The sequence below is a fragment of the Carettochelys insculpta genome, chromosome 1 (genome assembly GCF_033958435.1).
Source record: "Carettochelys insculpta isolate YL-2023 chromosome 1, ASM3395843v1, whole genome shotgun sequence".
NCBI classification, from domain to species: Eukaryota; Metazoa; Chordata; order Testudines; family Carettochelyidae; genus Carettochelys; species Carettochelys insculpta.
Window position 1 is genome coordinate 58753673 of NC_134137.1, and position 288358 is coordinate 59042030.

A 288358-nucleotide genomic window follows, 5' to 3' on the forward strand; every position below is an offset into this window, starting at 1 on the left:
TATGTGTCACGGCACATTATCTCAGAATGTCTTACTTTCTTATTTTACCATGTAATTATAAAATATGTCAATTAGAATATAGTTGATAAACCCATCTGGAAGATATGATTTACCTAAAACCACTGGCTAAAAACCACTGCCTTAACGATATGTCTGTTAATCTCACTGACAGTGACTCTCCTTTCAAGAAAATTGAACTGAGTCCTGCTAAGAACTAACCAGAGTTTTTCGGGGGAAAAAAGGACTAAAACAACTTGAGAGAAAAAAGGAGGTGGGCCTCCAGCGCATCTATGAAGTGTGATGAAATTAAACAGAAAAGATGTCTTTAATTTGTGCCCGCAGTAAACATTTGTCCACCACAAACCCAGTACATAATCTGGTATGGTTCAATGCAGCCCTCAGGCTTTGCTCGGGAAAAGATCAGTGTGCGATAGTTTGAGCACTGTGGGCCTAGGCAGAGTTGTATTGGAGGAGTTCCACTGTGAAATTTGCTGAATGTGTGCCCATGCTATGACTGGCTGTAGTCAGTATTTTCTATGTGTTTGTAACCAGTGGATTCAATCAGTGTTTAAATGCAGTGGAAAGACACTTTCTTACTGAAACACAGTTACACTCGGATGGACGAAAAGCATTAATCTGCCCTGTTTTGTTTTTCATTCAAAGTGAAGAATTCTCTTATTGCAGTTGTTTTCTTCATGTCATTTTTTTCATGAAACTGTTCTTAGGGCTGCATTTTCAGAACGTAAACTATTAAAGTAGGTATATTGTGATAACGTCTCTCCACATGCTTTTAAACATTTGAAAATATAGCTGTGGAAATATCTGGGCAACAGAAGCTAAATAGCATCATGCAAAGTCTTGATTAGCTCTATAATGCACATCTCTGGCCTACATTTTACATCTCTGGAATCTTATGTCACTGATTGCATAATACTGAGGGTTATTAATGAGTAACCCAGGACAGAGGCTGATACCTGATGTAGCCTGTGGTAAGCCCCATTCTAACCACCAGCATCTCAAAGGTTGTTAACATTCTTCTGATAGATCTTGTCTTGCAGCAAGTAAACTTATATTGCAGAGGTTTTCGATGGAAAGGCTGGTATTTGTGCTAGGCATTTGTTCATTCTTGTGTAATGCAGAACAAGCGCCTTCGTAAGTATATTGCTTATTAATTTCTACTTAATGACAAATGCCATGGGACAGAAAGCATAACAGGATGACACTCAACTCCCTGTCTCCTTCTCATGAAATCCAGATGTTATAGTCTTGTATTACTAGCATTTTAGGGAGACGGGCTTCTGGATGAAGATGACATATCTATAACTCAACATACATAAGATGGAAGTGTTACCTGTTGACATATGGAAACAATTGGATGAATGGATAGTGTAGGACAGTAACTGATGTATTGATACCATCAGTTAAAGATACATGTTTTCAAGTGTAAATACTCATATTTATATAGTGTTATTAATGCACTGCCTGGTATTACCTCCTGGTATTACTTCCTGATATGCAGGCGCAAGCCCTTCTTGTCTTGCTGTCTATGAAATCGGTCATTGCGAGTCATGATTAGCCCCCAAGGTCTGCCCTTTCCTTATTTGCATGTGAGATGAGTTGTAATAGAGCTGACTATGATGATTCAGGGTGAATGAGAATGAAGTGGGAAAGGCTGATTGATTTCTGGTGTATTAATGCTATTTCTGGCTTGGTTTGCTCTGGGAGAATTGACAAGTCTGTTTTTTGTGGGGTTTTTTTAAAGTTTGCATTGGGTGGGTGCTTTTTATTGTCTGTTTAAAACAATCCACATATGTCGGTAAGTAGTTTATTCTATATGCTTTTAGATTTCTTATTACTGCACCGAATGTGGTGCATGTGGGAGAATATGAGACTATAACCGTTCAAGTATATGGAGCACAGAGCTCTGTCCAAGTTACAGCATACTTCAAGGATGAGATAAACAGCAAGCCACTATCAGACATGGTTGTCTTTACCCTAAACCAAGAGAACGACTATCAGGAAATGAAAAAAGTTATGGTGAGTCAACAATCGTGAGAATAATCAAAGGCTGTCGTATAAGAATCTACCAGCAGCCATAACATCACGTTCTGAAATCACTGACTAGATGAAGTCAGAGCTTGGATAGGAATGCTTGAGCTCTGTTGGGAGTGGTATTGCTGGGACAGATGGGGGCAGTCTGGTTTTCTGAGCTGAAGCAGTGTCCCAGGACTCACAGTGTGATAGGCACCTTCAAAACACAAAAGAAAAAAGCGGTTAGCTGCTATGGAGCTGCTCCGTTGCATTCCAAAGCCGGCTTATTATTAGAGGATTTTTAAAGGAGTCCTTAAAGTTCAGGACAGTTAAGATCTGGGGTAGTGTTATGGCTCCTCGTAGAGGTAGGGACATTTTGCAAAATTCAGACTTGATCTGAATGTGTCTAAAGTTCAAATACGGAGCTTTGGTTCCAAATCCTTTCTGTAATCACTCAGAAATCTGCACCAGAAAAGGCTCTAATCACAGGCCAAAACTTCTGAATAAATTAGGGAATATGGGGTGATATCGCAGCTGCCAAATGGCACAGTAACAAGAATCTAATATGTTTAGGATATCAAGTAATTAGGTTTGAATTCTTTTTAATTTGATAGCAAGTTGTTTAACAGTTCCTTAGGTGCCTGGCAGAATATTAGAGCATGAACTGCATTTCTAATGCCAAAGAAATATTAGTCCCAAAACAGAAATAAAAGTGTGTATCATCTCTGTAAAAATGGTTTGATAAACCATAAAAATGAGATAAACTCTTCAGCTATTTGACAGGTACTTTGATCCTATAACCTTCTTGGGCCAGATTCTCAGCTGCTGTAAGTTGACATAGCTCCTTCCACTTCAGCAGAGCTACATTGAATTACACCAGGTGAGGTTCCAACACTGTTCTTTCATTATATGCAGGTCAAGCCTGATCTGATGCCTGAAGATTTGTTCAAGAAGAAACGAAAACTGTATATTCTGCTAGTCGCTGAAAGCAAGGCGCTTTTCAAGGAACAGGCGCAGAACACTCGCATCCTTCTGTCCTCCAAGAAAGGCTACATTTTTATTCAGACAGATAAACCTATATACACCCCACAAACAAAAGGTTAAAAAAGTACCATTTTTCAGAGGCTGAGAATGCTGTACATCGTGTGGTTGATCTTAGAAGAAAAATTAATGGGCAAATTCTTCCCTTTATGGCAAAAGCTTCACTACTTCTCCCACCCATTGAAGCAGCCAGCAGCTGTGAGTGGTACAAAAGGGCAAAGACTTTTTTTTGCTCTGTTAGCCTTTAGAGAACTACTCACGGCCAAAGCAAAGTCTGGACTTCCTCATCCAGCACACACAATAACTCTTCTTAGGGGGAAAAAAAATTAGAAGTGTATGTGTTGGGGGAAGGGAAAGAGTGGGGACGGGGAGAACTTGCTCACAGAGCTTTCTGAAAGGCAATAGGTCCCCTTCTAGTGATTGTAAGGCGACAATATATGAGACTGGATTAAGTGTTAACACAGAGAGCTCAACATTGTAGTCAAAATGGTTAAGTGCCTGTAACAATACTGTAGTGCAGCAGATGTCAAACTTGGGGTTGGGACCCCAAAGTGGGTTTGACCCTAGGGTGACAAGGCCTGGCTTAGACTTGCTGGGGTTAAATTCACACTCTGAGCTCCACTGCCCTAGGCCAAAGCCCAAGACCCACCACCGCTGGTGAGAGTGCTCAAGTTATATAGGTGCTCTGCCGAGAGCTGAAGGCCTTGGATCCTCTCTCCCTAACCAGAGCAGTGGGGCTCAAACTTTGATTTTTGGCTCCACCATCCATGGCAATGGAGCTTTGGCAAGCTCAAGCTTCCATCCCACTCTCCTGGAGCTATGTAGTAATTTTTGTTGTCAGAAGGGAGTCACAATGCAATGAAGTTTGAGAACCCCTACTCTAGTGGGACTAAGCTTATTCTATCTTTGCAAGGAATATACTTAAAGCAGCAAACACATTTGATGATATTTAAATGGTTTCATATGATATAACCTGAAAAGACAATGGCAGTTTTGATTATTTTCTGATTATTTGATTTCCTGAATTAATTGATTCAGTTAACATGAAAGTAGAACTAAAGTATGTATTCTAGAAAGGTAACATAAAACACTTAGCTTTACTGTTTTTGTCAACTAGTCAAGTACAGGATCTTCACCTTGGACAATGCAATGAAACCTGCAAATGAGAGGATTCAAGTCAACATAGTAGTGAGTATTTAAACTGTGGTAGTTGGTTTTCCTGGAAGTTCAAGAAAAGCTGGTTCCAGTGATGGCTTTTGATGATACAGATGGACTTTTGTTCACAGTTGTGAGAATCTGGTTTTAAAAAACATTCTAGTATAGTGGTGGCTTCTGAAACCACCTTGAAGCTGATGAATTTCTGTGGTATGGGTATTTGTCCCCTTACAAACAGAGATAATCAATTTGTTTCATATGGTCTTTGGATAGTAATAATACAGTGACAACTTTCAGTCATGATCAGTCCAGCTCTTATTTGAACCATTTAAGTGGATGAGAAAGACTCTTAGTTTCCCATCTAGGTCTCATGAGCAGGACTTTGTAGGCCTGATGGCAGAGAGAACGGTCAGGGCAATTTAATGTGTCACTTAGAGTTAATTCTTCTATCCAGGTGAGGGGTGGTGAACACTGCCTGTGAAGAGAATCTGAGATAGTCTTTCTTGGTCTAAAGTGGAGTATAGAGGTGGAACAGGAAAGTGGAATCATAAGGAAAAGGAAACTTAGAGCAGTCTTGCCCTTTCCCCTCCCCACTCTCTAGAGGCAAACTTCAGTTTGTGATGCAAGTGTTTCGTTCTGAGGTCTGAGCTGTAGTTTTGGTTTTTCCTCCATAGAATTCCAAAGGAATGGTGGTTAAGAAGTCAGTGTTGCAGACAAAGCCAATGACCAGTGGAGATTTTATGATACCTGACATTGCAGAGTAAGTAACTGTGACGCAAGCTTTGATGGATCGTATTACTTTTATTATCTGGAAGCACCAAACTTTTCTTCAGGCAAAAAGTTGTTACAGAGATACATTGTCTCAATATGGAAACAATTTTCCCTCTATCACCAAGGCTTTGTCTACCCCAGCTCCCTATTTCGAAGGGAGCATGGTAAGTAAGATGTCGGGAAATTATTAATGAAATGCTGCACTGCATATGCAGCACTTCATGAAGTTAATTCTGCCCTGAGGCAACTTCAAAGTGTTAAACTTTGACGTGACGGCTCGCGTCTAGCTGCAGCTCACCCGCCTGTACTTCAAAGTGCCGGGGCAACTTCGAAGTCCCTTTACTCCTCAAAATTTTGAGGAGTAAAAGGACTTCGAAGTACCCTGGGCACTTCGAAGTACCGGCGGGTGAGCTGTGGCTAGATGCGAGCTGGTGCTTTGAAGTTGCTGCTCGGGAAAATTTGCTTAATGAAGTGCTGCATATGCAGCACAGCACTTCATTAATAATCTCCCGACACCCTACTTACCATCCTCCCTTTGAAGTAGGGAGCTAGTGTAGACAAGACCAGTGTGTTACAAACTGCCCTCCCTTCAGTTCATTTAAGTTAAGTTTGAGAGAGACCAGGTGGATTTTAACCATCTATTGAAAACTGCAATAGGATGTAAACATATGGTCATAAGTGACATCTACAGCAAGTGAGTAAAATCTCACTCCCTTCTGGGTAGTGTGGTGAGGTGTTCTGGCTCTGGGCAGAGGAACCTGTTTCTCTGGTTCGTGTCTGTCACTCCTTCATCAGTCACCACACAAAGAAGCTCTTAACACATTCACTTGCATCCTAGAGTACTCATGCACCCTATGACATGCATGTAGGTAGCATGTCTATATGTATGCAACCTAGGCTCCTCCCGTCATGGGCAAAAACAGAGTAAAAAGATAAACATTAAAAACTAGTAGGGTAAAGGTGCTTCACCCTGGAGACACAGTACCTAAGAGTGTGGACAATATGGAAGCTCTCCAGTCTCTGAACTGGGGAAGATGTTTCTGCTTTGATAAGAGTCAATGATATTTGGCAGGAAATGTTGGCCCAGTCATGTGTTGCCTTGAGATCCCTGTGGAAGATGCCTTGATCCTTACAAGATTGAGATCAACTGCTTAATGGTTATAGGTGCTGCTATACTTATTCCAAATTAGTAAGGCCTCAATTCAGCAAACTGTTTAATTGTAATCACATGCTTAAATCCATTCCTACTCAGTATAGCATTGATGTCTGAGCATTTGTTTAGTACATGATGGAATCTCATTGACTTCAATAAGACTTAAGCATGTGCTGAAAATTAAATGTGCTTAAAAGCTATGCTGAATTAGAGATTATAGCATGAAAATTGGCTCGAGTATATATGGGTACTGTCTTCATATACTTTGTTAGGGGGTAATCTGTGTTCTATGTAGTTTGCAACAAGGTCATTTATTGGTTTGTTCCTCATGTTCTTCAAAGTGCGTTTCAATCCATTCTGCAGTGCTTTGAAAGAGACATTATGGAATCTCTATTGGCAAAGGGAAAGTAGAATGAAGGAGATACGCTGTGAGGGGGTGAGGACAAAGGAGGGAAGCAGAGACTGGCCTTTGGTTTCAAATGTTAGTTTTCCCCCCCTCACTCTATTTAGGACTACATTAAATATGTTTAAATTACCTTGAAAATCTATTCAGTAATAGAAACTTATCTCTGTTTAATCTGAACACTAGGCCGGGCAACTGGAGAATCCAGGCTTGGTTTGACGGGTATGAGATGTCCAATAGTTCAGCTGGATTTGAAGTTAAAAGCTACGGTAAGTGAACGTTAAATCAGGAGTACGAGTACGTAAAGTTCTGACTATATCTCAGTGAAGTATCTGGTTGTGTTAGGTATTAGAACTTTTAGATAGCTGAGGGCCATATGGGTTTGATAGGCAGAGAACCAAGTAGGGTGGATGGTGTTAACCATCCTTCGAGCAGCACTTTGTGGCATTATACTGCAAGGAGATGTAATCCTTTTCTGTGTTTCCAGGTGCATATTTTAGTGCGCAGTCTCCACCATCCATTAAGATGATGGTAGTTATTCATGTCAGTGTGTCTGAATTCTCATGTGGGCCAGTGCAGTGTATGAAGGGGGAGATTTGGGGTGGTCAGCTTTTGGCCTGAGGGCCACATCTGGATATGGCAACTGTATGGTGAGCCATGAATGCTCAGGAAAGCCCCCATCCCTGCTCTCTGACTAAAGTGCCAGGTGGATGGGTCAGGACGAGTCCCCAGTCCAGGCATTCCTGTAAGGGCCAATCATGATCTGACTCTGAGTTGAAGTTCTTTGTTGGAACTGGAGAATTGTAAAATGAATGTACGGCACTCTGGTCTGGAACTGCCAACTCTAAGGGCACCGCTCAGCCAGCTGGCCTGGTTCTGATCTCGCATATATTTTACATGTATGAAATATCACTGACTTGGCTGGATACAAATCAGTATATAGACTGCTGTCCAGAGTCTTTCAATGTCTGTGCCACTGTAATAGTAACTCCAACTATTGGGTAGTAGAAGAGCTATCAAAACCTCTTTTATTTTTCCTAAAGCTTCATTGGAGACTACAACTTTCTTTGCACACCTCTCAGTGTAGAACAAAACCGGCCAATTTTCCGATGGATTGTGCATTCCAAACACTCGGGAGTTGAGAGCATATTTGAAATGTGAACATTTTTACACATGATCTTATTTTTTGTGTTCTTTTGCGCAGAACTTCCAGCTTTTGAAGTCAGGCTTATCCCATTTGAACCATATTACCATGTTTGGAACAAGACCTTTGCCTTTGATATTTATGCAACGTGAGTACATTTTAGTGGTGTCTTTTTTTCAATGAGGCTCAGGGGGAGGGGGAATAAGAAAAAGCAAAGAAATTTGTCACTTCCTCCATGCCTTGTGGAGGAATTAAAATTAAATATTTTGTGGAGGAATAATTAAATTAATCCATAAGACAGAACAGACAATTCAGTTATTGGCAAATTCAATTTTTTGTGACCCCAAGCTTGAAGAATGGATGTTTTCAAGCCTTAGAGAAGTCAAAATACACTACTTGGAGTATCTTGATGGAATTCATAATTGTATGTTTCTTATTTTGACCATTTAAATAAGCACATTTTTTTTAAATATTTGTTTTTTAGGTTAGATGTTTAGATACCATGTTGGTGAGGGTCACATAAATATATATTTCTCATCATTCTTGTTCCTGTGTACATAGAGTGGGTCACATAGCATCTGACCCTATATAATAGAAATCAGTGTGAGACTGTCCACTATCTTCAATGGACACAAGCTCTTTCCTCTCATAAACATTTCTCCTTTGGTCTCTCACATTTTGGTCCTTTGGCTCTTCTTTCTGGAAACATGGCTGTGCAATGCTGCTGCAGTATTAATGAGCTACAGTATGACCTAGGTGAGGTGAGAGCTCAGTGGTTTGAGTATTGGCCTGCTGAACCTACAGTTGTGAGTTGGATCCTTGGGGAGGCCATTTAGGGATCTGGGGCAAATAGATTTACAAAAAAAAAATCTGTTAGTGATGGTGAAAGTTAGGGATGCTGTGAATGCAGGGGACTGGACTTGATGACTTCTCAAGGCTCCTTCCAGCTCTATGAGATAAGTAAAAAGAAAGAGGCCCTCTTGCCTTTCTTTATGAGCTACTAGAAGACTTACCCAGCATTACCTGATTGCAGCCTGGGGGCTGGGCGGGTAGAGGCTGTGGAGGCTGGCCCTAGCAGTGTTCATTGGGCTCAGGCTGGGGCTGTGCAGGCCAGTCCTGGTAGCCAGGTGTTGCTGGGTGGTGGGTTGTGGCTCCTGCATGGAGGAGAAGTGAGTAGGGTTAAGTTCCTGGATTGTCCGTGCTCTGGAGGAGCCATGGCTGTGGGACAGATGAGGCTTCTTCCCTCCCCTAATCTGGTGCTGCAGCCAAGGGCTGCGGTGGTAAGGTTTTGGGACAAAGGAGCCACTTGTCTGAGCCAGTGGCCAGCAAGATGGCAATCCCTGTCCCTATCTGGCCATTCCCCTCCTGGTGTGGCTACCACCAGCGGTGATTCTGCATTATTGCTGTCCCCTGTGCTTGCTACCTGTAGTGGTAACTCTGTGGTGTAGTGACCCTTCTCTTTGCCCTCACCATTCCCATGGTATGGAAAACAAATTCCAGGCACATCCCATTTTCCTGGCACAACCAAGCCCTGACTTCACTGTAAGTTGGAATAAGAGGAAGCAAGGGACAAAATTTGGTGGTTCTAGCTTTTACTGTTTAGGAGGAGATCTTGAGCAGGACTCACAGGCTACGTCTACACTAGCCCCAAACTTTGAAATGGCCACGCAAATGGCCATTTCGAAGTTTACTAATGAAGCACTGAAATGCATATTCAGCGCTTCATTAGCACGCGTGTGGCCACGGCACTTCGAAATTGATGCACCTCGCCGCCGCACGGCTCATCCCGACGGGGCTCCTTTTCAAAAGGACCCCGCCTACTTCGAAGTCCACTTATTCCCATGAGCTAATGAAGAGCTGAATATGCATTTCAGCGCTTCATTAGTAAACTTCAAAATGGCCATTTGCGTGGCCATTTCGAAGTTTGGGGCATGTGTAGACATGGCCACAGACTGGCAGATAGACACAAAGATAAGAGGGGATGTCTTTCTGGGCTACTAGATCAACAAATCCCTAAGACAACTACAGACAAATATTTTTTTGTTAAATGGGAAATTAACAAGTGTATGAGTTAACAACATTCAAAATCCCCAGAACATTATGATTTAGATAGAGGTGGAACTTGAGTGTTAAGAACCAAATCTGAACTTTTCCCTAGGCTTAATCATGTTTAGATCTTTTAGTTTGATTTGGGACAACTTCTAATTTTAGAATAATGACATCAAGTCCCTTCAACTAAACGAATATTGTTGATGAAGAAAACAGATGAGCAACATGAACTATTATTTTAAAAATAAGTAGCATTAATAGTTTCTCAGACTGAATTTCTCATGCACAGGTTTCAAGCAGAGACTGGCAGAAAGACGGACAGTTCAGAACTAGATTGTATTTTACCAAAATTCTAAAAATTCAATCATGTTAAAGGAAATGGTTCCATTTTAGGCCATTTAGAGTTTGCATTGGAGCTTCTGGTCCAATTTCTGCTACAATAAGGAAACTCAGAAACATGCCATTTCTTTACTTGCTATTACAATCTCCAGGCGCCAATGAACATGCTCAAAACACACCAGAAATCATCTATCAGTCTTCTGGAGCACATGTCGGCCAAAGTTTTCCAACCCTTCTGCATGGTGAGACCCTGGCACGGAATGAAGAAGTGAGGAATTGATGAGTAACAGATGAGGAACCAAGACTCAGAAACCCAATCTACAGTGCAGCACTATGTTGACAGAGTTATGTTGCCCTGGACTGTGGAAAAAGCTCATCACTGACTGACATGGTTATGCTCAAAATCCCCACTCTCCAAGCAGTACTTTTGCCAGTGGGCTCTGCTGGTATCTCTATACTGGTACAGCTGTACCATCAAAGTGTACACTTTGAACTGCAGATTGACAGTGTAGATGGGGACAGCTTCAAACTAAGCGCCCCACTTTGACATTCTCTTACTCTGATCTAGTTTTGTGGGAGTAAGGGAATGTCAGGGTGGGGCACTTATTTCAAAGCTCTTTGCATCTACGCTGTCAATCTGCAATTCGAAGTTTGCACTTGGAAATTTGTGCGGCTGCCATTATGCTAATGAGGAGCTGAATATGCATGTAAGCGCCTCATTAGCATGCTTCCAACTATCTCATTGCAATGCCGTGCTTCCAATTATCTCATTGCAATGCTTTTGTCGTGTAGACCAGCTCATAGATTATGGCTACTTCTACACTCTCACTCTCCCATCGGAGGTGGCATTGCAATGAGATAATTGGAAGCAGGCTAATGAGGCACTTACGTGCATATTCAGCTCCTCATTAGCATAATGGCAGCCGCACAAATTTCCAAGTGCAAACTTCGAATTGCAGATTGACAGCGTAGATGCAAAGAGCTTTGAAATAAGTGCCCCACCCTGACATTCCCTTACTCCCACAAAACTAGATCAGAGTAAGGGAAAGTCAAAGTGGGGCACTTATTTTGAAGCTGTCCCCATCTACGCTGTCAATCTGCAATTCAAAGTGTACACTTTGAAATTGGTGCGGCTGCCACTATGCTAATGAGGCGCTGAATATGCTCTTTAGCATCTCATTAGCCTGCTTCAAAATGCCTCATTACAATGCCACCTCCAATGGGAGAGTGAGAGTGTAGAAGCAGCTTAAGTAATGCATCCAAGGTCTCCGCTTTGTATGTCTATACTTTGTATAGGAAGCTGTCAAAGATTATCGTATGTACAGGATTAGAGCTAGGTACAGAGAGTTGGTTTTGTCATGTTCTTTGGCGAGTGCACTTTAGACTGTCTACTCTGTGGATATTACTATAATTGTTGCAGCTTCATTCTTTTTCTTATTCAAGGCACTCTTATGGAAAAGGGGTAGATGGCGTCGCGTATGTGCGATTTGGCATAGTGGAGGAAAATGATAAAAAACGTTTTCTCCCAGGCCTGGAACAACAAGTTTCAGTAAGTGCCATGCATTAAAACCGACTAGCATATATCAGTGGGTCTCAGACTTTAGCAAGCCGAGGACCAACATTTTGATTTACAGCTTTTCCTAGACCCCCAACAGCCCCATTGCTCAGTCCTTGACCCACACTCTTCACTGAGGCCACACCCCTGCCCCACCCCTTCTCTGAGGCACTGCCCTCCCTCAGTCCATTCCCTCTCCCTCCCTTGCTCATCCCCACCCCCATTCACTTTCACCAGGCAGGGGCTTGGGGTGCACGAGGGGATGTGGGCTCTTTGATGGAGAGTTTGGATGTGGGCGGGAGTGTGGGGGCCATCTCCAGGCTGGCGCAGGAGGCTGGAATGCGCAAGGGGGTGTAGGCTCTGGGAGGGAGTTTAGATGTGGGGTAGGGCGTGGCTGGGGTTTTGGGCAGTGGGCTGGAAGAGGAGGTTGGGGTCAGGAGGAGACTGGGAGTCAGTGGTTACCTCACGTGACTACTGATTGGCACATCCCTCTGGCAGCAGCTCCTAAGCTGGGGGAGGGGAGTCGAGGGGGTGGGTCTCCAAGCACTGCCCCTGCCTGCAAGCATTGCTCCCACAGCTCCCATTGGCTGCAGTGCCTGCCCAATAGGACCTGCAGAGTCAGCTTGGAGTGGGGACAATATAAGGAAACCCCTTTTGGTCCGCCCACAAAATGTTGCCAGCCACTTCCAAGAATGGCCTGGAGCAAATGTCCCTTCTCTTCCCTCTCCCTCCCAGAGCCCCCTTCACACCAGGGAATCACTATTGTGAAATTTATCAGACAGATAGCCGAGTTAGTCTGTATCTTCAAAAACAACAAGTCCTGTGGCACATTATAGACTAACAGATATTTTGGAGCATAAGCTTTCGTGGACAAAGACCTGCTTTGTCAGCTGCATGACAAAGCGGGTCTTTGCCCATGAAAGCTTATGCTCCAAAATATCTGTTAGTCTATAGGTGGCTCAGGACTTCTTGTTGTTATTGTGAAAGAGACACTGGGAGGAAGACGAGCTGAGGGAGAAGAAAGGAGTTTTTCAGTGGGGCCCTTGATCCCCCTGGAGTCCCCTGAGGTTCTCCCAGGGGTCCATGGACCCCAGTTTGAGAAATGTTGGCATACGTGATTGAATAGCAATCATATTAAATATTAGTTCAGTGGAGCAATGCCCTTTTAAGTCAGCGGAGTTTGATATTGCTGAGATTCATGGAAATGAAATATCAAATGGCATTAAACCACTGACCCTTATCATATTACAGTCACTTCACTGGAAATGCAATATAATCTTTCAATCTAATACTATTCACAGCACCAATGGCAATAATATTTTCCCACCTTGATTTTAGATGCAAAATGGAAAAGGAACAGTCACTTTTAGTACCAAATCTTTGGAAGAAAAAATAACAAGGAGCATTACTACTCTGGAAGGGCATTTTTTATATATTGCTGTTACCGTTATAGAAACTGCAAGTAAGTAAATGAAGCATTTACTGATGTATTCCATGCCATTTTCACTGAGCTACTCCCAGAAAAATTCTTGTTTGGTGTAAATTGTTTTCACTGCAAAATTACACAGGTCCTTATCTGACTGATATCTGTGCTCATTACATATATACTGCGGGATTTGTCATGTGTTTTTATACTTGTTTACCCAACAACCATTCACCACTATGCGCACAGTATCCTTAAGCTTATGGGCTTGAACCCATGTTGGCTTGCACAGCTGAGAGATGAGTTACAGCCAATGTTTTTCTGTAAGGCATGCCTCAAATTGTCCACTTTGCAGTGAGGTGTAGCTAAGCTTCTGTTCAGATAGTCCTGTAATGCTGTCACATGTTCCTGGGTCCCGTACATTCTAGCTCTTCTTCCTAGTCACTTCCAGCTTTCCTGTCATGCACCAGAACCTACTTGCCCATCACCATTCAACTCTTCATTCCACTCAGTTTGCTCAAGCTCCTGCTCAGCCTCACTCTGCAGAAGAGCACTATGCCATGCTCTACCCCAGTGTGCTCCTACCTTGCCAAAGCAGCATGCCATGGTTCTGGTTAACTAGAAGTGTGAGCACAGTAGGGACCATGATTTTGGGACCAACCCTAGAAATCTCCATTTGCCTGAGAACATGTGAAAGAGGCGAGTGAAGTTGGGACTGTTGTTCAGTGCAGGTAGGGATTTAAACATCCAGACCATGGCTACACTAGCAAGTTCTTTTGGAAGATCAGGTCCTTTTTCAAAAGAATACGTGGAGTATCCACACACAAAATGTGCTCTTTCTATCTGAAATCGAAAGCCTGGGGTTTTCTTCTGGAAGCCCTCTTCCACTCCTGGATCAGGAAGAGCTCCTTCTTACAAAAGCTTCTTTATTTTTTTAAAAAAAAGCATGTGTAGATACTCCACAGCCCTTTTTTCGAAAGAGCAGTCCTCATGGCGCTGGATTTTTTGATCCCTGCCCCATTCTTGTGAAGGAGCAAGTGGCTGTGTGGACGCTGTCTGTCGAAAGAGCAGATCGATCTTTCGATCCACATTTTGTGTGTGTGGATGCATCCTTTCAAAAGAAGATCTTCCAGAAGATCATTTTTCAAAAAATCATGTAATGTAGACATGGTCCTAAAGACCTGCTACCTAAAGAAAGGGCTGCAGATCACTGTCTACATGCTCCCTTTAGGAAAGCGTTTGGCTGGGGGCTTCCCACAGCCCCAAGCACAGAACAGAAAGCCCTGAATGACCAGCTGCTAAGCAGGGATTTTGTGACCAACAGCAATGGCAGTTGAGTAGCCACATGGGAATGTGGTGAGGAGTCACAAGAAGAGACTGTGATGCTGGAACAAGCCTTGGGTCAGGCCACAACAAGATGAGCTAAGGGGCATCCCAGGGTTATATTCCAAGAATCTGTGCCTATTGCAGGGGTAAGAGCTGTGGGATATGCGTCAGAAGTCTCACTGCCACACACAAGTGAGTTCAGCATCAATGTGGATGCAACACCTTAGCTACGTCTACACGTGCACGCTACACCGAATTAGCTTATTTTGATGTAGCAACGTCTACACGTCCTCCAGGGCTGGCAACGTTGATGTTCAACGTTGACGTTGCACAGCACCACATCGAAATAGGTGCTGCGAGGGAACGTCTGCATGCCAAAGTAGCACACATCGAAATAAGGGTGCCAGGCACAGCTGCAGACAAGGTCACAGGGCGGACTAGCGCTTCCGGGGCAACAGCTAGCTGCTCCCTTAAAGGGCCCCTCCCAGACACACTCAGCCTGCACAGCACGCGGTCTGCAGAGCCATAGGCACTCACACCTCGAGCGACGCAGTCATGATGGACCCCCAGCAGCAGCAGCAGCAGCAGCAGCCAGAGGTCCACCCAGCTGCCCCTGCAGGAGCAGTGCTCGCCCTGCTCCATGCCATGCAGGAGGCAGCTGAGCACCTCCTTGCCACAGAGGAGGAGCTGCCCGCAGGGGAGGAGGACGCAACCCCCAACCCTGCAGCACCCCGCCCCCCCCCCGCCTCATACGCCACCGGCTGTGGAGCTACCCCACGAGCACCGACTGGTGGGAGCGGCTGGTGCTCGGAGAGTGGGACAACGACCACTGGCTCAGGAACTTTCGCATGAGCCGGCAGACATTTCTGGAGCTATGCCAGTGGCTCACCCCAGCACTCAGGCACCAGGACACCACCATGCGGCGTGCCCTCAGTGTGGAGAAATGAGTCGGCATCGCTGTCTGGAAGCTGGCCACTCCAGACAGCTACCAATCCATGGGCCAGCAGTTTGGCGTCGGCAAGGCCACCGTCGGGACTGTCCTCATGGAGGTAAGAGGACCCACGGGGGGAGGGGGAGGCAGCTCTGGGAGGGCAGGGGAGGGGAGGGGTGCCCTGGCAGGGAAGGGCCACACACACCCTGCTCACCCCTCATTGGTGCTCTCCCATGTGCTTCCCCTGCAGGTCGTCCGCGCCATCAATGCCCTGCTCCTCCACAGGCTCGTGAGGCTTGGGGACCCGGATGCCGCCATCGCGGGCTTTGCCACCCTGGGCTTCCCCAGTTGCTTCGGGGCTCCGGATGGGACTCACATCCCCATCCGCACCCCGGAGCACAGTGCAGGATGCTACATAAACAGGAAGGTCTACCACTCAGTGGTCCTCCAGGGCTTGGTGGACAGCTGGGGCCGTTTCCTGGACATTTATGTGGGCTGGCCTGGCAGCACCCACGACGCCCGGGTATTCCAGAACTCGGGCCTCTGCCACCGGTTGGAGGCGGGGACCTACATCCCCCAGCGGGAGATCCCTGTGGGGGACACCACCATGCCCCTCTGCGTCATCGCAGATGCGGCATACCCCCTCCGGCCGTGGCTCATGCACCCGTACACAGGCCATCTGTCTGCCAGCGAGGAGCGCTTCAACCAGCGCCTGAACCATGCGCGCCAGGTGGTGGAGGGCTCATTTGGCCGCCTCAAAGGGCGCTGGAGGTGTCTCCTCACCCACCTGGATGCGGGCCCCACCAACATCCCCCAGATTGTGGGTGCGTGCAGCGCCCTACACAACCTGGTGGAGAGCAAGGGGGAGGCCTTCTTTCATGGCTGGGCTGTGGAGGCCGGCAGGGCCGATGTGCAGCCACCCGCCGCTCCCAGTCGCCAGGTGGACCCCGAAGGGACCCGGGTCCAGGAGGCCCTGCGGGCCCAGTTCGACAAGGCCGCAGGGTGAACGCTGGCAGGCCCCCCACTGCCCCCCCATCCTCCACAACATTCCCTGCCCCTACGCCCACACCACAGAGCACCCCAGAGCACACACCCCCCCACTTTTCTTGTAAAAATAAAAGCAGACAGTTGTTTGTCAAATCAAACATCTTTTGAACTCTTATTATAACGGAAATTCTAACTTATATATGTATATATTATAAAAACAGGGATAACATGAAAGGGGAAGACAAGGAAGGGGAGAACTATTTACATGGGGGGGTAAGGATCAGCATTGGAAAATGGGGGTCACAAATACAAACTATTTACAGCAAAAAATAACTTAAAAGTGGGGGGAATATATACAAAAGGGGGGGGGCCCACGTCCTGGGCCCCACGCCCCTACTGTCCAGCGCTGGGGGTGGGCGGCCAGGATCCCCACCTCGGCCGCAGCCCTGGCTGGGGCTGGCTGGGGGCCGGGTGGACCGGGAGATATGGCTGGCGAGTGTCAGCTGGCCCCAGGTCCCCCTCGGCGGAATAGCCCTCGGTGGCGGGTGGCGATGCGACGGCGGATGGCGCGGCGGCTGGAGCAGTGGGTGGCGCAGCGGGTGAAGCAGGCAGGGCGAGCACAGTGGCGGCTGGCGCGGCATGGGGGGGCCAGGTAGTCCGCAATGCGGTTGAAAGTCTGCATGTAGGCCCCCCATGCCTCCTTGCTCCAGGCCAGCGCCCGCTCCTGCAGGTGGAGGCGGCGTTGCTCCACCCGCAGCTGCTGCTCGGTGACCTCCACCTGCCGGCGGTGGAGAGCCAGCAGCTGGGGGTCTGTCGCCGGCGGCTGCTGGTGCTGGGTCCGCCGTCTTGCCCGCCGTGGGGCCGGTCGGTCCTTCGCCAAGGGGCTGGCCTGGATGATGGCCCTGGAGGGCTTTCCGGGACCACTGACACCTCGCCGGCGCTCTCCGGTCCTTCCGATGGTGCAGCTGCGGAACACAGGAGGGGGTCAAGAAGAGTTAGTGTGGGCCCCGAGCCGTGGCCCTTGTCCCCTCACCCATCTGCTGCAGGTTCCCCATCCCCGTCCCTGGGAGATGCTGCTGTGATGGGGTGCAGGGGTCCCCCTGCACTGCACCCCGTCCACTGGCAGGAGTGACTCTCACTCAGCAGGTCTGACAGAAGAGGTTTATTAGGCAACAGATGCTCAGTTTCTCCCAGAAGTGACAGTACAGCAGTCAGAGACAGTCCTTCCAACCCGTCCTGGGGAGAAGACCCCGAGGGGTGCCCCTCTGGGGTGTAGCTTTCCCCCTCCTCAGGCAGGCAGCCTTCAAGCTCTCCCTTCCCCTAGCCTCTAACTGCCGCCCCTGATTCAAACCCAGCTCGGCTCCTCCCTTCTCTTTGCTCAGGGCAGAGGTGTAACCTGCCAGTTGTAGCCCCAGGATCATCCTTAGCCACTGGGAGCTATTCAGCTTGTTGCTCATATCTAGCCTGAGACTCACATTTGCACTCCCCCACTCCATCACATGCTGCTGCTGCTGCTGCTGCTGTTGGGTGTCCCACCCCCTCCCCCCCGGGGGACCCTAGAGGTTCCGCTTCCCCCAGCCCTGGGGATGGGGCATGGCACTGTCGTGCTGTGGGGGGCAGGGGTTGATGGACTCTTCTGAGGGACATGCCACTGCTGTCCTTGGGGCCATGGTCATCTGGGCATGTGGAGGGCCCAGGTCATATCTATTACCCCTGCCCCTCAACCCCGGGGGTGTGCACCGGGGGGGTACATACCTGACGGTCCACTCCCACACTTGGGGGACACCCGGGGGGCGGACGCCCGGCTGGAGCTCCGGGACGGCATCATTATTTGGAGCCCGATGTCGCTGGAGGAGGAGTCCCTCTCCTCCTCCTCCTCCTGCTCCGGTGCCCCGGGGGTGGGCTCCTGGGGGGGCCCCTGGGGTGCGGGGCTTGCCTCCGGGGCAGACTCCGCCTCCAGGGCCTGCTGGGGCTCCTCAGCCGAGGTATCAAGAGTGGCTGGAGGGGAGGAGGTGTGCCGGGGGCCCAGGATGTCCCTGAGCTCCCTGTAAAAGGGGCAAGTGACGGGGATGGCCCCAGATCGGCTGGCCACATCCCGGGCCCGGGCGTAACCCTGCTGCAGCTCCTTCACTTTACTCCGGACATGATCCGGAGTGCAGGCAGGGTGACCCCGGGCAGCGAGGCCCTTGGCCAGCCGAGTGAACGCATCCGCGTTCCACCTCTTGCTCCCCATTACCTGGAGCACCTCCTCCTCGCTCCAGAGCCCCAGCAGGTCCCGAAGCTTGGCCTCCATCCAGAAGGGGCCCAGCTGCCGCTTTGCCGCCTGGCTCCTGGGCTGGGAGCCCTGGCTCCCTTTGGGGGGGGTCCCCTGGGGGCGCTGCCGGGCGGCCATCGCAGCTGGGTGGGTGTCTCTAGCTGGCTGAGGGACGTGCAGGCTGGCCGCGTGTCTGGGCTGCCGCCTGCACATTCTCTCAGCTTCCTGCACAGGAAGGGAGGGGGCAGGGAGATTTAAGGGCTGCTCCACGCGGCCACCATTGAGCTCAGGGGCTGGAGAGAGCGTTTCTCAACCACTCAGCTGATGGCCGTCGTGGAGGACACCTCAATTTCGATGTTGCAGGACACGCAACGACTACACGTTCCCTACTTCGAGGTTGAACGTCGAAGTTGGGCACTATTCCCATCCTCTCATGGGGTTAGCGGCTTCGATGTCTCGCCGCCTAACGTCGATGTTAACTTCGAAATAACGCCCAACACGTGTAGCCGTGACGGGCACTATTTCGAAGTTGGTGCCGCTACTTCGAAGTAGCGTGCACGTGTAGACGCGGCTCTTGAGTGTTATTTCATGGAGTGGCTGATCTGACACATGCTAGGCTAACAGGAGAGAAATAATGGGAGTGTAGATCTCTGGAGATACTTCTGCAGTGAAGACATACCCATGAAAGCCAATGGCAAAACTTATATTGACTTCAGTGGGGCCAAGTCTTCATCCAGGATGTTTTACTGTCTACTTAGCACAACTGAAAGAGAGCCAGATACTATACATATCTCATATTTGTTATACTTTAGTCTGAGTCTTAACATTTTGAACACTGTTGTGCATGTACTGTAACAACACACACAGCTGAATTAAATTCTCATAGAAGGGTTTCTTTCCCTCTCACCTCTTCAGCCACATTGAGTTTTGGCTTGGAATGTAATATTTTATATTTGCAACAAGGAGGCCCAGCCAGAAGCCATGACTGATAACCCTGGGTAGGCGGTCTGGGTGGGAGCTGATTGCCAAGGAACCTACCAAATAAAATATCAGACAAGCTTGTTAATAGTATTCACCAGAAAAGAAAAATCTCCCCCCTAGAAAGTTAGAAACCAAAGACCCAATTCTCACGCTGAGCAAGGCCTGTTTTTCTGAGGATTCCCAATAGACCTAATAAAAATTATTTCCAGTGAGAGTGATGCAATCAAGTCCCTAGTAAAAATACCAAAGATTTTAATGGTCCAGAATCCATCATGTTTACATTGAATAATACCTTCAACAATAAAGAAATATTACCTGTCTGCCATCAATTCACAGAAATGCTAAAAATATTACCATTAACTTAAATATTTTCAGTCCCCTCAGCTATTCTCTGTATCACATTTCATTAGCAATGACCGCAAGGTGGATGTAAGCAAGGGGTGTAGGGAGCTCAGAAGCAAAGGGAAAACTGTAATGGGTATGAAAACAAAAAACAACAAAAAAAAAGCAGTCCAGTAGCACTTTAAAGACTAACAAAATAATTTATTAGGTGATGACCTTTCATGGGACAGACCCACTTCTTCAGACCATAGCCAGACCAGAACAGACTCAATACTTGAGGCACAGAGAATCAAACATAGTAATCAAGGTGGACAAATCAGAAAAATTATTATCAAGGTGAGCAAATAAGAGAGCAGAGGGGTGGAAGGGGGTGGGAAGTCAAGAATTAGATAAAGCAAAGTATGTAAAAGAGCCCCTTTAATGAGCTAGAAAATTGTCATCCTGGTTCAAACCACATGTTAATGTGTCGGATTTGAATATAAAAGAAAGTTCAGCAGCCTCTCTTTCCAAATGGCTGTGAAAATTCCTTTTCAGTAAAACACAGACTTTGAGGTCATTAACAGAATGGCCCACTCCATTAAAGTGCTGGCTGACAGGTTTGTGACTCAGGAGTGTTTTTATGCCTGTTTTATGCCCATTAATTCTTATTTTTGGTTCTCTGTGCCTTAAATATTGAGTCTTTTCTGGTCTGACTATGGTCTGAAGAAGTGGGTCTCTCCCACAAAAGCTCAAAAAATACTAATAAAGTATTTTGTTAGTCTTTCAAGTGCTACTAGACTGCTTTTTTGTTTTCATAGCATATAGACTAGCACAGCTATCTCTCTGTTACTATTCAACATGGAAAGGGTATGCTTGGGAGAAGGTGGGGAGCAGGAAATAACCGAAAAATGAGGGATACACAGTGGCAAAGCAAAATGTCTCTAAGACCAGCTTAAATGCCTATATGGAGTAACTGCTCTGCATGACTGAAGAGCAGCCTGAGCATAGAAGGCAATCAAAGGCCAAGAACAGTGCTATTCCATTATAAATTAGCCATGAGCCTTAGGAAACAAGGGCTTAGCTTCATTCACTTCTGTTGCACTTTAGTTTTCTCCATCTGTAGATGAATCTTAACGTTTGTCTGGGAGGAAAACGTGTTGGGTGATAAAAGTTGTTTGCTATTGATAGGTGGTGAAATCCAGGAGGAAGAACTCAGTAGTGTGAAGTTTGTCAAATCTCCTTATTGTGTCGACTTGTCTAAAACCAAGCAATATTTTGTGCCTGGGGCTCCTTTCTCTATTATGGTACGTAATGTTCAGGTTGCGGTGTCTGCTTTCTTCCATCATAAGGGACTCATCTAGCAGCTTTTTTGCCCATATAATTCCCAGCTGCTTCCATGCTTTGTGAGGTGTACCTAGCAGGCATAGGCTCACAATGTACCCCTTGCTTCCCCAACTCCATGTGGCCCTGCACCTCCACTAAGCTACCCCCGCCCCCGCTCCTCCCCGTACCCATTTGTCCCTGGTCTTCTGTGCCTCTGTTCCTCTGCCTCTGTACGCAGCCAGCCCTCCCACAGCCCTATGTGTTCTTGCATTCCCATCTCTATGTGGCCCTGCGCCTCCATTCAATCATCCTCTGCCCTGAGTGTCTCTGAATTCCACACCCTCTGTCCCTATGTGTCCTTGCCCTCCTTCCATTTAACCACAACTTCAAACTGCCCTAACACTAGCCCTTTTCAGCCAAGGTCTATAAGATCCCCCAACAGCCCTGTGTGTTCTTCTTTGTCCAATCTCCCACATCCTGTACCAAAGCACCTGGCCCCGTGAGCAGGGCACTACCAGGAATGCACCATCTGCTGACTGCTATAACCAGGGAGCTGGCTGCCTCTGTTGTGGTAACGCAGCAGCCCCTGGTGGGTGAAAGACATAACTGCAGGATTTCTCCAGAAGAACATATTTTCTGTGGAGAAAAAAATCTGAAGAATACATGAATTCTGCACTTGGGCAGCAGGATAGAATTCCCTCAGGTGGAATGTGCTTAGGACAGCTCTCGTACAAGAGGGGGATCTGGTGAAGTCTCATGGTACTAGTAGATAAAAAGATGAAATCACCTCCTGCTTCTTCCTCCAAAGGTTAAAGATCCAAATAATAATTTTTAAGGATTTCAATATTTCCTTTTGGCTTCAAAACTCTTCCCTTGCTTTAAGATTTTATTGGCACCCTGTTATTTCCCTGTGGAAATTTTCCCCCATAGGCCTCTGTGACTTCTGCTGATGGTTCTCCTGCTGCTGCCATGTCTGTTACAGCCACTTTGACCAGAGACGGAAAAGACACAAAGAAAAAGACGGCACCTTCTAATAAAGAAGGTCTTGTATCTTTTGTGTTCGACATTCCTCTTGCTGTACAGGAGCTACAAATAATGGTAAAAATAATTGTTTTAACAGACAATGAATGCCCAGGATGTTTTGATGGATGTTTCAAGGCAACTGCAGCATGATTCCTTATATAATATGAACATCTTTAGGAAGAGTCTGTTGAAGATATTTACATAAAGTAGGAGTCTGATGCTGCAAATCTTTGTTCACTTGAATAGTTCCATTGATAGGATTAAAACTACTTCTATGCTTTAGGATTCTTTGCATGGGCAAATGTGGACTGATTCAGGTCCTAAATCTGTATAGTGGATTTGTTAGCTAGAGTGTAATCTTCTCAGGGAAAGGGTCAGTTCTTTATTTTCCATGGTCAGCATCCACACACAAAAAAGCAGATCAAAAGATTGATCTGCTCTTTCAAAAGACAGTGCCCACATAGCCCCCACTATTTCAAAAGAATGGGCCAGAGATAGAAAAATAAGGCCCTATAATGACTACTCTTTTGAAAAAAAAAAAGGGGGGGGGGCCTGAGGAGCATCTACACACGTTTCTTTCAAAAGACGCTTTTGAAATGGGGCGCTCTTCCTGAAAGAGGAGCGGAAGAGGGCTTTCAAAAGGAGCGACATGTTCTTTCGATTTACTTTTGAAAGAACACTTTTTCTGTGTAGATGCTCTGCAGAATCTTTCGAACGAGCCCCCTTCTTTCGAAAAATCATCCTAAAGAACTTGCTAGCGTAGACGCAGCTTATATGTGCTGCATTTGTGGTAGGCAAATTTTGTTAAAATATAGGTTCCACTTTCATGGCTGGTAGAAATGATGAGCAAAACCCTGAGGACACTATGGCTACGTCTACACGTGAAGCCTACATCGAAGTAGCTTATTTCGATGTAGCGACATCGAAATAGGCTATTTCGATGAATAACGTCTACACATCCTCCAGGGCTGGCAACGTCGATGTTCAACATCGACGTTGCGCAGCACCACATCGAAATAGGCGCTGCGAGGGAACGTCTACACGCCAAAGTAGCACACATCGAAATAAGGGTGCCAGGCACAGCTGCAGACAGGATTACAGGCGGACTCAACAGCAAGCCACTCCCTTAAAGGGCCCCTCCCAGACACAGTTGCACTAAATAACACAAGATCCACAGAGCCGACAACTGGTTGCAGACCCTGTGCATGCAGCATGGATCCCCAGCTGCAGCAGCCAGAAGCCCTGGGCTAAGGGCTGCTGCCCACGGTGACCATAGAGCCCCGCAGGGGCTGGAGAGAGAGCGTCTCTCAACCCCTCAGCTGATGGCCGCCATGGCGGACCCCACTATTTCGATGTTGCGGGACGCAGATCGGCTACACGTGCCCTACTTCGATGTTCAACTTCGAAGTAGGGCGCTATTCCCATCCCCTCATGGGCTTAGCGGCTTCGACATCTCGCCGCCTAACGTCGATGTTAACATCGAAATAGCGCCCAACACGTGTAGCCGTGACGGGCGCTATTTTGAAGTTAGTGCCACTACTTCGAAGTAGCGTGCACATGTAGACACGGCTTATATATTGTATTCTTGGGCAAACTCCTGAATACAAAGGGTACATCTATACTTGGCTGGAACTGAAATTTCTACCATGGGTAGACGTACATTTGCTAGCTTTGATCAAGTTAATATGTTAAAAGTGGCTGTGTAACTGCAGTAGTATGAGAGGCTGGAGAGTTTAGCCACTAGAGTCTGAGATGGGATTGTATGCCCAGAGCTAGCCCATCCTGCTGTCTGTGCTACAGCAGCTACCTTTTCTGTAACAAGCACTCTCAACAAAAAATAGCATGTGTGCATCTACCTGAGCTGGAAATTGTGCCTAGAGCTGCAGGACAGGTGGATCAAGAGTCAATCTCTGATGTCAGTGGAAATGCAGGCAGGTGCAGGGGTCCTCCTACAGTCATTTGTAGGATAGAGCTCCAATAGTAGACATGATGTGATGCATAGCAAACAGGGATGAGAAGTAACAAGAGACAGATCCATCAGGCCATGCAGCTACTTAGTGCAGTACTTTGTTCATTTGAATGATTGCTAATATTATTTTTGAAATACTTATTGTCAATCGTTATTAAGATACTTATTGTGAGTGTCACTGAAGAAGCTATGCTGGAAAAGACAAATATAGCAGCAGTGAAATGAGCACTGAGAGCAAATGCGCCTAATGAATTGGTCTAATCTTTAAATCACCAACTCTACAGACCAGTTACTAGACTTAACGCATTGTGGTCACTCAACTCATGGTCTAGTGTTTTCCAGTGACATGGTGATATATAAATTAACAGTGATGCCTGATATTGTCTCTTAATTGGCATGCTGTTTTCTCTCTCCGTTTCGTTCTTCATAGGTGAAGGCAGAAGAGGGAGATCCTGGCATGGAATCAGCTGGAACCAAAATGACTGCTGAGAGATACCAGTCTGCCACCCAGAACTACCTTACTATAAGCATCCCACATGATGTCGTAGCACTAGGAGATCCTTTACATGTTACCTTGAAGACGATCCGCCAGTCCAGCAGCAGTAACATTGATTACTTCTATTTCTTGGTTAGAAATAGGATTTTTGGCAACACTATTTTGTGTCAGAACAGATTATTTTACAGTTTATAAATCTACACAACTGGCCTTTTTCAGGTTGTGGAGAAAAGCATATTAACATAAGGTGCAGCTGTGGAGGAGGTCTGATGCAAAGAGATACAAACATGTGGTACTTTTAGAGCTTTTGTGACACCCCTATATTTTTAGGAGAAAGGTATCTGATTGTGATCTCCTGATTATCCTAAATTTGGGCCAAATTTATGTCAGTTCTACCAACTCAGAATCTGATCCTTAAAACTTGAAATAGGTGCTACGTTTTTAAATTTAGTCTTTGTAGTCCTAATTCTCATTTATACTTGGAACCCCTTACATCACTGTTTCAGTGTACAATTCAGCAAACAAAAGTGTAGTCACATCCAGACAATCATTTTGCAAGTAAAATTACACTTCTTAAAATTTACCTAAGATCTGAGAGCCCAGCTAGTCCTTTCTAGGTAGTGCATCATTACCCACAACTAGACGTGGCCAGCAGTGTTTTGGCAAAACTTTTTTTCAGTGGAAAGGATCTGTCAAAACTAACACTTTTTGCAGGAAAGGATCAGTTTTGAAGAATTTCCTGTTTTGAAATATTTTTGGGAAAATGTTTTGAAATTGTCACACTGTCTCATTTCAATATTTTCAGAACGAGACGTTTCCTTTTTTTGGTTCAAACTGACCTTTTAGATGAGAAATTTAAGATTTTTTTAAATACCATTTCAGTGTTCCATAATTTTATGTTTCAAATATCTCTGAAATGACAAAGAGTTTGCTAACATATCTGAGATTTTTGTCTTTTTGTCCTGATTCAGATTGGAAAATTTCAAAATTGCAAACATTTTCTTAGAATGGGAAGATAGTTTCCTGGTCAGTGTTTTGTCTACACTGCAGAATTAAGTTGGTTTAATTTACACTGGCACACAGCTTCTACAGTAATTTCATTGCTTGTGCACGTCTATGTAACCCATACACTTAAGTGTGGTTAACTGTCCCAGGTAGCCATACCTAGACCACCTCACAGAAAGAATAAGTGTCCTCTACAACTTAAGTTGAGCAGCAGCTGGTTTTTAGGTCAAGCTGTAGAGATACCTGCACTAAGCTCCAGAAGTCCCTGGTTCAAGTCTGCTTCTGGGCAGTTAAAGCTACACTTTGCTCCTTGTGTCAGCTCTGCACTTCCTTGCCAGGTGCAGTTGGACTGACTGAAACTGTCAGTGTGGGGAATTGTGGAGTGGGTTCAGAAAGCCAGTAGCAGTTAATGTGAGCAGCAAAAGCTTGGTTTACACTACAGGATTAGGTCAACATAAGACAGTGTATGTCAACCTAACTCTAATTAGCTCCACTAAAACATAGCTCCCACTAATGTGACTTGCTCACTGTACCAAATTAATAAGGCAACCTCCACAAGTAGATGTGGTACTTAAATAGATGCACAGGCTGAAACTCTCTGGTGTGGGACTCCCTCATCTGGCAACATGCATGGTCTGGCTTGATTTTAGTTAGCCAGATGACTACTTATAATGGGTACAGCCAAGTTCCCTGCAGCCCCATTAAGTTTGTTTACAGCCTCCAGTCTAGGCTCGGTGTTCTGTCTCTTATTTAGCGGCAATTTACCCCAAATGTCTTCTAAGGGCCTAGTAAGCAGTGGTAGTGTTGGTAATGTGCTAGATGATGAAGTGGGTCTTTGCCCACCAAAGCTTACTCTCCAAAATATGTTAGTCTATGAGGTGCCACAAGACTTCTTCTTCTAGACAATACTGACCTTCCACAGTACGGCAAATTCTCTCATTCAGCACCAGTCAGATCTCAAGAGTGCCAGACTAGAGAGGTACAATCTGTAGCTAGTCTGATGCAGTGTCAGTATAGACACAGTGTTGCTTGCATCAGCTGCTGCTGTCTTTCAGAAACCATCCCACAATGCCCCACACTGGCAGCTAAATCAGTACAAGCACTCATGGTGAGGATGCACACTGCTGACACAAGAAGCAGAGTAACAGAGAAGGAGCTGTATTAGTCTCTATAATATCAAAACAAAATGCTGTCAAGTAGCATTTTAAAGACTAACAAAATAATGTATTAGGTGGCGAACTTTCGTGGGACAGACACTTCTTCAGACCATAGCCATACCCGAACAGACTCAATATTTAAGGCACAGAGAACGAAAAACAGTAATCAAAGTTGACAAATCAGAAAAAATAAAATAAAATTATCAAGGTGAGCAAATCAGAGAGCAGAGAGGCAGTGGGGAGTCAAGAATTAGATTAAGCCAAGTATGCCAAAGAGCCCCTGGGACATTATAGGGGCTCTTTGGCATACTTGGCTTAATCTAATTCTTGACTCCCCCCGGCCCCTCTGCTCTCTGATTTGCTCACCTTGATAATTTTTTTCTGATTTGTCAACTTTGATAACTATTTTTGGTTCTCTGTGCCTTAAATATTGAGTCTGTTTGGGTATGGCTATGGTCTGAAGAAGTGGGTCTGTCCCATGAAAGCTCACCACCTAATACATTGTTTTGTTAGTCTTTAAAGTGCTACCTGACTGCTTTTTTGTTTTGATGGAGCACAGTGTGGGTTATTCAGTTCTTGCACTAGCTGTATGTCGACATCCTTAGTGTCTAGACTGGCACTGTACCAGCCTAACTGCATCAACATTAACTCTGTGTCTCTTGGGAAGGCAGATTGTTAAATTGGTGTAGCAGGCAAATTACATTTGTCGGGAGCAAGAATTTTGTGTACACACAAAGTTTAATCAACCTCAGCTAGCTTGCATAAGCCTAACCCAATAGTGTAGAACAGGGCTAAGACTTGAATTTAGTGAACAATTCTCCTCATGATGCACAAGCCAGAAAACAATCCAGCTGTTTCTGACAAAGGACTCTGCAATGGTAACAAGTATAAAAATATTTTTAACTGAAGTAAGCAAGCAAATAAGCAAGATGACTATGAATTTACCCAAGGAACAAAACAGTCAGATAACAAATATGTTCATTTTTTCCTCTAAATGCCCTTTACAACTGAAATTTTAAACCTGTCCAAAGCATTTTAGACACCCATTTGCCTGATTTTAGCGGGAATCAAATATCCATATCCTTTGACAATTCTAAAGAGCACCGTCCCAAGATTTACAAATAAGATGTGAAAAAGAGACAATTTTATGCCAGCATTACCATCCCTGCCCCCCAGAATGACCATAGTTCCTTTGAAGTTTAACATTTGTAAAGACTGTGTGAAAGGAAAAATTTCATTGGCTTATTTGAGAGGATCTTAGTCCTGTTTTTGCCATTAAAATAGTTATTTTAAGACTTCTGGTCAAATGACCCTGTGCCTTTCCTGTAACCTATCTCATGATTTTGTTTATTGTTTTGAAAAGTGTCTGGAATCAGTTCAGGTAAGAATCTTTATCCACTCTGCCACCTAAGGACCTGATTCTGGCTTACAACTTTCTCTAAAAGTTGTGCAATTGAAATAAATAGGTTTGCTTGCAGGGAAAGGAACTAGCCAATGTAACAGCGACAGAATCAAGACCAAGAGCAACACTCTGATATTCTGACTCACTTTGAGTAACACCTTCTTCTGTCAGTAAAAGACTGATCATCTGCCCCAGCCTGATGTAAAAGAGCTAGTGTCCCCATATCCCACTGAATTCCTTTCGCAAGATTGGTTACAGGGGTAGAGATAGGACGGGGCGGGGGATGCTGGCATACACACATGCAGCTATTTTGAGCACTGATGCAGTCATAAGGGCAGCCTAAGTGATGTTACTGTAACTCAGGCTACCAGAGCTAAGTTAGACTGGCATTGCCCATGATCAGGAGGATTTGATTCCATGAGGTCTCCCATGGAACTCAGTGGTACTACCCATTGGCCAGGAGTTGTGTGTTGTTTCTCTTTGTGGTGCAGTACCCATCATCACCCTGTGAGCGGTACCATTGACATCAATGGGAAATCTTATGCAGTGAGGTGCTATTCAACTTTTTATTCTGGCTATCAAAATCTGGTCCTAAGTGATATGATTATTAAGTTTTTTATCCCCTTCACGTGCTGCAGATTCTGCTTTGATTGTGCAGTCTTAGATTTGTTTTGTATTTGCTTTTGAATTGCAGGCTTTGGCAAAGGGGAAAGTTGAGGTTATGGGAAGAGTCCCATATGAAAACAAAATAATCACCCTCAATGTTACTGAAAAAATGGTGCCAGCATTTCGCTTTATTGCTTACTACTTCATTAAAGATCAGGACCACAGGGAGATTGTGGCTGATTCTGTGTGGATCGACACTGTGGATGCCTGTGAAGGAAAGGTAATGACAAATCAAGAAATATTTGTGGAGAACAAAAATAGAAAAGAGATGAATAAGGTGCGATATAACAGAGGGCTATAAAATCATGATTGATGTAGAGAAAACCAATAGGAAAGCATGGTGGAACAATTAGGCAGCAGGTTTAAAACAAACAAAAAGAAGCACTTCTTCACACAGCTCTCAGTCAACGTGGAAATCATTGCCATCTCCAACTGCCGGAAGCTAGGACTGGACAACAGAGAATGAAGTCCTATGTTCTGTTCATTCACTCTGAAGCATCAGACACTGGCCACTGTCAGGAGACGAGATACTAGTTGGACCATTGGCCTGATGCCATACCACTGCTCTTATGTTCTAGAAAAGGGGGTGTTCATGAGCGCCACACAGTTGAAGCTAGCAGTTGAAAGTTATCAAGGGCATCACCATTTTCATTTTCATTATAAATTAAATGGTTAGAAATTATTCTTACTGCCAATTACAGTAAATATCAGTAACAAGTAGCGTAGCTCTGGGAGATTATTCAGAATTAAGGCTGATAGGATATTATGACTTCAGTTATTACTTGTTAATTGCAAACAAATTTATGGCTCTCTATTGAAAGAGGCGAACCTGTTGGAACTGACAAATGGGTAATTCATAGTTATGCTCCATTGAAAACTGAGTCTGTGGGTCACATCCTCAGATGGTGTAAATCAGCATAGCTCCTTGGAAGTCAAAGGACCTATGCCAATTGACATGAACCAATTAAAAATAAAAAGGCTACAACTTGAAAAACATTGAAAGAGATTAAAATGTGAGATGGGGACAAAATAAACGTGGCAAAAAGATTTAAAATACTTAGTTGTGCTCCAGTGGAACAAACCCATTCACACACTTATTCACTTTTGTCAACTGTATTTCCTGCTACAATATTTTTCTATATCTATTCTACCCCCAGAAAATTGAAAGTTGATTTTCTGGGGTTCTATTTCTCACATCTAGTATGGACACATGAAATTCACATTTCAGGGGTCACAGTCGACCCCTGTACTCCTCACAAGATGCAAGGAGTAAGGGAGGTTAATTCGATAAACTTTTCCATTGACCTTCCCCTTTATAGATAGACAAGTTAGCCGAGTCAATGAGATATGTCAGTTTTAGCTATATAATTGGCATAACTAGAATTGTGTATCTGCGGTCAACTTTCTGAATCTAGTGTAAACATATCTCACTCTTTCTCCTCTGGGAAAAGTAAAAGACTGAATGTGCATTCTCCCAACAAGAGTGAACAGTTTTTTAATTGAAAACTAAAGTGCTTCTACTAAAATAATTTTCATAGGATTTTTGCTTTTGACCAAAAATGCTTTTTCTGTTGCGGAGGAAAATAATTTTGCTGGAAAAGAAACAAAAGCCATTTTCATACAGGCTGGTGTGCATTTGTTAATAATCTTTTAGTGATTCCACCATTATCATAATTGAAATATGAGTACACAAAGGACCTACGTTTCAATGGTCTTGTGTAGTAATCTTCTGAAAGTCTAACCCAATTCAGTATTTGAGGAAGAAATGCTGCTCTCATGTACTTGATTTAGACCTGTGTCACCAAGTGCAGAATTTGGCCCATTAACCAAAAAGGGAGAAGGTGGATAGGGGAGAAGAGAAAGTGATGTAGCAAATTGTTTTAGTTTAATTAACTCTGTAACATGAATAAGATACAGTTCATTAGTTTTATTTCAAAGTACTTTTGATTTTTAGCTTGCTTTAGAAAGGTATTAAAATGGCAGCTGGAACTGTTAAAGACCCTGACTCAAGAAAGCATATAACCATGTGCTCAAATCTCATTGATGCTAAGCATGTGCTTTTCTGTATCTCCAAATATCTAAGGTAAAACTCTCTTCACATACACCAACTACCACTGCTCTGAGTGAATTTTGTCCATATGTATCTAAGGGCAGAATCTCAATTCTTTGAGGTTCTGAGTGTCCTGAGCTTTCATTGTAGCAGTTGTAGTGAAGAAAAATCACCTCTGTTCAGGATCAGCCCCTTAATCTTCATACTAATAAACATGACGCTATATAAATGTTAGTAGCGGGAAATGCAGAAAACTCAGATAGCTGTTATCTATATTGCTAATACCCTGTTAATATCAATGTTTGATATTAATGCTAATGAGAAATATAAATTTGTTATTTTAACATTTTGCCTTCAGATTAAATTGGCAACAGACCAAGACACATATGAACCAACGGATTTGGTAAATTTACTCATTGACACAGATCATGCAGGAACTGTTGCCTTAGCAGTGGTTGATACTGCGGTTTTCATTCTGAACAAAAGGAATAAGCTTACAGCCAAAAAAGTAAGTGTGTTAAAAAAGAAAATAGCTTGTGTCATTGAATCAAGTAGTATTTCATGGGAGATGAGAGAGATCTGAATATAATAAATGAATAGTAAGCAAAATACCATATAAGACATTACTAATTTGGGACAACACATTTATTTATTTATAATACATTTATAATAAATTTGCATAGGATTTGCTAAAGCAGAACAGGTTAGTAGCTAATCCACTCTTTTTTATTAATGATACAAAGGAAGACCATCAATAAATTGAATTATGCCCCTACTAAAATGTCAGATTCCTTTAACCTCAGTGCTGGAATGTAACCAATACTTCTATTTGCATCATTTTTGCATATGGCCTGATAACAGGATATGTCCTCACTATTCAGATAAAAGTCACTAGTTTTTCAATAGTGCATCTTCCTTCAACACTGCTATGTTTTGCAGGTCTTTGAGGCAATGAATTCATATGATCTTGGATGCTCAGTAGGTGGAGGTGCAAACAGTGCCCAAGTTTTCACCGATGTGGGTCTTGCCTTTATTTCAGACACTATTCAATCCCATTTTCGGCAAGGTGAGAAAAGACCTTCTTCCTTTCCCAGAGACAAGTATTGTGGTAGAAGAAGTGCACACTAAATTTCTGTGGTTAGATTTTTAGACTTCATATGGCACTGTATTGTAGTTCTATTCCAAAGTTTCCATTCTCTGTGGTCTTATCATACATTTTCCCATTATATAATGTGTGTTCATAGTTCTTATGAAGGTGAAACAGGCCACACCCTTGGGGTCACTCATTTGACACCTATTGTAAAGTGGAGCGTGGAAGGGGGCAAAGGCATTGGTAATCCCACTTTGCAGATCATCCATCTTCTGGTTTCCAGGTGCCTGGCTTGTGCTGAGGAGCAACTCAGAGCAGCCTTACGTATCATTTTAACCTTTGGCTCTGTTTTCCTAGGCTATAAGTGTTCCCGTGCTACCAGAAGACAGAAAAGATCACTGGATTTTCACAAGCAAATTTCAGGAATTGGTATGGCCATTAATCTTGAGTGGCAAGGACCAGAGCCTGCTGGGTCAGAGTGGAGAGGCTAGAGAGCTAAGGACTGGAGTCCTAGGAGTGGAAGGAAGGGAAAGGATGGGAAGAGGAAAGCTGGATGTTGCCTGAGGAAATAGGAGATGTGTCAGTTATAGGGACAGACCCTAAACTCTGATGCATCACAGAATGTATTTAGGCTAAATCAATTCTCATTTAGAGGACATGCCAATAATAGTATGCTATTCTACTATGTCACCCATTGCGCCTGTGTTCTGCGTGTGCCGAGATTTCAGAGCAAAGCCATTTGTGAAATAGTTTTATAGTTAGGAAATGTTTTATTAATACAGTTTCTCTTTCCCTTCTGCTTCAAAGCCAGGTTGCCTTTGGCACAGTGTGCTCCAAATGACAGAGGTGTCAATGCTCTAATTATACATCATCTGAACAAAGCATTTTCAAAAATAATTTTCCCATGTGAAGGTCTGATATCTTATGACCTGTCAGTACTAAGAAACAAATGCTTTATTCCAGGTTTTCCTAACTTTCTGGAGCTATCTACTCCAGGAATAAGACTAGTGTCATGACCCACTCCTACTAAAACCTTTAACCCTCACCATGACCAGATGAAATTTTGAACCACAATCATAGCAGAGACAACAGAGCTATTAGGTTTTAAAAGTTATTTTAAAGATGTCCAAAATCATATAGATCAACCTGCTGGAAGAATCAGGCAGATTAATGGGGTTCTCTGTAATGCTGAATAGGCTATTACAATCTGAATTTCTTTTTTTATGTCTATGCAATCATGATACTTCATTTATATCTCCACCATTAAAAATAAACTTGATTTAGAGATAGGGGAATGCAAATGGGATGGGAACTCTCAAAACTGATCCTTCTAAAGCTGAGTAGTCTTCTTTAAGCAAAGTCAGAGATTTGTACTTGTGGTTAGAGAAAGCCAGTTGCAGAACGCTGACACAAGGGACGTCTGTCAATGTACCTTTTGACAGCCCAGCATGTAAACATCTTAACTGAAGGGATTTTTCCTGTTTGTGGTCATCAGAAAAACAGTCCCAGAACTGGGTCTAAAGTTCTCTGAAATGCTGACTGCTGAATTCCTGATGACTGCCAACTTGGCACCCATTCCCCTAAAGTTTTACATGAAACAAACCCTCTCCAAGTTTTAAATGAAACAGAGCTTCTCACAAGTTTCCTTGTGCTTGGGAAGGCTCATTTCTAAGTGTTCTTATGACTAGCTCTGCTCTGTTGCTTGTGCAGTGGTCATTCATATTCCACTACTACAGAGAAAAGTCCATCTTACTGAGGGGCCCCCAAATGCTTTTAACACTCCCTAACCCAAGGTTCACTCACCTTTCAAAAGCAGCGCCACCTGCTGCCACTCCTTCCCCCAGTTAGGAGCACTAGGAAGCAGTCAGAGACTTTTACATGTAATTTAAAAGGAATGTAGTGTCCCTCTTACGAGTTTTGGCCTACGAGCAGAAAATTGGGAACCAATTGTGCTCGTATAGCAAGGGATGAGTGTATTTGACTGGCTTCTGAAATGTCTTAAGCAAGCATTCTTATGGAGCAGGACTACTTATAGCAACACAAGAAATGATCAGGGCTGGCAACAGATGCTGCAGGGACCTGGGCAATGTGCAGGGCTCTGGGCTCCCCCAGAAGAGGTGTGGCCTCAGGCAGAAGGGGCTAGGCTAGAGGTAGCAGCTCTGAGCGGTGCCCAAACTGCTCTTTGCCTCCCCAGCCAGCCCTCAGGACCTCCTGGAGCACACCACACGTGGATCCAACGACAATTTAAAGGGCCTGGAGCCCTGGGCCCTTTGAAATTGCTGGGCCCTGTTATACCTGCCTGCTTCCCCACACCCAGCAGTGGCCCTGCTTGTGGGCTCAAGAAGCCTTCCAACATCAGAGATACCAGCTGAGTCATTACATTGAATTGCTAAATAGTCACTGCTCCTGTCTTTTGAAAGACGTTGTTTTCATACTTTCTTAGCCATATCACTGATACCATAGGTTGTGTCTACATGAGCACAAATCTTCGAAATAGCTATGCTAATGGCCATTTTGAAGATTACTAATGAGGCCCTGAATTGAATATTCAGCACCTCATTAGCATTAGGACACTTCCAGACACAGCGCTTCGAAAGTGTCACTTTTGAAAGCGTGTGGTTCGGCATGGCTACACAGGGGTCCTTTTCAAAAGGACCCCGCACCTTTTGAAATCCCCTTGTTCCACTCGCTGAGCTAGTAGTCAGATTACAGGTGAAGATGTCAAAGCATATGTTCACTTTATTAAGTCTTCTATTGTTTGTTCTGTGACAGCAGAAATAAAGGAGCCATATCCATGCAGAGGATGAATAATCCTGTAAATGAAACTCAAAACATTACGTGATTCTGTATAAGAAAACAAGCGTTTGAAAAATGTGTCCTAAATAAGAGTTCATCCCTGTTCTGATTCACTTCAGCTTCAGTCAGCTGATCCTGCCCCCAATGAGTTCACAGCCTGAACTTGAAGGAAAGAAAAGATTGGAAACTGTTTGGTGGAAGGATCTTTTTCTGGCTATATTTAATACCGTACAATGCCTAGCAAGATGGGGTTCTGGTTCATGATAAGGGCTCTTATGTCCTCTGTAGTAGTAATAATAATAATAATAATTAATAATAATGAATAATAATGGCATAGGTGAAGTACATAAATATGACTATCACAATATTTATCAAAGTCTCTGCAAACACTAAAGTAATGTAATTTTGTTACAGCCAACAAATACCAAGATCCTGCTCTGCGAAAGTGCTGTCATGATGGAATGAAATTAAATCCAATGCGGTTTTCTTGTGCCAAAAGACTAACTAGAGTTACTGGCTCAATAAAATGTAAAGAAACTTTCAAATACTGTTGTCAGAGGGCTCAGAAACTCCGGCAGGAGCAGGCAAAGAGGAGACTAACCACTGCACTGGCAAGAGGTAAGGATTTTTTTTTTAGTAGTATGCACTTTAAAAAAATAATTATACGCTGTCCCGTCTGGGGGAAAATGTTGTTTTAGAGCTGCAAGGCAGAGAAGAATCACATAGATAAGTATTATTCACAGGAATACATGGAACTACAATACCTGAGGCTTCTGACCTGGTATTTTCATAAAATCTATAGGGGTTTGGCACTTAATACCCAAAAAGGGAATGGCACCAAACTACAAATATAATTCAGCCAAGGACCAGTCCTGCAAGTTACTGAGCACTGACTTTGAAGATCTTGTCCTGCAATGATCTGAGCATCTGAATGTCTGCTGATTCCAGTGTTCCAATACTGCAAAGCTTTGAGTACCCACTGCCCTGGCAGTTTGTTACTCATGGTTACCAGGTAGGACATCGGTGCTCACCTTAGATTGTGAAAAGAACTGATCTTGCTTTGTCTGAAAGTCAAGCTCAGGTGCTTGGGCAGGAGCGGGCAATAATTTTTGATGGAGAAGAATTTGGAAAAAGGTCAAAGGCCTCAATCTTCCATGATATTAATGGAGGAGGTGCAGGGTCTGGGATGGAAGTTGGGTACAGAAGGGAGCTTGGGCTAAGGGACTGGGGTGCAGTGGTTCAAGTTGTGACCTGGGGCAGGATATATTGGAGTGCAAGGTCTGGGAAGGGGCATGGGTGCAGGAGGAGGGGCAGGGAGTTTGGGTTATGTGGCATCGGAGTGGAGGAGGGGGCAGAGGATTAGGATTATGTAAAGGGGGCTGAGGAGTGGGGAGAGAGAGGAGCTTGGGTGCCAGGCATAGGGACATTTACCTAAGCAACTCGTGGCCAGTAGCCCAGGTGGTCTTTCCTAAATTAAACCATCCCAATCTTTCCAGTCTTTCCCTGTGAATTTTTTCATGCCTGTAACTATTCACCTTACCTTTCTCTGACCACCATCTAATTCTTCAAAGCATTTTTGGGATCTGATGACCTCTCTTCACCTGGAATATTTTATGTGCACAAAAGGATTACCATAAACTCTCTGTTATTCATCTACACATTCCTTAGACAGCCTAACATAAGAACTGCAATACTGGGTCATACCAAAGGTCCATTTAGCCCAGTAACTTGCCTTCTGACAGTGCCCAATGCCAGATGTCCCACAGGAATGAACAGAAGAGGTAATCATCAAGTGATCCCTCCTCTGTCACTCATTCAAAATTTTGAGGAGTAAGGGGACTTCGAAGTTGCCCCGGCACTTCAAAGTAATGGCAGGTGAGCCGCAGCTTGACGCATGCAGGTCCTTCAAAGTTTAAAACTTCGAAGTTGCCGCAGGAGGGAATTTGCCTATGCACAGCAGCACTTCATTAGTAAACTCCCAACACCCTAATTATCATCCTTTCTTCAAAGGAAGGTGGTAGTGTAGACAAGCCCCCTATCTATTTGTGCAGAGGCCTAGCTGGGTCTCTAAACACTCCTGCCCTGGAAATAAACATTATCATCATTTCTTAATTAATTTCTATGTGCTTTGGCTCAAGCACCTTCAGAATCTTGCTGCTTGGTGGCACTGTATGAAATACAATCAGAGAAGTTTTTCGCATTTATCTCCATTTTGCCCCTTCTCCCCAGAATGTATCTGCTGTCACAGAAGAAGCCAATTTCATTAAACAATTCTGTGTGAAATGATTGATTTTATTCAAAGCATGACTTTTGCCACTAGTCTTCTCTCCTCCTTCTTTCATGCCCCATCTATCACAGTGGTAATGGAGAAATAACTTCTCCATTTGCAACTACAGGAGGAATTATTTTACTTTGACAGCATCTAATTCCCCAGTTTGGAAGGAAGTGTTATCCTTTTATTCTGTGTCAATCTTTAGTCATTGTCTGCTGTCTCTCTGCTTTTTTTTCAGTTTATGAGATCAAAAGCAGGCAGTCTTTTCATTCATCTATGCAGCATATTAATCCTTTTGTCTTGTCCCTCTGACAACTGATTCCTCAGATCAGTGCCAGGTGAGCAACCACAGGCATCAGAAATCACTCAAAATTTCTGTTTTCTAGTTGATCATGTTGAAGAAGAAGATGTGTTTGATGAAACTTCGATCAAGTTGCGCAGTGTCTTTCCTGAGAGCTGGTGGTGGGAGACAGTAGAAATTAAAAACCCTGGAGAACATAGGTACTGTATTATTTGTCCAGATGACTACACTTACATGTATATAAATATCCCCATAAATGTCCATGTTCTAGTTAATCTATCCCGGAGGTAGTTGGACTTGCTTGTTGTGTCTCTCCTCCACAAATAATATTTTTCTTGTCACTCTTCAAGATTTTAGGAATGAACTTGTTTTCATTGCATACATTATTCTTAACGCCTTATCTCTTGTCCCTTTAGGATGATGAATGTTATTCCTGATTCTATAACTACCTGGGAAATTCAGGCAATAAGTATTTCACCTCAAAAAGGTAAAAACCCTATTGGTTCACTCTGTACTGATGCTTGAATGTTGACAGCTTACATGCTTTCTTAAAGCTGTGTACTAGGAATCCCAACCATGCACACCCTCCTCAGGCAGCATCGACTCCACTGGCTTGGCCACGTCCACAGGATGAATGATGGAAGGATTCCAAAAGACATCCTGTATGGTGAGCTAGCCTCTGGCAAAAGACCTCCCGGACGCCCCCAGTTGTGCTACAAAGATGTCTGCAAGAGAGACCTCAGAGAGGTAGACATCGAGCTGGACAACTGGAAAGAACTAGCAGACGATCGCAGCAGATGGAGGCAGGGGTTACACAAGGGCCTTCAGAAGGGCGAGATGAGGATCAGACACCTAGCAGAGGAGAAGCGAGCGCACAGAAAGCACACTAAGGACTTGCCAGACACCCACTACATCTGCAAGAGATGCAGCAAGGACTGTCACTCTTGTGTGGGTCTTCATAGTCACAATAGATGCTGTAAATGAAGTCCTCAATTGAAACTTTAAAGGGCACGATCCATAGTCTATGCAGACTGAAGGATGCCTACTACTACTACTAACTCAGCTCAAAGTTTATGTGCCATTTGATTGTTATGTGCCACGGGGAAAGAATAGGAAGAACTGTTGTGCACCAACGCCCTAAGCTCAAGCAATAGCCGAGAAATCAGGGTTTAACACAGTTACCCCTGTACGGAGTCCATATTCTCCGTATTCTTTTTGAGAATGTGGGGTTTGTCATACCAGATCAAATGCCAGATCATTGATGTCTCCAGTCAGGCAGACTGTTTCCATATTTGCTGATCAAACTTCATGGCCTATACTTCATGGCTTCAAAAATGACAGAAAAACCCACCCTACTGATTGTTCAGCGTTAGATGTAGGAGCACAACTTCCTCCTGACTAGCTTACGGTCCTGAACAAACAGTGTGATTACCATTATCACTAATTTAGCTCGCACAACTATGGACATACGCTGCTATAAACTTTAGCTACAGAAACTTTAATTCCTAGTTTGAAAACACCAAACTGAGTGCCATTCTTGTGCATATATTGTAAAAGTTTAGCAAATTCAGGTGTCCCCCATGGCTGCCTCTTTTGAGTTTAGGTAGCCCAACGGTTTCAAATTAAACATACCTTTTAACTAAAGTGTTATTGGAGGATTGTGTGCATGGATCTTTGAGTCCATGCAAGGTTGCATTGATTCCAGCAGGGCTCTGCCACACGAAATGTCTCTTTGTAGTATCAGGACTGTAGTCATTTAAGTCTTTATTCAGCAAGGGGTTTAACATGTGCCAGATATTAAACTCCTGAATAGTCCCTGTTGGTGTAATGATTACAGTAGTGGAGCATTACTATGAAATACTCCCCAGGAAGAGTAATGGAAAAGACATTTCCTTGGAACTTGGAGCTTATAGGAATAAGGGGATTTCAATGTTTGCAGGGTCCTTTCGAAAAGGACCCCTGTGTAGACAAGCCATGTGTGAGCAAAACACGGCACTTTCAAAGTGCCACAGCCAGCAGCATGCTAATGATGCACTGAATATTCATTTCAGGGTCTCATTAGTACTCTCCAATTAGCATGGCCATTTCAAAGTTTTGCCCAAGTGTAGACACAACTGAAGAGTAGTTAGTGGATCTGCAACTTCTGTGTGCCACACAGAATACTAATTAACAGCTGCTTTCCTTTATTCAGCTCTGGATGGGGCCTGGAGCCATGCCAGGAGTAGGGGAGGGTCAGTCTGGTGCAGCCATGGCTATGTAATCTCTACCTAATACATCATGTTTGATGTATCATTATTCCTGTTTGGAAGTAGAGTTGAAATGGAGAGGAGTTAAGTGACTTGCCCAAATGTACATGGCAAGTTACTGTCAGAGTGAGAAATAGAACCTGAGATTAGAATGAGGCAGTCCCCTCAGCAACTCTGTCCACAATTCCTGAGGTAAATGCACACATGACAGATAATGCAGAGCAGCATGCTTGAGGCTGCAGCCAGGGTTGCATAGATTGCTGTGCTATAGCCTTGGGGAAAGAATCTGTTTCCTAGACTTCCATGACTTCCCAGCACCCTGGCTGAGCTTGATGCAGGATAAGTTTGAACATACGTTTCTGAAGGGCAAGAAAAAAGCACAGCTATTTGTTCATTTTAAAATGTAACGTCTTCATGAATCCCTGAGCTAGCAACACTCTAAGGGTGCATCTACACTAGCTGGCTACTTCGAAGTAGCTGGCACAACATCGAAATAGCACGTGTCGTGTCTACATGCACCGTGTGCTGTTTCGACATTGAAATCAATGTTAGGCGGTGAGACATTGAAATCGCTATTCCTAAGATGGGAATAGCTCCCTACTTCGACGTCCAATGTCTAAGTAGGTTGTGTGTAGACTATACGCGTCCTGCTACATCGAAATAGCGGGGTCCTCCATGGCGGCCATCAGCTGAGGGGTAGAGAGATGCTCTGTCCAGCCCCTGCAGGGCTCTATGGTCACCATGTGCAGCAGCCCTTAGCCCAGGGTTTCTGGCTGCTGCTGCAGCTGGGGGTCCATGCTGGGTGCATGGGGTCTGCAACCAGTTGTCGGCCCTGTGGACCTTGTGCTGTGCAGGCCAAGTGTGTTTGGGAGGGGCGCTTTTAGGGAGAGGCTTGCTCTTGCTCCAGAAGGGCTAGTCCAGCCTGTGACCCCGTCCACAGGCTTTGCTGGCCCCTTATTTCGATGGAGAGTGCTTGTGTGTGTGGACTCTCCACATTTCCTTCTGGGGCAGCTCCTTTCGATGTCCCCCATTGCTATTTCAATGTTGAACGTTGATGGCCCCAGCCCTGGAGGACATGTAGACAATACGCGTTGAAGTAGCCTATTTCGATGTTCTTACTTCGAAATAGGCTACTTCAATGTAGTGTGCTAGTGTAGATGTAGCCTAAAAAGCTAACAAACAGTGGTTTTGCTGCATCTGAATTCCAGTTTTTCTCCTCCTTCAGGTTTTTGCATAGCTGACCCTACCACCTTTAAGGTTTTCAAAGATTTTTTTGTATCAGTAAAGTTACCCTACTCGGTTAAACGGTACGAGCAATTGGAAGTAAAAGCAGTTGTCTACAACTATCTTTATGAAGATCTCCAGGTAATATTACTGTACTACATTGCTGAACTTTATGCAGTATAAATCACCCAACCACCAATCTTTACTTTCCTTGTCAAGCTTCAGCTACATTGTCTGAGTTGCTCCTCTGCGCTTTGTAGAAAGGAGCAGAGTGAAGATAAAGGGAAGAGTGTTGTATTTCCCCTGTTCCCTAAAACACTGGGGACTACTGGATAATAACATTAATGCTTATATTGCATGCTTTCAAAACAATAAACAAATATTCACTAATTTATCCTTCCATCCCTCCTGTAGGCAAGTGAGTGCAGTTAGTCCTATCTTAGAATAAACAAATCTAACCTATATGGTCCAGCTGGGAGGCAAGGTGGTCCAACAGATTAGGGCTATGTCTACACTTGCATTCCTCTTGCAGAAGGGGTATGCAAATGTGGGGAATAAAAATGCAACTGAGATGCAGATTTGCATATCTAGCACCTCATTTGCATATTCTTATTTTGAAATAGCTTCTTTCAAAAGAAGCAAACCTGTGTAGACACTGCTCTTTCGAAAGTAAACCCCATCTTCAAAAGAATCCTTCTTCCCTTTTTTATGGGAAGAAGAATTCTTTCAAAGATGGGATTTACTTTTGACAGAGCAGTGTGTACACTGTTTTTCTTCTTTTGAAAGACGCTACTTTGAAAAAAGAATATGCAAATGAGGTGCCAGATATGCAAATCTGCACCTCATTTGTATTTTCAATTTCCCTCATTTGCATACCTCTTTCAAAAGAGGAATGCGAGTGTAGACACAGCGTAGCTGTTTTTACTGTTTATGGCTATCAGAGTAGTGAGCAGTGTTGTGATAAACATTACCACAAACATTTCCTCATTTTCCTGTTTTGTTAGGTTACAGTGAAGATGCTCACAGTGGAGGGTGTGTGCAGTGCAGAGACATCAAAAAAGGATGTGGAACAGAAACTCACTGCTAAGGGAAACTCAGCAGTGCCTGTGTATTTCTCAATAGTTCCACTGGTTGTTGGGGAAATTCCAATTACTATTTCTGCTTTTGATCCAAAATCTGGGCACAGTGATAGTGTTAAGAAGAACCTCAAAGTCGTGGTAAGTATAATGGCATTTAATCAGCTCAGCTGTGGAGCAGGAGTTTATAGTTCCATTTCTGTTTGTTTGTTTCATTAAATATCTACACAATTATGTGTATGGAACTCTCAGGAAGAAAATAGCGCTGGAAAATGGTGACTAGAATGCATGTAGGACGGAGAAGAAACTTCATTCTCGTATTGATTTACGATTACAATTACATGGTATAAGGTTCATGCACAACTGAGTCAAAAAAACATACAAAGTTGTCGATGGTTTGTAATCAAGCTGGAAGGGCATATGAAGTGGGGGTCCTGTAGGGAACTGTTCTTTGTCTGGTTCAGCTCAATATCTGAAGGTTCAGCATTTCAAGCAGATCTAGACAAGTAATTATTCTCTTCATTTGGCACTGGTGAGGCAACATCTGGAATATTGTGTCCAGTTTTGGGCCCCCGAGTATAAAAAGGATGTGGATTTACTGGAGCAGGTTCAGCGAAGGGCAACAAAAATGATTGAGGGTCTGGAGCCCAAGACCTATGAGGACAGGCTGAGGGATTTGGGCTTGTTTAGTTTACAGAAGAGAAGACTTCGAGGTGATTTAATAGCAGCCTTCACCTTCCTGAAGGGGAGCTCTAAAAAGGAGGGTGAGAAACTGTTCTCAGTGGTGTCAGATGGCAGAACATGGAGTAATAGTCTGAAGTTGAAGAGGGAAGGGTGTAGGTTAGATATTAGGAAAAACTACTTCACCAGGCGGGTGGTGAAGCATTGGAATGCATTGCCTACAGAGGTGGTGGATTTTCCATCCCTCGAGGTTTTTAAGTCGCGGCTGGACAAGGTCCTGGCTGGGAAGACTTAGTGGGGATTGATCCTGCTTGAAGCAGGGGGCTGGACTAGACGACCCCCTGAGGTCCCTTCCAGCCCTGTTATTCTGTGATTCTGTGATCTTCGTAAATGATTTGGATAATGGCAGACAGAGTATGATTATAAAGTCTGCGGATGATGCCAAGCTGGGAGGGGTTGCATGCACTTTGTAGGTTTAGAGTTTAAAATGACCTTAACAAACTGAAGAAGTGGTATAAAGTATGCAGGATGAAATTCAGTAAGAACAAATGCCAAGTACACTCATCCCTCGTTAAATGAGTACTTTACTAACGAGTACTCGCTTCAACAAGAGACACGTTTCCTTACCTTTGTTCACACTATAAGTGAACTCCCCTGCTAATACGAGGCTAATCCCCTCCCCCAGCTCCAACCTGCCATAGTCTGACTCCCCACCAGCTATGCAGCTCCAACCCGTGGCAGCCTGACCTACACCTCTTCGTGGCAGCCTGATCCCCCTGTACCTCTGCTGGCCCCATGGCAGCCCGCCCCCGCCCCCCCCCCCGCTCTCTGCTGCCCCGCAGCAGCCTGATCCCCCTGTCCTCCTCTGGCCCTGTGACAGCCTGATGCCCCGTACCTCTGTTGGCCCCGCGGCAGCCTGATCGCCCTTGTACCTCTGACGCCCCATGGCAGCATGATCCCCCTGCCCTCCACCACTCTTGGCAGCAAGACCCTCTGCTCTCCACTGGCCCCGCAGCAGCTTGGTCCCCACCCACCCCGCCAGCCCCGCAGACTGACCCCGGGGCAGCCTGACCCCTGCCTCCCCTCCCCGCCAGCCTGATAGACCTAACCCTGACCCCTCCCACACCACCCTGTCGGACCCAGCTGGTCACCAGGTTTTAACCCTTTCTCCCACTCATGGCCCCAAACTGTCCTCAGCCTTTAGCCCTCTCCAGCCACCCAGCTCAAGGTTCACTTACCTTTCAAAAGCAGCACCACCTGCTGCCACTCCTTCGCCGAGCTCTAGGAACCAATCAGAGACGTTTATGTATATTTTAATGGTCATTTAGTGTCCCTCTTATGAGTTTTCGCCAACGAGCACAAATTTGGGAATCAATTGTGCTCGTAGAGCGAGGGATGAGTGTACTACACTTTGGAAAGAATAGTCTATTGAACAAGCAAAGAACAGGAAATGATTGCCTAGGAAGGAGTACTGCAGAAAAGGGTTTGAAAGTTATAGTGTATCACAAACTGAGTATGAGCCAACAATCTAATACTATTGCAAAAAGAAAGAAAACATCATTCTGGAATGTATTAGCAAGACTGTATAAGGAAGACATGAGAAATAATTCTTCTGTTCTATTCAACAGTGATGAGGCCTCAAATGGAATCTGTGTCTAGTTCTGGGCACCATGCCTTAGAAAAGATGTAGTTAAATTAGAAAAAGTCTACTGGAGAGCAACAAAAATGATTCAAGTTCTAGAAAACATGAGCTACCTGGAAAGATTGGAAAAAGTGGGTTTGTTTAGTTGAAGCACTGAGGACTAGCAAGAAGTATTGGGCTTAAGTTACAGCAGGGGAGATTTAGTTTAGCCATTAGGAAAAACTTGCTACAAGTAAGGGTAGTCAGAACCATCCTGCCCATGGGATGGTTCAGGACAGCTGTCCCAAGCCCTACACTTTGTTGGGGCCCTGGGCAGCCTGGAGATTATTGGGAGGTGGTGCTATCTATAGGGGCTGGGCTCACCCCTGCACTCACCAACAGTGGTGGGAGCTGTAGGAAGTGGAGTGACCCAGCCCCAGACTACTCTGCCATCTTCCAGCAGGGTTGTTCCACTTCACTGCACTGGTGGAAAGCAGAGCAACCCAGCCCACTACACTCGCCCCAGTGATGTGGCAGAGTGCTGGCTCTGGGAAACACAATAGGCTGGGGACAGGTTGCTCTGCTTCCTGCTGCTGTGGTGACGATGGGGAGACCCTGACCCCTGCTGCTGGTCCTAGCACCTCCCTGCCCCCGTAATCCCCTGGGTCACATTGCTCAAGGGAGGAGGCTTGGAATGAAGGTGCAATGGGGGTGAGAGGGGACAAAAGCAGGGATGGGAAGAGCTGGGGGGAAGGAAGGTGCCTGGAGTAGAGGGGAGGGTTGTCTCAGCACCTCTCCTGCCTCCCACAGGGATAGCATTGAAGATAGTTATGCACTGGAACAAATTATTTACAGAGACTTGGAATCCCCATCCTTGGAGACTTTTAAGAACTCTCTAGACAAACACCTGTCTGGGATAGTCTAGATAATACTTAGTCCTGCCTCAGTGCGGGGCACGGGGCTATAACACCTATCAATGTCTCGTCTAGTCCTACATATCTATGAGTCTACGATTAGAGGAGGTATAAAGAGCTTACTACTGAATTATCCTGAGGAAGAGACAAGGTCACTACCTCTGATGTAGCTCAAACAATGCCCCTCTGATTACTTGTCTGCTTTTAAAGGATGAGTCTACCTGCTATGGCAGCCATCAGAAGAGTGGCCTACCAGACCATTCAGTCACAGTTGGTTGGAAAGCAGTGTTGGCCTAATTAGTCCCTGACCTCTACAGAGGTTGTATATAGGGCTGCATATTCAAGTGGGAGGTTCTTTTTCCCTCTATGAGCCTTTGGCTGATGATTTCTGTGGTATTCACCCACCTATATAGAACATTTGTGATAGTGGTAATACCTAGTAAAAATAGCATTTAGCCCTGATGCTTCCTAGTCAGCATTAATAGTTGTAAGGTGAAGGAGCAGACCAGAAAAGAAAGCTGCCTAAGGCCAGTCTTTAATCTCACTGCTTCCTCTACTAAAGGTGTGTTGGGGAGAATCTTCAAAACTCAGCCTATCTCAGGGTTCCCAAAGGAAGATCCTTTGGGCAACCTACCAGGAGCCTGAGACCACATATAATTTACATATATGATACTGATTCTGGCTGCTCTCACCATTAATAAGGGAGTGCAACTTCACAGATCAAAATAAAGCACTGTGTGTTGGGAACCTGTAGTCTCTACTGGCCACATCTCCATTGAAATGAAGGCAGCCTGTACTATTTATTAACTTATTTATATGTTCACTGCTAAAAACATGCTTGGTGCTGTGCAAAAAACAAAGATAAAGCCAGTGCCTGTCTCAAGAAATTTCTAAAAGGGTGCATCTACATCTACATCTACACTTGCATTCCTCTTTCAAAAGAGGTATGCAAAGGAAGTAAACAAAAATGCAAATGAGGTACAAATTTGCATATTTGGCATCTCATTTGCATATTCTAATTTTAAAAGAGCTTCTTTCAAAAGAAGAAAGCCAGTGTAGACGCTGCTGTTTCAAAAGTAAAACCCATCTTTGAAAGAATCCTTCTTCCCATTAAATGAAGGGAAGAAGGATTCTTTCAAAGATGGGTTTACTTTCGAAAGAGCAGCATCTACACTGGCTTTCTTCTTTCAAAAGAAGCTCTTTCAAAATTAGAATATGCAAATGAGGTACCAAATATTCAAATTATACCTCATTTGCATTTTGGTTTACCTCATTTGCATGCCTCTTTTGAAAGAGGAACACCCAAAGACGGACATGGAGATGGAAGAAACTGGGAACTCAGGAAGGAAAACATTAATTTATGACAACTTTCTGCCTCCTTGGTGGAAAAAGCACGTGCTGGGCCTCTGTGTTCTTCATTACTTCAGCATCGAAACAGGAAGTCTGGGGCTGAGCAAGGAACTGAAACTGGCTCCCCCAAAACCTAGGTTAGCACCCTTCTTAATGGGCCACCCTTTGTAGGGATAATGCCCAGAATATAGTTTTAACAAACAACCCAGAATTCCGCAGTGTCATGATAACAAGGGCCGCAGTTCAGTTAGTGGGATCAAGAATATTGACACTTTACTATCTTATCACTCACATCCAGGTCATTAGTTGTCTCAGCTGTAACTTCTATGAGTTTTCTATAGTCAGCATCCTTCAGTTATTATTTTTAAATAATTGATTAAAAGGAAATGACCCCAATCCCAGACAAGCTTTTACAATGACACTTTGCTCTATAGTGTCTGTGTAAAACTGAGGCCTCCTTTGGACTATTGAGGTGGATTTCACTTGCTAAAAATAAATATTAAAGCTTCGCATTTTTACTGTGTCTACACTTGCATTCCTCTTTTGAAAGAGGCATGCAAATGAGGTAAATTGAAAATGCAAATGAGGTGCAGATTTACATCTCTGATACATCATTTGCATATTCTTCTTTAGAAAGAGCTTCTTTCAAAAGAAGAAAAGCAGTGTAGGTGCAGCTCTTTCAAAAGTAAACCCCATCTTTGAAAGAACCCATCTTCCCTTTTTTTTATGGGAAAATGGGTTCTTTTGAAGATGGGGTTTACTGAGCCTCACCTACACTGCTTTTCTTCTTTCAAAAGAAGCTCTTATGAAAGAAGAATATGCAAATGAGGCAACAGATATGCAAATCTATTCCTCATTTGCATTTTCAATTTCCCATATTTGCGTGCCTGTTTTGAAAGAGGAATGCTAATATAGACACAGCCTTCTTGTTTTGTCTAGTAAAACATTTCATCTGAAAAAAGGGTACCTTTTCTATCAAAAAAAACCTAGTAGAAATCAGTAATGAGTTAAACTAATATATGTATGAACTTGAATGCTGACTCTAAGTAGCTTTTGTTGTATTTATTCAGAAATCTCTATCCACGTGAAATTATTGCTGCTCTCTACTTGTCCACTGTTATGTAAGAGACTATGAATTTTTAGCAGTCAAGTCCTCAGGATGTAATAATTTGCAGTGGGGTTGACTTCTCTTTTCTTTATTGTGCAGAGTGAAGGCATTTTACAGACAGAAGAAGAGACTATTTGCCTTAATAATAATAGTAAGTTAAAAGCAGGTCTTTATTTTTGTAAGATTTCCCCATTTTTAGTTAGCGTTCTGATTTCAAAATGCTTTGCAACCATCTAGACTAATAGGATGAGAGGAACTCCCAGACTGGATCAAATTCAAGGCTCATATATTTCTGTATTCTGTCTCTGACAGTGGCAAGCACCAGACACTTCATAGGAATGTATAAGAACCTTATTTAAAGGGCTATTCCTGTCACCATGCTGTGGTACATGCCACAAGACATAGGGCGAAGAAGAACAATGCTGGTGGCAGTAAAGGCATCAGAAGTGTTCCTGAGTTATAGATAATGGTAACAGGCCATAAATCCAGTGGATCTGTTCAGTCCATGATTTTTAATATCTCGCAAAAGTGCGAGTTTCAGCTCCTGGGCTCATCTTTGGAAGATGTTGCATGGATTTTCTTTCAGGATGAGGAGAGGTGTGATCTAGAGTGATTGATTTATGAAAAGTATTCACTCATGGTTGATATAGTGTTTTTGTCTCTTATCGGCTACGTCTACACTAGCCCCAAACTTCGAAATGGCCACGCAAATGGCCATTTCGAAGTTTACTAATGAAGCGCTGAAATGCATATTCAGTGCTTCATTAGCATGAGGGTGGCCACAGCACTTCGAAATTGATGCGCCTCGCCGCCGCGCGGCTTGTCGTGACAGGGATCCTTTTCGAAAGGACCCTGCCTACTTCGAAGTCCCCTTATTCCCATGAGCTGATGGGAATAAGGGGACTTCGAAGTAGGCGGGGTCCTTTTGAAAAGAAGCCCCGTCAGGACGACCCTCGCAGCGCGAGGCACGTCAATTTCGAAGTGCCGTGGCCACCCGCATGCTAATGAAGCGCTGAATATGCATTTCAGTGCTTCATTAGTAAACTTCAAAATGCCCATTTGCGTGGCCATTTCAAAGTTTGGGGCTAGTGTAGACATGGCCATCATTTCCTGTGTGAGTTCATCCAAGAGCCTGGTGATTATCAAGTTTCTCCTTCACAGCTGTTGTTGGGACATTTAGTGAACTGTATGACATAGCCTATATGTCATGATAGGCATGTGTAGGGCCTCAGCATCTTGAAGGGCATTTTCTGATGGATATTGGTCAGTGCTGACTGGTGATGGGGGCACCAGTGGGAGGAGGGACCACCCCCTGCACGCACCGGAACCAGTGCAGCACTGACAGTGAGTGCGCAGAAGAATAGAGAGGGGGTGCACATGAACCCCTCACGCATCCTCCCATGCATCGCCCTGATTGATTCCTGTTATAGTTGTCTGCGCAGAGCTGGGAGAGCACACAGGCATTGGTCATTGCAGCAACGGAAATATGTCTGTAAGTTTTGTGTCTGGTGCCACTTGGAGCTGGGATGTCCTGGTCTGCAGGGAGCTTGCATCTGAGGATTACCTAGGAGATTCTGGGGGTCATTTGAAGGCCAGAAGAGGGGATTCAGGAAAGATTTATTTTAGGGCTTGGATTCCATCACCTATGTGTTGTGTCTGTCTCATGAGATGCCATATGGTTTGAGTGTGAGGTGGTAGGTGACAGCTAGGGGAGTTTGGTTGAAGGCCAGGTTATGTACGTACGAAAGTAGCTTTCTTTCAGGGCATTGGGGTGGCCTGGTGCATGACGTAATCTACTCTGGTGGAGAAGTTCACTGTGAGACTTGCATCACCAGGGAACTATTATCCTTTTGCTGTCATCAGATGATCTACTGAGAATAATTCATCCATATTTTTCTGCATCCCTGAGCCCTTTTTAAAATCCCACACAACTAGTGAGCAGTCAACGAGTTTCTCATGTTAACGCTTAATGTCCCAGAAAGAGAGAGACACTCACTTTGGTCCCTTTGTGCTCCAGCCCCACTGGATGGGAGAGCACCATGGCTCCAGGCGTTCCCCCAGGGCTGGACTAACTTTTTTAGAGGCCTAGGACTTGCAGATTTTGTGAGTACCCACCCAGGCTCTGGGGTGGGGACAAAATGAGGAGTTCAGTGAGTGTGAGGATGCTTCTTGGGAGCAGGCTGGGGATGAGGGTGCAGGGTCTGGGTAGGAGGCAGGGTGCAGGAGTGGCCTGGGGGTGGGTGAGCAGGGTCTGGGCAGGGGGAGGGGTGCCTGAATGGGCTGGGGTGGGATCTCAATGGGAGATAGGGTGCAGGAGCAAGCTGGCAGTAGGGGAGCAGAATCTGGCTGGGAGGACACAGAAGATGGGCGTGCCTACCAGGCCCAGCTCCTGAGGGCAGGTGCAAGTGGCTCCATTCCACTGTATTTGCAGGTGTTGCCTCCCCACTCTTCCCATTGGCCTTGATTCTAGGCCAATAGGAGCAGTGGGTTGAAGCCTGCCAGCTGTGCCCAGATGGGACTTCCCTGTACTGCCATGTGGAGCCATTTCCTTCCCCATGCCAGGCAATGCCCACAAGCTGGACGCAGCTCACAACTTGCCTTGATCTGGCCCATAAGGCTCAGGGCTTTCCCTCCTCATAGCACCAGTGCAAGCTTGTCCCACTGTGGGAAGGGGAATCCTCAAGCCTCATGGGCTAGATCCAACCCAGAGGCTGTAGGTTCCCCATCCATGACCTAAGTAATGATTTTGAGGTTCCATTGCAACTGATATTTAAAGTTAAGCATGTCCTTTAACACCTTGCTAAATTAGGGCCACTATTATCAGGGCTTAATGCTGCTGCCTGTCTGCCCTGGCCCTCAACTCCCACAACTTCCTAGTATAATATTTCTATTGTAATTGCTATGCATTGTGAGATATTGTTATGCGGGTTTGGTTTTTAAATTATATGGGCTATCACTCAAACCATTCTTGTGTATATCTTCATTTCCAGTTAGAAACCAAGTTCTTGATCTGAAGAAACCCTCTGACATGATACCAGAGTCTGATAGCCATGTCTTTCTGAGTGCAACAGGTAAAAGTAGTCTCTTAAGAGCTTACAATGAGGGCCAATTCAATGCAAATTGGGGGTGGGGGAGATCAGGTCCATAAACTGGTCTCTGCAAATATGAGTCACAATTCCTTCCTAGATTGCCTGGTCATCCAGCAGGAGATATTCTGTTATTGGTTTGGCCCAAATTGCTAGGAGAAGGAGAACCAAACCAAAGCAAGCTCCTGGCTCCTCTTCATCTGCTCTCTACATCACATATGTGTATCTGTAATCTATATAATCTCATACTGTGTATGTAAAACACATCCAAAATTATATTAAGAGAATATTAAGGTTGCAAAGTCAAGCATTCAGAAGTTAGGAAGTGCCAGACTCCCAGCTGCATTTTGGGTATTGTCAGTGCCTTTTTTGTCAAAAAAAAAAAAAAAAAAAAAGTGCAGGGGTGCCAGCACTCAGCCAGATTTTGATGACACTCTGGCCTTTGGCCTTGTCTCAGTGAGTCCCACACTTCCAGCTGGAGTACATCTGCTGCAGAGTCTTGCTGTGACCCTAAGCATATCCCTTGTCTCTCTCAGGTCAGGGTCACAGCCTTCTGAACCAGTTTCATCATAGCCCAGCAAAGGGGTTGGTGGAAGAACGCCCATGGCCTCTGTGGCCACTTGGGCTTAGCTGTAGCAGTTTAGTCTCCTGTCCTAACAGGCACCTGTCTTCCCTCACATGGCATGTCCCTGTAGTAGATGAGAAAGAGCTGTGGGGAGCCCAGGCCTGCTTTCTACCCAGGTTCCAGCCCAGGGATGCTGGTAGAAGCAGCTATTGACAGCTTCCCCTTCACTACTGGAGCTACTACACTTCCCTGAGACACTTCCCTTTGTCCTGCCTGCACCCCCAATGCCTCCTTCACCCTTACCTCAGGTCTCCCTTCCTTGTGACTAGTTGGCATTTTATTGCCCAATACTTCTCCTGTCCTAGAGACTGACTGGCAGGAATGCTTTTAAACAGTATGGGTGGGGCCATAACTGGAGTCAGGCATCCACATTAGCCTAACAGCCCCAAATGACTCTCTGAAGTTTAATTGGGATCAGGTGACCACATTAGCATAACAGCCTCAAATGATTTTGTAGGTTAGAGTCAGGTGACCACATTAGCCTCGAGTAGCCTTTGATTTGGATTAGTCAAGGAAAAGAAAACTGATTCTCCAGTGGCCAATATATCTACCTTCAGTTACTGTACTGGGTCTGTCACAATATGCGCCACAAACATGATCACATACCATTTTTTCTTTGGAAGCCTTGCTTCACCCAATGAATAGGATATGCAGTACACAGTTAGTGAGCAGCTATTCATCCTTTTATTTTATTTTCATTGGCCTATTATAGAATGTCTATTCCTATTCAAGCCAGGATTTTTATTTGCCAGTTTGATAACTTGCTTGTCCCATGGTGCTTAGCAAAGCAAACTATAACAAGATTGTCATCATCTTGTCTTCTCTGTCACCAAGTATTGTGTACCTGTCTGGACACAACTGGATTGATCAGGATATTGTTCATTCATTAATCTCTAGGATTGCATTGGTTAAAGATTCAATTTCCTGAAGGCAGCAACATCTAGAGATTAGAGGACCACAGGAGCACAAGAGTAATAATTCCAATTTATTACAAGCTCCTTTTTAAAAAGTTGTCTAAGCAGATAAACAATCCCACAAATATTAAAATGCAATAACAGGTAAAGGGAGAATTTAAAGTGCTTGTGTTTAGGTCTATGACTAGTATCATTATTCACCTCAACCACTGATGGTGACGATGATGAAAATGATATCATCCTGGCATCTCCCCAGATGTTTCTGCTCCCCTGCCCACCCCCACGGCCCACAGGATAGCCTTTTATTCTTTTGTTTTGAGTTATGCTTATACATACTCATGCCCTTTTATAAATGAGGGTGTCCACCTCTTTTATGCTGTTTGGACTTCCATACCCCATAAACTTACTGGGGTGCCACTTTTCATAGGTTATCCTCTCAGACCAAGCCTATATTACAAACTTACATCACTATGGCTACGTCTACACGTGCAGCCAACATCGAAATAGCTTATTTCGATGTTGCGACATCGAAATAGGCTATTTCGATGAATAACGTCTACATGTCCTCCAGGGCCGGCAACGTCGATGTTCAACTTCGACGTTGCTCAGCCCAACATCGAAATAGGCACAGCGAGAGAACGTCTACACGTCAAAGTAGCACACATCGAAATAGGGATGCCAGGCACAGCTGCAGACAGGGTCACAGGGCGGACTCAACAGCAAGCCGCTCCCTTAAAGGGCCCCTCCCAGACACAGTTGCACTAAACAACACAAGATACACAGAGCTGACAACTGGTTGCAGACCCTGTGCCTGCAGCATAGATCCCCAGCTGCCGCAGAAGCAGCCAGAAGCCCTGGGCTAAGGGCTGCTGCCCACAGTGACCATAGAGCCCCGCAGGGGCTGGAGAGAGAGCATCTCTCAACCCCCCAGCTGATGGCCGCCATGGAGGACCCAGCAATTTCGACATTGCGGGACGCGGATCGTCTACACTGTCCCTACTTCGACGTTGAACGTCGAAGTAGGGCGCTATTCCTATCTCCTCATGAGGTTAGCGGCTTCGACGTCTCGCCGCCTAACGTCGAAGTTAACTTCGAAATAGCGCCCGACGCGTGTAGACGTGACGGGCACTATTTCGAAGTTGGTGCCGCTACTTCGAAGTAGCGTGCACGTGTAGACGCAGCCCATAACTACACAAGGTCTTATAGAGGGAATTGTTGGGCGACTTATAGGCTGCTAGCCTCACCTATAATCACTTATTTCAAGGTTAAGTTTGTTCTTTTTTCCCCTTTACAGCCTTTAATTTAAATACAATAATTTTGTTCTGATTTTTTTTTCCAATGTAGGGGATATAATGGGTGAGTCCATTCAAAACTGTCTCAGTCCAGCTGGAATTGATAAACTTATCAAAGTGCCAACTGGTTGTGCTGAGCAAACTATGGTGACAATGGCTCCAGCAACATATGCCATTGAATACCTGGATGCCAGTGAACAGTGGATCAACTTTAGCCCTGAACGGAAAGAAGAAGCCCATAACATGATTGCGCAAGGTATGCCAACTGCCCCTCCCCCAGTAACTAAACTGTGCTTTACTTGTCATCTGTTTGCACTGTGGAATAAACATTAGTATTAGACATTGGACTGAGCTTCATTTCAACTAACATGCAAAACTGTTGTGGACATTTAACAACAAATCTGTTCCTCCACCCGTCAAGAAGATGGTGAAAAAACTAATGAAATTCAAGCACCTATAGATAGTAGGCCAGGCTCACTTCAATACCTAGAAAGATAGTGAAACAAACTATTAAACAAGCATTTTATAAGCATGTGAAGGATACAGGGTTATAAGGAATAGCCAGCATGGACTAGTCAAAAATAAATCATGTCAAGCAACCTAATTTCTTTCTTTGACAGGGTTACTGGCTGTGTCTGGTAGGGAGCCAGGAGGAAGCAGTAGATATGATGTGTCTTGATTTTAGTGAGGCTTTTAACAGTCCCCTGTGATAGTTTCATCAGCAAACTAGGGAAAAGACAGTCTAGATTTAATCAATATAAGGTGGGTGCTCAAGTGTTTGAAAGACCACACTCAAAGGGGAGTTATCAGTGACTTGCTGTAATGGGATGGGATATCTAATGTGGTCCTGATGGAGTCAGAGTTGAGTCTGGTATAATTCAGTTTATTAAGTAATGATTTTGGCAGTGGAATGAAGTGTGTGCTTATAAAATTTGGAGATGACATCAAGCTGGGAGGCATTGCAAGCACTTTGAAGGAGAGGATTAGAATTCAGTTTGAAGAAGTGGTCTGAAATCATCAAGATGAAATTCAGTAAAAGCCAGGACAGAGTACTTCATTAGGAAGGCAAAATCAGAATGCACAGCTGCAAAATGGGGAATAAAGGGCTAGGCAGTGGTGCTGCTGAAAAGGATCTGGGGGTTATAGTGGATCACAAATTGAATATGACACAACACTACGATGCAGTTTCAAAATATGTTAATACCATTCTGGGGTGTGTTAGCAGGAGTGTTATGTGTAAGACAAAGAGCAATTGTTCCACTGGATTCCTCACTGGTCAGACAACAGCTGAAGTACTGCATCCAATTCCAGGTGCAAAATATTAAGAAAGATGTGGACAAATTAGAATTCCTTGCATTTTAGGAATCCTGCCTGAGGCACGTTAAAGAACCTGGTTTTCAGAAAATACTGAGTACCTGGCCCTTGAACATGATCCTTTTAAAGGTGCCCTAACACGGGCACCAAAAATGGGTGCCTGAAATCAACCACATTTTAAAATCTGAGCCCTCTTCTCCATAGACGTCCATTTCATCAGTTCCAGAAGCCAACTCATGTCTCCAGCCAGTTGTCATCTTATTCTGCCCCACCTTCTGCCAGAAGAACTCATTCTCTTACTCAGCCAAGGAGCTAATAGGTAACTCAGTTTTGGTCTTCACAAACAAACTGGCGTGTAACTCTACCCTCACTAACTTACTGCAGGATAAGTATACATGTAGATCATCGTGCACTTTTTTCTGCTCTTGCTACAAAGGAGTATAGCCAAAGTGTACTATGGAGCTTTTAGTGCATGGCAGCAGAGTACACAAAGGGCTTGTCTACACTTGACCCCAACTTCAAAGGGAGCATGGTAAGCAGGGCCACAGGTGATTACTATTGAAGTGCTGAGGTGAATGCTCAGCACTTCATTAGGCTAATTTTCCCCACGGCAACTTCAAAGCTTCAAACTTCGAAGTGCCGGCATGTGTGTAGCAAACTTTTGAGGAGTAAAGGGACTTTGAAGCAGACACAGCCATAGTGAGCAGCAGGCTAGCGTGGGAATGAGTATGGCCAACTAAGTGTTTGTGTAGACAAACCCTTCCTTCACTCAAGCACCTTTACACTGGGTCAAAACCCCAGAATGACTCTCAAAATCCCGGATGCAGCCAAGGCTGACTGTGTGTTGGGACATGTTGGGGGTGAGAGGAGGGCAGGGCAGCCTAGATTGTAGCCTGTGATCTGGGCAGTGCTATGACCTATAGGCTGCTGGTGACTGGTTGTCATAACTTACACTCACCTGAAGGGCAGTCTATGCCACACCAGGGCCTGATGAACATCCCAGATTTTGGAAGGTGTACAAATGATTTAAAGTCATCCCTTCCATCTAACTCCATGGGCTATGAGTGCTGCATTGTGCAGCAAAGAATCTAATCCACGAAGAATAATGACAGCGAAAAGACTTGTTTGGCGGGTAACTAAATGGAGATCTTTGACCCTGATGTATATCCATTATCAAGAGCCTCACCTTTGTTCCCAGCATCATTAGATTCACTGCACCTGAACAATAAATCAGAGTGCAATAGAGACTTGAAGTATAGTTACCATGTGTTGCATACATGTGGCTGGAAAACAGAAACACTCTGAACCTGAGGTGTTTGGTCAAGAATCATTTCATATTTTAGCAGTCTACAATCCCCCAAGGAAATGCAATGCTATTGCGTTCCTAGTGATTAATTATTATTAATAAAATACAGTTCTATTGAGCCTTTTATCAATACACCACGAAGAACTTTAATATCACATTAATGGTGGGAAAATGAGGTCCAGAAAAATGAAGTGACCTGCTCAAGACAATAGCAGAGCTGGGGATGAGGCCTAGATCTCCTGAGTCCCGTTTATGTGTCCACTCTGCCAGACCTCACTGCCTCTTTTGTGTCCTATTTTGAACCCTTGTAGAAAGTGGCGTTCCTGGGAATGGCTTTCCATGGCCATCACAGGCAGAAATTCCTTGGTGTATCCAAATGCTTGTGATATTGATTTCCTTTTATGTCAATTAGATGGAACTCATTCTTGCTTTCCTCTACTTATTTCCAAAGGCCTGCTGTCTAATCTCACACACACACACACGCGCGCGTGTGCATGCGCCTTTTATGAGGAGCAAACAAAAGCAACGGAGTGCTCTTTCTTGTTAACCCAGGTGTTGAATGAAAAAAACGTAAAATACTTCAATACAAGTCTATGTACAGTAATATACTGAAATGATGTATTTGCTTCTTTGTGCAGGTTACACAAGACTTCTTGAATTTCAGAAGGAGGATGGCTCTTATGGAGCATTCAAAACCACCCCCAGCAGTACATGGTAGAGTATACATCATAATCAGCCTTAGTAGTCGAGGTTTTTTTTTAAATTCTAAAATGTTAGTGTTCTCACCCACAGAGCCAACATACTGTCAGAAGTTCAGTTTCTGGCCTTTGGGGCCATATTGTCAAACTGAACCCTTATACTTGACAAATTGGCTACACAGGCTAACTTGGGTACTCCTCTGAGAGTTTTTACTATATGTTTGAGTGCATCTCATATGTGCAGATTAATAAACTACATACACAGCTACTTTAGTAGACTCCACACGTGCACAATCAGTATTTGTAAATATATGGATGCCACCAAGTTGGATTCTTTGGCTTTTTATAGCCATATTGTTTCTTTTGCTAATAAAATGAGATTGTTTTTTTCTTAACAGCTTCCGTTACACAGGTAATGCTAATGTAATGAGGTAGGCACATGCAAGCATTGTTTAATAAAAAATGCAAACACCTGGGTGGACACTTTATATATTAAAACTGCATATACTGGTTTAATTTGAATCCTTTGATGCAAGAAAGGTATCAACACAAGTGTTGTCTGGTTTAACTAAAGCAATAGAAATTTACATTGCTTGATAAGCTAGTGCAACCTGCTGTGTAATGAGGCTGCCATCAGAGATGAGACTGTCTCTGTCTCTTTCTCTATAATATAGACTTAGATTCACGTAAAACTGTTGTCAGCAGAGAATAGGGTGTGCTGCAGAAGTGAGCAGTGGCATGCCCTGAGGTATGAATTGCTCTCAGATTCTTCAGTCGTTCTTCATGCCCCATATATCTTTTGTCATTGCCCCATAGCTACCATGTAGCAGTCAACATTATAGGCAGCAGAAGCTTGTGCAAATGTGATCAGTATCTCCTGACCAACTAGTTAATGTTAGTGAACCATAAATATAAATGTGTTTCGAAAATGAAACCAGCATCTTTTATACAGGCTAACTGCATTCATTGCTAAAGTGCTCACAAGGTGCCGAAAATACATCAATGTTGAAGACCGTTACATACATAAAGCTGTTTCCTACTTGCTTAGCCAACAACAGGCGGATGGGTCATTCCGTGACCCTCACCCGGTGATGGACAGACTTATGCAGGTTGGTCATTGATCATTATAAGGACCTGTTCCCATGGGGGCCAAATCCTCAGCTGTTGGAAATTTGTGCAGTGCTCTTGAAATCCCTGAAACTATGATAATTTAGACCAGCTGATGATGTGGCCCAGTTTTTTATTTTGTTTCTCACCTGGCCCCTGATTCTGAATTTTATCTTTTGCTTCCCATATAATTGTGTGCAGGGAGAGGAAAATCAACAGCTTGTGCAGGAAAATATTTTTACCTCTAAAAGGCTGAGCATTTAGGGCAGACTGGGAGGAATTAAGGACTCTTTCCAAAGGCAGAGGGTGCAGAGAGAAACCACAAAACAATTCACGAACCAGAAAAAGATGCTGCTCAGTGAGAGACTGAGGGAACTTAATCAGTTCAGTTTATTAAGAAAATCAAGTACTCAGTCAATTTATAGCATATAAAAACCTCCATGAGGTGAAAATACCAAGTGCTAAAAGGCTCTTTAATGTAACAGAAAAAAAAACATAACAAGAGCCAATGGCTGTAAACTGAAGACAGACAAATTCAAATTCATACGGCACACATTGACCAGGACAGCATTTAATACTGGAACAAACTACCAAGGGAAGAGGCAGATTCTCATCTTTTGATGTCTTCAGTTCAAGGCTGGGGGCCTTCCAGGAAGATATGCCATAGACAAATGAATGGGCTCAGTATAGGAATAAATGGGGTAAATGTACAGGCCTGCGTTATAGAGGGTTAGGAAGAAAATCCAGTGGCCCTTTTAGACCTTAAAAGCCATGAATCTATGAATGAAAAAGCCTTGTGTGTTGGAACAAAAGTGTGGCTTGGACAATGGAGAAGGAAGTTAGGGTGGGAACATTAGCAACAAATGTGTGACTGGGAGGTGGTGGTTATTTTTCACACAAACAAGCAAAAGTAGGCTTGTTCAATTAGATAATTAAACAAACATGCCTTCTCTAGAAGATTTACCATGGTTAACCTTTTAGGGTGGAGTTGGGAAAGATGAAGATCATTTGACTTTGACGGCCTTTATAACCATCGCCATGCAGGAGGCCTTGGTGACTTACAGCGACTCCAAGTCTTCTGGGGTGGTAAGAACCCTGTCTTTCTCTTACTTTAAAATTTTTCTCTGTATTTTTTCACATATTTGTTTTATGCTGGCATCTGTGGCCCACTCAGTTTAGCGTCATGGAGATTCCGGAATAGGTCATTGGACTCATCTTCACTCCTGGGGATGCATTTCCACCAGGGCAGAGCTCTTACACGTCTTCAGCCAGATTCAACCTGACTTACTGTTGGGCAACATACAGTCAGAGCACCCTGCTTGGCTGGAGAAGTGCAATACAGGCACAAGGTTTCCTCCACCATGGGAAAACTGCACAACCCCAAAAAGGCACCCTGCAGGCCAGCAGGCTGGAGGATACATGGATGCAATGCACCCGGTGGGCTGCCCCCCCTAGCAAGCTTCCCTGGAGCCCTGGGTAGATTTTAACCCTACTCTCCTCCAGGGTGGAGGTGGAGGGAAGCCAGGTAGCAGCAGCATCATGGGTGAATCCTTTCTATAGTGCACGAACTGCTGGCCCAGAGAAATGTGATTTTACACAAGTTTGGATGGACCAGGCCCCATTGTCAGTGGCATGCTTATGAAGTGTTTTGCCTTTCTATAGCTGCTTCCATTTGAAGAGCTCACTTGTAAATGAATCAGTCCTCACAATGCACCTGTGAGGTTGGAGGAGCTGTTATTCCCATCAAACAGATGGATGAACTTGGATACCAACACTATAAATATGGTTAGAAAATGAAGCCAGGTAGAAAAGTCATGTCCTGTGAGCTTCAAATGCAATAATGATTCTGTAATCCATGGTGAGATAATACAATCATGGTTCTAGGTGGAAGCAGGAACAGAGGAATATAGGCATTGTCAGACTTAATCAAACCCAGGGTCCGTCTAGTCCAGTATATTGTTTCAACAGTGGCCAGCAGTAGATGCTTCTGTGGTCAGTACAAGAGACCTGTTAACTCTAATCATTAGAAACTGGCTTAACTCTGGAAGCATAAGCTATGTCTACACCACATCCTTATTTCAAAATAAGATATTCCAGAAGAAAGTTTCTGGAATAGGTTATTTTGAAATAACACAAAATGCATTTCAAAATAGCTAAGCACTATTTTGAAATAGTGTATCCAGACTCTACAGAGCCTATTTAGAAAAAGAGCCATTGGGTGAACTATGGCTTTTTTCAAAATAGGCTCTATTCACTGTCTACAGTGCTCCTATTTTGAAATAGGCACTATTCCTTGTACAGTGAGGTTTACCTTTTTTCCAAAAAAGCTGTCCGCTATTTCACAATTACTTTGACATAGCAGGTGCATCATGGGGACACTTACAACGTTTTTTTTCAAAATAATGGCTGTTATTTCGAAATAAGTTTTGCTATATAGGCACACCCATAATGTTTAATCTCTCTTCCAAATCCCATGTTAGAATCCACTGTTATACGTTTGTATGGTTTTGATATCTGTGTTGACACCCAGTCCTTTTTATGGCTCTTATTATGTTTTTGGCCTCAATGGCATCCTGTGGCAATGATTTCCACTGTTTAATTAGGCATTGGTGTGAAAGTGTATTTCCTTTTATTTGTCTTGATTTGAACCGGAAGTAGTGATAATACCCCCAGATCCTGAGGCCCGCACTCAGGCAAATTACCAGTTTTGGCTGAGAATGGACTAAGTAAAAACTGAATTAAAAACCCAGCTTTGGCCAAACAGTGCCTGCTTAGCATTTTTCCAGCACTTTACGCTTTCAACATACTGGGCAAACGTTCGTCTTAAAGTATCTTGATGTGGCACACACTATTTCCTGCATTGTCTTCCAAGCCTTCATCTCCCAGACATTTAAGATCTAGGAACTATTGCAATCAGGAGCTAGAGCTGCCTGCTCATCTTGCCCGAAAACGTATCTATCAGAGAGTTTCTGTTGAGAATTTTGTACACCTTGTAAACAGAACAACTGCAGCTCAAGTAGCCCATTTATTTTAGCATAGGCAAGCCAGTGCTCATCTCAGAAATCATTTATTCCCTACCAAAATCTGCAACAAAAAGAATTATTTTGCACTATTCTTAACCATAAAGTCATTAGGGTCACCCTCACTCCCATTAATTTACTTTACAAATAGCTGTATTATATTGTTACAATTAATTGGAAATGGGGCTGTCAAGCAATTAAAAATTATTGCAGTTAATCAGGTGATAAATCATACACTTAATAACAGAATGCCATCTATTTAAATATTTTTGAATGTTTTCTACATTTTCAAATATATTGATTTCAGTTACAACACAGAACAAAAGTGTACACCACTCACTTTGTATTTATTTTATTACATGTATTTGCAATACAAAACCCAAAAGAAATAGAATTCTTCAATTCAACTAATACAAGTACTGTGGTGAAATCTATAACATGAACCTTGAACTTGCAAATGTGGAATTATGTACAAAGAAAACTGTATTCAAAATAAAACAGTGTAAAACTTTAGAGCCTATAAGTCCACTCAGTCCTATTTCTTGTTCAGGCAATCGCTTTGAAAAATAAGTTTATTTATGTCTTCTTGTTCACAGTGTCACCTGAAAGTGAGACTAGGCATTTGCATGGCACTGTTGTAGACAGCATCACAAGATATTTCCATGCCAGTTTCACTAAAAAGGCCTGCGTCCCTTCATGCTTCTATCACCATTCCAAAGGACGTGTCCATGCTGATGATAGGCTCTGCTTGATAACAATCCATAGCAGTGTAGCATGACACATGCTCATTTCCATCACCTGAGTCAGATGCTACCAGCAGAAGGTTAATTTGCTTTCTTGAGGATTGGGTTCTGTAATTTCCATATCAGAGTATTGCTCTTTTCAGAGTTCTGAAACATGCTCTGCATCTTATCCGTCTCAGATTATGGAAGTCACTTCAGTTTCTTAAACCTTGGGTCAAGTGCTGTAGCTATCTTTAGAAATCTTACATTATTACCTTCTTTGTGTTTTGTGAAATCTGCAGTAAGAGTGTTCTTAAAACAAATTACCTCAGCTGAGTCAACAAGAAGTTGTTGTTGTTTTTGAAGATACAGGCTAACTCGGCTACCCTCTGATACTGTGTTGAGTCATCGCTCAAGACTAGTAGAACATAAATGTTTTAGTACATGGGTAAAACAGAGCAGGAAATATATAATTCTGCCCCGCACCCCCGAGGAGCTCAATCACAAGCTAAATAATAGATTAATTAAATAATTGCCATTAGCCAGCAAGCATGCCCTCTGGAATGGTGGCTAAAGTTAGAAAGGGGCATATAAATGTTTAGCATATCTTGAACATAAATACTTTGCAATGTTGGGTACAAAAGTCCCATGTGAACACCTGCTCCCAGTTTCAGGCGACATTGTAAATAAGAAATGGGCTGCATTAGCTCTTGTAAAAGTAAACAAACTTGTTTGTTTTAGCAATTGGCTGAACAAGAATTAGGCCTGACTGGACTTGTAGGCTCTAAAGTTTTCATCTGTTTTTCTATGAGTGCAATTAAGTAGCAAAAACAAAATTTTTGCCCTTTCACAATAAAGGGTACAGTACTTGTTGGAGGTGAAATAAAGGACAGTATTTCCTCTGTTTTTGATTTTTATAGTGCAAATATTTATCATCAGAAATAGTAATATAACGTGAGCCATGTACACTTTATATTCTGTGTTGTAATTTAAATCAATATATTTGGAAATGAAGAAAAACTTCCAAAATATTTAATAAATTTTAATTCTTATTACATTAACAGTGCAATTAAAACTGTGATTAACTATGAATTTTTAATTGCAATTAAGTTTTTTAGTTAATCGTGTGAGTTAACCATGATTAATTGACAGCCCTAATTGGCATTCAAATCAGTGTAACTTGTGTACAGGTTTTGTACCACTCTCCAAAGTGATCCATTTTTATTTCCTCAGAAACGAGGCATTGAAAAAGCTTTTGCTTATGTGAATAGACAACTGTCGCCTCAGCTGAACTTCTACTCAGTCACAATCTCTGCTTATGCATTGTCTCTTGTGAAACGCAATAGCTTAGAAGCCAAACGGGCAGAACAGATTTTAAGAGAAATTTCTACACTTGATGCAGGTAATAATTATTCTTACACTGCTGATTCAATTTATAAAGTGTTCTTCCCAACATAAGCGCTTGGGAGCAAGGACATTAAAAATAAGATCAAGTACGATAAGCCCAGCATGTTTAATGTAGTTAGTATGCAGATTACTAACTTTAAAACTATTGGAATAGCAATTCTACCTTTAAGTTACCCCAGAAACAGTCTTAGCACTACACTAAGTAGGTGTTGCATGCCTTGTGATCAGTGCTTTCTAACATCAGGGTCCATACATAGTGACCAATGTTAAAATGACTGAATTTAAATAACAACTTTGTTAGAAATCGGACTTTGCAATAGCCTTTGGTTCCCCTATCTATGTATACCATCAAAGCAGCGGTGGCTGTGCCTTGGGTGGAATCATTGCTATTTTTTCCAATTTTTTTTTTAATTGAGCTAAATTGAAATAATTTTTTTGGAAAATGTCTTCCCTGAATTGAATGAAGACTGAGTGGTTGTTTCAGCAATGCAACAGCGCTACTGGGGAAATGGTGAAGATGCAGCTTCTATAGAAGCTACCGCTTATGCATTGCTTCAGACGTTACTCCAGAAGGATATTACCTACGCAGAGCCTATTGCTACATGGTTAACAGAAAAGCGGCAATATGGTGGTGGATACTGTTCTACACAGGTATCTTTTTTTTTCAGTGGAAAGGGGAGAAAAATACTGTCAGAATCCCCCATAATTGCATGTTCAATAAAAATGGAAAGATAAATATTTCTGCAAGTCCAACCAGGCAGGCCTTTATTAGCTGTTCTGGATCATAATATTATGGGGTGAAAGTGAATTTCCCATTGGTAGCAAGTTGCTTTTTTTGATCTGAAGCCCATGTTGAAGCAAATCTGGAAGTCCCTAAGTAATCATCTGAGAATTTGTCGCTAGGAAAGAAACAGTGCTAGTGAGGGCTCTGTGACTTTAATGGAGCTATGACAATGTATAGTCACTGGGAATCTGGCTCAAAATGCAAACAGGAGAATCTGGAAAATAAGGTGAATGGATTGAGGGAGTGGGGATATGTGGAGTCCTCAAAGACAGAAGTTTAAAAGAACAGAGATCTAGAAAGGAGAGAGCCGAATGAGGGGACTAGAGTAATTGGCTACTGCTGAAACACTCCAGTGTGGCTGGTGTTCATTTGTATTTCAATCTCACCTAGGATACGGTGGTGGCCTTGGAAGCTTTGTCTCAGTATAGCATACAGACTATAGAAAATGATCCCACCATTCTGAATCTTGCGTTGGGCCTGCCTGGAACACACAGAAAGCACTATATCAACCTGAACAGCAATAGAGTCCAGATTCAGGAACAACTACAGGTATTCACGCTTTTATTGTGCTATTTCTTAATTTGCAAACCGAGGGAAGGTGTTCCCTTCTGGGCAATCTGGATGTATTTTGGCTGCAGCCAATTTTCTGTGTAAGAACTATATTTGGCTCTTGTAGGCAGGGCTGCCAAAGGGAGGGACAAGGGGGGACAATTGCCCCGGCCTGCTGTTTCAAAGGGGCCAGGAGCTCCAGGCCCCTTTGAAATGCTGCAGCAGTGCTGTTCCGGCTGCCAGCAACCGTCAGGGAGTCAGGGGAAGTCAGCATCATGGTACAGGGGGCACTGAGGGCTGACAGCCCTTGGCCCTGCACCTTCTGCTATTGGCCCCACCCCTTCTGGACACAGAGCCGGGAACCCCCTCCCACCTTGCCCTGGGGCTGATGGCACCTGTCAGTGTTGCTACTTATAGGCCCATTTCTATCTCTCTCAGATATTCATATTGCTGCTTTTCTTCCAATGGGAAGGACTGCTGCAGCCCTCTGCTCATTCAGAGTCATCTTAGGGGAGGGAATGGAGACAATAGGTCCTTTATCCTGACCCTGCAGTGACATGTGGAAAAATGCCCCCCACCTCCTGCTGCAAGGGTCACTTTAGAGAGGTTGGGGAAGACATGCCCATAGTTCCCTGAGTGACAGGGAACTGTTACAATCCTGCTCTAGGGAGGAGGAATCTCAATGGCATCTAACCCATGGGAAAAGAAGAGTACCTTCTAACATGGTGCAGGCTGACCAGGTCTCAAACCACAACCAAGATTCTCAGGGATCACAGGAAGAAGACAACCAGAAGAATGGCCACCCTGTTAAATGTCCACTCTTTGCTTTGGTTTGCAGTTTGACCTTGGAAACAAAGTTGAAGTGACTGTGAAGGGCAAAGGAAATGGGACGCTGAGTGTAAGATGGAGTTTGGAAGCTTACATGTTTTATTTTAATGTTCTTTTTCACAAACAAAATAGTACTCAGTCACCCTAGTAAGCACCTGCCCCACCATCATTTCCAATCACATACAGGACAGGCAGCCTCACTTCCTCCCAGATCCTACCAAACAGCAACTATACAAAACAATCAATACCCTGTTATTGAGGGAGACTCTGCCCTCATGCACCTCTACCTTCCCACTAAACCCTCGAAAATAGATGCAGGGTGTCCTGAAGGTCGAAGATTTTGCCTCTTTTGGACCCAGCTGCAGGGAAAAATTCCAAAGTCTATGAAGCCTCATGGAGAGTAGCTTGATAGCTATTTGTTATACAGAAATTACTTCAGTTTGACCGCCTCCACTGAGTGTTGTTAGTGGGGAACAGGGAGGGAACCTCAGAAGCGGCTGGGTCGAGGCCATTTCGGTCTTTGAATATTGCCCATTGTTGCTATTATTGCATCCACTGCATTCATCAGGAGCTAATCTGTAGCTATGACTACAGTATGAGCTATGGGGGATGCAGTGTTCCCTCCAATCTTTTCCAGCCGTGTGCAGATTTTTCCATCCATGGTGCAGAATAATTTTATGTGCAATGAGGCACAAGCAAATGTGCACCACCAGTTGTGCAGATATGCTAATCAGCTGGGAGGTATTTGAATCTCTCTTGAGTGGCTGTCCAAGCACACCACTTATAGAGGATACTAATCCGATTCCCCTGCTCATGTACACACATTTCTGGTAGCTTTTATTGAACTATTATAAGCATAAATAGCACAGTAGCTGTGATAGCACTGGTAGCTGCATCAGTGGCACAGCTGAACTGCACCAAGTACAAACCTGCTTGAAACTAGTTACTCTCCTTAATCACATGTAGTTTCCAGTACGTGGGAATGGATTACTGCAAACCTGGTAGGTTACACACTTTGTTATTTAAAGAAGCTTTTATGGTGTTCTATTTTTCATTTAAGATTCAAAAACTATATTATTCCACGGGGACGGGGAACAGCATATGTAATGATTTGATTCTGAAAGTGGAAATGGAAGGAAATGTCCAATATTCAAGTAAGTGAAAAGAAACCAGAGCATCCATTTTTAAAGGTGGCAAATTTGGCTAAGCACTGACGCTGTGTCTACACATGCCCCCTCCTTTCAGAGGGGGGCATGTTAATGAGGCACTTCGGAAGATGCTTAATGAGGTGCTGACATAAATGCATGGGGAGGGATAGCTCAGTGGTTTGAGCATTGGCCTGCTAAACCCTGGGCTGTGAGCTTAATTCTGAGGAGGCCATTTAGGGGCTGGGGCAAATAGATGTCAGGGATGGTGCATGGTCTTGCTAAGAGGGCAGGGGACAGGACTAGATGACCTCCTGAGGTCCCTTCCACCTCTAGGAGACATGTATCTCCATTCTAACAGCAGCCACATGCAATTTGAAAGCACCACTTTTGGAATGAACACTGCCTATGTGAATGGGGCCTTTCAAAAGGACCCTCCTACTTCAAAAGTCCCTTTTTCCTAAAACCAAATAGGAAGAATCAGAGAATTCTAGGGCTGGAAGGGATCTCAGGAGGTCATCTAGTCCAGGCCCCCTACCTAAAGCAGGATTAACCCCAGCTAAATCATCCCAGCCATGATTACATCAAGCTGGGATTTAAAAACCTCTAGGGATGGAAATTCCACCACCTCTCTTATTAACACATTCCAGCCCTTCACCACCTTCCTGGTGAAACAGTTTTTCCTAATATCCAACCTACACCTCTCCCTTTGTAACTTCGGACCATTGCTCCTTGTTCTGTCATCTGTCACCATTGAGAACAGTCTGTCTCCATTCTCTTTACAGCACCTTTCAGAAAGTTGAAGACTGCAATAAAATTGCCCTTCAGTCTTCTCTTCTGCAAACTAAATGTAGTACCCAGAGGCAGTACTACATAAATAAGCCCAAATCTCTCAGCCTGTCCTCATAGGTCATGTGCTCTAGCCCCCTAATCATTTTTGTTGCCTTCCACTGAACCCTCTCCAATGCATCTACATCCTTTCTATACTGGGGGACCCAGAACTGGACTCAACACTCCAGATGTGGCCTCACCAGTGCCAAGTAGAGGAGAAAAATAACTTCTCTAGGTCTGCTGGAGATGCTTTTCCTAATGCATCCTAATATGCTGTTAGCTTTCTTGGCTACAAGGACACACTGTTGACTCATATCCAGCCTCTCATCCATTGTAATCTCCAGGTCCTTTCTTGCTGCACTGCTACTTAGCCAGTCAGTCCCCAGCCTATAACAGTGCTTGGGATTCTTCTGTCCCAAGTGCAGGGCTCTGCACTTCTCCTTGTTGAACCTCATCAAATTTCTTTTGTCCCAGTCCTCCAATTAGTCAAGGTCACTCTGGACCCTTACTCCTACCCTCCAATGTTACCTGGCCCCCCGTCTTAGAGTCATCTGCAAATTTGCTAAGGGTGGAATCCATCCTCTCATCCAGAGCATTAATAAAGATGTTGAACAATACTGGCCCTAGAATTGATCCTTGGGGCACTCCGCTTGAAACCGATGACCAACCAGATACTGAACCATTGACCGTTACCCGTTGGGCCCATCCACCAAGCCAGCTTTCTATCCACCTTACAGTCCATGTATCCAATCCATACTTCCTTAACTTATGGGCAAGAATGTTGTGGAAGTCTGTATCAAAAGCTTTGCTAAAGTCAAGGTATATCACATCCATTGACTTCCCCATGTCCACACATCCAGTTACCTCATCATGGAAACTAATCATCATTGGTTCGGCACAACTTGCCCTTGGTGAATCCATGTTGACTACTCTTGATCACTTTCCCCTCTTCCAAGTGCTCCAAAATGGATTCCTTGAGGATTCCCTTCATGATTTTTCCAGGGACTGCAGTGAGGCTGACCCATCCATAATTCCCTGGATTGTTCTTCTTTCCTTTTTTAAAGATGGGCACTACATTTTCCTTTTTCCAGTCATACGGTACCTCTCCCGATTGCCACAAGCTTTCAAAGAGAATAGCCAAAGGCTCTGCAATGACTTCTGCCAATTTCTTCAATACCCTTGGATACATTAAATCCAGACCCATGGATTTCTGTGCATCTAGCTTTTCTAAATAGCTCTTAACCCATTCTTTCCCCACCGAGGGCTGCCCACCTCCTTCCCATACTGAATTGCCTAGTGCTGTAGTCAGGGATCTGAACTTGTCCATGAAGACTGAGGCAAAAAAAAGACATTTGTTGAGTACTTCAGCCTTTCCCACATCATCTGTCACCAAGTTACCTCCCTCATCCAGTAATGGGCCCACACCCTCCCTGATAACCCTCTTATTGTTAACATACCAGTAGAAGCCCTTCACATTCCTTGTTAGATGCAGTTTCAGTTCTGCTTTCACTTTCCTGATTACCCCTTGGCATTCTCCAGCCATATATTTATACTCCTCCTTAGTCAGCTATCCAAGGTTCCACTTCTTGTATACATACTTTTTGAATTTAAGGTTTCCAAGGATTTCCCTCGTAAGCCAAGCTGGTTGCCTACCATATTTGCTTTTCTTAATGTGCATCGGAATGGTCTGGTCCTGTGCCTTCCATAAGACCTCTTTAAAACACTGCTAGTTCTCCTGAACTTATTTCCCCTTCATATTAGCTTTCCGGGGGATCCTGCCCATGAGCTCTCTCAGGGAGCTGAACTCTGATCTTCTGAAATCAAGGATCTGTATTTTACTGCTCACCTTTCTTCCTTTTGTCAGAATCCTGAAATCTACCATCTCATGATCACTGCAGCCCAGGTTGCCACTCACTTCTATTTCTCGTACTAGTTCTTCCCTGTTTGTGAGCAGCAGGTCAAGCTGCACATGGCCCTGGTTGTTTCCTTCAGCACTTGTACCATGCAGTTATCCCCAACATTCTCCAAAAACTTCCTGTATTGTCTGTGTGCTGCTGTATTGGTTTCCCAACAAATTTCTGGATGATTAAAATCTCCCATGAGAACCAGGGCCTGTGATTCGGAAGCTTGTCTTAGCCGTCTGAAGAAATTCTCGTATACGTCATCTATCTGTCTGTTAGAGCAGACACCTAACACAACATCCTCTCTGTTGCTTCCACTTCTAAGCTTAACCCAAAGACACACAACTCTCTCTTCTCCCTGTATGAACTGGAGCTCTGTCAACAAAAAGGTCCCCTGGAGCTTCTACACAGCTTTTTTGTCAACATTTTCTGCCGACAAACACATTTTGTGTGTAGATGCTCTGCCAGTTTTGTTGACAAACCCCAGTTTTGTCTGCAAAACTCTATAGTGTAGATGTAGCGAAGGAGATGGCTGTGAAGATACCTGAGCCAAGAGCAATTGTCTTTGAAAAGTCATGGAATACAGAAGAGATTCCAGGATATGTCTGCACTATGCAGCTTTTAGAGACTAGGCTGTGTTGACATAGCCCTGTTGCTAAAAGTCAGCCCATGTGACTTCTGTTGGTCTTTACTTCTGCTGACAAAATACCTCTGTCCTCATTACCAGCTTTTGCATGGTTGGCAGTAGAATGCTGCTGCAGACAAAGCAGCCTTGGCAATTTCACTTAATGTCACAGAACTTTTGTTGTTTGGAAGGGGGTAGACTTAAGCGCCCATGAATGACAAAAGTTTTGTTGACCAGCTACATAGACTGAGAAGACTGGAAACAGACAAAGATAGTGCCCAGCTATGAAAAGGGAAATAAGGGCACCCCAGGGAATTGCAGACCAGTCAGCTTACTTTCTGTGCCAGGAAAGATAATGGAACAAATACAGTAGACCCTCAGATTATGCAAGAGTTAGGTTTCCATGCACCCTTGCATAACTCGCATTTTGCACAAGTCGGGGGGCGGGTTTTTTCCATGGTGGAATGCACGTTCTGCAGCCAGGGAAGCAGCAGGAGCACCTGGAGCTCCTTTTGAAAGGTAAGTCCTTGGACCATGGAAGCAGAGCAGGGGGATAAGCCTGGGGTGGGTTAGGGCTGCAGGGAGGGCAGAGGGTGGTGAGCTGGGGCTGCACAGACCTTTGGGAGGTTGAGTCGGAGCTGGGAAAGGGGGTAGCTGGAGCCAGATGGGGTGAGGGTGAACCAGGACCCCACATGGGGTGTGGAGTCAGGGCCAGGGCCAGGCAGAGGCTGAGCAGAAGCCATGTGGAATGGAAGTGAAATGGGGCCAGGAGGATTTGAACAAGGGTGGAGGGTGTTGGAACCAGGGCTGTACAGGGGGTTGAACAAGGGCTACGTGGGATGGGACATGGTGAGTCAGGGCCGGGGGAACAGGATTTTGAGTTGCATTAACTCACATTAATGTGAGTTAAGTGGAACTTGAAATTGTGCGTTTTGAGGGATTACTGTAATTAAGGAATTGGTTTGCAAACATCTGAAAGATAATAAGATTATCAGTAATAATCATCATGTAGTTGTCAAGAACAAATCCTGTCACAACAACCTGATAGCTTTCTTTGACAAGGTAACAGGCCTTGTGGATGGGGAGAAGCGGTAGATGTGGTGTATCCAGACTTTAGTAAGGATTTGATAGTCTCATATGATCTTCTTATTAACAAACTATGGATACAAATACTATGACATGGGTGGATAACTTTTTCCTGAGATTAGTTACCTAGTTGTTCATGGTCATACTGGAAGGGGTTCTGCAGGGACAAGTTCTGCTCAATGTTTTCATCAGTGATTTAGATAATGGTATAAAGAGTACACTCACAAAGTTTTCGAGTGATACCACTCTGGGAGGGTTTGCAACTTGCAAGTACTTTGCAGGGTAGGTTTATAATTCAAAATGGTCTGGTCAAACTGGAAAAAAGGTCTGTGGTAAACAGGATGAAATTCAATTAGGGCAAATGGAACGAACTCCACTTAGCAAGGAACAATCAATTGCATACATAGCTACTGAGCATGGAGTATTGTTGAAAGGTATCTAGGGGTCACAATGGATTGCAAGCTAAGTCTGAATCAATACTGTAACATCATTCTGGGATGTATTAGCAGGCGTGTTGTAAGCAAGACAAGAGAAATAATTCTTCCACTCTACTTCAGTCTGATTAGGCCTCAACTAGAGTATTGTGTCCAGTTCTGGGAGCCACTTCTCAGGAAAGATGTTGAGAAATTGGAAAAAGTCCAAAGAAGAGCAACAAAAATCATTAAAAGTCTAGAAAACAAGAGCTACCTGTAAGATTGGGAGAATTGGATTTTTATGGTCTGGAATAGAGAAGACTGAGAAGGGACACAATAACAGATTTCAAGTATCTAAAAGGTTGTTGCAAGGAGGAAGGAGAAAAATTATTCTCCTTAGCCTCTGATGATAGGACAAGAATCAGTGGGTTTAAATTGTAGTGAGGAAGGTTTAGCTTGGACATTAGGAAAAACTTCCTAACTGTCAGGGTCTTTAAACACTGGAGTAAATTGCCTAGGGAGGTTGTGGAATCTCCATCACGAGAGATATTTAAGAGCAGATGAGATAGACATCTATCAGGGATGGTCTAGATGGTGCTTGGTCCTGCCATGTGTGCAGGGGACTGAATCTGTGGCCCTCTTCAGGTTCCTTCTAGTTCTATGATTCTATAATTAGACCAAGGAAAATGAAATTTGCAAAGCCAGTGGAGGTGGCACGAGTCAGTTCTGATCTCGCACAAAGTGCAAAGAGGAGTGGAACCTGCAAGCCTTTCATCTAAGTCTGCGTGGGTCTGATTTGGTCTAATCTCCAGGTGCTCAGGACTATGAGGAAGAGTACTATGATTATGAAGAAGACCGTGCAATGGGGACCAGAAGAGACGAGCCCATAAGCAACATAGAATGGTTTGATATCCGCAATAGAAGGAAAAGAGATGTGCCTGTTGCTGATAAAACAGAATCATTACGATACAAAGTCTGTGTAAGGTAGGTTTTGGACTAGATTAATTTTATTAGGGGTTGCACATTGTTTTCTGCTCTTTGTTATGTTTGTGAGTTCAGCCGTCATTGAGAAACACCTACCTAGTCATTCCAGAAGCACAGGTTCAAATTCTGGCGTGTTGGCTCAGTTACTCCTCCTCCGAGACACTAAAGTTGATTTCCATCCAATGTGTGGCATATAGACCATTCACGTGGGATCTTAAGCACCAAGTTCCTCTCTGATCTACTTAACATGAAGGAATCATTTGTCTGTCTGTCTGTCTGTTCTGATGTAAGATTTTGCCCCTGTGTTCTTGATCAAATATTAACTCCTGTTTTATTTACCCATACCTGTGTTGTATGCCACCTGTTCACTTGGCTGCTGCCCTCCACCTCAGAGCTGGTTGCAATTCAGCATATGTAAACAACACAACTCAATAAATTACACCAATGAAGAGGGGAATTTAGCAGCATTAGTATCGTTTACAGGCTATGGAATATTGATGTGCGGCCTTTGTGAATGACATCCCTCTCCCTGCAGGTGTCACACATTCTTCTCCTTCCCCAGCACTTATTAATTCCCTGGAAAAAAGCTACTCCATTTACTATTGGTGGCAGTGCTTCTCCAGAGATAGACCTGAACTCCTGCTGCTGTGTGGACACCAGAGGGAAAGGCATGGCTCACAGTGCCCTCGGTCCTACTGGAACCATGGGAATGAAGAGAAACTGGTAGCTGTGTAGTAGAGGAACTGGATCCCATTGGGCAAGAAGAGATTCAGGCTGCAGTTTCACTCTCTCCCTACACATACACAATGGTGGCTTTTAAGCTGGGGCAGCTCACAGCTTTGGAAGGAAATAGTGAGAGAGGCATCAGACACCAATGGGCGCTGAGCACATGGTTATTGATGATGATGATGAGCTCACAGTTTTAGGCAGGACTCCGTCACTCGCTTTTGTTCTGTATGTGTATCAGTGGGAGGTGAAAGACAAGCTGAGTGAGGTAAGATCTTTTATTGGACTGGCTTCTGTTGATGAGAGAAACAGGCTTTTCAGCCACTTGGGTCTGACCTGAAGAAGAGCTCTGTTTTACTGGAAAGCCTGTGTCATTCCCCACAGAAGCTGAACCATTAAAATATATTCCCTTACCCACCTTTTCTCTCTAATATGTTGGGCCTCGGACTCACACAGCTACAACCAACCCTGCATACAGCAGACGGAGGTGAGGACACTTAGTGCCTCATGGGATCAAGGTATAAAAAGGGCACTTTGAAAGGGCCAATAGGTGTTGCATTATGGATAGGAGGCTGTTCAATGAAGTCATCCCGAAGCTGTTGGGTGGGGGTCTCCTACAGTAATATGTGTATATGCTCATTAACTATGGCCATGAGGAAACTGGCTGCTGTGACTGTTACCAAACCATTGTTTGGTAATGTCTGGCTGAATGCCCTGAGGGGCAGAGGGGAGGCAGCTGTCTCTTGATTGATTGCTCATATTCAGGAAATTAGCAGCTCAGTGGTGATAAAGGTACCATTTACCCCAGCTGTCCCATTCATAATGCTGAACTGGTTTGTTCTTGGAGAGATGTTGTCGCTTCATCTGTAGCCCTGGGCCTAGCCCTAGTGCGTAAGGAGGGTCCTTTCTGCAGTGGGGGGCCCAAAACTGGATGCAGTATTCCAGATGTAGCCTCACCAGTGTCAACTAAAGAAGAATGATCACTTTCCTCAATCTCTTGACAATGCTCCTTCTTATGCAGCCCAATATGCTATTAGCCTTCTTGGCAACAAAAGGCAACTGCTGACTCATGTCCAGCTGCTCATCTACTGTAATCCCCAGGTCCTTTTCTGTGCAACTGCTGCTTAGCCAGTCAGTCCCCAGCCTGTAGCAGTGCTTGGGGGTCTTCCAACCGCAGTGCAGGCTCTGAACTTGTCCTTACTGAACATCATTAGATTTCTTTTGGCCCAGTCCTCCAATTTATCTTGATCACTCTGGACTCTGTCCCTACCCTCCAGCATATCTACCTGTCCCCACAGCTTAGAGTCATCTGCAAACTGACTGAAGAGCAAACTGACCCATCAGCCATGTCACTAATAGAGATGTTGAACAAAACCAGCCCCAGGACTGATCCTTGGGGTACTTCACTTGATACCAACTGCCAACCAGACACAGAGCGGTTGATCAGTACCCACTGAGCCCAACAATCTAGCCAGGTTTCTATCCACCTTATAGTCTATTCATCCAAGCCATACTTTGTTTACACCAAGGTATACCATGTCCACCACTTTCCCCATATCCACAGGGGCCATTATATCATCACAGAAGGCAGTAAGGGTTGGTTACCCACAACCTGCCCTTGGTGAATCCTAATCACCTTCCTGTCCTCTATGTGATTCAAAACTGATTCCTCGAGGACCTGCTCCATGATTTTCCAGGGACTGAGGTAAGGCTGACCAGTCTGCAGTTGCCCAGACCCTCCTCTTTCCCCTGTTTGAAGAAGGGCACTACATTTGCCTTTTCTAACAGTCTGGGACCTCCCCCCGATCACCAACTGTTTTCAAAGATAATGGTCAGTGGCTCTGCAATCACCTCAGCTGACTCCTTCAGCACTCTTGGATGCATTAGATCTGGCACCATGGATTTGTGCATGTCCAGCTTTTCTAAATAGTTCTCAACTTGTTCTGTCACTACTGAGGGCTGCTCACCTCCTCCCCATACTGTGCTGCCCCGTGAAGCAGTCTGAGAGCTGACTTTGTGAAGACTGAGGCCAAAAAAAAAGGAGTACTTCAGCTTTTTTTCGACATCATCTGTCACTAAGTTGCCTCCCCCATTCAGTAAGGGGCCCACACTTCCCCTGGCCTTCTTTTTGTTGCTAACGTATCTGTAGAAGCCCTTGTTGTTATCCTTCGCATCCCTTGCTAGCTGCAATCCCAGCTGTACTGTGGCCTTCCTGTTTATACCCCTGCATGCTCAAGAAATGTTTTTATACTGTTCCGTAGTTATCTCTCCAAGTTTCCACTTCTCGTTCTTCCTTTTCGTATTTTAGCTCATCAAAGATTTCTCTGTTAAGCTGAGCTCATTGTTTGCCAAGCACTATGTAAATGTAAAATACCACCATCAGCTGCAGCTTCTTGGGGATGGCTCAACAAAAATAATCCACCTTTCAAGGATCTGGGAAATGAGTGGAATGAAAGTGCATTAGAAAAACATGACAGTTGCATGTTTAGGAATTCAATATCGAGGCATTAATTTATTTTCCAGGGTGGATATGGGAGGCCCACTAGGAAAACTTTGGATTGTGCTCATTAACAATAGGAATCACAATCTGTTTCATCATCATCACCAGACAAGAATGGACAAGTTTTTTTTTTAGATGACAAAATGTGAAGGTGCAATGTAGAGAGTCAAGGTGTAGGGAAGTAATGCCTTTTACTGGGCCAATTCCCAATAGTGAGTGAGAGATAAGGTTGAACAGAAAGCTAATCTCTTTCTGTCACCAATGGAATAAAAGGTATTACCTCACCCACCTCGTGTTTGTAATGTCCTGGGACTGACAAGGCTACAATAATCCTGCATACATTGTGCAATGTAAGCATCTACTGACAGCAACTTTCTCTAAAAGGTCCGCAGGTCCCAATATACCAAAAATGTCTCTAGTTGATCTCTCACTTTTAAGTGGCCTGGAACCTGACACAACCGAACTTGAGCAGGTGAGGAACATTTCTTTCATTGACATCTGTAATGTAATTCATTATTTTTGCACAGCCCTTTGGGAGTCTGTCTTTAACGCAAGAGTACAGAGTAGCCCCAGACCTCCTTAAAGTTTACAGAATAATAAAGGGAATAAGGAGAATCAAGATAGACATATCTTCATTGTGGAAAGAACCAAACTTTTCTCTGGAAATACGCAGCCAAGGAAAATCTGAGGGCATGTCCATAGCAGGAATATAGCTTCCCACCTCGTGGACTCTTTACATGGTTAGCTAAGTCCCTAATGTGGCAAGGTACTTAAGTACATGCCTAACTTTGAACATGTGAATAGTCTCAGTGGTTTGAAAGGTATTTTTCACCTATTTAGGGACTTTGCTGTACTAGGGTCTAAATCTGAAATTGGAATTATTTCAGTTGGCCACTTTGACTTCTGAGGTGAGCACATAGCTTTAGGAATGAGGACATCCATACCGGAGCTACTACTGATTATCACAGGTTTCCATGACAGTCTGTTTCCACCAATTGGTGCTTAATTGATGGGTCCAAAAACTGCTCCTCCCCCAAGTGCAGATGTTCCATGAATAGGAGTAACAAAGCAGCTTCTGCATTCACTATCGAGGCATACTCAGTTGAGTTGGTCTTGAAAATAAAACAGTATCTGTCCTTACATTGAAGATGGTTACCAATGGGCTAGAACAGAGAATTTAACCGAAGGCTCACACAGTTCCCTGAGAGGCATGACAGGATCCCATAATGCACCACAATAATGTTCCACAAGTACATCTGAAGATATCGTGAAGAATACTGGGATGACTACCAGTACAATTGCTGTGCAGACAAAAGGCACAGGCACAAGTAGTTGAGTATGAACACGCTCTGCCAATATAGCCTCAGTGGCAGCTCTGTACGCACAGGACTTTTGCCAGTATAACTTTGTAGCATAGACACTGCATGCTGTCACTCCCCATGTCCGTTCTCCTGAGGCTGCACGACTACATTAGGGCTTATGCAAGTGAGCTGAGAAAATTGTATCATCAGCTCATATCGCATAAACATACCCTTAGTTACGGTTTGATTCCTTTTGTTGATAGATGGCTTGTTTGACAACTGTTGAGTTTGTCCTCCTAGACTTTTTTTAAAGTAGTCTCTGACTGCATGTTGTTTGGCTGCTTGAGTCAATTGGAATCTTAGTATGTTGAACTCTTTTGTCTTATGACTATTATATGCTAACAATACACCCTTCATAAATGGATTAAATAAACTACAATAAAAATGAGCATGCAGTCCCCCCATATACTTATCTAGAAAAATGCCTAGGCCCTTCACCACTTAAAGGAATAGCAAACGAAGGAATTTTTCTTTCCAAGGAAGAATCTACCAGTCCAACACAATATACAGCTGAGCAGTTTAAAAGAGGCAACATAAGCCATAATATATTTTAAATGCAGGTAAAAATGATGTTTTCTGTTTTTGTAGTTGGTGAAGTCTGCAGACCAGTACATCGACCACTTTGAGTATAAAGAAGGAAAGGTTTTGCTCTACTTTGGAGAGGTGAGTGAATCTTGTACGACTTTTTCCAACTTCTGTCAGTTAACATAATAAAGAAGAGAGTGTGTTTAACTGCTCACTGGTGGACTTGAATCTGGTACCTCAGGGCATGAGCCTCTACAGTTTGATCCAGAAGCTATCTGCCTCTCAGCTCAGGCTGTAGAGGAGACTTGTTCTTTCTAGATGTAAGTAGTCTAGGTGTCACTACATGGGACAGTGACCTATACCCAGGAAGTGTGTGGGTTATGTATGTACACAGGCATAGCTTTTAAAACTATATATTGTTGACACTACCACTCAGATCAATGACAAGTATCAGAGAGGTAGCCGTGTTCATCTGCAGCTTCAAGAACAACAAAAGGTTTTGGGGCACCTTATAGACTAACAGATATTTTGGAGCATAAGCTTTCGTGGGCAAAGACCCGCTTCACCAGATGCATGAGTGGGGGGGGGATGGTTTCAGAGGGGTATTTAAAGAGTGGGGTCCCAATAAAGGGGGAGGGCCAAAGCTGACAAGGTCTATTCAGCAAGGTGGAAATTGTCTAGTATCAACAGTATTTATCAAAAGAATCAAAAACAAGTCAGATCAGACAGGGGGATGTGAGCCATTGTTAGCGTCTAATGGGGATCTATCAACACCCAGAGCAGAGAAACTGTCTTTGTAAGCTGCTAGCCACTCCCAGTCTCCGTTTAATCCATGGTTAATGGAGTCAATTTTGCAAATAAATTGCAGCTCAGAGATTTCTCTCTCTATTTGATTTCTGAAATTTTTTTGTTTCAGAAGTGTCACCCTTAAATCTGCCACTGAGTGTCCAGGGAGATTGAAGCCTGTGGGAGAACATTTCAGTCAACCAGCTGTCCCTTAGTTCTGTAAATGAATGGGTGCATACTGGCCCAGAACGACTTTGGAGTGTTAGGCCTTGATTCAGGAAAGCATTTATGCCTCCTTTCCTGGTCAGGATGACTTCAATGGAACTTAAGTACATGCTTAAAATAAAGCGAGTGCTCTTATGAATAGGGATATGTTCCCGAGTCAGGGGCTCCCAACTGTTTATTCTTTAATAGCAAGTCTGTAGCCTGTGGATTTAAAGCTCCCCAAAATGGGGGAAAGAACAGTCTTATATGCACCTGTGGCTGCAGCAGCCTGTTGATTCACCCACGCTGTCAGGAAAAAAAAAAGTGTTGAGGAGCACCAATTTCTCTTCATAATACATGTTGTTCTTATTTGGTTTTTTTCTGCAGCTCAGTAATGGAGCTGAACCAGACTGTGTGTCATTTGGGGCTAAGCAGACCAATCCCATGGGCCTAGTACAGCCAGCAAATGCCATCCTCTATGATTTTTACAACCCTGGTAAGCTGAGCTAGTGGTAGAGGAAAAAAAAAAAGAATGCAAAGCTATTTAGAAAGAGCATGATGCCAAGACTAATTTTTTTCTCTGCTGTCCATTGAGCGGAAACCCTGGTGTATTGGAATACAGTGTACGAATCGGTATTTTTCTTACATTGCTTGAGAAAACAACTTCCCTCTGAATAATGATTAGTAATGTCACAGCAAGCAGCATTGAAATAGAGATCTTTTCAAGAAGTGAGCTTTGGAATTGCCTTTATTACGGGGTGGGAGGGGGTTGAAAATGCTTATTTTCACTTGTATGGGTTATTTTTAAGTGAGCTTTTCTTGCTTGGCCTCCACAGGTGACATAGAGCACCAGCAGCAGTAGACCAATCTTCCCCAAATTTGCCCCCGGGATCAGCTCTTAGGACAATGGCCCAGGTTCTCAGAAGGACTTAGGTGTCTAATGGAATACATCAAATGGGAATTAAGCATCTAAATACCTTTGAGGATCTGGGCCAAAGAGACTAGTTCAGTGTCAGTGTTGATTCAGACCTTGGCCTCTGATGGGAGTGTTAGCACAGTGATCAAGTAGTGCCCTATATGATGATGGCATTTGCAGTAAATGTTTTACACGATGCTTTCCCCTTGAAGCTTTCCACTGTGGTTCTGTTAACCAGTGTGCTCTGTTTATTAGGCCTTCTATTTTCCTTTGCACTACCCAACCCTCCAACTCAGCTAGGCTTCTTAGAAGTTCTTTATAGAAAGGTGACATCTAACTCTAAAGTATGACATGCCTTCCAGTAGAATCCAGAGTTCCCAATCAGGATTGAGGCTTGGTTATGCTAGGCATTCTACAGACATGGTAAGACAGAGTAATTCATTTACACATTTGATGTCTAGAAATGGAACCGAGATTCAAAATTAACATCTAGATATGGATTTCCAAGTTTTAGGATAAATAGGATGCTTTGGTTTTTGGTATAGCCCAGTCTAAAAATAGGTGCCAGTTGCAAAATCCAGATACAGAGTTTAGAAGCACCCAGAATTTAGCACTGTGATTCTGGGGCTTTGGCTGGGGTCGTCTGCAGCAGCTTCCTGTAAACTATACAAGTATAGGATGTATTTCTTAGTTCTATCTCAATGTCTAAGGTTCCATTTTAGATGCTAAAGTAAAGTAGCCTGGAAAGGAGGAAGAGGACAATGGGGAGTTGGTGCAATAGGCAGATAGAAACTGGGTTAAATTACACTTGGTTGACTCTGTGTCTGAAGGCTGACCCATCAGTATTTGAGCAATCAGACATTTGAGCCAAAACGGAACTGAAGTTCTGATTACGCCAGAGTAAAGGTAAACGGTCAGCGTATGGCTCTTGGTGGGTGAAAAATAAAGGAGAGACTGTTCAGAGAAAATGTCTGTGCATGCTGTTCTCGGTGTACACATCCTCCACCCATAGTGAGGATAGGGACTTTCAAGTAATGTCTACACTGTAAGACTGCAGGTGGGATACTATTACTTGCTTTAATCTAGTTAGCACAGTAACAACAGTAGTGAAAACAAAGTGGTGTGACCTAGTGCTACCTTTTCCAATTTTGATTCATTTCTTTAGGTAGAAAATGCAGTGTATTTTACAATGCACCCAGACAGAGTGCCATGTTATCAAAACTGTGCCATGCAGAAGTTTGCCAGTGTGCTGAAGGTAAGGCATTGACAAAAATGATTGACTCAGTTCCAGATGAATCCATTCCTTCATAGCAGCCAGCTGTTCATAGGTACAAGGCCAGAAGGAACAATTATGATCATCTAGTCTGACCTGCAAAACACAGGCCATAGAAACTCAGCTAATAGTGTCTGCACCCCAAGACCATAATTTCTGTGAGAAAGCTAGCCAGTCTTAGTTTAAAGTTTTAATATGATAACAAAAAAATCCACCGTATCGCCAGGCACATTGTTGCAGGGGTTAATTACCTGCTGTGCTAAAAATCTGTGCCTCATTTGTGTTGCTTCAGCTTGCAGTCATTTGTGTCTCTTAAGATAGAGTGGAACAATTGATTATATATTTAAATTGCTCAATTTAGGTCCCTGTCCAAAAAGAAGAATGACTTTCAATAAAGCCATGGCAGTGGGCACACGTAAAAGCTTTGCCTGCTACGAACCTATCGTGGAGTATGGTAAGACATGAAAGATGATTGCAACGATCTTTTCAACCTGGTCTTCTCTATAATTGTAAATTCTCTACATTGAATCTATCAGAAACTGAGCAGATTTTCTGTGTTGACTTGGAGTATGTGTGGGATGGGAAGAGGAGTGGGTACTAGAGCAGACGCTCTGAACAAGGGAGGGGAGAGGAGAGGTTTCTAAGGAATTCATCTAGGCTGGGGAGAAGGACAGAGAGTGGGTGATGAGAAATCTGGCTATGGGGGGGTTGTGCAGTAGGATGCATACCTATATGTTACTCTGGCTCAGAGACAACTGGTGGCATTGGAGCCTCCAGCTTACTGATGCAAGGCAGTAGTACGGCCTACTACTTATATAGCAGTTTTCCTCAGTAGGTCTCAAATGGTTTCACAACCTGTAACACATTTTTCCTCACAAATCCCAGCAAGGTAAGGACTGAATCACAGGAAGGCAAAATGACCTACCTGAGGCCTTCATTGAAGCTGGGTCTCCCATAGCCTAAGTTACTGCCTCAGCTACTGAACTACACTTTTATGCTAGTAGGAAACCATAGTAAAGAGGAAGGTGACTCCTTCCAGCATTTCCATCCTTCCTTCCTTCCCAAACCTGCTGATTCAGCTGAATCTCTCAATGTGTTCATGTGTCTCTCTGGCTCCTCTTTAGGGGATAATGGGTTAGGGAGAGAATGGAGAGAGATGCTGGCTCAGCAGCTTTAGTGGCCTGCACATAAATGCAGTGGTCATAAAAACAGGCATTTACCAATGCTGCAGTTCAAGAAACCCCTTGGTGTAGACTGGTCTCTTTCCCCCCGGGAGGAAAACGTGACATTTGGCAGAGTGGATTCAATCCTACAAACTCTTGATCCACATCTGCTTTGCCAGATACATACTAATTGCACAAAATTCCACTCCTCTTGTCTTTCAGTTTTCCAGACTTCTCACGCACTACTTGGGAGCACATGGTGCTACCATGCCTTGGTGCTGAAAATTACTTAGGCTGTGGCCACACTAGCTCCTTCCTTTTGGAGGGGGGGCATGGTAATGAGGCATTTCAGCAGATGCTAATGAGGCCCTTCCACGAATATGCAGCGCCTCATTACCATAGTGGCGTCCATGCGCTCTTTGAAAATGCTGCTTTCGATATGCACACCGCCGGTGTAGCTGGGGGCCGTTTGAAACAACCCCCGATTTCAAAAGCCCCTTTCTCCTATTTGGTCGTGGGAGGAAGGGGCTTTTAAAATCAGCGGTTTGTTTCAGAAGGCCCCCAGCTACATGGGCGGCGTGTATTTCGATAGCGGCACTTTCAAAGCGCATGTGGCTGCCATTATGCTAATGAGGCACTGCATATTCATGGCAGGGCCTTATTAGCATCTGCCGAAGCACCTCATTACCATGCCCCCTTGAAGGGGTGGGGGGGCTAGTGTGGCCACAGCCTTAGAGTGTGTTTGGTTTTCCTTTCTGTGGGCTATTTACCATTTGCATCCATCCTCACACAATTACTATCCTGTTGCAGCATATCAAGTAGAGATCCTTAGGATGACCCAAAAGACTGCCTTTGATTACTACGAGGCCAAAATCCAAAGAATCATAAAAGTCGGTAAGTGCAATAATGTTGCATATTTGCAATCACTGACATGAAAACTCTTAGAAAACCTAAAGAAAAGTAATTTTTTTCTATCAAACTATATTGCACTCTAAGGATAATAATACACATTCAATACTTCCATTTTCTGAGCGCATAGGAATAAGGGGATTTCAAAGATGGCAGGGTCCTTTAGAAAAGGACCCCCGGCTAGACAAGCTGCGTGGGAGTGAAATGTGGCAATTTCGAAGAGCCGTGGCTGACGGCATGCTAATGAGGCACTGAATTTGCATTTCAGCGCCTCATTAGTAATCTTTGAAATGGCCGTTGTCTTAGTGTAGCCACAGCCTTTGTGTTCATGGTGGGTGGGCTCAAAGCAGGGTTTGTGCCACCACTATTCTAAACCCCATTAACCTAGTTCATCAGCAGGCCAGGCCAGTCTTCACAGTAGCTGAGATGGAGACAAAGGAGAATAAGAACCCAGGGGAAGGTCAGCCACTGTGGACAAAAGGTGGTTGTAATAGCTTGTGAACGTCTTGGTCTTATATCTGAAAGGTTAACCTTTCCAAAGCAGTCTAAAAACACAAACAAAAAAATTCCAAATTGTCCATGGTTACTCCAACCTTGTTGGTTCATTCCCCTGATGGGATGGAATGAAGGCACTGGTCTTTGCCTGGATAATCACTGACTCATCACAGAATCTTAGGGTTGGAAGAGCTCTTGGGAGGTCACCAAAGTCAACCCCCTAGCCAAAGTAGGGTTCTTTCATATCCAGCAGCCCTGGTACTGGGAGGTTGCCAGATATTTAAATATTCTGGGTAATAGAGAGGTACACCTAGCAATGCATAACACTAAAGAAAAACAAATTAGATATTAAGAAACAAACAAAAAATGTTTTCAGAGTACTTTATTTACCAACAGCAGTAGTAGTGTATACTGTAAACATACTGTATTTGCTGTATTTATTTGTATTTACTTTCACGATACTGTACTTACAGAAAATGTAACAAGTTTATTTATGATTAAAATGCTGATTATTTGAGATTCTGGAAGATAGAATGCTGGATATGAAAAGTTTACTCTAATTTAGTAATTTGTGGAATCTCCATCACTGGAGAAATTTAAGAGCAGGTTAGATAGACACCTATCGGAGATGATCTAGATGGTGTTTGGTCCTGCCAAGAGGGCAGGGAACTGGACTCGATGACCTCTTGAGGTCCCTTCTAGTTCTATGATTCTAAGCTGCCAAAGCCAATGTTACCACTGAAAACTTAAGCTTTGTTTCCTAACTATTTTTCATTGGAGGAACAGAGAGGAATAAGTGCTCGGGGCTGAAGAGCCATTAACACAGCTAATTGGTTTTCATTAGTATATTTCCACATAACATCCATCACTGTACATGTGCAGTGGTGGTGCAGGGAATTCAACAGTGACAAAAATCCTCCATGCCCGAGGATTAAGAGCACTGGAAAATACGTATTAATAAATCAACCTCGGTAGTGTTCAGTGCTTTAAAAGGTCATTAATAAAATGCTAAGATAAAAAAAAAATCTGCTTCAGATTTAAGGAGTTTGTGATAAGTGCTAGACCAAGGGTTCCCAAACTTTTTGCTGGCTCAGAATCTTTGAAGTCTTTTTGAACAGGACACCAGAGAGTCTGCAGGGCTCCTTTTCGAAGAGCAAAATGGCTTCCTCCACACACACACACCCCGCCTCATGCTTCACAGAGGATGCTGTACGTGGGAGGTCACGCTGTGTGACACAAAATGGCGTCCTCTGCACCACAGGGCTAGCAGCACTCCCATCTGCTAATGGTGCAACTGCAGTTCGGGGAGGTCGTGACCCCCAATATGGGAACTGCTGAGCTAGCCCCTCCAGTGCTCTGTATGTCCGGTACACCACTGTCAAGTGGCTTTAAAAAGCTACTGCAAAAGAATGGGAAATGTTGTACCCTTGCTTGGCACTGCTGTACATGACTTCACTGTGTGTAGGTCACTGGCAAGCTGTCCCTAAATGTTCATTTTACTGTTGGAGAAAACCATAGTTCTTCCTGCATACACAAGAGCCCTTTTCTTGTTACTAGTGCCAGACAGCAGCAGCTTATGGTGCTTTCTTTGTTTCCACACTAGCTGGTGACCAAACCATCCAGATAGGTGAGCTCCGGCAGTTCTTAAAGCGTTCATCTTGTGACTTAAAGGTGGAGGTTGGCAAACAATATCTTCTGATGGGGAAAGATGGGCAAACCATTGACTGCAACAACAAGTAAGTGCAGTGCATGCAATATAAACAATAATGTTGCAGGGCCTGTTGACAGATACTGAACTGTGAAATGACCTGTGAGTCAGGCATGCCACGATCCTCCAGGGAAGTCATCAACTGAGGAGTACTATTGGTGTTAGCATGCCCTGCTCCATCAGGAAACGGCACAGGCAAAATGGTTGTTGCACTGAAACATGCAGCTGCTGAACCCTAGCATGACTAGCTATAGGTTTGCATGCACAATTGCCTGCTCAGAGCATAGAACCAGGCCTTAGCATACTCTGGAAGCTCAAGGTAGGCTATTATTTTTGTCCCTAAGTCTAGGGCATCATAACTGGATGGAATGAGGAATGGGAAACTTTATAGAGCTCAGTATCTTGAGAACCCCTTGAACTATGTTTGTGTTTAAAGAACCAATCTGAATACATTATCCTTTTGGTAAAATGTGGTTAAAAAAACAAAGAAGAATGCCCTTTCCAGTGGGAAGCCTGTGTGTGTATATGGGGACAGAGCAAGTCTCCAAAGCAAGGATGCTTCCACTGCATGAAGTAGTGGTTTGCCTCAGGAAGGACTGTGGGCCAAGTTCTGGGGCTACTTGCGGCCTTATCCAAATCTGATTGAGGTCAATAGATATGCTTCCATTGTCTTCAGTAAGCCTTGGAGAGGGCTCCACAGAATTTGTCATCAGGTTAGAGGCTACTGGGTTTTCTCCAGTCCAGATTTAAATGGCTGAGGCATTATGGTGTTCACCATCTTTCTGGTTGTCCGCTGCCTAATAGCTTTCACTATATGTCTCCTGTGAGTCTGTCTATTTACTCCATTTTTATCCCACTGCTCGTCCATGTACACCCTTCTACCACCTTAGCAAGTCCTCTTGCTGAGCTGGGGAAGTTCCACAATTCTGGCTTGTGTGAGGTTTATTCATTTCCCTTTACAAAATTTTTAACTGCCAAAGCTCAGCATGAAATTTAGCTAGCTCAGCCTAGTATGTTTACCTTGGTTTAACTCTAAACCCTACACCAGCCTAAGACTGCCCTAATCCAAAGCTTGTTCAAACTTGAGAGGACCTTTTGCTGAAACCAGGCCAAGTTTCATGCTTGCTGTAAAACCAGAAACCAGGTAAGGTTCAACTGGCCTAGGTCCAGACACATGGCTGGTGCAACACCACTGACCTCAGAGTTGTTAGCCCAAGGATAAATCAGACCCCAGAGGGTTTACACGCTTCACATACTTTACGGAAAGCTGTATTTCAACACAAACTAACCTCTGCTTTGTTATTATAATTGTTACATAGGATGCAGTACTTGCTTGATTCACAAACTTGGATAGAGGAGATTCCAGATGGTGACACTTGCAAAGCCACCACTCGCCGAAAACCTTGTGCTCACCTCCGTGATTTTATGAACGAGTTTGAGATAAAGAAATGCAACGTTTGAAACTTGGTGTCACCTAACATACCCCATACTTGTTAGTGCTCTTCATTCCCGTTGCTGGTATGGCCCATAAAGTAGTGAAGTTCTAGGAACATGTAAAAGAGACAGTTCTGTTACAGTATGTGCTTCTGTGAATAAATTGCCTGGTCCCTGGTTGTGATTTATTACTGGGCAGGGATAGTTGTGGCAAAAATTTCAGCTGCACTGCAAATTTAAATGCACAAACATTTCTTTGAAAGGAAGACTATAACCTGGGCAACTGGAGAAAATTAGGTCAGCATAACTATATTGTACCGGATGTGAAAAATTCATACACCCTGAGCTGCATAGTTAATTAGTCCCAAATCCCTGTGGGAACATATCCCTAAAAATGGCCTGTAACCAAAGGGGAGAGATCAAACTGTTCCTGGACAATAGTTGCAGTGGCCATTAATTTTTGTATTTGTTGGCTGACTCTAGCTTGTACAACAATAGTTAGATGTGCTTCAGCTGCACTGTTGTAGAGTAGACATGACCTACAGTGGGTGGAGCAGGAGGCTGGAATAGCTTCATCTCTCAGGAGTGAGGAAACCAGACCTTAGATACTGATGAAATGGAGCCCTTAGAAATATATAAAATGTATGATTGCACCAGGATGCCCAGAGATGCAGATATCTGCAGCAGCCAGCTAAGAGAATAGATGGATGACTTACATACAGATAATAAACACATCTTCAGTCAATTAAACACCTGGTTATTTAGGTCTGTACCGCACTTGTGACTTTATGGAGCATCATAAGCACACAACAGGACTTTTCCCTCTCAAAAACAGAAGTAGCCCTGGGGCACCTTATGAACTGACAGATATTTTTACAGCATAAGCTTTCATGGGTAAAGACCCGCTTCAGCAGATGCATCTGATGAAGCGGGTCTTTGCCCACAAAAGCTTATGCTCCAAAATATCTGTCAGTCCAAAAGGTGTCACAGGACTTTTTTGTTTTTGAAGATACAGACTAACACGACTACCTCTCTGATACTCTTTTCCTCTCAGGCCATGACAAAAAGGATATGGCAGAATTAGAGGTGTAGGGGCGGCAGTCAGCTTAGGGCAATGAGAATGACACTGGACATGGAATATCACTCGTAAAGCAAGAAAGGGGGACACCTGATGAAAACATACAAAATGTAATACCTGGGCTGGAAGAGGTAAATTGGGAGCTTCTGTTCTCTCAGACTCAAAACACAACCAGGAGACATGCAACGGAAATAAAAAGGCAGACAATTCAAAATGGATGAAAGGAAATACTTTTTTCATATAATATGTAATTAGACTGTAAAAACGTACTGCTACAAGATATCTTTAAGATCAAAGCACAGAAAAAGTAACACAAAAATAAAGGCTTGGCCATTTCTATCGTTAACTAGAGTAGCCAGAGGTTTAATTTTTAATGCTAACACAAAGTTTCAGAAGTGAAGCTAACTCTCCTGCTTGAGGGTTTGAGCCAATCTCCAACTATTCGAGATCAGTGTTACACTTACACGGGGAGGGAACACCTCACTGCACAGCTGCCTGCTACAGAGTTCTCATACTTTCTTCTGGCACATTGGGTGTTGGCTAATGTCAGAAACAGGATCCTGGACTGGATGGATCCTGGCAGCTCCCATGTTCCTTTCTAATGTTCTCTAGCAGCAGAGGTCAACTGGGGGCAGATGGACAGATCTCTCAGCTATTCTCCAGGGTCACTCCTTTTGCTCTATTTTTTTAAGACAGCTGCTCTGGCTGAGAAGGAAACCTTCAAAATGTGATCAAGTGGCAGGTAGCTTAAGCAGAGCTCTGGTCCGATAGCCCCGCGGCGTGATCTACCCTATTGCTGCCAAACGGTGTTAACTCAAATGCCACAGATGACACTTGACAATGTCGACTCTTTCGCGACCCATCAGAGCATGTGTGAAAGGAGAGGAAGTCTCTCACTATGACTATCTACAACAGTGTCTTCCAGATATGTAGGTCTGGTTTAAATAAAGGACTAGCTGTGTGTAGGTATTTCATGGTATGTGGCTAAACAAAGACTCAGCTTTGGACTGCATAAGTGCCTATAACCAATATTTAGATGTCACCTAAGTGTTCTTCAGAGATAGCCCCCAGACTATAGCTCTTACATTATTTGGTGGTTCTAGTGATGATCAAAGAATCCCTCATTGTTCTTGTCATGACACTGGGGCTTTCAAAAAAATTGCAGTGGAGGCAGGCAGATGGGGAGCAAACAAATCACCAAGTGCCTGCTAAGCGAGGGACTGTAAAATCAAGTCACATCAAAAGGGAACATCTCCATTTAAGATGAATCTACGTTTTAATCAAATTTCTTCTCTTTTTACCCAGAGGTGAGCTTGAGCCACAACAGTTGGATATCTGAAATTTGAATCCCTGACAAATGTGGGGGCATTCAGATTCAGTGGCCTGGCTTGTGAGCATCTCTACATAGCTAACCCCGAGGCAGGGTATCGAAATGTGCTTTCTACATTAATTCTGGTCATTGGCAAAGGCTAGCCTCTCATAAATCCCTGTAAAATGCCCTGAACTAAAGAAGCCAGCGTAAAAGGGCCTTAGTAAAAATTTGGTTTTGTCCTATTATTGTTATTAAAACCCTGCAGCACGTTTATGGGCAGAGGAAAGAGAATGGTGGAATTCTTCTCCGTAGCCAGTGTGGTTAAGGTCTGCAAGTAGCGCAGCTGGAGAGCTGCTGGAGCCTCAACCAGCACCGTGGAGGCCTGCTTCAGTGCCTTGGAAGCATTCACTTCTCCTTCTGCTGCTATGACCTAAAATGTGATAGAAGCAGATGCATTGGTGGCAGTGAAGAATAGCCATCCTCCAACTGAAGCAAAAAACGCCACAGCCAAAGGTTTGACCTTCAAAAGACATACAGGGTCATTGAAGCACTCCATTATAAGAATGCACGAAATATTACCGTGTGGGTCTTACCTTAGCTCGAGCTTCTCGGGTTGCTTCAGCTTCAGCAGCCATAGCTCTTTGCATCTCCATAGGGATCCTAACATCTTTGATTTCCACTCGTGCTACTTTGATTCCCCATCTATCGGTAGCATTATCAAGGATGGACTTTTTTTAAAAAAAAGAAAAATATATGAAAATCAGTACCCTGTGACAAATGACAAATCACACTAACCATAACGTCTCAGATCTTGAGCACGCTCAGAATTCCAAAACAAGTGGAAAAGAATAACTAAAAAAAATAAATAAATCAGTGGAAATTATGATCTGCATTCAGGGATGGGTCAAATGGCTAAATAAGTATTAGTTGCAAATTAGTCTCAGATCTGTGATGTGATGGAGAGGCGATGATGCTTATGGACAAGATATGCTATTCTTCTAGTATTGGTTCTAACTGTGAGAACAGCTTTGAAAGAAGCTATTTGCTGGTCAGCATTAAAGCCCTGCAGGCCCAGACCTACAGATTGTCTTGAGCTAAATTCCTCGTGTGCGAAAGTGCTTGCTTGAGCAGATTCAAGAGTAGCAGTGGTTCATAAAGGGTCAAGAGAACATAACATAATATAAAAGGGTAAGTACCCTATGTAAAAGAACAGTACTCAGTCCTTCGTCACAGACAAGCTACTCTATCATCACTTGGAGCCACAGAGAACCTCAGAAGCGTGCAAGTGACACTGTGAAATTGCACTGCTTTATTTGCCAGCCATAAAATCAGTATGATGTATCACTATGCCTTGCACAATGGGATCCTGGTCACAAGTAGGACTCCTAAGTGCTACTGCAGTCAAGAACAGGGATTCTTCCTCATCAGACTTTGGCAAAATGTTATGATATATTGCCTGTCTCACCATGCGCCATTGCCTCCTGGCTGCTAGAAGAGGGGAGGGCGTGAGTTTTTCTTTTTGTTTTTTTTTTTTAATTTTATTTTTGGTCTTACAGTAGAACCCTGAGATATGCACACTCAAGTTGCGCGTATCTCAGGTTAACGTGACTGAATGGAGGGGAGCTGGTGCCTGGCTCTGGTCTGCCTGCCCCTCAGGGGAGCCGGGAAACTGACCATTGCAGCTCCCCGCCACTCACAGGAGACAGGAAACTGACCAGCTCTACCATACTGGTCAGTTTCCTGGCCTCTCCAAGTTATGCAAAATTCGACTTACATGAGGGTTCTGCAAGAACACAACCTCTGCATAAGTTGCAGGGTCTACTGCATACTCTTCCAGATATCTAAGAGGAAATTAGATTTTTTGTCTCTCCGATATCCCCTCTCAACTGCCAGAGTGAAAATCCCTAGAAAGCCTTTGGGGCAGTGAAGGATATAAACCCTGGTAACAATTCAGTCCAGTTCAGTTCAATTCAAGTCAATACATTTTACTGACATGGCATAAGAGATGGCTAATGACAAAGTTTAATCAAGCACCAGGTCACGATAATACATTGTTTTACAAAAGGTAGGTCATGCAAGACCAATCCGATCTCCTTCTTTGAGAAGATAACAAATTTTTAAGACACAAAATCTACCTGGATTTCAATCAGGCATTTGATACAGTTCCACAATGGAATGTTTCAGTAAAATGGAGAAGCGGGGAATTAATATGAGAATTGAAAGATGGATTAGGAACTGGTTCAAGGGGAGAGTAAAAGGGGTCATACTGAAAGGTAACCTCTCAAGCTGGAGGGAGGTTACTGCTTGAGTGCCTCAGGGATCAATCTTAATAACCATTTTTATTACTGACCTGGGCACAAAAAAATGTGTGCTAATAAAATTAGCAGCTGACACAAAGTTGGAGGGATTGCTTGTACAGAAAGGGAGGGATACCTCAGTGGTTTGAGCATTAGCATGCTAAACCCAGGGTTGTGAGCTCAATCCTTGAGGAGGCCAACTGGGGCAAATAGATGTCAGGGATGGTGTCTGGTCCTGCCAAGAGGGCAGGGGACTGGACTAGATGACCTCCCAAGGTCCTTTCCAGTTCTAGGAGATGTGTATCTCCAATTATATCACACAGAGATTGGAATACCAACCAAGGTGATCAGGACAACCTTGTGAGCTGGACAGGCCCCCCAATGAGGGAGGCAGGAAAAGGCAGCAGTTGCTCTAGGACCTGGTGCTTCAAAGTGGCCCTGAAGCTCTGGCCACTACTATTGCTGCTGGAGCGCAGTGCATTCTCACCATACATTCTGGGCTGGAGAGTTGGGGTGCAGTGCGCTCTGGGCAGTGCTGAAGGCTGGCTGCCCAAGCCCTGCCTCATCCTCATTTGCCCCCACCTACCCAAAGCACAGAGCCAGAGCCCCCTTTACATTGCTCAGAGGTACATGGAGGCTGTTGGCTCTCCTGAAACTGGAGTAATAGAAATAGGATGAAATTTAATAAATGCAAATGCAAGTACATGTAATTAGGGGCTAACAAAAGTTTTTGCTGTAAGCTGGGGACACAGCAGTAGGAATGACAGCAGAGGGAAAAGACCTGGGTGAAATGGCTGATCACACAATGATTGTGAGCCATCAACGTGGTGCTGCTATGAAAACTGTTATGGGACATATCAGGTGAAGCAGTTTTAGCAGACAGGGAAGTGTTGGTACTGTTACACAAGGCAATCATGAGACCTCATCTGTAAAACTGTGTGCAGTTCTAATCCCCCATGTTTAAGAAAGAAGAGTTCAAACCGGAGCAGGTACAGACAAGGGCCACTAGGACAATCTGAGGAATGGAAAACCTACCTTAGGAGAGGAGACTTAAAGAGCTTGGCCTGTGTAGCCTAAGTGAAAGAAGACTGAGGGGAGATATGATTAGTTTCTATAAATACATCAGTGAGAGAAATACCAGGAGGTGATCAGTTATTTAAGTGTCAAAGTGGAAACAAGAACAAATGGCCATCAACAAGTTTAGGACTTGAAATTAGATAAAGGTTTCTAAACACCTGAGGAGCAAAGTCCAAGGGAAGTGGGAAGGGTGGGGAGGAAAGGAGAGGGGCAACAAAAAATCCAACCCAAAAAGCCCAAGCAAGCTCAGTCTTGAAGCCAGTTAAGTTTATGGAATGACAGAGTAGCCTGCAATGGCATTTGGCTGACCTGCAACTGCCAGCAGCAAAATATCTTCAATGGCTGGTGATGGAACACTCAATGGGGAGGACTCTGAGTTATTACAGAGAATTGCTACCCAGATGTCTGCTGAATGTGTCTTGCCCACTTGCTCATGCTCTAACTAGTCATCATATTTGGATCTGGGAAAGAATTTATCCTCCAAATCAGACTGCTAGAGACCCTGGGTGGGGGTCACCTTTCTCTGCAAGATACGGCCTGGGTCATTTGCAGGTTTAAACTAGTGTCAGTGATGGATTCTTTGTAACTTAAAGTATTTAACTCATCATTTAAGGACTTTAGTAACTTAACCAGAGGTTATGGATCTATTACAGGAGTGGGTGGGTAAGATTCTGTGGCTTATAATGGGTAGAAGATCAGACTAGATGTTCGAGGTGTGCCCTTCCCACCTTAAAGTCAACATGACTAAGACAGAGCATCCTGGTAACTGTGGATTTCTCCATCACTGCATGTTGTTGATCATTTCTAAAGAAGTGGCAGGGAGCCCCATACTAAGACTCTTAACTGTCTCATTCACTTCTCTAAATGTTAAATTCAGAGATGCTTGGTTGTTTTTGTAAACAAGAGATTACTAGATTTATCAGATATTCCAAGGATGTATTTTTACAGTATTTCTTCCATAACTTGCCATAGGAGATATCTGTAACTGAGAGGATATAAGAAAAGATTTACAATTAGATTTCTATTTAAAAAAGGCCAAATATTCCTAAGATTATATGCCATAAAATGGGACTCTTTGCCCATCAGTGGGACATGAGACGCAGGTTTACCTGGATATTGTGAGCAATCTCTTCTCGACCAGACAGGATCTGTGACAGGGTTTGAGTGCCTAGAACATTTCTCAAAGTGGTTTGTGCCAGCAAGTAGGTGGCTAAATGTACATTTGTGACATTAGCCACTGCACAGACAGCGCTGTAGATTTTGTAATAGACAACTCCATCAACTTGGGTAGTTACAGAATCTTTCGTAAGAATCTATGAAAAAACAAACAAACATACTGAAATTAGCTAATTTTGTCCAGGATACACATAATCCAATGCTATGGAGGCTTTTGTCTCCTGTAATGTGATAAGAAGCCACTATAAATCCAAGTAATCTAGAGAACTTAACTTCAGCGGCATCACCCTAGATTTTATAACTTCTAAACCAAAGCAACATTTGGTTAAAAATATTGACATGATCCTCCCAGTAATATGTGGACCAGTTATATTTATTCTGAGCTCACTAGTCGTTGAATATATACAGGTGATTGCCCTATTTCTGTTTTGTGGACTAGGACCTTGATACTTGTCCAGGTACTAACTCAACTGGAGGTACGTTCTTGCTTCTCTAAAGGGCAAGGGATGTGCTGGTTCAAGCACATAAAAGTAGTGGAGAATGTGGATGGGAAGAAGGGGCTTTCAAAGTCCAGGGGTCCTTTTGAAAGGCCCCGTCTACACAAGCAGCATGCATTTCGAAAGCGGCCCTTTTGAAATGTGCAGTCACCATTATGCTAATGAGGCACAGCATACTCATGGCAGCACCTCATTAGCATCTGCCCATGTGGCTCATTACATACCCCTTCTGAAAGGCAGGGGCTAGCGTAGCCACAGCCGTAGATCCTGTAACAGAGAGTAAGCCGTGATAGTCTATACACTATCAAAACAAAAAGCAGTCAAGTAGCACTTTAAAGACTAGCAAAATAGTTTATTAGGTGAGCTTTTGTGGGACAGACCCACTTCTTCAGACCATATCCAGACCAGAACAGACTCAATATTTAAGACACAGAGAACCAAAAACAGTAAGCAAGGAGGACAAATCAGAAAAAGATAATCAAGGTGAGCAAATCAGAGAGTGGAGGGGTGGGGGGGAAGATCAAGAATTAGATTTAGTTAAGTATGCAGACGAGCCCCTATAGTGACTCAGAAAGTTCACATCCCATAGATGCTGTTTTGAAATAGAACCGGTGGATGCACCATGGCTTATTTTCAAACAGGCTTTATTCTCTGTGGCTGCGTCTATCCTCCATTCCCCTTTCAGAAGGGGAATGCAAATACGGCCAGTCAGAAATGCAAATAATTTACATATGGCATGTCTCATTTGCATAATAGTGGCCACTCACTGTTCTGGAAGTGCAATTTAAAAAAAAAAAAAAACAAAAAAAAACCCCAAGCATTGCAGATGGGGTTCATTCAAAAACAAACCCTGTTTTTGAAAGAATCCTTCTTCCTGAAAAATATGAGGAAGAAGGGTGCTTTCAAAAGAAGGATTTCCTTTTGAATGAACCCCATCTACTCTGTTTGGTTTGTTTTTTTTCCCTGAAAACAGCACTTCTGAAACAGCGATATGTAAATCAGCACTTCATTTGCATTTCCAATTTGCAGCATTTACATTCCCCTTCCGTAAGGGGAATTTAGTGTAAATGCAGCCTGTCTTAAGAGCACCTATGTTGAAATAGCTATTTCAAAACAGTCCCTATTCCTCGTAGAATGAGGTTTATCAGTTTCGAAATAATCAACTGCTATTATAAAATTGTATTGAAATAACAGTTACACTGTGTAGACGCTAAAATAGTTATTGAGAAATAATGGCTGTTATGGGATATGTAGACCTACCCTGAGGCAATAAGATTTATTTCTTAGTTTGACATGTTAAAAATTGAAACTGTTTCAGGTTTGACTTTCAGTGTGAATGGCTTTTGAGCAGTTGTTACCTCTTGTGGAGGAATGTGACAAGTAACAGTTCTAAGATCAACCCTGGCAAAAACATCCGTACATGGAAGAACCAGGATCAAACCTGTAAAAAAAGAAGAAAAGGCCAAAGCTGAAACATTGTAGGCTAAATTCTGATTGTGTATGAAACAAAACTCTGAAAATAACTATTTCTATTGTACAATTAGGATGGTCCTCAGAGGTATTCTGATGTTTCATTACCACAGCATTTCTTCTTTCGTGTGAGGATTCAGACTTTTACACATATACTGGAAACAAATCCAGATGTCACAATTCCAATGTTATTGTGAATTTAGTACAGTTGGGTGCACTGAACTGGGAGTCAGGAGAACTCCATTCTGTTCTGAGCTCTGCCATGGAATCTTGGGCAATTTACTTTCTTTTTCTTTGCCTCTTTTTCCCTCGAAACTTTTGTCTATTTAAAGCATTAACAGTTAAGGATGGCGGGTCAGGGACACTACATCACTTATTGTGGGTCTTCCCCTAACCCCTGGCCCTGCCCACTTTTTGGGCCACATGGTGGTTTTAAGAACAGAACAAGAGATGGTTATGTGATAAGGGGCAGGGGGCACTCTCCATTCCTATTCCACACTTACATTGTCTCTGTACCTTTTCCAATGGATTGTCTTTCATCTATACTCTGCAAAAGTAATTGTTATAATAATGTAGAAAGCATTCCATTCTTATTATTTCCTATGACAGCAGTACTCAAAGGCCCCAACTATGATACCAGGGCTACATCTACACTAGCCCCAAACTTCGAAATGGCCACGCAAATGGCCATTTCGAAGTTTACCAATGAAGCGCTGAAATGCATATTCAGCGCTTCATTAGCACGCGGGCGGCCGCGGCACTTCGAAATTGACACAACTCGCTGCCATGCGTCTCGTCCCCACGGGGCTCCTTTTCGAAAGGACCCTGCCTACTTCGAAGTCCCCTTATTCCCAATCAGCTGATGGCAATAAGGGGACTTCGAAGTAGGCGGGGTCCTTTCGAAAAGGAGCCCCGTGGGGACGAGACGCGCGGTGGCAAGGCGCATCAATTTCGAAGTGCCGCAGCCGCCTGCATGCTAATGAAGTGCTGAATATGCATTTCAGCGCTTCATTAGTAAACTTCGAAATGGCCATTTGCGTGGCCATTTCGAAGTTTGGGGCTCGTGTAGACACGGCCCAGGTGTCGTACAAGTTGCTGTGAACACACAGTAAGAGACTGTCCCTGTCCCAAAGAACTTACAACTTTTAATGGACAAGACAGATAAAACAGGAGAGAAAGGAAGTGTTATCCCCGTTTTACAGGTGGCAAACTGAGGTCCAGGGAGATTAAATAACTTGTCAATGGTCATACAGGAAGTTTGGCAAAATGGGGAATAGAATTCAGATTAAGTCTTTGTCCACACAAAACCATCCTTCTCCTGAATGTGATCTTTATGCTATGATAATGCCAGATTTAGCTCTCAGGATCTTTGCCTTCCTCTCAATATAGTGAAAGCAAGCAGAAAGCTAACGGACAAAGATTTACTTTCTACTTGTTACTGTGCCTTGGACAGGTTCCTTGCATCACCCATTCGCTGAACTAGGATTTTATGGAACATCAGGTGCAGAATATTTGGTTACGGTGAAAACAAAATAAAACCATATTTACTCACCTGGGCCCTTTGCTTTTTTAGATACTATACGTCCCAGCCGAAATATGACAGCACGCTCATATTCTCTGATAACCTACAAAAATGTTTTTAAAATAGAGTTTAACACTACCACCACCTCTCCCTGGCCTTATAGCCTTCTAACCACATTGAAAGATCAAAATAAATGTGTACGTAACTATGCGTTTCTAGTCTTGTTCTCCTGCAAGCCCCTCAGCCTGTCTCTTTCTCTGGAATGTCAAGCCCTGATCCCAGCATACTTATCCATGTGATTATCTTTATTTATTTGAGTAGCTCCATTGATTTAATTGGGACTACTCATCTCTCATACTTCAAGTTCATTGCGTGGAGAAGGGTTTGCAGGCTTTGGCCTGAGCTTGTAAAACCATGCAACTGTGGATCTGAATTTGTATTTCTGATCAGTTTTTCTCAGTTTCTCATTCACAGCACCTCAAAAACATTTATTAATTTATTTCTCAGCATGCCTGTGAAGTAGGGAAGTAGTATCCCTGTGTGAGACCTGAAGGCACAGAGAATGAAGATGACTTGTCAGAGATTATACAGAAAGCCTGTGGAAGAACATGGGCCAGAACACAGAACACTCGCATCCAAATTTTGCACCTTAAATACAAAAACTTTTCCCTCATAATATGTGATACAAATGGCTTTTGCCCCGATGAAATACATAATAAACAATAGACCGTTCTCTCAGTGCTCCACTTCCCATCAACTTGCCTTGAAGCACATCCAGATAGAGAAAGGAAAGGTTATAAGCACCAACAGGAATGAAAATGAAATGAGGATCCAGCCGCAGACCCCAATTCCTTCCTTCTTATCTGCTGTAGAATAAAAAGACAGGACCCATTGTCAGTTGCCTAGTCAGTCTGCTGAGTTTATTATAAAACATCTGGTACAACAAAGAAGCTCTACATGTGGCAAATAGCCCCATACCCCATGATGGAACAGTCAACAGGCCCCACAGGGAGGCCTTCCACCTGACATTTGGGTGGTGCTGATGTGCAGCTAGGCTAGGTCATTAAGACCACACATCCAGCATGGCCAAGGCATCCACATACCTGCCCAGCTACCTCACTGCCACTGGTACCACTCCACGTGCACCCAGGAACCCTGGCCCTACCCACATAATTTAAAGGGGACCAGAATTCACAGCTGACACAGCAGCAGTTATGGTGGACAAGGATCCCTAAACCCTTTTCAATTGCTCAGGCCCTTGGACAATTGTGCCCTTTGCTTGTGCCTGTCAGTGTTTCTGCCCAGGATATTTTGGATTTGCAACTTCTGGTGTCACGAGCCAACCTGCTCACCTAATGTCTAAAATGCTTTAAATGAGTGATTGTCAAAATGTGCAGCTGTGTGACTAGCCTCTGTGCAGTTCTTTGCTGTCTCTGGTCCTGCTGACTGGCCTCAGCACTAATTGATTATTAATTGTGTTAGGGTAGAGCCTGGAAAGCCCATTACTTAGGTTGGGGGGAGAAGGGTAGCAAGGGAAGGAGACCTAAGGAGCACAGCTGCAAAGAAGCAAAGAAAAGCCAAGAGTTCTTTTTTCCCCCACAGAAAAAGGAACAAATCCAGCCCAGCCACATGCAAGAGGAGCTGCTGGGATGTAAGTAATAGGAACCAGGACAGAAGAAGTGGACGGAGCCATTGAGCTGAGAGGAAGAGAGCAAAGGCCTTAGCACCCTACAGCAGGATACACAGGAGGCCTGCTCAGATGCTTTGAGCGTCAAGGCTGTTCCAAACAAACTGCATCAGCCCCACTCCCACACAGGGCTGAACGCAACCTGTGGTTGAAGCCTGAGCTTCCCCATGTACATATACCCCTGTAGCAGAACAAAAGTCTTCTCTGCTCACTTGGTCTGCTTGGGTTCCAAACTTCGTGCAAAAGCCTTCTCCTTGTATAACTTGTAAAAAAACCTTCCACCATCCCCACTGCCCCCACCACAACCTGTGAGGAAAGACATTGCTGCACCATACTTCTGAGGCCCTTGCTAGAAACTTGATCATTTCCAGGGTGAAAGGCTTGAGTCCAAGAGGGCGGAGTTTAAGGTCTTTGACACCTCCCACCATTTGTGCTCTAGCTTTTTACATGTGAACTGTGTGGGCATCTTATGCTAATACTCCACATTTGGGAGCATTTGGATCCAATCTTTTGTTCTGACACGCTAACAGAAAAGACACAAATCTAGGAGGCCAGGTTCAGAGTAGTTGCCCATGAAATATCATCTGCTGCTGGATCTGAGCAGTTCCCTTGAGTAAATGACCATGCAAACCTCAGGTAGGTATGGCAGAAGACAGACAAGGACCCTCAGGGATTAGTGTTAAAAACATTTAACAGTCTTTGCTGCTTCCCCACCACACATCCTGCCCTATTACTGGTCATTTAAGACTCACTACACATCTCTGAAGTGTCAGCCTAGAGCTCAGGGGTGGGCAATAATTTTTGATGTGATGGGGGGGCACACCAAGATCTGGGTAAGTGGTCAAGGGCTGCACTTTTCTGTAGAGTTTGGGTGCAGAAGGGAGCTCAGGGTATGGGACTGGGGTGCAGAAGAGGGTGAGAGTCTTAGATGGAGGTTGGGTGAAGGATGGGATTGTGTCCTGGGGCAGGATAGTGGGGCACAGGATCTGGGAAGGGGTCTGGGTGCAGGAAGGAGTTCTGACTGGGGCAGGGATGTAGGAGCAGTTACAAGGTTGTTGAGGGGATGCCAGAGGCAAGATCTGGCCAGGAGGTGCTTACCTGAGCAACTCCTGGTCAGCAACACTCTGAGGAAGGATTCCCTGCCTGCCAGCAGCCACAGTGCAGCAGCTGTTCCATGTGGCTCTCAGCTCTGGGGGCGGGGAGGGTTTGCCGTGCTGCCCCCGCCCACTTGTTTCTGGCCAATAGTAGATGAGAGATTTTGCTGGGGTCAGGGGCAGCTTGTGACACTAGCCAATGATCGCTGAGATTTTGCTGGGGGCAAGAACAGCACCCAAAGCTCTCCCCCACAGCCCTGAGCTATAACTTGCCTGCTTCTGCTATAGCAGGTACATGGCATCATCAGCAAACGGACAAAAGTTTCTCCCATCAGCTGGCCGCAAAAGACCAAGAGCTCACAGAATGAGCATAAGTTGAAATAGTTAAGTTGAATCCTGACAGGTGGCAATCTGTTGAGTCCATGTCCTAAGAAAGGAGAGAAATGGACTAGCTGACCCAAGGAAGCCTTTCCTTCACATTGCCCAGCTCACTATTCTGCGAGTATAACCCACTCACCTTCTGGCACAGTATATTCTCCCATCGAGTGGCACTGAGACCACCTACAGACCAAATAACGAGGCTGATCTACAGGCTCATGCACGGAGCTCCAGAGGCCCCAGATTCAATTCTGCCCATAGTTGATTGGGTCTGCTGGAATTACACAAGCATTTGAGCTCTGGCAGAAAAAGATTGCTAATGTCAGAGCTGATTAACTCACTTATATTGTCAAACATAACATGAACAACTCTAACAGTATCAGAGAGGTAGCCAAGTTAGCCTGTATCTTCAAAAGCAACAAGAAGTCCTGTGGTACCTTAGAGATGAACAGATATTTTGGAGCATAAGCTTTTGTGGGCAAAGACCCACTTCATCAGACACAAGAATGCTTATTCTTCAAAATATCTGTTACAGAATCACAGAATCACAGGGCTGGAAGGGACCTCAGGAGGTCATCTAGTCCAGCCCCCTATTTCAAGCAGGATCAATCCCCACTAAGTCATCCCATCCAGGACCTTGTCCAGCCGGGACTTAAAAACCTCAAGGGATGAAGAATCCACCACCTCTCTAGGCAACACATTCCAATGCTTCACCACCCACCTGGTGAAGTAGTTTTTCCTAATATCTAACCTACACGTTTCCCTCTTCAACTTCAGACCATTACTCCTTGTTCTGCCATCTGATACCACTGAGAACAGTTTCTCACCCTCCTTTTTAGAGCTCCCCTTCAGGAAGTTGAAGGCTGCTATTAAATCACCTCTAAGTCTTCTCTTCTGTAAACTAAACAAGCCCAAATCCCTCAGCCTATCCTCATAGGTCTTGTGCTCCAGACCCTTAATCATTTTTGTTGCCCTTCGCTGAACCTGCTCCAGCAAATCCACATCCTTTTTATACTGGGGGGCCCAAAACTGGACACAATACTCCAGATGTGGCCTCACCAGTGCCGAATAAAGAGGAATAACTCCTTCTCTAGATCTGCTCGAAATGCTCCCCCTAATGCACCCCAGTATGCCGTTAGCCTTCTTGGCTACGAGGGCACACTGTTTACTCATATCCAGCCTTTCATCCACCATAACCCCTAGGTCCCTTTCCATCGTACTGCTGCTGAGCCAGTTGGTCCCCAGACTGTAACAATGTTTGGGATGCTTCCACCCCAGGTGCAGGACCCTACGCTTCTCCTTGTTGAACCGCATCAGATTTTTTTTGGCCCAGTCCTCCAATTTATCCAGGTCACTCTGGATTCTCTCTACCCTCCAACGAATCTACCTCCCCCCCTAAAGATGTTGAATAACACTGGCCCCAGAACTGACCCTTGCGGCACTCCGCTTGAAACAGACCGCCATCCAGATATTGAGCCATTAACCACTACCCGTTGGGCCCGACCATCAAGCCAGCTTTCTATCCACCTTATAGTCCAAGGATCCAATCCATATTTCCTTATCTTATGGACAAGAATGTTGTGAGAGACGGTATCAAAAGCTTTGCTGAAGTCAAGGTATATCACATCCACTGACTTCCCCATGTCCATAGAGCTTGTTACCTCGTCATAGAAGCTAATCAGATTGGTCAGGCAGGACTTGCCCCTGGTGAATCCATGTTGGCTACTTTTGATCACTTTTCCCTCTTCCAAGTGCTCCAAAACAGATTCTTTGAGGATTCCCTCCATTATTTTCCCAGGGATTGAGGTAAGGCTGACAGGTCGATAGTTCTCTGGATTGTCCTTCTTTCCCTTTTTAAAGATGGGCACTACGTTTGCCTTCTTCCAGTCATCTGGTATCTCCCCTGATCTCCAAGAGTCTTCAAGGATGATGGCCAAAGGTTCAGCAATGACCTCTGCCAATTCCCTCAGTACCCTTGGGTGCATTAAATCCAGACCCATGGACTTGTGCACATCTAGTTTTTCTAGATAGCTCAGAACTTCTTCCTTCCCCACAGATGGCTGCCCTCCACCTTCCCATACTGCATTGTCTAGGACCGTCATGGGGAAGCTGATTTTGTCCGTGAAGACTGAGGCAAAAAACATTGAGTACTTCAGCTTTTCCTGCATCACCTGTCACTAGGTTAGGTCCCTCATCCAGTAATGGCCCCACACCTTCTCTGATAACCTGTTTATTGTTCACATACCTGTAGAAACCCTTCTTGTTACTCTTCACATCCCTTGTCAGCTGCAGTTCCAGTTGTGCTTTCACTTTCCTGATTACTGTCCAGCATTCTCCAGCCATATGTTTATACTCCCCCTTAGTCAACTGTCCACGTTTCCATTTCTTGTATGCATCCTTTTTGAATTTAAGCTGACTAAGGATTTCCCCGTTAAGCCAACCTGGTTGCCTACCATGTTTGCATTTCTTACTGTGCAGCGGGATGGTTTGTTCCTGTGCCTTCAGTAAGACTTCTTCAAAATACTTCCAGTTCTCTTCAACTCTTTTCCCCTTCATCTTCGTTTCCCAAGGGCTCCTGCTCATCTGGTCTCTCAGGGAGTCAAAGTCTGCTCTTCTTAAATCAAGGGTCTGTATGTTACTGCTCACCTTTCTTACTTTTGTCAGGATCCTGAAATCTACAATCTCATGGTTGCTGAAGCCCCGGTTCCCTCCCTCTTCTATTTCTTCTACTATTTCTTCCCTGTTTGTGAGCAGCAGGTCAAGTTGCGCACAGCCCCTGGTCGGTTCCTTCAGCACTTGTACCAAGAAGTTATCCCCAGCATTCTCCAAAAACTTCCTGGATTGTCTGTGTGCTAATGTATTGGTCTCCCAACAAATGTCTGGATGATTAAAGTCTCCCATGAGAACCAGGGCCTGTGATTTGGAAGCTTCACTAAGCTGCCTGAAGAAAGCCTCATCTATCTCCTCTCCCTGATCTGGCGGTCTATAACAGACACCAACTACAACATCACCTCTGTTACTTCCACCTCTAAGCTTAACTCAAAGACACTCAAATATTTACATGTTGCCAAGATCCTCAAAGCCCCCTGTCAGCAGAGTCCTAAATTCCCAAGTGCCAACTGGTGATGGCTCTTAGGTGGCTACAATTCTGCTGATGGGACCATGCAAAGCCCCTTCTGTTCTGACACTCCATGTGATTCGGTGCCCTAGTATGAGTCACAAACTAGGTCAGGGAAGGCAAAATACGGCCCATGGGCTGGATCCAATCCACCTAACATCTGAATCCTGCCTGCAAGCTGCATCTAGCCCACATGCTATTTATATCTCTCGGCTGGGGTAGCGGTAGGGCCTGGGAGACATGTTTTTTTTAAATAGCTACAGGAACCCCATGTGGCAGCCAGGCAGTGTGGTAGTAGTGTGGGCTGGGAGCTACAAGTCTGGAGCCCTTTAAATTGCTGCTATTTAAAAGGCTCCCAGCCCCCATGGCTACCGTGCTATTTAGCCACCACCTGCCATTCCTGCAGCTATTTAAAAGGCCTCTGGCTCCCAGCCCCTACCCCTACCCCAGCCAGGAGATCTAAATAGCATGTAGGCTAAATGCAGCCTGCAGGCAAGATCCACCTGCAGGCTGTACCTTACATAGCCCTGCAATAGATGGTTATGTAATTTCACTCATAAGAAATGTGTGGCTCCTGACATCTTACCAAAATTCGTGAAGTACCTCCTCCCAGCATACATTATCACCCAACCCTGAATGAGGTGTTCCTCGCCCTGTCTCACCAGTCACCTGATCCACTAGCAGTTCATGGAGCATGTCGCACTGGCACAAAAGTCGGGATGTGGATGACTGTGAGACCACTTACCAGGGCTGTTTACTCCAGAGGCAGGCTGCGATTACAGAGCTACCACCGCTCAGGGGAGGGCTCTAACCAGGGGGTATTAGCTACTCTCAAGTGGATTTCCCTCAGTCCCACCTGTTGAAGCTGTTCCACTTTGGGTAAACAGCTAAATATTCACTGGACTAGAAGGAGACTCCCTCTACAGCCCAGTGATTAGGGCACTCGCTCAAGACATGGGAAAGTCAGATTCCACACGCCAAAGTTGATCAGGAGTCCGAAAGCAGAGCTACCACATCCCAGAAGATGATTCTCACTCCAGACCTACTTGCTTCCATAGGGGAAGGCGAGAAGGCACTCTTTCTCTCTCTCTCTCCCCCTCACCTCAGTTATAAAGGATTGACCCGGGCTGACTTAGGTGCTGAATTCCAGGGTTTAGTCCTATCCCCCCCTCCTCAGCTCCTCCTACTGGCTTGCTTACGGGCTCCGCATTCAGCTTGCTGGGTTTTTCTGACTCCCTTCCTCAGGGGCCAAACTCTTCCCATGCTGAACAGGGAGCCTAATTTGGAGCTGAGCATTGCACTGGGTAGTACAACACCCATGGTGCCATGCATAGGCCCCTTTCAGGAGGGTCCAGCCTGCCCTGTCTGCTAGCTTCCAAACTAAGTTAATACCAGTGCTTTTTTTGTGCTGGTACTTGCCGGTACTGAGTACCAGCATCTCAGCAGCCCCGGAGGCAGAATTGGCTGAGGGAGCCCAGGGGATGGGGTGCAGACAGGGAGCCAGCTAAGTACCGGCTCCTCTTTCTCTCCCATTTTTTTTAAAAACAAAAAAGCACTGGTTAATAGCAACAAACAAAATTTTAAAAAAACCCTTCCTAACTACTTCCACCTCTGAGTTTCCCATAGCCTGTAATTTCTCGTGTGTCTGTCTTTTGAAGAGCCAGGCCCCTGACACCAGGGCTGCTTTCAGTTTGGGTCTTTGTACAGAGCTGATTATTGTAGTGCTTTGACCATCACTCTGTGAGAGACAGACCTATGTGAACATAAGGCCACTGTTTTGGAGAGCAAGACAGAGATGCCCTTATGGAAAAGTCCTAGGAGATGAAAATACTAGCTTTGCTACACTTGTAAGGAGCCACTCTCGGGTCTATATCAGAGAGTCCTAGAATTCTATCAGATAGTCTAAAACCTTATAGCAAGTTTCTAATTCTTTATTAACAGCCATAGGATTGTTTCATATGGATTACATTGCTCTAGAGTGCTAAAACCAAAGTGATACCAACATGCATTGTCTGTCTGACCTACAATCAGCACACAGAATTAGTAGCCATTTAAAAAACAGGTGGATGTTGGATGGTTCAAGCATATGGAATTAAATATGTAGTCTTTTTACCTGTCGGAGCTCAGACACCATGGTGACAAATGCAGTGGAAAACCTAGAGAGACTGGAGCCAGTAAATAGCTCCAGTCTGTACTAGGCACTGACTGAAAGCTGGCACCTGTTAGGTTGTTTGATGGCTCAGATGAAATGAGTTGGTGGTCTCAGTCCAACTCTTAGAATCCTCCATTATAAAACAAACTTTGTAACTGGCACCATTTGGTACCCTCACAGCTAGTGTTAGCAGAGACAGGCTGAGGCTCGTATGGGTATGGACACTGAATAAGCCTTTCACCTATAGGTGTCAGCATCTAGACAAGGGTGGTGGCATATGAGCAGGACAGTAGGACTAGTGCTGTCCATGGAGATAGAGGAATCCAAGGCTGTCAACCTGAGTCCTTTAAGCCCACACCACACGCTCTCTCTCTCTCTCTCTCTCACATACACACACACACACACACACGTTTGTTGGGGGTATTTTCCGAGGGGGCATGGAAGGCACACTTACCCACTAGCATCTCCTTACTCTCTTTCCCAGGGGACCCTCTCTCCGAATCCATCTCATTATAAAGAAATCCTGGTTACCTCACAGGCCATAATGAAGACACCCCCTCAAATGGCACACTGCTTGGTGAAGCATCTGAGAAAAAGAGCAGTGTGGCAGAAGAACAAGCTCTTGCCTGCAAAAGAGTCCCCAAGGAATTAGTTACCTAGGTGAGGGAAGAATGTTTACAGAAACAAAGTCTGATGGGGCCCGTTCCTCTCTGGAGTAACTCTATTGGTTTGAATGACTGCTCTCCAGCCTGAATTTGGCCCAACACATCTAGCTGGTGCAGAACCATCTCCAGGATTGATTGCTACACGCCTTAGCAATGAAAGCCAGAAGCCACAGTCATCTCAGAAAAGGAACAGACGACAAAGTTGGATTGTAAAAGCTCCAGGGAAGGTTTTTAATCAGCACTTTTACTGTATTCAGTGTAAGGTGGCCCCAGTTTTGCTTAGGGTCTCTAGGAACTAGCTTAATACAAATAATAATGTAATGATGCAAGTGATCTTTCAAGGAGCATAGTGACTCCTCGTGCTCTTGCAACCTTATAAGAGAAACCTTAACAATTATTATTATTAGTAGTATTGTTAAACATTCATCCTGCAGTAGGAACTAGAAGCTAATGAATTTGAAGTCCTTTGTTGCTAGACACCATACAAACATAGGGAAACCTTTTCAGTGTTTAAATCCTTTCATTGCCCATGAACTATACGGTTCAATAAGCATTTGTTATACCTTCCTGAAACTTTTTGCTTTAGTACTGATATCAAAATTGGCTGTAATTAGAGTGTGAAAATAAAGACAAAACCATTTGCAAATAGCAGGGCTGGGGACAGGTCTAAAGGCACAGGGCAAAATGTCATTGCAGGTTTATTCAGAAACAATGAGACACTTTTGCTCTCTGTTGCATTAATTATAGTTTCCAATTTATTTTCTGCATCACCTTTAAATTCCCTATCTATAGCCATTGCTTCCCTATTGCTGCCAATATATTTAATTACGTTTTGCATAATGTCTGTCACAGTCCTCTGCCTGGATGGGCACCAGGCTGCTCTATTGAACCCAACCTTTGGATCCCATGGGCTTCAAAGCTCCCTGGGTTTGAGCAGCATTGAAGCACCATCTCTGGACCTGGTCTCTGGCACACTTCAGAGGGGCATGCCTTCCTTCAGGGATGGGCTCCTGCAGCCCAGTTTCTCTAGCACCCCACCAATACCAACCCTCTCAATCTCCCCAGCAGTTTATGCATACAGCCCTCAGAACTCAACTCATAAACCCCTTAGGGTTACATTGGCACAGCAGTGTTATTTCAAAATAATCTGTTCCGGAATAACTATTCTGTAATAACTTATTTAAATAACACAGCTCCACACAAGAATGCATTTTGAAATACCATGTCTGGACACAGAGTGCCTATTTTGAAATAGTGCCACTGGACTCTATTATGGCTCACTTCGAAACAGCACTGTTCTGTGTCATAACAGCGCCTATTTTGAAACAGGAGTTGTCCCTCTTGAAATGAAATTTACAAAATTCTAAATAACCCACCTGTGTAGTGTGAATAGTGTAGATGCTCACAAAGTTATTTCGGAATAACTTTGCTGTGTAGATAGGGGGTGTGCGCCAGATAAAGCTTTCCAAAGAACTTCTTAAACAGATCCACTCACCTCGATTGTGCTCTCCAGTGGGTAGGCCTGTATTTTACTTTTGTGCTTGTACAGTGCCTAGCACAATAGGGCTGTGGCCCATGACTGGGACTCCTCAGTGCTGTGTACCACAAATAATAAGACTCTCAAACAACACAGGAGATTTCAAAACCAACAACTATACCTGCTCCTCCGACCTGAGTCTACGGTCATCCCTTCTGTGGATGCCTCAGCCCTGTCCGGGTGAGAAGCAGGTACAGCCCTCTTCCTCCTGCAGTCCTTGAGCTTGCTGGCAATTCCTGAGCAGATGTTTGAGAGCAAGAGCCTGTCACTTCTTCAGGGACACATGACAGATGAAGCAAACAGACACAGACTTTGCAGCAAGATTTATAAAACCATTCACTCTGCTGCCTGGGTCCTCACGACTGGAACATTCTTCGGGATTCAGTTCAGTGTCATCTCAGGGTTCTAGGCTTTCATTCCTACAGCACAAAACTTCACTTCTAAAGCAGGGACTCTGAATCTTGAACCCCTTCAGTCAGCGTTCTTCAGCTACAGCTGGTCAGGCAATCAAAAAGGTTCTCTCCGCTAAGGAAACCTGCACCTCTGAGTTCTTAAGAGAGCGACTTCTGAGCCTTCAGAATTATGGTGACCTTACTTAGCTTGGCACACAGCCATTCCGTGCTGTGGTTCATGTCCATACTGTGTGCCCTATCAGCAATGCATGTCCTCACCTGGAATGATTCTGGCCACTGAAGCGTGTGGGGGACTCACCCCTGGACCACCCCTCCTTCTGTGGCACTCAGGCCCCAAGCTCTCTGCAGACAAGCTGCTTTCACCTGCGAGTCAGCGAGCCCATGGTTCTGTTCAGGCAAAAGCTGGTCAGCTGTACATGGTTTATTGTGAGGCAAACATTCAGGTACCTTACCTTGCCCATGGTCGTTAATACAAGGGGAGTAAGGGATTACCACAGTAACGGTAATCATCAGGTCTTAACCTTACAGACCAGAATTCATAAATCACACGCTGATAGCCTCCCAAGATCATTGCAGCCCTGACAACAAACTGGGAAAATTACCTTACCCTTGTCCACCCAGCCACACTTGCCTTTTTTTAAAAAAACAAACCCCTTGTTCCCTTAAGTGAAATGTATTACAAGTTAATGCCTGATCCCACCACAAAAGGGGTTGTTTCAGGTTCACAGTCACGGTCTGTTCCTACTGTGCCATGGCATTCTAAGCCACACTGAAAAACACAGTCATGTGGAGACAGTTCATAAAATCAAACTGGACTTCTTGAGTTTACAAAAAATTCTCCAGACTATCACAATGCCCATTTATATCAGCTGCACTGTTATTTTCCAGAAGAAAATAGTGCTCCCAGCTGAAAGCAAGAGACACATTTTAGAATGATAACACTATTGCCAGCCTCACACTCAGAAATTCTCCAACACCCACAAATCATAAGAGTGGCTCAAAAAAATCAGATTTGAAATAAAAGGTTATTTATGATGTTTGGTCTGGCTTGTGAGGTTAAATATCTCCTGCTCATCCTGCACGTGACAGGGAGGTGATAGCTTTATTTGAACTACTGAGAAAAGATATTACCTCATTCACCTGACCTTGCTGATGTCCTGGAACAAACATGGTTACAACTACAATGCACATCCTGGGGTGGCCTGCCAGTGCTGCCCACACTCCCAAATGTATTGTGCAATGTGATTTTGGCTCCTGAGGTAGGAGCTCTCCGCCCCACATGCTTGGTCTCTGTCCTGCAAGTAATCCTACTGCTCCAGCTTCCTCTTTCTCTTCAGCCCACACAGCCCCTGCCTCACTTCAGCGCCTTCTGGGGAGATGAAGGAGTGGTACCATCTTGAGCGGTCAGACTCTGTAGCCCCTTTAGTGTTGCCAGTCTCCAGACTTTGTGACTTATTGTCCAAGTTTTGAAAGGCAACAGGTGACTTTTGGGCTGCCAATTACTTTCCTGGGGCAAAAGCAATTTGACTTATTGTCCTGCTGCTCCTTAGTCCCAGCTCTTTGCTGCCACTTGGTGGCCTTTGTATTGAGGACTCATGCAGGTGCATGCACAGTTGAACCGCATCTGCCTCTCCCCAGCCAGAGAAAGCTGTGCAGAGTGTGCTCTATTGGGGAACAAAGTCCCACTCAGTGCAACAAAGTGGGGCTTCCTACTGGCCGCAGGATGTGTTCCACATGTGCATGAACAATGGCTTCTAATTAGCCAAGTTAAAGTTTGGCCAAGACGTATTTACTGGGCCCTGCCTAACCTTCACTGCCCAAGCATCAGTACAGGGTCCCATTTATGCCTCATTGGAAAGACATTTCCAGTACCACAGTAGTTGTGGACTAATTTGAAACTGTCCCCCTCCGAACTGCGCCCCCTAAGCACAAGGCCCAGGATGCTTAACTATGAGAACAGAGCCTCTCTCTCTCTCTCTCTCTCTCTCTCTCTCTCTCTCTCTCTCTCTCTCTGTGTGTGTGTGTGTGTGTGTGTGTGTGTGTGTGTGTGTGTGTGTGTGTGTGTGTGTGTGTGTGTGTGTGTGTGTGTGAGAGAGAGAGAGAGAGAGAGAGAGAGAGAGAGAGAGAGAGAGAGAGAGAGACAGAGAGAGAGATCTGTGTGTGTGTGTTGGTGTGTGGAGGGGGTAAGAGCTAAATGTGTATTCCTGAAGCAGGTACTGAACAAATAACACCAGCCCAGAAAGCATTCTTTTTTTCTGATTTTACTGGAAATAATGCTGTCCATTAGAAACAGTATCTGTGCAGGCTTTTACAGGGTTGATAGTTATGTTAAACCTATTAAAACATACCAGTAATAATAATTGCTCCCTGCTAGCTATTGAGAAATCCCAAGGGTGAGCATGAATATGTCCCTTGGAAGATGACAAAGCAGCTGATGTTTTTCTTCTCCCTGAGAAAATGTCTCTCTATTTTCCTATGTGCTGTTTGCAACTGAGTTTGTTTTACAGTTTCCGAGTCTGTTTCTTTGGAAGGAAGCATCTGAAATAATTACATATTCTTAAAGCTCTTATTGCAAGGGCTACATAAATTCTGAATGTCAGTTTTGCTTGTATCAGAGAGGAACAGCAGTTGAGAGTCACTTGCTGTTTAAAAGATGATAATTTTAACTGTCCTAAAAATCCACACATTGGCTCACAGTCTTAATATTTACTGAGCCTCATGGGGCTATAGAGTACAGCTAGTGGTCAAATTAGGGGTAAGGTGAGGATGCAGGTGTTTATTAGTTTGAGAGCTAGGAAGTGCTCAGAGATGAGACCTATGAGGACAGAAGTTGGGTGCCTACCCCTCCAGTGACATTTCTCGAGGAAAGGATGTGGAGCCATCTGTGCCCTTCTCAACAAGTTCTTCCGTAGTTCGTCATTACGGCTACTCCACCAGCCTACAGGAGGCAGTCTCAGGGGCTCTTCTCCTACCCACAGCTCCCTGATTGGGAGAAGGGACCAGCACTCTCCTCCCTCCCCACGTTGCCTCCTGCAGTGAGGAAGGGACACCTGCCCCTTGATGTTGCTCTCAATGGGGGAAAGGTGAGAAAAGAGCAATACAGGAGAATAAGGGGAAGGAAGGATGTTTACAGATGCGATACTGTACTCAGCTTGATCCCAACATGACTCCCTGACACTCTATGAATCTGCTACCAGTTCCTGCCCCTCCACAGGGAATTGAGTTGGTAAAGCAGGACTAGGCTGGACTGAACTGAGACAGGGGATACACAGGAACACTGAAGAACCTAACATACCTCCAACGCTTTATGAGGCAGGTGCACGGGGACACCAGGGCTGTATAACATGCAGGTGCTGAGAAATTATCTTTAAAAGAACGAGGAAAATAATTGCCCAAAACATATTTGTTAATGCAACTATAAGAGTGCCACTGCACCTTTCTAGACAACCAGGTTTAGTTTCATAACCACCTGAAAACCAAGAAATATAAAGGAAAAACCTGTAAGGAGATGGCCTCTCTCTGTAACCATATGGGAAGGCCTAAAGTCTACGGCTTTCATCTGCAGCCGGACTGTGGAATCCTCATTCTGATTAGGGTCCTCACTTTCCTATTGTTTGCTTGTATGGTCTCTGTCTGGTTTGTACTTTGTAAATTAATAAAGGTGGTGGGGTATGATAGGTTAGGTAATTCTGTTACAATAAGTTAGGATTGGTTAATATGATTAGCATATGCATTCTGCTTGCTTGGTAATTGACAGTAAATAGAGAGCAGGATATTACTGTGTAAGACTTATACTTTGAGCCCTAGAACTCAGTAAAGTGTGTATCCCTAGAGTGTGGGAGTGACAGAATTTTGTCCAGGTAACACACTCTAGACTTGGAATGCAATCTGAACCCTAGATCATCCAGAGTTTTTCAATTCTAAGGCTGAAACTCCAAAGAGACTGGCAAACAACTAAAATGACTGCCCAATACTAAACATCAAGGTGATGACCACTGTTGAAAACTTGGAATTGCTGTGTCACACACAGAAAAACACCAAGGTTTTCTCTGACTACTGCCAGCATGTTTACCAAGACTGATATTTACCAGATCTTGACAATCAAAATCTCAGCTGAATTGAGCACAAAAGCTGCAGGAGAAACACATGGAAAAAGCCCACCTGCTTCTGGAAATCCTTTCAAGCTTGGAACACAAGAAAACTAAAAAGAACATTCAAAATCTTTAGCACAATGCTCAGCACAAAATTGGAGGCAACCATGGCCCATAATCTGAACCCCAAAATGTTTGGTGACAAAAATTCTTTTCGGAACGCCATGCGGGTGTTGCAATTCATTCTCAGGATGAATTTTGCAGCAGACCATCACTGACTGTTATGCCATTGGGTTTCAACCATTTGCCATGAAATTTCAAATCTGGAAGGGGAATTGATTACTTACCTCAACATGCTTAACTCTGACAATGTGAAACTGGAGGCACTGACTTTTTGGAACAGTCGTCAAGACACACTTTTCACTTCAACAAAGTGACATGCTGAGCTTTAAGTGTATCCTCTGGATCTAGCAACGCAGAGTGCATATTTAAAACTTGACTACCTCCAAAACAGCAAGAGACTCAATGTAAATGATGATACTTTGAAGAAAATTAGGTGAGAATATGCAAACCACAAATTCAAGAAAAACTATTAGCTACTACTAACCATCTAAGACAAAAATCAAATGTTTCAATTATACTATAGAAAATATGTATATTATAAAAGCTTTTGGAGGGCTGTTTTTCCCCCAGTGTGTTTAATTTTTTTAAAACTCAATTTTACCCTGGTTTTAATGTTTGGAAAACAAACAGAAAAATTCCCACAACTGTTTTTTCAAGAAATAAAGACTGCAATGTGAAACTAAATGGATTATATGGGTGATCACTACTGCTCGCAATAACAAAAAATCAAGATTATTGGAGTTATCTAATACTGATTACGTTACTCTATAGCATAATATTCACAAAGCAGTAACAACGTGGGAAAGAGTACAGGAAGCAAGTTAACAGTGGTTCTTCTTGATAATTTTTAAATAGTCTTTTCTATGTATTAACTCACAAAAGAAATCCTGTACTTCCTGGATGAACTGCTACCTCAGCTAAAAGGGAGCATTTAATTTGCACTTGGATGTCTGACCCAAGGTGCTCTAGTGCTTTATAAAATTCATCTTCAGAGAGCTGAAATATCTGAAATATCTTAATCTTTGGAAAAAAGAGATAACTGACCTGGTTCACATTTCAATACAGCTGGCACAGAAACATTCTCCCTACCTGGGGTCTGGAAGGGGTAGCCAAAAATCACAAACCACACCCAAATGTTCAATTTGTTATATACAATATCATATCTGATGACTAATATTTGTTGTAAATCAATGTAAGAATATCAGAGATTTTAAGGGTAAATGTAACAGGCCCAAATTTGGATTTGAGTGAAATAGGTACAGCAATGGCACTGCCTTCCATGAAATTTCACCTACCTTACCCTAGATTCAGTTTTGGCCAATTGCACTAGTATTTCTGGACATGAACCACATAGCCTCACCTCCCTTCCCCACTTCCACAAATGGTGCAGGCTCTATGTCTGACAATATCCATCCTCACTAGCACACAAATACTTACAAGACATTTAAACTGAAACAAGAAACATTATCTGTTACTTACCTTCCTCCTCCTGAAAACTAACAAAGCTCTAGACACAGAGAGGAAGCCATGTTAATCTGTATCTTCACAAAATATAAAAGCAGTTCTATAGCACTTTAATGACTAACAAAATGATTTTTTAGGTGAAGAGCTTTGGTGGGACAGACTCACTTCTTCAGATGTGGAAATTCAGTTCAAAAGAAACTGGCACAACGAGAACCCCGTTGCCAACTTCGTCCACATATTTACTGTGGAGACACCATCAATGAACCTAAGCCTGTCAGTTAGACAATCAGGGTTCATATTCCTGTACCTCCATCAAAGTTATATATGCTATTGTGTGTCAGCAATGCCCCTCTGGGCAATCACTTCAGCAAAGAATGAATGGACACAAACAGATATTAGGAATCTGAATACCCATAAACCCGTCAGTGAGCATTTCAGTGGAGCAGGCCATAGCATCCAAGACCTCAAAACCCGCACCCTAAAACAAAAAGAGTAACACCAGATGTCAGAGGGAGACCTCTGAATTAGAATTTATTCTCAATTTCCACACTTTCTGGTTTGGCCTCAATATAGATAACAATTACCTTACGGATGACAAGGACCATTTCCGCATCTTTGATATTCGTAGTGACCTCAAGCAACGCACTCAACTTAACAGACACTTGCCATAAGTAATTTTCTTCCTCCTCTTCCCCTCACCCCTTCTGTCTTATGCAGCTGATCCGTCAGTTTTAATTTCATTTTTTCCCCTATCTTTGTTTAATTCTCATCATGACAGTTTACTTTTAACAAAACTTCCAAATCTGAAAAGTGGGTCTGCCCCACAAAAGCTCATCACCTAATAAATCACTGTTAATCTTTAAAGTGCTAAAAGACTGTTTTGTTTTTTGGTTTTGTGAAGTCCTACAAAGTAATAGTTGTACAAAGAAATATAGGACTGAAAAAAAAAAAAGAGCCAAACACAGAAGGTGAGCTCAAAGAAAAATGAGGTTGCTCAGCACACTGTAAATTGGGCCAAAGTTGAAGAAAAGTGAAGAGACTTCTCTTCCAGCTTCAGTATCAAAGCACATATACAGCTTCTGTTCTGTCTTGCTTTGAAAGATGTTTGTACACTGATAACTTAATCTTTCAGACATGTGAAAACAGATGTGCCACTCTTACCTCTTTTTCATGAACTTTAAAGTATCAGAGAATCAAATAACAATGTATTTAAATACTAGTCTGATACAGACATACTTAGCATAATATTTATTGTATTATCACACTGTTTGTTTAAGTACCTATATTATGTTCACCCCAAAATTCTACATTATATGACACATAGGATCTCTCACGTCAATTAAACTAAGATAAAACTTTAGGAAATTTATTTGTAAAAAAGTGTTTATTCAAGTGTTTTATAAACTACTAGGCAAATAGTCACTAAAACCTTTGTGCCATAAGTGTAAACTTATTTTAAAAACTTGTGTTAAAAACTCATACAGGAATTCCCATTAATGTTTTAAAAAAGTTTGCTCACGCATTGAAAGAAAATACATTAGCAACCTCTTCCAGCAGAATCCATTTTTATAAAAGTAAATCTCTAGGTGCAGAACTGTTCTACAGTACATCTTCTACAGTTTATTTTTAAAATCACATGATTGCATATCATCACCACCTCTATTGTCTTTTAGAATTTGATCTATAAGTTTCTCTTAAGCAGATGATATTCAATGATGTGATATACACTGTCACAGGTACTACAATTATTATGAGTGTGCACACGCTGCATTTTACTTACAAAGCAAGACCTTTCCATATGCCATCTCATACCATTCCTCGCCAAGACAGTTAATTTGATTATTTACCGTTACAATCATGAAAGTTTTCCGAGCAAAAATGCTAAAATCCACGGCCCAAATTCTCCACTCACTGACATACTTGACACTCCCCTGAATAAAACCAAGTTTTGGTCACTTGAGCGTGAGAGCAAAATTTGGTCCATGACTGTAAACATTCACAAAAGCCTGCTGCAAACAGTGATGGATAGGTAGTCTATGTGCCATACAATTACTTCCATTAGCATAGGGGGATGGTAAAGAGCATATCCTGGAGGTGCAATGAAAGGCTTGCTTGCATTTTTGTAAAGAGATGTCGCTTGCTAGCTAAATTTCACTCAACTAAAAGTAACTAATTCCTACCCCAGAATACAGCACAGTATCACATTTCCTGGGTTTCTTAAGTTCTGACTTAGATGAGTATTCAGTTCATCAGCAGGCTCACAGTATTTCATATGGCTAGACTGATCTAGTCTCCCCTTGAGATACTACCGATACTAATAAAAAGGTCCTCATGCATATGAAGGAGAGAATAAATCCCAAGAGCCATACATGGACTTTGATCAGTGCACACAGCTCTTACAGATGGTAACAAGAGATGTGCATCTAAACTAAGGATTGTCTACAGCTTTAAGAGTCTAATTTCAATCTAGAAGTTCTTCCTACATTACCACACATTGTACAAATTTGAAAAGAATGATGGCTGAAAAATACCACACACTGTTTAGAATACCATTTTCTCCATATCATTTGGTTGCCAATTCTATTTATAGAGAAAGTCTGTGTTTAAAAGACCTGCTCCTGTGACAAACCAAACACTCAATTCCTTAGCTATTAGCTAGGAAGTTGAGGATGTTCGGAACATCACAGGCTCACACCCTCAATTGTTCAAAATTAAGAGTCATCTTGAATTTCTTTGTAATCTGACACAGTTTTCCAGAATCTCTTCACTCTTTTCTTCCTTCTCTGTCCCAATTTCTGGGCCAGATCATGTCGCCACTGAAGTCAATGTGTATTTTTCCACTGACTTAATGGCAACAGGATGAGGCTCTGTCAAGCCACCACTGCAGTCTTCAAGTATGTCTTGTCAAGATGAAGATGATTACTTATTGCCATCCACTCTGGGGAAGACTTGACTGCAATGAAAACGGTGTTCCTGGTGCAGAGGGATAGCTAGCAAACCCATCAGGCTGAGCTGGATAGTTATCTAGAGCTGAAGCTGAATGTGCCTTCAAGGAAGAGAAAACAAGCAGATTAGGAAGGAGCTTTGAAAAAAAACAGAAAGCCCCCAAGCAGGGGACAATTCTTGCTTATTCCACAGAACATTTAAAAAGAGCATAAGGGCAGAAAGTGTACCTAAGTGAAGGCAGTTGTTTAATTACACACTATGTTTTAGGGGAAAATTGCTATCATAAAAATGAAGGGCAGAAAGGGACTTTAAGAGGTCATCTAGTTCAACCCCCGCTGCTGAGATCAAAAAACCTGACAGGTGTTTAAATTAACTGTCCCTAAAACTCTCCAATGAAGGGAATTCCACAACCTGTCTTGGACATCTATTCCACGTCTTAACTATCGTGATAATTAAAAATTATTTCCTAATCTAAATCTTCCTTGCTGCAGATTAAGTCAATAACTTCTTGTCCTACCTTCAGTGGACAAAGAACAATTCATCTCCATTCTCTTTATAACTATGCTATTAACATAACCTCTGTCTTTTCTCAAAACTACGTATGTATATGCTTTTTTTTTCCTCTAGTCTCTCCACAGAGGCCAGGTCCTTTTGCCATTATTGTTTCCCTCTTCTAAATCCTCTTGAGCAGTTTGCCCCAAACTCTGCTGAAGCATGATAACCAGAACTGGACAGAGTAGTCCAGTTAGGGACTCATCAGTGTCACATACAGAGGAAGAACTACCCCTTGGGTCTGACATAAGATACTCTTGTTAATGCACCCTCAAATATGAGCATTTTTTGCAACTGGATCACATTGCTGGTTCATATTCAATTAGGCATCCATTATAATCACCAGATCCTCTTCTGCAGAATTATTCCTTAGCCAGTTATTTCTCATTTTGTAATTGTACATTTCATTTTCCCTCCCAAGTGTAGTTATTTGCATGTCTTTATCAACTTGTTGATTTCAAGCCAATCAATCAAAGTTATTTTGAATTCTAATGCGGTCTTCCAATGTCCTTGCCAACTCTATAAAATTTGTAGATGACTCCAAGCTGGTAAACACACTTTCCTCCATTATCTAAGCCATGGACAAACCCGATGGGGTCCCCTTAGATACATATTCCAAGTTTCATAGCAAGCCACTGATGATTACTTGAGTACAGTCTTTCAACCAGTTTTGCACCAACCTTATAGTAATTTCATCTCAACTGTATTTCCAGGCTCTGGATATGAGAATGTTATGTAAGACTGTGAAAAGCCATGATAAAATCAAAATACCATGTGGACAGTTTCCCACCACCCACTAAGCCAGTAACCCTCTCAAGGAAGGAAATTAGGATAGTCTGGTATAACATGCCCTTAACAAATGCATGCTGACGATTCTTTACAGTCCACTATCCTCTAGATGCTTACAAATGGATTGTTTAATAAGTTCTTTCTGTATCCTTCCCTGTAATAAAGTTAAGATAGCTGGTCTATAATTTCCTGAGGACCTCTTTGTACCCCATTTTAAAGACAGGTACTATTTAGCTGCCCTTCTACAATCCTTTGGGGCAGTAACTATTTTCCATATATTCTCAAAGATAATCATTACTATTTCCAAGCTTCAGCTAGTTCCTTAAGTATGTCACGATAAACGTCATCAGGTCCCGCCAATATAGACACACCTAACTTATCTAAATATTCTTTGACCTGTTCTTCCTCTATTTACACTTGCGTTCCTTCCCCCTTGCTGCAAATATGAATTGTATATTGTGCTGAAATACACAATAACTTTTCAGTGAAGACAGAAGCCCAACAGGTATTAACATTAAACATCTCAACCTTCTTGATATTGGTCATTATTAGCTCTCTTTGCCCTCAGAGTGAAGGACCTACACTTCCCTTTGCCTTTTTCTTGCTCCTTGTGTTTTCACAGGCCCTCTTCTCATTGCATTTCATGTCTTTTCCTAGGTTTAGCTCAGGTTATATCTACACTACAGCTATTACAGAATGCTATGAAAGCTGTCCAGTTCACAAAGGGGGTGGTTTTCTAGAAACAGAAGTTTTATGAAGAGTTTCACTAATTTTCTAACCCTGAGTGTTTCTTCACAACTCTACTATAGTTTTAAGATCTATATTCAAGTTATAATTTCAGTAATCTAAATGTTCAAATAAGAACTATGTCTTCAACAATATAAGGGTACAGTTTTAAAATCCTATAGTTAATTCTTTATTCCCCTATCATTTCCCCTCTGTAAATCTTTAAATACTTTATAAAGCAAAGAGCTTCTCCATCTATAAGAACCAGTGAAGCACATATTAAGTGATTTGCCTAAGATCACAAAATTACTGCTAGGAACAGAACCCAGGTCTTCCAACCACATGGTCAGAGTACTAAATCAAGATACTACTACTTTTACATGTCTGATCAGTTTCCTTCTTTCCTCTTCCACGCTTTCACAATGTATCCATAAGAAAGGATTTGACACAGCCATTGCCTTTAGAGAAAGGCAGCTGAAATGCAACTGATAGTAGTTGTTGCTCTTGCAGGACAGGACTATCTTCAGACAACTGGACGTTGGATAACCACAGTATTTTGTATCGGCCTTGTAGCCAATTCTTTAAAATAAGGTAAGCTTTCTAAAAATCAAAAGATTTGATATTGAATAATTAAAACTCCTTAAGCCAGCACAGCATGAAGAAATATGCAACTTACCTGTAATAGTGCTGACTGTGCTGCTGCGCTATGCTGCAATTCCTGCAAGGAAGACTGTGTGGCACTTTGGGTAAATCCAGGGATACCAGGAAGAGACAAGAGACTAGGGAAAACTGTATTTCCTGGGGTTTGAAGCCCAGAAGTCAAGCTGAAAGATCCAAGACATCGTAGTTATTAGGAGCACTTTCAACAATATTTGATCCTAGACTGCTTAATAACGTTGGATTTTCTAAACCCCCCTAAGCTGCACCCACACAACATTTGCACGTACAAGCCAGGACACTGGTACACACACACACGCAACTTGAGCATGCAAGCCAAATTCTTGTGTACAGTTTCCTGCTTGTGCACAAATATTTTGTAGGTGAAAATGTAATGCTGGATGTTTTCCTTGACACAGAAAAGGCTCTGATATAATCGTCTGTTACCTGAGTGTGTCACCTGATACATATTTTGAACCCATCCCTTGCAGACTCCTGGCATGTTGCTGGAGGTGCTAAGTACCCTCAACAAGGGTACTCATCACCTTGCAGGACTGGACCTTATAGAAACTGGGATCGTGTATACTACTTGCAAAATATAGACTGGCCTCCTCATTTAAAATCTAAAGACAGATGGAGATCTACTGTTGAAGTAACCATTTAAAACACTAAAAGTACTTTATCGCTATGCCTGGAAATACCATTTATGTCTAAAGTACATCAATGTTTTGCTGAGAAAGAAATGGTTTTGATCTCCTTCAGAAACAGAAACGTACCCAGCCTGTGCAACAAGTGCAGAGTTGAAGTTTGAGCTAAAGGCCGAGGCAAACCCTGGCAGGACCGGAGCCGGAGATGGGGCTGTGGCAGCTGCCGGCAGCGGTGCAACTGCTGCTACTGTAGAAGATGCCTGGAGGCCAGGGAAAGAAGGGAGAGCTGGAGTGACAGTGGGTGTGTTAGAGACAGGGAAACCAGGGAAGGATGGGTTTGATGATCCCAGAGGCCCCTGGGTGACAGAAAACAGGGAGGGGACGGCACTGGACAAGTTAAGCGGAAAGGGTGGAGCGGAGACTGTTGCTGAAGCAGTGAGCCCTGAGAGAACAGCTGCTGTAGAATTCACATGAGAAGCAGACACAGATGAAGCAGTGGTAGGTTGAGTGCCTAACAAAGACCCTGGGACAGTGACCGGGGGCGTAAGTGCTGGGTTACCAGTAAAAGCAAAGTTACTGGTCAGAGACGTGAAAGGAGGAAGTCCATTAAATACTGGGGCAACTGGTGCAGAGGAGGCATGTGGGGCAAGGGAAATGGAGGCAAGAGAAGTGGAGCTGTTTAAAGGAGTACTCAAAGAGGACAGACCTGATAATGTTGGGTTAAGTGAACTTGGTACACTGACGGGCACTGATGCTGCTGAGGTATATGCACGCCCGAGTGCTGACAAGCCTAGTGTGCCATGAGAAGGGCCTTTGAAGGCTGAGAGAGGAGGGCTCATGGGTTCGGTTTTGACCAGAACTGGAACACCTGTGGCAGCTGGGGCTGATGAAATTTGCTGCTCGGGATTAGTGGGGCTCGCACCATGCAAAAGAGCAACAGAGGAGCCACAGCTGACTGGTATAATAGATGGTGAAGTGGTTAATGGTGACTGTGTTGGCAATGTCGGGGGAGTGGAACTAGGATTGGCTACAGAGGGAGACGGAAGACCCGGGAAAATGGCCAGCCCTGGCGTGGAAGAACACTGTGGTGTAGGTGTGGCAGATGGAGTATAACATTTGTTTACAGAGGAGGCAGGAGGCTCAGAACTTTGATTAGCAAGTGCAGATAAAGAAGCAAGCTCGCTTGTCACAGCAGAAGGCAAAGCATTGATTAATGAGGTATCATTTGACGTCAGAAATCCCTTTAAGACGGATAGAATTGGATTAGGCAAGCTAAGCGGGCCAGAGATGCTAGTGGCAGGAGAGCCAGCAACTGCAGAGGGAATGGGACTAGATATTCCTTGAGGAGTGGGGGTCAAGGACAAAGGGAGGCCAGCAAAAATTGATGATAATGGTGTAGGATTACTAACTGAAGCAATTGAAGAGGTTGCAGGAAAGGGGAGGCCAGCAAATGGTGCAGAAGAAGATGCAAAAGCTTCACTAGAGGCAGGTGGTACGCATGGTGTGGAAGAGCCTTGTGGAGCTGATGTAGCAGCAGGGATAGAAGCCAGTCCAGAGAAAATTGCAGGAATAGGGATGGAGGTTGCACTATGAACAGATGTGACAGGAACACTAGGCAATGAAAGTGATTTGATGACAGATGGGGTCGGGGTTGATGGCTGAGATGTATGGATGGAAGAGACCTGCCCTGGGAAGACAGGAAGCACAGGGGTAGACATGCTTATCCCAGGGATGACTGCAGTGGCAGGTGCTAATGGATGGCTTATCGCCTTGACAGGGGACGGGGTAGGGACTGGAGTAGCAGCAGGTGTTGAAGGATTAGAACCATGAGGAGTAAAGAGCTGATTCGCTTGTGCAGAAAAAGCTGCAAAGAAACAAAACTGGTAAGAATACTTGAAACTGACAGAAATGTTTCAATTCAACACAAATGTATCTTGCATAATTATACAACATGCTACACAAGCAGTAACTAGCATACATTTGTATATACACAATCAACATGAAAAGCTATGAAGATATAATAGAGAAGTACCCACATAAAAATGATACATGCTATACAGTAAGTAGACTACATGGACCTATGTGTTTCCCTTCAAGGATTATCTACTACTCAATAGCAATTATGTTTAAGCCACTCTAGGGCATTTACTACTACTTCATGAGTTAGTGCAAGAGAGTTTAGATCTTCAAACGTGCTCCCAGACATACCTCTATGTAAGGCAGATAAACAGCTAAGCCTTTCCCGTAACATCTAGTAGCATCCACAATAGGTTGAGCATTCAGCAATGATACCATTTCTGCTCTCCACATGAATGCTATATGGCTGTGTCTACATTACCACCTTCCTTTGAAGGAAGGATGGTAATGAGGCTGTTCGGAGTTTACTAATGAAGTGCTACCATGCATAGGCAGCACTTCATTAGGCAAATTCGCCCTCACCCCCACCCCCACGCAGCAACTCCGAGGTTTTAAACTTCTAAGTATGGGCGCGCATCTAGCCACGGCTCACCCGCCGGTACTTCAAAGTGCTGGGGCATCTTCGAAGTCTCCTTACTCCTCAAACTTTTTAGGATTAAGGGGACTTCGAAGATGCCCCAGCACTTTGAAGTACCGGCAGGAGCGCCGCATCAGGATGCGCACCAGTACTTCAAAGTTTAAAACTTCGGAGTTGCCACTGGGGCGGGGGGATGATATTTGCCTAATGAAGTGCTGCCTATGCACGACAGCACTTCATTAGTAAACTCCGAACAGCCTCATTACCATCCTTCCTTCAAAGGAAGGTGGTATGTAGACACAGCCTATGAGTATCTATGCTAATTTTAGAACAGGTAAATCACCAGGATCTTACAGAGATTTGTTGGAATCCAGTCCACAGATGCAGAGCAGATCATTTCAGAAGTTTGCGTTTGATTTTATTGGTAGGTAAGTTTAATTCTTTCATTGTTTTTGGATTCTGTATATCAAAGACTGGATAACACAGGATGGCCGTGTCTACACTAGCCCCAAACTTCGAAATGGCCACGCAAATGGCCATTTCGAAGTTTACTAATGAAGTGCTGAAATGCATATTCAGCGCTTCGTTAGCACACGGGCGGCCGCGGCACTTCGAAATTGATGCGTCTCGCCGCCGCGCGGCTCGTCCCTACGGGGCTCCTTTTCGAAAGAATCCTGCCTACTTCGAAGTCCCCTTATTCCCATCAGCTCATGGGAATATGGGGACTTCAAATTAGGCAGGATCCTTTCAAAAAGGAGCCCCATCGGGACAAGCTGCGCGGCGGCGAGGTGCGTCAATTTCGAAGTGCCGCAGCCGCCCGTGTGCTAATGAAGCGCTGAATATGCATTTCAGCGCTTCATTAGTAAACTTCAAAATGGCCATTTGTGTGGCCATTTCGAAGTTTGGGGCTAGTGTAGACGTAGCTGAAGAGTACTATGATATTTATATATACTACAGGTTTACTAAACTAATACTGAAACTTGTCCATAAAAACAAAATCTTTAAAAAACATTTTGTTCCACCTGCGGATCAAATATCCCTTCTTCAGGTACCAACACCACAGAGTACATCTTATATCAATCCTACAAAGTAAATAAAGAATTATGCTCACTGGAAGAAAGCAGGAAGGCACCCTAGCAGATTATAAAGGACTGATGACACCAAGTCCAGGTCTGAAAGCTAGTGTTTCAGTGCATATTATGGGTCTTGAAACTCTTACTGATATGAGTACACCCATCTGCTTTAATGCGGGCATTTCTACGAGTAAGAAGCTTGTGTGACCTCATCCCACCCAAAATGCACACTTTAATCAAGTTGGAATACTATATAAATACTACATAGGGATTAATTCTAGTCACTTCTATAGCATTTTTATAATACCTTGTTGTCCGTGTAAATAATTGTGTTCTTTGTGCTCATTACTTTTTATTTAATATTCTTGTTCCATACTAGATTAGAAATAAGGTATGTTTTGATCTCTGGTCATTCCTCTTAATCAATATATTTTAGAAATTAGCATTTTCTGTTTAACCAAGAACAGAACGTCGACCCAGGAGTTAAAAAAAAAAAAAAAAAAAAAAAAAAATCACAGTTTCTTTAATTTCATGTTATACCCTAAATTTACTACTACTTTGTAACGAAAAGTTTTCCACTTCTGAAAACTAAACGGTAAGATCTCAGGATATTGTTTAAATTGTCATAGGCAAATACTCTTAATATCGTGAAACTTAAACATTTTTTGATATTTTCAACAAAATGATGGGAAAAAAAATCAATACTGTCCATATCTACAAAGCCAAGATCTGTGCCTCATGTCCTGGACTTACTTTCCACAACCTTATTGTGAACGCCACATCGAAGAATTAACTAACAATAACAATTCTTGGCTCTGACCCATCAAAGTTGGTATCCATGAAATCTAGGTTCAAGATAGCCAAGATCTGTGCTGGTGCTCTGCTTTTTGATGAGCATGTTGTCCTTTTAATTTCACTGATTCACTTGTGCACTTATCACATAAGTTTATATCAGAGTATATTTTTAAGTAGCAAACTCCTGAGCACCTACACCTGGGCACATGAGATGGAGACAAAACAGACAGAACATTCTTCCAGAATTTTGAATGTTAGCTCATTTAACATGTCAATTTTACTTTGTTTTATTAACTTGCTTGTTTGCAAAGCAGAAGATAAATTTTTAGTTTCTGCCTCATAGCAGGAATGGCACAAGTAGCAGCAATGAAACTATCTCCGCATTCCAAATTAAAAATAAGTTTATTTCGAAAATATTGTACTATCAGCAAAATTTGGCAGATGTGCATTCAAATCTCCCTTTGGGATTGATGTACATGAATATGCTACTTGCTCAGGCCTCATATTATGCAAAAAGGAATTTTTTTCAGCAACTGCAAATAACTGTTAAATAAAGAACTTCAGTGCATTATATTTCTAAAAGTATTTTGGCTTAATTGTTTGCTATATTATCTGGACAAAAATACACACAATTAAAAATACAAAGATGAATGTTCATATACAGATTAAGTTAAAAATCTTGAGGTTTAAAATTTTACAACTTTCTGACTGAAATAAATTATACCAAAATACAGCAGATTTTCCCTGAAGAGCTACACTTTACCTTGACTTTGTGAAGGTTTTGCCTGACTGGAAAGGTCTTCGTTTTCTATGTAGAGAACAAAAGTTAAGTTATTTAAGAGCAGAAGAAGCTCAGAAATATGCCATCAATTCTCACATTTAAAATCATTTGTTTATGCCATCATTTGCAGATGCACGCGCTTTACCTGATACAACTTGATTAGGGGTATATGTCGGTGGAGCCGCTAAACTTGCTGCTAGGACACTGGCAATTGGAACAAGACCAGCATTGTTGTAAGCACCTTAAAAGAAACAAAAATAAAGAAACAAAAACCAAACCAAAACAAAAAAAAACACCACCATAAATATGACTCAAAGAAACATCAATAAATACAAACAAATGGTTTAAAAGAATGGATTACAGGGAGGTATGTCGCATAAATATACCCCTGCCCTTACTATTCTATGCCAAAACACTTGACATGTATGTTTTGCTCACGGCTTAAACACGATCAAGTGAAGCAAGGTTCAGTTCTGTTTATTTACTGATTAATCATAATGTAGTTTTAGAAGTGTAGCATTCGGTGACAGGAGCTTAATGCAGCTGAAATAAACTCACTGCTGTTTGACAATGTGATATTTGCCTTTAAGGATATGTCTACACTGCCTGGGGCAGCAAGCCTCTGAATCCAGGGTGACAAAATCAGGTTCACAGGGCTTGTGCTCCCACATTACAAATAGCTTGTGGGTGATGTGGCTCAGGCTGGAGCTCATGCTCTGAAGTCTACAGAGGGGACTGCGCTTCAGAGCTGAGGTTCTGGCCCAAGCTGCAACTTAAAAGAGACCTAACAGAGATATTCTTATAGTCAGATAGCATGAGCCCAAGTCTGTTGACTTGGATTTGCTGAGTCTGTCGACATGCAGTGAGCTGCCACTGACTTTTCAGATGTACCCTACGTGGGACAGCATCTTTTCCATGACCAGAATCAAAGGACACATCCAGCTTCCCAAGAACAAACACTGTATTAGCTTTTATGATATACAAGTCAAATATTTATATTCCATTTATATTTAATTGAGCTCTAAGAACTCTTCAGACATCATCCTCATCTTGTCTGAAACACGTCACCTCCAGTAATAAGAGATTCTGCAATCAGAATGGCGTTGCCAATTTTCTGCACGATGCACAAGCCGGAAAAGCAGCCAATACATTCATCTCATTGGCTCTACAGTGATAACATGACATTTTAGAGTTAGGACCCCAGAATACACATTAGGACAGTCAACTAAAAGGTAAACGTGGTCAGAGATGTATCACTACATTAGAACTTTAAAAAAAATAGATCAAACAATAGGCTCAAGCTAACGCACAAATAAGTCTTACTTGGTGCAATAGTTGCATGTGGACGGCAAGGTGGAATGGGGTATGGAACAGGTTTGTGTGGGTTGTATGTTGCTGGAGCCTGAGTTAAAAAAGTGAAAGAAAAACAAACAGTGAAAAAGGCATTAAGTAATAGATTTCTCTGTCAAAAATTGTACCAGTTAAATGTTTAGATATATTATGGATCGTTGTTACTTATCCTGGGAAAGAGTATTTGCTATATCAGATCACACTGATGATTCATTACGTTTGCTACCCTGTTTGTAACGTTGCCAATACTTGAATGTTTTGAAAGAAGGGGAAATACTGTGTTGTAATAATTCACTCGTGTACAATACCAATGGGGGGTAGAAGGAAGGAATATTGTTCCTGAGCCATGCATCCTCCATGCCCTGAAGCACTGGATTCTGTTTCCCTTCTCTTAATTTGCAAAACAGATATAATCTATGGCCATAAAATTGTCCTGCCCTTAAATAAATAAATAAATACACACACTAGACTGGGAAACACCTGGAAACAGAAGCTCTAGTTACACTACATCTAAACTTACAGTGAAAGTGTCAGATTCAGTACTACTGTCATTTGTTTAAAAAAAAAATTAAATTTCCTTTTGAAGCACTTGATTTCATGAATACCGTATTACATTTTGATGTGAACAAACAAAGCTCAAACAGCTGTCAAAAATTTTAGACCAGGTCATGATGAAGAACAGGAACAGGCTTGGCTTTTCCTCACTAGCATGGCTGAAGTTGCACCCTAGAATGCATGCATATTACATTCACTGGGAGTACTGGCAGAATTGGTCTCATATTATAGTTAACGTAAATATAATATTAATATAAATATAAAAATATTGAGACGCTGCATATCATTCTTACTACAACTGAAAAGCTGAAGTAAAGACATCAATCCTTAAGGACAAGAAAGAGAAGAAGAGCGCTCATATACACAACAGTACTGGTAACAGCATTTCATAAGAAGTCTTATTAAATGAATTTTAGGTTTTTAGACATACTGGTCTGGATGGTCCAAGTATACGAGCTGCAATTCCCTTCCCTTCATTAGTACATTCTTCAGTCTCCTTTTTGATAGGTGCTCCCTAAGACACAAAACCCATGAAATATTAAGCATGTACTTACAAATAAAGAGCAGAAAACAGATACATAGGTTTTCACATTAGTCTTATTCTGACTAATATTCAAATTCACAGCTCTTCTGATAATCTCAGTTAATCACACATTCCAAAATACAGAACTGTGTTCTGGATTTCTTTCATCATAGTTAAGAAAGTTCTAATTAGGTTGCATTATAACACTGGGCTTTTGAGCACAATAGCATATTAAATAGTCACAGTTTTTCCTACACCTGGAATTCCACATTCAATTCCAGGGTCTTCACCACCAGAAAAAAAAAAAAAAAAAGGAGAGGGAGTTCACAGACAACATGCAGCTCAGGACATTTACTAGTCTTACATCAGTTTTGAATGTATTGTAGAGACTAATCCCATACTATGTCAGAAAGTTCACCACTCTACTAACAAGCCTTTCTGACCTTTAGCTTCAACGCTTTCGAGGAGCACTTTCATGGTATAAGAGAACATTTCCTATCTCTTTCTTGTATAAAAAGAAGTCTCACACCAAAGTTGGAAAGAAATAAATCTGAACTCTTTTTAAGTGCTCATTCTGGGCTTGTCTATATTAAGTGGAAGATCAACCTGGTTTGATTTTGCACGTGTGGTGAAGACATGGCAAAACTGACCTCTCTGGATTCGGCAGCTGACCTCTGTACTCCAAGCTATTGCATGGAATAAGGTACGTTGACACAAGAGCACAGAGGCTAGGTCTAAAATCTAAAAAATTAACAACTCATATTTAAATAGCAAATGATTTGTGATCTCAAAATATTGGATAACTCCCCCTTTAATATGTGAGGTGCATTGTGGGATATGATACTGTATCTCTGTTTTGATCGTGTTGTATTTGATTTGTTGCTAATAAAGTCTTGATTTTGCAAAAGGAAACTTGCAGCATTCCCGTTGTGAAGGGCAACACATATTTTAAGGAAAAAAAACCCTGAAATTAAATGTGAAGTAAAATCAGCATAATTAAAGTGGGGTGGGAATGGCTTAAAAAAGAGGAAAATCAAAAATGAAAACAGAGTATTCCAAAGTGAATGGACCCAATGCTTTACATTTATATGACGTTTGGCTGGGCTCCCTTTATGTTGCATTTGCAATGAAAAATTCACCAACAACAAAAAATGTAACCTCAATAGGTATTTTCTCAAAAAACACACTACTTATGCTGAATAATATCCAGCTGGAGATGCCAATAAAAAAAAAACAAAACAGTGAACTTATGCTATGCAAAAGCAGAGCAAAGTAGGAACATGTTCACTGAATGGGTGAAATCACCAAGCAGCTTAACTGTGGCTACTTTGTGGCAACTTGAGACCATGAAACGAGGAAGGCCATTCACAGGTGGTGAATATATAATAGGGTGCTTTATCAAAGTGTCAGATCAGATGTACAGTGATGTCAAACACTAAAATTAAATTGTTCAGATTCTAGCATCCTCCAGAGAGAGAGAGAGAAGGTTTGAGAATGACAGTCAGGAAGACAGTGGCACAAACACACACATATAAAGTGTGAGGAAATAGAATATGTAAAAAGTTTGTGAACATCCTGCGATAAACATGTATCACATTACAAATCATTGTGTGCGCGCTGCTCTTAAAATATGGGTTACAATAAGTGTGGTTTGATGTTATTTGTTAAGGACTGTCTCATATTCACTTGCATTGCAGCTCTTTAGTTACTGAGCTTTTTGCAAATTTGAAAAAAATGACTTTTCTAGATATTTTGGCTGCTGAGCCCTGTCCTAAATCAAAATCCCTTTGCAGAACAACTTAAGTAGACTTCACATACTGGGAAAATGCCATTTATGCGACTCGGTTTCCCCTTGGGATAAGGATTTCCAGGAATCATACCACACGAAGATATCATAGCATGGGGGGCTTTACAGCCTCCTTTGGAAGCCTGCAACACAACCAAAGAAACAGAATTAAAAAATTACAAATTCAAACAGTATTGCACTATTTGGAGTCTGAAACGTCATCACTTTTTAAAAGGATGAGAACTGCTTCCTTGTGATAATCAGTCTTCATCACTAATGAATTTGCCTATACGGAAATCCAGATTCAAAGCTCTCCATAGCTTACCCTATATATTAGTTCTTTCCATCTCCTTCTCCCTTTTTCACTGCTTGCTATATGCTCTATCCACTCCCAGCTTGTTCTGATGGCTCCTTTGGGCCCAGTTCTGCTCCTAGTGAAGTCTGAATAATTTAAAGGAAAGTAGGACTGTGCTTATATTTACCTTTCACAGTAGCACCACTTTTTTTTTCCCTGCACAACACTTACTTGTGGAAAAAAAATCTTCCTCTTCCCATAAAAACATCATCATCTTTTGCTCTCCTTCACAGACTTGCTTTTTTCAGCTTGTCAATCAACAATTTGCACTAGTTATTAATTATCCTGCAGCAACCATATGGATGGTAAAACATAATATCAATGAATATCTTCCAATACCTGCTCAAGAATTCTCCTGCATCTTTTCTTCTCTGACATGTTAATTCTGAACAGGTCCTCAATAAGGCGGTAATTTTGAGCATCAACAATGTTGCTACAAAGGAAAAAGTTGAATAGTTACTGTTATTTCACATACCTTTCATAAACAGATTATCAGGGAATAGCAGCTGAAAGCCCATGCAGTTGCACAGGCATGATTTGTAAAGGGGTGCGGATGTGTAAAAATGCAAAAACGACTGACAAATTAAATTTGGATGATAACAGAACTCAGTGATGGATTAACCTGGTGATATTCTGAAAAGAGTACTCTCGACAATGCTTGTAGCAGCTTCCAAAACATTACATTGACTAACAAGGCATTTTAGGTCTGAGAGTGACACATAGCTGCACTTCTCAAATATTATATACTAATGATATTTGAATAGTGAATTATTTGTTCAAGGAAATATCAGTAATATATTCAAGAACTATAATCAGTCTATGCCCAGACTATTTTTAAACATATGTAGTGCTTGATTTCTCCACCATAAAGGTCAAGAAATGGACTTAGCTTTACATGTGCCATCAGTGCTTATGTTTTAAAACAGTCTCTCAGTTATTTGTAAATTAATACAATACACATGAAAACACAAAGTAGGATTTCTGAGTGGTCAAAACAGCCACAATGAAAAAATAAGTAAAACCTGAGTTTATTGAAACATTTCACATAGGCAGCTCTCATGTTAACACACTTATTTTCACAGCAGCGTGGCTGTGGCTGCCAGGCTTGGCCCAGGCTCCTGCTTTCCATATCCTGGTGGCAAATTTTTAAACTCCAAATTCCACCTGGATCAGAAAGAAGAAGCTCTTGGCAGTTGGCTCTGTGCTATGGAGCAGAGATGAAACACTCCAAGGCTACGTCTACACGTGAAGCCAACATCGAAATAGCTTATTTCGATGTAGCAACATCGAAATTATTTCGATGAGTAACGTCTACACGTCCTCCAGGGCTGGCAACGTCGATGTTCAACTTCGACGTTGCGCGGCACCACATCGAAATAGGCGCTGCGAGGGAACGTCTACACGCCAAAGTAGCACACATCGAAATAAGGGTGCCAGGCACAGCTGCAGACAGGGTCACAGGGCGGACTCAACAGCAAGCCGCTCCCTTAAAGGGCCCCTCCCAGACACAGCTGCACTAAACAACACAAGATACACAGAGCCTACAACTGGTTGCAGACCCTGTGCCTGCAGCATGGATCCCCAGCTGCTGCAGCAGCAGCCAGAAGCCCTGGGCTAAGGGCTGCTGCCCACGGTGACCATAGAGCCCTGCAGGGGCTGGAGAGAGAGCATCTCTCAACCCCTCAGCTGATGGCCGCCATGGCGGACCCTGCTATTTCGAAGTTGCGGGACGCGCAACGACTACACGGTCCCTACTTCGACGTTGAACGTCGAAGTAGGGCGCTATTCCTATCCCCTCATGGGGTTTGCGACTTCGACGTCTCGCTGCCTAATGTCGAAGTTAACTTCAAAATAGCGCCCGGCGCGTGTAGCCGTGACGGGCGCTATTTCAAAGTTAGTGCCGCTACTTCGAAGTAGCGTGCACGTGTAGACATGGCTCAAATGTCACATCAAAATTCCCATAAGAGATATACTAAACAACTAACATTTGAAAGTGCAATAGGCACTCCAGTACCTGGTATCGTAGTTCTGTCTAAAGGCCCTGGTAGCAGCAGCCACACTACTGGTACAGATGTCCCAAACTAGCAGCAGGGACAGCTAATAGCAAAGGGATAACTACAATTATACCTTCTATTAAAACAGATTTCTCAACAGAGGAAAACAGGGTGCAAATGGGATCATAATGGTACTGATCAAAGCTGTCAGTCACACACAGGCAGAATGGTGCAAAATAAACGTGGATCCACTTTAACTTCGATCCGTTTTGTTAGTTTGAACCATACCTATAAAATGAACTCGGCATGTTTTTCATGGTATTAGTATCCTGTTTTAATAGCTGCTCATATCAAGAATTTACATATTCAGACATTCTCAGATAGGCTTTATCACTAGGAACCACAGTATAAGAGTGCCCAAATGTAGACATATGATCAACAGACTCTGAAGCAGTTGCTTTTTACCAATAATTAGCCCAAATGTTTGTTTATCGTTTTAAAACTCTTCTTACCTAACAATTGCACTTACCTATCTAAATAGCATAGTTTTTAAAATGTGAATTATTTTGCAACTCCTAAATACTTCAGGAGTTTTTAAAACGCAGAACGTCTGAGGCATAGGCGAAATGACAGTGAGCTAATGCACTGTGCAGGGACAGCTTGACACCAGTTGCTAGACGTCGGCAGACAGGATTAGAATCTACTGTCTGGAAACAGAATGCCTATGGGGGCGCTATCCAGAGAACCATTTACAATGTACAAGATAACAATGGATAAGATAAGCCTAGAACATAAAATGAGGCAAAGACTATTCTGACACCCACTATGCATGATGTAGAGGGATGGGGTCCTACAAAAGAACCATGCCAATCCCAAAAGGTGTGATGTAGTGGATAGCATAGCCAATATTAAATGTAAATGCATATGTATGTTGACATTTCTCTGCTGCTTCTCCACTTCCCAAGCCTTTCACTGATGTCTCAATGACACACTGCCCTACATGCTGCTGCCAGTGATGTGCAGCGTACACATAGCCTAAAAGGCTTTTAAATACATCAAACTTTAAAAACTGGCAGTTGTGTCAATCGAGTAGCAGGGGTATTGTGATTCAAGACAAATGAACCTAGGAAGTGTTTGTAACACCTATCTCCATTATTGCCAGCTAGAGCTATTACTTTTTCCATTCATGAGCACCAAATCATTTTAAAGCTAGTAGATGTTCTGCCTTAATTGTCCAGAGTGGTTCCTCTGAAACTTTCCTTTGCCTGAAATATTCAGTTGTGAGTAAAAAAATAACACCGCAATTAGTAAATACAATACATAGAAGAGATACTTACGAAGCTAAGAGTTCTAGAGCAACAAGCTTGTCTTTACTAAAGGTGAAGCAATTAAGGATATTAACCACTTTTGATGCTGGAACAGCTACCATTTTCTGAAAACACAAGCGGGGGAAAAAATAAGACAGTATATTTTTGGTACGACATTATGTAACTTTAAAATCTTTATCTCAGGACTTTCAATAAACAATTCTTCATTGTATGCTCTCTGGGGAATAGTATTTGTACGTGTTAAATGCTGATTACAAATAGAGTCCCAATTCTGGCAAACTGAATGCTACTGCAAAACATTTTAATCAGCAATAATTACCAAGAATTAAATTACTCCCTGGGATAGAAGGTACAGGAGAAAAACCACACAGCTTAAGAATAACCCTACTGGGTCATACCAGAGGTCCATCTGGCCAAATATCTTGTCTTCCAACAGTGGCCAATGCCAAGTGCCCCAGAGAGAATGAACAGAACAGTTAACCACCAAGTGATCCATCTCCTTTCACTCATTCTCAGCTTCTGGCAAACAGAGGCCATCGATATCATCCCTGCCTATCTTGGCCACTGGTGCCATCAGAATAGAAAGAGGTGAAGTGCAAAGCACACAGATTAGACAACATGCCCATGTGATGAGAATACAGATGAAAATTAAGAACAGAGGAAAAAGGCAGAGACACTTGAAAGGATTGCTTCATGAAAACTTACATGCTGTAAAGCCTTCATAGCCTTTAGTTGTGGTTCAGCCCAGGAGAAGTATCTCAACAATTCAACAATCTGAAACAGAAAAACCTATAGTTCAGTTCTTATATAAACACATGCATATTCTGCTAACAAAGTTAAATATCTTTGCTGCCACTCTACTCGTTGAGTGCAGTTAGTTTTTGCAAAGCACTGTGTATATATACGGACAATATCTGATTAGGTGCTACTACACGTCAGTATCTCATGTTGTTTTTGTTTTTCTTAAAATCCCATTGGGCAGCGAAACAGATTTTCAAGTAATTATTTAAAATAAACGCATTTATAATTTTCTAAAAAATACGCACCCACCTGATCAGTTATCACACAAACTAGAGTATTAATCCACTTTCAGAGAAGCAGCCTTGAATATTATAATAATTCAGCTCCAAGTAGTAGCAACCTAATTTGTATACAAGCTTTCATATTATTTGTAAATAAAGAAATAAAGCATAACATTATCTTATTTGGCACCAAAAGAAATGTCTTTACTTGTGATCTTAGAAAATAAAGACAAAAATATCCTATTATCAATAAGATTCTGAATTCCATGATAACAATGGATATTTCCCTTCTACATGCCCAGAGCCAAAATCTGATCTCTATTAATTGGTAAAAATTTGGACCCTATTATTACATTACTCCAAATAAAAACTGGTGTAACAAGAATTCGTCACAACCCCCCTAACTTAGTAGAAAGGAGAGTAGTGAAATCTAATCTAGGTATGCACAATAGGAGGAACTGTCTTTGTACATGAGTGTATAGACCAAAGCCTTAATTTTACATTTTCCATAAATACAGAGCAGAATGTAGAATTTTACCTGCTCACTAGAGAAATATCCATGCACATATTCTATAGCTTTTAATTTGTATTCCGTCAACACAGCCTAAAAGACAAAGAAGCAATTAAAATACAACCATCTGCAAGACAAATATATTCAAAAGAAATATATATCTAATCCCACAAAAATTTGCATCAATTATACTGAAAGATTTCTATTCTACAGAATATTGCCTGAAGAATTATGTGAATATTTGCAAGCAGAGGGAGACTTTAAAAAAAATACATAAGATAGAAAACAACTCATTCTTTATTAGTTCCCTTATTAAGAAGTTCACTATATCTCCATTTAGGTTCGGCCTGGAAAAATACTCCACACCATATCAGGAGCCACAATGCTTCCCGTTTCAAGCTTTAGATATAGGAGCTTTAATATCAACTCTCTAATACCTCTTGAAAACAAGAGGTGCCAGTTAGTTATTTCAAGCTGCAGCTTCCATACATTCTTATTTGAGGCACTCAAATATCACGCTTTAGTTACTTTTATGAAGAATCTAGAGCCACTCACCACAAGCACTTCTTCAGGCCAGGCTTCTATAAATATAAAAAAAATGAGGAGGCCTACAGATTTATTTGGATGTAAACTTTCGCGGGCAAACCCCACTTCAACAGATGTGTCTAACAAAGTGGGGGTTTTGTCCACAAAATGTATGGCAAAATACATCAGTTAGTGCCAGATGTCTCCTCATTGTTTTTGCAGATACAGATTAACATGACTGAGCCTCTGATATAAAGGTGACTATTAACTAAAACTGTGGTCATGAAAGTCAGATTCTGAAAATGATGTGATCTTGTCAATATTCTCCCATCATCTATGTTTAATACAAACTTGGGCAAACAGGCACAGAAGGACGAGGTGATTTGTTCAAGGATTTGTTCAAGGCCAGCGGCAGAAAGGGGAATAGAACCAATCTCGTAAGTCCCATTACAGTTCCCTAACCCATTGTACCATTCTGCTTCCCTATGTTTTGTACATCTATAAAATGGGAATGATATTTATCTGCTTTACAAAACAATTTGATAACTGCAGCTGAAAATCTCTGCATAAGAACAGTTATAATAATTAGGCCAGGTTTTGGGTCTGTATCTATTCCAGGTGTCCAAAACTAAAAACATATTCAGTGATCAACATTACATGAGGATCTCACAACCTGAGGAAGACAATCTTGTGGCAAGTTATGCCAACTTCAGACCCTGCACAAAGGAACTGCACTAGACTGACCCATTATTTTTATAATAATGTTTCTGGTACCAGGATATTTGTTACATGCTTAAGTTTATGGGCCATGGCAAGATCTTCAAAACTAGAGGAAATATTTTAGTGTATTCCTACTACTGTTGTGAACCTCAAACGTCAAGCTATTAAACACAAAAGTAGTCACCCTAGCTTTACAGTTTGAACCTCTCTAGCCTAGCACTCTGGTCCAGCAACATCTGTGATTCAGTATTACTTTAGTTAGTTGGATGTCCATTTACCAAGAACATGACTAAGTTACTCATGGACTCAAAGTTTGTTTACAGCCAGCAGTCCTGGCTCTCAGTGTTCTGTGCTGTTATTTAGTTCTAATTTACCCCTAAATATCTCTAAGAGCCCAGTAAGCAGAGAAAGTTCCAGTAATAGTAATAGACAATACTGATCTCTGTGGTTCAGTAAATTCTCCAGTTCAGCACTGATCAAGTCCCAAGGGTGCAGGACTAGAGAGGTTCAACCTGTACAAGTTAAGGAAAAGGTAGAATGGAACCATCTCTTTGTAAACAATGCATAGGCTCCTCTCCCATTGACCCCCAGTGCAGCCTTCTAAGTTCGACAGCAGTACGTGTAAATGAACAAGTACTCTCTGTCTCTGCACCATACCTCCTTAACATGATCGTGTCAGTTATAAACAAACAATCCCTACAAATACAGTTGGGAATAAATAAACCCATCCTTACTGAACAACTCCTGCACTCCTAGTCCTCTAACTCCATTTAAAAAGGTATTTCTTGAAATCAAGACAGCATAACATGTGGTATGTTTGCAGGCCATGAAATGGATTGCAGGCCTTAGAATGATACCAGTGTCTCTTTTTTTGCTTAGTAACAGAGAGGGAGCTGTGCTAGTCTATACACTATCAAAACAAAAAGCAGTCAAGTAGCACTTTAAAGACTAGCAAAATAGTTTATTAGGTGAGCTTTCGTGGGACAGACCCACTTCTTCAGACCACAGCCAGAACAGAACAGAACTGAACAGAACCGAACAAATTGACAGGGACAGATGAATACCCAGAAACCGACTACTTCAAGATAGGCCCATGAAGATCAACAACAGAACACCACTTATCTATAGCCCCCCAACTCAAACCCCTGCAATGCATCATTAAAAATCTACAAGCTATTCTGGATCAGGATGCTACTCTCCAGAAGGCTCTAGGTGACAGACCGGTCCTTTCCTATGAACAACCACCTAACCTGAGAAAGATTCTCACCAGCAATCACAGGCTACACCACAGTGATTTTAATCTTGGAACTTTTCTTTGCAACAAAACCCACTGCCAACTTTGTCCACATATTTATTCTAGGGATACCATCACTGGACCTACCCATGTTAGTTACAAGATCAAAGGCACATTCTTGTGCACTTCCAGCAACATGACATATGCTATTATGTGCCAACAATGCCCTGACACTACGTACATTGGACATACTGGGCAAAACCTTCATGAAAGAATAAACGGACAGAGCAGACTTCAAGAAACTCAATACACATAAGCTGGTCAGTGGACACTTCACTGGAGTGGGCCTTTCTGTTGAACACCTGAGAATCTGTGTCCTGGAACACAGAGAAGTTAACAACAGATTAGAGAAAGAGATTTGTGAGTTAGAGTACATATTCAAATTCTAAACGAACATATGGTATGAAGAGAGATATCAACTACCTCACGCATTACAAAGACTGCTTCCCTTTCTTTGATGCTTGTAATTATCTCAGACAGGACAATTAACACCCCCCCCTCAACTCTCACCCCCTTCCTTCAATCCTATTTGATTTGTCAGTTTTTACTGCAATTTTCGGGGGGGGGAGGTTCTCTGTACCTATAAATGTCAGGGTGTATGGGAAATTAAATTGACCTGAGGGAGTGTGTCTCTCCCATGAAAGCTCGTCACCAAATAAATCATTCTGTTAGACTTTAAAGTGCTACATTTCTGCTGTTTTCTGGTTTTGTTTGTTTGTTTTTTCACATCATAGCATGAAAAAACTTGCATTTAAGGCATCTGAAGTTAATCTAAAAGTAGTTAGAATCTATAAGATATAACTCATAGAAATCTGAGCTTTACTTTATGGGAGGCTATGTGAAAATTTATATCTAACTGAAAAATATATTGTTAAAAATAGCACTGCTGAGGTTTCCTTTAGATGGCATGAAGCTTTTTCACATAGGCTGCATCTACACTAGCAAGTTCTTTCAAACGATCCCGCAGAACATCTACACACATCAAAAGAATGTGGTGCTTCTTTCAAAATGGCTCTTCCTTTCCCATTACAGGAAGAGTGCCCCCTTTCAAAAGCAAAAAGCATGTAGACGTTCCGCAGGCCCAATTTTTTTTTTTTTGGAAAGGGCAGTCCTCATAGGGCCTGATTTTTTGATCCCGGGCCTGTCCTTTCGAAAAAGCAGGTGCTGTGTGGACACTGTCTTGCAAAAGAGCAGATCACTGTTTTGACCTACTTTTTTGTGTGTGGATGCACTCTTTCAAAAGAAGCTCTTTTGGAAGAGGTCCTCCAGAAGAGCTTCTTTCAAAAGGTCTCTGTAGCGTAGACGTAGCCGTAACGAAAAGCAGAGAAAACATTCTAAAAATAAATTAAAGGAGAGACACGATATCTGAAATTACTTTCAAAACATTTTTAAAAAGTTGACGAGATTTCAAGTTGGTCCTGAATACTTAGTACTTCTCTGTCATACACACTCAACTACTTCAACAACATCTTCAATCACTTAAAAATAATGAATTAAGATTTGCAACATATCTAATATTGAGAAGTATTAATCCCATTTTACATATTGGGAAATGGAGGCAAACAAGTTAAGCAACCTGGTCATCATCATCATCATTAGCTCAGCAGGACATTCCAGTAGAACATTTCAGGCTAGTGGTTTGTCAGATAAGAGAATGTTTAACTAACTTTAAAATAACAAGCAGTCGCATAGCACCTTAAAGACTAACAAATGTATTAGGTAATGAGCTTTCATGGGTAAGACCCACTTCTTCGGATTCTTGTAGTAGGCAATTAGAATCCAGGGATGTGGGGGAAGGAAGACGGGAAGGAAGGATGGAAAAAGGAGGGGGAAGTTCCCTGTCACTACAGGACCACTAGATGAAGCAAATTATGTTAAGTAGGATGTTTGCCACTCCTGCGAATAACAAAGGTAGAGAAATTGCCTTTGTGATGCATAAGATAGTTGAGATCTCTGTTAAGATCTAATTTAAAAATGTCAGACTTGCAAATGAATTCTAAATCAGATCTCTCCCTATGTAATATTGTGGTAAAATTCTTTTGTAGAAAAATGGCTACTTTTAAATCCATTATTGAACGTCCAAGGAAGTCAAAGCGTTCCCCTATGTGTGTATTCCAAAATTCCTGATGTCAGATTTATGTCCATTCGTCCTTTGGTGCAGAGACTGTACGGCTTGTCCAATGTACATAGCAGAGAGACATTAACAGCACCTGATGGTATACATCACATTAGTGGATGTGCAGGTGTATGAGCCCCTGGGGCTGGGGCCAATGTGATTATGTCCAGTGATGTCGTCACTGGTACAGATACATGGACAGAGCTGGAAACAGGGTTTGTTGCAGGGATAGGTTCCTGGGTTCCTATTTCTGTGGTATGGTGCATGGCTCCTGGTGAGTATTTGTTTTTTTTGAGCTTGGGTAGCTGTCTGTAGGAGAGGACAAGACTATCACTCAAGGCCTGTGAGAATAAGGGATCATGTTTAAGTATAGATTGTAGACTGTCAATAATAAATGTGTTAGGCTTTAAAGTGCCATAGGACTGCTTGTTATTTGTGAAGCTACAGACTAACATGGCTACCCTGCAACTTTTCAAGATTAGAGACTCACATTTAATTTAACCAATTAATAATTGTTTTTAAATTGAACTTTTTATTGATTTCTTTTTCTACAATTGATAAAAAATATTTGCTGGGGAAGATTTACACACATGCCTATGATGAATATTTAATTTCATAAGCACTTGGTAAAATCTGAGTTTTCAACACACTGTATCCTATAAAAGAACTGTAGTTTCAAGATTTATTTAAAAAAAATAAAAATCCTGCAGGTTTAAGCAAGACTTTTGAAAAATGGGATAACTAATTAATTGACTGCATGATTAACTTTGCCAAGTGCTCTTTTAAAATACTGCACTAATTTTACTTGCAGTCAAAACTTCTGTTTGCACGAGACTGGATGCTGCCGCCACTCTAAACACTTTCAATTTTGGAATCTAAACTGAACCCCTATGTTTAGGGGCCTACCAAATTCAAAATCATCTTGGTGAATTTCAGATTCAAATGTCAACAACTGTGAATGTTATGATTTCAGTTATTTAAATCAGAAATGTCGGTGTTATAACTGCAGGCCTCCTGATCCAAAAAAGAGTTGTTGGGGGAGGGAGGGAGTTGTGGTTTTGCTATCCATACTTTGGCACTGCTGATGGCTGGCCTTCAGAGTTGAGTAGCTGGACAGAAATGGCTGCTGATTGGAATCCCAGCTCTGAAGGTATGGCTGATGCCAGCAACAGAACACAAGTTAGGATGGCATGGTACGGTGCTGCCACGCTTACTTCTGTGCTGCTGCTGAAGATGCACTAACTTCAGCCAATGCCCATCACTCTCTAACAGCCCAGCTCTGGAGAGAGAGAAGAATCAAGGGTGGAAATAACACAGCTCTCTAACATTTCCCTGTGACCATCCTACAATTCCCTTTTTGGTCAGCCCTTCTCCCTCACCCCCACATTTGGGAAACACTGGTCTCTCCTGTGAAATCTATATAGTATTAGTTAAAAGCACACAAAAGACCTGATTTCACAGTAGTCCACATTTCAAAGTTCATGCAGCATTTTTCATAACTGTAAGTTTGGTAGGGCCCTACATATGTTGTTTGAATGTGCATTTAAAAGTGTGGGAAATAAATAAAAATAAGGTTTTTACATGTAAAGACAAATACATATCAGTGTTAGTCAAATTCCATGAGATTACATTTAATTTTCCATAATGCTACTTTGTAAAGAGATCCCTTAAATCTGTTCAAGGCAGAAAGTAATGAAAATTTAAAATATATCTAAGATACATTTTGGCATTCCTTGTATCATCATACCCTCAATGAGAATGCAAACTACAGATCAGACTAGTGCTGTTTAAAGTCAGAAAGTCTCCAACAAATGTTTTGACAGAACACGATCATGTTTAATATTAAAATTAAAATGACTCATCTTGTCTTAATTTTCTTAAGCAAATGAAATGTGTTCAAAAACTTCATAAGCTATACATAATACATAAAAAGACAGTTTAAAAAGCACAAAATGAAAATATGGCATCAATATTAAAGTATATCAACACAATACTAAACTTCCATAAACTGTTCATCTAAGATTTTCACAACATTTTATAGACATGAATGAACTAAATTCCATATCATGCCTCCTTTCACTTAGAGAAAAGCTGAGGCTTCAAGTAGCTAAGTAATTAGACAGGGACTTCACAGGGCCTCTAGAACAGCATCCTCTAGAACAGCAGGAAATATCATGCAGATTTGTAGTCTTTTGCTCTAACTATACAAAAGCAATATACACTATTCACAAATCCAGAATAAAATAATTTAAAACACTGGATTTTAACCTGTGGTCCATGAACCTCAGGGGTCTGCTTACTATGCCTAAGGGGCCCACAAAAGGTCTCACTATAACACAAGAGTTACTTTCAACTTGTGGTCCACAGACCCTGGGGATCTGCAGACTAAGATTTTCATCTCTATTGGAAATTTTTAAGGGTCTGCAAATAAAAAAGGTTGAAAACTTACCTTTTAAAAATTTCTACTATATATTTATATTTTAAAGAATAACTACTGAATGAACTTATAAAGTATTCAAGTTCTTATCATACCATGAAAAATACAGATGAAAACAAGTATGCTATGCAATATTGATCTCAACTAAAATTCGGTTGACATTAAATAAAAACTGGTATGTCTTATCTGTTTATCATTTTGTTCTTTGAAGAGCAAGCAATAACTTGGCTTTTCCTGGCTTCCAAGGGCAACAGAAATCAAAGCAAACAGCGCTTAACAAATTGTATTCCAGCAAAGAATTTGAATTTACATAATTAAACCAAATGTGTAAAAGGATAAGTTACCTTTCTAATTTCATCAAGCACGGTCTCAAATGATTTCTTATCCATCTTTACTTGTTCATCCAATGCAGAGTTTTATTTTTAAAAAAAGATACATCCAGGCAAGACTTACTGCAGAAGTGTCTTTTTATTGTAGAAAAAAAAACACCGAGAAGAGACACTTTACATAGATGGGGGGGAAAAAAACCCTTAAAAAATCAGTAGGAAGAAGAGCCAGGGCAAGGGATGCGCCTCTATTTTAGACAGCAACGCGGATTTGAGCCGCGATATAAATGCTTGGTCCAATGAACTGTTCGGCACGAAGCGGGGACTGATGTTGTCTGCACGGAACTGGCTAATTAAAGGCGGGAAAAAGTTACACGGAGTTGGGGGACGGGGAGAGAGAAAGGAAACGAAGAAGAAACAGGTGACAGGAGGAGGGAGAGCGAGGCCCTGGGAAGGGGGATAAGAAACGAACACCGCCCGGCTTAGGTACCGCCGGGGAAAAGGGGCGATGGAGCTGTGCACCTGCCGCAGCCTCCTTTCGCTCCCGTCACCGCGCGGCCCTCAGGCCCGGCTGCCTTTGGGCACTGCCGCTACCCATCGCCCGCGAAGCTCCCGGCTCTTTGTTACCAGCAGCAACAAAACTCGAGGCACTGCCGCGATGGGCGAAAGTCGCCGGGAAAGTGGCCCCGGAACCGGACCTGCCAGGGCCAGGGCCAGGGCCAGGGCCAGGGCCGCGACCGCAGACAAGCCGCGGAGCGCCCAGCACGAGCAATAACAACACGGGGCTACAAGTTTCCTCCTCGCTACTGGGGTCCACAGTACCCCCAGTCGCACCTTAACATCATCAACCGCCGGCTCGTATGCCTATGGACCCCTCATGTGACACGGCCCCTCAGGAATAAGCTGTCTAAACTGAGTGCCTGAAAGCGACTGGAATATTTTCTCTTACTCAGCGCTCATGATCCCGAGTCTCTATGCTCTTAGCGTCCTCTTGAAAGAGTGATGTAAATTGTTTAAAAATCCTAGGCGCTGTACAATGTTCCCTTGGGCGGAGGCACTCAGCTGGACACCCCCAAAGGAGAGCACCAGGGTACAAAAAATTAGAAGGGACACCTTATCGCTCTGTCTCCGATATCACATGACAATTACACGTCCAAAGACCCAGACGTGCCTGTCCTGTCACGTGACAAAGTTAATCCCTCCCCCTTCCCACGCAGGAAGCAGCCGGCTCTGTTCCGCTGGGCTCTGCTCGCACACGCTCAGGGGTGGGGCCTCTTGCCGACGTCAGCCACCAGCGGCTGGGGGATGGGAGGGGGAAGCTTAGGTGATCGGTAACGCTGCTGGGTTGCATGAAGGCACGCGGTAGGCGCGGCTTCGCGGTTGCCATGGGCACCGCCCTACTGGCGCTCCTGGTTTTCTATGGCGCGCTCCCGGGATCCCAGGTGGGTCTGGGCAGCCGGGCGGTGCCCCCACCTCCGCCAGGCCACGCGGAGAGGGCGGTCGGGAGACGTCACTAAATAGGCTGCCCCCCCGCCCTTCAAGCCCCATCTGGCTGGCGGGGCTGAGGTGTCCGGTTGTGGGAGTGTGTGTTTACCTCACTGCTACCCCGTCCCAGACCTGACGTACCCCGCTCAGGGAGCCAGGGTTGAACGGAAGATTGCGCTGCTCTCGGGCTGCACCACGCTGGGGAGGAAGCAGTGCAGTGCTGATGGTGGCTGCGGGGTGTGTGTGCTGGGGGTGCATGTGTTCCCTATGAACCCCCTTCCCACGACACACATTGCTTATGCAGTGAACCCCTCTGTCCTAGCCCGGAGCATCCTACTGCACCCCAGGTTCTGCTTCCTCAGGCAGAGCCCTTACTCCACCACCCCTAAAGCCCTGGCCCAGCCCTGCTCCCCATTCCGCCCACTGCACCTTTCAGTCTCTGCCTCTGAGAACTCTTCTGCACCACAGTCCTTCATTTCCAGGCCCACCTCAGAGCCCTCACCCGCCAAACCCCTGCCCCAGCCTGCATCCTCCTGGGCCCCTAATCCCACATCTCTAGCCCAGAGTTTCTGCCCCTAAGCAGAGCCCTCCCCTCACACTTCAACCACTGCCCCAGCTTGGAACCCCCTCCTGCACCCAAGTGCCTAAGCCCTGGCCCCAACTCAGAGTCCTCATCTTCAGCCAGTGCCCTCATTCCCTTTCCTCATTACCGCCCTGCAAATGAGCAAATGAGTTGATGGATAGTGAGAAACAGAGGGAAGAGGGAAAGGAGTGAATGTGGGAAGGCCTTGGAGAAGGGGCAGGGCATGGGGTGTGGAAGGTTCAGTTTTGTGCTAGTAGGAAGTTGGCAATTCTAGGCACCTTGCTCCCATAAACAGCTATGATGTGGGGAGCTGGGCCAGGAGATGATAGCTGGAGGAAAGGGGAGCTTGCTTCTTCCTCTCTCCAAGCCAGACCCTCTCTCTCTATCTCCCACCTTGTCTATCTTGCCCTGCGAAAGAGCTGAACTTGGTTCCTAGTTCTAGCTCATTATTCATGGTACCTAGCTAACTTATGCCAAGGTCAGAGGTGATGTGTTGAGAGTGTCCGGGGGGGCACATGGACACACATCCCCTCCCATGTTCACTGTGAGTGTCATGCCACTTCCAATGAGTACGGGGACAGTCCTAGGCCATGCTGCTCCCAGGGAAAGGGCGACTACTCCCACACCTGTGGGAAGGGGAGGGACATGTAAGGGGTGGGGTAAGAGTAGGGAAGGGTCAGGGCAGGGGGGCACTTAGCCAGCAGTCCCTGCAACGGTCACCCCTTGCTGAGGCCTCCATTGTTGATAAATGTATTAATGTACAAGTTAGCTTTTAGAAACATCAAATAAACATGTTCAAAATATAAATTACTAAACAATGTGTTAAGATTTGTGTGGTGACTAGCTCCTTGTGACTAGCTAGGCCTCAGGTCACCCAAATCATATATCCCTGCAATAGTCAGTTTGTTCTTCAAGACCTGTGGCACCCTACTCACTGATTTCAGAGCTGTTCCTGTGAAGTATAATGCCACATATAGACACCCCTTTGTTTACAGCTTAAATTGATTTTTTTAACCCCAAAACTTCCTGGGGTTTTATTGTGTGACCACCGAGAAAGAGAGAAAAAGTTAATGTTTTTTTTCTGATTTTACTCTATTTTTGTATCAATCACATAAATAAAAATAACTTATGATATTAGAAAAATGTATTACATTGAATGAAATACAGGTTGAACCTCTCTTGTCTGGCACCCTTGGGACGTGATTGGTTCTGACCGGGAGAATATGCTGGACCACAGCAGGCCAATATTGCCTAGCACATTTCCAACATTTCCACTGCTTACTGGGTCCTTAGAAGGCATTTAGGAGTAGACTACAGCTATATAACAGTGCAGAACATTGACAGCCAGGATTGGCAGCTGTAAACAAACTTTAGAGGACCACAAGAGACTTGGCCACTTCCATGATAAGTGATCGTCCAGCCAAATAAACTCATGGTGGATGTTGCCCGGCAAGAGAGTTCAGGATTACAGAGGTTCAACCGGTATATGCTTTACGGAAATAAATTAGTCTGCCTGTATGTACAAAGCTGTCTGTTGAATAAACAAACAGGCATGCCTGCAAACTCTGAAATGTGTACATCTGAACATTCTGTTGAGTCTCACATCCAACTTGTACACATTTCAGGCTACTAGTAGATAATGATTTAACAAAGTAAAAACTTTTGAATATTTCCTTTATGTTCTGAAACATGGTCCAATACAGATGTTTGTTTTCTTCCCTTTTTAAACACTCATCTTCATCCTTTTCTCAAACATCTTTTACGTGCGCTGCAAATGGTGTGGCCTAATTATTAAATGCGTGTGTAGGCTAATAATGCTAAGTTTACAATGACTCATGCTAAGTAAATTGTTTATTCAAATGAAAAGTTTTATTTGGGAATTAAAGTCAGAAGTAGCATTGTGTGTTGAGTTTTGTTTTAGTTCTGAAGCAAGCCACGTTGATGATTGGAATTCAAAGCATTAACTTACTTAAATATATTTTCCTGTCTTTCTCTTTACCAAAATAAACCCAGATATTTACTCAGAAAAATCATTAATAGTTTCTTTACATTGATTTTAACCTGTTTTTGTTGTTGTGCAAATAAACACTGATAAATTCCCAGGGAAAATAAATTTTAGAAACCCTGAAAATGAAGAACTGTAGCGCTGTGCCACTTCTGTAGTGTAAACGGTGATGGAACAAGGAAGTAAGGTTGACTGGCTCCACGTGACAAATTGTTTCTCAGGTCCCATAAAGGGGCATATTCTCACAATCATCTGAATGTTTGGAAGGAGCTGGGCCATGCCCACTCACTGACCTGAAACATTGTTCTTCAGTGGCAGAATGCTACTGATGTTGCTACCTCACTTACCTGTTGTAAATGGTGTTGACTAGGGAACTGGATTTTGACTGGCTGTGGCTATGTCTACACGTGCCCCAAACTTCGAAATGGCCATGCAAATGGCCATTTTGAAGTTTACTAATGAAGCACTGAGATGCATATTCAGCGCTTCATTAGCATGAGGGCGGCAGCGGCGCTTCGAAATTGATGCGCCTTGCTGCCGCGCGGCGCGTCCAGATGGGGCTCCTTTTCGAAAGGGCCCCGCCTACTTCGAAGTCCCCTTATTCCGATGAGCTCACTTAGTGTCTGGGGAGACTGAAGTGCTCTCCCACGGGTTTCTGTACATTACCGTTCCTGATGTCTGATTTATGTCCATTTATTCTGTTACACAGAGACTGTCCAGTTTGGCCAATGTAAATTGTAGTGAGGCATTGCTGACACATGATGACATAATTATATGAGTAGATGTGCAGGTAAAGGAGCCCCTGATGGTATGGTTGATGTTAGGTCCTGTAGTGTTATCACTGGTGTAGATATGTAAGCAGAGTTGGACATAAAGCAGACATCAGGAACGGTAATGTACAGAAACCCGTGGGAGAGCACTTCATTCTCCCCGGACACTCAGTGATAGATTTAAAAGTAGCAGTCCTAAAACAAGGAAATTTCAAAAATCAAATGGAGAGAGAAATCTCTGAGCTGCAATTTATTTGCAAATTTGACTCTGTCAACCAAGGGTTAAACAGAGACTGGGAGTGGCTGGCCCCACACAAAAGCAGCTTCTCTGCCCTGGGTGTTAACATCTCCACATTAGACTCTGACATTTGGCAATATTCCCATCTGATCTGACTTGTTTTTTCCTCTTTTGATACATACTACTGATAATGGGCCATTCTACCTTGACTGAATAGACCTTGTCAGCTCTGGCCCTCCCTTTTACCGGGACTCCACTCTTTAAATACCCCTCTGAACACCTCTTCCCATGCATCTGATGAAGCAGGTCTTTGCCCATGAAAGCTTATGCTCCAAAATATCTGTTAATCTATAAGGTGCCACAGGACTTCTTGTTGTTCTTGAAGATACAGACTAACACAGCTACCTCTCTGATACTTCTGTCTCTGTGTGACACTGGAGCTACACCTGCTTCCCCCTGTGGCCCCTTGTCTGCATTCCAGTTCAACCCTGGTCTTTCCTCCCTTATGAGCCCCTGTCTGACCGTCAGCAGCCCGTATCTCCTATCTCCTCACCTGGCCCTACAGGTGCTGTGAGTAAGGCCCCCATCTTTTTCTTCCCTAGCTATCTAGCAGCTGCTGCTTTGTTCTATCACTACACTGCCCTCTGGTGGGCAAATGGTAGGGCTGTGGAAACTTTCCAGCTGAAGATTTTTTCTGTGCAAAAAATTAAAAATATGTATATCTCCATTATGTGCATGCAGTGGTGACAATATTCCCCATGTGTAATATTAGAATAACAATAAAACCTTATGCCTGTTAATGAGCTGACTACTGATGACCCTCAACTTCAGCAAGTGATCTAGTAGTTCTTCAAACCTTCCCCCTATGGATTTTTTCTATGGCTACAAGTACATAAAACCATCAGGTTAGAACCAAAACATGGTTTGCTCTGCCCTTAATCTTCAAATTCCAAGGGCAGGTAATTATTAGACAGTGAGCCCAAACTGAGAGCACAGCTTCAAAAGTCTGTTTTTTGCCTAACCAAAGGTAGGAAATTTGCATTTGCATCCTCCTATAGGTCCTCAGGAAAATCATTTGAAACCACACCAGTTGTCCAATTTTGTCTGGCCCAGGCTACGTCTACACGTGAACCCTACATCGAAGTAGCCTGTTTCGATGTGGCGACATCGAAATAGGCTATTTCGATGAATAACGTCTACACGTCCTCCAGGGCTGGAAACGTCGATGTTCAACATCGACGTTGCGCAGCACCACATCGAAATAGGCCCTGCGAGGGAACGTCTACACGCCAAAGTAGCACACATCAAAATAAGGGTGCCAGGCACAGCTGCAGACAGGGTCACAGGGCGGACTCAACAGCAAGTTGCTCCCTTAAAGGGCCCCTCCCAGACACACTTTCACTAAACAGCGCAAGATACACAGAGCCGACAACTAGTTGCAGACCCTGTGCATGCAGCATGGATCCCCAGCTGCCGCAGCAGCAGCCAGAAGCCCTGGCCTATGGGCTGCTGCACACGGTGACCATAGAGCCCTGCAAGGGCTGGAGAGAGAGCGTCTCTCAACCCCCCAGCTGATGGCCGCCATGGAGGACCCGGCTATTTCGATGTTGCGGGACGCGGATTGTCTACACGTTCCCTACTTCGACGTTGCACGTCGAAGTACGGCGCTATTCCCATCCCCTCATGGGGTTAGCGACTTCGACGTCTCACCGTCTAACGTCGATTTCAACTTCAAAATAGCGCCCAACACGTGTAGCCGTGACGGGCGGTATTTTGAAGTTGGCGCCGCTACTTCGAAATAGCGTGCACGTGTAGACACGGCTCCACTGTGCAGAATAATTCTCAGCAGTTCATAACACTTCTCTGGGTTCCCTTTCTGTCTCTCCTCTAGAAAAGTACAGAGAATCCTGGTCCACAATCACACATAACCTTTGCATTTAACGGACACAAAGTATACTTAACTTAGGAACATTTGCCAAGAATATTGCTGGAAATTGCCACATATGTCGGTGCAAGGGTGTTGACCAGAAACTGTTGAGCCTACCCTCTCTAACTCTAGCTCCAATTAAGAGAGGGGAATTGGAGTTTACTAGAGAAACCTTAACCTGATTAGCAGAGGCAAAAAAGATGTCAGCCTAAATTGGCTGGGACTATATATACCTCAGAGGAAGGAACGAGGGGGGTAGCTTGTCTTGCTTGATTACAAGAAAGAGAAGCCCTGAAGGCTGAAACTTGTAAAAATATGTGGTGAGAGGGGATGGGTTTGCACTGTGTAAATAAAGTGCACTCGTCTAGGCACACTTGAGAATCTATGTAACCATGTTACCGGACCTTTTGCACACTCATCTTTGTCATGTGGATGTTTGGTGCAGTAGTTGACTGTCAGATTTACAGACCATAAAAACCTCCTTGTGGAGTGGCAGAAAGCTCAGATTATGCAGCAGTTCTATTCAGAAATTTATGAAGAAACTTCCCTTCTGTGTAAAACAAGGTCTGACCATACAGTTTTTGAAAGGCTTAAATATAGGTGTCACTAATAATAGCAACTATTGCTCAATTAATTAAAATATAATAAATAACATCTGTACTTATTTCATGTTCTTTCATTGAGCCCTCACCGCAATCAATCTTAGTGCCAATATCAGCTGTATGGTACTTCTGTCTTTCCACAATCCTGCTTGCTCATCTGCTAGGTATTCTTGTAGCTGCAATCTCACTCTCTCCATCAGTATTATCATCGGCACCTTGCCTAGATGACTTGTTAGGACAACCATTTGGCAGTTCTTGCACTCCAATGCACTTCTGTTTTTTTCTATTGTCACTAGCACGGATCTTGTCCATTTCTTAGGTGCCTTTCTTGCTTTCCATGCTGTATTACATAGTTGGTGTATTTCCTGAATCATACGTTGTCCACCATATTTGATCATCTCTCCCATAATCTTATCATTTCCAGGGCTCCTGTTGCTCTTTGGCCATTTCACTGCTGTTTCTACTTCCTCCTTTGAAATATCATCCTTGCTATCGATGCTAGGTGGAGATATCTCTTTCAGTTCTTTGATCAGACCCTCTGATACACTTGAGTCGAACTGTGCTTTGTACAGATTGATGCACTATCTCGCCCATCACTGCACAACCTTCTCCTTGTTCACGAGCATCTCATTGTTCTTGTCTTTGATCACCACGTGCTTCAGCTGCCACTTCCTGTTAATGTTTCTGATCATCTTATACACATCCTGAATCTTACACTGTCCGTAATACCTCTCTCTATGTTCACACTGCTCCTCTAATGATTTGACCTTAATCTTTTTTGGCTGCCTTGCTGACCTTATTGTATTTCACTCTATATTTCTGTTCTGCTCTCTTAGAAACATCCCTTCTAATATTCAGTGCTCTCTTCTCTTGGACCAAATTCAGTGTCTCTTGTGTAATCCACTTCTTATTGATCTTCTCTTCTACCAGAACAATGTGCTCCATTGCCTCTTCTATCTCCATGGCTATCCCTTTGACTCTCTTATATAGGTCTTTCTCTGTGCCCGATTCCTAATCTTCTCTTCAAGCGTTGCTCTGTATGCATTCCATATTTTTTCCTTGTCTAGCCTTGCCACGTTTCTTCTTTTCTTAAACTGTGTCTTATACTTTCTCTTGAGTTTCATCTTCATGTTTGTGATCACTAGACTGTGGTCCAATCCTATATCCACTCCTTGGAAAGTTTGACACTGCTGTACTGATGTTACCCATCTTCTTCTTATCAAGATCATATCTATCATCTTCTGGGACTTTCCGTCATTTGATCAACATGTCCACTTCCTATAATCCTTTTGTTGGAATCTTATGTTGCAGATCACCGTCTCTTGCTCCATAGCAAACTCTAGTAGTTTCTCACCTTGTTCATTTCATTCTCCATATCCAAACCTTCCCATGGCTCTCTCCCAACCTTCTTTATCTGTTCTGACCTTCACGTTCCATTCTCTGATGATCAACACATCTTTCTTCTCTATCTGCTCCAAGATCTTTGTCAAGTCTTTATAGAATAGCTCCATCTCTTCCTCCATGCTGTCTGACATGGGTGCATGCACCTGAATAACCAAGATGTTGAATGGTTTTGCTTCGAATCTCACTACCATCATTCTTGCACTCACCAGTTTGTATCCTCACAAAGCTCCCTAGCTCTTTTGCTAAGAAGGAATCTGATTCCTGCCTCATGCTTCATTTTGTTTCCTGACCAAATGACTTCACGCCCGCAAATCTCTCCCAATGTCATCCAACGCACCATCTATGATTGCTTCATTGATTTTCAGAAGGTATTTGACAATATGGATCAGAAAGTGGCTTGGGCAGTGTTGGAGCTGTATGGAGTGGATAGCAGACTGATACAGTTGTTAAAGGATATCATTGACAATGTGGAGGCAGCAATTAGAATGTTCTGAGAGTTGGGAAGTTGGTTTAGAACGAGTAGAGGTATGAGACGAGATCTGATATCACTGAGTGTCTTCATCACACACCTAGAGAGGATGATGGGCAAGGTCAACGAAGAGGTAGAAGGGATATCTGTGCATAGGATGAGAATTGACAACTTGGATGTTGTAGGTATCATTGAAGAAGATTAACAGAAACTAGCAAGAATGGTGTAAATGCTAAATGAGGAGGGAAGTGGTACAGACTGATTATGAACGTTGATAAAACAAAAACAATGGTGTTTGGAGGTAAGAAAATGGGAAGAAATATCAGTGCAGACGTTATCAAACTAGAGAACATAGCGAAGTTCACATATCTGGAGAACACCATAACATATGATCTAGACTGGAAGAAGAAAATAGCAATTAGAATAGTGAAAGCAAGAGCATGTTTGAAGGCGTTGGATAAGATCTGGAAAAGCAAAGCAATTAGCTTAGGAGTGCAGCTGAGCATCTTGAAAATGTGTGTATTCAGCAGCATGTTGTACGGATGTGAGGCATGGGTGATGAAGAAAGATTCAAAGAGAAGGATATTGGCATTCAAGAAGAGTTGTTACAGAAAAATCCTGAGAATAGGGTAGATGCAGAAGGTCACCAACAAGGAATTATATAGCAAGACATAGCCAAACAAGAACCTACTGCCGAAGGTTATACAATTGAAATTACAGCTATTTGAGCTCATCTGCAGAATGAATGATAAATGAAAAATCAAGACCCTGGTATTTGGAATAATGGACAGTTCGAATAGGAGAGGCAGACCCCACAGAGAATGAGTAGCTAATATAGTAGATTAGTTCAGAGCTAATCTACAGAAACTAAGCCACTCCACACTGGAAAGGGAAAGATGGAATGAAATATCGAGGGAGGCATCGGACAGCAACAGGCATCCCAAAACATCTGTTAGTTTATAAGGTGCCACAGGACTTCCTGTTGTTTTTGAGCCCATAGTTGTTGCTGGTGCTGCTGATAGTCTGTACTTGTTATGTAATAATATAATAATAACATCATAACAACTGTACTTATTTTATAGTTTCAGAATAAAGGTGAACAAATGCAATGGATTATGTCAGTTGAGTAGACATTATTCCATTTATGGTGAACTGTGTATCTTATATATTACTGTTAAGTCTGATCACAGAAAGATTCAGCAATTTTATTCTTGGCTATTTCCACTAGAGATTTCTGTGTATGCTAGCAAGTGAATTGAAAAATAAGGTGTGTTTTTTGTGGATGCATTTCAAAGTAGTGTTTGTTTGTTTTTTCCAAATACCATTCACTGACTGTTTGGATAAAATGAAGTTCCACTAGAACAGAAAAAATGTAACTTGAATACAGTATTTATATTTACAGTCTGCGGCTACACTACATTGCCCTTTCAGAAGGGAAATGCAAATGCACCGATCAGAAGTGCAAATGAAGTGCTGATTTACATATTGTGCACCTCATTTGCATAATGTCGGCCACTCACTGTTCTGGTAGTGCTGTTTTCAGAAAAAAAAACAACCTGTGTAGACTGGGTTCATTCAAAAGGAAACCCTGCTTTCAAAAGCACCCTTCTTCCTTGCATTTTTCAGGAAGAAGGATTCTTTCAAAAACAGTGTTTGTTGTCGAATGAACCCTTTCTACACTGCTTGTTTTTTTTTCCGAAAACAGCACTACCAGAACAGTGAGTGGCCACCAGTATACAAATGAAGTGTGATATATAAATCAGTGCCTTATTTGCATTTCCAATCCACTGCATTTTCATTCCCCTTCCAAAAGGGGAATATAGTGCAGCTGCAGCCATACTGTTTCAAATATTGATTAGTTCAACAGAAGTAATGTTATTCATATAAATAGGGAAGTGTATCAAAACAAAGTTGAAGTCATAGGTACAAAGTTGTTGTAATAGCACACAACACTAGGAACCTTTTTGTGTTTTTCTACAAGTTTGGTCAGATTGAGGGCTGGCATTTCTATGATGGAATTTTGGAATTAAAAATGCCAGGAATTATATGTATTCTAGATACAGATAGCTTTCAAATTCCATTACAATGTGTCAGTCTAAAATGCTACTGTATGGGCTTGTCTACACTAGCCCCTTCTTCGAAGGGGACATGTAAATGAGCCCGAGCAGTGAATAGCAGTGATGTGGTGCGCCGCATATGCAGCACCGCATTAACATAATTCTTGCCACGCGAATTTTGAACTTGGCAACTTCAAAATGCCGGCAAGCCGTGTAGCCTGGGGCATTTCAAAGTACATGTGGAACTTCGAAGTGCCCTTACTCCCAAAATGTTTTGTGAATAAGGGAATTAGCAGGCACCCCCCAACCTGTCTAATGTAATCCAAACCAGTGGAAACTTTAGTTACGTTGATATGCAAAAAACCTTCTTTCATCACGTATAGGAAAATAAGTGTGTAGAATGTAAAAACTTTATTATTGGTATGTAAACATGAATACCCATACATAAAAACAATAACATATTTCAGTATTTATAATGAGATGGATAAGACTGAGACTCAGCAGCCGATCGTGCCCCCGGCCTGTCCCCCACTTTGCACACCTCTGGGTCAGAACATGTCATGGGGCATGTCACTTAGGGTGATCCAAGTCTTATTTCGTCTCATGCTGGGAATCAAAACTCATATCTTTGATTATTTACTTAAAAATTAAGAAATTAGTCTAATGTTTTATCACATTCAGTGAGATTATTTTGTTGACATTGAAAAAATCTTACATTGATGTTTTTAAAATAATTTTGCCACTTGAATAAGGAATTGGAAACCAAGAACATGGAGCACAGGTAAGGAACTGAGAATAAGGAACCAATCTCAGCATTGTTTTCTCTCCTTAACTTTTTTGTTCTTGATTAAGTGGTGTGGGGGGAACAGCTATGTCACAGGACAGGACAGGGAGAAAAGGTGAGAAATCCATTTTTCTCTTTTTGTTCCTTTTGCTTTATTTTCTACTGTGTGTCTGCAAGTTTAACTTTTATTAGGAGAATGCAATTCTAATGGCTGCTTACTTTGGCAAAGTCTTTATGTTTTTTGCTTTCCCTGTCTGGCTACGTCTACACTAGGACACAATGTCAAAGTAACCTATTTCGAAGTAAGAACATCGAAATAGGCTACTTCGACGATTATCATCTACACGTCCTCCAGGGCTGGCAATGTCAACATTCAACGTCGAAGTGGCGCCAGGGAACATCGAAAAGAGCCGCCCCGGAAGGAAACGTGGAGCGTCCACACACACAAACCTCCTCTTTCGAAATAAGGGGCCAGGAGAGCCCACGGACCGGGTCACAGAGCACACTAGCCCTTCCGGGGCAGCTGCAAGCCGCTCCCTTAAAGGGCCCCTCCCAGATACACTTGGCCTGCACTGCACGAGCAGCCCTGCGTTGGTGATACAAGCCTCACAGGCCTCGAGCCTGCGGACATGGACGTCCAGCAGCAGCTGGAAGCCCTACAAGCGGCCTCCCGCGGAGCAGGCGCCCTTCTAGATGCTGCCTGGGCAGCCACCCAGCAGATTCTGGAATGGGAGCCTTCCCCAGGAGCACCAAGAGACGCCCCTGACCATCAGGCCCTCCTCACCCTCCCCCGCTGGGTGCCCCGCCGACTCTGGAGCTACCCCTCCAGCACCGAGTGGTGGGAGCACCTGGTTATGGGGGAATGGAATGATGACCAGTGGCTGCGGAACTTCCACATGAGCCAGCAGACCCTCATGGAGCTCTGCCAGTGGCTCACCCCTGCACGCAGGCACCACGACACCCAGATGCAGCACGCCATCCCCGTCGAGAAGAGGGTCGCAATAGCTGTCTGGAAGCTGGCCACTCCAGACAGCTACCGCTCCGTGGGACAGCAGTTTGGAATGGGAAAGGCCACAGTCGGGGCTGTCCTCATGGAGGTAAGGAGGCCTGGGGCTGAACCCCCTGCTGGGGAGGGGGGCCTAGGTGAGGGGGTCACACTCTGCAAACCCTCACAGGCACCCATGTTCCCTCCCCACAGGTGGTGCATGCACTCAATGCCCTGCTGCTGAAGAGGGTCGTCCGAGTTGGGGACCTGGACGCGGCCATCGAGGGATTCGTCACCATGGGTTTCCCCAACTGCTTTGGAGTCCTTGATGGGACCCACATCCCCATCCGCGCCCCAGACCACAGTGGTGGCCGCTACGTCAACAGGAAGGGCTACCACTCTGTGGTCCTGCAGGCCATGATCGACAGCCGTGGCCACTTCCAGGACATCTACGTGGGCTGGCCCGGCTCTACTCACGACACCCACATTTTCAGGAATTCGGGACTATGCCACCGACTGCAGGCGGGGACCTACATCCCCCAGAGGGATATCCCTCTGGGGGATACCACCACCGTACCCCTCTGCCTTGTGGGGGATGCGGCATACCCACTCCAGCCCTGGCTTATGCGGCCCTATACAGGCCACCTCACTGATAGCCAGGAGCGCTACAACGCCCGACTCAACCATGCCCAACAAGTGGTCGAGCGAGCCTTCGGGCACCTGAAAGGCCGCTGGCGTTGCCTGCTGGCATGCCTAGACCTGGGCCTCCCAAACATCCCCCAGGTTGTGGGGGCCTGCTGCACACTCTACAACCTGGTGGAAAGCAAGGGGGAGGCCTTCGTGCAGGGCTGGGCACAGGATGCCGCAACAGCCTACCCCCAGCCAGCCGCCGCCCCAAGCTGCCAGGCCCACCAGGACGGGCTCCAGGTCCGGGAGGCCATAAGGGAGTATTTTGACCAGGGGGCCCAGTGAGCTACCCCACAGCCATCCCTGCATCCCGCCCCAGCACCCACACTTCACCCTCACCAAAAGCACATGGGACACAGGTTTTTGGAAAAATAAAACTATCATTATTTACAAGAACAAAAATGTTGCCTCTTTTTGGCAAATAACATTAGCAAATATATAAAACAGATTCAATGAAAATAATAACTATATACAATTGGGGACATTTCTAATAAACTATTATGGGGGGGTCAACTATAAATAACTATATACACGGGGGTGGGGACAACTATGTACTGGGGGAGACGTGGGCACGCCACACATCAGCCCATCATTCTGGAGCGGGGGTGGAAGGGCGTGAGCCGCGCCACTTACGGTTGGCCGGTCCCCCTCTCAGCTGGGGTCCCCAGCAAGGCCGGCTGGGGGCCGGGAGCACGGGGAGGTATGTCCGAGGTGGGTCCTCGGCCCCGGGTGGCTCCTGCTCTGAGGAGTTGGTGGGTGGGGCAGCAGGCGGGACAGCAGGCAGGACAGCAGGGGGGTCAGCAGTCAGGACATCAGCAGGCGGGGCAGCAGGCAGGACATCATCAGGCGGGGCGGTGGGGAGGGCAGTAGGCAGGACCGCGGGGGGAGGCAAATGGGCCACCAGCTCCTCAAAAGTGTGGGCCCCCAGTTGAAGGTGGCAATAAATTCCCGCCTGGCCTCCCGGCGCCAGGGGGCCTCCCGCTCCTCGAATTGGAGCCTCCACTCCGTAAGGTCCGCCTGGCGCTGGAGGGCTGCAGCCACCTCGGGGTCACTTGTGGTGTAGCAGTGTCCTCGGCGGGGGTGGGCCCGTCCTGGGGCAGGTGGTGACCCCGGGAGTTGGTGCTCCGGTGGTCTTGGAGGGCTGTCTGGGACCACGGATGACGCAGCTGCAGAAAGAAGGGGAAAGGGGGAAGGGAGGCCGTGAGTACCCAACCTTGACCTGTGGCCCACCCCCCATGCCCCCAAGGGCCTGTGTCCCCCCGCATCCATCCGCCATTGGTGCATGCAGTGGTCCGCCCCTCTCCCCTCCCTGTGGATGGGGCACGGCACCGTCCATGGGTGGAGGTGCTGCTGGGCACTGGTGGCTGTGGCACCATCCCTGGTGGCTGGGCACTGGTGCTGTGGCACCATCCCTGTGCTGTGGATTGCCCAGGCCATGTCAGGCTGGGGTGTTGTGGGGATGTGGGGGGCCCCCGGTCAAATGGTGCCCCCGTCCCATGCTCAGGGGGTCTGTGCCCTGTGGGGTATGTACCTGACGGTGCACTGCCAGGCTCAGGAGATGCCCATGCAGTGGACACCTGGCTGGAGCTGCAGGACGGGATGTCCAGCACGAGCTCCCCCTCCTCGCTGGACCACTCGGTGGCCGGGGTGGAGGGTCCCAGCTCTAGCCCTGGGTGGACAGGGCTGGCCTCTGGACCTGACCCTGTCTCCGAGGCCGGCTGGGGCTCATCGGCCGTGGTGTCAAGGGTGGCTGGGGGGGAGGAGGTGCCCTGGGGACCCAGGATAGCCCTGAGCTCCCAGTAATAGGGGCAAGTGGCAGGGGCAGCCCCAGACCAGCTGGCCGAATCCCAGGCCCGAGCGTAACCCTGCCACAACTCCTTGACTTTACTCCTGATGGAGTCAGGAGTGCGGGCAGGGTGACCCCGGGCAGCCAGGCCCTCAGCCAGCGGGGCGAGTGCCTCTGCGTTCCGCCACTTAATCCCCATGATGTGCAGCACCTCCTCCTCCCCCCAGAGCCCCAGCAGGTCTCAGAGTTCAGGGTCAGTCCAGGAGAGGCCCCACTTCCTACCGCGCTGGCTGGAGGCCTGGGAGCCCTGGGATGGCCCGGAGGGGGAGCTCTGGGGGCGCTTGCGAGGCTGGCTGGCTGCTATGGTGTCCCTCTGGCTGTGCAGGGACACCTTTGTGGCAGGGCTGCTGCACGCATGCTGCCAGCTTCCTGCTACGAGGTTTCCGGGTCCCTGCAGCTTTATGAGCTGCTGAGTGCAGAGATCATAGAGCCCCACGGGCTGGACAGAGCGTCTCAACCCGTCAGCTGATTGCCGCCACGGAGGACCCCGCTATTTCGAAGTAGCGGGACGTGGATTGTCTACACACACCCTACTTCAACGTTCAACGTCGAAGTAGGCTGCTATTCCCATCTTCTGATGGGAGTAGCGATTTCGACGTCTCAACGCTTAACGTCGATTTGAACGTCGAAATAGCACATGGTGCGTGTAGACACGACGTGTGCTATTTTGACGTTGTGCCGGCTACTTTGAAGTAGCTGGCTAGTGTAGACGTAGCCGCTATGTTCACATATTATGGCTTTTTTCTTTCCACTTCCCTGCTCATTACTCCTCTGTTCCTTTCTTTCTCTTTGCCACACTCATTCTCTCTGTAATTTATTTTCCTTCTTTTGCCCCCACCTTGAACTTGAGTATTTTTTTCCTTTGCCAATTTGCCCTGCACAATCCAGTATTTTATCTCTGGAGAGAGGTGAGGTGAAGCATGGCTGCCTCTGCATCCTTACGAGAATCAGTAGCCAGATGCATATTGTGGCAGGGTGGCTGAGTTGCAGGCAAGGCTACTAATCAAACATCTCCTTACAGGTGAGTTTTGGCTCTCATTGCATGAAAGGACAAACTGAAGGTCTCCAAGAAAGGTTTCTGGCAGGGTGGCAGCATGTGTTGGAAATAGGTCTGTCAGTTTGTTGCAGTTAACTAATAAAAAAAACCCGAGCAGTTCTGTGGCACTTTAAAGATTGACAGATTTATTTATGAGGTAGTGAGCTTTCAAGGGTAACACCCACTTCATCAGATCTTACCCACAAAAGCTCATTATCTAATAAATAAATTTGTTATACTTTAAGGGGCTACAGAACTCCTTGTTTCTTGTGAACTTACAGACTGACATGGCTACCCCTCTGAGATCAGCTAAATCACAATTAACTCAAAAATAATTGCAGTATTAGTTTCATTGTTAAAGATAGATTATCAGTTGAAATGTAATAAATATGAATGTTTATCTACATTTTCAAATGTATTGATTTCAATTTACAAGACAGAATACAAAGTGTACAGTGCTTGCCCTATGTTATTTTGATTACAAATATCTGCACTGTAAAAGTGATATACTAAATAGTATTTTTACATTCACCTCATTCAAGTACTCTAGTGCAATTTCTTTATTGTAAACATCATATAGTATGGGGGGTTGTTAAATAACTGTACTCAAAACCAAAACAATGTAAAGCTTTAGTGCCTACAAGTGACAGAATCACAGAATTGGAAAAGACCTCAGGAGATCATCGAGTCCAGTCCCCAACTGAAAGCAGGACCAGTCCCTACTAAATCATCCCACCCAGGGCTTTGTCAAGCTGGGAGTTAAAGATCTCTAAGGCAGGACAATCTACCACTTCCCTAGGGAACCCATTCCAGGTTCCCTCTTCTTGTGAAATAGTTTTTTCTAATATCCAGCCTAGACTTCCCCACTGAAACTTGAGACCATAGTTCCTCATTCTATCATCTGTCACTATGGAGAACAGCCTCTCTCCATCCCATTTGTAACTTCCCTTCAGGTGACTGAAGGCTGCTCTCAGATGCCTCCGTCAGTCATCTGTAGAATAAGTTAAGTCCATATTCCTCAGTCTCTCCTCATAAGTCATGTGCTTCAGCCCCCTAATCATTTTTGTCACTCTCCACTGGACTCTCTCCAGTACATCCACATGCTTTCTGCAATGAGTGCCCCAGAACTGGATGTTGTACTGTACATGCGGCCTCACCAGTGCTGACTAAATGAGAATAATCACTTCCCTAGATCAGCTGGCATTGCTCCTACGCACCCCAATGTGCCGTTAGCCTTCTTGGCTACCAGAGTGCACTGTTGGCTCATATCCAGCTTCTCATCCACTGTAGTCCCTAGATAGTTTTCTGTTGAACTGACACTAAGTCAGTTGGTTCCCAGCCTGTAGTAGTGCTTGAGATTCCTCCATCCTAAGTGCAGGACTCTGCACTTGTCCTTGTTGAACTTCATCAGATATCTCTTGGCCCTATCCCCCAATTTATCTTTGTCTCCCTGGACCCTAATCCTACCCTCCAGCATATCAACCTCTCCCCCAGTTTAGTGTCATCTGCAAATTTGCTGAGGGTGCAATCCATCTCCTCATCTAGGTCAGAATAAAGATGTTGAACCAAACCAGCTCCAAAACTGATAGTTGAGGTACTCCACTTGATATTGCCACCAACCAGACATTGAACTGTTGATCACTGTCCATTGAGCCCAATGATCTAGTCAGCTTTCTATCCACCTTACAGTCCACTTATCTAAGCCGTACTTTAACTTTCTGACAAGGATACTGTGGGAGACCATATCAAAAGCTTTGTTAAATTAAAAGTAAATTACATCCACCACCTTCCTCATATCCACAGAGCCAGTTACGTCATCATAGAATGTAATCAGATTGGTCAGACATGACTTGCCCTTGGTGAATCCATGCCGACTCTTCCTGACTATTTTCTTCTCTTCCAAGTGCTTCAAATGGATTCCTTGAGGATGAGTGGATTCCTTGAGGAATCAAGTGGAATCCTTAGTCCTACTTTTTGTTCAGGAAATTGCTTGCCTTAAGCCTTGTCAATACTAGCTCCCTACTTCAAAGGGAGCATGGTAAGTAGGGTGTTGGGAGGTTATTAATGAAGTGCTGTGCTGCGTATGCAGAACTTCATTAACCTAATTCTCCCCTGCAGCAACTCCAAAGTTTTAAACTTGGAAGCACTGGCTTGCGTCTAGCCACGGCTCACCCGCTGGTACTTCAAAGTGCCTGGGCAACTTTGAAGTCCCTTTACTCCTCAAAATTTATGCCCCTTCATGCTTTAGCAACCATTCCAGAGGAGATACTTAAGTGCCGATGATGTTCAATAAAAATAATGCATTAATTAAATTTGTGAGTGAACTTCTTGGGGGGAAAATTGTATTGCCTGTTCTGTTTTACCCGCATTCTGCCATATATTTAACATGATAACAGTCTCGGATGATGACTCAGCACATGTTCACTTTAAGAACATTACCATGGCAACAGTGTCAAAACACAAACTCTGTGTCTACACGAGCCCCTTCCTGTATTTGAAAATGTAGAAAACGTACAAATATTTAAATGGAATTCTATTATATTTAAGTGTGATTAATCATGATTACTTGTTTTAATCACTTCATCTGCAGTTGTAATTGGTTGAATGTGGTCTTTGAAGTGCACATACATTCACTCTGCCTACTGTCACCCCTTTCTCCAGTGTCCCACCTCTGTAAGTGTTTACGGACCCTTCAGTCTATAGTAACATTCTGGTTTTATGTCTGAGTATGAGTGGGTGTGATGTTCGGCTTCAGCGAAGACCACCGAAAGCTTAAGGAGCCTACTAACAGAATAAGTTACATTAAATTTTTTTTAGCTTAAGTCATAAAGAGTTGTAAAGAGCTGAAAGACGAGGATTCCTGTCCTGGCTTTAGCAGGATGGAGTCATGCTGAACTCTGTAGTTGTTGGCACAAAAGTTTGGAAGTTCATTGGATGCGCTTTGTGATGCAGTTATCAACTATCTGTTAGGCAGTGAAGGTACCTTTGGGAATGGAAACCACTTTGTAAAATTGCATCTAGACTCCCCCAACCCACTTGACACAATCTCTTTAAACACAGGTGATGTGACTGGTTTCCATATTGCCCTGTTCAAAACTATAACATTACTCAGGGTGCTTGGGGTGAATTACCTTGAACATGATTCTGAACAACATAGTTTAGCAGCACATCAGATACAGCTACTGGAAGGCTACTGTGAGCACACTGGCCAGAACCGTTACAAGAGCTTAGCACCCTCCATTAGAGCCAATTTAAAAAAAAACGTCTGAGCACATTTTAAATGCCTACAACTAAACAACTGGGAAACACTTGTGCGATTTTGCCTCTGTAATTCTACAGCTCCCCTGCACTGTTTAGAGACTGTCCCATGTCAGAATAATATTTTCATTGAGGGGATGTACACTTGATTTAATGTTCCAAATCTGCTGACTGACTTGACTCCAATAAGGAAGATCTTCAGAGTCTCACATGGGCACTAGATGGCCAACGTCCACTGGCCTTCCGTGGAAGCTGGACACCTAACCACCGTTTGTGCCTTTAAAAACCTTACCTTACTAATTAAGAGAAAGTTGAAAGGTTATAGCAAGTGACTCTGTCTCATGAAAAGTAACTATTAATGGTCATTATTCTTACCTTTTTTAAGGTATTAAGAGCAATTGCTCTTTATTCCCCTTGGAGGATAGAGCAACGCCTTTACAAGCTCGATGTAGGCTGGCCTAAACATCCAGAACAATTCACTGGACAAACATTTTGTGTTGCTGTTGACCCTCTCCATGATCTGGTCTACGTTGCACAAGTAAGTAATAGCTCTGTACTTAATAGCAATATATTGGTTTTTTTCCCTTTGACATCAACATTTGTATTTATGTTAAGATAATTATAACAGTATATTGTATTAAGTTCTTGACATAAATTTGACTAAGGCTATTAATAGGATAGGTTTATTTAAAGTAGTTCTGGCTATAAAGGATTTTCCTGTGCACATTGAACTTGTTGCTTTTATGTTTTTAAAGGCTTCATGTTAAAAAAATATTTATTGTATGGCAAGTGACACAAGAAAAAAATACAAATCAGCCTACACATTGGAAGCCTGCTAAGAAAACTGAGGCAACTGTACAGGTCACTTCTGCTACTGTTCTTCCCAACCCTACCTTCCCAATTCAGTAAACTACAGAAGAAGGGTAGTCCATGAGATGTGGATGATCTAATTTCAGTTCCTTTTGTACCATCAATATTTTGTGTGAATTTTTGGCAAGACACATTAGTCTCTCTCTTTCTTTCTCTGTTCACCGCCTGTAGAATGGAGACAATAGTATTCACTGGAGTGTTGTGAGCATTACTGAAGCAAAGAATGTGAAGCACTGGGCTACAGTGTTGGGAGTTATCACAGTTCAGGGCATTTGACCCTGTATGTCTTTCCATGATCCCTCAAGAGCATCCACTCTAGGTTCCCAACTCCTTAGGTGTTACTTCTCTTGGAGGAAGACTGAATCTCTTTTTTTCCCTCCTGACCAATGGGTTTTCCAGGTTGCATAGTTCCCTGGCTTCAGTGATATTCCCAGTAAGCCAGACTGCCTACACAGGCCAGGGTCTGCACTTTGCTTTCTTTCAATGCAGATATGCACAATATAATTGGTAGAAGTTGGAAGTAACCACACTACCCGCTAAGAGCCAGCAGACTTATTCATAATATGAAAACACTTCAGAGACAACATTAAAACAACCAAAGAACCTATGGACAAGCTAATAAGCTTACCACCTTCCAACTCCCCCAAAGGTTCTAGTAGGTATAGTCCTTCAGGCTCCACTTGAGAAGCATTTAGAAGTACATCTGAGTCATCCCTTCCCTAAAGTGAGGAAGTAATCTGGACCCTATGCCACTTACCAGGGCAGGTAGCTACTCGCTGGTTCCAGTTACCAGACTATGGTTCTGTTGCTGTAGTCTCTCCATCCTGAGCTGATGCTGGCTATACTTCTCCTTCCCTCCATGCTTGTGCCAACACAGACACTTTTCACAATGGTGCTGTTGCTTCTGGCTTACAGGCGGATGGGTTTCCGGCTGTATCCTGTCTTGGTCAGCCTGTAGACCTGTCCGCAATCCCAGTTGCAGTGCTGAATATGGCTTGGACAGAACATAGTTGTTGCCTCTGTCAGCTTCTTCCATGCTTCCCTCCAAAGAATTGGCTCCATAATTTCCTATGCCTGCTAGATCCTGTGCTAGTGAATTGAAAGTTCCCTACCAGCCTGTACTTCATACTTCTCATCCTGGACCTCAGGGTTGCCATTCTCTGTACAGCTCAGTCAGCTTACATTTTTTAGCTGTTCATAACCCATTTGCTCCTGGCTCACTTTTAACTCCTTTTCTCAACAGACTCTGAGACTTGTTGGGTTTCACTTCTATGGTATTTGCTTTCACGTCTCGTGGTACTTTTGTCAATTCACACTGACATAGATCCCACCTATGCTGCCACTGAATATGTCACTGTCCAGAGCAATTGCACCTCTTCATGCTCCCTCCTGGGCACCATTCTTGGTCTGTGGTACCTCAGCCAACATCTGTCTTGAGCAGAGATCCGCATCTCTCTCTCTTCTGCTGGGTTTTTTTTCTGGGCTGCACAGTTCCCGGGGTGCACAGCAATGTTCCAAGCCAGTCAGACTACCTAAACAGGCCAGCATCTGCTTTGCTTTCTCTTCACAGGCTATGAACTGATGTAATTACTTGCCCTTATAAGTTACCACAAATCTTTTTCTAATCAAGCACACTTATTCGTAAGGTGAAGCCTTTACAGGGAAAAACATATTAAAACCACCAAATAACCTACACCTGTAATAAAAAGCTTAATAAAGATCACATCCAACTCAACGGCCGTGTCTACACTAGCCAAAAACTTCGAAATGGCCATGCAAATGGCCATTTCGACGTTTACTAATGAAGCGCTGAAATACATATTCGCTCCTCATTAGCATGCGGGTGGCCACGGCACTTCGAAATTGATGCGGCTCGCCTCCACGCGGCTCGTCCAGATGGGGCTCCTTTTCGAAAGGACCCCGCCTACTTCGAAGTCCCCTTATTCCTGTGAGCAGATGGGAATAAGGGGACTTTGAAGTAGCTGGGGGCCTTTTGAAAAGGAGCCCCATCTGGACAAGCCACGCAGTGGTGAGCCGCGTCAATTTCGAAGGGCCGCAGCTGCCCACAAGCTAATGAGGCACTGAATATGTATTTCAGTGCTTCATTAGTAAACTTTGAAATGGCCATTTGCATGGCCATTTCAAAGTTTTTGGCTAGTGTAGACAAAGCCAACAAGGGCTCTGGTAGACATCAGTCCTTCTAATGATAGGTTTCTTTCAGAGTGCAATCACAATTTGAAATGAAGACAATGAGCACTGCAGTGGTTTGGGAGCTCTGAAATGAGGCCTTGAGTGTCTCAAAATAAGTGAACATAGTTGCAAACAATCTAAACCTTTTTATGTCTTTCTCCAGCTGTAAAATGGAGTTACCAGTACTTGCCCAGGTCACAGAGGTTGTTGTGAGAATTATTAGTTAATATTTATGAAGACTTCTGACAAGAAAATTACTAATATTTAACAAAAAATTAAAAGTGAAATTATATGCTTGATGAGACCCTTTTTTTCAACTGACTATTTTTGTACACCTTCAGAGAGGGGATAATGTACCAAAGGTACTAGTGTTTTCAGATGAAGGATATTTTCTGCATGCATGGAATTCCACACTTGAAATGCCTCATGGTATCTTTGCAGTCAACACCCTTACCGATAGCTCAGTATGGATCACAGATGTTGGAACTGGTATGTATAATAGGAACATGTTAAAAATTTTATGAGAAAATATTCTTTGTTGCAGGTGTCCCTTTGAATGCATAATTTTTAATGGTTTCTTTGAATAATGTACCAAAAAACATTAAGCCAGATTTATGTAAGGATGTTAACAGTTAACCAGTTAACTGGTAAGCCTCATCCTAAATGGATGAGGCTCACAGGTTATGGTTACCAGATGGAAGTTGGAGCAGCCTACTGCCCACCACACGCAGCGGGTTGCTCCAGCTTTGTGGGTTCCACCACAGTTTGGGGATGCTCCAGCCCTTAGCCACAGTGGGCCTGGCTTGGAAACACCGTAGGCAGGAGTGCTACAGCCCAACCAGAGCAGCCCCCATCCGCAGCAGCCCCAGGAGTGTGTGGGCACTCCAGCCTGGCCAGAGCACCCCCTGTCTACAGCGTCGTTCTGAGGCATATGCAGCTGCATAGGACACCACTAAATTTGAGATACCAGTGGTGCAATCAATTTAGTAGTGTCCTGTGCTGCATGTGCCTGTGGCCACCACTGGTCATGGGCAGCACTGGTTCTGGCAGCCCCAGTCCCACAGCCCTGCCCCTGCCCTGCCTCCCAGCCCCATCAGACCCAATCCCCTGCCCTCTCCTCCCCTCCCCTCTCTGCCTGCTTCACCTCCCAGCACTGTCAGACCCAGTTCCTTGGCTCCCTGCTCCGTCTCCAACCTCATGGGCCCTAATCCCCAGTCCTTCAACCACCCACACCCCCTTCCTGCCAGCCCTCAGCTCCAGCCAGCTAGTGCCCCTCAGTCTGCCTGCTCCCCCAACAGCATCCCTTTCCTCCTCCTGCTCACCCCCTCACAGCTCCTGCCCTCACAGCCCAGAGCACAGCCCTGCTCCATGGAGTGACCTCCCTTTCCTCCTTGCCTTCCCCTACCCCCCGACCCTTGCCACCCCATTCCCACAGGGGCTGGAGGATGCAGGGACTCAGCTGCATAGAGCACTAGAAACCTTAAGGGTGGTCCTGCCTGTCCATGGCATCTGGGATGGAGCGGCCACCACAGCTCCCCCCCCCCGCCCGCATTTAATTGGTTAACCAGTTAAACCTAACATTTAACTGGTTAACTAATTAAACAGCATTTTACATCCCTAGGTTCATGCTCTTCACAATCCTAATTACTCACTGATCTAGTTCCCGAGTACGAAGCAGAACAATTTGAAGGCTCCTGAGCTGTGCCAGGTGGCCATTTGCCACACCTGATAATCTTGGTCAGCTTTTCCAGCACTTAATCGAGGAACAGGGCCAGTAAAACATGCATCTCAATGCATTATTTTTGTCCTCCGCCCAAACCTACTAGCTCCAGTCCTGTGCACATGTGCATTTGATGCTTGTGTACTCTGCAGTCATTCTCTTACTACTCAGTTTTCTTGACTCCTTTCCATTATTCTTAAATGACAGTGGATTTTTATCTTGTTAGCACTGTATTGAAGTGAAAGAGCCATGATTTTGCTGATAAATTTCTGTGCTTTTTTTAAAATAGGGAAGTATGGACACACAGTTAAACAGTACAGTCCTTCTGGTAAACTTATTCAAACCCTGGGTACCCCAGGTAAGGCTGGTTCAGCTTTGAATCCACTGCAGTTCGATCAGCCAGCAGAACTCTTTGTGGAGCAAACTGGAGAGATCTACATTGTGGACGGAGATGGAGGGATGAACAACAGATTATTCAAGTTGTCTCAAGGTATGCCAAAAGGGAATGGGTATCATATTTGCTCTCTGAAACTTTAAAGGCCTAGTATTACTAGTTGTAAACATCGGCACTGCTAACTGTATAGCTGATCTTATACCTATTAAAGTTTGTTGACAGACTCCCCATTGATATTTATGACCTTTGGATCAGAGCCACTGCTGATCATTTTAGCAAAAACAACCAGCTAATCAGCTAACTCTTGATTGTCATATTTTTGTTATCCGTCACTGCTATTTTAACCCTTGCCAATATTCCTATTGTATTGATAAAGGTTGAGGCCCCAACAGCTGCGTCTACACGTGCACGCTACTTCGAAGTAGCGGCAGTAACTTCGAAATAGCGCCCGTCACGTCTACACGTGTTGGGCGCTATTTCGAAGTTGAAATCGACGTTAGGCGGCGAGACGTCGAAGTCGCTAACCCCATGAGCGGATGGGAATAGCGCCCTACTTCGACGTTCAACATCGAAGTAGGGACGTGTAGACGATCCGCGTCCCGCAACATCGAAATAGCGGGGTCCTCCATGGCAGCCATCAGCTGGGGGGTTGAGAGATACTCTCTCTCCAGCCCTTGCGGGGCTCTGTGGTCACCGTGGGCAGCAGCCCTTAGCCCAGGGCTTCTGGCTGCTGCTGCTGCTGCTGCAGCTGGGGGTCCGTGCTGCATATACAGGGTCTGCAACTAGTTGTTGGCTCTGTGTATCTTGCACTGTTTAATGAAGGTGTGTCTGGGAGGGGCCCTTTAAGGGAGCGACTTGCTGTTGAGTCCGCCCCGTGACCCTGTCTGCAGCTGTGCCTGGCTCCCTTATTTCGATGTGTGCTACTTTGGCGTGTAGACGTTCCCTCGCTGTGCCTATTTCGATGTTGGGCTGAGCAACGTCGAAGTTGAACATCGACGTTGCCAGCCCTGGAGGACGTGTAGACGTTATTCATCGAAATAAGCTATTTCGAAGTTGGGTGCACGTGTAGACGTAGCCAACATGTGAGTATTCCCAGTGACTTCAATATAAATATGCACTTGTTTGTTGTTAAACATATCTAAGTGTTTGAAGAAATGAGGCTGTGATGAATTAGGGCTATACCAGTTCAGCCTGGGAATTCTGACTGATACTGTGAAGTTGCATTTTGAAAAGCTGCTATCATCATGAGTACCTATAGTTATTGGATTCACCATTGCTGGCAAGACTTGTAGCAGATAAAGCAGGAAGTGCTTATGACACAATGAGTCTGTTCATGTGCAAACATTTGGGAACATTGTGTGAGTTGCATCCTTAGAAAATCAGTCTAGCTGATTCCTCTGAAAGAATGGGACAAGGTAGGAGCACTGGATGCAAACAAAACAAAGACAGCCACTTGACCAGGAAAGATAAAAATAAGAGAACCCATAAGGATGTGGGAAGAGAGAAAGAGGAAATATGGAACAGGAGACAGCACTATCACAAAAACTGGGAAAGATGCCCAGGAAGGAGAGACCTGCAGGTAACAGCCTCTAGGAAGCAGTGGACAACCTGCCCACCTAGATACTGGTGGTCCATAAAGATGCCAAAGGGAGGATGAGACAGTAAAGGGCATGCATTATAACATTTACTGTTGTGAATAATCTGTACTATCCTATGCTTGCTTTACATGATTAAGTATGAAGGAGTATTAATGCATTATACTCTGTAAAATTTCTGAGTGTGTGTTGACTGCTGCACAATTGGTGTGTGTTCCTGAAAGAGTTAAATTGTACACCAGAAGCTTCACACTTTGTGGTGGAGCTCTGGGAAAGGGATGTGTTTGAGCAACTGATGTATCTCAGATGTCAGTGCTGGTACTGAGTGGCTGGGCTGAAAAACCTCATTTCTGACAAGGAACGCAGATTGAGAGTCAGCACCCTGGAAATGTAGCAAAGAAGCTAAGGAAGGAAACACTGCAGCAGCCTGTTGGAGTTTCAGAAGCGTTAACACTCCCCAGGCATCTCCAGAGTAGCAGAGCATTGAATACCATCTCAGAGCAAACCAGCCAGTGGTCAGGAGTTAGTGCTTGCTATGATCTGTGTCAGTGGCCTACAACGAGCTTTCACTGTGTGGTTTCTCATGTAGGTCCTACTTTTGGTACTCATGCATCCTGAAAATGTTTTTCCATTTGAAGAAACAAATCTTTAAAGAAACCAATACATTTTCATGACCATGAACGTTCTTCAAAAATTAGACCTTTGTATATCACCAGCTATACTCTTCCATGTTATACAATTGTGAGCTGTAAACTGCTGAATCTAAGCAATATATTGTATTATAGTTTATTTTGGGTGAGGAAATATGACTTGGAGGGTGCATCTACACTACCACTCCATTTCAAAATTAATTTCGAAAGTGGCCCCAATTGCGAAAGAGGCTGCGGAGCGTCTACACACTCAACAGTCTCTTTTGAAATTGCTTTCGGTGAAAACAGGCCCGAATTTCGAAACTGCTCTTCCCATCTGGGATTGGGAAGAGCGGCCCCTTTTGAAATAAAATTTGGAAATAGTGCATGTGTAGACACTCCACGGCCCACAATTTCGAAATTGTGGGTCCGCCATGGCGGCAGCTCCAGGGAGCATGGGAGACACGCTAGCAAGTGCCGGCGGGGCTCTGTGGTCCCTGGGCCAGCCCCTTAAAGCTGCAAGACCCCAGAAACCCCGTGCCAGAAGCTGAGAGCATGCCTAGGGCTAGAGAAGCATGAGCTCAGCCCTATACACGCGCCAGCAGCCAGATGGCCATGCCACCCAGCCCATCAGCGAGATGGTGAGTCCCTTGCACTCTGGGGCACCCCAGGAGGCCCCCTCATCCCCAGCTGAGGGGTCGCCGGAGGAGAGCCAGGGCCAGAGAAGGAGGGGCCTGTCCTGGACAGAGGCTGAGGTAAAAGACCTCCTTGGCCTCTGGGCGGAGGAGGAGGTGCTGCTTCACAGCACAGGGAGGCCCCGCAACGCAGCTGCCTTTGAGCAGCTGTCCCTGGGGCTGCGGAAGCAGGGACATCCCGAGTGCATGGCTGCTCAGGTCCACTGCAAAGTAAAGGAGCTCAGGCAGGCCTACAGCCGGGCCAAGGATGCCCGCAGCCGATCAGGGACCAGGGCCGGCCTGAGGTGCCCACACTACCGGGCACTGCAACAGCTCCTCGGCCCGAAGGATGTCCCAGAGCCGTCGGTGCTGGTGGACACATGCGGCCCGGACCCGGACCGGGAGATAGATCTGCTGGAGCAGCTGGGACCCTCCAGCCAGACCACACCTGCGGGGGCCGGGAGCGACTCGGAGGAGGGGGGCCCATTACTCATCACAGTGAGCTCAGGGACCTCCAGCCAGGTGCCCTCGAGGCCGGTGTCCCCGGACCTGTTCTCCAGAGGCCCAGGTAGGTGACAGGTAGATTGGGTGGCCTGGGCGGGAGGGCCTATCCCATGGTACCCTGCCCTGTCCCAGACCCAAGCATGGCATCATCCAGCACCTGCACCCATGGACAGCACCCTAGCTTGCCCGACTGGGAAGGGATGCAGGGGCCAGGCTGCAGCCAGCAATTGCCCCACAGACGAGGTCCCGGCAGGCACACGGGAGCCCCAAGGGGGGTCAGCAGGGGAGGCACCACCTCGGGGGACGGCCCGGGGATGGTGTGGATGGCGCACATGGAGACACTGGTCCCGGGGCAACAGCACTGATGGGTGGCCGCTCTCCCCTTGTGTCTCCACAGCATCATCCTCTTGAGTGCCGGACCACACCCGTGCCACCCTTGGATGGAGCCGGAGAGCCCTCCTCCCCATTGCCTGGGTGCTGCCTGCCCAGACCCGGATAGCCCGACGCCGGCGGTGCTACGACCCCCAGGAGGCGGCGGACGCCTACACCGCAGCCATCCGGGAGCAGACAGCCGTGCTCCGGGAGTGGCTACTCATGGAGCGGGAGGTCATGGCCTGGCGGAGGGAGGTCTGGTCTGAGATGGTCACAGCCCTCCAACAGCTGGCCCCCGCAGCCGGTCCCCCACCTGCCCCCCCGCCGCCCCTGAACCCACTTCCACTGCTGCCCCCAAACACATTGCCCTCATCCCACCCACCCTCAGCCCATCCGTCCGTCTTGCCCTGGCCAACTGGCTGGTCGCCAGTGCCAGCCAGGAGGGGGATCCCCTCCCCGGCTGCCCCTAGCCCCTGCCCCCACCCTGCCTCACCCAGTCCACCCTGTTCTTCATCCCCTGAACGACCCTACCTCCCCATCCTTCCAGCCCTCTCCCGGCCCTGACAGGGCCCCCGCACCAGGGGCGGCAGGGGCACCTGTACTCGCCGGGGATCTCGCCCCTCCACCCCTGTGGGGGCCTAGACCTGCCCATGCCTGTGGCCCCGGCCATGGGAGCATGCCCCTGCCCCATTGTGTATAGTTCTCCCCCGTTCCCCCCATATTTAGCCCCAATAGGAAGACCCCACGCCATTGTTTAACAGCCGTTTATTTACATAGTTAGTCCCCAGTTAATAAATCCTTTCGTGCACCTCAGTGTCCCCTGTGTGTCGGGGGGGCCGTGCTGCAGGGTGGGTGTGAGCCATGTGCCAGGTGGAGGTCAGCATGGCTCCTCGTCCTGGAGGGCTTCCCAGACCCTAACCCCTTCATGCTGTGCCTGGCGGCACGGGGCTGTGGGTGGCTGCTCATAGCCAGGGCCGTTGTCCTCAGCCCACCCGGGCATGTAGCGCTCCTGCTTGCCCTCCACCACATTGTGCAGCGCACAACAGGCCGCAACCACCCCGGGGACGTTGGGCAGGTTGACATCCAGCCACGCGTTGAGGCATTGGAAACGCCCCTTGAGGAATCCGAAGGCCGCTCAAAAGTGTTGCGAGCCTGGTTCAAGCAGGCGTTAAAAACATCCTGGCTGGCGGTGGTCTGCCCAGTGTAGAGGCGCATCAGCCACGGCTTTCATGGGTACGCCCCATCGGCCACTATACAGGGTGGCATCGTTGTGTCCCCCACGGGGAGCTCCCGGGCAGGGATGTAGGTGCCCTCCTCCATGCACCGCCCCAGCCAGGAGTTGCGGAATACACGGGCATCATGGGCTCGACCGGACCAGCCAATGTATATGTCAGTAAACCGGCCCCAGGCATCTACGAGCACTTAGAGCACCACCGAGTGGTACTCCTTGCGGTTAATATAGCGTCCCGCACTATGGTCTGGGGCGTGGATAGCTATGTGCGTGCCATCGAGCACCGAAGCAGTTCAGGAATCCGAGGGCTGCGAATCCCGCCATGGCATCTTCCAAGTTGCCGAGGCAGACGACCCTCCGCAGGAGGAGGCGGTTGATGGCCTGGACCACCTGTAGGGAGGCACCGATATGTAGGCCTGCGCATCGGGGGGCCCCCCTGCCGGCCCCCTTCCCCCTGCCCCCTGCAGGCCCACCACCTGGGGGCCCCCGCCTCTTCCGGGGGAGGGTGTGGGGCCCTTGTCTGACTTACCTCCAGGAGGAAGACTCCCACCGTGGCCTTGCCCACCCCAAATTGGTGCCTCACTGACCGATGGCTGTCCGGGTGGCCAGCTTCCACAGGACGATCCCCACAGGCTTCTCGACTGGGAGCACGGGCCGCATGTGGGTGTCCATGTGCTGCAGGGCAGGTGGGAGCCACTGACACAGCTCCATGAATGTCTGCCTCATCATTCTAAAGTTTGCGAGCCACCTTTCGTCGTCCCACTGGTCCAGGACCAGCCTGTCCCACCAGTCCCCACTGCTGGGGTGGCTCCAGATGCACTGTGGGGGATGGGAGATGGAAAGTGGCAGTTGCCCCCTTGGCAAGGCCTGCAGGACACATGTGGGTGGGAAGATGGGCTCCAGGGCATCCAGCATGCCCAGGATGGCGATGACCGCCTGGGTCCCAGTGACGGTGGCAGCATCGGACTCTGGCAGCTGCTGCTGCTCCATTCTCCTCTTGGTTCTGGGTGCACAGTCCACGCAGTGCTGTGTCCTGCTCTGCTGGGCTCTGTGTGTGCAGGGTGGATGTGTTTGGGAGGGGCCCCTTAAGGGCGCTGCTGTCTGTGTGACCCGGAAAGGCTTGTCATCCATGTGACCCCGTGCGTGATGTTTCCCGGCTGCTTATTTCAAAATAGCCCGTTTTCCTGTGTGGACACTCTCTTTCGAAAAATGGAGGGTGTTCTTTCGAAATAGCAGAGCGGTACAGTGATCTGTTTTGTGTGTGTAGCCGCGCTATTTCGAAATCCCTTATTTCCATTTTCTTTTTCCATGTTTCCCCTTTCAAAATTTCTTTGTAGTGTAGACACACCTGGAGAGAAATTATTTTTCCCCTTTTCTGTTTCTTATCATCTGAGCAGCTTTCTCTTTAACTGAGGCTGAGTTTACACTTAACCTTGAACATCAACAGCTGCTATGCAATTTTAGGTACACCAACTGTGTACCAAAAATTGATTTTGCAGCCGTCAATATTTGTCCCTGTCCTCACTGCAGAATGCTGACGGGAGCAGCATTCTGTCAGTATTCCTTAATCCTTGCGGCTCACAAGGAGTTCCAGGGTCGACACTGACCCCGGAACACGCCATTTCACACATGCGTGAAACAGTACCCCTAGAAGATTGAACCTAAGCGTTCGATCTTCTTCAACAAATGTAGACCCAACCATACACAGACACCAAATGGATAAATAAAATGGAAAACAACCATATCCTTGTTGTAAAAATTAGTGAGCCACAAGCGTAAATAGAATTGTCTACTTATGAAATTCAGAATAAGAGCTTAATGCTGCTCTGAGTGACATGAGGGGGACTATCTCCTGGATGTCAGGAAGAGAAAGAGGTTGTGTTTTAAATAACATTGTTTAAAGTCCTGTCTTACAAAAATGACTTGTACGTCCATTGCTAATAATAATTCAAAACGGCATTTAAGCCATATTTACTTCACTCATTTGTACAGCATAATAAAAGAAAAAAACTACTTTTTTCTTTATTATTATTTCTACTCTTAGATTTTAAGGAGATATGGCTGCGTGGGGAAAATGGTACAGGTGTTGGTCAGTTCAAGATTCCTCACAGTGTCACAGTGGATTCTTTTGGACGGGTAAAGAATTAAAACTCTGTTTTTTAGAGACAGTTTTTATGACTTCTCCTATATATATCTATATCTATATCTATATCTATCTATCTATATATATATGTATATATAAATGTCTTTTGCCCTCCCCCACCCCCAAAAAGACAATCCAAAAAGCATCATTCTTTTATATCAAAGGGGTAGCCGTGTTAGTCTGGATCTGTAACAGCAACGAAGGGTCCTGTGGCACCTTATAGACTAACAGAAAAGTTTTGAGCATGAGCTTTCATGAGCAAACGCTCACTTCATCAGATGCTGGACTTTGCTCACGAAAGCTCATGCTCAAAACTTTTCTGTTAGTCTGTAAGGTGCCACAGGACCCTTCGTTGCTATTCTTTTATATTTGATTAAGATCTGTTCTACTGCATACAGTTTTAATCATTGGAGCAGTAGTGCTTAACTTTTTTACATTGGAAACTTTTTCTTGATGTGGCTGAGAGGGTAATAAGGACTAGCTGCCTTAAGCTGGGAGTTTCTTACATTGCCTGCTACTCCTACAGACCTTAAAGGGTGTACACTGCAAGGGAGCAGGAAGAGGGAACTTCTGCCACTGCCACCGCCACCGCCACCTTGTTCTTGTACTTCTTATGGGATCTGCAAGATGGGAGAATTGATTCTGAGGACCTTTGGCTTTGTGGCTCCAAAGCTCCTTCACAGAATCTTTGGACAGATTTTAAAAAGTTAGGAAATTCCCTGAGCTAATACTCATCACAGTGTCTCGGAAGTTGAGTACACATTGTGATACTTCCCAGATAAGCACAGGGTTATATGGCACCTCACTAGGAAGCCTTGTCTAGGACTACTGTGGCTCAGCTCTCCAACCTCAACAGCTACAGGCAACACAAGTACTCCACTACACCTCACAGGCTCTGCAAGTGAACAGTAGACAAACTGGAACCTTCAAGCTCTCCAAGTTTCTACCTGCAGTCTCTAGACTCTTGTCCATGGGACATTCACAGTATTCACCAATCTGCTGCTTCCAAAGAAACTACAATCCACATTAACCATTTTCACTTCTGAGCACCACCCTCTTAACTCTCAGCACTTAAATTCGTGCATAGTGAAATCCGGTGCAAATTTATTTAACAAAACATAGAGATTCAAGTACTAGCAAGTAGAAATATTAGAAACAAATGATCATATGTAAAATAAATTCATGTGTTCTATAGCCCAGACTTAATTGACAGGATACCTCATCTTGTTAATTAAGTTTAGTCTCTAGAATGCATATAGTGAAAGCTTTGTTATCCATCACTCAAGGAGAATGCTGGTTCCCAGTTAACTAAATGTGCCAGATACTCAAGCAACGGGTGATGTATACAGAGGGCCAAGGAGGTTCCAGCGCCTGATGTCATCTGGCAGTGCTAGAGGCAGGCTGGGAGGGAAAGAGGTGCTTGCTGATGATGTCAGCCGGCAGTGCCACAATGTCAGTTAACAAAATGCCAGATAACAAAGCTTTCACTGTATTATGATTCTATTTTACATGCACATCCTACATGTGTTGAGTAGGGTAGGATACTGCTTACTCAGAATGCTTACAACACTTTACAGCTAGGATGGCAGTGACCTTTCTTTCATGAGACATTCATGCAGTCAGTTAGCCTCCGAGAGGAAGGTCAAATCAATGCTTTCTCTTTATGCATAAACAGGACACAACCCTGCTGTTTGTTTCTTCTTATACATTTCCTCCCTTGTAATTTCTTGATCTATCAACTTGTACCTAAGTCAGTGTGAAAATAGGCATACACTATACCGAGAGCCAGACAGGGATATAGCTATCAGTTATCTCCAGCATGAGAGGTGTATCTTCAACATATGTCACCAATGTTATCCACGTATATGTACTTCACATTAATATTGACAGCCAGTAGCCAACTGCCTCTCATTAGAGATACCACATGCCAACTTTTATGCTGTTATCTGACTCAGGATATTCCCTGTAAAAACGTGTGTGCCCCGTTCCCTCTGCCAGTTAGCACCAGGGAGTCCCTGGGATACGCATAGTCTTACAGAAATGGTTTAGTTTCTCAAATAAATGCATAAATAACTTTCAAAAAATATGCTTTCACTTGAAAGTATGGATATTCACAAGTAAGGTACCCAAACTGTTACTTACATCTGCTCTGCAGCTATACTCTGAGAAAGCTAAAATGTTTGATGTATATGACTGTCTATAACAGGGGTCAGCAATCCCTGCCATGGGGGCCAAGAGTGGCTTGCAAGCTGATTTTTATCAGCATGCAAGGCTGGAGCACTTCCCTGTCCCTACTCCCCAATTCAGCCTATGGATTAACAACAGACCAGCTAGTGCTAGCAACCACCACCTAAACTCTAAAGCTCTGCATCTTAATTGATTTATTAAGGAAGCTGTTGTAAGTAGGACTGTTAGTGACTCTAAAACGTATCACCAGACCATACATAGAGGTCAAAAGGTCAAATGTTGGAACTTCACCTCGGAAAGATTGCTGACCCCGATCTATAACAAACCAGTTTCATCCTGTCAGTGATTGCAGTAAGTGGGATGCCTTACATGTAATAGTACAGTGCTATCACAGCCCATTTACAGTCCACAGTAAAAAGCCTGCTCCACACATTGCTGATTAGGTAAGGGGCATACTGAAGATAATCAATCCCCACAATTCCCTGTGCCAGACAGTTTTCAAAGTATCATTGCACATATATGTCTGCATGTGTAGCACTCCGAATGGATACAAAATTTGAATGTGGATCTATAGTCACAAAAACGAGCTGCAGACATCCACATCCATGTCTGTGGATGCAGATACCTGGAGATATAAAGCATATATCTGTGGGTTTGCAGGGCTCTATACATATACAGACTTCCTACATCCTGCTCATGAAATTGGATCATTTAGCTGAAGCACAGGCAATTGTTAGTTTGGTGTCATCAGAACTGAGTATGTGTAGATATATGAACATTGAAAATCCTGTCTTCTGTGATAAACTTTTCTGTCTTGTACCCACAAAAGAAGGGAGCATAAGACAATGGTATCTCTACTGAGGCAGAGTAAAGTACTTTGTGTATCTTAATTGTGATTGTCAATATTTAGTTTAACTTCGTGATAAGGAACTTTTTAAAGGGGTTTGAGAATGGTTAGTCCATTTTGTAAAATGAAAAAGTCAAATTCATTCATGGAATAACCCTCTCTTCTTCTGCAAATTTGGCCTTTTGTGTGTGAGGAACTGATTCTTTTGACATAGTTACTTATAGCTAACTACATTTGTTGTGTACAATAGGTGTGGGTTGCTGACCGAGGAAACAAAAGAATCCAGGTTTTTGATAAAGTCACAGGAGAATGGCTGGGGTCCTGGACTAGTTGTTTTGTAGAAGATGGTCCCTTTTCTGTCAGGTATTGTAACTATTTATTTCCACAAAATCATTTCAGAGGAAACAGAATACGAAGATTTCACCTGTAAGATTCTGGGTTACTTCAAGTAGGTAGCAAATGTCAGGAATTAGCAGGTGGAAATGGTGTGGAATTAGGTGCTAATCTTTCAATAGGATCTGTAACATGGGTGGTGGGTGAACAGAGGGCTGGCAGACGCAAGCCCCCAGTCCTGCCCCTGCCACCCAGTACCCTTCCCCTGCTCTCCATGGGCTCCATGGAGCCAAGCTCCCTCCTCTGTAGGGACAGTCCCTCCCAAAAGCACAGGCAGTCAGGGGCCCACGCTTCCCTAAAGTATGGGCAGTCTGTGACTCAGCACACCCTACCCTGGGAGCACAGGGACACCAGGCAGTATGTAGCCCCAGCCCTTCTGGAGCACAGGAGGGTGAGCCCGCAAGTAAGTGGGTACCACGCACCCCAGCCTCTCTGGCCCCAGAGAATGTGGATGGATGGCAGTGTGGGGCAGAAGCCCAGGCAGCTCCAGGAGACTATGGGAGCCATACTGACTGGGGTGGGGAGCCTTGAAGCAGAGCATGGATGGTGCCAGCCAAGCAGTTTGAGAAGGCGTTGCTTTCCTCTGCCTCTTATACCCACCACACATGTCTGTAAAGATGAATCCTTGCGTCACATGACTTCATAGGGTCTGCCTTTGTGAAGACAACCAATGAATTGGACTTTCATTTTTATTAAAGTCTGTAGGTTTCATAGACATGATTAGGAGCTTGTTGTTGCACCTCTTAGTTGATGTGTAAAGGCTACAGGCATAAGCCTTTACTTCCTTTGTGTAAATTCCTGTTATTTTCTATTATCCCAAAATCCGTGGCTCCAAGGAGCAGCCACAGCATGTAGAGCAAGTCCCTGCATACTTTCTCTGTATATTCTACAGCACTATAAAATAGAGAATGTTAGAATGGTTGTCATTTAATATGAAAAGTTCAGCAGCTGGATGGTAAGTGACTGACACAGGGGTTACTCGTGAGGTTATCCTAACACTCAGATTTGAAAGTCTAAAGCAGAAGGTTAGACAGCTGATAGAATACACTGCACTCAAATGCTATTTGCTCCCTTACATATGGATAATAATTTTTGAAAACACATAGCAGTGGTACCATAAAGTGTTGTAAGGATATGTGAATTTTAATTTTTATTTGTTTATTTTTAGATTAACTGCCAATGAGGAATATCTAATTGTAGCTCAGCTGAATATTAACAGAATATCCATCTTGGCAGCACCACCAATAGGATCCATTGGAAATTGCAATGTGGTAAACACAATCCAGCTAGCCGATGACATCAAGCCACATCTAGTGGATGTAAATGTGAAAACTGGAGCAATTTATGTTGCAGAAATTGGTGCACAACAAGTACAAAAATATGTACCCTTAACCTGACGTTCCTCTTTGGTTCATTCAGTGGAAGCTGTTTCCTCTGGATTATGAGACTGATGCTGGGTTTCCTTACATTCACTGCAGATTGTGTTTCCACTCAGAAGTACAGCATGTTACACTACTAGAATGCATAAAATAACTCTGTTTTGTAACCTGCCCTCACTCTTATTTTCTGTCTCAAACTCAGGGAGTTATTTTCTCTCTCTCTGTCTTAATTTGTCTTTACTCGCCTTTTGTGTGTGTTTTGTTTCGTTTTTGTTAGTTCTTGGGATTGGGAGAATGCATTTGATATGCAAATTAGTTCAATTTTAAAATGTTTTACCCTGTTTTTAACTTCAAGGTAGTTTTCCCTCTTGTCTGTTGATAAATAAGAAGACACTGTGGTTTCAATTATTCCCTTAGTCTATACATAATTTCCATTCTTAATTACTCTGCCTCCAGTGTTGGGAGTGTGTCTTGTGACCACGTTGCCTAGTCAGTGCACTCTGTCACTTCCTAAGGTTCTAGCTGGCAGAAAGATATGTCTACATATTTAATTTTTCAGAAGTCTTGTTCACTTAAATCCCTGGACTCTAGCTTAACATCTCTTCAGGTTTTCTTGGCTGTTTATGCTAACCTTGTCCAACTCAAAGCAAAAAGAGTTTCCAGTTTCCTTGGTTTCAGGGAGACCTCTGATGCCTAAGGTCAGTACTCAGGGTTTAGCATCTTTGGCAATCATTGATACCACTGTTGACATTTAAGACATCAGTTCCTCACTGATTTAAATTAGCTTCGTATAAAGCACTTGAAACAGAATTAAGAGGGTCTTCATAATGGGAGTGACACAGATTTTTAACTGAGTTTCTAAATTAATTTAGTTAAGTAGATACAAGGTTTGTATCTAAGCATGGCCTCAAAGTAAAATGTGCTGAAGTTTAGCATGTACCACACACTCAACATTTACTAAGTGTTCTGTAATCAGACTTAGACCTGGAGACTTTGTCGTCTTAATATGTAGAAACACAGACTCATCATCTACGTCAACATTTGGTCTTTGGATTCTTGTTTTTAGAATCTAGGCTGATCTTTCATTGTGCCTTCAGATTTTCAAGGACAATTCTCTCAATAATCAGCTGTGACTTTCCACTTTTTGTGATACTGAAGAAGGCACTATATTGACAGATAACTTCAACTGGTAGCTCAAGAAGCCTTCCAAGTGATGCAAATAATGAAGTTCAGGGTATGCCTTTGCAGCATCCATATATTTGATGCTTGTCCCTCAGACGTCCATTTGTAAAACCATTTTTGGCTGAATGGCCATGGATTGAATTGAGGTTTTGCTATGGTGGCTGATGGCCAGATTTCAGCAAGATGTATGGTTCAGTCAAATAATTCAGGTGGTTCTTTATCTGTGTTACCTACTGAAAGTGAGACACTGATTTCTTTTAAACATACCGATAATATTTTTCATTAAACCTCTGAGATATGCCTAGGCGTAATTTGAATAGCTCTGTGATCCCATAGCTATCACCCTCATCCTTGGAATCAGTGGGAGTTAGATAACTAAATGCCTTTGAGAATCTGGGCCAGAGTGTGTTTGTTCAGTTTATAGGACCTTGTGGTATGGACATATGTTGCCCGGTAATTAGTAACTCTTTTTCAGTGCTATACTTATGACTTAGCTTGTGAGGTGACTGAGAAGTGCATTAACTTTTTGTGTACCATCTAAATCCCCGTTTTTGTATTATTAATTGCAAGTGATTTATTAAACATAATGGAACAAAATTACATTATAGCATAATCTGGCAAAAGGTAAAGTAGGCTTTCATAACGGGGAGCTTGGTTTGGAAGCGCTCCTCATCTTGTAGCCTGGTATGATGACTTTGGCTGCATGGGACTTTTTTGATCGGAGGAAAAATGGCAAAAATTTAAACTGTACATTTTAAATTAAATATTTTGTGTAAAACACGTTTTTAATGCATTTTGCCTGTTTGAACACATCTTAGTAAAATTACTTGGGAATGAAAATTCCATGTCCCTTTTCTCTTTCTGTCTCACTACTTTTGTGACTCTCTTGCTGTATGATATCAGTAGTAAATTGAAAATGGATGGAAAAATTTTAATTATTACTGTTCATCATATGTTTCTCTGAGAGTAGTTTACTAGTAAGTGCTGTTTGACTTACATACACTTTGATATCAAAACAATATGTTCACGTCCAGCTACATTGAGTCTTTTATAAAGGATTAGACTAACTCTTCTTAAAAATCCAAATACTAAATTAAGATTGAAATCAGTGAGGGATTTAAAGAGCTCCAAGTCTGTAGCTTGTCAAAAAGAAAATAAAGAGATAATTTGAGTACAATGATAAAATACCTTCACAGGGAGGAAGTACCAGGTACTAAAGGGCTCTAATCCAGAAGAGAGGGGCGTAACAAAAATTAATGGATGGAAGTTAAAGCCAGAAAAATTGAAATTAGAAGTCATGCACAGATTTTTAATAGTAAAGGGATGAGTCATTGAAGCAAACTGTCAAGGAAAATTGTGTATGCACCATCTGTAGGTGTCTTCAAGTCAATACTGGATGATTTTTGGATAATACACTTTAGTCTAGGGATTGGCAGCCTTTGGCTATTGGCCTGCCAAGGTAGTCCGCTAACAATCCACGAGACAGTTTGCTGACATTGACCATCCACAGGCATGGCCTCCCACACCTCCCAGTGGCCACAGTTCACCATTCCTGGCCAATGGAAGCTGCAGGTCATGGCACAGGATGCAGGGATGTACCGGTTGTTGACCCTTGCTTTAGTCGAACACAAATTATTTGATTCAGTACAGGGTTAACTGGGTGAAATCCAAGACCTGTCTTTATACAGGACACTAAATTTAATGGTCATTATTGGCCTCAAAATCCAGTCACTACAACAACCTTCCTTAAAACTCTGCCAAAGTGGACAACACTTTTGTTTCTGGATGGGTGAGTAATATCTGTGAAGGGTATTTTGAATTGATTATTCTCAATGTAAGTGTGAGTGGGCAGGGAAATTTTAACAGTTCTGTGAAGCTGGTCTTAGAATCATAGGGCTGGAAGGGACCTCAGAAAGTCATCTAGTCCAGCCCCCTGCTTCAAGCAGGATCAACCTCAACTAAGTTATCCCAGCCAAGACCTTGTCAAGCTGGGACTTAAAAACCTCTAGGGATGGAGAATCCACCACCTCTGTAGGCAACGCATTCCAGTGTTTCACCACCTTCCTGGTAAAATAGTTTTTTTCCTAATATCCAGCCTACTCCTCTCCTTCTGTAACTTCAGATCATTGTTCCTTGTTCTGCTATCTGACACAAATGAGAACAGTTTCTCTCCATCCTCTTTAGAGCTCCCCTTCAGGAAGTTGAAGGCTGATGTTAAATCACCCCTCAGTCTTCTGTTCCGTAAACTAAACAAGCCCAAATCCCTCAGCCTCTCCTCATTGGTCATGTGCTCCAGCCCCTTAATCATTTTTGTTGCCCTCTGCTGAACCTGCTCCAGCACATCCACAACTTTTTTATACTGGGGAGAAAACCTATTTGCCCCAGACCCCAAAATAGCCTGCTCAAGGATGGTGCTCACAATCCTGGGTTTAGCAGGCTAATGCTCAAACCACTGAGCTATCCCTCCCTCTGAGAGAGGTGCCCCTCTCTTCTAGATTAGATTTTTATGTCCCTCTCTTCTACATTAGAGCCCTTGAGTACTTGATATCCCTTCATCTTCCTGAACTATAGGGAGGCAGAGGTGGGTGGATGTTTGTTCTGTTAGTGTAACCCATGTTACTTTTGTTGTGTGTACCAATAGTATCAATCTTTCAAACAAACAATCGCTGTAATATCAGAGATAGTTGCTCTGCCTCAAAACAAGGTTTGTGTAATTTGCTTTCTGAATTGTGCCCTGTCAAATTGTCACCCCAATATTCTTTCAATATCATTATTGACATCTTTTCAGCCAGTCAAGCCATTTTGGGTGAAGGCAAGTCTGGTCAGGTTTATTTTTTCCATTAGGAAGAATGGGGAACTATATCTTGTATGGTACTGTTGCTTTTCTTCCTGCATACCTTAAGAAAACCTGACTACATTCTGTCAAAGACAAAGGATTTGCTTGGTGAAGTTTTTCATTTTTCAGGTTGTACTATAAAGTTAATTTAATTGCTAATAGAAAAGTGCAGAAAAGTTTTCATGATATTTTGATTGAACCCAGAGGCTTTGGCCAGGTGATACCAATTTTCCTTAGTTTATGCATACCACTTCTTTTAGCATTAATGGAAAGTACAGGCATATTCATGCACATGTATTTTTATCCTGTGGGAAATCTGCTGTTCAGTCAGTAGTAACAGTATAGAAGGCCCCCCACAGGGAGTGCAAACTCTTGGATGGCTACATGAATGTGGTGAACATTATTACTTATTATTTGTATTATAATAGAGCTACCTTCTATGTGCAAAATCAGTAATCCTGTTGTGCTGACTACTTTTAGACCCCTCTGCTAGAAAGTTTTGTTAGACACTTTAAAAATGTTACTGTCTAGACTATGACAAAGCATTGTAAAATTCCAGTTTCTGAGGCAACAAATTAACAGCATTTAAATATGTTATGATACTGCAACATGGCATTGCTTAGAAACATAGTTTAACAAATGATGTTTCTTAACAGTATATGCTGTTAAGAATCCCTGAGTCAGGGACTCCCCTGAAGTTTTGTTAAAGCTGATTTAGAAATAAAAACAGTTGAATTTTTCAGTCTGAAAAATAACTACTAAACTGTACATCATTTTTTTTCAAATCATGTCCAAATCAAGCATTATCAGTGATTAATACTGTGGAAAATCCCCTTTATTAAAGTGGATGAGGTTCTGTGACACATATTAAAAAGTGATTGTTGTCCTCTTTGATACATTATCAATCAATTAAATAACTTGAGCAGACAGGTTAACCCATAGAAGTTTATATCTGAAACAATTAAATATGCACATTTGGGTTAGAGAGACATGGTGGATGAATTAATATCTTTTATTGGACCAACTTCTGTTGGTGAAAGTCAAGCTTTCTGGCTTACACAGAGTTTAAAGAATATATTTAAAATTTAGTAAAACAAATATTAAAATTATGTAATATACAGGTAAAGGAAAGTGTCTATACATCTGGGTATAATGCTTAGGTTACTCACAAATAACAAAGTTTGGGTTGCAAGTAGTAAAATACATAAAGCACATAATGTGAAATAACCCAAATTAAAGTGAAAATATTTAACAATACAGTTTAGATATTAGCATTCAAATATTCCCATACCTCTCACATGGAAATTTGTACAGAGAATTGGTAGTAGAAAGCAAATATAGGAAAGAATGTAGATTGTCCTTCAGGGATTGAGAATTTAGGATAGGTTGTCCCTTAGAAAATACAATCCATCAGAGAAGTATGTCTGTAATTATTTCAACAACTGTTCTCTCTGATACTATGTTGACACTAGACATAGAAGTTGACCACTGATAAGCAATTTTAGCTATGCTAATTGTGTCCCTAAAATTGTTTTTTCCATGGTCGATTTCCATGTCTGTCCACATGGCGAAAGGTTAACCTTCCTTATTCCTTCCCTCTTTCAGGGAATACAGGGGTCAGCATTAACCCCTAGTAATGTCATTTAGCGCATGTGCAAAATGAAACCCCAGAAAATTGACTTTGAGCAGATCGATCTTGCCCTGTTGTGTGGTTCTGGCACCTAATATCCTGAGGCCCACATGGCGATAGAAAAACTGCAAACGGGGAAGGTTTGTCAGTTACTGAAATTGCTTATCTGAAACACAAGAGGGCACCAAACCTCTGTTACTGATGTTTGGCATCTTCCAGGCAAGAGCAAGCAACACATTGCTCTGAAAATCAACAGTAATCAATTGTTTTTTATTTTCTCTTTTCAAACCAGAAAATTGCATTTTAATTGATTGTGCACTATTACAGGATTTATACCATTTTTGCTTGTTTCCATTACATTTATCTGGTTGAACAAAATCTTATGTCCAGAGGGGGCTGTCCCGATACCTTTACTCGTTCTTCTCTTCCTTACACAAAATATTTCAGTGTAGTTTGTTGCTTTGGACATGATGTATGAATAAAAAATCACTGTTACTTCAAAATAACTGTTTGCAGGAGGAATTACTAGTACAGATTGAACCTCTTTAATTTTGGAACTCTCTCATGCAGCAAAATCCCTAATCTGGCATGATTTTAGTTAGTCGGATGACCACTAATCATGGGTTTGGCAAAGTTTCCTGTGATCCCATAAAATTTGTTTACAACCACCAGTGCTGGCTTTCAGTGTTCTGTGCTGTTATTTAGCTGTTATTTACCCCTAAATGTCTTCTAAGAACCCAGCAAACAATGGAAGTGTTGATAATGCTGCTAGAAAATATTAACCTCCCTCGGTTTGGCAAATTCTCTCGTTTAGCACCAGTCATGTCCTGATGGTGCTGGACTAGAGAGGTTCAATCTGTATAACTGTAGCAGTAGAATAATGTCAGCAAATTTCCCCTAAAGACAACCTTAAGTCAGAACTAAATTTGTTAATTCTGATTCACCATTCTCGTCCTATGTCCCATAATCTACTATTGAGTAATAGAGCAACGAAGGGTCCTGTGGCACCTTATAGACTAACAGAAAAGTTTAGAGCATGAGCTTTCGTGAGTTAACTCACTTCTTCAGATGAGTTAACTCACGAAAGCTCATGCTCTAAACTTTTCTGTTAGTCTATAAGGTGCCACAGGACCCTTCGTTGCTCTACAGATCCAGACTAACACGGCTACCCCTCTGACTATTGAGTAATAGCTGACTCCATAAGAATCCCCAGTGTGATCAATGGGGTGCTTCTAGAATAAGATTGTCAGAATCTGGCCTTACCTCAACATCTTACTTACCTGCAGTAACACACTGGATGTTCATGGTAATTGGTTGAAAGAACCTCAGGCTTGCAGTGCTCAGCATAAAACACCTTTTAATGTGCTACTGCTTAGAGGAAATGTGAAATGGTGATAATTATAACATTAATTCACACATAAAGTAGTTTATCACAATGCTGAAGTCTAAGTAACATTCATGCCTCTATGTATGAATAATAAACATAGTCATCAAAGAGGTAGAACAAGTTAAAAACCATTTGGAAAAATTAGATGTCTGCAAGTCACCAGGGCCTGATGAAATGCATCCTAGAATCCTCAAGGAGCTGATAGAAGAGGTAGCTGAGCCGTTAGCTCTCATTTTTGGAAAGTCATGGGAGACAGGAGAGATTCCGGAAGACTGGAAGAGGGCAAATATAGTGCCCATCTACAAAAAGGGGAATAAGAACAACCCAGGAAATTACAGGCCAGTAAGCTTAACTTCTGTGCCAGGAAAGATAATGGAGCAGGTAGTTAAGGAAGTCATCTGCAAGCACTTGGAAGGTAGTAAAGTGATTGGGAACAGCCAGCATGGTTTTGTAAAAAACAAATCATGTCAAACCAACCTGATAGTTTTTTTTGACACGATAACGAGACTCGTAGATAAGGGAGAAGCAGTGGATGTGGTATACCTAGACTTTAGTAAAGCATTTGGTACAGTCTCGCATAATATTCTTATCGACAAACTAGGCAAGTCCAACTTAAATCGCGCTGCAATAAGGTGGGTGCATAACTGGCTGGCTAATCGCACCCAGAGAGTAGTTGTTAATGGTGCTCAATCCAGCTGGAAAAGCATAACAAGTGGGGTTCCGCAGGGGTCTGTTTTGGGACGAGTTCTGTTCAATATCTTCATTAATGATTTGGATATTGGCATAGAAAGTACGCTTATTAAGTTTGCAGATGATACCAAGCTGGGAGGGGTTGCAACTACCTTGGAGGATAGGGTCATAATTCAGAATGATCTAGATAAATTAGAGAAATGGTCTGAAGTAAACAGGATGAAGTTTAATAAAGATAAATGTAAGGTGCTGCACTTAGGAAGGAATAATCTGTTTCACACATACAGAATGGGACAAGACTGTCTAGGAAGGAGTACAGCAGAAAGGGACCTAGGGGTTCTAGTAGATCACAAGTTAAATATGAGTCAACAGTGTGATGCTGTTGCAAAAAAAGCAAACATGATTCTGGGATGTATTAGCAGGTGTGTTGTGAACAAGACACGAGAAATCATTCTACCGCTCTACTCTGCGCTGGTTAGACCTCAGCTGGAATATTGTGTCCAGTTCTGGGCACCCCAATTCAAAAAAGATGTGGAGAAATTAGAGAAGGTCCAGAGAAGAGCAACTAGAATGATAAAAGGTCTGGAGAACATGACTTATGAAGAAAGGCTGAAAGAATTGTGCTTCTTTAACTTGGAAAAAAGAAGATTGAGGGGGGACATGATAGCGGTTTTCAGATATCTTAAAGGGTGTCATAAGGAGGAGGCAGAAAACTTGTTCTTCTTGGCCTCTGAGGAGAGAACAAGAGGCAATGGACTTAAACTGCAGCAAGGGAAGTTTAGGTTGGACATTAGGAAAAAGTTCCTAGCTGTCAGGGTGGTCAAGTACTGGAATAAGTTGCCAAGGGAGGTTGTGGAATCTCCCTCGCTGGAGATATTTAAGAACAGATTAGATAGATGTCTATCAGGGATGGTGTAGATAGTGGTCGGTCCTGCCGTCGGGGCAGGGGACTGGACTCGATGGCCTCTCGAGGCCCCTTCCGGTCCTAGTGTTCTATGATTCTATGAAAATAGTAAATCGATTACAATGTATTTTTCAGGGCACCAAAACTATTCACACATTCAGGTTAAATATGGTGAACGGTTCAAGTGCAAAAAACTTTAAAAGGTTTTTTGAAAGTGTCTAAACAAACCTTTTTGACTCTTTATTTCAAATACATTTTTAAAATTACATGTTCAGTTTGCACTGACTCTAAATGGTTCATCCCATTTTTTTTTAAGTTTTCCATTTCATCAAGAAAAACAAAAAAATCAGTTTTAGTCCAGATCATCCTGTTATTTTTGTTGGGGTTTTTGTGCCTCTTAATTGTAAGTCATATTTTTACAGGCTACATTTACACTGCACCCTGAACTTGAAATAAGATGTGCAATTTGCACTATGCTCACTACTAGTGTGCCTCCTTTGGCTGGGAATGATGGCTCCTTCCCATCTGGCATCCCTAGCCAACAGGAGATCTGCTCCTCTGCTGGTCCTCCATCCTGTGACTTGGCTTTCTTGTCTCCTGCTGGCAACTGTCCAGCCTGCAGAGTTAAGTTATAAAATAACTTTTTTTCTGTATGTGGGCAAACCAAAAACTGCTTTTCACATGACATGATGGTCAAATTTCTGAGGGCCCTTGAGAGGCAACTTTCTGATGCACAGCCTCCTGTGCCCCAAAAAGGGTCTTAACTTGGTCCTTTCCAGACTTACCAGTCCACCCTTCAAACCCTTGGCCACATGCTTCCTCCTGCACCTATGCTGCAATATGGTCTTCCTGGTGGTGATTACACTGGTTGGGGGGAGCAGGTCTCCAAGTTGGATGCCTTAACTTCGGAGCCCTCATACAGTGCCTTCTTTAAAGACAAGGTCCAACCACCAGCTACAACCACATCCTGCCTTCCTACGTATGGTGATCTTGCCCTTCCACATGGGTCAGGACTTCTTCCTCCCGGTCTTCTCCCTGAAGCCTCATGCAACCAATAAGGAGTGATGACTGCATGCTCTGGATGTATGCTGGTCCCTCACTTTCCACATTGACAGTAAAGGCCACTCCATAAGTCCTTCCAGCTGTTTTGTCACGTACGCTAAAGGATGAAGAGATTCCCAATTCAGAAAGGATCTCCAACTGGATCTCTTCATACATTTGGGCATGCTACCAACTGGCCTCATCTGTGGTCTTCCACACAGGTGTTCTGATTCTGGACATTTGTAAGGTGCAATGTGGTCCTTGGTGCACATATTTGCTATGCACTATGCCCTGATGAAGCACACCTGAGTGGATGCTGCCTTTGGAAGATCAGTGTTGCAACCAGCATGTCAGTGACCTCCTCCCACCTTCTGGCATACTGCTTACGGCCACCTACATTGAGCTGACATGAGCAACACATCTCACAGAACACGCGTTATGGAACAAGTCACTGTCTTTTTTATTATTGTACTTTTGCATTAGAATAGCATGGCAGCCAATTAGTTTATACTGTGGTATTATCCTAAGGCTTAGGTGGAGATTGAGGTTACCTACTGTGCTGAGTGCTGTACAGTCATAGCAAGTTAACAGTGCTTTCCCTGAAGAAGTAATATTCTGAACACAGAACATTGTGGCCACACATGAACTCCCATTACACCAATCCAAAACCCACTTATACTTTCTATATTAAGATTTTAGCTGGCTTTATGGAGTCTTCATTTCTCTTCTTCTGGTTACGGATTTGTTGCTTGAGATAGGAAAGGGGCAGTACATGCATGGTGGAAAAGCTTTATCAAAGGAACAAAACTCACAGCTGGACCAAAAGCCTAAGAGACTCCAGGTTATTATTATTTTGTTGTTATTTGTCGGGCTTTAAACATATGCTTGGCACAGTGTAACACACAAAAACAATGCTCGACCCTAACGCTATGTCTGCACTACAGCGATCTGTCAACAAAAGTTACTATTGAACGAGCTCTTCCACCAAAACTTCTGTCAACGGATCACAGCCACACACAAAAGCGGATCAAAAGTGCAATCCACTCTGCTGACAGAGAGCGGACAGACTGCCCAGGCGCTCTCTTGACAGAATGGCCAGCCAGCAGTTCAGCAAACAGGGCTGCCTGGTGAACTGGAAGCCCTGTCTGTCAACAGAGGGACCCCGGAGCACATATATGGCTTTTTTTGTCAACTGGAAACTGTCAACAAAGGTGTTATTCCTCATTGCAGTGAGGCAGAATGCTGTTGGCAGAAGTACAGAGTTTTGTCAACAGACTGTCAATAAAATGCAAAATGCATGCATCTGATGAAGCAAGTCTTTGCCCACGAAAGCTTATGCTGCAAAAAATCTGTTAATCTATAAATTGCCATAGGACTTCTCGTTGTTTTTGTGCATACAGACTAACACAGCTACCCCTGTGATATTTGTGTGTAGATGCTCTGTGGGTTTTGTTGACAAAAGCTCGGTTTTCTTGACGAAATCCTCTCATGTAGACATAGCCTAAGAGTTTGCCATTTACAATATAGGTGCAGAGAAGAAGGGAAAGATCGGGGAAAAATCCAAGATCTGGGGAATGCTGAACAACATTTAAAATGGTTTGGTTTTTTTTTTTAATTCACTTTTGGGCTATGTGGAATGGGTTTTTCTTTTCTTCCTTGTGTGTTTATGTATTCACTTGGGTAAAAGGCATTCAAAATATAACCTACAGTGCTATTTAGTGGGGGTATGACAGACATTTCACTAGGTCATGCTTCATATGAGCTGAGTCAAATTAAACGTGATCAACAATGCATGCATTCTGAGCATTAGATGGATGCTCTTCCTATGTTAGCAGTTTCAAATCGGAAGCACAAATCAATATGGCAATTGGTGAGATGTAACTAAGCACAAATACACAGACTGACTGGACATTTGATCAGTTTTCAGTTTCTAGATCTTGTTTCCTCTGTAAGAAAGACAAGAAAAGGCAAAATAAGACACTTTTCATGAAGCATAATAATTAAAACTGACTCAATTCTGAAGGGTTGGATGTTGAAAAATGCTGCTGCTGCAGCTTCATGCCTAGCTAAGAATTTATTAGCCTTTGACATAGATAATCAAACACTCTGGGGAGCCAATGAAGGATGAAATTAAGGGGACATATTCAACTTAAAAATCACAGGGTGAGTTACATTGGCTTGGTTCGTAGTTGTTATGGGAGGATTAGTATAGTTTGGCTGCTAGATTTGGTGGATTTCCATGATGTGTGTTTTAAGTAAGTGGAAGGCTTCTTGTTGCCGAGGGTAAGTGTTCTATTCCCTCTTTGTAGGCAGTTAAGGAAAAATTAAAAGCTGGCCTTACACTCACACAGGAGGGGACCTCAGTCTGGGCTCCACATTCGGGTTAGGTTTTGCAGCTGCAGTGTAATGGGAATCCCCATTCTGCAGTAGCCACACTGAAGCTGCAGGCTGCAATACCTGTCTTTGGAGCTGAAACTCATAAAGCAGGGAGCAGGAATCTGCTCCACACTCCTCTGCTAGTTGGGGCTGGTCTCCCAGCTGGTGAGAGCAGCAGGGGCCTAGGCAGCTGCCTTGGAGGTTTCCTACCACTGTACTGACTGGAATTCCAGCCAATCAGAGCAGCAGAGGGCGGTGCCTGGGAGCAGTGCGGGGGAGCGCAGAGCCATGTGTGTCTGGGGGTGCTGCAAAGGTAAGTTCATCCTTGTTCCCCAGACCCCAACACCAGACCGCTCCTGCATCCCCTCCAATCCAGACCCCCATCCCACACCTTCCTGCAGCATCTCTCCTACCTTCACCGTGACCCTACCCAGACCCTTCACTCCAAATCCTCCAGGCCAGACCCCACACCCCCCTCCCACACCCACTCCTGTCGAGACACCCCACCTGCACCCTGCTCTTCCCCTTTTCTTCCAGGCCCCTCACCCCCACCCCAACCCCTCCTTTCCAGACCCAACACCTCAAACTCCCTTGCACCCTTCCTCTCACCCAGAACCACACCCCTAGCTTGCTCTTGAGCCCCTCCCACCCCGACCCCCATCCACAGCCCACTCCAGCCCAGTCCCCATAGACCGAGTCCTGGACCACATCAGTAAGGTCTGGGTTTTTTTTTTTTCAGTTTATGGGTCAGTAGCCCCCAATTCAAAAAATGTTCCCTACCCCGTTATAAATTATCGCGGATATACAAATAAGCTACGTCTACACATGAAGCCTACATCGAAGTAGCTTATTTCGATGTAGCGACATCGAAATAGGCTATTTCGATGAATAACATCTACACGTCCCCCAGGGCTGGCAACGTCGACGTTCAACATCGACGTTGGGCAGTACTACATCGAAGTAGGCGCTGCAGGGGAGTGTCTACACACCAAAGCAGCCCACATCGAAATAAGGGTGCCAGGAACAGCTCCAGACAGAGTCACAGAGCGGACTCAAAAGCAAGCTGCTCCCTTAAAGGGCCCCTCCCAGACACAGTTGCACTAAACAACACAAGATCCACAGAGCCGACAATTGGCTGCAGACCCTGTGCATGCAGCATGGATCCCCAGCTGCTGCAGCAGCAGCCAGAAGCCCTGGGCTAAGGGCTGCTGCACACGGTGACCATAGAGCCCCGCAGGGGCTGGAGAGAGAGCGTCTGTCAACCCCTCAGCTGATGGCCACCATGGCAGACCCCGCTATTTCGATGTTGCGGGATGCAGATCGTCTACACGTGCCCTACTTCGACGTTCAACTTCGAAGTAGGGCGCTATTCCCATCCCCTCATGGGGTTAGCGGCTTCAAGGTCTCGCCGCCTAACATTGATGTTAACATCAAAATAGCGCCCAACACGTGTAGCCGTGACAGGCGCTATTTCGAAGTTAGTGCCGCTGCTTCGAAGTAGCGTGCACATGTAGACACGGCTACTATGTCCAGAGATTGTTATGCCTCAAATTTTTGAGGGATAATACTGTCGAGGCAAATGCAGAATGCAGTGGAGAAGGTACCTTCTGTCGACAAAACTATCTAGTGTAGACCGAGCCTGGAGGGATAATTCTAGCAAGGCAAAAGCAGAGTTCTATTGAAATGCTGTTGACAGAAGGCTTTACGAGTGCAGACGCTCCCTGAGTTCTGTCGACAGAACTCTCCAGTGCAGACACAGCCAAAGTGTCTTTTTTCAAGGACTTGGGAATCTATGGTCACATTATAACTTATTTCAGCAAATATATTAATGGGATTTAAAGTACCCTCAATTACTTACATTAATTGCACTTGCAGTCTGCAGAATCTTTTGGCCCACTACACATGTTGGTTTGAAATGAGCTGATTTTACACAAAATCATAACCTCTTGTTGTTGTTTTCCCAGCTCCTTCTGCCCCCACACGTGCAGAGCTTATTGGAGTATATTTGCCTTTTTCTGGTAACCTATACATGAAAAATGCTAATAAGTACTGTAAGAAGTGACTAGTAAGATGTGAACAATAAGAAGTGAATACCCTGGGCTGGGAAAAACTTTCTGAAATATTCTGATTTTAAAAGAACATCAGTGTGACACTGGCCACATCCACTTTCTGTTCACTTTCCACACATATTTTGCAAAGGAGTTTACTGGCAGGAATGTTAGTTGAAACAGAAAACATTAAGCAAATAATTCCGTTCCTCCAGTTATGGTAAGCATTTTCCCCATTTCAATGCTGCTTTTGTTTTACCGCTTCTGTTTTATCATTAGTTTGTATTAAGGTAACAAGTTGCTTTCATCTTCATGAATGTTTGCATATTTAAAAACAGTTTTTCAGAGCTGTTCTGTGGGTGGAGGCGAATAGAATTGGTTTCTGGTTTGTATCAATGTCTTCTTAGCATTTTACTTTTCCCTGGACACTCGGTTTTATGGTTGGTGTTTCTTTGTTAAATGTTGCAAATCAAATTCCTTCTAATTTAGAAGCGAATGATGGAGTGGTCGGTTCTGGTAGAATAGTCACCCAACTCAACTCAGATTGCACTGAAGGGGTGAAGGCAATCACATTTTGAATTTGAGAGGAGGGGAAGGCGGAGGTGATGATTATATTGCTAAAGAAAATGAAAAACAGATGGCATCTGTCAGAGCCAGGCATAGTGCAATTATGCATTGTAGAAGCATTACCACACAGCATCTATTCAAATTAAAGCCACCTGCAACACCTCTGCTGTTCATATCCTAGATCCTTCTGAGTCGACTGTAGTGAAACTCATTAAAGCATGTGATTATGAAGTTTTTGAATGGAAACGATGAAGTTGTGGCTTTGGTCAAATAAGCCCATCAGACTTGGGCAGCCAAACACACTGGGCATGATTGTGGCTGCATTGGTCCCTTGTGAACCACTAGATCAGTGGGTCCTAAACTTTTCAGCATCACGTCCCCCTTTGATTTTTGAGAAACTCTCACATCCCACCACCTCTTCTTTACCATCATCCAACCCACCCTTTACAAAAAATCAATTTGTAATTTAAAATAAACACAAAACTTGATATAAAAATGTTATTTAAAATTAAAAATAAGCCCCAATAGTTTTTTTGGCTCCTTCTGGGTGCCTGGTGCAGCCCCAGATGGCCAGCTACCTGAGCCCCATGCTAGCTGCCTGAACTGACCGCAAAAACCACACGCCCTCCTGAAACCTGCACTGCCAGAGCCACCCGCCTGAGCCCTGCACTCCTGGGGCCAGTCACCCACTCACCTGCCAGCAGCCCAGGCCAGCCACCTGCTAGCTGCCTGAGCCCTGCACCACGGGGACCAGTTGCCCCCCTACCAGCTGCCTGCCCCAGCCGTGAGCCAGCTGCCTGAGCCGCCAACCCAAACCCCATGCTGCCAGGGCCAGCTGCCCGTTTGCCATCCCAAGCCACCCTAGCCTCCCACAGCTGGAGCCAGCCAGCCAGCCAGCCACCTGCCTGCCAGCTCAAGCCACCTGAGCTCCGTGCTGCCAGGGCCAGCTGCCAGCTGGAGCCACTGGAAACCTGCAATGTTGAGGCCAGCTCCCCAAGCACCACAAGTCCCACCAGCTGGCCAGCTGCCAGAGCCCTGCAAGCCCTGCAAACCACCCACATGAGCCCCTCCCATCCCACAAAGCCAGGCATCATCAGCTCCCCGGTCTTACCCCATCCCCATCCCCTTCTCCCCCCGGGAACCAGGCACCCTCAGCCCCACATCTAACCCCACTCTCCTCCTCTTCCCCACAACCCACACTCACTCAGCTTTGCAGGAGGCAGCTAGCTCTATGTGGGTGTTCGCCAGCTGCCTGCTTTTTATAGCGGCTGCGCCAGGTCACCCACGTAAAATGACAGGGGCTGAGAGCTGGAAGCAAAGGCCAGCTCTTTCTTCAGATGGCGGGGATCACGGGGCGGGGGGGCTGGCTCACCTCACACCCCTCTGGAATTTCTTCATGCACCCCACCCCCAATTTGGGAAGCCATGCTCTAGTGATAAAACTGAGGTTGATTAACTGCTCCAGTCCAACAAGCCATAAACTCAGAGGAAATTTTTTAGCAGGGAGTAGCACAGCCTAGCTGCTCTGGGTTCTTTATGGAGGGAAAGGGGAGAGCAAGGACAGGACGGCCTTTGGCACCACTAGTTATTTTTTACCCTAAATTGTTGAAGTGAGGAGCAGGGTGTTCACTGAACCACCATACCTTCAACAGAGGAGACGGGCAGCGGGGCTCAGGAGCAGGCAGAGGAGAAGCTGGGAAGCTGAAGTAGCAACTGAAGAACAGTGCAAAGATGAAGAACTTGCTGATTTATTTGAGAAAAGGAAAATTGGTTGTGGGATGATTTGACTGGGGCGGGGCAGGAATAGAGTTATCCAATTTGTTTGGAGGAACAGATACCAAGAGGAGACTGGAAGGGAAATAATTCATTTGTTCAGAACTGCACCTTAGTCATCCAGAGGAATCTTGGGCAATTTCTTCATTGGATCTCAGTAGTTTCTCCTTGTTCCTGAACTCAGTGGATTTCAATTTCCTGCTCTTCTGAAGAAACCTGAGGTGGGGGAGGTTGGATGGCCGTTTCTGATCCCCACGCCTCTGACCCCCTAGGACAGTGGCCATTTAATACAACCAGGATGCCTGGGGGAAGAGTCTATCAAACTGCCGGAGGCAGAGGACGGTGGTGGAGCCCACTGGATCACTGATCACCACAGTGTTAACAAGCAGGAACCTGCCTTGTAGGAGGAGAGGTATCAGATGGACTGGTTGGAGAACTCTAGTTTCAGATGTATTTGGGGTCTAAGTGGAACCTTTTGCACCACCTTAGTTAAGATTCACACATTTTTTACACTTATATGGCCTCAGACAGATTGGAAATGAGACTCAGAGAGACTGGAAATGAGACTCTAAGATATACTATGAGTCCTAGCTCACTCTAGTGACAGGAAGACTATTTTCAGCAGACTAAATTATTAAAAGTAAAATTCCAGCTCCACCAAAGTCAATGGCAAAATTCCCACTGAGTACAATGAAACTATTTCATGCTATGCCAATTAATTTCATTTGATTAATGTTATTAATATGACTTCATTGCCCAAGCACCTGATACAATCAGGGCCCTGCTGTGCTAGATGTTGTAATTCCTGCACCAAAAACTTATTAATACTTGAAGAGAATTCTTTCTGCCGCTGCAGAATGTGTGCAGTTTACAAGATGCTGCACCGACCTGTAAGTGAATAGATTCTTCTGGGTATAAAGGTAGGGCCACCATTCAAGTTTCCTTCTGACATTAAAGCAGATTTTCCAAACAGAAGGGGAGCCATTCTCCTAATTCTCTTTATTTGTCAACAGGAAGGACTTGCCAATGTAGAGGCTTGCATATTTCCATATTATCATTACACAGAGCTTCCAGGGGACTGGAAAAGGGCAAATATACAGTGCCAATCTATAAAAACGGGAAATAAGGACAACCCAGGGAATTACAGGCCAGTCAACTTAACTTCTGTACCAGTAAAGATAGTGGAGCAAATAATTAAGCAATCTATTTGCAAACACCTAGATAATATTAAGGTAATAAGTAAAGAGGTCCCTTAGGCAATGTCTACGCAGCACCCTAACCTTGAAATAAGCTACACAATTGCATATGGTGCTGTCTAAATTGCACCGCATGCCAAAAGAAAGCACTATTTTGAGGCTCTCCTGTGATGAGGTGTGCAGGCCTGCCAGAATAGTGCACCTGCCATCTCAAAAACTCTTTCGAGATAACGGGCATGTATCTTAAATATGGGCAGCTATTTCAGGATGCTCCCAGTATTCCTCTTTAATTCAGTAAATACAGAAATGTCCCTGGTTCAGTTTTGCAATAAACAGACAATAATGGGTGGCATGACTCCTTTCGTTTACAGAAACATTGTTTAATCTTTAAAAGCAGCAAGGCTGTTGGCAGCATAAAGAAGGCAAATTAATTCTCAAGAATGTGTTCCTGGGAAGTTAACTTAGGTAACTGGCTTTGGTGCTGCAAAGATGAAGTCTGATCCTCTTTACACTGTAATTCCTACCGTGAATTTTCATACTGAAACTACTGGTTGAGCCTTTCTAATCTGGAAGTTTCTTTTCCAGCAAACTCTGAAAAATTCGGCATGATGTTAGTTAGCCAGACCATCACTTATCACTGGGGTGGCCAAGTTTCCCATGGGTCCAAAAAGTTTGTTTACAGCCATCAGTCCTGGCTCCTAGGCTGTGGCACACTTGGCCGACTTTCGAAAGGCCCATGCTAATGGCTAAATCAGAGAATACTAATTAGGCCCTGAAATGAATATTCAGTGCCTCCTTAACATGCTGCTGGTTGCAGCACTTTGAAAGTGCTGTGTTTTGATTGCATGTGGCTCACCTACACGGGGCCCTTTTTCAAAGGAACCTCACAGACTTCAGAATCCTCTCATTCCTATCAGCTGGCAGGGCCCTGTGTAGACAAGCTGCGTGTGATTGAAACATGGCACTTTTGAAGTGCTGTGGCTGGTAGCGTGCTAATGAGGCGCTGAATATTCATTTAAGGGCCTAATTAGTATTCTCTGATTTGGCCATTAGCATGTCCCTTTCAAAAGTTTGGCCAAGTGTGATGTAATTTGAGATACATATCTCCTAGAGCTCGGAAGGGACCTTAGGAGGTCATGTAATCCAGTCCCCTGCCCTCTTGTCAGGGCCACAGCACCATCCCTGACATCTATGTGTCCCAGTCCCCAAGTGGCTTCTTCAAGTATTGAACTCAACCTGGGATTTAGCAGGCCAATGCTCAAATCACTGAGCTATCCCTCCCCCCACCCAGTCCTCCATGCTGTTATTTAGCTGCAATTTACTGCTCAATATCTTCTGAGACCCCCAGTAAGCAGCAGAAGTGTCAGGAATGGGCTAGAAAATATTTACTTCCCCTTGTAAGGCAATTCTCTCATCCGGCATCAGTCAGGTCTGGAGGGTGCCAGACTAGAGAGGTTCGACCTGTACTATTGGTTTCAACAAGACTGCGGCTGTAATTAGTTATCATTCTATCTGCTTGTGGATTCTATATTATAATTCATGTAAAAATTAATAGGTTTCCAGTTACAGATAGAAACAATTATCTAAGATATTTCTTCAACTCAGACTTCCAACTTGGATGCATTGTTCTCCTTTCCCTTGTTGGAAACCTAGAAAATCTCACCATTAGAAGCTAAGTTGAAAAGCACAATCTCTGGGGCAGTATGAAGCTGCCTGACCCTGTTAGCAGCTGATACTAGTAATTTATTGCCTTATTGTTTTTAAAGTTTTACACTGGCCCAAAGTTTGGACATACAAATTTGTGCACACTAGTTTTTGAGATTATAGCTTGTGACGCACATGTGCTGTCACAAAAAACAAGTAGTACAGCTGCAAATGACTGTGTTCTCAAGAAAATTAGGCAGTTGGACATCTAACTACCTGAGTTGTATGCCAAAGAGCTGCTTGCATTTACTGCTCTGAGATCTGGAGCACACAAAGCCGTGCACCCCAAATCTAGCTAGTGTGACCGTGGAAGAAGCCGAATGAAAACTGTCCTTTTGCTTTTATTCTGCCACGCGAAAATAGTGGCCTCACTCCCTCCTCCTGCCTCAAAGAATGTAATGGCTGGGGGAAAATACTCCCAAGGTCAGAATCAAGCAAAGTGAATAGTCGAGCCCAGTGTGATGTCTTAAAAGCATCTCAGGGAGCTGACATCTCCTAATATGCAAATTTCATGGCTAAACTCAGAGCTGTTTCATTTGCAGACTTCATTCAATTGTCAAAAATGAGGCATTAAAAGAAAGATAGTTGGTGGGCTGATGCTAGTAAGTTAGCACTAGCCTGCTGGTGCCAACATGTCTCATCAAAGTACCCAGATCGATTGATGCTGTAGGGCTACAGAGAGAGAAAGATGCAGACAGGATGCGTATGGAGTACAAAGAGCTGCTGAGTGTTGTGCAGCTTCCTGGCTTTATTTATCACTAATGTTTCAATAGGCTAATTTGTTAATAATTCACACATAAGCATACCCTCTGTATGTTCTTCCTCAAACAGTGGGATAGGACCTGGTGATGTCTGGGTAGGTGAGAGGGTGTCTAAGGCTGGGAGGTAGCTGGGAGGGTGCAGGTAGGCAGGAAGGGAAGCTGAGAATGGTCACACCTGAGGGATAGGGCACCTGGGGTAGCCAGATAGCTTGAGGTGCTGAATGAGTTGTGCTGCAGCAATTAATACAGGTGAGGTGACGGTAACTGTTGAAGCATCCTGGAGTGTTTACTTGAGGGCTGACACTGTAAGGTGATTTTTTGGGTGTAGATGGCTGTTGGGCTAGTTAGGTGTGTGCTGGGCACCAATGAGGGCATGAGGGTTGGCTGCTCGGTGCTACAGGACATGTTTGTTAGGCATGCTGGGATGTGAATGGATATTGAAGTTTCTGAGGCTCCAGAGAAGCATAGCGGTATGTGATGGCACCGTGCAGCCCACTTGGTAGTTGTGGTGAAAAGAACCCTGAGGACACCACTATGCTCCTCACCTTATGCTGCCAATGCCATTTTGTCCATTGGCTGGGATCCAGCAGGGTAAACAGTACGATGGGGGGAAGGATAGCTCAATGGTTTAAGCATTGGCCTGCTTAAACCCAAGGTTAGGAGCTTGATCCTTGAGGTGGCCATTTGGGGCAAATAGATAACAGGGATCATGCTCAGGCCTACCTACAGGGCAGGGGACTAGACTAGATGACTTCCTGAGGTCCCTTCCAGCTCTAAGAGCTGTGTACCTCCAATTAATTAAACTAAAAAAGGGAGCAGGAGGTGCAAACTTTCCCTCTATTTCACACAGCTGCAAGCCACAACTATATCCAAATGCCTGGTGCCTTCACACAGCTCAGCAGGAAGCACAAGAATCTAGCCAGACTGCAGGCATGTGTGATAGGGTAGCCAGATGTGTCAAAGATTCAGATTAACTTGTGATTTAAGCTGCATGTCCATGAAGCAGAATGCAGCAGTCACTGCTTTTACAATACTGTGAAAAAACTTCACAAAAGTGTGCCTTGTGAGGTGTCATTTGAAAAGCCATGATCTGCTGAACAATATTGTCCCACTGAAATATGCGTAGCAATGTTATAATTGAAGTCTGTGTGGCTGGCTCTATGCTAGAGAGTTCTGCCTACAGGAGGGGCCTTCTGTCGAAAGAACTCAGGGAGCATCCACATGCTTAATGCATTCTGTCAACAGAGTCTCAACAGAACTCTGCCGTTGCCTTGACAGCATTATCGCCAATCAAGTACTGTCGACAGAAGTGCAGGGTAGCCACTTCTGTCGACAGAGAAAGGCTTCCAGTTGCCGGGCAGCCCTCTTTGCAGAGCTGCCATCTGATTTATGGCACCAGAGGGCAGTGTAGTCTGGTAGTTCTCTGTTGACAGAGCAAGTTGTGTGTAAAGGCAATCAAGGCTACATCTACACTAGCACACTACAGCTACGTCTACACGTGAATGCTACATCGAAATAGCTTATTTCGATGTAGCGACATTGAAATAAGCTATTTCAAAGAATAACATCTACACGTCCTCCAGGGCTGGCAACGTCGACGTTCAACATCGATGTTGGGCAGTACTACATCGAAGTAGGCGCTGCAGGGGAGCATCTACACACCAAAGCGGCCCACATCGAAATAAGGGTGCCAGGAACAGCTCCAGACAGAGTCACAGGGCGGACTCAACAGCAAGCCACTCCCTTAAAGGGCCCCTCCCAGACACAGTTGCACTACACAACACAAGATCCACAGAGCCAACAACTGGTTGCAGACCCTGTGCATGCAGCATGGATCCCCAGCTACCGCAGCAGCAGCCAGAAGCCCTGGGCTAAGGGCTGCTGCACACGGTGACCATAGAGCCCCGCAGGGGCTGGAGAGAGAGCGTCTGTCAACCCCTCAGCTGATGGCTGCCATGGCGGACCCTGCTATTTCGATGTTGCGGGACGCAGATTGTCTACACGTGCCCTACTTCGACGTTCAACTTCAAAGTAGGGCGCTATTCCCATCCTCTCATGGGGTTAGCGACTTCGACGTCTCGCCGCCTAACGTCGATTTCAACTTCGAAATAGCGCCCAACACATGTAGCCGTGACGGGCGCTATTTCGAAGTTGGCACCGCTACTTTGAAGTAGCGTGCACGTGTAGACGCGGCCTACGTCGAAGTAGCCTATTTCGAAGTAAGGACATCGAAATAGGCTACTTTGACGCATATTGTCTACACGTCCTCCAGGGCTGATGCCGTCGACATTCAACATTGAAGTAGCGACGGGGAACATTGAAAGGAGCCGTCCTGGAAGGAAATGCGAAGCGTCCACACACACAAGCGCTCCCTGTTGAAATAAGGGGCCAGCAAAGCCCCAAGCCGCTTCCTTAAAGGTCCCCTCCGAGACACATGCGCCCTGCACAGCACGAGATCCACAGAGCCGACAACCGGTTGCAGATCCTGTGCACGCAGCATGGACCCCCAGCTGCAGCAGCAGCAGCAGCCAGAAGCCCTGGGCTAAGGGCTGCTGCATGCGGCGACCATAGAGCTCCTCAGGGGCTGGAAAGAGTGTCTCTCAACCCCTCAGCTGATGGCCGCCATGGAGGACCTCGCTATTTTGATGTAGGGGGACGTGGATCGTCTAAACACGCCCTACTTCGATGTTGAATGTTGAAGTAGGGCGCTATTCCCATCTTCAGATAGGAATAGCGATTTCGACGTCTCACCACCTAACATCAATTTCAACATCGAAATAGCTCACGGCATGTGTTTACGTGACGCATACCATTTTGACGTTGTTCCAGCTACTTCGAAGTAGCCAGCTAGTGTAGACGCACCCCTATTGACAGTAACTTCTGTCGACAGATGCTTCTAGTTTAGACATAGCCTATGGGTGTTACTGAAATATATGGTTTTTTTGGATAACACCCACATACCAGTTTTTCAGAGACAAAGACACATTGGCCCCAGCCAGGTATTAAAGGGCTATCAGCTGCTAAAGTGGCCATTCTCCAGCAGCAGAAACAAGAACTTTACTTTTCAACACAGAGGTGGTTCAGACCTCATATCCAAAAGAAATTGTGTGCCTGCATCCCAGTTGGGAGTAAACCACATTGAAGTGAGAGTGGTATAAGAATGAGAGACTGTGGCCTTCAATTTACCTCTGTTTCGCCATCATCTCTCATGAGGACAATACCTGGAAGACACTGACCTAAGGCGGAGGGCTTCCTATCTGAAAGAAGACCCCCCACCTGAGATATTTGCCATAGCGGATGGTGAGGAAAGCCCTTTGCTTTGAATTCTGTTAGTTTGTTAAGTTAGTCATTGGCTTGCACTTTCTTCTTTTCTTTTCTAGCCCATCCTGCCTTTTATGCATCAATACTTGTGATCATTTAAAAAGCTCTCTGTAGTCAATAAACTTATCTTAGTGTATAACCTGTACCCGTGTGTGTTTGAATTAAAGTGTGTAGGAAGCTCTATTTGGGATCATGAGGCTGGCATACGATCATTTTCCTCTGATGAAATGATGGGCTTTGCATGAGCTTGTGCAGTTCAGAAGGGTACTGAGAAATAAAACACATCCATTTGTGAGGAACAAGAGTTGGACTAGGAATGAGCTGGTGTTGCCCTGTATTAGGGTGGCCAGATGTCCCGTTATTAAAGGGATGGTCCTGTGTTTAAGCCCTCCGGCAGGTGTCCCTACTTTAAAAGAAAATCTGGGCAAATTGTTCCATATTTTCTGTCTCTCCTCCTGGTGGGTCCTTCTGCTGGCTGGATCCTTGCCTACCAACCACCCACCAACCAGCAGTGAGTGGGAGAGTCCAGTGCCTGACAATGGGAACAAGAGTGCAAGGCTGGTGGTCAGGCAGAGCTGCACCATACAGGGCCAGCTTCTCTCACTGCGAGTCTGTGAGTTCAGTCCCCAGTCCATGCTGGCCCTTGTCCAGCAGGCTTTCCCCCAGCCCCTACCCTGCTCTGTTTCCACCCAGCACTGGTGCTTAGTGCAGTGGCTGGTAAGGGCAGGCAAGCAGTTGTCAGTTACATGTCACCTCCGTTGCCTACCCATCAGCCCTTTACATGCTTCCCCTCTCACTGGCCTCTCCTTACAGTGCCCATTCACACACCCCAGATCCCACTGCTTCTCCAAATCACACCCAGTGGGGTGCATCCCACTGGCAGCACTGTGGGAGGAACCAGCCCCTGGTCAGATCATTCAGCTCACCAGCAGCCTGGCTGGAAGGCTCCTTTCTTCCCTCGCTGCTTCTGGCTGGGCTGGAACCCAGGGAAAGCTCAAGACTCTCTGGTCTGTTGCACTGGCCAGGAGGATCCAAGCCCTGCCTGTCCTAAAGAGCCACACAGCATGGGCCTGGGGAAGCCTCTCCACCCTGAGGCTCTGCCCCAGGGAGTGTGGGGCTGCTCTGCCCCCCAGGCACTCTCCTGTGCTGAGCCACCTCTATGGTCGGGTTCACTGAAGCCCCTGCAGCAAGGCCACTCCTGCCTATGTTGGTGCCCTATACCAGTGTTTCTCAACCTTTATGATAAAGTACCCCTTTTAAAAAAAATTACAAGTACCCCCAGACTTCTCTCGCATACCCTGAAGGTTATGCATACCCTTGGTTGAGCAACATGGTCCTAAGTTAATCTGAGGTCTTGAAACAAGTGCCATTCAACCTTTCCAGATCACTGTACCCTTTCCAGGAGCCAGATTTGTTCTGAAGTACCCCCAAGATACACCTTATTTAGCCTACTTACTAACAACAATGTGCAAAAATATCACAGAAGACTACTGCTGAACACTTGCTAACTCTCTGCCGTCTTCTTTTAGAACATGTGAATTGGAACAGAAATAGTGTACCTCCCCCCTTTTCAGCATAAGAAATGTATGAAGCAGTAGAAACAAGAGTTGGCAACAATACAAGAGTAGAAACAAGTCACTGTCTGAATGAACTTGCAGATGGTACCGACGTTACACTAGAAAAGTGTTTTTATGTCGCCTGTTGTAAAACTACGCACATATCTAGATGAGCTGATGTATCCTCTGGAAGACCTCGGTGTACCCCCAAGGGTACTTGTACTCCTGGTTGAGAAACACTGCCTAACGCAGCACAGCACTGGCACCCCCCTCCCACCACACAGTGGAGTGGCTGCTCCGTGTATGTGTACGGGGAGCTGCAGGGGCAGACGCCGTGGGGAAGGAGTAGGGTTGCCAACTCTCACGGACCAGGCAGAGTGGATGTCATTGGTGCAAATGGCATCTGGTCTGTCTGGTCAGGAGAGCTGGCAACCCTAGCGGAGCAAGGCAGGGTGGGAGGCTCGCTTGATGTCCTTGGGGGAGCAGGTGGGAGGTCAGTTGTGCAGCCAGCTGGAAGAAAACAGTGTTTTGAAGGGGAATCTCCTCTGGAGTCCTCTGGCCTGTGCTCACACTGCTCCCCACTGCTGGGTGAGCAGGGACTGGATGCAGCCGGGTGGAGAGGGGTCTAGCTGACGGATGGGGCTGGCCACCAGAGCTGGCATGGAGCCTGGTGGCTGGCTCAGGATGGAGATGGAGGCCCCAGAGTCCACAGGAAGCACCCAGCTGCATGGGTAACATCAAATTTGAAGCAATTCAATGCCCCAAATTCCATGGCGCCTGTGTGACTATTTTTGGAAATCTCCCATTGGTACCTTCTTTACATTTTGTCACATCTGCTGTGAAAGTATTGTTAAAATGAGCTCAGTCATCTTCTGAGACTGCTATAATACGAAATATATGCCGGAATGCGAGTAAAACAGAGCAAGGGAATTCTCCCCAAGGAGAAAACAATCAGAAGCAATTCTCAAATTCTTCAAAACAATTCTCCCCCAAGGAGTTCACTCATAAATTTAATTAATATCTTTTTAATGAGCATCATCAACACAGAAACATGTCCTCTGGAATGGTGGCTGAAGCATGAAGGGGCATATAAATGTTCAGCATATTGGGGGCACAAAAATACCTTGCAACAGTGGCTACAGCAATGCCATGTAAATGCATGTTCTCACTTTCAGCTGACATTGCAAACAAGAAGCAGGCAATGTTATCTCCTGCAAATGTAACCGAATGTGTTTGTCTGAACAGCGGGTGAACACAAAGCAAGATTGAGTGGACTTTCGGCTCTAAACATTTCTATTATTTTGATTTTGAGTGCATTTATGTAACATTATCAGTATTGGTAGGTAATGCTTTCACGATAAAGAGATCATGCTGTGGTATGTGTAGAGAATTGAACTGAAATATACTCTTTCTTTTGTTTATCTTCTTACAGTACAAATATTAGTACCAAAAATATTGTAAAGTGAGCGGTGTAGACTGTATATTCTGTTTTGTAATGGAAATAAATGTATTTGAATATATAGAAAAAGTCACAAATATTTAATGTTTCAATTGTTATTCTATTGCTTAACAGTGCAATTAATCATGATTAATTGTTTTGAGTTAATCACATGAGTTAAATGTGATTAATCAACGACCCCCTCGAAAAACACCTTTCTGTTGGAAGAAGGCTGCTGCTTCCTCTGCTCTTCAGCAGAACAGCAGGGAAATTGTCCAGCAAGAAAAGCAGGAGATTCCGGAGAGGCCTCATTTCACATGACAGTGATCTGTGATGTTAGCTGACAGGTAACAGCAAGGACATTTATTTCTCAACCTTCCCTCATTAATCTCCCTCGCCTTTCAGGCTTAATAAAGATATTATTTTTCACTTAAAACATGTAATTGAAAAAAGCAAGGTTATTCACAAGAAAGCAGACTACACAAAATAAACAAGCAGCTGATCTAAATTCTCTCCCAATAATGTTTTCCCTTATAGCAATTTTCTCTTGCCCCTTTCCCTCCAATCATCTTCCTTCCCCCAGCACCCCAAATGGTTATTGTCATTTATCTGTCTTATTTAGGGCTAGATTCTGCCACCCTTAATCAAATGAGGAGCTGGCTGGCCGGATGAACAGACAGCTGTGAATAAAAGTAACAGAATGTGCCAACAATTCTTCAGGCCCAGGACTTGGTCTTTTCATTTAAAACACCCAGCACACGAAGGAGGCTACTGAATGCAGATGATAATTTTACCACTGGCATCCAACTTGCTTCAGTACCTCATGAAATTCCATATGTATAATTTTGATATTTTTCATGTGTAAAGAGATTAATGTTCAGTGCCAGCCTGCAAATCCATGAAGGAGCATGTTGTCACATCATAGGATCTTTGTGGCCCAAAATAATTATATTGCTGGTATTTTTGTAAAATTACAGCTGATTCTGGCACAGCAAGCCTCTGTTAGAAATATGTGCCCAAAGTTTTTCAGCTGAAATCTAGCGTTAACTAATGAATGATCTACTATTTATTCATATACCAAACAACCAAGATGCTCCAGGAAGCTCTGGCCTAATTAATTATACAATGAATAAAATCTCAGCAGCATTAAAATAATCAGGTCCACTGCCCTCTTCATCTAATTAGCACCGCTGTGCATCGTCCACAAAAAAATGAAAAAAATAAAAAAACCCACAAAGCCTTTCAAAAGGTATCTTTTACAGAAAGTCATCAAACTCAGGCTATTTTGGACCAAGGTGGCTAGCAAGTTCCAGAACCCTAGAGCCCTTGTCAGTTGCCCCCACTTCTTCCAAGACAAAGGAGATTTAGTTGGAGTCCCTGTCCTAACTGTAGCTGTGGCAGTATGGCAGAGGGAGGTACACCACTAGCAGGTCATTTAGGGCTTTAGAGGTCACAGCTAACACCTTAAAGCCCACTCAGTGGGCTGTCCGAGCAGATCCCAGCATTGGTGTCATGTGCTCCCCATCTGATGCTCCACAGAAGTGAGCTATTATGATCTGCACCAGCTTCAGTCTCCCATGACTTGTCTACACTACCTCCCTACTTTGAATGGGGCATGGTAAGTAGGGTGTCGGGAGATGATTAATGAAGTGCTGCTCTGCATATGAAGCACTGCATTAAGCTAATTCGCCCCCACGGCAACTTCGAAGTGTTAAACTTCAAAGTGCTGGCTGGCATGTAGCTGCGGCTCACCCGCCGGTACTACCAAGTGGCAGGGCAATTCTGAGGAGTAAATTTTGAGGAGTAAAGGACTTCATCCATCCATGCTTCATTCCTGTTCCCAGAAGCCTGGGCCTTGGAATTTCCCTCTCTGTCACATCCCTCTATCTCACCTCCAGACTAGGAAAGTGTCATGGCTAAGATATTCTCCTATGGTACAATATTCCATCAACCCAGTTGCTGACCTTCTCCTTTTCTTCCATTCAAGAGGCTCCAACACCCTGCCGAATCAGTGCCTGTGCATTCATCCCTTCAAGATTGCTCCACTCCCGCTTGCCTGCTCTTTTTACTTCTGCCCACATCTCTTCTGATTCTTCACACAGCTCCTCTTCCTTTCCCTGCTCTGCGGGGGCTAATCCAACAAGCCTTCTGCCAGGAAATGTCACTTTTAGTTACGTGTCTCGTTTCCTGTGCCTCTCCTGTTCTCCGCCTGCCTCCAGCTCCGAATGTGCCAAGACCCTCCTCTAGTCCTTGGAGTCATTTTTCAAAGCCCATTATATCCCCAAAGCTTTCCAGCTGCAAAGGTCACACATGGATCCATATTTGTTAATCTGCTGCCTGTCTATATTGTTTTCTGGAATTGTGATCTTGTCAGACATGTCGGAAAATATGGCCAGATTCTTCCCAAAGTTGGACAGTAAACAAGGCTGGAACATTATGGTGGTCAACAGCGTTTGTTCGACCAGTGCATGTATGTGACAGAAAAGCTTTTCCAGCTAGTCTGTAACAATTCTAGTAATAAAATGTGTCTCAACCCTGGTTGGATTACATGCTCTGCCACTTTTTTGCACTATTGATGAAACCCTTAATGTTGTCATTGAATAGAGGACTTTGGGCTTTTGTAGTTCAAATGTTTGGCATTTTGGTTTTTTAACTTGAAACAAGACAACAAATACTTGCAGCCCTATAATTAACTCTGTGAGGGTCTGTTCCAGTTAATGGGGAAAATCAAATTAGTTCATGGGCAACTAAATATATTCATATGCTGCTGGGTTTTGGGTTTAGCAGTTGCCACTTCTCTTGGACCTACTGACTAGATTCTTTCACCACAAGAGACAGCAGAAGAGCATGCCTGCAGCATCGGCCATGCGGCAGCACATCCCCACGAGCGGAGCCGCTGCAATGCACTGAGCCAGGCCGCGTTGGCTTGTGTGCAGACATGTCAAGTTGAAAAGCCCATGACAGAGCAATCCACAAGAACGGTGTCCGCTTGACAGAAAGATTGTCCAGTAACACAGGAAAGGGTATTTCCTCTTCCAAGTTCTCCTTTCTGGAAATAGCATTTTCCATGACCTCTGGCGGAGGGTTAACATCATGGTTACCTGCTGCAAAGTGCTGCAGAGTGAGGAAGAGCAGCCAATTCTCTGCTCCTGAGTGAGCTTCTCCCAGCTCACGCAGGCCTTAGAAAAGCCACTGAACTCACTAGAGTGTGAGGAATTTTACCAGCTGCTCCGCACTCAGCAGAGGGAAACGTGGGCTCCCTAGTGCTGAGCTGCTCCAGACATCTTTCCGCAGTGTTCGGCTGGGGGATCTGGCCAAAACACTCCTGCTCTGACTGATCCCACGTCTGGGGGTGGGAAGGAATTTTCGAGGGTCAGATGTGCAGAGACTGTGGGGGTTGGGTGGATGTGGCTGTCTCCCTCTGCAGTGGGGGGCAGGGTCCCAGCCTGGGTTCAAGTCGTGTCAATGGTGGATTCTCCATCCTTTCACTTCGCTCACCCGTGGTGTGAGGCCATCAGTAACCCAGACAGTGTGAGTGGGGCTGGGACAGGAGGGGCTGGATGAGGTTCTGTGGCCTGCAAGTTTCAGGAGGTCAGACCAGATGCTCATGATGGTCCCTTCTGCCCTTCAAGTCTGAGCCCATGAGATCTGCATTTTGGCTGCTGAGGGAATCCTGACCCCAGCTCAGACTCGTGGCTCTGACAGCCACTGGTCTGACTGCTAGGCATGTCTGCTCCAGTGAGGCCTCTGAGAGGGCTTTGTCTGGAGAGGGGCTATCATGATGAAGAAAAACTCCTTCTATGCATGTGGGCTGCATCACAGTGAGGGGGTTCTTCTGGCACCACTCTGTCCCCACAAGCCCTGGAATGTAGCTGCACCTCAGCTGTCATGTGAAAAGTGTTTCAAGTCCTCCGGTTTGCAGAGAAAAGTCTCAAACCTGACCCAAGGGTCTGCTTAAGGCCCAGAAAACAAAGCTTATAACAAGACCCAAATTAAATTATTGGTTTATTTCTGCCAATCTCACAGTTTTTTTAATTCGGCTCCTGATGTTGCTGCACCTGAGACGGGTGGAGATTTAGGCCTTGAGGGAGCATCTCTTGGAGGCCACATTTCACTTTTGCTCTTCCAGGAAATGCAGGAGGAGGCAGGAGGGACTCCAGAGCCGGGGGGCGGGGGGGGGCTGTTACCAGTGGCTGGAAGACACCGTGTATTGTGCCTGGTGAGTAGCAGGTTCTTTATACACCAGTCTGTACCCATGAGTCTCTGGCCGCTCACTGCCAGGGGGCTGATGTGTGAGCCCTGCTGTGCCTCTGGGCATTCCTGGCCAGGCCCTCCCTTTGCTCCTCCATTCTCCATGCAGGCAGATCTCTGAGTTGGGGAAACCTTCCCTGAGAACCTACTGCCTCCGCCATGGAAGTGGTGGGAAAGGGGCTGCCAGGAACTCCTGACCACGTTGGCCCTTGGAATCCCCTAGTGCAGCATTTCTCCCCCTGGGGGTCCCAGCCTAGAAGGGGGCTGCAAGGTGAAGGCAGGAGGGTCGCTCGTGGGGCAGATGTTTGGGCTTTCCTGGCCATAGCCTTGTCTTCAGTCTCCAGGTCTCCATCCCGGCGGAGATTGGAAATAAGAAGACAGAGCTGCCACCAGCATGGGTGCTGCAGGCAGGGCAGCAACGCCGTCGAATGCCAGCCTCTGTTCTGCGCTGCTGGTGGTGGGCATGCTGCCTTGTGAGCCAAGTGCCTAGCGGGGCTGCTGCCCTGCAGCTTCCCAGAATGGAACTCAGTGCTGCCAGCAGTAAGGCTGTTAAAGACTGATCAAGGGGTTGACTATGCAATACGCAAGTCAAGTTGACTAATCGAGTTCCCCCCCTTTATACCTCTATCAGATAGAGGCAGCAAAGGGGGGGCAGGGGGTACTTCAAAGCGGCAGTGCGGCTTCGAGACGGGGTCAGCTGGGGACTCCCCACCTGGCCCCAATCTCCACAAGGCATTTCAAAGTGGCAGCACTGTGTGGAGCCTGGGGTCAGTGACGATTCTGAGTCCCCTGCTGACCCCAGGCTCCATGCAGGCATTTCTGCTTTGAAATGCACAAGAACCTCTGGGCTGCTGCAGCCGCAGGTACTGCATTTGGACCTGCGTGGCAGCATAGCAGACGCCACTGGTGAGGTGCCTATGACAGATGGGAGCCCTTCAGGGAAGCTAGAGAGTGGTGGTCACTGGCAGGCCACCCAGCTCTGAAGCCAACGCCTCCAGTAACTGTGCAGAAGGCAGGGTGGCCTCGCATGTTGTTTCCACCCCATCACACATCTCCTGGCTATGAAATGGGTAGCGCCCTAGTCAGATTCTCAGGGACCTTTATCCCCCACAGAGCAGTGGCGGGGAACCTTTGTTGGCTCAGGGCCACTGACCCACAGAGAAATCATTTGGGGGCTGCACACAATTGAGAACCAGCCCCCCATCTCTCCCCAGTGTGGGCTCCCCAATGCAGTGGGGAGCCCTGAGCTTCAGAGGCTGGATCCCCACAAGCCATGGGGTGCATCTGCTTCCCTCGCCTGAGGTTCTCCACCCCTGCCAGGGTGTTCTGCACTGGGTGGGAGTCTCCAAGGGAACAGCCTGGCCAGGCCATGAGCACCCAAGGCAGGGCTGCAACATGCTGTGTTACTGTGACTTCTCCACCCTGGGCCGTGACTGAAGGGTGTGACAGATCGAGCTCGGTGTCTGGGGGAGCAGTGCAATGTGGAGGCCCTTGGTCTGCTGAAAGCTTCAGCAGGTCCCCGGGGTGCAGCCCCCTGTCTGGCTTCTCTGCCTTGGCCGGCAGGTTTCCTCATCCACTGCCCTTGTCCCATGTGTGACCTCACAGGCCCTAACTCCTGGTCTGCCTGTTCAGCCTTCAGTCTGCGCAGCGGGAAGCCCCATCCCTGGGCTGGAATTATCACAGTTGGGACACTGGGTCCAGCCCATGCCTGGCTCTGAGGGGATGGCAGCTTCTCCCGCCAAAAAGCCTGCGGGCTCTGAACTTCCCTCTGTCAGAGCCTGCCATGGGGCAGGGCAGCCAAGTGAGCAGAGTCCATAACCCACCCCTTTTCTCAGGGCAATGTGTCCCAATGGCCATAGTCAGCACCCTCCCCTTTTCACAGGGCAGTGTGACCCAATGCCCAGAGTCATACCTTGTCCTATTTCTCAGGACAATGAAGCTCAATGGCTACAGTCTGTAAGCTGGCCCTGACTCACGGGGTTGTGCAATAATCAATGGAGAAACATACTAAAGAAGAGTTATTTATTTCTTCCCATGACACAAGAACTAGGCAGTGACCAAATGAAATTAATAGGGAGCAGATTTAAAACAAGCCGAAGGAAGTATTTCTTCACATAGCACGAAGTCAACCTGTGGAACTCATTGCGAGAAGATGTTGTGGAGGAGACATCCGTCTCCATCGTTTTTGCAACTAAATTCTCTCTCCATTACATGTTCCTCTTCGGGATCCCAAACCCCTTGTGAGGCTCATGTGGCCTCATGGAGCTCTTGTCTGGAGACTCTGATAGGTCCGTGATATGAACTACCGCTCACTTGGTGATTTGCGCCTGACACTGAGTGGCTGGAGGAAGACCAGGCCAAGCTGCAAAGAGAGCTGCTGCTGGATTGTGGCAGCCTGGGCATGGCCCAGGGACAGGGGATAAGAGAGCAGCATGCACAGACCTGCCCTAGGAGGCTGGTCCCTGCCTAGAAGATGCCTGAGGGGGCTGGTCTGTCTCCTGGAGCATTGTTTGCATGGCTTGTCCTGCCATGCAAGGGGCATCAGTGTGTCTCCATCAGCCCACTCTCTGGGCTGCTCTGGGGTCACCTTGTTTGACATTGCATCACGAGATGAACACTCAAATCACAGTTACAACCCCATTATGTTTGCACTGTTATATGCTTGGATGCTGCAGGCAGATCCTGGTCACCTCATCTTGGCATTGGAAAATGTTCAGAAAAGGGCAACAAAAATGATGAGGCGTTTGGAATGGGTCCCACATGGACAGAGATTAAAAAGACTGGTGCTTTCCATCTCAGAAAAGAGGCTAATGCGGGGTAGGATAGAGGTCTATAAAATCTTGACAGGTGTGGAAAAAGTGAATAGGGAAAAGTTCTGTTTTAGCATAACACAAACACTAGAGGTCATTGAAGGAACTTAACACGCAGCAAATTTAAAACTAATAAAGGAAGTAAATTTGGACCAGAAGAAATACTGCCAGATTCTGTTATGGTATCTGTGATTGTCCAACTGAAAAATCTGAGATGAAGCTATTCCGAGTTCTGCATAACTTGTCTCTTTTTGCACCAACAAGTAAAAGAAAATAGATGGAGCTAAATTCTGTTCATAGATCATAGCGAATGTGCTAAATCCTTAATTTGGAATGGAAATAATGGCCAAAGAAAGTGACTGTTTCAAATAGTCCCACATGTTATTTTTACAGTATGTATGCACTTCTCTTGGCAAACCGTGAGCACCAAGCAACTGCTGTAAGGTCACAAAGCACACCCACAGTTGAAGATAAACCTCTCTCTGTGCTGTCCACTAAACCTGTTTCACAGCTTGAGCTGAAAAAATATTCCACGCATTTTTCGCGGAATCATTGTTTGAACATTTAATTAAAACACCCGCAGAACTTCTAAGTATTCATAACTCAGCTTGCAAATGCGCTTCTTCTCTTTCTTCTGTTTTTGACCCCTGCCTTCCCGCACGCCCTGCCCTGCCCCAAACTCCTTTAGAAACCAGGCCTCTATCAGCTGTGAGCTGCACCCAGTGGCACCTCCCGGGGCTTTTATGCTGATCCAGGCACTAGTGAGGCCCTCATCTACTTTGAGGTGGAGGCTGGCGGCTGGGTGGCTCACTCAGTGGGCAGGCACCTGGGACCTGCTCAACGGGGACCAGAGCACGTCCACCAGGCTACACTATTTTCTCAAAATCACTTGCATCGACATGCTCCAGAACTTAGCCCAGCACGGGAATGCGTCCCTGGTGAGGCAAGGTGAGGCTGGGACATCGTGCCATGTGCACATTGCCCTGATTAACATGCCCCTTCGAAGTTGGGGGCAAGTGTAGAAAAGCCCCTGCTGAAAACAAAAAGTCCAAGCAAAGTCTGAATTTCATTTCCTGTGAGGCCAGCATTATGAGCGCATCTCAAAGCAGGCAGCATATCTGAGCAGCACACACAGACATGACTTCCAATACTTCAAGACCCACGAGTGCCAGTTCCCAGGGCGCAGAGGTGCACCATTGTGCGGGAGATCTTGGGCCTCACCAAGGTGGCATTCTCTTGGATGTCCATAATGGCAAAAGAGACACCGATAGCCAGGTGAAGATCACAAAGACAATAGAGGAGAAAAGATACTCCAGGAATTCCCAGCCATGCAGATGTGAAATAAAGGAGCTTAGGCAGTCTTACCACAAAAAAAGGAGGCAAACAAGCAGCTTGTTACATCACTGCAAACATGTCATTTCTATGAGCAGCTGCTTAATATCCTAGCAGGGAACCCAACCAGTTTCCCAAGCCAGACCCTGGAGTTCAGTCAAGACATTCCTGGCTGAAGCATGGAGGACAGCGTGGTGAAGGAGGGGGTGAGGAGAAGAATGACTAAACAGCAGCTGATAAGAGCCAAGAACTTTTTATAACATTGGAGTCAGTCCTCTCCTCCAAAGACATCTCCCAGCTGAGTACTGATCCCAGGGAAGGCACTTCTGGTGAGTTCACAATTTTTTTCTCACTACAAGTGGGTTAAGGCTTTGGGGCATGGGTATGATGTGTTCTGTGTCCACACAGCTAAGCTGAGCTTGCTAAGGTGTTTGCAGATGGATCAGGAGTCCTCCCTGCACATCTCCATGAAGCTCGCAGATAGGAGTTTTTTGATCCATCTCACAAGGCTTCTTGGCAAGCAACTTTATTCTGTCCTCCACGGTAGCGCATCTTCCCACACCAAGCCATCACTGAGTGGTCTGGTGCCACTGAATCGCAAAGCATTGCAGCATAAGGCCCAGGTTTATGGCCACATTCAATCACCATCCACTCCCCACCCATAGCCCTGGTGTCCGGCTGCTCAAAATCTCTTGTTAGGCTCTCTGCCTCAGACCCCACCTTGTCAGATTACTTTCCACCTTGCACTCAGAAAGATTATGGAACATACAACAGGTTGCCACCACAAAATGAATGTTGCATTTGCTGACATCCAACCTAGTCACAAGACTCCTCAACCTCCCCTTTAAACACCCAAAAGAACATTCAACTGCCATTCTGCACTTGCTCAGCCTTTAGTCGAACCATTCCTTACTACGGTCCAGGCTGCCCATGTATGGTGTCATGAGCCACAGGAGCAAGGGCTAGGCCGGATTGCCAAGGATCACTACTTCCACCTCTCTAATTTTGATTTTCCAACCTAGGAAAAATATTCCCAAGTGCATCTTTTGGAACAAGCGGGAGTTGCTACAGATGCACATGTCATGCACCGTTCCTGACAATCCCAATCTGATGTTGGCGAAATGGGCTTTGTGAGCCACCAGCACCTGCGGCATCACTGAGAAGTATCCCTTGGAGTTTAGTTACTCTTTGGTAAGGTGGTTGGGGGCCAAGATGGGGATGTGCATTCCAGCTATCACCCCACCACAGTTAGGGAACCCCTGTGCAGCAAAGCCATCCACCATGTTGTCCATGTTTCCCAGAGTCACAGCCCTTGGTAGCAGAATGGTATGGATTTCCTTGGCTACTTGTATCACATCAGTCCTCACTGTTGATTTCCCTACTCCAGTTTGATTCCCACTTTACCTGCAGCAGTTTGGCCTCTCAGGTTTCCACAGGAATATGGCCATACGCTTCTCCACAGTCAGAATGGGTCTTATTTTGACATTCTTGCACTTCAGGGTAGGGGAAGCCATTTGCCAAGTTCCAAAAAGTGTCCTTATGCATTCGGAATAATATCTTATTGCCTCTGTATAAAACCATATTACACCCACATCTTGAATGCTGTGTACAGATGTGGTCACCTCATCTCAAAAAAGACACATTGGCTTTGGAAAAGGTTCTGAAAACAGCAACTAAAATGATTAGGGATTTGGAACAGGTCCCCTCTGAAGAGAAATTAAAGAGACTAGGACTTTTCAGCTAAAAAAAGAGGAGACTAAGGGGGAATATGATAGAGGTATATAAAATTATGAGTGGTGTGGAGAAAGTGAACAAGGAAAAATTATTTACTTATTCCCATTATATAAGAACAAGGGAATATCACATGAAATTAATGGGCAGCAAGTTTGAAACAAATAAAAGTACATTCTTCACACACCTTGCTGGCTCTGCTGTGGACTTGAGTGAGTCTTTTCTTCACCCTGTGCCTCATTTTCACCAGGGACGGCCACTGATCTCTCCCTGAGAGCATTACTATCTGCGGAGCTGCCATGAATTTACAGTCTATGATCTGTCTTCAGTTTCCACCATCTCCCCAGGAGCACTTCACTTTCTCATCATGGTGCTGGGACTCGAACACCGGGCCTTTTGGTTTTAAAAAAGAGCTAGATAAATTCATGGAAGTTAGTTCCATTAATGGCTACTAGCCAAGATGGTAAAGCTGATGTTTACTTTGCTGCACCTAACAGTGTACAGACAGAGGCTACCATTCCTACCCATCCTGGCTAACAGTCATGGATGGACCTAACCTCCATGAATGTGCCTAGCTCTTTTTTGAACCCTGTTAAAGTCTTGGTCTTCACTGCATACTCTGGCAAGGAGTTCCACAGGTTGACTATGTGCTGAGTTAAGAAAACCTTCCTTTTGTTTGTTTGACACCTGCTACCTATTAATTTAATTTGGTGAACCCTAGTTCTTATGTTATGGGAACAGGAAAATAACTTTTTCTTATTCACTTTCAACACACCAGTCATAATTTTATGTCATTTTGCCTTGACCTTTGTGGCTGTCAGTTCTGGATTATGCCCGAAAAGCTAGTCTGCTGAATGCTTGTGGATGTTGCCCTTTTGTAGTTTCCTTTCTCTCAGTGCCCCCATGGTCCCTCCCCACCAGGTATCGTTTTCAAAACTATTTAGCTGCTTCTGGCACACTTTGAGTTGAATTGTAAAATTCTTGTCTTTCTACACCATGTTGCACAGAGAGCTGAAGCCTGGTGGGATTGCCACTGATTGACTGTCACCTTTTCATAGTATGTTGCTGCACACAACTGGAGAAGCCCACATGCTCTGTAGGGAGGCACAATGTCTGTCTTAAGTTGCTGGCTATTTAATTCACTGGATCAGCTTACAGCACAAACAAGACTATTTGACCTGTGGTGTGAAATTCTTCAATGTTAGGCTTTAGTTTAAAAAACAAAGAGCCTGAGTGGCTACTTGAACTATTTCCTATTGTGTTACTTTGGTAGGTAGTGCTAAACACACTTGTTCTCATTGAAAAGTATGATTGTAGCTTATAAGATGGAGTGCTTATAATGCAATGAATGTAAGTAGTGTAATATCATAGGAAAAGTTTAATGCCAACACCATATGCCCCATAGGAGCTTGTTTATTTGATATGTAATTTGGTTGGATTTCAAAGCTGGCTCAAAGTTTGTTCCGTGTATGTTCATGGACTACTGATGAATTGTGCTTCCAGCATCCTGAAACATGTAGGAAACACGTGATTGGACAGGACTGTAGGAAAGATGAGCAAAAGTTTAATGCGGAATTGCAAACTCCTGCTTTTTCTTCTTCCTAAACTGCTAGAAGTGGATTAGGGAAGTTAGGTTTGTTTAATTTTTCCCCTGGGCTCTAGCTCTGGAGAAAAACTGATCTATGGACTTGTGCACTGAATGGTTCCAAAGGAATGTAACTGTGCCAGGTTATACCAATGTTGGCTGTCTGTAAATTTCTCACTTTATGAGATGTTATCAGTTCACTCATCACCTCCTAATTCAGCCATATCAAACAGTCCTGGAACTTCAAAACTGTGAGAGTTTCAGTGATGTACAGACTGAGGACTTGGATGGAAGCCATGATGTAATACCCTCTGGTAAGTCACTCCTTTAATTTGTGTCCTTTATGTATAACTTATATGGGGAAGCCCATAAGAAAGAGGGAAAACCCTAAAATTTAGTGTCTATGAGGGCCAAAAATAAGTTGGAAACAAAAGAAGGCTTTTGGTTGTGGCATTCCATTGGAATTTCTGACAATTGACTCAGTCTATTTAGTTGTAGTTAAGCCAAATTAATTTATTTCAAAAGCAGTCATTAGGGGTGATCCATCCTCATGTTCTATGTCTTTTGAAAGTCATAAGATTTCTGTGTTCATTTCTGATTTTTTTTAAAAAATGCGCCTGAGTGTTTTTATTTTTATTTTTTAAAGGACCTTATCCAAATGGTGCCAAAAGGTAAAATAAGGTATTTAAATAAAGAGATGTTTAGACAAACAGTTTGGAGCTGTCTAAAAAATTAAACACTGGTACTTGTGTTGACAAATATTGTACCTCAGGTCCTTGAGTCCTTTGGAGATCAGTGAAACCCATTTTGCTGTGGTACAGAGTGCACGAATAGAGACCCAAACTGTTTGTTTCTTAAAGTTCTTCCTCACCATGGAGAAGTAAAGTATCTACCTCAATTTCATATCAGATCTCAGAAGAAATTATTAGTCTGCATGCAGGGGAAGGGACTGGACATAAGCCTTTTTTGTTCAAGTGGAAATATTACATCTGTCCAAGTGTTGATTCTGTTGTTGTTTGCCTCCTTGAGGAAATATTAGGCTGCCCTTGCAAGAGAGCTGTACATAAAACCAAATAATTTTACACTCAGGCAAATTCAATTTTAATCATCCTCCTGTAGGCATGGCCTCATATTCATTAGAAATTATGCAAATTGAAGCTGATTTTTTTTCAGTATCATGACACTACTGGTTGGCATTACATACTTTGTGTCTTTATTGGCAGAGTTCTTATGTCCTGGAGACCTTTAAGTCTTCTGTCTACAAGAGAAAAATATTTTATCTACCTTTGCATGCCTACAACTGTGTCCTGTCAGAAAAGACTTATGGTATAATTGCTTTTAACACAATGCTATACCAAATGCTTGAAGGGAATGAGATTGAATTTTTGACTTGGTGGCTGTGATATGCAGTTTTCTTGATGCAACAGGATGTTTTCCAGCATGACAGTGCAAACCAAGGTCCTATTCCTGACGGGCAGTTCAAACAGAATGGTCTTAACCAGCCATCGCCCTTGCATTGTTTTTTTATTTGACTTTAATAGTGGCATTTGACAGCCCCATTGTGTTACATGTGGAGTAAAGTTTAGAGAAGCACATTTTCAGGTTACTGTTTAGAAAAATTCCTGTTTTGTCTCCCCTATTCATTGTTGAGTGAGAAAAGTTGGAATCGTGGGTACAGAAAACCACTAATCGTTATATGCTGTGTTGAGTGTGATAAATGTTATGGTGGAAAATATATCTGGATGTCTTCTTAAGTGATCTCATGGGTTAACAAGCCAGTCTGGCATATTTTTCCATCATGGCTTAATCAATAATGGTTCCAAAAAAGCTTTTGTGTACCTGCAGGATCTTTTCCTTCTCTTAGGGTACGTCTACACTAGCCAGCTACTTCGAAGTAGCCAGCACAACGTCAAAATAGCATGCGTCGCCTCTACATGTGCCGTGTGCTATTTTTATGTTAAAATCGACGTTAGGCGGCAAGATGTTGAAATCACTATTCCCATCCGAAGATGGGAATAGTGCCCTACTTTGACATTGAATGTCGAAGTAGGGTGTGTGTAGACGATCCGCACCCTGCTACTTCGAAATAGCGGGGTCCTACATGGTGGCCATCAGCTGAGGGGTTGAGATGCTCTGTCCAGCCCCTGCAGGGCTCTATGGTCCCCACGTGCAGCAGCCTTTAAAGCACCATTGACCCAGATTTCCTGTGGCAGGAAGCTGAGAGTGTGCAGGCAGCAGCACACGCATGTGCTAGCCCTGTACGCCCTCTACAGACCCTGACCCCTCTAACCAGCACCATGGCATCGAGCCAGCCCCCCGAGTGCCCCCAGGGCTCCCCTCCTGAGGGGACCCAGGCACCCCCAGCAGCCAAGTGGGGGGCCAAAATGAGGCGGGGCCCCTCCTGGTCAGAAGCCGAGCACCGAGACTTGCTGGGGCTCTGGGGCGAGGAGGAGGTGCTCCACATATTGGGGAGCAAGCGGCAGAACGCAGAAGCATTCGCCTGACTGGCCGAGGGCCTGGCCACCCGGAGTCACCCTGCCCGCACTCTGGATCACATGCGGAGCAAGGTGAAGAAGTTGCGGCAGGGGTACGCCCGGGCCCGGGACTCATCCAAGCGGTCTGGGGCCGCCCCCGCTGCTTTCCCCTATTACAGGGAGCTCAGGGCCATCCTGGGCCCCCGGGACACCTCCTCACCCCCAGCCACCCTAGACACCATGGCCAACGAGCCCCAGCAGGCCTCAGAGCCGGAGTCCGGCCCGGAGGCCAGCCCTGCAACCTGGGGCCCACTTGAGGAGCTCCCCCTTGGGACAGCAGAGGAGGGGTCTGGCAGCGAGGAGTGGGGACTCCTCATTGACCTCCCCTCCCGGAGCACCAGCCGGGCATCTGCCCACTGGGCTTCCCCTGACCACGGCAATGGACAGTCAGGTACGTACCCCACAGAGCACACACCCATGGGCCGGGGGGCGGGGGCACCAGACACGAACGGGAGCCTCACACACCCCCCAGTGGACCCCAACCCACAAACGCCCAGCCACAGTAGGGTCCCTGGATGGTGGCACGGCCATCAGCGTCCGTCAGCTCCCGCACCTATGGACAGCACTCAGCCTTAACCCTTGGGGTGAGGAGACAATGCTATGGCCACAGCCAACAGGGACATCACACCCACCGATGGGGACGGAGACCCAGCACCCAAGAGGGGGCAGGGGGAAAGGGCCACGGGCCAGGGCACTGTACTAACAGCCTTCCCCTCCCTTTCTCCCTCTGTTCAGCTGCAGCACCCAACACCCCAGGCAGCCAGGCTCCCTCCGTCATCCCCGACAGCCTGCTGGAGATCAGCCACCGCCAGTGCCCGGAGACACCCCCAAGGGCAGCAGGATGGTCCCACCACCGCCGGACTCTGGGGATGGCCCCTGTGGACCCCCAGCTCCTGGCAGCTCTCCGACGGCAGATGGAGTTGTCAGAGGAAAGACTCTGCTTCAACCAGGAGGGGTCCGCCCGGCAGTGGGCGGCATGGGAGGACTTCATGGGGGTCTTCCAGGACATAGCTGGGTCGATCCGGAAGGCTGTCACCTGGCTCCCGCCCCCCTCTACCCCCCGGGCCACCCTCCCTGCCGGTCCACCTGAGGCCCCCGCTGCTGCCCTGCCTGCCGCCCCACCCACCTCGCCGCCTGCTGCCCTGCCTGCCGCCCCACCCACCTCGCCACCTGCTGCCCCACCTGCCGTCCCACCCGCCTCGCCATCTTCTGCCCTGCCTGCTGTCCCAACCGCCTTGCCGCCTGCTGCCCTGCCTGCCGCCCCACCTGCCTCGCTGCCTGCAAGCTCCACAGAGCCCACTGGGGCTGAAGACTGGCCAGTGGAGGAATCCCAGACATACTTGCTGGTCCTCCCAGCCCCCAGCCGGCCATGCCAGGGACCCTGGACATGGGCACAGTGGTCGCGAGCCGTACCCACCGGGGGTCGTGCCCCTCTACCCCCACCCCAGACTGATGGGCCAACAGCCGAGCTGTCCGCCGGGCCCCCATGTATGTAGTTGTCCCCCATGTGTATAGTTGTCCCCCATGTATATCGTTGTCCCCCTTTTTGTATATTGGTTGCAGTTTCTGTTGTGAACAAAGCAATTTAGCAGTTTTCAGGAAAAAAAAGGTTTTATTTTCAAACAAGCTGGAGGCGTGAGCTTGTTGGGGGGGTGGCGTGTGGGTGTTGGGGGCAGTGTGCAGGCAGTGCGGGCTGTGTGGGGGTGGTCTTCTGAGGAAGGCCAGGGAGGTGCTCTGGGGTCTCCCTGATCAAAGTGGGCCCACAGGGCCTCGTGGACCCGTACCCCCTCACGGTGGGCCTGGTGGCTCGGTGCGGCGGCCAGCTGGAAGCCCGTGCTGGCATCAACTGCCCACCCCTGGACGAAAGCCTCCCCCTTGCTCTCAATGATGTTGTGGAGCGCACAGCACGCGCCCACAACCTGGGGGATGTTTTGGAGGCTGACATCCAGTCGGGCAAGGAGGCACCGCCAGTGGCCCTGCAGATGACCGAATGTCCTCTCCACAACCTGGCGGGCGTGGCTCAGGGGGGCGTTGAACTGCTCCTGGCTGGCATTGAGGTGGCTGGTGTACGGGTGCATAAGCCAGGGCTGGAGGGGTAGGCCACGTCTACCACGAGGCAGAGGGGCACGGTGGTGTCCCCCAGAGGGATTTCCCTCTGGGAGATATAGTTCCCTGCCTCCAGCCGGTGGCACAGGCCCTAGTTCCTAAAATCACGGGCATCGTGTGTGCAGCCAGGCCAGCCCATGTACACGTCCTGGAAGTGGCCCCGACTGTCCACCATGGCCTGCAGGACCATGGAGTGGAAGCCCCTGAGGTTTATGTATCTTCCTCCACTGTGGTCCATGGCATGGATGGGGATGTGGGTCCCATCCAGGGCCCCGAAGCAGTTCAGGAACCCCATGGAGGTGAATCCAGCGACAGCTGCGTCCAGGTCCCCAAGTCGGATGACCCTCTGGAGCAGCATGGCATTAAGTGCACAGACCACCTGTAGGGAGGGAACACAGGCACCCATGAGGCTGTGCAGGGTGCCCCAGGGTCCTTCCCCCAGGCCCCCCTCCTGGGCACCTCCCCGGGTGCCCCCCTGCCCAGCCCCTCCCTCCCCGGCACCCCTCCCTCCCCAGCCCCATACCCAGCCCCCCCGCCCCCCAGTGGGTGCGTGCCCGGGCCTCCTTACCTCCATGACGACGGCCCCAACCATGGCCTTTCCCACTCCAAACTGGTGTCCCATGGAGCGATAGCCGTCTGGAGTGGCCAGCTTCCAGGTGGCTATTGCGACCCTCCTCTCGACGGGGAGGGCGCGCTGCATCCAGGTGTCCTGGTGCCTCAGTGCTGGGGTGAGCCACTGGCAGAGCTTGAGAAGGGTCTGCCGGGGCATGCAGAAGTTCCGCAGCCACATGTCGACGTCCCACTCCTGCATGACGAGCTGCTCCCACCACTCGGAGCTGGTGGGGTAGCTCCAGAGGCGGGGGTCAGCTGGCAGGGGAGGAAGAGGGGAGCCCAGTGGCTGGGGTGTCCCCGTCTGCCTCCAGGGAGGGCTCCTCTGGCAGGAACCACTGGGCGGCCTCCCAGGCAGCACCTAGCAGGGTGCTTGCCCCCTGGATGACTACCTGGAGGGCCTCCTCTTCCTGCTGCTGCTGCTGCTGCTGCTGCTGCTGCTGCTGCTGGTCTGCGAGAGAGTGGCTACTGCTCTGCAGACCTTGTGCTGTGCAGGCCAGGTGTGTCTGGGAGGGGCCCTTTAAAGGAGTGGCTTGCTGTTGACCCGGAAGGGCTAGTCCAGCCTGTGACCCGGTCTGCAGGCTTTCCTGGCCCCTTATTCTGATGGGGAGTGCTTGTGTGTGTGGACACTTCGCGTTTCCTTCCAGGGTGGCTCCTTTCGACGTTCCCTGTCGCTGCTTCAAAGTTGATCATTGACGGCACCAGCCCTGAAGGACGTGTAGACGATACGCGTCGAAGTACCCTATTTTGATGTTCTTATTTCGAAAGAGGCTGCTTCAACGTAGTGTGCTAGTGTAGACGTAGCCTTAATGATTGCATCAGCTTACAAACTCAGGTAGATGGCTTTTGTTTTAAAGCTCCTTACAGAGCCTTACTGTTTGAATGTTACGTGTCTATTTACCAAAACAGGATAAATACCTTTCTTTAAGCTACCAGATCACAGCTATGTAAACTCCCACCTCAAACCCTACGCCACCAGCATGTCTAGCTATCTCCAAGATACCACTGACCTCCTGAGGAAATTACAAAACATCGGAAACCTTCCTCACAACACTATCCTTGCCACCATGGATGTAGAGGCTGTCTACACCAATATTCCACATGAAGATGGACTAAAAACGATTAGGAACACTAACCCAGATGCCAGAAAGGCAAATCTGGTGGCTGACCTACGTAATTGTGTTCTTACCCATAATTATTTCCAATTTGGGGACAGCATATACCTCCAGATCAGCGGCACTGCAATGGGCACCCACATGGCCCCACAGTATGCTAACATTTTTATGGCTGACTTAGAACAATATTTCCTCAGGTGTCTTCCCCTATTACTCCTCCTTTACTTATGCTAGAACGAGGACAACTTTATCATTTGGATCTGTGATAAAGAGACTCTGGAAGAATTCCACAGAAATTTTAATAACCTGCACCCTGCTATCAATGTCAGCCTTGACCATTCCACACGAGAGATACATTTCCTGGACACCAGAGTACAAATCACTGATGGCCAGACCAATACAACTCTCTACCGTAAACCCACTGACTGCTACACTTACCTGTATGCCTCCAGCTTCCATCTGGGACACATCACACAATCCATTGTTCATAGTCAAGCCCTTAGATACAACTGCATCTGCTCCAATCCTACTGACAGAGGCCAATCTTCAAGATCTCTACTAAGTATTCATAAGCCTAATTACCCACTGGGAGAAGCAAAAAATGTAAAACAATTGACAGGGCCAGAGGAATACCCAGAAACCAGCTATTTCAAGATAGGCTCAAGAAGGTCAATAACAAAACACCACTTGTCATTACCTAGAGCTCCCAGGTCAAACTCTGAAGCACATCATCAACAACGTATACTGGAACATGGATACTACACTTCAAGATGCTCTGTGTGAGAGGCCTGTTTTCTACAGACAACCACTTAATCTCAGGAAAATTCCCACTAGCAATCACAGGCCACACCGCAGTAATACTAATCCTGAAACTTTTCCTTGCAACAAACCCCATTGCCAACTTTGTCCACATATTTATTCTGGGGACATCATCACTGGACCTAACCATGTTAATTACAGGGTTAGGGGCTCATACACCTGTACCTCAACCAATGTTATATATGCCATCATATGCCAGCAATGCCCCTCTGCTATGTACATTGGACATACTGGACAATCACTTTGCCAAGAATGAATGGACACAAAGCAGACATCAGGAATCTGAATACACATAAACCTGTCAGTGAGCATTTCATACTATTTCATCCTATTAAAGTTCTGAGAATATGTGTCTTACAACAAAGAGACTTTAACAGCAGATGACAAAGGTAGACATCTGAACTGCAATTTATGCTCAAATTTGATACTTTGAGACTAGGTCTAATGGAGTTAGCAATTACCTTACTCATTCCAAAGACAGCTTCCCCACCTTTGATGGTCGTAGTGCTCTCAGGTAGGACACTTAGTTAGTAATTCTCTCCCCTCGTCTCCACACTTCTCCCCACCACCCCACCTTTCTGTCCTATGGATCTGATTTGTCAGTTTTTATTTCAGGTTTTTCTGGATCTCTGTGCTATAAAGGCATCATGCCATTACCAGTACATTACTGTCTCCAGAGCTGAAGAAGTGGGTCTGCCCCAGAAAATTATTTTGTTAGTCTTTAAAGTGCTACGTGACTACTTGTTTTGTTTTTGTTACAATACAGACTAACGTGGCTACCTCTGTTACTATTCATTTTAATGTGCTAATGGGAAATAATATTGGTCATTATTTATTTGTACTGTCGTAATATATATGGGCCCTACTTCCGACCAGGTGCTGTACAGAGGAATAAGGTCCCTGCCCTGGAGAGTTTCTATTCTAAGCAGACAACACAGAACAAGGGAGTATTATTATGCCCATTTTACAGATGGGGAACTGAAACACAGGGAGATTGAGGAGACCATTTGCAAATGGATTTAAGACCCATTTTCAGAAATGGGTTAAGCACATAGGGACAGAGGATTAGAAATATTAAGGATGAAGCTATGACCCTAATAGGATTTTCAAAAACAGCAAATCAGCACAGATGCCTGAATGCTTTTGTAAACCTGACCATTAGCAGCCTGACCTCGTTGAAATGTTCTGTGGGTTAGAACCCCTCGTCATTTTTTTAAAATGGGACTCTGGGATTACCATGCAGAGGACACCAACCCTGTAGAACATGGCCCTTAAGCACTTTTGAAAATTCTCCCCTGCATGACTTGGCCAAGGTCACACAGATACTTCAGCAGAGTTGGGAGTGCAGGAAAGATTATCAGAATATGGCCCTTAGTGATTTTTAAAAGGAGCAGCTGCATATGAATGGTAAACACACTGGGCCCAATTCTACCACCCTGTCAGGGGGTGCGCTCATCACTAGGGCATCTTCCCCTCGCAATTCTGGGCATTAGCTCCCTCCTCATGCTGCATCTCCCTTCGGCAATCTCTTGACCTGCCTTCCTCTCTGACCCTGTAGCCCCCTCTTGCTCCAGGAGCTACAGCTTTCTGTTTGTGACCTGACCCTCAGCCAAATCCCCGTGGTCCTTCCTTTACAGGGAATTAAAGTCTTCCAAGACAGACTGTCCCAAGCAGTGTGTCTGCTTTCCATCACTGTCCCAATGGCTGGTCGGGGACCGGTGTTCCAGGTCAAGGGCCATCTCATCAGCAGACAAGGCCTTCCCTACATAATACCTGGCTGCCTTTTCACTGAGGCTTTCCTAACTTTCTCGCTCTCCCCCTTCTCTACACTTGACTGGCTAAACTCCCTTTTCCCAGGGAGTAAACGTAGGTTGGCTGCCAACCTGTAGACCCATACGTACACCACCATTCTCCCTAGAGTGATTGCAGAACACTTCCCTGCAGCCCTGTTCTGCTTTCTGCTCCTGGGCTTTATACAGGCTCCTCCTGCTCCTGGCCTGATGAGCCTCATTTAATCAGTCCCTGTTCCCTGACTCCTCCTTCATGTGCACCCAGGGCAGTTAATTGGCCCATCTGGCCACTTTAATAGCTTCAAGTCTCGTGTGGGTTGGACACCCCGTCATGTACCCTTATGCTGAGCTGTCTCTTACTCTGCGAATATGCCTACTATTTTCAACAGGACTAGTCTCAGAGTAAAGTAGTATTCATCCTGAGTAAAGGTGGCAGAATCCCAGCCCACTGCTTAAAAAGATCTCTAGATGTTATGGATAGAAGGGATAAATAGATCATCTAGTCTGACTTCCTGTATATTACAGGCTGTATTTCGGTGTTCCAATAAGGTTATCTTGGGAATAGTTCAATAAATTCTAAACTGTAGAGGACCTGGGCTTTTAAAGCTGGCAAGTACGGTGAAAGATTAAATTAGGTATCAGGCACTGCTATTCAAGGAAGAGAAGTGAAATAGTTTGTAGTGAATTTGCTGAAATTATTGAACTGTATAATTAAATCATGGACATACGTATTGTACGTTTCAGCAAGCTCTGTTTTAAGCTGCTCACCCCCTGAAATACACTAATGGCTGCACTCTTTTCATAGGTAAATGAGATTTAGATATGTTAGTAGGTAGAGTAGACACAGCAGCTGCAGGTTTAATTAAACATTTGCCTAACCATGTAAAAAGACAGTGATCTATCTTCCCAACATTTGGCAGTTTAACCATCCTCTTATCGTCCTTTAATTACCATGGTGGTGAATTTAATAGAAGACTGTTCTAATGTAGTACCAGATGGTCCTTTCTGACTGACAAGAGGAGTGAGAATTTCTGTCATGTTTACTTCGAAGGTAATGCCAGAGTTGAAAAGGTCCCTCCTGGAACATGAGAGGTTATGTTTTGTGTCCCCTGAAAGCAGCTAATTTTGAATCTTGTTCAGTGGCACTAGTCTGAGTCATGTGTTTCCCACTGACAGTTTTCGATTGTGTTCCTCATTCACTCCTTCTATTTAATAAAGACATCACCACTCCTGGTAAGTTTGGAGAAAAGCTTCATATAAATGAAATATAAGGAAGGTGGTGAAGAACTGGAATGTGTTGCCTAGAGAGGTGGTGGATTCTCCAACCCTGAAGGTTTTTAAGTCCTGGCTGGACAAGGTCCTGGCTGGGATGACTTAGTAGGGGTTGATCCTGCTTCAAGCAGGGAGTTGGACTAGATGCCCTCCTGAGGTCCCTTCCAGCCCTAGGATTCTGTGATTCTATGATAAGCCAGTTGTACTTTTTGCAGAATCTGCAAGGCCCAAGCCTAGCACATTCACTGTGGTTTTAAATTAATCCAAACAATGCAAGATGATTCTTAGCTATTGCAAGCCTCATCCTTTAAATCAATTAACTTTGAGAAGGGAACAAAGGAAATGGCAAGGATATTAAACGGGGGAGTTGAAAAGGGAGGGGAAAATTGAAAGACAGGGACTTTTATCATTGATAGCTGGTAAATGAAGATGATTCGTGTAGCCAGTGGAGAATTTCAATGAACTTTAGTATCATTCTGGAGTTTATATATTATCAGTGAAAACTTTGCTGCAAAGGACCCTTGGGAGAAGATGTCATTTGCTAAATAAAATTTTAAGAACTGCTGTAACCTGGCAAACCAAAAGAACCTGATTAATAGGCAGTAATCCCCTCCAAGCTGGGTTCTGGCTAACATCACTGAGCTCTAAGACTCCAGTAACTCATACGCTTTCTTACACTTGCTTTTTCTTAAACAACCATTGATTGACCCATATTTCAATGAATCTGGTTTATCAGCGTGACTGTAAAGTTGTAGCACATTGGTACCTTGGGTTATTAGCTAAATTCCCTCTAAGCCTATGAAGTGCCACGCAAGTGTGCAGGGAACCCAGCCACAGTGGATCTACCATGGCCAAAGGAGATGTGCCTCTTCTCCAGCCCAAACCTTGCATGGCCCTCAACCTGCCATGACCGGGGAGCAGGCACCTCTCCCACAGGCTCCAAACCAGCCAAGCCTCTTTTGACCTGCTGCAGCCAGGAGACAGTTGCCTGTCCTGCAGCCTGAGCCCTGGTCCTGCCACAGCAGCAAGAGGTGTCTTTCCCACCCCCAGCACTGGTGCTGCTACTGGGAGAGAGATCTGGGAGGAGTCCTCTCTCCCAACCATGAGCTCCAGGCAGCCTGACCCCCGAACTTCTTATTCCAAGTTCTCCCCAGAGCGTGACCTCCATCCCTGAATGCTACCAGGACTGTGTTGTGGGACATGCCAGTGGTAGTTTAGAAGGCCTAGGGCTCCTGGAGCTCCAGGCCCTTTTGAATTGCTGGACAACGGACCCCTTTCCCCCCAGCCACTCCACTGGTGGGCCTGACTGGCCACACCCAGAGCCTGCACCTCTACCAAGAACACTTACATACTTGCACCCCAAAGTGTGACCCCCCACAGCCTGAGACCCCTCCCACAGCCTGAACCCCTCAGCCCCACCACATGAATCTGGTTATGTACACTAAGAACATTGATGCACATAACAAAATTCATTCCACACTTATGTGGAAAAAAATGAGAGGGAACACTAGTTATTGGCATGACTCTCTTTTCTTGGCAGTCACTCAATAACGAGTAGGATGTCTTCCTGTCACCCGCCTGTTTGTGAGGCTGTTGATGGCTGCTTTCCAGCGCATACACCTCTGCATGCAGTTCAAGAGGAAAGTGGTAAAGACACAATGAGAGTCTCGGTAGGCATATGAGGGTAAATTGAGGAGATGAGGCTAAATCTTTCCATCCCTCTTGGTGCCCATAGAGAAGAAAACAATGTGGTCTAATTTGGCTTGTGTGGAAGTGGATTAGGGTATGTATGGGGAACAGGAGGGGGCCCACTCTGCCATCTCCGTGTGTGTCATTACAAGTCCTTTTGCACTCAATGGGACAAGAAACCCAAACTGAAACCTTCTTGGGTGGGTGGGGTTATTTAAGGGTGGGATGATGTGGCTGAACTCTACATAGGGCCTTTAGCTCGTACCACTGAAGTGAACAGGGCTTATTCCATCGATTTCCAGAGAAGCTGTGTTAGGCACTTATATGATTACAGGTAGTGCCATGCTGCACTGTCTGGAGCCCTGGAGACTGGGAAGCCTTAGGGAAATGAATTGCAGTGGTGAAAGAGAGAGGAGGTAAAGGCAGAATGAGGATTTTCAGCAGAGGCGGAGGCACGGCAGATTATAGTGTACTAACAACGTGGCAGAAGTTGTGACTGTCTGGTTTATAGACAGTGTGAGGAGAAGGAAAAGTCAGGGTTAAAGGTGATAATGTTGGCAGCACTGCAGGAAAAAGAAAGGGCTAAATTAAACTATAATCTGGCAATTTTTTTCTTGGGCAAAAACCGCTAACTCTAAAGTGTGTAATAGAAAATAGGTACCTATTTCCCAGCTGGCTCTACTCTCCCACGTGTTTGCAGACTTCCACACGCAGTCTCATGATGGAACTGCTCTTGGTCAGCTGAAAGTGGGCCTGGCCAGAGGCAGCTGAGGGAAGAAGCCAGATGACTGGGGTAGGGCCAAGAGACAGCTGCGCTGTCATGGTCTTGTCTCCCTAGCCCACCAACACACTCTCCGATTTCCCTGTTTGTGCGATGGGACACCACATTGTGGTCATTGTGATCTCTAAAGGATCCTTGGATCCTAGCTTTGTGGGAAATACTTTCCCAGCCTCAGACTTGGATCTGTGGATCAATGCATGTAAGATTAATCTACTAAGGGTGCGCAGCTCTTAGATTACTCTACTGTCCTTATGAGTCATCTACTCCCAACCATGCTACATATGCTGTACATATAATCTGCAATTCTTAGTCAGAATAATGGCCTCCCATGCCATTATACAGAGTACGTTAAAATAATCAGAAATATCAAGTTAGCATTTAGAATGTCTCCCACAGTCTCAGAAAAGGCTTTTCCAGGGCTAGCTAATTACATAAATAAAACAAAATAAAACAAACAAAACTGAAAACAGCAAAAAAAAAAAAAAACAAAAAACCCACTCTGGAATTCTGGGCCAGTGCAGCTGCTCTACTTCATTGCCTTAAGCTGATTATTTCTGCGGTTGGTAATCGGATTTCCCATATTTAGTTTAATTTGCAAAGCATCTAGGATCCTTGGGGTGGAAGTTGCTATAAAAATAAGTTATTAAAATGTTGGTTGGGTATGCAGGATTTCAGTTTCCAGGCCACTGTAGTTAAGGATTCAGTATTTCAGAGGGATGTTAAAAATTTCAACTACTTGTTATAAACATCTGTGTCTCAGTCCAACTTAATTAACAATTCCATAAACTCTCGTAGAAAATATTAGTAAAAGAGATTGGTTTTATTTCTACTCTGTGCAGTTGACAAAGATAATACAATCCTGATTCTTTATGAGAATACTCTGAATCTAATACTTTCATCATTTTTTTCTCCCTATTGATGTAAAAGTTCCATTCCTTTCCCTTTCATCTCATGTGTGCGATGACAACATAGAATGCCACACATCTGACTGGCAGTGAATAGCTCAACTGCATAGTCCACCGAAAAACATACAAGCAATTTATCCACTGTAAGGTTTTTTATTTTCAGGTCTTCACACTCCTTATTTCCTAGACACATTTGCCAACTGATTTGGAAAACATTAAACCAATATGCAGTTGAATTTGTACTCCAGTCTACAGCTGTTTGACTTCTTATTTGTTATTAATTTATAATAATAAAAAGAAACTGTGTTGCTGTGCTATTCAAATAAGCCATTTCCACTTGGGCATCTGCTCCTTCAGGAAGTCACAAAAAGAAACCACTGTGTGGGCTGCAAAATAGCTTAGCTCTGTGAACGAAAATGAGACATATCGAACTACTTTGATCATTTTATTAGCCGTCAGGCTCCTCCAGACCTGGTACTGTATGTTATTATACCCAGTATTACTTTCAAATGTCATATTTAATGTGTGTTCCTTCAGATCTTTGATAGCATCTGAGATGTTAATTGTATAGTTTAATTCTGATAGCCAAGGAGGTGAGCCTATTAGTATATATGCATTCTTATTTCCCTAAAGCTTTGCTCCTATGATTTAGTTGCATAACTAATATCTACAAAGCAAAGGCATCAGAAATATTCATCTGTCTTTTTCTGAAGGTGTGTACTCCAGAAGTCAGATTTGAATGAGTAATGTGTGCCCATAAAAAAAATAAATAAAAACCAAAAAAAAGCCATTCTGCTATTCACAAGGCTATCAATTCTTTACCATGAAATAAAAACATCTGCCAAAAGAGTTTATTTTAGCTGAGAGTAACACTGCAGATAGACAGAGGTGAAACAAATCCATCATTTAAAGGGACATTTTTACGCAACATGCACCTTTCTGGAGTATCTAAGGCATCTTAGACTCTACCTAGTTACTAACTAGAAAGAAGTGTCGTAAATCAACTAATAATCTAGGCATGGTCTCCTTTAGACAGGGAGTTTTATGCCCATTAGTCAAATAGTCACCACAATGTTTGACTATGTTGTCTAACAGCTCCAGTTAAGACTTCTTATTCATACAGGTAACTTGCTGTCAAGTGATAAAATTACTTATTAGACCTTAGCAAATACTGAAGTTCTACACTTGGTCAAAACTTCCACTGAATAAAATGGCATATTGCCAACTCAAAACACTAATAAAATATCAGTCGGCTCCCCACATTTAGGGAATTTTAATAAAAGAATATATTTTGGGTCCTCTTTGTCTGCTTTCTGGAGTTTGAGTATTTAGGATGCATTCAGGTTATGTTTTCTTATTTTCCTTGCTGTCCAACAGGGCTTGGTACTTCAGTTACTATATATAAAAATTGAGACACTCCCTGTTTACATAACTCCAGGAGACAGAACTTCAAGCACCTTTTATCATGCTAAAGTTGGCACTGCTGGAAATGAGGCTTTTCTTTAGTAAAATCTGAGTAAGGATGAAGTAAAATTGGCCCTGTATTGGCTGTTGTGCAAAAGGTAGAGCTGGTCAGAAAATGTTTGATTTCTCTACAGAAAAACTTGAATTTTCAGCAAGAAATCAAAACCTGAAATATTTTGACTCAAAACCAAAGTATGTTAATTCCTAAATATTATTGTGATATTTCCAGGGAGTTGTAATTCAGGTGCCTTATGATTCCATTCTTCTCTATAGGTCAAGCTTCCTTGACAGACCACAGTCCCCATGATGCACCACAGTATTCCCTGTTAGTGAGAAGTGGTTCATCATGATCCCACTGCCATTGTGCACCATGGGAAATGAAGTCTGGCTGGGGAGCTCCACCACTCGAGAATGGAAACAAGCAGCAGCTGAACTAAAAATTCCATGAGTAGGGGGGGCTTCCAAATTCATGGTCAATTTTGGTCAATTCCATGGTTGTTGGATTTTAAAAAATCAGGAATTTCATTATTTCAGCTATTTAAATCTGAATTTTCATAACATAATTGCAAGGATGCCAACACAAAAAGGAGTCGGGGTGGTGGTGCATGAGGGAGGTTGCAGTATTGTTACCCTTACTTCTGTGCTGCTGCTGGCAGGGCACTGCCTTTGGAGTTGGACAGCCATGGCTGCTGGCAGGGATCCCCCTCTGAAGGCTGAGCTGCTGTCTGCAGAGCTGGGCCTTCAGTCAGCAGTTACCAATATCTGGCCTCTCAGCTCTGAAGGCAGCAATGCAGAAGTAAAGTCATCACGGTATGCTATTGCCAACCTTGCTTCTGTGCTGCTGCTGGCAGGGCACTGCCTTCAGAACTGGTTGCAAACCAACAGCTTCTGCTCTCTGGCTACCCGGCTTTGAAGGCAGTGCAGAAGTGAGGATGGCATTACCATGACCTCCCAAAATAAACCTTACAACTCCCTTTTGGGTGAGGACACCCAATTTGAGGTTTGCCCTGTGAAATCTGTATTGTAGAGGTAGAAGCAAACAAAAGGTCAGATTTCACAGTGGGGCACCAGATTTCCTGGTCAGTGATGTATTTTTCACGGCTTTGCATTTGGTACGGCTCTACCCATCAGGAAAAGGAGGGGCATAGCCACATGGCAATTTGTTTATTTTAACTGAAAAAAGATAATAAACATTTCAGTTTTTAGGCATTTGGCTTTTCGACAATAAAACAAAGTTTTCTTCAGGGCCTAGACACTTCTTGTGGAAAATGTTATTTAGTCAAAACCCCAATTTTCCATCTAAAAATAGTTTTATCAGGCAATTTTCGAGTGCCCCCAATAAAAGTGCGTAATATTCATAGGTCAAATCCTGGTTTCCTTACTCACTTTTTACTGAGTTCTCTACTTAGGCAAATTTCCATCCATTTCAACATATATTATTCAGTGGCAGTTAGTCTGAATAAGGATGGAGCAAATACTGAGGAAGGACTTCAGCATTTGTCCCTATGTTAAAGGCTGGGGAAAATAGCTGTTGACTAATTCCAGTTAAACAATCCTACGCTGGGACAAGACGTACAACTGAGGCTCTGCAAAACAGTGTTCATTAAAAACCCCAACCTTTTGAGTAGGCACATGAGTTCTAGCCAAATTCCAGTTTAGCCCACTACACTCTAAATCCCTCTCTTGAGTTTCAAATTGCTCTATCATTCTTCCTTACCTCTTGGCGTGTAGTGTTGATGTGTGCTACATTGGTATGTTTTACTTCATAGGTGACACTTTGCGAGTTTTTTAGATGAAAGGTTTTTATATAAATGTAAGATACACGCGTATAAATAAATACAATTCAGTGCCATCCAGTGATCACAAAGTACTTTACCTAGAGGACGGCTTAATACGTAAGTACTTTCTGAGCCTGTGATCAGCCTTGTCCATTCCATTAGTTTTTCTAAGGTATTTGGAGGCACGTTTCCTCAGCTGCATACGTTGAAGTCAGTGGGAATTACACATGCATAATAGGGCAGAAGACACGTACCACCTTTCCAGTTAGAATCACTGCACTGTACACTCATCTCTCGCTATATGAGCACAGTTGGTTCCCAGCTTGCTGCTCGTAGGTGAAAACTTGTAAGAGGGACACTAAATTACCATTAAAATACATGTAAAAGTCTCTGATTGGTTCCTAGTGCTCCTAACTCGGGGAAGGAGTGGCAGCAGGTGGCGCTGCTTTTGAAAGGTGAGGGAATTTTGGGTTGGGGAGGATTAAAGGCTGGGGGCAGTTTGGGGCCGTGAGCAGGAGGGAGGATTAAATTCTGGTGGGGGGGTTCAGGCTGCGGGGCCATGGAGGTACAGGCAGCGGGGAGGGGGGTGTTCCTGGCTGCTGGGCAGGCAAGGGGGTGTAGCTGCTGCAGTTTGAGGCCACAGGCCCGGCAGGGGTGGGGGTCAGCCTGTGGGGCCAAGGGTCTGGTTGTGCGGGGGGTCTGGCCACAGGGCTGGTTAGGCTGCTGCAGTACGGGGCCATGGGGCCAGAAGGGGGGGGGTCAGACTGTGGGGCCAGTTAGGCTGCCACAGTACAGAGCCATGGGGCTGGCAGGGGGGGCTGGCTGCAGGGCCGGTCAGGCTGCCATGGTTTGGGGCTGCAGGGCCAGCAGGGGGGTCAGGCTGTGGTCTGCAGGGGGCTCAGGCTGCAGGACTGGTGGGGAGTCAGGCTGCAGTGGGTTGGGACTGCAAGTCTGTCTGCGGGGGGGTCAGAGTACCGGGGCTTGGAGCTGCAGGGAGGGGGTTACACGTATTAGCAGGGGGAATTCACTCATTGAGTGAACTAAGGGAGGTGTATGTGTCCCTCGTTTAAGTGAGTACTTGTGAATAAAACACTTGTTTAATGAGGGATGTGTATATTCATATCCTGTTCATCTTTGGCTAATGAAAGGACAATGGCCACTATGACCTGGGATTGGCCTACCTGGCAGATCAGATCTCTCCCCATGCCCTACTCTCATGGCTGCCGTCAGCAGAGGTGCTCAGACTGGATCCCTTGTTGTAATTGCCTGATTTTTGATGACTTCCTGAGCCTGCTGTGAGAGCCATGTATTCAATAGGATGTGGGTCGGGGGTGGGGGCACATTCTTGGCAATAGCTTGGGTGTGAGGAGAGTGTTTGGGGTTTAATTCTGAGTGTCTGCCACGGCGGCTGAATCAAATCGTTACCTCTGTTTGAGTATTGTTGGCTGCTGGAGTTAAACTGTATTTGCTGCTGCTGAGTGATTATCACAAGTTAAATAGATGTGAGGATACTCTAAGGCTCATATGGCTTTTAACCTCCTATGTACAGAAATAAAATAGATGCATACCATTTTAATTCTGTTGGACGCTTCTTGCCATGGCCAGTCCTGTTCTGAGGTAGTGCACTGTTAAATTAACCTCCCAGTGAATAACTAATAAATAAATAAATCCATTTATCCATAGTAACTCTTTGTATGTCATGTCTTGCCAAAGTTAACACCCATTATATTCAAATTTATGTAACCGTGTGACATGCAGCGTTTATCCGTTCAATCTAAGCGTGCTCTCAAGAGCTATTCATCTTGAGAACTCAGTGAATATTTATTGGTGAATAATTTATTATACAGATTACAACCTTCTTTGGCTCGCAAGTTGGCTACTAGCAGATTGCAATTTTCTTGATTCCATTGTCTTTTCAAAAATATTCCCTGATTAAGGGCATGGCTACAAGAGAAAGATGCATTGATTTCAGCAGTGTGATTTTAACCCATTTTAACCCATTTAAACTACTGGAAAAATCCATGTGGGCATTTCTTTTGCTCTAAACCAAACTTACAAAGAACTTAGGAACTGCTGTGCTGGATCAGACCCCAGTCCATGTAGTCCAGTATCTTGTAGCTGACAGTGGGCAGTGCCAGATGCTTTAGAGGAAAGAAAGACAAATTAGGAAGGTGTAGAATAATCTGCTCCTTCCATATGTCTTACATTTCACCCTGGTCTATAGTAGCTAGTTGTTGGCATAAACCCTGAAGAATTTTCATTTATCGTAAATTGCTGTGAACTGATTTAAATCAACTTGAAATAAACCATTCCTGAAACGAAGCAAGTGTTTACATTGTGGTTTTTTTCTCAGTTTAAAATTAGAGTGCAAATTAACTTGGTGCAACTTTGCCCAGTTCTTGGTTTGTGGATGGTTGTGATTGGTTTGTGGGAAGTACTTAAGGTGTGAAGTTTGAGATGTGTTGATTACTTTTGACTGGATGTAGGACCAAAGGCCTTGTTTCTAGAAGAGTGTTGCTCAGGGACTGAAGTTTTGGTTTATAGTTTTGTTTATATGTCAGAAATTCGCTCCTATAAGTATCTTAGGGTACGTCTACACAGCATAGTTATTTCAAAATAACAGCTGCTATTTTGAAATAACTTTCCTTGCATACACACAATGCAACTGCTATTTCAAAATAGTGGTTATTTCAAAACCATTCTATGAGGAGTAGTGCTTACTTCGAAATAGCTATTTTGAAACAGGCACTGTTACGACAGGCCACGTCCACACTAGCATGTGCTTTCAAAGAAGATTTAAGGGCCCTCAGAGCATCTGCACATAAAATGCACAATTTTAAAAGGAATTTCAAAAGAACGTGATGGTCCTTTCAAAATCGCTCCTCCCTTCCTGTTTCAGGGAAAATGCCTTCTTTTGGAAGGCTCTTTCCAAAGAGAACGTCTATGGACGCTCCGCAAGTCGCTCTTTTGAAAGAGGAAGTCCTCCATGGCGTGTGGAGACACCCCTGCCAGCACAAGCAGGAGCTCTATGGTCAACACATCTACCTGCATTTAAAGACACAGGGACCCAGAAACCCCGTGTCAAGAAGCTGAGAGTGTGCCTGCAGCAGGGACAGCAGGAGCTACCACCAACATGCCCTCCAGCACACCCTACAACTCCCTAAGCCAATCCAGCTGCACCATATCCATCACACAGGACCCCCACATCTCCCAGGAGCTCCTCACCAACCTATCCAAGGGGTCCCAGAAGCCCAGCCAGGGGCCAAAGAAGGGGGCCCCTTCTGGAGTGAGGCCAAGGTCAGGGACTTGCTTGCACTCTGAAGGGCTGAGGAACTGATGCTCCACACAACTGGCTGGAAACGGAATGCTGCAGCCTTCAGCCACCAGTGGACTGGCCTGAGCTCCCAGGACCACCCCCTCTGCACAGCAGAACAAGCGCAGAGTAAGGTCAAGGAACAGCAGCAGGCCTACTGCTGGGCCCGTGATACGGCCAGCCGCTTGGGGGCAGCAGCCACCACCTGCCACCCACTTGCAGGAGCTCAACCGCCTCCTGTGTCCCAAGGAGATGGCACCACCCAGCCACATCCTGGACGCTGCCAGGCTGGATACAGAGCCCAACAGCAATCTGGAAGAGGTGCTGGGAACAGGAACAGGCAGCAGCCTCCAGCCGACAGGCACTGAAACAGAAGCCCAAAGTGATGACAGGGGTTCCAGTGAAGGGACCCTTGTCATCACTCTGTCCTCAGAGGTTTCCAGCTGGGGGCCTCCGCCAAGTTCCTGGAGGGACACCCAGGTAGGTCTCATGCATGTTGGGTGCCCCAGCACATAGGGAGAGGGCGCCCGCCTCTGCCACGGCCAGCAGTGGGTCACTCACACAGCCACCAGCTCCAGTCTGGATGCACCCCGGCCAGCCACACTACCCAGGCCTCGGTGGGGGCTTTACACTGCTCAGCACCCGCTCCTATGGACAATACTGCAGGTTGTGCACTCAGAGAGGGAAGGAGGACAATGATTGACATTTGCACGTGTCCCATTCATGCGAGGACCCCCAGTGACCTGGATCTCACAGGGCCCCCAGGCCATGAGACCAGGAGCGAGGGGGGTACACAGTGGAGAGGATGCATGGCCCCTGGGGCCACATCATGGTACTGATGGCTCATCCCTCTATTCCCTTCTGTCTCCACAGCTCCACCATCTAGGGGCTGGCAGAACCTTGTACATGGCCCGGGGAGCCCTGCACTGGAGGGTCTGGGGACTGGGACCGCACCCCTACCAGCGCCCACATGGGGCCACCACCAGCGCATGCACCAGCACCACCATAGGGAGGAGGAGGCCAACACCGCACATAACTGCCACCCTGAGGGACAGGACCTCCATCACGTGTGTCTGGCAATGGAGCAGGAGGCCTGAGATTGGGTGGTGGGCAGCCTGGACACTCTCACCCAGGCTGTGAACACCCGCCTGGCCCAGCCTCCTGCTCCCACACCAGCTCCCCCTCCGGTCCCTGACCTTTCTGTCCTGCTCCCGCCCAACCTCTCCCCAGATGCCTGATTGGCCTGGCCCAGTTGCGAGCCCAGTTTAGGTGCTCATTAAGAATGTCCTGGATGGATTCTGTATGTCCCTTGTAGGGCCACATCAGCCACATGTGCAGGGGGTATGTGGCAATGGCCACAAAGCAGGGGGGGAGCATGGTGGTCCCCCAATTGGGAGCTCCCATGTGGAGGGGGGGATGTATGTCCCTGCCTGCATCCTGCATCCAAGCCATGAGATGCCAAAGATGCCTGGACAACCCCACACAAATATCCATAAACCACCCCTTGGCATCCACAAGGGCCTGGAGCACCAAGGAGCGGTAACCCTTGTGAAGGTGCCTGCGCTGTGCTCCGGGGCCCAGATGATGATAAGGGAGCCATCCAGAGCCCCAAAGCAGGTGGGAAAGCCCAGGTCCTTAAACCCTGTGAAGGCAACGTCAAGGTCCCTGACATGGATGACCCAGTGAAGTGGAATGTCGTTGGTCACCTGGATGACCTGCATGGGATGGGAGGAGAATACACCTGTGAGTGTGTGGCAGGGTGCTCCATGTGTCCCTGTACCCTCTCCCCCATCTGGCCCCAGCTCCTGTCCTGCCCCCCGTCCCCCTCCTCTTTGCCCCTCCTCTGTCCCCATGCCCTGTCCCCTCTTCGCCTTCCTGGTCCCATTTCCCTTCACCCTCCTCCCCTGCCCCCTCTTCCTTGTCCCTGAGGGTTCCCCTTGTCCGGGAGCCCTCTCCCGACTCCCATGGTGGGTGGGTGCCCTGAGCATGTCTTACCTCCAAGAGGATGACCCTGATGGTTGCTCTGCCCACCTTGAGCTAGTGGCTGACTGGCCGGTGGCTATCTGGGGTGGCAGCATCCATATGGCAATGGCTACCCTCTTCTGCAGGGCGATCACAGGCCGCAGCTGGGTGTCGTGGTGCTGGAGGGCTGGGGCAAGCCAGTGACATAGCTCCAGAAACATCCGCTTGGTCATGCAGAAATTCTGGAGCCATTCTGGTCATTCCCCCAATCCCCCAGCACCAGCTGGTCCTGCCATTCACAGAATCATAGCACAGAATCTTAGGGCTGGGAGGGACCTCAGGCACCTCACTGCTGGTGGGGTAGCCCCATAGGCACCAGACAACCTGGGGGAGGAGAAATTTAGAAAACAGGATTGTTTGGTCACATAAAAGGAAGCTTTACACACCCAGTGGGGGTGCACTTTGGTTTGTACTGCCAAATCCTGGGTGTTAAGCCACAGACAAAATAAATGATTCATGAAAATAGTTCTGATTCAGTACTGTCATTTGCTCCCAAATAAGAACAATAGTGCAGATGCAGTGTTGGGGTGGGGGGTGGGGGGTCAATAAGGAGCAACAAAGCAAACGTTTTTGGGGAGAATTTGATATATGTCATTTCAAGTCCTCTAACGTTCCATTTGCTACTGGAGGCACTGGGAATGTGTGTAACACCACAGAAAAGGGGGAGCTCTCATCACAGTTTCCTCTGTTGAGGTCTTTCACAATGGCTACAACTACACTAGCAAGGTTTGTTGACAAAATTGGTGGAACTTTTCCACACACAAAATGCGTTTTGTTGACAGAATGTTGCCAAAAGCCGGAACTTCTGCCAACAACCTTCTGCCTCGCCCAGATGAAGAAAAACACCTTTGTTGACAGGTTCTGTTGACAAAAAAGCTGTGTGAATGCTCTCGCGGGCCTTCTCTCGACAGACGGGGCATCCAGGACAACGGGCAACCCTGTCTGCGGTGCTTCCAGGTGCCCGTTTTGTCAAAAGAGTGGCCAGGCATTCTGTCAACAGAGTGGAACACTCTTCCTACTGGCTTTTGTATGTGGCCACACTCTGTCAACAAGTTTTATCAGGAAATCTAGTCTGACAGTGACTTCAGTAGACATATTTCTGTAGTGTAATTGTGTTTATCCAATGTGTTTATCCATACATCCATGAATTTATAAAAAGGATTTTTTTTACCTATTTTTTTCTCATGAAAACATTTGCTAGCAGCTCGTATATCTGTGCCCTGGGGAATTTTTTTAAAAAATGCACTGGAAATTTTTCTAAACATGTGAGAGAAAAGTACTTCTTGTGGTTTTTGTTCTTCATCAGAAATAATATAAAGCAAAGGTGCATTCCTGGTTCACGCATACAGATGGCCCAATCCTTTTCTCGAAGGGCAAAGAGGAGAGTAATCAGACATGCAAGGGTCCAGCAGGTACTGTCAATTTTTTTAAGGATCAGATGGACTCTAAAAGCAGCACAGAAGTGAGAGTGGTAATCCCATGAACTCCCTGCAACAGGTTTGCGAGTCGGCCCATCTCCTTTTGGGTCAGGACCCCATGATTACAACATTATAAAATTTCAGGTTTAAGAGTGGACGGTGTTAAATTTACCAGTTTTCAAACTGTACAGCCATGAAATTGGCCATAATGGACCCTGAATTTGGTACAGTGATAGTCATAAATGACTACACAAAATGGAGCACAATGGACAGTTGGGCCCATCAAAACTGGAGATGCTCAGGGTTCCTCCTGCAAAGTCTGAGTGGGTGTGTGCCAGGGAGTGGGGATCTGAATGTAACTGCACAGCTTCAGGCTGTTTGCATGGTTCAGACCAGTCTCAGGCTCAGCTTCACATGCAAGTGCTTCAAGATGTATCATATGATATGTACATAAGCACGATGGAGATCCATCCACTAGGCTGATTAGCAGGGAACCACCTGTTAACCCAAGCCATTTAAAACTAGACTTCAGAGGGCATTCTGTGCTACAGAACTCAGGGCAATGCTGAGGATCTAAGTGTATCGGAAGGGATTTTGGGGGGCTTATAAAAACATCTAGTTCAATTCCTGCTATCAGTGTTATAGAGCCACTACAACAACAGATAAAACATTTAGAAGTGTTTTCCATTGTGAACACCTGACATATTCAGTACAGTTCTCTGAAACAAAATATGAACAAACATGCCCAGGAAATGTGTTGTTCATCCCCTGCAATGGTGGACTATTGAAGAGTAAACTCTCTGGTCACATTATCAAAGGAAGGAAGTTCCATCTGTCCCCTATCTAGTCCTCCTCAACCAGCAAGAGAGTTTTTGAGGCAGCTGGATCTTTAAAAGATCAATTCAAAGAAGAGAAAGAAGGCTCCTAAGGTTCCCATTCAGGTCTTTGCTCTCCTGAAAAGTGAAAGGTAGTTGAATAGCTAATGGCCATCTGCTGCTTTTCTAACTTTTGTTTTGCAAAGAAGTTTTAGTATATATCTGCTGGTGCTTGTGTTCATAGTTCTTTTCTTCAAAGAGAATCAAGCTTGGTAATGACTAATGCGTTCTTTGTAATCACTTTCAGGCTACGTCTACACGTGCACCCAAATTCGAAATAGCTTATTTCGATGTTGCGACATCGAAATAGGCTATTTCGATGAATAACGTCTACACGTCCTCCAGGGCTGGCAACGTCGATGTTCAACTTCGACGTTGCTCAGCCCAACATCGAAATAGGCACAGCGAGGGAACGTCTACACGCCAAAGTAGCACACATCGAAATAAGGGAGCCAGGCACAGCTGCAGACAGGGTCACGGGGCGGACTCAACAGCAAGCCGCTCCCTTAAAGGGCCCCTCCCAGACACACTTTCATTAAACAGTGCAAGATACACAGAGCCAACAACTAGTTGCAGACCCTGTATATGCAGCACGGACCCCCAGCTGCAGCAGCAGCAGCCAGAAGCCCTGGGCTAAGGGCTGCTGCCCACGGTGACCACAGAGCCCCGCAAGGGCTGGAGAGAGAGTATCTCTCAACCCCCCAGCTGATGGCCGCCATGGAGGACCCCGCTATTTCGATGTTGCGGGACGCGGATCGTCTACACGTCCCTACTTCGATGTTGAACGTCGAAGTAGGGCGCTATTCCCATCCGCTCATGGGGTTAGCGACTTCGACGTCTCGCCGCCTAACGTCGATTTCAACTTCGAAATAGCGCCCAACACGTGTAGACGTGACGGGCGCTATTTCGAAGTTACTGCCGCTACTTCGAAGTAGCGTGCACGTGTAGACGCAGCCTCAGAGATACTAGAAAAGGCTCTTTATATATACCCTCTGAGCATCTATGCTATGTAATGACTTTTGATATTGCACTCTCTACGTAAACAGTGCAGAACTAGAGGTAAAACATGCTGATTAAATACTAAGTGGCTGCTCCGAAAGGTTTGCACTCAAGGTTCAGTTCATTGATGTGTAAACCCAAACTATGCAATGATTACAAAGCAAAATCGAGGCTTATCAAGGCTTGGCTTCTGTTGTAATAATCATGCCAACCAATTTACTCAAATCGTAAGAGCAACTGCAAAAAAGGAGTAAAAGTTCATCTAAAATCACAAGAACCTGTAACAATAAATGTTGATGGGGAAAGGTGCAAAAGGGAGACAGATGAGGCAGAAGTTCTCCTGAGCAAGAGACCCACTGATATCATTCATGCCTGGCAAAGAGGAGACGTGCGGGAACCAAAATTAGGGTGCTGGAAGTCATGGTTAACTGGTGGACAACATAATGAGGACAAGAGCTCTTCCACTCATCACTCCCTTTTGGGGTCCTTCAGAGGAAAAGATGTTGAAGGAAAATTAGAGGAGGACAGATGCAGATGCTGGTGAAATAAATGATGAGAACGGGAAGGAGCGAGCTGCACCATTATGGCAGCCATACCATCACTTTCTTCTGAGACCCTAGATCTGCTGCAGCATTGGTGGGTCCCAGAGTGGCTGGCATGCCTCTGTGCTGTGCCTCTGTTTTTCCATCAGTGAGGTTACAAATGGGTATCAACCTCAGAGACAGAAACTGCATTTCTACCTGTTTTGTTTTTCTTTCCTGTCGTGTCTTGTTTTGTCTTCTGGGAGAAGGAATTGGACTTCAGCAATAACAACAGCTACGGTCCACCTCAGCTAACTTCTCTCCTCCACTTGTCTAGTGGTGTGGGGCAAGGAGCAGAGCCCCACAAAGAGCATAGCCCCATGGCCACGGGGCTCTGCTCACTCCCATGAGACTGTGCTCCTGGTCACCAGTTGTGGGGCTCATTAGCCACCCTGCCTCTTCCCCTCAAGCACATCCCAGCAATTCCACTCAGGCAATGCTGGCCCCTCTGGTGCTGCTGCTGGAGAGGACCCCCACAGCTTGTGGCAGCAGAGGGGCTCAGACTGACCTCTCTGGTCTGGTAAGTTCCTTGGTTTGGGACTGGTCAGATCCCAATGCTGCTGGATCAGGTAGGTACAGCCTGTATTTAGCTGAAGTCTCTGTTTAGCAAACCTCAAACATTGTTGAACACAATTTAATTTTGCGCAATGACAGGGTCATGTTAGCACTTTTGACACTTTTGACTCTTTAGGCCCATTTAATCTATCAAAATTAAGACAAAAGTTCTCAAGGTGGGTTTGATGCAAATCAGTTAAGAGGTGGTTCCAAATTCGTCAGGTGATGAGGAAGAAGGCATAGAGGCAGAAGGAAAGAAAGAGGATGGGAGCTTTTACAGATACCTGTAAATTGCATAGATGCACAGGAAAGGCGGAAGATGGAGGAGGAGATGAGGGTGGAGGCTAGGGACAGCTGAAGCTGGGAAAAGTTTAGGTGAACAATCTGTACTTAATGCAAATGAGAGAAAACAGTGCTAAGATTCAAGAAAGGATAAAAGCTGGTCAGATTGAAAGTGAGCCACCTGTGAGTGCCCAGCTTACTCATGTCATCTATCAGATGCTCAGCTCACAGAGGGATGGGGTCAAACATGCTGCAGAGAGAACCATATGCCAATCTCGCACAGGATGTGGAAAAGGAATTAAAATGAATGGATCTTGGACGTTATCATCGTGTACAGAGCCTTTAACTTCTAGGCGATTGTTCGGGAGTAGTCAAAAATTGTTATCCTGTGGTGGCTGGTTGGTGGACCACATGAAAAGAGCTGCGGGGAGGTACACCCCAGTCCTGTTCTTAGAGCACCCTTGTCCATAACAAATAAAACTGCATCATAATTGACAATGCTGCACTGGGCTCATCAGAAAGGCCAAGGTCTGTATAGCCACAGAAGAGGCCGAAGTACCACCACATGCTCTTTCCAGTTTAAGGATAAGGCTGGTGGGGTAGCTGAAGAACCGGGCAATCCCTGGGGTGCACTTGTTTATTTAATAAAAGGGGTCCAGTTCTCTGGCATCCAAGCTCCAAGAAATGGCTTGAGTATGACTTCTTGACACCCAACCCTGTTGTGAGGTAGAGCTAACTAGGGGCTCCCTCCTCACCTCAACACACCTTCTATGTCTCCTGATGTGGCTTTGATGCCAGGCACAAGCAGCTGCTGGGACAGCACCTTTTCCCCCATAGGTACGGATACAATTTGTATCATGGAGCTTCTGAAAGCCACTAAACCAAAATGGAAACCCTGTACTCGATAGAAACCACTTCAAGCCAGAGGCTGCAGTAGTAACCCCAGCAACAGGAACTATGAGTTCTCCAACAGAATCCTCTGCTGTGTGTTCCTGACCAAAACTGGCCCACATCCTTCAGCCCGATACTGGCCATCCAGCTCTGGTCACACACATTCACCAATACCCCTACCACCCTCGAGAACAAAAACATAACTAGCAGGGAAAAATCTGGCAAAAAGGAAGATGAATAAATGCCGCCTGCCGCAGGCTTGGCTTAGTTATGCACACAGCTTTGAGCAATTACTGTCACACCCATGCTCCATAACACACACACATCTCATCATGCCCTGTAAAAACAACCCACAACAACCACAATATATTGTCATTTTTGCTTTTGGAAATCATTCCAACTTGCATCCAGTCTTTTAGCTGTCATGCTGTGTATGGAATTAGGTTTCCAAAGCATTACCTGCTAACCCCAGATCAAGTCAATTTAGTATAGCAATAGTGGAGACTTGTAGGTGACCTAGGCTCCACACCGAGTACAAGGGTTAAGTAGTAGTAGTAATGATGGTTAGATCCGCAAAGATAAGTTGCAGCTTGATACTAATTGTGGGAATTCCCTCTACTACTCGGCTTATCATTGATAACACGTCTTCGCATTCCCTGGGAGTCAAAAAACTCCATGAACTCTGGCTCCTCACTCAGGTTACCATATTAACCACAGTGAATTGACAGCTGTATGCCATCACCAACTAGGCCAAGACCTGGGCTTTAGCTCCAGAGTGATACCATTATTCCAAATCAAGACACATATTCTACAATTTTTGCACATTTTTCATAGCTACTAACCACTGCACTTCTTGAAACTAAATGGTTTAGACATTGTACAGATTCATATAAGGTCCAATCACTTTGCAGATCCAATATGTACCAATTGGTTATGTCCTCGACTTACCGACATTGCAAGCTTATCAGCTGAGTGTGTTCCTACTTATTTCACCTAGCCCAGGACTATTATCTTTAGCACACAACTCGTCATATCCTTATTTACCATTTATTTTTGTCTTTAAATCAAGCTGTGGGTAAGGTTACTCATGCCCAGCAAAAGCTATGCCTGTACTAATGAATAGGGAAGTACATTACATGGCATTACCACTCAGGCTTTTATGCTGCTTCCCATCACTCTAGTATCTGGGTGCCTTCCACAGCAATGGCAAAGTCCCTAGTGCACTTCTTGTTTCAAGGTGTATGGTCTGCTCATGGTAGAGTTTGTATTTGATTTTGGTTTTTATACAGTGATTTTCATGTTTGTTTGGGGATGATTTGTTTCAGGTGTATTTTAGATTTAATACTTTTCTTGGGATGGAAGGGACTTGCAGTACTGGGAGTTCTTTTAATGGAAGTCTACCCAAGACAGCTAGCAGAGGAGAAGCGAGCACACAGAAAGCACAATAAGGACTTGCCAGACACCCACTACATCTGCGAGAGATGCAGCAAGGACTGTCACTCTCGTGTGGGTCTTTATAGTCACAATAGACGCTGTAAATGAAGTCCTCAATTGAAACTTTAAAGGGCGCGATCCATAGTCTATGCAGACTGAAGGATGCCTACTACTACTACCCAAGAAGTTCTTGCATAAACCATATTATAGATTTAGGAAAGTCTTGCTAGCATTTGTACTGTATTTTTGCTTTGTGCAATATTCTCCTAGAAATTCAGGGAGGAGAGATAGGTCAGTAGTAAGATGTGTGACAGGATGGTTGCCCTGCGCTGGAAGAAAAAGGGTTAATAACAGCCCTGGGAGAGGACTGTCCTGGGAGTAAATCAAGGGGAAGGACTGTGGCAGCCAATCGGTGCCCAAGTTGGCTGTATAAAAGGGATGGCTAGCCAGCGTGAGCAGAGATTCTTGCTCTAGCTCTGGAAGGAAAAGGATCTAGTGATCTGCTAGAGTTGGGCACTACAGACAAAGCAGTGCTGGAGAAAGGCAAAGTGAGCCATGGCAGCTCTGGCCAGCAAGCCCCAGGCTGCAAGGTCTGACAAAAGGCCTGAAGGTGGTCGAGTGGCAGAGAGGCATGTCACAAGTCAAGTATTGCCATAAAGAGAGTAAGATTGCACATAATGATACATACAATCATAGCCAGGGTAGATGTTGGATATCAAGATTCTTCTGTTCTCAACTTTCCAGAGTGGGAGGGAAAGGATCCCATGCTGCTCCTTTCATAGGAGGATATTTGGGTACCCAAACAGGCATTTTGGTACATTGTAATAAAACTTTTGCTAGACATTTTCAAAGTTATTCATATGTGTGTCCACCAGATCAGGTCTTAGAGCCAATATATTTAGTGTAGGTCCAGATTTTGGGGGATGTTTACACCTGTAACTTGAGTTCAGGACCATTTCTAACAGTAATGACTCTTTTGCAACTGTCTTGTGCCCTACAAGTTACTATACAGTATAACACCTCACACTTTATTGCAACTTTCCAGCCATTCCCATTGAATTAGATGCATGAAGGCAGTTTACCATTATTAGTTCTATTACACTATTCAGTCATTTAAAACCTGCCATATTAAAGTGGACCTAGTCCTTACCTTTGTGAGAATTTGAACTACTGATATACCTGCACCAATAGAAACTTCAGGGAAGTGTGTGTTTGTTGGGGGGTGGGCACTAACTCTTAGAGCACCTCAGTATGGCCAAACATAATTTCTTTGTCTTCTGTAGCTCAGCCCTCCAGTCCCAAGCTCCAAAGTTCAAACCACTTCTGGGGTATTGTAAATAAGTCAAAATAAGCCTGATTAATTATTCTGACTCCTGAGTCTACTGAAGTTTCTCCTTCTATGTGCAAACCCGTACCCTGAGGATTCTCCTGCAGAGTAGACAACTCTACAATGTCCCTGTCGTGTTGCCCCCACCCCCACCTTAATATTTGCTTGTTACTCTAATGAAGGGCTTCGCTTGACCAGACTAGAAACCTCTCCTCACTCAGCCTCTCCCTCAGCTGAGATCTTTCAGTCTACTTATTATGGCTTAACTCTGCCCCCTCTGACTAGGAGACAATGAACACTTGCCTACCTAGGAGCACAGGTCGATGAATTAAGCTCACAAGTGATGGAGGTTAGACTCAACTTCCAACAGAGAGGCTCTCCGTAATTTCAAGCTGGAGTAAATTGTGCAGGTTTAAATCATGCTTAACCATTGTAAATTGTATTGTTTATGGTAGGTCCCTGCACAGGTGCAGCTATACCATTGTCCAATATAGATGAAACCATAGTTTTTCTCCTCCTGCCTCGTTTGATTTGGTATCAATCTCTCCCCTAACAATCACTGGTAAACAAGGATAAGTGTGCATTCTCTCTTACCTTTATGGCAGTGCTTAGCCTGCTACACACTATTTTAAAATTGCTCATGCTCTGAACTGTTGATGTAACAGCTGGCCATTTACTCATGGACAGAATAAGGTCCACTCCATGCATCTCTGCTCTGTTTACAAATACATTTTACTTGTTACAGATAGAAATTTTAAAAAATTAATATTTCACTGCAAAAATTATCACCAGCACTTTAGTGTGTCTAATTCATCCTTTTTGTATTTTGGCTTTTTCAGACATAATTTTTATCTCAGATTTTATGTTGCAATTACATACCCCTGTCTGAGAAAATAATGTCTTTGTTTTACTCACAACAGCAGGTTAGTGCCGGTCACCCACTGTACCTGCCGTGCTGCTGTGATTCTAGGCAATTCTCATTGAACTTCAGTAGAATAGTCAGTAACACAGCAGGCTCATTCTGCTTCCGCATATATGGAGCATTAGATAGCTGTCAAGATGTTAATCTGCTGTCCACAGATTGAATTGGCTGCATGTGGGCACCCATTTGGGGAGGATCCGATATCAACATTTTTTCCAGCAGTGGAATTTTCTAAATAAGTCAAATTGTTTTCACCTGTAGCACTAGATTAGCCGCTTGGCCAGCTTCATGGTGAATGTTATGGGGTCAATGTAAGGGCCGGCATGCAGATCTCCATGTGACTTGCCTTTGGCTCACCTCTGGAATTATTTCTGAAGCTTGGCTTGACTTTATTAAAAGTAAATTGGTTCAAATTAAGCTTAAATTGTAGTCTTGTTTTACTATAACCCCTAACACTCATTTGATGGACTCTCATCGGCCTATTTTAGATTGACTAAGGTTTTGTAGAATTCATTATACTTCCCAGTCAAAGCTAGATAAGTAGAGTGTAGTGACAGTTTCAGAAGTTTGTCTTTCATCACCATATCTTTTACTTTCTCCCTCTTTCATATATCCTTGTACTCTCCTTCTTCTATAAATAAAATCTTCCTATTAATATTATAGGCCAGATTCTCTGGTCCATAATAATTGCATAAATGAGTCAAAGAAGCTGGAATCTGGCTGCTTTTGCCAAGCTCAGAATCCCTGTGGCAGAAGCTGTTCTTGGCTGGCTCCTGTGCCAACCATCTCCCCACCCAATGAGAAGGGAATAATGGGGCAAAGATGAGTACCAATACACTAATTTCCAGGTAGTATGTGGTCTTTTAAGGGATCAGAGCCAGTTTTCATAAGTCATGGCAGGGTAGGGCATAATCTACTCCCCAATTTCTTCCTTTCTTCCATACCAAGCAGATCTTGATGAGGGGGAAAGAACGGATCCATATCGCTCGATAAGTCTCTTGAAAAGGAAATGTTCATTGCAGGAGTGAGGTGGAATAGCTCTGTCATTCTCTCCACCTAACAGTTTCTTGGTTTAGCCAGCCCATAAAAACAATTCCTGTGCATTACATTCAAGCCTTTGACGTAAATCAAAAGGGCTCCCTTCAGTCACTGAGCCTGTGAAACTACAGACTTGCTATCCAAGCATTTACAGGATGAGTATACTAGGTATGGGAGTACATACCACTTGAGCAGCTCAGTGAGAAAGGCACATATTGGAGGAGCACACTTATGATATCCTAATGCTCCATTGCCTTGCAACAATAACTAATTCTGTGCCAAAGCAGAATTTTGCAAAAATTAACATTGTGCACACAGAATCTGATTTCGCCCACAGAAATGTGCTGCTGGCTCAGCAAAACCCAGCTTCCATATAGAAGGCACTGCTGTGGGGGAGAAAGAGCTAGAGGGTTCCTAGCAGCTGCAGTTCCCATCATGCCAGGAAGGGAACAAAGGGTGGTGCAGAGTAAACTCGGAGCAAGCATCAGGCTGCTTCTCCCTCTGAATTCCTGGATGCTAGAGCAGGGGTGGTGTCTGGCAAGGGAGGGCACAGCTAGGCTCTGGGTGGGGAGACGTGTGTTGGCTGGGAGGTCCCCAGAGACAGTTATGTAGTGGGAAGAAGTTGTGGGTGTCTGGCCCCCTGGCAGGGCTCTGGGTAAAGAAAAGGGCAAAGACACAGGACGCGGGTTGTCATTGGTGTTTCTTTAACTCTCTGCTTCCAGGAGAAAGACTGTGTGTGTCTGTATTGTCACAGAAATACTTGCTGACCGCTATTTTGAAATGAATTACCAAAATAAGTGAAACTGTCGTGATTATGAAGTGAACAACTAGAAGTCCTGTGGCACCTTATAGACAAAGAGATATTCTGGTGCATAAGCAGTACAGCAGACAGCCAGGTGCTATGCCAACAACTACTGGCTTAAGCTATGCAGCAGAATCCAGACCTGTGCTGACTCCGGTAATCTCAGGGGAATGTATGAGGGAATAAAGAAGGCAATGGGACCCAACCAGAACAAGACGGGACCTCTGAAATCCAAATCTGGTGAAGTCATCACTGACAAGGCCAAACAGATGGAGCGCTGTGTTGAGCACTACTCCGAGCTGTACTCGTGCGAGAACATTGTAGTTGATACAGCCCTCAACGCCGTCGAGCTCCTGTCAGTCGTGGACAAGCTGGACCAGGAACCAACTGTGGTCGAATTGAAGAGAGCCATTGACAGCACTGCAGTAGGAAAGGCCCCAGGCCAGGATGGTGTACCACCAGAGGTAATCAAGTGTGCCACGGACACCCTCCTGGAACCCCTACATGAGCTGCTGTGCCTGTGCTGGAGAGAGGGAGAGGTTCCACAGGATATGCAGGACACCAACATTGTAACCCTGTATAAGAACAAAGGAGACAGAACTGACTGCAACAATTACCGTGGAATCTCCCTCCTAAGCATCACTGGTAAATTGTTCACTTGTGTCATCCTCAGCAGATTCCAGAAGCTCGCTGAGAGGGTGTATCCTGAATCCCAGTGTGGATTCCACACTGAGAGATCTACCATTGACATGATCTTCTCCCTGAGGCAGCTGCAGGAGAAACGCAGGGAGCAGAGGAAGCCACTCTGTGTCACCTTCATCGACCTGACCAAGGCTTTCGACTTGCTCCATAAGATAGGCTGTCCACCACGGCTACTCAAGATGATCCAGTCTTTCCATGAAGACACAAGAGGAACCATCCAATATGACGGCACATCATCAGATGCCTTCAGCATCAGGAGTGGCATCAAACAAGGATGTCTCCTTGCTCCAACATTGTTCGGGATCTTCTTCGCGCTCCTCCTGACGCAGCCTTTGGGTCCCCAACAGAGGGCATCTTTTTGCACACAGGATCTGATGGGAAACTGTTTAATCTTGCGAGGCTGAAGGCTAAGTCTAAGGTGTGGGAAGTGCTCATTAGAGACATGCTGTTCACAGACGACACTGCTGTAGTGACACACATACAAGGCCAGCTTCAAAAACTGCTGGATCAGTTCTCCAAAGCAGGCAAGGACTTTGGGCTTACCATCAGCCTAGAGAAGACAAATGTACGTGGTCAGGACATTGCTGAACCTACACCAATCAGCATTGACAATTACACACTAGAGATCATCCATGAGTTTACTTACCTCGGGTCCACCATCACTGACACCCTGTTGCTGGAGACTGAGCTAAACAGACGGATCGGAAAAGCAGCCATAACTCTGTTCAGACTTAGTAAGAGAGTGTGGAACAACAACAAGCTGTACACTCACACCAAAATGCAAGTCTACAGAGCCTACATCCTCAGCACCCTCCTCTACGGCAGCGAGTCTTGGACCCTGTACGCCTGTCAGGAAAAAAGGCTGAATGTCTTCCACTTGTGCTACCTGAGGCGCACTCTTAGGATATCATAGAAGGACACAGTGCCCAACAACGCCGTCCTCAAGCAAGCTGGAATTCCAACCATGCATACCCTCCTCAGGCAGTGGCGGCTCTACTGGCTTGGCCACATCCACAGGATGAATGATGGAAGGATCCCAAAAGACATCCTGTACAGCGAGCTAGCCTCTGGCAAAAGACTTCTCGGATGCCCCCAATTGCGCTACAAAGACGTCTGTAAGAGGGACCTCAAGGAGGTAGACATCGACCCAGATAGTTGGGAATAACTGGCAGATGACCACAGCAGCTGGAAGCAGGAACTACACAAGGGCCTTCAGAAGGGCGAGATGAAGATCAGACCCCTGGCAGAGGAGAAGCGAGCCCATAGAAAGGACAGCAAGGTCCTGCCAGACACCCACTACACATGCAGCAGATATGTGGGCCTCCACAGTCACAATCAATGCTGTAAATGACGATCTTAAATGGAGTTACGAAGGGCGCGATCCATAGTCTACACAGACTGAAGGATGCCTTGGGTAAGCTTTCATCAGATGCATCTGATGAAGTGGGCCTTTGTCCACGAAAGTTTATGCGCCAAAATATCTCTTGGTCTATAAGGTGCCACAGGACTTCTTGTTGTTCTTGAAGATACAGACTAACATGATTCTCTCTGATACATGATTATGATTATGAAGTGTTATTTTGACAAATAACATTTTCGGAACTTTTAATTTTTTGGCACAGAATGCTCCCATGAGAATTGCTGAGGTAACAGCAAGAAAGGTACCTGCAAGGGAAGACCAGCACTGAAGTAATTAACAGGTTCATACTCCACCTGTTACCCAAACACACACATGGTGCCCAAGTGGGTCAGTAATCCGTAATCTTGAAAATGCAAAAGAGAGGCTCCCTTTTTCCCATTTCAATCATTACCATAATCATAGATTGTAATTGGACCCTTTTTTTTCCTTGTTATAGTTCTTGTAAAGAGGTGGGATTTATTCATTGTTATTCTGTTTTCTCCTTCCAAGCTTTGTCTGAAGGATGAGGCAGAATGGTAATACTCAGTATGGTCTGTGAAAGGCTATAAACTTCAGGTAGGCTTACATATACATTCCATACAGCTTTGTAAATAGTCATTTGTATTCTGACTACTTGGCCACACGAGCCTTTGTTCACTGGTTGTTTTAGACCATAAATGGGCAGCAGGGGATGAGGGTGGGAGGGAGATGGGAATGGCAAATGAATCACATTATAAAACACTGAAAAGGACAAAGCCATTGAGTTTACTACCATCATCATTCAGAGAATACACAAGACATACAAAGTCAGAACCCACACCATATTATTGTGACAAACATTGTAATAAGGACAAGAAATGCCACAAAATGAACCTCTTCCAATGGCACTGATGATACTGAGAACAAGAACAAGGTACAAACAAAACCCTTTTGGGTAACAGGACCCCTTGGTTTTGCTGAAACAGTCTGACATGGCTACCTCTCTGAATCTTAAGATAATTATTGTCTGGCTGTGCCCAGAGGGTGGGACAGAAGCATCACTAGCAAAATAGCAGTGTAATCAGGCTGGTTGTTGGTGTCACTGATTGTTTTATAACCAATATTCTAAGATAATCAAGCCATAAAACATCTATTGCTGATCACTATTGCTAGACATTAAATGGATTTGCACCCTGGGCTTCAATTTGTCCCTTCATGGTAAAACTTCACCGGCGGTGAAGGCTCCTGCCTAGAATCCCAGAAACATGGAACATAAAGTTCACCTGTAAATCCACAACCCACTTACCACCCGTCAGAGTTACTGATTACAGCAGGCAAGTTTTAGAGGAGTTATAGCTCAGTGTATCAGTTCTTGTTTCAATGCTGTCACAATCATCATACTGTGCAGGGTCAGAATTCAGAGATTTCTAAAGGCCCTGTGCCTCATTCATCTTAAAGGCAAAGAATCACAGATGGAAGAAAATGTTTTCATGTAGTGTCCTGCAACAAAATCAAGTCAGCATGAGGAATAGCTAGCCGGGCTTCTTTATGAACTTATCCGCCAGAGGTCTGCAAAGGGTGGGCTTGTGTTTTTTGCGTGCCAGTCAAGGACTGCGTTGATATTAAACTGGCCCAGGATGAAACAGAAGAAACTGGAAAGAGCTGTAACATCTCACAAAAATCTAATTGTGTTTTTGCAACAACTAATCAAATTGGATTTTATTGTACTATGAAATCCTCTGTGACTTGGCTTGAAAGTTAAACTATTATTTGTCTTTCTCCCAAAAATAACCACTTTTGAACGATCTGAATATAATTGGTAGCTTGCAAACCTTATTCACCCTTATAAAATCACATCAGACTGTATTTTGCAGCAGCAAGGGGCTTCTGCTAAGTGGGCAAGGTGCTAACATTTCATATACAGCCTGATCTGGGTTGACTGGAAAATTAAATAACTGCTTGCCTCTCTGGCAAAGATAACTATCTTTGAATTATTGGAGAACTAACCAACCGACCACAAATCCAAAGGTGTTCAGAGGGGTGGCTGTGTTAGTCTGTAACCTTAAAAACAACATCTTCAAAGTTTCACACAGATTTTGTACCATTATTTAGAACAAAATTAAATCTCAAGAGCTTCTTTTGCTTATTTCTACATTCACCAGTCTCCCTTCAATGCCATTAGCGTCACCTTAAAAACTAATAAATTTATTAGGTTATGGGCTTTTTTGGCGAAAACCCACTTCAGCATATGAGTTGAGGTGGAGATTACAGAATCCAGGGGATATCTAGCAGCAAAAGAAGTTACTAATTTTAGACTCAAGTGTTAATGCAGCAAAGTAAGTCAGGCTGGCTGTGCCTCATTAATCGCATGCAACGTGGAAATGCAAATATCAAAGGAGTGTGTTAACCAGTCAAGATCTTTATTCAAACCTAAGTTGATAGTGTTGAACTTGTAAATAAATACCAGTTCAGATGTTCCCCTCTGTGATCATGTGACAAAATTATATTATAGAATGGCTACTTTTAAATCCATTATTGAGCATTCAGTAAGGTTAGAGTGTTACCCTAGGCTATGGCTACACTATAGCTGCTATTTCAGTGGCTAAACACCATGCTCGAAGCCGCTATTTCGAGCATGGTATTCCAGTTCTGGAACCCTTGTTGTAGCCACTTATTTTGAACATCAGAGCCGTGTGGACAGCACCAAGTTTGAAGTAAGTTAATTTGAAATAAATTATGCAATTTGTGTTGCACAAATTGCACAAGTTATTTTGAGTTATGGCTACAGTGTAGTCATAGCCCTACAGATTTACATGTGTTACCAGTCCTGTGTCTGATTTGTGTCCGTTTATCCCTTGTCATAGAGACAGTCCAGTCTGGCCAATATAGCTAGCAGAGGGGCATTGCTGAGACTTGATGGCATATACCCATTTTTTCCCAGTTCCTTAGAATGAGACAAAAATCTCTATTTGAACACATAGTTCTTTAAAGCCAACAGACCCTGGTCATTGGCAGGTGGGATTATATCTGGAAGGATCTTACAGGCTTTAGCTCTACAGCATGAACAAAAGCCACCTGGCTCTCAGCTAAGGTTGTGGGGCAGATTTTACTCTTCTTTGTCCGTGGTCTCAGTACCTCTGGGGTTAGATACTTTCCTCAGCTGAGGAAGCACATCCTGAGCTTCTGAGACCTCCCAGTGATTGATCCCCAACAAGCCCCCCGCTTGTAAAGCTGATGGACCCTGGTCATCAGCAGGTGAGATTGAACCTGCAAGCCTAGGGGCTACAACTAAGTGCCTCAACTGCATGAGCTAAAATGCAGCTGGCTCTCAGCTAAGGTAATAGAGCAGTTTTCACTCTTCCCTTTTCAGCAGCCTCTGGGTTGCACTACTTTTGGTTGTAGTACTTCTATTGTTGGGAGTTTGTTATAGTGTGGGAGGTGCGTAGAGATCCAGTCAGGGGCTGAGGCTTCATTGTGCTAAACACTGTAGACACACATAACAAAGAGCTTGTTTCCTTGTTAAGCCTTTCTAATATTGACTGGACGCTTGTGAAAGGAGTCAGGGAGCTAGCAATGGGGAGCGACTCTTTCTGTTCATCTCTGAACAAGGCATTGGGTGAGCAACAGCAGTGTAAGATTTCCCCTTTTGCTCTACTACTAAATTTTGATCCTGACATAGGGGCCTGTCCTAGGTTTCTGGTCCCTGTGTGAGATCAGATGTGCAGGTCCCAGAAGAGAATATGGCCTCAAAAAGCCAGGACCCTACCGGTTGCAAGGATCAGGGAGGAGTTTACAATGACACCTCTTCCACAGAGGTAGTTTTGTGATGTTCTTTCTGTCTCTTGTGACCCCATCTCCATGGAGTGGGGCAGGGACGAGGGGAGGCACAGTTCTTCCTTTGGTAATCCCAGCTCAGCATGATCAATGGTGAGCGCTCCTGCCTGTGGCAGGATTTCCATAGATTCCCTTCGGCATCTAACATCAGGGTAACTTTGTAGTGCAGTAAATAACAAAGGCTCCCACAGAGAAATGACAAACCCAATCATACCAGTTATTTATCTCCAGTTGTCTAACACTTCCTCTTCATTTTCCAGTTGCTTGTTTACATTCTTCTTTTCTTAATCTTCCAGGCGATTTAGCTCCTAGTTATGCTAAGTAGCTTCTAAGTAAAAAATGAATACTTTGATCTAGCCCCAATTTACTGATTTCAAAGGAATGCGAAATGATTTGTTTATATATATTGTATACATGATATTTGGTTCTCATGGCCTCCTTTAGGAAATGAAAGGGTTAAGTAAATCAGCTTGCTCGGTGAATCTATTGCAGCCCAGTATGTTGCTGGGAATTTGGACTGGGGCCAGAACATCTCTTTGAAGCTCTCAGCACTTCTATATTTTGTTTTCTTTAATAGCCCAGTTAATACAAAGCACATTTCCTTGAGAGCCTCTAGTCAACTCCACATTTCACTTGGCTTCTATTTGATTCCCAGACTGTTTCTAATTGATTTCCATTAATAAGGCGAAAGTGTGACTTTTTTCAGATATAAAAAATCCCCCCCAAATGATACCAAATGTAAAGTTTCTCAAGATTCCAATCCAAATGCTTAATTCCTTTAGCATATGCCCTATAGGGATTCCAGGGAGGATTTCCCCATCATTTGGTCTGAAGTTTTTCTCCTGAGTCTGTATTTCTCCAGTCAAAACTCTGGCAGCAATGAGAACTTTCCTGCCTTTCTTACAGCAGTCAGTTCACTTTGATAACACACAACAGTTACTCTGTGAATTGAAACTATACCATATTTTCCATTCTGTTTTCCCCTTTCTATAAAACTTTTACATAGCGTAGGCCATGCTATTTGCATAGCCGCTAAATATTAATTTTATTTTTGATATTTCAAATTTTCTTGTAACTGCCCAGAGCAGAGAAATCCTGAAGGAGACATGGTTAGTTTAAAAAAAAAACACACCATACAGAGCCTCTACAGGATCCTTGATTCCAAACTATGAAACAAGCTGATGTAAAGAGACCAGTTTGGGTATTCTACCGTAGCTCATGTTAATAAGAGCTTAAAAACCTTTCATGTCCTTCTGTGATTTAAAAACAAGCAAAGGCAGAGTCTCAGAGTGGTAGCCACGTTAGTCTGTAGTTTTACAAATAGCAAGCAGTTCTGTGGCATCACAGAGATTGACAAATGTATTAGGCCATTAGCTTTTGTGGGTAAAACCCTCTTCCTCAGATGTACTCATGGCTTGATTCTTCACTGCCTTGCACCTTGAACTGTCATTGCCAGTGTTCTATCTTGGGCAGCACATTACAGCCACCCCTCAAGTGGAAACAATGACATACGGTGCAGGGCAGAGAAGAATCAGGCTCATCTTGGGGGATTGTTATTATTATTACTATTATTATTTAGTTTCATGAAATCCTAATGCTACATTTGCTAGGGCTGGCTTCAGCAGTATAAGGTTGCATGTGTCCTTTGATAACCATGACAAGATTACCTCTATCTTAACCTGCCCTACCTGACTACTGCCTGACTATATTTTCCTATCCTTGTATACAGTAGCTTTTGTTCAGCTGCTGCTGGATGCTCATGAAGCTCTTGTGTCCAGAAACACTTTTTACCATCTGTGCCTAGCTAGGAGATTACAGCTGTTTCCTTCACATTTGGCCCTTCCTCCACAGTCCAGGCTTTCATCATATCAAGACTGGATCGCTGCAATAAGCTCTACATATGGTCATGCTTTAGATCAACCTAAGTTGAAGCTGAATGTGGCAGTACACTTCTTAGATGATGCTTCTTGGTGACTACACATGACATCTGTATTTTAGGATTTGCACTGGTTGTGTATTGGTTTCTGGATTTAATTTAAGGCATTGGTTGAGCTTACACAGCTCTGAAGCACCTTGGGCCGTAAGGGACCATTCTTCTTCTCCTTGTGCCGCATAGTAAGCAGACAAGCTAGAGTATTCTTGGGTATGTCTACACTTACTGGAAGGTCACTGTGGTGGTGGTTGGTCTTCTGAGATATGATTTAGAGTGCCTAGTGAGGCCACACTAAATTAAACCATAAAGGCTCCACCGTCATCTTTGCCACTCTTTGTTGCCACGAAGCGTAAGTAAAGGAAGTTGAGGGGAGAGTTTCTCCTATCAACCTCCTGCTGTGGGGCAGCAGGAAAAAACGATTTCCAGTATGTCGACTCCAGGTACATAATTCACATAGCTAGAGTTGTGTATCTTAAATCGATTCTTTGCACCATAGTGTAGACCTGGCCTTGATTTCAGAGAGGTGGGTCTGAATTGTCTGTGAGGGGCCCTAGGTTATGAGGCAGATTTCCTCTACAATGCAGAAGAGGTTGGGCTTTTGGTCTCCAGGACATGCTGTGAGCTGACCCAGATGGTGGATTCATCTGGGTATGTTATTCCAACAGTTTCATTTTCTTGTTTGTGTTTATCATATTTTAATAGATATCACCCTCATTTTATCAAAAGGGTTCTGATTCTTTGTGTCTAATGTTCTAAGCATAGGATCAGAAGCCTAAAACTTCTCCATTTTAATCGACACTTTCATCAAAGGGCTCCTCAGCAGCCATGAGCCAATCAAAGCTCTGTGCTTCAGCTTCCCTTTCTGGGAAATCTCAGTTAAAACAGCCACCTTCCGGGGATATCTTTAGACTGCATTAGTTAATGTGTGCAATCAGTGGTGCCAAGAGACACCGTGGAGCCTGGGACAAGATGGAACAGAGGAAGATCCGTGATCTGACAGGGGCAGGACCAAGGGTGGGAGGGACAGGGCCTAGGAGATTCAGCCCTCAGCTCTGCCCAAGCTGTAGCGTTGGGCCACCACCCTCCCTGCCAGAATAGCAGAGAAGCTTCAGGCCCCTTTGAAACACCTGGCCTGGGGGAGGGGCGATTGTCCCATTTGCCCTCGCTGTGGGTGACCTGTGTGCAATAGGTTTTGGAAGAGTAACAAAATACAAGTGCAAAGCATTAATATTACTCTTACACAAAAATCTCTTACAGCTGATTAGGGATGAAATTGGAACAAAGAAGAACTGCATACAAATTACTATAAACAACCCATAAAATTTAATAGATAATGTTATCTTGGCTATAGGACCTAGGGGTTGGTTTAACTGTTCTATACACAACATATTAAATTGCAGGCTTTTTTCCATAAAGACATCTGACCAATAATTCCATATTTTAACAGCTCCCTGGAAGACAGAGAGGGAAGCTTTCCAAGCAAACATCTAGTTTACATCTTGTTGAGTTAACTTTAAATTCTGGCCACATATTATGCTTCTTCCTTCTTGGTAGAGCAGCCCAGAGCAATAAATGGCCTGCAAAATTCTGCACTTTAAAGCAAAGCACATTTTGTGAAAACAGCTGTGTAATAACTAAGCAATTTAAATATTCAAGAGAGGTGAGCAATGCAGTGGGAAGTTGCTAAAATATCAGATTTGTAGCTTTCAATTTGAGAATACACAAGCGCATAGTGAACTTGAAATAACATATCACAGGATGTTAACAAGATGGAGTCACAGAGTCAACACCAAAGTTTTTTGGACAGGTCCCTCAAACCTTGCTGTCCATTTTCCCAAATGTAACTGACTCCTGTTCACCATGACCTACATTGCAATATACAAGCCAAGGTCATGATTTTGGAGTGGGTTTGCAAAATTATGCCTTATACACCCAATTTTATGGGGATTACGATAGCTGGAAGGGAAGGTGTTTGGTGGGTCTGCCTGGCTTCCAGCTTTATTGACCTTGTAAACCCTGGGTTGTGAGCTCAATCCCTGAAGGAGGCATTTAGGGGCCTGGGACAAATAGATTTAAAAAAATCTTACAGGCATTATGCTTTGTCCTGCAGGAGGGCAGGGGACTAGACTCGATAATCTCATGAGGTCCCTTCCAGTTCCATGATCAGCCAGATCCTGTCCCAGCCTGAGAGCTGCTGCATGCAGGGTTACATTAGTTTGTATTTTTAAGGCTAACTTTATAAAAGGGCACAAATATGTCTTAACATGAAATCGAAGACTCTCCTTTGTGTTTCTAGTTCCCCTAAATCCGTGGTTCTCAAGCAGGGGTATATGTACCTGTGGGGGAGACTCAGAGATCTTCTGCGAGTACATCAAGACATCTAGCTATTTGCCTAGTTTTACAACAGGCTATATATAGAAAGAAACAGTGAAATCAATACAAACTAAGATGACATGCAGACAAAATGAGAAAATCAGCAATTGCTCACTATTAGTGAGCTATGTCACTCTTGTATTTTTATGTCCGATTTTGTAATCCAGTAAGTTTTAAGTGCAGTGAAATGTGACTCTATTAGGGTTTAAAAAAGAGCTTGATAAATTTTTGCAGGTTAGGTCCATAAATGGCTATTAGCCAGGGATAAAGTATGGTGCCCTAGCCTTCAGAACAAGGGCAGGAGATGGATGGCAGGAGATAAATCACTTGATCATTGTCTTCTGTTCCCCTTCTCTGGGGCACCTGGCATTGGCCACCGTCGGCAGATGGGATGCTGGGCTGGATGGACCTTTGGTCTGACCCAGTATGGCCGTTCTTATGTTCTTATGTTCTTATGTGAGGCACCAGAGACAAATCAGACTCCTGATTTGGCAGGGGTGCAGTTGTTTGAATAGGTTGAGAACCACTGCTCTAAATGAGGGAATAACCAAGGTCACAGCGTTTGCTGTGAGTTCATAAGGCCAGCTCTAAGGAGCCCAATGTTTTAGCACACCTGCATGGAATTCCTCAAATATCATACCAGTGAGGGGTCTGTAAATCCCCAGGCTAAGTTGTGAGAGAATTTTACCTACATTTATTTTCTCATGGGATAACTCATGCAAAATGTGGGGGCAGGCGAATAACCCATTGAGTGCCTTCACCCAAATATAGTGCACTGTGACACCATTCCAGGAGTACATCTGGATGTTGACAATTTGACATACATTATAATGCCAAAAAAACTGGGCTTTACATCACTTACCTCAGAAGCAGGGGCATCAGACTTGGAGAAATTTTGGTGGTGCCCAGAATGCCCAGAGCCTGCACCCCTCCCCACTCAAACTCTTTTCTCTCTCTCTCTCTCTCTCTCACACACACACACAGAGCCTACCTCAGGCTCTGAAAGGGATTTTGGGTGTGGGAGGGGTGCGGGCTCTGGGAGGGTGTTTGGGTGCTGTGTGCAGGCTCTGGGCTGCAGCAAGGGATTGATGGGCAGCAGAGGGTGCAGTCTCTGAGAGGGAGTTTGGGGGCTGGAGGCAGGAGGATGCAGGCTTTAGCGGGAGTGTGGTGCACAAGGGTGGGGAGGAGCATGGTTGAGGGGGCAACACTTACCTGGGCCACCCCATCTGCAGTGGCTCCTGGGGAACAGGGGTTTTGGGGTGCTGTTGCCCACCTGCTACCCCTTTGTGCTCCCCATCGTTGTGCATCCCCTGGCCCCACTTACCACCCATGGCCGGGGTGGGGCACCATCATTGGGTTAGGCTGGCTTCTGGCCATTCACTTCCCACAGCTGCCAGTATGTGCATACCCTGGCCAGCAGGTGGCATGAGGGTGTCTCCATGCACTGCTCCCAGCAGCTGGTGCAATGCGCAGCATGGAGACACCACCCCCCAACTTCCCCCGGGCACAGAACGTACATGCTGGCATCAGAGGGAAGTGAGCCCCTCTAACCCCGCTGTGCTGCTAGTCTTAAATAACGTGGAGGCTACAGAGGGGGACCAGGGGATGTGTGGGAAGGAGTGTGCAGGGAGGCAGGGGAACTCAGAAGGCAACAGGTGCTTTGGTGGAGCCAGCCCCAGACCAGGAATATACTCAGAAATACTACCTAAGGGAAATGGTACTTTTATGGATTGACAACCAGAACATGGCAGTACCCTAACATTTACGTAAATGTGTAACAAACCGACATATACACACATGGCCCCATTATGACCCTAATTCTTCTAGATGCTGGTCACCTTGGCTGTGTCTACACGAAAGGGGCATGTTAATGAGAGGGTTCGAAAGATGCTAATGAGGCGCTGCAATGAATATGCAGTGCCTCATTGGCATAATTGCGGCCACAGTGATTCGAAAGTGCGGCTTTTCGAATCGCGCGCTGCCCATGGGGACAGGACCTTCCGAAAGGCCCCCCCCAGTTTTCGAAAGCCCTTCTTCCCTAACACCAGATAGGAAGAAGGACTTTCGAAAACTGGGGGGAGGTCCTTTCGGAAGGTCTCGTTGCCATGGGCAGCGCACAACTCGGAAAGCCGCACTTGCAAATCGCCGCCGCCACCATTATGCTAATGAGGTGCTGCATATTCATTACAGCGCCTCATTAGCATCTTTCGAACCCCCTCATTAACATGTCCCTTTCAAAAGGAAGGGGCTCGTGTAGACACAGCCCTTCAGTCTCAATGGCAGTAAACAAGGTTGAGGAGAATAGCTCTCCGCAATCTGCTGAGAAGTGTCCCTTATGTGACTTTGGCTACGTCTACACGTGCAGCCAACATCGAAGTAGCTTATTTCGATTTAGCAACATCGAAATAGTCTATTTCGATGAATAACGTCTACACATCCTCCAGGGCCGGCAACGTCGATGTTCAACTTCGACGTTGCGCAGCCCGACATCGAAATAGGCGCAGCGAGGGAACATCTACACGTCAAAGTACCACACTTCGAAATAGGGATGCCAGGCACAGCTGCACACAGGGTCACAGCGCAGGCTAGCGCTTCCGGGGCAACAGCTAGCCGCTCCCTTAAAGGGCCCCTCCCACATACACTCAGGCTGCACAGCACGCGGTCTGACGAGCCAGATAGGCACACAGACCACGAGCGCCGCAGTCATGGACCCCCAGCAGCAGCAGCAGCAGCAGCAGCAGCAGCAGCAGCTAGAGGTCCAGCCAGCCCTCCTGGCAGGAGCAGGGCTTGCCCTGGCTCTTGTCATGTTGGGGGCAGCTGAGCACCTTCCTGCCCCAGGGGAGGAGATGCCCCCGGGGCAGCAGGGCTCAGCCCCTCCCCCTGCAGCACCCCGCTCCACCCCCCGCCTCACACGCCGGCGGCTGTGGAGCCACCCCACCAGCACCGACTGGTGGGAGCGCCTGGTGCTTGGGGAGTGGGACGACGACCACTGGGTCCGCAACTTCAGGATGACCCGACAGACATTCCTGGAGCTGTGCCAGTGGCTCAGCCCCGCACTCAGGCACCGGGACACTGCCATGCAGCGTGCCCTCCCTGTGGAGAAACGGGTCGGCATCGCTGTCTGGAAGCTGGCCGCTCCGGACAGCTACCGATCCGTGGGGCAGCAGTTTGGCGTCGGAAAGGCCACCGTCGGGGCTGTCCTCATGGAGGTAAGAGAACCCACAGGGGGAGGCCAGGCCAGGGCAGGGGGGCCAGGGCAGGCCAGGGGGGCCAGGGGGGCCAGGGCAGAGCAGGGCAGGCCAGGGGGGCCAGGGCAGGCCAGGGCAGAGCAGGGCAGGCCAGGGGGGCCAGGGCAGGCCAGGGGGGCCGGGGCAGGCCAGGGGGGCCGGGGCAGGCCAGGGCAGGCCAGGGCAGAGCAGGGCAGGCCAGGGGGGCCAGGGCAGGCCAGGGCAGGGCCATGCACACCCTGCTCACCCCTCATTGGGGCTGTCCCATGTGCTTTCCCTGCAGGTCGTGCGTGCCATCAACTCCATGCTCCTGCACAGGCTCGTGAGGCTGGGGGACCCACGTGCCACTGTCGCCGCCTTTGCCACCCTGGGCTTCCCCAACTGCTTCAGGGCTCTGGATGGGACCCACATCCCCATCCACGCCCCGGACCACAGCGGAGGCCGATACGTGAACCGGAAGGGCTACCATTCAGTCGTCCTGCAGGCCTTGGTGGACAGCCAGGGACGGTTCCAGGACATTTACGTGGGCTGGCCTGGCAGCACCCACGACGCCCGGGTTTTCCGCAACTCGGGCCTGTGCCGCCGGCTGGAGGCGGGGACCTACATCCCCCAGCGGGAGATCCCTCTGGGGGACACCACCATGCCCTTCTGCATCATCGCTAATGCGGCCTACCCCCTCCGGCCGTGGCTCATGCGCCCCTACACGGGCCACCTCTCCGCCAGCCAGGAGCGCTTCAACGAGCGCCTGAACCGTGCGCGCCAGGTGGTGGAGCGCTCCTTCGGCCGCCTCAAGGGACGATGGCGATGTCTCCTCACCCGCCTGGATGCCAGCCCCAACAACATCCCCCAGATTGTGGGTGCCTGCTGCGCCCTGCACAACCTTGTCGAGAGCAAGGGGGAGACCTTCCTTCAGGGCTGGGCCGCCGAGGCCGGCAGGGCACACGTCCAGCCACCTGCTGCCCCCAGTCGGCAGGTGGACCCAGAGGGGACCCGGGTCCGGGAGGCCCTGTGGGCCCACTTCGACGACCAGGCCGCGGGGTGAACTCTGCCCAGGCCCCCGACTGCCCGCCCCTTCCTCCCCCACACTCCTGCCTCAACGCCCACACCACCATGGAGCACCCCACCGCCCCCCCCACCTTGTCCAGGAGAAACGACAGCACGAACTTGTGGGTGAACGTAAATGTTTTCTTTGGCTGAACCTTTTTTTTTTTTTAAATAGAAAAATATAGACATGTGAAAGGGAAAGCAAAAAGGAGGAACAAACGTAACAAAAGCAAGATGGGCACGAATAAAACTATGTACAACAATAAACTCCAAGCAGGGTGCGCCATCAACAAAAGAAAACCAAAAAGCAGGGAGGAGAACGGGGAGAACTATTTACAGGGGGGACGGGGCAAGCAGGGGCAGCACCCACACCACCCACCCACCCAGTCCCCAAAGTCTGTCCATCGGGGGGGGGGGCCACGTCCCGGGCCCCTCACCCCCTACAGGCCCCCAGTGGGCGTGCCTGGCCAGGAGCTCCGGCGGGCCTGCAGTCTGGTCCGTGGTTGGGTGGGAGCGGGCTCCACCGGAAGATATTGGCGCCGGCGAGTCTCGGGTGGCTCCAGGGGTCCCTCGGCGCGGTGGCCCTCGCGGGGAGGTGGTGGGGCGACGGCGGACGGGCCGGCGGCGGCTGGAGCAGCCGGTGGTGGGGCTGCAGGAGCGGGCATGGCGGGCGGTGGCGCGGCCGGCGCGGCATGGGGGCCCAGGAAGTCAATCAGCCAGTTGACGGTCTGGAGAAGGGCCCCCCATGCCTCTCGGTGCCAGGCCAGCGCCTGCTCCTGCAGCCGGAGGTGCTGCTCCGAGACCTCCAGCTGCCGGCAGAAGATGGCCAGCAGCTGGGGGTCTGTGGCCACCGCCAGTAGTAGGCGCGGGGTCCGCCGTCTTGCCCTCCGCGGGGCCGGTGGTTCCTCGGCCGAGGGACTTCCCTGGAGCGAGGGTCCCGGAGGAGTCTCCGGGACGACCGACGCCTCGCCGGCGCTCTCTTCCGGTCCTTCGGATGGTGCAGGTGCAGGTGCAGGACACAGGAGAGGAGGGGGGAAAGAAGAATGGAGACAGGCGTTAGTGTGGTCCCCGAGCCGTGGCCTTTGTCCCCCCCGCCCTGTGCTGCAGGTTCCCCATCCCCGTCCCCGGGAGATGCTGCTGTGATGGATGGGGTTCAGGGGTCCCCCTGCCCTGCAGCCCATCCCCTGGTGGGAGCGACTCTCACTTCAGCCCGCAGGGTCTGAGAGCAGGAGAGGTTTCTTAGGCCACAGCTGGCCAGTTTCTGGCAGGAGTGACAGCACCAGCTGTCGGAAGAGACAGTCCTTCCAACCCGTCGTGGGGAGAAGACCCCAAGGGGGGCCCCTCTGGGATGCAGCTTTCCCTCTCCTCTGGCTGGCTGCCTACCAGCTCTCCCTTCCCCTAGCCTCTACCTGTGGCCCCCGCCCTCGCCCCCCAATTCCAAGCCAGCTCAGCTCCTCCCTCCTGTTTGTTCAGGGCAGAGGTGTCACCTGCCAGCTGTAGCGCCAGGATCCTCCTTTGGCCCTGGGAGCTCCTCGGCTCGGGTGGCTCATCTGTAGCCTGGGTCTCCCTTTGGCACTCCCCCCACTCCATCGCATGCTGCTGCTGCGGGGTGTCCCACCCCCTCCGCCCGGGGGCCCCTCGAGGTTCCGCTCCCCCCTGGCCTGGGGATGGGGCATGGCACTGTCATGCAGGGTGGCGGGGGCAGGGGCTGCTGGCTGCAGTGCTGTGAGAGCCCTGTCCCTGGTGTCCTTGGGGCCATGGCCATGTGAGCGTGTGGGGGGCCCCGGACACATCTCTGTTCCCCCCGCCCCTCCAGCCCCGGGGTGTCCACCAGAGAGGGGTACCTACCTGTGGGTCCGCTCCCATGGTCCGGAGATCCCCGGGGGTCGGAGGCCCTGCTGCTGCTCCGGGATGGCAGGAGGAGGATCTGCAGGCTGGAATCGGTGGAGGAGGAGCCCCCCTCCTCCTCCTCCTCCTCCACCTGCCGCGATGTCCTGGGGATGGCCTCCGGCGGGGACCCCCGGGGTGCGGGGCTTACCTCCGGGCCGGAGCCCGGCTGCAGGGCCTGCTGGGGCTCGTCAGCCGACGTGTCAAGGGTGGCCGGAGGTGGGGAGGTGTGCCGGGAGCCCAGGATGTCCCTGAGCTCCCTGTAAAAGGGGCAAGTGACTGGGGCGGCCCCAGATCGGCTGGCCGCATCCCGGGCCCGGGCGTAACCCTGCCGCAGCTCCTTCACCTTGCTGCGCACATGGTCAGGAGTGCGGGCAGGGTGACCCCGGGCAGCCAGGCCGTCGGCCAGCCGAGCGAATGCATCCGCGTTCCGTCTCTTGCTCCCCATTACCTGGAGCACCTCCTCCTCGCTCCAGAGCCCCAGCAGGTCCCGCATCTCGGCCTCCGTCCAAGAGGGGCCCCGCTGCCGCTTTCCAGACTGCTTGGCCCTCTGGCTGGGCTGGCTGCCCTGGCTGCCCTTGGGGGGGGTCCCCTGGGGGTGCTGGGGGGGCTGCTGGGCTGCCATGGCTGCTGTCGGAGGCTGAGGTCTCTGCAGGCTCCTCGCCGCGTGTGCAGCCTGCAGCCTGCACGTTGCCTCAACCTCCTGCAGTCAGGGCGGGGCAGGGGCCCTTTAAGGGGCCGCTCCACGCGGCCACCAGTGAGCTGCGGGGCTGGAGAGAGCGTCTCTCAACCCCCCAGCTGATGGGCGCCATGGAGGACCCGTCAATTTCGACGTTGCGGGACGCGGATCGTCTACACTGTCCCTACTTCGACGTTGAACGTCGAAGTAGGGCGCTATTCCCATCCGCTCATGGGGTTAGCGACTTCGACGTCTCGCCGCCTAACGTCGAAGTTAACTTCGAAATAGCGCCTGACACGTGTAGACGTGACGGGCGCTATTTCGAAGTTGGTGCCGCTACTTCGAAGTAGCGTGCACGTGTAGACGCAGCTATAGTCGCCTGTTGTTTCTAATCCACAAAATATGTAGGTCGGGTACAGTCCCCACCCCCCTACAGAGTCTTTTTCTTTAGCTCAGAATGTATAGGCTCACCAGTAAAGGTCCTTAGTTCAAACCCTGATGTGGCCCAGTGGGGTGCCCACCAGATTGGCACCTCTTAAGTCTATAGAAAAAAAAAAACCCATTTTTTTGAGCTACCAGAATCTGTGTGAGAAGGGAACATGCAACAATAGTGGTAAATTTATATGATAATCAAACTTCATTTCACTTTGCTGCAGGGTATGATCTGGTCCCCAAAAGAGGTCAGAAAAAACCTGTACTTGTGTACAAAACTGAACAAAAGTAGTCTACAAATTTAGGTGTATTATGGAAGCTTGGTGTCATTCCTGAAGCATCTGATACAGGCAAGAGTTGGCACTATGAATGGAATAGCTGACCAGTCTCTGACCATTGGTCTGTTCCAGAAGGACTGTTCCAATATTTTACTATATATATAGTACATAGTACGTAGTATACATTATATAGTACACCTTCATGAGCACTCCCTGAGCTGGGCTTCCTTGCATGTGTATACACACACACACACACACACACACACACACTTTCAAGGAAGCCCAGCTCAGGGAGTGCTCATGAAGGTGTACTACTATATATACTATGTACATATAGCAAAAATATCGGAACGGTCCTTCTGGAACAGACTAATGGTCAGCAACTGATCAGCTATTCCATTCATAGCGCCTGCTATTGCCTGTATCAGGCCTGTATGTGTATATACACACTCAAAAAAGCCCAGCTCAGGGAGTGTTCATGAAGGTGTACTCTCCTACTGCCCAGTTCTCCAATACCCCTGATGCTGAGCCTTAAAGAGGACCCAGACTTGGGGTCAGTGATTCAACTGAAGTTCTGAAGGGCTAAAAATAAACTTTCAATTCCTAAGCAGTATGTCTGGGCAATGTGTTTATACAGGATGTATGAAATATAGCGGGTCTGTTAAATACATAGAAATTACTTCTCTCTGAAAGCTAACAGGGAAACTAAAATATTAGCTAGTATTTTCATACAATGGGAGCTCTGTCTGGCAAACCATGAGATCATCTTTAAACCCTCAGTACAAAATTGCAGCAATAACTCATGAGTTTCATTCAGTCACATTCTTAACCATGAATTAAAAAAATATGAGACTCTTTAATTGTCTGTATCATTCTTAATGAGTATGTTCTGGAGTACCATAATGATGATATAGGCTTATGAAACACACATTCATCTTCCCTTAGTAAAAGAGAAGGAGAAGATAACAGTAGTATTACTTAATTATTGCATGCCATTTCACAGTGCAAAAAAGAATTACAACCTCTTTGTGAATGCACTGTACAATACTTACAAGAGGTCTATACCTTGAGGATGTAATACTGAGCATATACAGGTTGAACCTCTCTAGTCTGGCACCTTCAGGACCTAGCTGGTGCTGAACAAAAGAATTTCCTGGACCATGGGATGTCAATATTGTCTAGCAACATTACCAACACTTCCACTGCCTACTGGGCCCTTAGGAGACATTTGGGGCACATTATAGCTAAATAACAGCACAGAGCACTGAGTACCAGGACTGGTGGCTGTAAACAAACTCTATGGGACCATGGGAAACTTGGCCATACCCTTGATAAGTGGTTGTCCACCTAACTAAAATCATTCCTGATTATGGATGTTGCCTGATGAGAGAGTTATTCACCTGCTGCCCATCAAGCTATGTTTGCAAGGTATCACATATGCACACCTTTGCATTTTCATGCAAATAATCTCTAAAGGACACGTTCCTGAAATCCTTCAGCAGTACTGTGCTCCGGCTGGCACATTCCTTACAGATCCATATGCTGTGTGGCCAGAGAAGAGATACCAAAATGAAATGAGCCAGGAACCAAGTATGGAATTTTTCACTAATACCCCTATTTTAAAAGGGCTGAATCATCTAACATTAGATATGTGAGTCAACAGGGGCTAGTTAGTCAGATGTATTCAGATTTTTTTTCCAATTTTGGGTTTAGTTTTTGGAACTTCTCTGGCTGATTTATGTAACACCTCCCCTCTTCCCCTACCCCTGTGCACTATAACTTTTAAACTGAATCCCAGGGAAGCAATTTTCTGTGCTTTAATCAACCTTTTTTTCAATTGTTCTGTAACACCTAGTAACTAGATATTCTTACCAAGTTCTTCTTTGTTCTGTTACTAAAATCACCTTTTTAAGACTATGATCTGATTCCTGTGTCCTAGGCTACGTCTACACGTGTACGCTACATCGAAATAGCTTATTTCAATGTAGCGACATCGAAATAAGCTATTTCAATGAATAACGTCTACACGTCCTCCAGGGCTGGCAACATCGATGTTCAACTTCGACGTTGGGCAGCACCACATCGAAATAGGCGCTGCGAGGGAACGTCTACACACCAAAGTAGCACACATCGAAATAAGGGTGCCAGGAACAGCTGCAGACAGGGTCACAGGGCGGACTCAACAGCAAGCCGCTCCCTTAAAGGGCCCCTCCCAGACACAGTTGCACTAAACAACACAAGATCCACAGAGCCGACAACTGGTTGCAGACCCTGTGCATGCAGCATGGATCCCCAGCCACCGCAGCAGCAGCCAGAAGCCCTGGGCTAAGGGCTGCTGCCCACGGTGACCATAGAGCCCCACAGGGGCTGGAGAGAGAGCATCGTTCAACCCCTCAGCTGATGGCCACCATGGCGGATGCCGCTATTTCGATGTTGAGGGACGCGGATTGGCTACACATGAGCTACTTCAACGTTCACCTTCGAAGTAGGGCGCTATTCCCATCCCCTCATGGGGTTAGCGACTTCGATGTCTCACCGCCTAATGTCAATTTCAACTTCGAAATAGCGCTCAACACGTGTAGCCGTGACAGGCGCTATTTCGAAGTTGGCGCCGCTACTTCGAAGTAGTGTGCACGTGTAGACACAGCCCTAGAAAGCAGGAGATTAAATTTGCACCTGCCTGTGGAAGGTCAGCTAGTAAGAAATTGCCATTTGTTTTCAAGCTCTCTCTTGAGGGAGAGTTAAGAGCTTGGGGTTACCTCACAAGGAGACATCTCACTCCTGTCTTCCTGGGTTCCCAAAGGAGTCTTTTGCACTTGGGTGGTGGCAGCAGCTTGCAGGGATTTCCCTTTTGGACCTGTTTAACTAACCTCCTCATTTTTGTGTGGTGCCTCTTCCTGAAGTAAAAGGTGACAGTGGTGCTGCTGTGGTGCCTTCCCTCCACAGGGAGGTTAAATTTAATTATATTATGGTCACTGTTACCACATCATCCATCTCTTGGACCAGATCCTATACTCCATTTAGGATTAAATCCAGAATTGACTCTCTTTTTGTGGGTTCCAGAAAAAGCCACTCCTAAAAGCAGACTTATAAAGCATCAAGAAACTTTAAGTCTACATCCCGTCCTGGGGTGACATCTACCCATTCACTATGGGCTTTGTTGAAATCCTCCATTATTACTGAGGGTTTTTTTAAATACCCCCTGTAATCCCCTGAGCATTTCACAGTCTCTATCACCCTGCTGGTGAGGTGGTCAGCAATATATCCCTACTGCTATATACTTATTATTACAACATGGAATTACTATCCTTACAGAGTCTATCGCACAGTTTGGTTCATTTAATTTTTTTACTTCATTTGGTTCTGTGCTTTCACATGTAGTTCCACTCCCCCAGTAGCATGACCTGATCTGTCCTTGCAATAGATTTTGTACCCTGACATTACTATGTCCCACAGATAACCCTCATTCCCCCAAGCATCTATGATGCCTATTTTATCAACATCCTCATTCAATATACATACTGGAATTCACCCTTCATACTATTTAGACTTCTAGCACTAATGTATAAGTACTTTAAAAACTTCTCACTGTTTAGCAATCTGCCACTACTTCACGATATTGAAAGGGACTCCTTTTCATTTGACTACTGCTCATCAGATCCTGTCTGTATTTTTTTGTTTTCATTTTCCATCCTTTCCTCCCATTAATAGGTCTTTCTCTAAGGGAAGTCTCTATCCAAACCACATGCTCTTCCACACATGTCAGTTTCCCCTCCAGCCCTTAGTTTAAAATCTGCTCTATGATTTTTTAATGTTAAGTGCCAGCAGTCTGGTTCCAGTTTGGTTTAGGTGGAACCCATCCTTACTGTATAGGCTCCCTTTTTCTGAAAAAGTTTCCCCAGTTCCTAATAAATCTTACCCCCTCCTCCCTCCATCATTGTCTCATCCACACATTAAGACTCTGTAGTTCTGTCTGGCTAACTGGCCCTATGCATGGAACTGGAAGCATCAGTAATTATGTCAGTTTTTGAATTACCACCAGGACAACTGGTTTTCTTTAGTCCACCATGTGGATTTTACCAATAACAATGCCACCCATACCTCAATCCGACAAAGCCCCTTCTTTGCAAACCACCAGTTTTCATCCTCAGTTTCATCTACAAACTCATCCACATCTGCTAGGGACTGAGCTGCCCACCTGTGCCAAGTACATCACAAGTGCAAGGAGCAAATAAGATCTCCAAAGGAAATTTACAAACATTATGTGGACCAGAGCCATCAGAAGACTGCCCCCATCTTACTTGTGGGGAAGTAGGTCTGACTATCTACCTGGAACGTTAAGTCAGCTCACCTGTTGGCCAAACTTGATCACCATTGTCTGGCCCTTTCAAGGTCTTGGAACAGGTGAGTCCTGGGGCTTTAAAGCTGCAACTACTCCAGATCCACCTGGTGTTTTCACATTTACCTTGTTAAATCACTTACTGAATTTTCAAATAGCTCCAGGCCACCACCACAGTTCCTAACTATTTGGGGGGAAGAAGAATATATAATCCAACAAATCTTTGACTTTCCAGAGAAGTATGGGTAAACTCCAATACCTAGTGGATTGAGATGGCTGTAGTCAGGACAACTGATCCTGGGAATTAGTTGAAAACATCCATAACCTGGACCTGTGCAGGAATTCTACTGGGCTCATCCTGAGCAATCAGGGCCCCTGGTCCCTGGAGGAACTCTCAAAGATGAGGGTACTGGGAAGAATCAGGCTGGTAGCAGGATCTGGGATCAGCCAGCTAGCTACAGCCAAAACCCCTAACTGGACTGATCTCCTGAGCTGGGTTTCCAGGACTGCTCTTAAACCCAGCAGCCATGCTCAATGCTTATGCCCGCAGCTGTGATCACTCCTTCTTTTCCCTTGTTCCCAACTTTGCTCCAAACCTGCTCCACTGTGCTGCACCATTGTCCGGCCCCTCTTTTTCATTTCTGATTCCTGGTTCCTGACTCTGACTCTGACTCTCAACATTGAAGTCTGGATCCTGTCTCTGGCACTGACCACAAGGCATGAGTGCCACTGGTTCAATCACATAGCATGACTGCCCATGCTGTGGTCCATGATAGTACTCATCTGTGTTCCCATCCTTCTAGGAAGCCTTGATGTACTGTCCTGACTCTGTAACTCCCAGCATGACCTACTTTCAGCCTCTGACCATGGGCCTGGGGTGGGAGGTGCTCTCTCGTCCTTCTTCCTCTCCAAAGCAGCATGGGGTCCCATGCTTCTCTGAAGCTTTGCATACCACAAAGTCAGCCTTGAACAGATCCAGGCTCCTTCTGGTATGTACAGTCTGAGCAAGCAAACATCGGCAGGACCCAGTGGGTGAGATCACTCTTATTGGACCACCCAGCAAGGAGGGTGGGTCTGAGACCCTGGGCTTCAGACTGAGCAGGAATGTCTATACCCCTATTTTTAGCCACAGAGCATGAACCCACTACACTTGGCCTGGGCTCTGAGTCTTAATGGTGAGGGGGCTCTTTTCTCAATATAGATGTGACCAGTGAAGGCTGACAGCACATGCAGCTGCTTGCTGACTCGTGCCAGTGCTTTCAGAAAATAGATGCTGGGACTTATTTTCCACATTCTTCCATTGCTCAATACCCAAAACATTCCACAACACAGATCCAGTTTCCAAAGCTCACTGAACAGTGAATTCTTGTTGCATGCTGAATTTCCTGTTCCAGCCTGAAGCCCAAAAGCAGAGGCCCTGTGCAGAGTTTGGCTCCTGACCTGCAGAAGATGCTACTTTGCAGCTGTCGAACAATGCACAATAGGAAACACACGAGCACGTCTCTTACTTGAATAAAGGAGATACAGTGCACATTACTCACTCTCTTTACTCAGGATTTGGAAAGTATGCTGTGTGCTGTTTGCTGTGACAGCCCAGGGCCAAATCCTGCAGACCTTAGTCTTTACTCTGGTAAAACCCCTACTTCTGTTTAAATACTGCTCGAGTAAAGACAGAAATCCACTCCCTATTTCTTTCTCCCAGACGGACTACAGAGTAAACTTACACTTGGATAACTACCAGAAGCCTTAGCTCTAAGAACTCATGTTCAAGCTGACTAACTTCTCTGCTGCACATTAGCAAACTCCAGTGGTAGAAATACAGCTTAACTCCTGGCTACCACTCAGTATTTGAGAGGGAGGTAAGAAAAGTGGTGCATTAGAACTTCCCAGGAAGTTCACATTTTGAATCCCCTTGGAAAGCGCCAATGAATTCTTATGGAAAGACCCCCTCCAGCAAGTTCAGTTAAAGTACATGGGAGGACAGCCACATGAACATGGATATTCACTTGTGCTTAAATATTTGGCTGGGTCAGGCTCTTAATTCAGAAGTATTGTACTCAAGGGCTCTTGCCTGACCTTCAGAGTTGATTGGACAAAGGAAGGTCCAGAGGACTCATTGTAATAAATCCAAGCCATCCTAAATTCCAAGTAATTGATGTAGCGGGCCTAATTCTAATCTGGCATGCAGATGGTAATGTTGATGCCCCATTGACTTCAGCTGTGCGCCTCTTGATTTGAACTCATGTAAGTGAGCTCAAGATCTAAAGGGAGTGATCTCTGTTTGTGTAGCCAGCTTTAATCTGGCTAGCTGGGGCACCAAAGCAGCAATGTCATCACAACACAGGCTTCATCTGAGGCTGAACAAGCCTGTCTAGAGATGTAAGTGAGTACCTGGGTGGCAAACCCATACTGGAGTCCATGTCTCACTGCCCAGTACTTAGGCTAGCTTGGCTATGTCTACATGAGTGATAGTCACACCTGGTGACTCTGGTATAAACATGCCCATAATGGCCTCCTGTGACTCTATTTCATGGTTTTACTTAAAACACAAGATGCTCAGTAGTTTGCCCAGTTACATAAAGGAGGTTTCATGGAAACATACCCAGCTAAACCTGCCCCTAGTTACAGCTGTGTAACATGCCTGGGCTCAGACCTTCTCTGCCTTCCCTTAGTATAAATCCAGAATAACTCCACTGATGTAGCTCATCCAATTTCTGTGAGGTACAAATTTGTAACAAAGGGCAGAATCAGGCCAATGTCTCTTTAAAAATATAGTCTGAAAAAGAATAATTCAATAATCTTTTAGTAGGTATGTGGCTAAGTGTCTACTGGGAAATCAAACTCACAACATAATTGCACTGGGTTTTCCAATGTGATTTGCACACGTATTGAATTCCGGCTGCTTAGGGAATGAAAATGAAACAGAGCGGTAGTCAAGTTAACATGGCCTATTGACTCATAAGCCTACGGAAAGCTACTACTGTATCTCCCAGGAGGTGTCACCATAAGGCAATCCTGTTACTGAACATAGGAGGCAGATTAGGGATGGAACTGGCTACTAATAATTTGTCTTTCTTGCCATCTCTCTTTAGCCGTGTCTACACGTGCACGCTACTTCAAAGTAGCGGCACTAACTTCGAAATAGTGCCCGTCACGGCTACATGCGTCGGGCGCTATTTCGAAGTTAACTTCGACGTTAGGCGGCAAGACGTCAAAGTCACTATCCTCATCAGGAGATGGGGATAGCGCCCTACTTCGACGTTCAACGTCGAAGTAGGGACCGTGTAGTCATTGCGCGTCCCGCAACTTCGAAATAGTGGGGTCCGCCATGGCGGCCATCAGCTGAGGGGTTGAAAGATGCTCTCTCTCGAGCCCCTGCGGGGCTCTATGGTCACCATGGGCAGCAGCCCTTAGCCCAGGGCTTCTGGCTGCTGCTGCGGCAGCTGGGGATCCATGCTGCATGCACAGGGTCTGCAACCAGTTGTCGGCTCTGTGGATCTTGTGTTGTTTAGTGCAACTGTGTCTGGGAGGGGCCCTTTAAGGGAGCGGCTTGCTGTTGAGTCCGCCCTGTGACCCTGTCTGCAGCTGTTCCTGGCACCCTTATTTCGATGTGTGCTACTTTGGCGTGTAGACGTTCCCTCGCAGCGCCTATTTCGATGTGGTGCTGTGCAACATTGAAGTTGAACATCGACGTTGCCAGCCCTGGAGGACGTGTAGACGTTATTCATCGAAATAGCTTATTTCGATGTCGCTACATCGAAATAAGCTATTTCGATGTAAGCTTCACGTGTAGACGTAGCATCTGTGTGATATTGGAAGAGTGTGTGTATGACTGAGAGCTGCTAACCCCTAGCAGTTTATCTCATATCTCAAAGAAACCAGGATCTGTGATTATGGCATTTAGCAATTTTATTTCAGTGACCTGCAGACCTGCCAGGGCAGGCACAGAAAGATTCTCATAGTGCAACAATCCAGATTTCATATGAGAGAGGAAGAGAAGGATGCACATAATATTATATAACAGTAGTTTAAAAACAGCAAAAGCTGCACATGTATGACCCCAGTAGGCTAGGGCAGTAGAGTGGGTCTCAGGGGACTTGGGTTCTAACCCCAGCACTGCCAATGATGTATTGTGTGACCTCAGATGAGTCTCTGCTCCTGTGTTTCCTGCTCTTTTACTGTCTTGTCTACTTGATTTGTAGCTCTTCGGGGCACTGGTCTCTTACTACATGTCAGTGACTGGGAAAAATGGGTCCTGATCATGGTTAGGACCTGTAGGCATTACCATAATACAAATGATAAATTGCAGTAATGCCTTCATCCAGATTTTCACTGAGAACCTACAATTTTTTAAAAAGTGGCATCTCTCCCTGGCCAGCTCAGAGTCTCCTGTGCACCAAAAGGTGAGACACCTCCTTTTCAACACACCACAGGCTAAGGGGTTTGCATTCCATTTCTTTTTCTTTTTTTCTCTAGATTTCTTTTGTTTGGCCGCAGAAACACATTTCGTTTGAACACACTATTGTCCATTTATAACTGTTTATTAGCTGAGTGACATATTTTGCATGGGCTGTGTAGCAGGGGAATAGCAAGAAGCTGGAGAGCTTGTACTGAGAAGCCAGATGGCTTGTTTTCCTGAACAGCCTGTGAAAAATATTTGGGTCATTTGCTACACAATAATTTTTCTTTAATACCCAAGGTTCACCAAATCAGACAGCTGTCAGTGAGGACAGAGTACATGGCTTACATACCTTAGACTCACTAGGCCACGTTCTACTCTCTGATGCATATCGCATATATCAGGGAAGGTCTAGACAGTACTTGGTCCTGCCATGAGGGCAGAGGGCTGGACACAATGACCTCTCAAGGTCCCTTCCAGTCCTAGCATTCTATGACTCTATGATTCTAGTTCCCACTGAAGTCCAAGAAAATTGGGTGCCAGCATTCAATGCCCAAGCCCTCTTTATAGCCAATGTGTAGTCAGTGAACTTGTACAGGACCCCATTGCAGGAGGGCCCCGATGACTAAAAACAAAACAAAAACCAGACTTACACTGTGATCCTGTATGGCAGCACACAACAGCACCAGTGCTCCTTTTCATTTTTAATGTACGTGTCTGGAATGAATGTCGCTTGGTGACGTGCAACAGTAGGGTGATGATGTGGGACACTTCACCTCCATAGTGATGCGCATAATCAAATTCCTTTTGCCCATGCAGGGATGGGGATGAGGAATTTGGAGTGTGAGTGAGGGCTCGGAGTTGGGACAATGAGGGCTCAGTCTGCGGGTGTGGGCTCTGGGGTGGAGCTGAGGATGAGGGGTTTGATGTGCAGGAGAGGGCTCAGGGCAGGGGCAGAGAGTGGGGTGCAGGGGTGAAGACGGTGGCTAGGGCCACAGGATCTGGGATGGGTCTGCAAAAGAAGGGCTTTGGGTACAGGCTCCCCGGAGGGAGAGGGCTTCCCTCAGCCCTTCTCCCTGCAGCAGCTCTGGGCCAGATCTGTCAACAGACAAGCGACTTTTTGTCTGTTGTAGTAGCTCTGGTGAGGCTGGGTTGGGCTGGAGGAGGGGCCCCTTTCCCCCAGCCATGGCAGGCCCGTGCCGCGGGGGACAGTCAGGGTAGAACTTCGAGAAGGTGCCTCTGCCCCAGCCACAGCAGCTCCCTGCTGGGCACAGAGGAACATGCCACTCCTCAGATACAGCAGCTCCACGAACAGAAGCCCTCAGCCCCTGTGTGGGATTTTACAAAACTGCACAGCCACATGACCGTGAAGCTTAGCGGGAACTTTGAACAGCCCTTGGCCCACCGGCCCTTTGTCTGGTCCAAACCTGAATGGCACAGGCCTGAGAACGCGGGGTGGCTAAGACTGGAGGTACGGCTCTAGCTGAGAACGTGACTGGAGTCTGGAGCTAGGGTGGTGAGTGCTGAGGAAGGTCCCAGTGGTGGCGGGTAAGGGATGGAAATGAGGTGTTAATGGGCGATGGAGTAAGTGCAGAGTGGCTGGGTGGGCGGTAGGGAGATGGGGGATGGGATGTTGAGAGTGAGTGGGAGAAATTGATGGCGGTGGCTAGAGGAGCTAGGGTCAGGGGGCCAACAGAATTACCAGGCCCCTGGGCAAGGTGGGGGGGGGCAGCTCCATGCTCCCAGAAGAGGCAGGGTCTTGGGTGGAAGGAGCTGGAGCAGCCAGCCCTCAAGGCCATGCCATCCCCTGCACACACACACATCCCACTCCAGCCCTCAGCGCTCCCCAGAGCACGCTGCATGGCACACCAGGGGCAATTTAAAGGTCCCAGGACCCTTTTGAATTGTCAGGCCCTGGGGCAGTTGACCCCATTGCCTCTCCACCCCCAGTGGGCCTGACTACAGTGCTGAGGGCTAAATGTCAGGGTTGCTGGGATGCGTGTGGGGGGATCCCGGGTAAGCAGAGGGATGTTAGATAGTTGTTGGTGTGTTTGTGGGTGGAAAGGGTATTTGGGTGGTCTGTGTGTGAGGTGGGGTATGTGTGGGGTGGGAGGACATTCAGGGGTCTCCGTCTGGGGTACCGCGAAACTGATTCAAAGATCAGGTACAGTGTGGGACCAGCTTCTATAGCTACATTTGTTCTGAGGGAACAAGAATAGGATGGATGCAGCAAGTCACCAATGAGGAATTATATAGGCAGATACAGCCAAAAGAGAACCTGCTGCAGAAGGTTATAAAACGGAAGCTACAACTATTTGGGCATATTTGCAGAATGAACGAAGAACGAAAACTCAAGACCCTGGTATTTGGCATAATGTACGGTTAGAATAAGAGAGGCAGACCCCACAGAGAATGGGTAGATGATATAGTAGCTTGGTGCGGCGCTAGTCTACAGAAACTAAGCCACTCCACACTGGACAGGGAAAGATGGAAGGAAATAGTGAGAGAGGCATCAGACTCCAATGGGCGCTGAGCCCACAGTAATTGATGATGATGAACTTAATAAAACAGCATGCATGAGGTAGGGGCATCAGAGACAGAGGAGTCTATTGTCGTGATGGTGCATGCCATAGGGACTGCAGAAGGGCGAAGAGGAGCAGTTAAAATGGCTCATCCATGTTGGTGGTGGGTGACACTAACTCGGACTGGTCCCTTATACACTACAGGGTCTCTGGTGGCTGTAGGATTTGTGTCAGAGAAGACATGCCTATGGTTGTGTCTTGCTGTGGTCCTCAGCAGGTTAATGGTGTAGACAGGCAATAGCCATCTCCCTGGTATGGTTCCATAACACTATTTGCCTGGTTTCTCATAATGTCCTGCCCTCTGAAATCAGAGCGGTTGTCGCTCTCTTTTTTTCCAGCTGCTCAGTCCTGCTCTTTTTTTTCTGCCTTATTTCCTGGCAAAGCTGATTTGTTGAAATGATTCGGAAAGCGGGTGGGTGTGGAGAATCATAGTTTTTGCTTGGATTTTTTTCAGTGGGGAGATATCAACCCTTAAGGACAATATGTGAAACATTTGGGGCATCTCATCTCCCTTTAGATATCTTCCGAGAGAAGCCAATGCATACACTGTAAACCACTTGTAGACTTCATACCATGTAACAGTTTTATTGTAACTGGTCAAAACCAGGCACTAACTTGTCACTCCTTTATTTTGCAGCTTGCAGTTGTAAGTAACATATTACTTGCTGTACAGGGTCAGAGTAAGGGTTCATTTAACTAGTGTCCTGACAATGTCCAGTATCAGCTGCTTTAGCAGATGGTGCAAGAAACTTGTGCGAAAAGTAATCATGGAATATCGTGTACAAGATTACTCCTAACGTCCCTTAACTGGCTTAAGGCCTGAAACAGGAGGGCCTGTAAATAAAAGCAAAAGGTGAAGACAGTGTTGTTTGTCAATGGTCTATGAGGCCATAACCTGACCACTATCTTCATAATTAAGTAGGAAGGAGAAGGAACTCCAACTTTATTCTGGGTTTCCAGTTATTTAGCACTTAAAAAATTAAGCTAGAAAAAACTTACTTCTTGCAAACTGAGCAATATTAACATGGAAACTACATGGAAACTAATGAACGGCAATACTTAAAGAACTCGGCAATGCCCGTTTTAGAGAGTCACTTTTCCTGAGCAAAAGACTCTTCGTACATAGTGCAAGGTGGATGAGATCAAGGGAATCTATAACATCGCTCTTGTGGGTGTAAGGTCTCAGCCTTCTTGTTGTATTAATGTAGTATTTGTGTTTTCACAAAGAGGAAGGAAATGTTTTAATCACAAGGTAGCACTGGATAGGGTCTACCAAGGGTGACAATCTTTCTTCTGGGATCTCCACACAGCAGTCTCCAATTCCATACAATGTGGTTCAATGCACTTTGTGGAACATAGCCCCACTGACAGCACAATTTGTGCACGCTAATGGTTCCAGTCAGGTAAAGACAAATATAGATGTGAACATCTGGCCACGGTGTGGTGAATTCTGGAGCAGCTGAGTAAAAATGGACGGGTTAAACTGCCTAGCAGCAGATCTGTCCAACACCGCGTTTTGGATTTCCCCTCTTTTTCAGTATGCAGGGTTAGAAAATTGAGCAGAAAACATCCTGTGTGGTGTATTGTTTTCATACTCTTATAATTACATTATTATTTCTCAAGTAACATAATTTTGTGTTAGCAGGTTTAGAAAGTGGCCTTTTACTATTTATGTACAATATTAACAAGGTTCTAAGTGTTCATAACTGGGAAATAATACCATCTTTCATGTTGTCGTGTGCTGCTCGGTGATCTCTCAGTACATAAGGTGTGTGCAAGAGGTTTCTTTTTTCTGCACTGGGTCTCAACTGACTGTCCATAAGACCAAGGATTTCACAGAGCTCCACTCAGAATTTCTGTCTGGGAGGCTCAGCCCTTAAATGGACAGTTATCATCGTCACACTCTGATCTGACCAACTGCCACACATTCAGATTTTACAGAAACACATTTCACTTCTGGGCTGACAGTAAGCACAACAAGGGTCACCTAAAGGTCCATTCTCAGCAAGTTATAGGCATCTGAAAGCAACAGATTACCATGCAATTCAAGTAGAAACTGTTTAGTAACCCACTTCAAAAACGTGCACAGTATTTAGAGCTTAATTCTGCAACTGTTTAGGTCTACTGTTGTGTTGAACAGGACAAACTCGGCAGAAGAACTTGTTCCTAAATTAATGAGACTTCTGCAGCATGTCTGGCAAGTTGCACCTCGTAGAAGAGTGCACACATGGCAGGTAAATCCCACTTGTGGTCCAGCACAGCATTGCAGCTCTACTTGTCTAGAACCGTCTGTAGTTGTTGTTGGGGTGATACACCTATTCTCACAGATCAGCTCTCTAGACAGGTCACAGGTCATTTGCCCATCCTTTTCCAGGTAGTCCCCTCCGACAGCCATATAAAACAATACCCAAAGTTCCAGTCTCTTCGGTCTTGCTTTCTAACATTGAAGTAAGTTATTTCTGAAAAGAGTGTTCACCCTTCAAGAAGCCTTTTGAAACTGAACACTCACACTAGAGAGGTCGATTTCAAAATGAGAGCAATGATGGGGTGCTTCCCTGGAAGTCAATTAAGTCATAATTACCTCTGCTTAGTGCACGCTGAGTCAATTTCAAAATTGAAAGGGTCAGGGGGTTGGCAAAATCATTCATTTTGGTGGAGTTACTATTTTGAGTTAAAAGCCCCGTTATTCCAGAATAACAAGCTTTGCAGTGTGGGTGCAAGGGATTTCTTTTTTCAGAAAAAAAAAGCATTTTTTTACCAAAAAAACCCCATACACATACACACACACAAACCCACTGTAGACAAGCCCAGAGGGACTTAGAGAAGTCAGTCTGTTTATTTTATCAAAAAGAAGACTGAGAGGTGACTTGATTACAGGGTATGCATACATGTAAGACAACACCAGATACTAAAAAGCTCTGGAATCTAGTAAAGAAATGTGTAATAAAAACCAACGTCTGCATGTCAAAGCCAGCCAAATTCAAATTGGTAATTAAGTTCAGATTTTTAACAGTGTGGGTCATTACTCATTGGAATAAACTACCAAAGAAAGTGGCAGATTTTCAGTCTCCTGCAACCTTCATGTCAAAACAGAATGTCTCACCAGAAATTATGTTGTAGCCTACCACGAGTTATTGTGTTTAATAGAGGGATCACTGGGTGGAATTTAATGGCTTGTAATATCCAGGTCAGATTTAGTAACAGAGAGGTAGCCGTGTTAGTCTGTATTCCAACAAAACAAAGCAGCAGACATGTAGCACTCTAAAGACTAACAAAATGATTTATTCGGTGATGAGCTTTCGTGGGACAGACCCACTTCATCAGATCCCACAAAAGCTCATCACCGAATAAATCATTTTCTTAGTCTTTAGAGCGCTACATTTCAGCTGCTTTGTTTTGCAGGTCAGATTAGATAACCTAGTGGTCCCTCACACACAACCTGGTCCCTAACTTTGTATCTTGTTCTGTACTCTGTTGAAATCCCACCAGATCTTTCCAGGTTACTGATCTTAAAGAAACCTTGCACTCAATAGTTCAAGAACTGTGATAGTACATGATTTTTCCCCCCAGTGTATGCTTCAGATTTCAATTGTAGGACATATACTTTCAAGTATCACTAGATTCCCACTAAAATGCCCCACTTTGCCCAAGGATGAGACACTATCGAGTTATTTGCATATTAATTTTCTAACACTGGCTTTCAAACTGGGAGCTAGAGGCGGGCAGCCTAAGGATACATTTGTAAAGCTGACAGCTGTTTTTGGTGATAAGATAAGAGCTCCTTCTGCAGCGCCCCTAGCTAGAGTGTTGGCAGTAACTGAAACGACACTTTTATCTCATTATGAAAGATTTCCTTTCCATTGGAAGCCTACCCAATATAACTGTTATCACATGTATTGTTTTATTTATTTTTTTTATCATGGAAATGAGGAAAAGACCTCTTTTGAGTCATAAAGGATTCTGCCTTTTTCCCATTTTTGACAACTAAAGAAACCTAATTGCGACAGAAGGATTTTGATTTCCAGTCATAAATATAGTTATCACCTTCCCCATGTTATCTGACAAATAGATAAAATGAAATGAATCTGCCCTGGGCTAAACTACAGAATTGACACAATTCTGAGCCTCTACACTAAAACAGAGCACCCATGGATGTACCTTTTGGACTACAACGACTTAATAATTATGGTGACCAACCATCCTGTATATGGCGGGACAGTCCCATATTTGGGACACCAAAAAGGCGTCCCTACTTGTTTTTTAAAAGAGACGAATTGTCCTGTATTTAGGCCCTCAGAAGCTGAGGGTGGGGGAGGGGAGTGCCCACAACTGCTGCTTTCCCAGGGCTCCAGGCTGGGAGCGCCCACAGCCTCCACTTTTCCATTGCGCCGGGCAGGGAGCACCCATGGCCGCCATTTCCCTGGGGCTGGTGGGGAGGAGCTCTAGCTACCTGGGGCTTGGTGCAGCCAGAAGGAGCTGCCCCTCCCGTACATAGCTCCCTGTCCTGTATTTGGGACAGAGAGGTATGGTTGCCCTGTTAATAATACAACTCCAAGAGAAGTATAGTGCTGAGGTCAATGTCTTTAGGTCAACACAGTGTCAGTGTAGACTCTGTGTTGCATACATTAGCTGTTGCTACCTTTTAAAAGTCATCCCACAATGCCTCGAACTGACAGTCCAACTGCTGTCAGTGGTCCTGCTGGGGACACACCGCCAACATAAGGAACACAGAATGAACGTATCAAACTGATTCAGTTACTGCAGCCGCTCTGCGTTAATGCAGCTTAGGGCAACTTAATTTTGTAGTGTAGATTTGTCCCCACAGTTCCTAGCAGAATGTTGATCATTATGGTGCCACAGTGGAGATGCTGTAGTTGTCCTTTTAGTTGTACTTGCATCATAAAACCCATTCATTGCATGGGCTTCTGTAGTTTTTCTGAAAGAAAAAAGCGTTATCAGTTGGGCAAAGATTACCCAGAGCTCTTCTGAAGCTAGTAGCAAATGTTGGTTGTGGGCTGGTAAAATCGCACTCAATCTTTCTCAGGGATCTGACTTCTGGGTTCCAGGTGGGAGTTTGGGTGGACGTTTGTCACTCACTTAAGCACGGATATTTCATTTGTACTTACCATGTATTCAAAAATTTGAATTTCTGCCTAGCTGCATTCTGTTCAGACTAGGCCGTCAGGGAGCCACCCAATTATCTGCATGTTCTCTCCTCAGCAGGGTCAGTCCATTGGCAGGGAGAGACAGGGACCAGGGCAACCCCACCCCCCCAGTGCTTCAGGCACAGGGCCCCAGGCTATCCCCCAACTGCAGGCCATGCCCCTTCCCCTACTCTGCCCCCACCCTGGTGCCCCCCCCAACCAACAAGGCCAGGCGTTACTGGGGCCAGGGGGTGTTGGCAGACAACACCAGCAGCATCAGGAGGTCTTCTCCCCCTTGGGTTCCTTCCCCTGCCCCCAGCACATGGCGCTCTGCCACACCTCCCTGCTTCTCTGAGGGTGGCTGGAGGCCTCCCAGTGGCCCGCGGAGAAGTGGGACTCAGCAGGCCAGGGGTGCACAGTGGAGTGCCATGTGGTGAGTGCTGGGGAGTAAGGCAGGGAAAGGGGCGAGGATCCCCTGTGGCTGCTGCCGCCACCACAGCTCCCCCACCCCCACGCTCGCGCCTTGCGCCAGGTAATCCTCCCTTTCCCGTCCATAGGATGGGTGGGGCAACTGCTGCAGGGCCCCAAAATCATGGGGCCTGGGGCCATCACCCCACCTCATCCTATGGATGGGACAGCTCTGCTACTCAATCCCATCCCTGGGCACAGTTCAAAGCAGCCAAACAGCACCAGTTGGCTACGGCTCCCCTGTTGATCACATGCTAGCCGGAGGCTGCTTGGTTGTGTGACTGCTGTTTGTCAGCACTTTTGCAGTCCAATACTTCCACCCTGCCTGAGGGGTTTTCACTTTGTTTGCAGGAGCACCATTCTCTTGCCACAGCAAAACTTGGCTGTTCATGTGGGGAGGTTAAGCAGCTGTGAAGAAAGTTTTATCAACCAAGTGCAAGTTGTAGACATACTCTTAGAAATAACAGAAATGAGTGTTTGAAAATCTCTTTGCATCCCTACATGGGAAAGTTTTTTCACAGTTATTTTAGAAGGGCTTTGGCCCACACAGCTGTAGGAAGAGGCATACAGATTGTACTTTGCAACACAGTGTAAAGCAGTCAAGAGGAAAGCACAGGATCTTTATAGTACCCTGGCCAGCTGTTCCTCACACTCCCAACTGTTTTGGTTTTTATTGAATGTCAGGCAATTCAAAATTCTGGTTTCCACAGTTACTCATAAGTTAGGCAATGACATGGAACAGATAGGAATGTATCAAGGGACACATTTAGACTGCAATCCTGGAAACATGGAACAAAGGAACTTTGCAAGTCTGAGCCACTTCCTTTGGACTCAGTGAGACTATCCAAGTGTGTAAATAGAGTTGTAGCCATGTGGGTCATAGAATCACAGAATCACAAGGCTGGAAGGGACCTCAAGAGGTCATCAAGTCCAGCCCCTGGCTTCAGTCAGGATCAACCCCAACTAAGTCATGCCAGCCAAGACTTTGTCAACCTGGGGCTTAAAAACCTCTAGGGATTGAGACTCCACCACCTCACTATGTAGATGAAATGAGACAATCATTATTCCCTTAAATGATAGGAAAATTATAAAAATCAGAAAAATGATAGAAGACAAAAACACTCTGTCACTTTCCAAAAATCAGCTGTTCTCCATATTTGAGGAAGTGGGTCTGTCCCAGGAAAGTTCACCATATAATAAATAATATTGTTAGTCTTTAAGGTGCTGCAGGACTGCTTTTTTTGTTTTGTAAAGATACATGGCTACCTCTCTGAGACTTTCCACAAAGTGATCGCTCCATATCTGACCTATCCATCCTCAGTGTCAAGGGAAACCTGAGCAACACCTTCAAGAGATGAGCCCGAGATCTTAAATTCATAACCTTGCTAGACACCAAATATCATGGACCTGAATAGAGACACTGGATTTACAGTTTATTACACCAGTTTATATGCCCTTAAATCCCTCCCTCTCATCCCCTGCTTTTATTTTTTCCTCTTTCCCCTGAAGCATCCAAACCCCCACCATGATTAGAGAGGTGTTAATTGGCCATTTCATTTCAAATCGTCCCTAGAAATATGTGTTAATTACATATCAGTCTGTTCCACTTTGACTTTGCTGTGAACACCTGAACACCTTTCCCAGACCCAAAGAAGAGCTCTGTGTAAGCTTGAAAGCTTGTTTCTCTCACCAACAGAAGGTTTTTTCTCTCCGTTTTTTGAATCGGTTCCTTTTTTCTCTCAGTTCCTCTTCTCTCAGTAATTCTTCAGGTCTGAAGAAGTGAGTCTGTCCCACGAAAGCCCATCACCTAATAAATAATATTGTTAGTCTTTAAGGTGCTACAGGACTGCTTTTTTGTTTTGTGAAGACACAGACTAACATGGCCACTCCTCTGAGAAGTTGGTCTGATAAAAGAGAGTGCCTCACCCACCTTGTCCCTCTACCTGGGACAGACCCACTTCTTCAGATATGGAGAATACCAAATGATTTGTGGAAAGTGTTCATCCACAGGTGCTTTTGTCTTTTATCATTTTTCTGCCTTTTATCATTTTCCTATTATTTCACCTACATAGTTGCTATTGGAGCATGTAGCATACTCTGGCCGTGTCTACACATGCCCCAAACTTTGAAATGGCCATGCAAATGGCCATTTCGAAGTTTACTAATGAAGCGCTGAAATGCATATTCAGCGCTTCATTAGCATACGGGCAGCAGCGGTGCTTCGAAATTGACGCGCCTTGCCGCTGCGCGGCGCGTCCAGACGGGGCTCCTTTTCGAAAGGGCCCCGCCTACTTCGAAGTCCCCTTATTCCCATGAGCTCATGGGAATAAGGGGACTTCGAAGTAGGTGGTGTCCTTTTGAAAAGGAGCCCCATCTGGACGCGCCGCGCAGCTGCAAGGCGCATCAATTTCGAAGCGCCGCTGCCGCCCGCATGCTAATGAAGCGCTGAATATGCATTTCAGCGCTTCATTAGTAAACTTCGAAATGGCCATTTGCATGGCCATTTCGAAGTTTGGGGCACGTGTAGACACGGCCCTTGTGTGAAACTTCATGTGGCTTTATCGAGGGTTCAGGTTCTACTGAGGCTGTACATTGGGATGCTGAGGCAAATCCCTTTGGCTGAGCCTTCCCAGAGCTGAGCTGATCTCCGCATCTGTGTTAGACTGCAGAAAACTGTGATTCTATCTCTGTGTCAGCACTGGGGGAGGCCGAGGGGCAGGGGGGCAGGCTGATTCAGCAGGATAAAATTGTGCTGCAAGGGTGTCTCAGTGGTATTTCAACACATCATATGACAGTACCAAGGGGATCCCAGAGACCAAACCCATCACAATCCACCTCTCTTGTGGAGCGTCCTTGTTTGGTGAAGGCAGTTTAAGTGTAAAGACTTCCTCCTTAGAGCATACTCCATAGAGTCTGAGTGTCTAATTGTATATTTCTTATTGGTTTTGGGTGTTACTGGAACTGTGAAAGTATGTGAGGTAATCTGTGGGTCTCCTGTGTATAGCTGTTTGAAAGGTTCCCCTGTTGACGTTGATTGAGGTGTCTAGGAAGTTGATGCTAGAGTGGGAGTGTTCAAGCAAGAGTTTAGTGAATAGGAGGTGATTGTTGAAGTGGGTCTATGAGGGAGTTCAGGTAGTCTGTTCAGAGGGTGTTTCTCAGGCATATCATTGGTTTCATAATTCATTTGCCCAGAAATTCTTCCTCAAGGTGGCTCATAAAAAGGTTAGTATAT

General features: G+C 45.1%; 4 protein-coding genes across 4 annotated transcripts; 2 read left to right on the forward strand and 2 right to left on the reverse strand.

Moving 5' to 3' along the window:
* Window positions 1-1031: 1031 nt before the first annotated feature.
* LOC142004841 (complement C4-A-like) lies at window positions 1032-86298 on the forward strand. Its single transcript, XM_074982525.1, has 41 exons — window positions 1032-1152; window positions 1845-2037; window positions 2947-3130; window positions 4190-4260; window positions 4902-4987; window positions 6741-6823; window positions 7759-7846; window positions 11530-11635; window positions 12980-13103; window positions 21053-21168; window positions 22118-22285; window positions 24610-24807; window positions 28934-29125; window positions 31314-31463; window positions 31895-32021; window positions 32403-32474; window positions 35256-35459; window positions 37500-37614; window positions 37831-37901; window positions 40886-41025; window positions 41889-42101; window positions 47734-47785; window positions 50625-50705; window positions 53604-53807; window positions 56810-56885; window positions 57822-57978; window positions 58958-59062; window positions 62952-63120; window positions 63610-63776; window positions 64300-64458; window positions 65297-65356; window positions 66347-66440; window positions 72100-72271; window positions 75882-75969; window positions 77447-77521; window positions 78761-78869; window positions 80455-80544; window positions 80924-81016; window positions 82536-82619; window positions 84733-84865; window positions 86157-86298. Exons 1-41 carry the CDS (start codon window positions 1088-1090, stop codon window positions 86296-86298), a joined length of 5076 nt encoding a protein of 1691 aa, XP_074838626.1. The 5' UTR covers window positions 1032-1087.
* A 1271-nt stretch (window positions 86299-87569) lies between these two features.
* STOML3 (stomatin like 3) lies at window positions 87570-105635 on the reverse strand. The gene is made up of 7 exons (XM_074982536.1): window positions 105584-105635; window positions 97463-97566; window positions 96731-96803; window positions 95067-95149; window positions 93145-93348; window positions 89255-89389; window positions 87570-89091 (listed from the first exon to the last, which is right to left on the reverse strand). The coding sequence occupies exons 1-7, from the start codon at window positions 105633-105635 to the stop codon at window positions 88879-88881; spliced, it is 864 nt and encodes a 287-aa protein (XP_074838637.1). The 3' UTR covers window positions 87570-88878.
* Window positions 105636-114674: 9039 nt separating this feature from the next.
* PROSER1 (proline and serine rich 1) lies at window positions 114675-142558 on the reverse strand. The gene is made up of 13 exons (XM_074987047.1): window positions 141743-142558; window positions 134334-134399; window positions 133479-133547; window positions 132783-132877; window positions 129791-129884; window positions 129129-129239; window positions 127218-127301; window positions 126206-126284; window positions 125028-125123; window positions 124865-124909; window positions 119869-121603; window positions 119112-119259; window positions 114675-116468 (listed from the first exon to the last, which is right to left on the reverse strand). Exons 1-13 carry the CDS (start codon window positions 141785-141787, stop codon window positions 116346-116348), a joined length of 2790 nt encoding a protein of 929 aa, XP_074843148.1. The 5' UTR covers window positions 141788-142558; the 3' UTR covers window positions 114675-116345.
* A 464-nt stretch (window positions 142559-143022) lies between these two features.
* Window positions 143023-183867, forward strand: NHLRC3 (NHL repeat containing 3). The gene is made up of 7 exons (XM_074982548.1): window positions 143023-143166; window positions 162246-162398; window positions 165262-165409; window positions 166930-167130; window positions 174084-174175; window positions 177467-177579; window positions 178778-183867. Exons 1-7 carry the CDS (start codon window positions 143074-143076, stop codon window positions 179004-179006), a joined length of 1029 nt encoding a protein of 342 aa, XP_074838649.1. The 5' UTR covers window positions 143023-143073; the 3' UTR covers window positions 179007-183867.
* The last annotated feature ends 104491 nt before the right edge of the window (window positions 183868-288358 follow it).

Excerpts from the sequence above, each read along its gene's own strand:
- STOML3 (XM_074982536.1), bottom strand. The coding sequence starts at position 105,635 with ATGGATTCGGAGAGAGGGTCCCCTGGGAAAGAGAGTAAGGAGATGCTA. Across the intron at positions 96,804-97,462 it reads CTATCTGGATGTGCTTCAAG|GTTATCAGAGAATATGAGCG; the intron begins GCAAGTTGATGG and ends ACATTTTTGTAG. Across the intron at positions 93,349-95,066 it reads GTCACATTCCTCCACAAGAG|ATTCTTACGAAAGATTCTGT; the intron begins GTAACAACTGCT and ends GTTTTTTCATAG.
- NHLRC3 (XM_074982548.1), top strand. The coding sequence starts at position 143,074 with ATGAAGGCACGCGGTAGGCGCGGCTTCGCGGTTGCCATGGGCACCGCC. Across the intron at positions 143,167-162,245 it reads GCGCGCTCCCGGGATCCCAG|GTATTAAGAGCAATTGCTCT; the intron begins GTGGGTCTGGGC and ends ACCTTTTTTAAG. Across the intron at positions 167,131-174,083 it reads ATTATTCAAGTTGTCTCAAG|ATTTTAAGGAGATATGGCTG; the intron begins GTATGCCAAAAG and ends TTCTACTCTTAG.
- PROSER1 (XM_074987047.1), bottom strand. The coding sequence starts at position 141,787 with ATGGATAAGAAATCATTTGAGACCGTGCTTGATGAAATTAGAAAG. Across the intron at positions 132,878-133,478 it reads CTATGAAGGCTTTACAGCAT|AAAATGGTAGCTGTTCCAGC; the intron begins GTAAGTTTTCAT and ends TTGTGTTTTCAG. Across the intron at positions 119,260-119,868 it reads GCACTTGTTGCACAGGCTGG|CTTGACTTCTGGGCTTCAAA; the intron begins GTACGTTTCTGT and ends TGGATCTTTCAG.
- LOC142004841 (XM_074982525.1), top strand. The coding sequence starts at position 1,088 with ATGGAAAGGCTGGTATTTGTGCTAGGCATTTGTTCATTCTTGTGTAAT. Across the intron at positions 59,063-62,951 it reads ACTCCAAGTCTTCTGGGGTG|AAACGAGGCATTGAAAAAGC; the intron begins GTAAGAACCCTG and ends TTATTTCCTCAG. Across the intron at positions 65,357-66,346 it reads AAGGAAATGGGACGCTGAGT|ATTCAAAAACTATATTATTC; the intron begins GTAAGATGGAGT and ends TTTTCATTTAAG.